Source organism: Onychostruthus taczanowskii, unplaced genomic scaffold, assembly GCF_017590055.1.
Source record: "Onychostruthus taczanowskii isolate IOZ18803 unplaced genomic scaffold, ASM1759005v1 scaffold1, whole genome shotgun sequence".
In the NCBI taxonomy this organism is placed as follows: domain Eukaryota; kingdom Metazoa; phylum Chordata; class Aves; order Passeriformes; family Passeridae; genus Onychostruthus; species Onychostruthus taczanowskii.
This window is the reverse complement of record NW_024496525.1, coordinates 32,697,389-32,923,997: the sequence shown is the minus strand read 5'-3', so window position 1 is coordinate 32,923,997 and position 226,609 is coordinate 32,697,389. Positions and strand designations below refer to the sequence as shown.

At 44.2% G+C, this 226,609-nt stretch overlaps 5 protein-coding genes across 12 annotated transcripts; 2 read left to right on the top strand and 3 right to left on the bottom strand.

The window, feature by feature from the left end:
* The first annotated feature begins 302 nt into the window (after positions 1-302).
* Positions 303-14,702, top strand: LOC121331652 (SERTA domain-containing protein 2-like). 4 transcript variants are annotated; one of them, XM_041396277.1, is made up of 4 exons: positions 303-431; positions 2,185-2,283; positions 3,280-3,398; positions 11,128-14,702. In XM_041396277.1, exon 4 carries the CDS (start codon positions 11,132-11,134, stop codon positions 11,981-11,983), a length of 852 nt encoding a protein of 283 aa, XP_041252211.1. In that variant the 5' UTR covers positions 303-431; positions 2,185-2,283; positions 3,280-3,398; positions 11,128-11,131; the 3' UTR covers positions 11,984-14,702. The 4 variants fall into 4 exon arrangements, with proteins under 4 accessions (XP_041252211.1, XP_041252203.1, XP_041252219.1 ...); XM_041396285.1 differs by lacking the exon at positions 303-431 and adding an exon at positions 537-1,034; XM_041396269.1 differs by lacking the exon at positions 2,185-2,283 and having other exon boundaries at positions 304-431.
* Positions 14,703-19,429: 4,727 nt separating this feature from the next.
* CLBA1 (clathrin binding box of aftiphilin containing 1) lies at positions 19,430-30,963 on the bottom strand. The gene is made up of 6 exons (XM_041398202.1): positions 30,805-30,963; positions 28,540-29,210; positions 24,860-25,008; positions 23,311-23,440; positions 21,405-21,518; positions 19,430-20,427 (listed from the first exon to the last, which is right to left on the bottom strand). Exons 2-6 carry the CDS (start codon positions 28,981-28,983, stop codon positions 20,260-20,262), a joined length of 1,005 nt encoding a protein of 334 aa, XP_041254136.1. The 5' UTR covers positions 28,984-29,210; positions 30,805-30,963; the 3' UTR covers positions 19,430-20,259.
* Positions 30,964-81,820: 50,857 nt separating this feature from the next.
* On the top strand, positions 81,821-142,386 carry AHNAK2 (AHNAK nucleoprotein 2). Of its 2 annotated transcripts, none has more exons than XM_041416841.1 (7): positions 81,821-82,060; positions 129,019-129,095; positions 129,852-129,941; positions 130,680-130,724; positions 131,330-131,471; positions 131,823-131,998; positions 132,853-142,386. In XM_041416841.1, exons 1-7 carry the CDS (start codon positions 82,006-82,008, stop codon positions 141,397-141,399), a joined length of 9,132 nt encoding a protein of 3,043 aa, XP_041272775.1. In that variant the 5' UTR covers positions 81,821-82,005; the 3' UTR covers positions 141,400-142,386. The 2 variants fall into 2 exon arrangements, with proteins under 2 accessions (XP_041272775.1, XP_041272867.1); XM_041416933.1 differs by lacking the exon at positions 81,821-82,060 and adding an exon at positions 103,691-104,092.
* A 3,997-nt stretch (positions 142,387-146,383) lies between these two features.
* On the bottom strand, positions 146,384-160,741 carry PLD4 (phospholipase D family member 4). Its single transcript, XM_041396694.1, has 11 exons — positions 160,684-160,741; positions 157,664-157,753; positions 155,257-155,492; positions 154,398-154,581; positions 153,957-154,077; positions 153,474-153,601; positions 153,105-153,305; positions 152,542-152,681; positions 149,359-149,524; positions 148,265-148,361; positions 146,384-146,996 (listed from the first exon to the last, which is right to left on the bottom strand). Exons 1-11 carry the CDS (start codon positions 160,684-160,686, stop codon positions 146,779-146,781), a joined length of 1,584 nt encoding a protein of 527 aa, XP_041252628.1. The 5' UTR covers positions 160,687-160,741; the 3' UTR covers positions 146,384-146,778.
* Positions 160,742-165,385: 4,644 nt separating this feature from the next.
* Positions 165,386-223,774, bottom strand: CEP170B (centrosomal protein 170B). Of its 4 annotated transcripts, XM_041397096.1 has the most exons (20): positions 223,690-223,774; positions 222,342-222,477; positions 210,379-210,468; positions 207,276-207,354; positions 204,631-204,689; positions 203,219-203,357; positions 194,732-194,833; positions 193,699-194,175; positions 191,415-191,477; positions 189,764-190,515; positions 187,564-187,749; positions 187,260-187,368; positions 184,041-185,822; positions 180,556-180,805; positions 178,177-178,336; positions 173,585-173,728; positions 171,878-171,966; positions 171,255-171,348; positions 170,306-170,357; positions 165,386-169,578 (listed from the first exon to the last, which is right to left on the bottom strand). In XM_041397096.1, exons 2-20 carry the CDS (start codon positions 222,444-222,446, stop codon positions 169,343-169,345), a joined length of 4,968 nt encoding a protein of 1,655 aa, XP_041253030.1. In that variant the 5' UTR covers positions 222,447-222,477; positions 223,690-223,774; the 3' UTR covers positions 165,386-169,342. The 4 variants fall into 4 exon arrangements, with proteins under 4 accessions (XP_041253030.1, XP_041253050.1, XP_041253039.1 ...); XM_041397116.1 differs by lacking the exon at positions 173,585-173,728; XM_041397105.1 differs by lacking the exon at positions 191,415-191,477.
* Between the last annotated feature and the right edge of the window lie 2,835 nt (positions 223,775-226,609).

Sequence of the window (226,609 nt, the reverse complement as noted above, 5' to 3'; positions counted from 1 at the left end):
CCGCCATCCCCGGCAGCGCGGGCGGGGCCGCCCCCGGAGCGCCGCGCCGGGGAACGCGGGACTCGGCGGCGCCCGCGTCCCCATTGGGCGAGCCCGGAGCGCGGCCCCGCCCCCCAGCTCTCGCGGCTCGCTCATTGGGCGGCGCCGCGGGACCAGCCGTAGCCCCGCCCCCTAGGCTCACCGGCCAGTCAGAAAATGGTTGCCGGGCAGGTTGAAAGGGCCGCCGGCCAATGGGAGGGCGGGCAGCTGGCGCGCGCGGCGCACGCAGCGCCCCCCCGCGGGAGCCGCGGGCGGAGGGAAGGGCGGAGCGGAGGCTGCCGGGGCCCGGCGGGGGTGGCGCTGCCTCCGCCTCCTCCCGGCCCGAGTCCCAGCCCCGCCGAAGGGAGGGAGCGCGGCCGGCTGCGAAGGAACGGGGATTCCTCTGCTCCCAGGTGGGGCGCCGGTCGGGAGGCGGCGGGAGGGCGCGGGGCTGGCAGCGGGGGCAGGGGGAGGGTAGCGGCGGTCGCGGGGGGACGGCGGGAGGCCGAGGCGGGGGCCCTGCCGGTGAGGGGTGGAGAGGCAGCCGGCGGTGCGGTGGGAGAGGAGGGGACAGCGGGGACAGGTGGAGCGGACGGCGGGCCCGGGGCGGCGCGGTGCGGAGAGACGGCGGAGCCGGGCTGGGGCCGGGGGCACGGCGGCCCCGGGGAGCCGGGCTGGGCGCGGGGGGAGCGCCCGGAGCGCGGCCGGCGGTGGAAGTTGTTCGCGCAGTTATAATTAGCCCGGCCGGGGTCTGAGCGAGCCGGGCGGAGGAAGGGGGAGGAGTGTAACTTTTCGCAGCTCGGGAAGCCCAAGGTTGTCTCTGGTTACCGCTGCCCACGGCCGCGGGGGGGGCGGGACGCCCGCAGGAAGCACCGACGCTCCTTCCACAAAGGCCAAATGGTGGCAGGAGCCGCGGGAGCGGCTGCGGGAGGGCGGCAGGAAAGGGCTTTCCCTGGATCCCAGCGGCTCCATCCTGGCGCTCCTGATCGCTGCCGCTCGGTGGTTGCGACTTATGTGTAAGCTGCAGTTACATTTTTAACAGCGGGGTTTGCTTGGCTTGGTAAACGTGTGTTAGTGTGGGCTGCGAGCAGGTGGATGGGCTGGAGGAGCGTCAGATTGGGCTCTATGCATATTGCAGATTAAGCTCGCAAATAGGTGCAGTTAATAATTTCTGCCCCAGTTAGGCCTGGAATTTTTCAGACTGTGTTGGAATGCTCGTTTCTAAAAGCATAGGTAGGAACCTTTATGCAGTAGTTTTCCACTTTATTTTTGATGTGGCTGAAATTCCGTAGTTCAGGCAGTTAACTGCGATGTGGGAAATACCATTAACATTGAAATGATGCTGTAATCTCAGAATTCTAGCGTGACCCCTAAACATGTCTTGGGAAGGGAAGACAGCAAATAATCCACTAGAGATAGAATTCATAGTGATTTACAGCTACTGTGTCTTCTATAGTTGTTGTTTTTTTTCCCCTAACAGATTGTAAAAATTACACCTAACAATCTTACTTTTGTACTTCTTCCTGACACTTAACCCAGTGTGCCCAGAAATCATACAGGGCAAAAGTCAAAACCTCCACAGTTACTTCTGCAGGAATCCTTTGAAGTATCTAATAAAGAAATTAAATTTGAAAACTTCTTGACTTCATCTCCTTCTATCAAAATATTGGACTTCTAAAACACAAGTAACAGTACTGTTTTTTTATCCAGTGCTTCTAATTGTGTTGGGTTTGGGGATTTTTAGCTAAGGTGCTGAAATCTAAAACTTTTCATCATTTAACTATGCTTGTTAGCTTTGTGAAGTTGTTTTAGCATTAAAGAATCCTAAAACTCTAAAACATGTGTTTTTATATTCAGTGTATAGAAAATGCAGTGACTGCACACCTCTCCCTGTGACCTAACAAGTACACTTTAATGAACCTCAATAGTGACCACCTGAAGTCCTGCTGTTTCAGAGCAAATAGGTTATGAATCTTCATTTGTCTCTTTATTTGGGGCTTTTTTTTTTCTCCCTAATTATTTACAGATAGCATGGATATCGTCATACTGGGAAAGAAATCAGCTTCTAGGAGGAGGAGGGAGATGTTAATGTGTTTGTTGCTGTGGGTTAGATTTGGCTTGCTGAGGTCACGGGCGTTTTACTGCTGTTTTACTGCATTTTTACAGTTCCGAGGTTCTGTAAGCGGAGGAGCCCTTTGGTAGCATCAGGCTATGAGTTGCTATGTAAGATGAACTGTAGGCGTTTACTTGCCCGTCTGTCTGAATGTAAGACTGCCTTTCACTATGTATTATTTTAAGATTTGTGCAATAATGTATGAACCCCTGGTTTTTGATGACGAAGGGCTGTGTTTGTGCAGCCAGTACTGATCCTTGCTCCTGCGGTGCATTTGTGAGGCCGTAGCTGGCTCAGGTGTCTGTGTGTGTGATGTGCACAAACAGGCATGTCACATCCCATCCTGGCTGCAGGCTGTTAGCCCCTGCGAGGGCTTTAATCCTTGGAATTCGTAACTGTTTGGTTATCCAGGTGGAGGTGAGACCTCAAGAGCATGGATCGTGCGATTCCCTCCACATTTCCTAGCCTAGCCCGTAGTTTACTGTCGCTTCAGCCTTTTCACACTTCCCAGTTAGCAATGCCTTGAGCTAATCTATGATTTAATCCATGTGGTCTCTAGCCATACTGCAGATGCTGTTATACCAGGGGTTTGATGGAAATGGTGCCACACTGAACATTAGACACAATCATAGCATACCTTGTCAACTCTCTTCTCATGCTGGTTGTGTGTATGCTGAAAAAGAGGAAAGTTGTGGAATTAAATAAAAATCTAACTGCTTTTGCAGCCTGTAAGCATTAGGGGATAATTCTGAAGTGTAGTTCTTCACAATGCATGGTATTCTTTCTCCTGATTATGTAATTTTGGAGATGATTGCAATTGTAAATTGGTGTTCAATAACCTGAGAAAGTAGCAGTGCATGTCCTTATCCTAAAGCATCCTAATGCTTAGAGGATCAGCATTTTGCAGTACCCATTTACAAAAGATAATTTCCACATTTTATGTGTTCACAGGTAAAACTGTTAGGTCCTCTTATCTCAGTGTATTCATGAATTTTAGGGGGCTTAACCCACATTTTTCTGCTTTAATAGAATTTACCGCAAATAATTTAAAAAGTTGTATTGAATTGTCTGCTTGATGCTTCTGGTTAAAAAAATATAAAAACCATCACATAGTAATTAAATGATTTTGTTTTGTTTTTCCTCTTAAGTCGCATCATCCTACCTCGGTGGATGGCTTGGCCTCTGGGATAGTTCAAGACTCTTGGATGACCACGCTTTATGCAAAATCCAGAATCTTCCTGCCTGGACTCCTTTCTGTTTTCTAAGGGTAACTACTTATTTGTTTTTGTGAAATTGTATCTTACATGCATAGGACATATTCTGATAATGGACTACAGATGTTATATGTGGATTAGAATGGTAAATTGAAATAAATCTTTTAAAAAGGGGATAATATTATTTATATTATAAACATAATTTATATCATATTTATAATATAAAGTGAGGTAAAAACTTTGGTTTGAGTGCTCTGAATTTCCTTTACTATTTTTTCCTTGATAAGGGGGAATTATTATAATGCAATAAAGCATATTACTTTAAGATCACATTCTTATTGGAAATTGCTTAACTAAGATATCAGTCTTATGGTAAGATCCACTGTTCAGCTGCTAAAATTGAGTATTGTAGTTTTGTCTTGTGAGAAGGTGGCACTTTGGATACTGAAGTAAAGTTGTGTACTACAAGAGAAAGAAAATTCAATGATTTCTGATTTGGTTACTGAAATAAAAAATGCAGAGTTTTCCTCTATCAGGAAAAGAGCTTTTTTTCTTGTTTGCTTTTGCTATTAATGGTCCAGTTTTTCTGTTAAAGTATGGCATGCCAATTTTTAATATTTAATAAGCTGTAACTTCCTTTATTAGCAGCTCTTTTAGATCACTGTAGCCCTAAAATGTGTGTCAGTGCTGTGTTGGGGAATGCATCTAGTATCTCTGTTTGAAGCAAATGTGGGATTGAGAGCTGTGCAGTTGACTAGAACAAGCTTGAAGAGGTCTGTCATTGCATTTGCAGCTCTAATGATCCTTTGTCTCTCCAGTGAGATGCTTTGGTGGAACCATGGTGGTTTGGTTCTTGTTGTTTCCTTTATGAGTCTTATTTTCTCATTTAATTATAGTTTGGTTTTACTATGGGAGTTTCTAGGTTTAGTAACTCTTGATCATGTATTAGCTTTTGCCAACTAGTGTTGGTTCTTAGTTTAAGTGATTCCAGGCCCTTCTTCCACTAAAAAAAAATAATCCACCCAGAATCCCTGAAAAACCTTGCTAAACACACTCCCATGGAAAATATACACATGAGATTTATTAATAAATGTGGAACAAGATACAGAAGTGACAGACAAGAGTGATAGTGGCTGAGTTTGGGGTTATTTAAGCATGGAAGTTTTTCTCTACTGAGCACTGGAACCCACTTGTTTTAGCTGTGGAAGGTACAGATCCTAACAGAGGAGTTCCTTCTCCAGAGTGAAATGCCATGGTCTGAAACTCAGCTGCCACAGTTTGTAAAGCAAAGCTCTTATCAGTGCTTTGTGAAATGAAATGGTAGTAAGGAGCTTCTAAAGATGTCCTTAAGTGCAGGAATTTTCCAGATCCCAGTAGACATAACATAAACAGGTTGTTGTGGGGGGTTTCAAACTAACCTTTATTTAAAAGTAAAACTTATTTCCAAGTGCTTCCTAAACATAATTTCAACTCCTAAAATATTTGTGTATGATACAGGTTTATTTTCTACTTCCACACATAGTGAATGACAGTGGGAGCTTCATTAATCCCAGAATAATTCTGTAGTAAACTCAGTCTTCCTCTCATTCCTTTTCTGTACCTAATGAATGCTATTCAGGCTAGTCTTACTTTCAAAATGTGGGGAAATCCTTAGGTGTGGGGTTTTTTTCTGTTTTGTTTGCAGAGTTGTGTGTGTGTTTGTTTGTTGTTTTTGTTGGAGTTTCTTGAGTCTGAACAGTCTGAACATATCTTGGTTCTGTGTTCCAGTTGCTTTGTACCAGACAGTGGGCGTGTTATAGGTCAGGATTTGCTGACCAAAAAAGTTGACATTAAGTCGTCTTTCTTTGAGCAGCCATTTTCTGGTTATTTCTGACTCCTGTGAAGAAGTTATTGCATAGGAGTTTAGGTATGGGAGTAAGCTGGTAGGACTGCACTCCTCCCTGTGTGCACACTTTTAGTCACTTGTGCCTTCTCCAGCAGTTACTCATCTTGGCTGAACTGGGGCAGGGCTGAGGGGGGTGGGGAGGCAATGCACTTAAACACACTTCTGTGTATTTGGAAGTATCTTCAGGTCTAAGCTTTTTTCATTTGGTGTTTCCTAAGGCATTTAGTCCTTCCCTCACTTGCTCAGGGTAGCAGGTAAGATGTAGTGTGGGGATCTCCAGCACCTGATGGGGACCCCAGATCAGAGATGTTCTGTGTGCTCTGACAGCTTACACTGTTATGTAAGGCAGTCCAAGTGATCAGCACTAAGCCTGGATGGGAGGAAGGGATTTGTGCTGTGTCTGTTAACTGCACCTTCAGCCTTTCCACTTCCTTGTGTACTTTCTTCTACATTAAATACAAGCCAATAGCCAGTCTAGCACTTAATTTAAACTGCTTGTGAAGCTGTGTTGCCTAAAAATGTGTGTCAGGTAGGGGAAAGATTATCATTAAAAATAGTGTACAGCATACATCAAATAAATCTGGGGAACAGCTGTAACTGTTGGGGTGTTTGTCTTCCTTTGCACTTCCTGCAGATGGATGGGTGCTTGTGAGATGTGTCCATGAAGAAAGGGGAGAGCAGAGCCCCAGGTTATCAGCCAGCCTTGGTCAGTCACTAACCCAAGTCTACAGCCCAGAGAGTCTGTCTGTCTTTACTCCTACATGGTTTCTACAGTTACAAGGCAAAGGAGACTTTGAAAGGGAATTGCCCAAATTACAAGAGCAAGGAGTCTCTTAATTTTGATTTTAATACATAAGTTGCATTACTGCAAACTGGACAGGCAGCTTTCATCATTCATGAGGTGCTTACACACCTGCAAAGCTGGTATTTTTGTCCTGTAAGAAAAAGTAGTATTTCACTTTGAGACAGTCTTGGGCTGAAAAATACAGCTGTGTGGCTGTAGGATCAACCAAGTTTGAATTTAATAATACTCTAAAAAGAAAAGCCAAAAGGTGCCACTATGAATTCAGTTATCTTTACCTTTATCTTCTACCTGGATAGTGAAGGCCAGGTACTTTATTGATGATCTTACTATTTAAACATATTTAGTGGTAAATAAATAAAAAACTGTTGTGTAGTTTAATACAGTGCTCATTTTTATGCATGAGAAGTTTGTGTTCAGACAATACTAAGCATGGCAGTCATGTTTCATACACTCATTATTTTATAATAAGCTCTTCTCTACTAAAAATTAAAGTTCTGTGATGTCCTGAGTGCTAAACATTGTTTAACTTTTCTCTTTAGTTCTTGCTTATATTCCAAAAAAGTTTTTAAGTAGCAGTTTGCCCAGATAGAAGTAATTGAGGGTTTTCACATGTTGCTTTATTCCTTGAGAGTGTTCCCAGCTGTACTTCCCAGCCATGTGTCAGTGGCAGCTGCACTGTCAGACCGTGTGACAGATGGAGCTGAAATGGTGGCACGGGCCCTGTATTGTCCACAACACGTCGCAATGTGGATTTTTCTTGGTAGCCTGGAATGTTTCTTCTGAGTAGCTGCACCCTGACCAGGCCTGTTTGTTTGGTATTGTGTGGATTTGCCAGCCAGGGACGTGCTTCTTCCCTCCCAAGTTTTTTCAAACCCTGGTATGGTGTAGGATTACAGTGCCTGGATGCTTCTTCCCATCTTAGCAGGGAGGAGTTGCAATGAAATGTCCTCCATGGAGGACTGGAAGGGACTGAGGAACATGCAGTCAGGGCAGAAATTCTCTGTAGACTCCATTGTAGTTCAGTGATGTGAATAGAGAGTCTGGCACTCCAAATACTGAGTTCACTTTGCTTCCTTTTCTCTATATCTGAAAAATTATTTTCACTTAAAAAGCATTCTGCCATGAACAGCCTGTGACTCAGTTTGCATTACTATAATGAGAGAGAATGAGAAGATGCCAGGAAAAATGTTGAGATGTGTTGCTCCTCATTGTTCCTGTTTTTTTCATGACAAAAGATTTTAAAATAGATCTGAACAGAAAAAAAATTTTTGTTGTGGAACTTCAAGAAAAGGGTGACTTAGAGCTTGTTGCTTTTATAATTGAACAGCTATGTGAAGACCTCACTTTGAAGTTGGCATAAACTTTTAATTTTTATTCAGTTTATTTACTTGCAAATTACAGAGTTATCAGATTGGCACATCCCAAAATCCTGTTAGTTGACCCAGTTTTTTGAGATGTGAGTAGGTTCCTGGAATTAGGCTGGAGTAAGGAGAGTGCAGTTTCTGGAGACTGCTTTAGTGTGCCCAGATTGTGCTGCTCTGAGCTGGCTGTGCCCTGGTGTCAGCCGATGGAAGGGCAGACACTGCTCCTGGTCTGAGCAGGCAGCTGGGGGTTTGTGTGTGCACGGCTGCTTGTTTGCCTTGCTACCAAAAACTGAAGTGGAATAAGCATTGCATAATTAAATAATGCCATCAGCATCTTCTGCTGCAAAGTAGTGCTGTGAAAGAGAGCATCTGACTGTGAATTTTGGGTTTGGGATGAGGTGTCAATACCCAGCCCTGCGAAGAACAAGCTACTTAGAAAATACACAGTAGAGTGTTAAGGATCTGATCCCATCAGAAATTCTGGTGTTAGAAAGTAAAGCAAAAGGCCTGATAAAATGTAGATTAGCTGCTAACAAAGGGGCTTTGTGTCTTTTGTAGGTCAGCAGCTGAGTGTGTTTGACAAGAACTGAAATTTAATGTCTCCTGTAGCAACCATGACACTAGTCATTTTTAAATCCACTGTACCAATGGTACTCTGGTTTTTATTAGCCTTTTACACATTTCTGTGTAACCTCTGAAGTCATCTAGTTCCTGGAGGGGAGAGTAGGGGATCCCTCCTGTTAGGAAATAAATCAATGTTAGACAGAATTTCTAAAATGTAAGGTAGTACTATGTTTGTTTATTTTAAAAACACATCTTGGGAGTAGGGAGTATGTTAAGTAAAAACATTTTGAAGTTGGAGCAAATAGTGTTTATTGCACTTCATTTTCATAGTCAAGTGCTGTCATGCTCAAGCTTTGTTACATACTTCTAAATTGCTCTGGGACCAATTTTATGAAGGAAATTTGAGGAATGAAAAGAGGGGTGTCTGCCTATATGAGCATGAAGTATTTAGTCTAACAAGACTGCCATTCGAATTAAAAAGTAAAACTTGTCATATTAAGTTGTTTCTGTGAAATTACACATCCTTGCATATCATAGTCTGCTTGCTCTTTTAGCTTGCTTACAGAATTTAAATACTAGCGCATTTTTGAGATATTAGGAATCAACATTTTTATAATTCAAAAAGATAAGAATAGTATGTCCTGTGTGTCTAACAAAGTATAAATGTGTATTTTAAAAAATACTAAAAGCAGTAAATTATCAAAACCAAGCATTCTGAATGTGTGATATGTCAGAATTGCTGTTTCCTGTGTGGTCATATCTTCATTCCCTTATGGGTGTAAATTTTGGTCTGCTCAATTAGTTGAGAGAAAAACAAAGAAACCCCACTAGTGTGCAGTGTATGGGAATGATGGTGCTTAGTGAAGAAACAGCTGTTTGCATAATTTTTTTTCTTACAGTGATGCTGTGAGGTAATGCTTGAGGTAATACACAGCATTTAAATACTACTTGAAATGGCGAGTTCACAATTTTATTGTGAGTTTGATTTGCATAAATTGTTTTCACTATGAGAGTTGGTATATTTAGCTGTAATCTACTTGTCCCACGTAAATGTGATTTTTTTCCATAGATTGTGTCAAAAATTAGGAGTTACTGACAGTATTGTCAGTAGTTTGAGGTTCCTTCACACACACACACACACACAGTCTTCCCGGAATACTTTTATATTTTGGTCCTGAACTTTGTATCCATATTTGTTCTGATTTTGTTGTAATGGAGTGCTCGGTGCTGGTGAGGATCCTTCACACACACACACACACACACACACACACTGTCTTCCCGGAATACTTTTATATTTTGTTCCTGAACTTTGTATCCATATTTGTTCTGATTTTGTTGTAATGGAGTGCTCGGTGCTGGCTGGGTCTGTTTGCTCTTAATGGGGTGCTGGAGTGGGAGAGTGATACATGATCAGTGTGGGATGATGACCCAGGTGAACAGGCACACCACTTCAGACACCTTCTGGTTTTTAAAGAGATTCAGCTCCTGCTGTGGCACTTCAGCAGAAATTTTGGCGAAAAACAGAGTTCCAAAGTTAAAAAGTTGCAGAAGTGGTAAGATTACAAGTAATTAAAGTTTGTTGCTGTTTCAAGAGTGACTGTGTTAATGAACTGAAGATAGACCAGACTAAGTAAAAATGCAGTCCTAGGACAACTTGAATTTCATCCAGATATGTCCTTAAAAAAACCAAAAAGTGTCTGCTGTTGAGAAGGCTGACACCTCCAGTCCTGTAGCAGCTGTCTGTTTTCTCTCCTGTGTCTTGCTGAGGAGGATGCACCGCTTGCTTGCTTTCTGTTCCTCCAGAGTAGCTGAGTTCTCCAACAGCCTTGTCTGGGCAGATGGACATAGCCATGGAGCCCGGCAAATCTGGAGAAATCCTGAAAGTAAAAGAGGCTGTATCCTGCTGCCTTCTCCTTGTCCCCAAAAGTTTAGCAACAGGCTAGCAGCTGGCAGCTGCAGCCATCAGCTGAGCTATTGCTGGCAGCATCCAGTGCTCACATGAAAAGGAAGTTGGGAGGCCCTCAGCAGCATGCAGGGTCTGGATCATTGTGCGTGAAGGATCTGCCCTTAATCTGCCACTGGTGTCTAATTTATGATTGCTTAATTTTTCTTAATAGTTTGGGAACAAGGTGTCTGTGTTCATGGACACTTTAGGATGTGTGTAATTAAGATTTTACCAGTGTTTTCTCTGCAGAGCACGCTCCTTTTCTGTGTTTATATGAGTGATTGCAAAGGGCTTGTTGTCCCTAAAAAAAAACTCTTAAGACTTGGGATGGTAATTGTAAAGTACCCAAGCAGGTATTTGTTTGGATCACTTATATTTTAGATCTGTGTGTACAGGTTTTTGTACCACGTTGTTCTAGACCTGCTGTATTTCAGTGCAAGAGCACACAAAGCAGAAGGAAAGCAACTAAATTATATTTTCTCCTCAACAATTTTACCAAAATTGGTCGCTTTTAAAACGCTTTTTGATAGCTTCTTGCCTGATGTTCTTAGTGTGAAGTCAGTAGCAGGTTGTGAACCAGCAGCCATGAGCACCCATTGTCTCTCTGTGAGCTCAGTGGCCCAGACAGTTTTCCTCCCACATTTAACCAAACTACCAAGATGTGGAATAGATATAAGGATCCCATGCTGAGGCCCTGCTGTTGGTCTTGCTGTAAAACAATTTTGGGTCACCAAAGAAAAAAAGAGAAGAGTCAGCCCTACATAGAACTCTATGCATGTTGTCAGAGACACTGAGCAAGACATTAGAATGTCTTAATGAGATCAAAATGGGTGTTGAAAACTAGCTTGAAATCTCACCTGCTGTACCCAAGAATGAATGTTGAAATGGAAATTATGAAATATTCTGTAGTTTGATCCTTAATACAAGCACCTGTTTTATTTCATGTGGACAGTCAGATATATTTAGAAGTCTGCAGCTTTTTTAAAAAAGCGTTAGTATATTTCTTCCATGTTTTCTGTTTAGAAAAATAGTTGCCATGAAACAGTATAGCTGGAAAGTGCATCTTTTGAATGGAAGTACTATTCTGTAGGCTTTCTTTGTATCTCTTGATGTTCTGTGACATCAAAAGTCTCAGCTAACCAATACATTGTACACTGCAGGGTTTTCAGAATTGTCTGTTGGGCCTGCCCGAGGTTAATTCAGGATTTTTGTCTTGCAGGTTCATGTTGGGGAGAGGCCTAAAGCGCAAGCTGAGTGACTATGAGGAGAGCATGGCTGGTCTCACGAGTGCCTTTGATTCCAGTCGAGGTCTGCCCTACCCGCTCAAGAGGCAGCTGGTGCTCAACATGTGCCTCACCAAGTTACAGACGTACAAAATGCTGGTGGAGCCCAACCTGCACCGCTCCGTGCTCATCGCCAACACCGTGCGGCAGATTCAGGAGGAGATGAGGCAGGAGAGCAGCCAGCAGCCAGTGAATATCTACCCTGGCATTGCTCCTGCGTCTCACAGCTACACAGGGATGGAGTCACCTGGCATTTCCCTTCAGTTGCCTTCAGGTGTTGGTCAGCAAGAGTCCCACTGCTGTGACCTGCGGTCTGTGGAGGACCCGATTGAAAACAGCCTGCTGATCGTTTCAGACGACGACATGTCATCTGCTATTTCATCTATTCTGAAGGATTTGGACTTTGTGGAAGATATCAGCCCACCTACCTGTCTGGTTCCTACTGCAGATGACCAGCCAAAGTTTCCAGATAATACTGGTCTGAAACTAGAAGATGACAGGCAGGATTTGAAGGGAGCTGAATGTGTGTTTGGTTCCTTTGAGATTTCAAATTCAACCAGTTACTTGAAGGATTTGGCAATAGATGACATTTTTGAAGATATTGACACTTCAATGTATGATTCAGACTTCTGTTGCCCTCCCCTGATGCCACCCAGATCACCATCTCTTGCTACAGAAGAACCATTGAAAACCTTCCCATCTTGTAATTCTTCTTCAGCAAACAACATTCAGATATGCAGAACAGATCTGAGTGAGTTGGACCACATCATGGAAATTCTCGTTGGATCCTGATACTTGTTTTACCCAAAGATACTTTTAGACTGCCACTTGCATTTGGTTTCAGGATAAAAGCCACTGGAATAGTTGTAAAGAATTCTTTAAAAAGCAAACTAAATAATAATTTGTCCGTAGTAGAATTTTCTAAATAATTCCAAAACTTGCAAACCAAAAAAGTGGCAGATTTTAAAAAAGAAAAATTATTTATCAGAACTGTGCAATCATCATTTTCCTTCCAGGGTGTATGTGGAACAATGGGCACATACCCTCATCACCCCTCATGCCTCTTTCAATAAACTTTTTTATGTGCAATTTTTAATTTGACAGAAGAATTTACATGCAAAGCAAATTTCATATGAGGTGATCTTTTACAAAGCCTCCACTTTATTTTTAATATCAGAGTCTATGCCAAGCTGGCATCTGTCAAGTTGCAGAGTTAGATTGTGTGGATTGCAGACACGTTCTTAGAGATGGGTATATTTTAAAAATGAGACACGCTTTGCTTTCTTTTGGTCAGAAAAGCAGATCAAGACACTTACCAACAAAGTCTCTTGCATTTTCTAAAGCATTCAGAACTATTTATTTTTGTAAATTTTATAGTCTTTCTACATTTTACTATGTTATTTCATCATAGTTCAAATATAATGGACTTCTAGTTGGATGTGTTTAGCACTACCTCTGAGCTGAAATGCTTTAACTCTTTCCAGTGCTTCATCTGAGACTGCAAATCTTTTTGTTTCTGTTTCTTTCTGGGGGAAAGTACTTCTAACTCATTAAGTTGATCCTTTGACAGTGACCTAGCTGATTTGTGAAATCAAGGGTATTCAATGTTTAAAAACTTCTAAGTATTTACAAATTAATTTATATGTAGATTGTGCAATTTAACATTTTTCTGTCAGTATTATGTGCTTAGATTTTGAATAATCTTGGCGTTCTTTAAATTAAAATTTACTATGTACAGGTAGCTTTTTATTCTCTTTTGGAAAACACTGTCCTTCAACCCTGCTTTCACTACAGATTTTAAGATGATTTTTATGTGCAATATTATTTAAAGAGATACACATTTTTATACCTGGCATTGTGGGAAGAAACGCTTCAAACTTAAAACCTCTAGCACCTTTGGAGGATACTCAGCCAACATTTCTGCATCCTTTCAGAAGCCAAGCTGAGAACACTGAGAACACATCGCCCTGTGCTGTGACAGCCCTGGAGCACCCGTGGGGCTGTGGGGAGCCAGTGCTGGTGGCTCTGTCCCTCCCAGGGCTGGGGCCACCCGGGCTTTGGAGCCCCGGAGCTGCTGCCCCAGCCCGTCCTGGGTGGGGCACGGCTGTTTTTATGCAGATACACAAAAGCCCTGCTCAGCTGGAGGTGAGATTTGCAGTGAGAACTGGTTTTCCATCAGGCAGTTTGGGTTCTCTGTTTCAGCCTGAACCGAGGTCTAGATCGATCCCTGCTGTCGTCTTCTGAGTTTCGCACTTGCACATTGCTTTTCGGTTTGGATTTTGGTTTTTTTTTTTTTTTTCCCTTCTTTTTTAATTATAAAACTTTGTTCTTGAAAGCTGCAGCACCTGTCTTGGAAACTTGCAGTTGTAAAACCTTTGCTTTGGTTTGTTGTATTTTTTGGGTTTTTGTTGTTCTGCTGAGACTTTTTATGAACGGAGTGTCGGCAGAGGGGAAAAAATGTTGCCTGTGTGTTGCATCTCACAGAAGTTGAAATCCTGGCCCTGTTGAAGGGGCCAGGGTGTCACCTGGTATTTCTAGTCTTAACTGATGCTGTGGCACACCTACCTTGTGCAGAGATCTCCATTTTTTACTGTGACTCTCTTGGTTAACAGTTAGCTGCCGACATAATTTTGGTATCCCAGGCCAATGGAGAACCATTTCGGGTCACATCCTCGCAGCCATCTGGGTTGTTTAGCAACTGAAGGGTGTAAATGTATTTATATGCATATGTTGTATTGATTCTAATATAAATCTTCTGATCTAAAGCATTTTGAATTGCTGGATAAAGGGATTTGTTTGAAGAGTGTATAACTAGTTCTTGAAGAGGTACAGCTTCAGAATGTACACAGATTGTGCATTGTGTATAGACTACTCTGGCTTTTCCTCAGCCTCTACTTTTGTATTAAAAATATGACTGAACAAATCCTTGAAATATTAAGGGCCTTCTGCACTGTGATGAAACAGAGATGCGGTTAAAAATGTCTTTAAATTCAGTGATGAGGGATAAAATAAAAAGACTGCATCTAATCTCTTTTTGCATTTGAAAATATGGAATGTTACTATGCAGTAAAGATATTTTGGTAAGAAAATTGTATCATATAGCAAATAGTGAACACTTAATAAATCCACTTACCTTGCAGTCTCTACAGAAACAGAAGAGAAGACAACTTGCTTTTCAACATTTATGTACTAAAGTTTTTTTGTATACTGCAGCAAAAGATTTAATTGTTGGTAGATCTTTTATCAACAATTCAAAATGCAATTTTTGTACAAGTCCTGGCTACAGAGCTCTGTTTCTAATTGGTTGCTTGTGTCACAGTGCCAAGACCATGACCTGGTGTGTAATGCAGTTCGGTTATGTTTGGAATTATGTGCAAAGGGAAGTTTAATTTTTAAATATGCACAAGTTAATTTTAAAATCCTTCCATGTAAAATGAAGTTAGAGGCTAGTTGTGGTGGACCTATTTATTGTATGTTTGGAAATAAAAGCCACAGTTTTGCATTTAAAACAGTTATATTTTGGAGCCTTTGGTATGTGTTTTAAAAACAAAGCATAAAAAAAATCTGTGGCACCCTGCCACCTTTTCTTTGGTCTTTCACTCACAAAGACATAGCATTTTCCCTAGGTATTTGTACCTTTTTTCCCTTCTCCACATGCCCCCTCTCTCCCATCCTTTGTCCCCAGAAATAATAAACACCTGACAAACCTGTTCAGAAATTACACATGCCAGGCCCCGTAACAGGGTTCCACATACCCCGAAGGATGGATTCCTTTAGGGAAGCACCACAGCTTGAGCTGGGTGCCTCCAAAGAGGGACTGTGAACGCTGAAATTCCTGGACTGTTATGCCTATAACAGTAATAATTCAGACTATTGATAAGGTCTGGGGATCTTCATGGTGTTTGCTCCTCCATTGCTTAGTGGTTGTTGTCTTACACAGCATCGCATCCTCCTCCCGTTTGGAATTTGGAATCTTTTAATAAAGTTACACTCATTTACCACAATCCATAGGTTTTTCAGCTATTGATACCTCAACTGTAGCTTAAGTTACTTAAGGCTCTTAAGTTTTCACTGAGAAGCACTACACCCTCACATCCCCTTTGCAACCAAAGCAGCGGTGGCCCACAGGGCATTTTTCCAGCTGGTGGAGCAGTGGGGATTCCTGTTGGGAGCAGGTGACACAGGATTTTAGCACTGAGCTGTCCACTGGTCTCCAGTGCCCTGTGAGGTGCTCCCAGCTCTCAGTGTCCCTTCAGGGCTTGCTGTGCCTCAGAGCAAGTGTCACATACAAATGTCCTTGACACACACAGTGGTGGCTCTTCAGACCTGCGTGCTTGTCAGGCTGGACCAAAGCCCTGCCTCTCTGGGCTAGTGGAAGGCTGCGTGTAAAATCAAACCAGCAGCTTCAGGTTTAGAGTTTTCCATCCTCTTCCTGTTGTAGACCTCTAAAATGAGATCCTGCAATGAGCTTTTAAGGTTTGAATTGAGGCAGAATCACCACTTCCCCTCATTTTTAAGTGTTTAAATAGAGACGAACCTCTTTATGTGCCATTTTAAGAATTACACCAAGTTCCCTCCATTTTAAGGGAAAAAACGTTCATATCGTATAGATTGAGGCATAACTTTCACTGATGAGGCTGCACTGGCTGCTGCTTACAGATTTCCTCTTCCCTTTGTCATGGAGCCTGCTGGCCACAGCGTGTAAAGCACAGGTCTGGAAGGGGCTGCACACAAACCCGGTGCTGTCACCACCCTGCCATCAGCCCTTGGAGTGACTCATTCCTGAGGAAGCTGCTGTGGATGCTGCAGCACAGAGCTGAGCCTGTGCCTGCGGCAGCAGAAAACGCTGCCTTTCAAGGGTGTGCTGCAGTTCAGTGTTTTAAGAAAATATTTTTGGAGCTTTCAGTGGTGTAGGCTTTCATACACTTGCATGGATTTTATCCATGCTGAAAGATCTGAACTTAAAAGCGTTGAGAGCAGCACAGCTCGGTGCAGTGCTGCCCCGAACAGCTGCCTGGGGAGGGCTGGGTGCTGCCCAGGTGCTCTGCCCTGCTCCGTAATCTGTGTGCTGGAAGGGACACTTTAAAAGCCTAATTTTCCAGCACGAGCAATAGAAAAATGCACAAAATTACATAACCTATCCATTAGTTCTGTGAGGAGGATGAGTTATAAATTAGCAGCAAAACTAATTTTGAGCTGCTCAAAATCAGTGTTAGAAGTGAGGCATTAAGCTCTGAAGTGTGTCTGTAGAAGCGTGTGTTAATAAAGTAGATGTTTGGGGAAGCTGGAGGATTTTTGGCGTTTCAGGATTTGCCCAACATTCTCAGGAATTGCGCCTTGATTGAAAAAAGCAAAAACTGTTGCAACTTCATTCCATACATTTTTGCCTCATCAGGGCCTGCTTATCCCACCCAGCAGAGCTCCAAGCCAGGCTGGCTGTGCTCTGGCATCCAAGCTGTGCTGTGGGAGGCAATTTAGGATCTTCTCAGACATATTTCAGTACAAGGAGCAAAAACCTTTTCTTTTTTGAATCTTCCAGAGTGGATCTGGAAAGTTAAACTTGGATACACAGGGAAATTTGGGAGTTCACAATTAATTTGCAGGTAGCTCAGTTTTAGCCAAATTCCTTTTGCTGTCTTAACTGGAGTAGGCATACTCCAGAATTCCCATTTTTTAAACTATTAAAGCTGATCTTCATTATTAAAAAATACCAGAGTGCTTTTAAATCCTGCAATGACCTTTTTGGAAAAAAAAATCTTCACAAGATTTATTTTTTTATTTCTTTTTCACTCCATCTTCTGCATATGCAACCAATGGGGGGCTTATAGTATGGTTAGAAAACATCCTGGAGTCTGACTGTCCCCCTCTTTTGCTTGACTCTTTTAAAAATTATTATAATTAATTTAATTTCACATTTTACAATATGCATTGAAAATTTTTCAGTCTTTGATGAAGACTGAAAAATGTTCAGTCTTTGAACTACAATGAAGTTGGTTTGAGGGGGTTTTGTCTGCAGAATATTTACAGCATTCCTTCCACAAAAGGAGCATTTCAGTCATTACACTGCTGATTGGAACTTTGTAAACTTTGCTCTGTGAGTATATTTTCCCTCTAATCCCAGCAGAAGAAAGAGGCATTCCTGTCCAGCCCTGCTGTCCAGAACTCCTGCCCTGCTCTCATTGTCACCTTTTCCAAATCCTAGGCAAATGTCAGAAGCCTGCGGTATTTGCTTTCTGCAAACACAAAGTACAGTAACACGTTCAGTTCATCAAAACTCGGGATGTCACAGCTGGGAGCTCGTAACTAAGGTTAGAAACAGTGAAATTTGTAGCTTGAAACGTGCCGAGGTACAAAGTGACATTTCCTCTGCATGCCACTTCCAGAGCACAGACACTGCATGACCCTGGTGCAGCCATGCCCCTGGGGACACAGCGTGTGCTGGCACCACTGGGGACACGGTGTGTGCTGGCACCACTGGGGACACAGTCTCTGCTGGCACCACTGGGGACACGGTGTGTGCCGGCACCACTGGGGACACAGTCTCTGCTGGCACCACTGGGGACACAGCCTGTGCTGGCACCACTGGGGACACGGCGTGTGCTGGCACCACTGGGGACACAGCCTGTGCTGGCACCACTGGTGACATGGTGTGTGCTGGCACCTTTGGGGACACAGTGTCTGCTGGCACCTTTGGGGACATGGTGTGTGCTGGCACCACTGGGGCTGGGGACATAGCCTGTGCTGGCACCACTGGGGACATGGAGTGTGCTGGCACCACTGGGGACACGGCGTGTGCCGGCACCCCGGGCTGGCTGCCAGGGACAGCAGGACGAGGAAATGAGTCACGGAAAGCGCGGTCACTGCTTGTGCAGAACACATCAGGGCGCTTCCGGCACCCCTCGTCTCCCAGGAGAGCCATGGAAGGCAGGGCTGTGCTTTTACTATGAAGCACGCCTGAAAATGTTGGCTACGCTTGGGTTTGTCTCCCTGATCTTTTGTCAGTTGAGAGAGTCCAGTTTTGTCTTTGTGTCCAAATTCCCATGGGGGCAGGAGGCTTGCCAGAACTCCCCAGCCTTGAAGCTGAATTGAATTCCTTTGCCATTCAAACTCTGCGAATCTTTTCCCCTGGAATGGTGAATTTGTTCATCTCAGACTGGAAATGGGAGTTCCAAGGTCCCCCAGTAGTGTCACGCAGCCAGTGCTGACAGGTAGTGAGGGCTCAGGTGGCCCCGAGCCCCTGTGCAAAAGAGAAAGACCTGGAAGGTGGAGCCCAGCACCTTTGGAACCCCAGTAGTTTGTTTCCCTGCTGAATCACATGGGTTGAACCCTTTTTTATTTCCATTCTGTACCTTGGACAGGGCTGTAAAATCTGCTAATATGAGGGAAAGATGACGTATTCGTCTTTCTCCCAGAGTAACAGTGCAAAACATTTTTCGATCCATTCATCCCGTGCTCACCAAGGCAAAGGCAAAGTTGAAAGCTCAGAGGAAAAGAGGGCTCAGTAATGTTACACACACTACAAGTTGCCCCCTAAAGCCCCTCTGCAGGCCCCTGCTTGTCTGAAGGCATAAAAATGGGATTTTAATCTTACAATTGGTTTTAATAATGTTTATTACTAACCTCAACTATTCATTCACCATTTACTGGCAATTTAACATTTTGTGAGCTTATGACTGCAACATATTTAATGCATGTTTATGAGCTCTGAAAGAATATAAGGGAAACTGAAAATTAATTCAAATCTAGGGTTAACTGAAAAAGTTAATCCCGTTCTTTATACAGATGAAGTTTCTAGTTTGGCATTGCAGGACTCCCTCCAGGCCAGGGAAGCTGCAGAGCCACTTTAAAGGAGCATTTTTTAAAAATGCCCTGTTCCATCTACTGAGTAAGCAGGACAGAGTTCATCCCATGCTAAAAGCACTGAGGTATCATCAGCATTACTGAAGTTATTACAGCAATTGTTATGTCACTGCTGAACAGTTTATAGATTAAGGGTTGAAGTCTGCCAGTGCTTTATAGTATTCTTAATTCTAAGAACACAATATGCACATCATTAAATTATTAAGTGACTTAGTTTCAGAACACCCAACTCTGTTCACTGCTTTCAGTGAACATGAATATCAGTTGCCATGCTTAGCAACCCTTTAAAACAAAAAGCCATATAAAATTTTCATATTCAGAATGGCCAGAGCAGCAAACAGATCAGTGACTTGTGTAAAAGTTACTGCCAGTGAAAAAATGAAGCTGTTGCAGTTGGCAGGGAGCCAGCATGGATTCTCCTGAGTGACACTGAAGTGCATCCCCTGCGGCACTCAGGCATGCAGGAAGATGGGCAACAAGCAACAGCTTCCACAACATTTTAAAAGGGCAGGAATTTATCCCATTATTCACGTCCTGAACTGCAACGCTGCTGAGCTTTCACAAGCAGGGGATGCATGGCTGGATGAACCCAGCGTGTCCTGTGACAATCAGCTTCAACAAGGTCATTTATTTCAGCCAGAAATCAATCCCAGAATGAAGCATTTTGCTGCCTCCACCCCTATCACCACAGCAGGCTTCACCAGGCAGGAATTAAACCACTTTTATTCTGCTAAACCCCGCTGGAAGTCCCCAAATGAAGAAGGCTCTTCTCATTACACCCAGCAGTGGCAAAGCCACAGGTCTCAGCTGATCCAAACTGGAGCAAGAATGAGGAGAGATGGTGACAAGGCACGTTGCAACACATCGGAGATTGTGCAGATTTTGGCAGGGAAAGAAGGGTTTTGATGGAAGAGGCATTAAGGTCTGAAATGTCAGTAGTTCAGGAGAGTCCACCAGAGTTATCTTGAAGCAGCATTTACTGTAAGAGACATGACTCTGCAGCAAAACTTAGCAGGGCAAAATTACAAAATTTGACTTCTCAACTAAACAGGAGAAATATCTTCTAATAACATGGCCTTAGGTCCCTCATATACAGCAATATGTCACTTTCCTGAAGAATGTCTGTGATCTAAAGTACCAAGTCAGTAACAAAATGAAGGTAAACCGCATTCAGTTAAAAAAAAAAAAGGCTAAAAATTGCATTTAGTTCAACAAACATCACTACTGAAAAAATTCATTTTTAGATTGTGCATAGAAAAAATCTGCTTCTTCCTTGGGATTGTTATACACTGTGTGCTTTCATTTGATGACGTGGTCTTCAAAAAGGGGTTACAGTTGAAAAAGTGACCATGTCTGGAGTCTGGTGACACAGAAAGCTGAGTGAAAAAGAAAAAGTTAATTTTTTCCATCCTATAGGAGGTTAATCACTTTGCATGTGCCAACTTAATTTTTATAAATTTTCATTCAAATAATATTTTTAAAAATTATTTTAAATTTTTAGAGGAAAAAACATAAATATGAAGATAAATGGAAAGCATCCCATTGTAAGATTTGACTTACTTTAAATTAGAAATAGCAACTTGTGTTTTTTAATGAATTTTTCTTTGAGACACCAAGCTGCAGGATTTGTTCTTTCCCTTATGAGGCTATCTCAGAAAAATATTGTCCTTTTACCTTAACTTTGTACCACAATCATTTTTCTTTTATTCTTTCTTTGTCTACCTCAAACCACTTCTCCTTTGTCTAGATCCTGTTCCTGAATTTTACACACTTCCAATGTGATTCAGCCACCGTGATCCCCCCATCACATACTCACTGAAGAAAGCAGAACTGAATTATGAAGGAATAAGTTGTACAGTCCTTTTAAGTTTTATTTCTGAATTCTCCATCCCATCATCTCCTATGTACAAGGTTCCCAGACCAGTTACACACCTTGGCTGTCCAAGGCAGTAAATAGAATAAAACAGAGCAGTGAAAAGTATGTCCCAAACTATCTGTCTCCACAGTGACAACAGCTGCTCAGTTTTATTCTCCACTGAGGAAGGGACCTCGGGTTAAGCCCACTCCTCCAAAATACCTTGCTAAAACAGAGCGAGGTGACTGAGGTGTTTTACAGCAATGGAGAAGGACACAATTTTCCTTCCATCTTGCATTGCTACAACAAGAAACAAACAAGTGCCAAGGTATCTTTACTGGAGCAGTCAGAGAGGTTTCAAAGAGCAAAAACCAACTCCACAGCCAAAAGTTGTACAGGACCAAGCCATTGCATGAGAACATGTGCTGGAACAGCAGGGAGGAATGTGAAATACACTCCATGGTTCTCTGGAGGTCTCACTTCCAGAGCAATCCTTACCTTGGTCTGGATCAATGCTTTGCAGTCATTAACACTGAATCCATCAAATCTAAAGTCCTCATTATCTTTGATATTTGATTCCTCAAAAATATCAGCCTGGTTCTCTGAAATGTCCTAAAAAACATAATTTACCTTTTATTTATGAATTTATTTATGCATTTCTCTCTGATTTCGATGCATACAACCTAAAGAGAAGTTTCCCTCAAATAACAACCACTAAATTTTACTTTCTGAAGCCGCATTTTATCATGTGTCCCCCTTTGGATTAAAACAATTTTATGCCAGGACCAGTTCTACAAATGATGCCTTACATTTCAGCTTTTGTATTTTTCAGATTCTGTCCTGCATTAGTGTATAACTCTGAAGTCTGTATAGAATGCTAGTTAGCTTTCTTCACATTTTGGTCAGACTAAACAATCCTTTTAGGCCTGAGAACCGAGGTCATCAACACAGCCTCAGGCCCAAAAAATATAAACAAAAGTAAACTGGGGAGAGAAGCAAACTGGGGGAATGTGACTTCACTACCTGAAGGTAAAATTGGACAATTAACCTCTGATATGCAAATAGACCAAGCTCATATCCATCTGAGAAAATTGCTGGCTGCTGTCCATCTTGGGTGCAGCCTCTGCAAGGCTTTGCACTGCCCAAGGAGCATCCTTTGAAAGCACTTGAATAAATACCTGCTTTATTCTCTAACTCTGCCTAGCCTCTGTTCCAGGTAGCTCCTCAAGGCATCACCTACACATACGGATCTGTGGCTTCAATTAATAAAAAAGCCATTTCCAATTAGTATTAGCCTTAATTAGCACCAAAGCTTTGCTGAGAAATGCCTCTTAATCAGTATTGTTAAAAGAAATGCCTCTTAATCAGTATTGTTAAAAGCAATACGGTTTTCCAGTAATAGATGAGAAGTAATGATGTAAGTTTAAGCTGCCTGGGCATTGATTTAATGCTGGGGGGCAAGAAAGAAACAGAATGGGAGTTTAGTTATATTAGAGAAATGTCTCCAGTTTTTTCTCTGTTAAATTACAGTTCTACAAAGTGACTTTTTCAAGGGCAAAATAGGTTTCTACCTTCAGCACCATCCTTCTGTTTGCATATAACTTGCATGAAAAGTCAAATATGCCCATAAAATCATTACCTTGCCAATGCCATGCTTCAGCATTCAAATAATCGAATTTAAATAGTTACTTCTGAAAATTACATGTGACTAATTAATCCCAGCTAAGTAACTGAATTCTAAACCATCCCCGACACCTGTACCTTATCAAAACAAGAGATTGTTAAACAGAGACATTTCTACTTGAGATCTTTCAACACTGCTGGTTTGGTTTCAATCCAATTTCAAACATACTCTCCCTCAAGCTTCACAAAACAGACAGAGGAATGAAGTGAGGAAAGGGGAAGCTGAACACACTTTCAGTTTCTTCACAGTAAAATCATCCAGTAATTACTGTAACAGCCTCTCTGATTCAGATCTGATTTTCACTTAACAGAAAGTGAATACAGATATTAGAGGCTGACAGTTTTCCTGCACTCTGAGAAAAAAAAGTAAACAATCCTCCTGCCCACACACCAGGGAGCTGCTTCTCCATCTCTACCACCTGACAGCTACTTCTCCATCTCTACCTAAGCTGGGTGTACCACCTAACAACAGGGAACTGTGTCAGGCAGACTTCACTGTAAAGACAATTAAAGTGTGATCCTGCACAAGTTCATAGTTACTTACACATGAAGACGAGAAAACACTAAGCTATTGTCTTAAAAAGCTCCCTGTTTAAAAAACACAAACCCTTGTGACTCACCCAGATCTAGTCCCTCATGCATCTGCACGTGCAGCTTACAGAAAATCAGATTCCCAACCCAGTGTTTATGCTGGCAGAATGGAAAACCATTGTTCAATTACCTTGTGATTTGCATCTACTCCGAGAACACTCCAGAGGTTTTCCTGGCAATGAGATTTACTCCAGGGATGTCTTGAGCTGGGGGTATTATCAAAGTCTCTGAGTGCTCTCCATATGTTTCCAGAATCCATGCTAGGAAACAAAACACACTTTGAGGTTTCCAGTGAACATATGCAACAATTATTTTCCCTACACACAGCTGTACACTAACCTTCATCTAGCAAGCAACTTGTCTTAAAACTCTTTTTACATTTGTCCAAGCTGCCAGCCCAATGCACTAATGAGCTGGCATGACAATTAGTGGAAGCAGTAGGTCAGCAGAAGAGTGTGTGTGTGTGTGCTCCTCAGATAAGAAGGGCATCAGAAGCACATCTCAGACTGCTACAAGCCAACAGCTTGCAGTGTTCTGCTGCCTCTGTGGAACGTGGGCAGAGTTCAGCCCTGTCAGCTCTGCACTTTGCCTTTTCTGTCTCTCAAGTCTTTCTCCATCCCATCGGCCACACTTCACCCTGGCAGCACCTGTCCCACCAAAGAAGCCAAAGGCACTCAGTGCTGAGACAGGGAGAAGGAGGGAGCTCCCTTGACGTGGCACTTTGGATTCTTACACTGCACTGATCACACAGAAAAATTCAGTTGGGCTTTACTTAGTTTGCAGTTGTCATTGACCCTAGTTACTCGTCACAGTAGATCAGGAAATTTTTGTTTTTACCTGGCACTCTGCTGTAATAGTGCAGTGCCCTTTACAATTACATTTCTCCACAAGTTTGATGCTGATTAAAATATAACACCCATGCAGGGAACATGGCTGAAAGGGCACCCACATTAAAAGTTTTACCGACATTTCTTCTGAGCCTTAGGACATTTCTCAAGTAGGGTCTGACACTGCTTTCTAGACACAAAGCCTCCAAGTTAGGAAAAAATAACTGCAATGCTGTTCAGTAACTACAATGCTGCTCTGAAGCAGCTGATCCTTAAAAAACACGTAACAGAGCTAGAAGTGTTCCAGCTGTTGCAAGAGAAAGCTTAGTTAATGATACTAATTGCTATTAACAGAGCCCAGGAAAGAAGCCAGATGCACCACAGATTCTGAAGCACATCTGGTTAAACATGAGAAGAAGTTAGCAGCTGGGAAAACTGAGAGGGGAGGAAAAAAAAAAGCAAGATGTTAGTAGAAGCAGCAGCCTCCAATGATGAAGAAATAAGTGGGATGTGCTGTAAAGGAAGGACAAGCAAACAGGAAGAACAGGCTGCCTGTTGGGTGCTGGCATTCCAGAGGCTTAGTCATAAGGAGGCACACCAACAGCAGGAAAAACCCTAAGCAGGAATTTGTAATTTTGATATATTCCCTTCATTGTTTTCCAATGGCTAAGACACCATCCATTTCCTTTAACAATGTGCTACAAAACTGGTAAGATTCATACACTGAAAGGCATAGTACTAAAAAGGTTTTTAAGTGCACCACTGATTTCTAAATTATGAAACAAACTGTGTAATTGATGAGGAACTTTTTCTTTCCTTTTTTTTTTTTAACTGCTAATCTAAACTCATTACCAAAGTTGATTCTTCAAAAGTTCAGGAATCCAAACATCTTCATTTTTTGCCTCAAGAACTTGCTCTAAGCTTCTTATACACTCTCTGGACTGTGGTACAAAGACTTCTGGAAAGCCCAACTTAAATATCTCCTCATAGCTGTGGTATTCCTAGAAAAAAAAGAGGATTTTATTACATACATCATACCAGCCACCCCCTAGTTCATGAAGGACCTAGTCCAAAGACTACATTAATTCTAGAGATTGTCTTATTGTTTTTAGAATTTATATTTATATTAATATTAACAGCAGAGGGACTGAGCTCATATTTCAGTATTTTGAGTATTTTGAGTACTTAGAATTAAAGGAAGCAAGAGTCCCAGAGTTTCTGATGAACCTCAGTCTTTAACTTCCCAGCTTCTCAGTCACAGACTCGCATATTTGACACTTGGGGCTCCTCCTTCTGCTCAGCTATTTCACCCCAGGTCAAATCTGATGTATCAATTCAAGAGCTCGTTTTGCTAACTCAGTGTTCAAACACTGCTAATTCAAATGTAACACACCTGCCAAATGCTCCAGTTACCAATAAATACTTGCACTGTGCAAGTCTGCAAAAAAGCTGGGGTGAGGATGTTTCTATATCCCTGCCTTTGCACCAAACTTTTCCCAGCCTATGTTAAAAAATCACAGCCAGATTTAAATCCTTGCTCCTCCTGAAGGAGTGATGAGCAGGTTTGCAGGACTGACCACAGCACTGGAGGGATCCAGACAGGCCTAGTGGAAGCAACCTCTAGTAAGCAGGGTTATCTGACAAGTAAGAAATACAAACACAAGGAAAAATATGCATAATTTACATCCTATCCTAGGGGCATGCCATCTGGTTCAGAAGCTGTATCCTTTTGTTCCTTCAAGGAAGGAATTACTGCAATTTTCCAAATAAAAGCAAATTAATTGACTTCACCACCCTGCCCAGGGACTGCAATGCAGGAGCAGCAACGCTGTGTGAAAACTCAAGAATGGAACCAGTCAGTTTGGGGTTTTTGCCCAGCAATCAACAATTTAGTCTGAAAACCCTAAGCATGGATACTCCATATTTTTATAGTTTCATTTAATTGTAATTCAAACAGCTGAAATATTTCCATAGTCTCATTACACAACTCAGACAGGTAGGGTGAATACTGAGAGAGTATGTATTTAATCTAAGGATAAGTGGGAAAATCAACAGAGCTGGTAGAAGGGTTCTGCTCTTCTGACTGTGCTTCAAGGAACAGAATCTGTGCAACATGCTGCCCCCTCCTGAAGTAAGGCCTCGCTAAAATCCTGTCCTGATGATTCACTGCTGGGACATTCAAAGAATCCTGGGTACATTCCTTTGAATCTTGCCCAAAGTGTCACAATACTTTCAATCAAGTTGTAAATTATTTCAGCAGGGATACAACATGGAGGATCCTGATGGATGCTCGAGAGCTCTGCGAAGTAACACTGGCTAAAGCATACATGGTCAAGGAAAAAAAACCAAAAAACAACCAACTTCCAGGTAGGCACCAAAGTGAAGTGGGATGAGAGGAAAAGCCAGGCAGCTGCTCTTGGCTTTGGGATGGGGGAAGTTACAGCCCCAGGGAGTGCATCGAGGGAAGCACAGCTCTGCCTCAATTGCAACATCTCCCTGGAGCCTTGGTGCTGCTCCAACACACATACAAGTCACTGACTTCTAGTTGAGCCAAGACAGATCAAGAGATTTTTTTATTACCTTTATTACTGTCTATTTCAGTGAGTGTTTCTGAAACAAAGTTTGGGTATATTTCCATTTATCTTGTGGCTTTGTACTAATGATAAAAAAATCAATGTACAAAGTTCACATCAGTATTTTCTGAATAAATCCTCTATATCCTATTATATCAAAATACCCCATGGCTTAAACACATGCACCAGTCCCTCTCTCAAAGGCCAGTGTTTAAAGAGCACATGAAAAATCCTCAAAGTGTTCAATCCTTTGGCCAAAATACCCAGCTACTGCAAGGAAATTAGTGATTGTTTCCATCTTAAAACACATGATTCTGATCCCAACTGACGTCATTTAATTAACTGAAGCAATAAATACTGAAGGTCAGACCTCTGACCTGAGATGATTTCAAGAGGTCCCCTCCAACCCACCTGGCCTTTTTCTATTGATCATACAGAAGCCAGAGTCCCAGTCCAAAGATTTTATGGTCCCAAACTAACAATGCAAAAAGCACAGGGATAAAGAACCAGCTACACATATATTCTACACTCCAAGGAATATCCAGCAGCTCTGTGGTTGTTTATGTACCTTGAGATGAGAAAAGACAACTTGAAACTCTAAGCATGGTTAACTTATTTAACTCATACTGGACATTTCCTTCTGCCTTTAACACATGCAAAATAAAGAAAAGGCTTCAGGAAGATTAAGATCTACTGCTTTTGGAAAGAAGCCAAGCAACCTGCTATATTCCATTTCAGCTTCAGTCATTACAACATTCTCTTTCTCCAACAGAAGATTTCTTGTCTGCCACTTCCAGCATTACAAAACATTTGAATCCTCTGTTTGTGCACACCAATAACCAGGTATTTTGTGTACGTACATTCAATCAGTGTGGGCAGCTTTTCCCACCTGCATCTTTCTGCTTTTACTAGTAATACCTCTGCAACAAGAGAAATTCCTAGGCAAAGGGCAAGAAATCCTGTCTCCAGGAAAGTCTCAGTCTCTTACACACACTAAAACTCACCCAACAGACTATAAGCAGTAAATTATTACTGCTACAGATTAACCCCATGGAAGTCTTAGCTGGTTGTTCTCTCTTTTCAAATGTTGTCATTTAGGATGAAAGTAGTAAGAACAAGGGGATTTTGTTCTGTATTTCTATGTCCTGCCCTTTTGTTACTTTCCTTCCCTTTGCTGATGCATGTTTGGTCCACATGGAAACACATTTATCCCAGCAATATATAACCCTTTACCTGAACCTTTTTTGTGTGTGTGTGTGTGTGCTAAAAAAAATTCATTGCATTAATTACTCAGAATTTTAGCTCTAACAGGTAAGAGTGAATGTTATATCCTATGCTAAAATATGAATTATGTTATTTCTATTAATGTCTTGTGTGGCACCATCAGATTAAAATTCCAGAAAAACTGTTGATATTATTCAGGGAGTATACTAAATAACAAAAATACATTGGTTTTGCCAATTTCTAACTCAATGGTATGTGGGTTTTTGAAGTTATTTTGAAATATTTTGAAGTTATTTTGGGTTATTGAAGTAATTTCTTCATTACTTCAATAAGTTTGCAGGCAACTCACAGAATTTCTGTCCACCCTGCTTTGTCACCCACCTTCCCGAATTGTTGTTTCTTATGCTCTTTCTTGTCTAAATTTTACACTGCACGTCCTTCAGGGCAAGGTTCATGGTGCCTACGTGCTTACTTGCCTATGTGCCTACTTATTCCTAGTGCCTAGAAGCAAAATAGCGCATTACATTCTTTAGAGCTCTCCAGCAGCACAGCTTAAGGATTTGTCAAACAACTGCAAAGAAGTTGCTTTTGTTCCACTTGAGGTAGCTGCGAAGTAGCAGGACAGCTTTTCTCCTTGCGCAGATTACCCTCTGCAGAGAAGACAGATGCAGACCCGGAGGTGCAGGGAGCAGTAACACAAACATTTCAGGTCCTGGGTGTGCTGTGGACACGTACCTCACCCCGCGAGCCCGGAGCCTGCTGCATCCCCTGGCACAGAGGTGGCTCAGCGCACAGGTGAGCAGCAGAAACGCTGAGGTCCGGATCGGCTCCCCTGGCTCCTGCTGACTTCACCAAAACCTCAAGGTTATCACTGAATCTCTCTGGTTTGTCTAAGGGCTCCCTGAAGCCTTCAAAATCACCCCAGGAGCCACTGGGTTCTGAGGTATTAAAGCTGCTCTCAGAAAACTCCTGACGGCTTCTCCCTTCGCTGTTCGTTACAGGGAGGCTTTGCTGCATTGCTTCAAGAGTAATAATTTCTTCTCTACTTGTTCTTCCATTCCAGTTACAGCCACTTTCATGGAGAGACACGCCACCTGCCTCAGCTGCCAGGTCTTTTGGAAGCTCACAGTGTGGTATGTCCGTACCACCAAGACTTTCTACCACCGACAAGTTCTGCATCTTTGTTCAAGAAGAAAAAAATTATTTCTTGAAATCTGTACTGCAAAAAGGTTACGGAAGTTCAGTTGCATCAGAAATATGAGTGTTTCCAAAACAAAATCAAACTCTTCATTTCACCCCAAAGAATAACAACACTGCTGAAACAAAACAGGATGTCCTTCAGCCTCTCCTCCAGTACTCGGCATGTGCACGTTGTTCGGCCTCACTTTCTGTGTAGAGTATTAAGCCTGCAAAGAAAGGATTATAAATAAATACCTCTGTGATAAGGCCTGTGTAGGAATAAAGATAGCTGATAAGGTAGGAGAAAGAATGCCTGGGTTAAAATAAACACATTCCAGCATTATCCACTGAAAATTGCTGTAGGCAAAATTATTTAAAATTTACACTGAACTATCTGCCCACACCACAAGAAAGCCATTAAATTAGTGAACAATACTCAGCAAATACATAACAGAAGTTGCTGGATTATTAACTCAGTATTGACTGAGTACACTGGAGACAAACTAAAGTAACTACAGTCAACATCAAACACTTTAAAAATATTTTCTGTGACTGCTTCATCCACTTCGTGCAAACTCAAATAATGCAAACTCAAATAATGCTATTTCTGCCGGCACGGGCTGCCCCATCCCAACGACTAGAATCCTGTAAAAATACAATATTTGCAGCTATGTAGGTGACTGAGGCAGATCTAATAAATTCACTTTGGCATCTGTAAACGATACAGACCGTCCTGCGCTGGTCGCGTTAGATTAACCCCATCTCCTCAAGCATCTTCCCGAGCTGTTTCGGGGGCCGGGTTAAAAAGCACTCACTAAACGCGCCTCTCACCGACCTGCCGCGGTGCTTAACAGACCCAAATGTGTGGGGTTTTCCCCCGGGTTTCACCTCCGCAGGCGGGCCGGGCACAGAGCAGGGCAGGTCCCTCGCCTGTCCCCAGGGACACGCTGGAGTCCGCGGGGAGGGACAGGGCGGGGCACGCGCGTCCGGAGCCGCGGGCGCTTCCCCGGGGCGGCGGCTGCTCCGCCCGCGCTGTCACCGGAGCGGTGTCACCGGAGCGGTGTCACCGGAGCGGTGTCACCTGTGCCGTGTCACCGGAGCGGGCAGGGAGCAGCCCCACCGCAGCAGCCCCACCGGAGCGGCCTCACCGCCGCCCGCAGGTCGCCAGGGGCGGGCCGAGGTGTGCGGGGCGGGCCGGGGCGGGCGGCGGGGCCGGCACCGCCCGGGGACAGCCGAGCGCTCGGTCCCTCCGCCCCGCGGAGCGCAGGGAGGCTCAGCGCATCCTCAGCGCCCGCTGTGCGCCCTCGCTCCGCTTCCCCGGGCCTCGCTGGCACCCGCATCCCTCGGGTTACAGCCGCCCTGCCCGCCGGGAACAGGCTGGGGTTCAAATTGTCATGTGAAAAAGAAAAGTGTATTCGCTCTTTTTTTCCTCCCCCAGCTCCTTGCTGCGGCCTGGCAGGCTGAGGAGGCACGGTTTGATGGTGGGGGTTGCTGTTTGCCTTTCATTTGAGACTAGCTAAAATTCCCACATAGTTGCAAAGTTCCGGGATATGGACTTTTAAAAAGCTGACAATCAGTCCGCCCATTAAGAGAACCTCAGGATCAAGCAGTAGGAAGAGAACAACAACAATCCCCCCCCCCCCCCGTTTTTCCCCCCCCCCCCCCCCCCCAAGGTATTTGGCTGTCTCTGCTGAGGCTTGATCCCCTCCCGACAGGGAAAGCCAGAAGCTGTGGGTCCAGTGCTGCACACAGGCCACCCCACGGCCCGGGTGACCATCCCATCCCATCCCATCCCATCCCATCCCATCCCATCCCACCCACCTGGTGAGGAAAAGAGGTGGGAGGAGGCTGCGTGACTCCCTGGGGGTCAGAGGGAATGACACCGAGAAAACTCCTGAGCTCAGCTCCCTGTCCTCAGGCTGGGTGAAACATCTGGGTAGTCCCAAGGAATAGGGGACAGTTGTAAAAGCAAGGAAAGAGGTTTTCTGGAGCAAGGCCCAAAGTAAAAAGCTTTTCCTAGGCACTACAGTACATATGTTTTCCAGCCCAGACACAGACACATGCACTCCTCCCACGCATCTGACTCTCATTCCAGGCTTTATCCGAGGGCAAGAGGCTGGATTTGGGAGCCATGCCCAGACGCAAAGCCAAAAAACTTCATTGGCAACTGTCTGAAAGGTTTGTTTTAATTTGTTTTCTTTCTGCTTCGGAGCGGTTTCCTGCCCTGCGTGGCCATCCCGTGGCAGCTCTCGGGAGCTGGCCCAGCCCGGAGCGTCTGGCCTGGCCCGGAGCGCCTGGCCCGGCCCGGCCGAGGGCGCCGCGGGGACCGCAGAGCTTCCAGCACTCCCTTCAGCTTTCCAGCGAGATCAACATTTTTTTGCAGTGACTGAGATTGTTTTGCTCGGCTTTACGCTTTCACCTTTGTCTTCTCGAAGGAGCAGGCGGCGCAAAGGCTGGGGGAATCCTCTCCTCTAGCAGGGCTGCGTGGGTTCTGCAAACCCTGCCGAGTGCGAGGTGTCCCTGCAGCAGAGCGCGGAGCTGTGCTAGAGCTGGGGATCTTCAGAAGCTGCCACGGGCCTCTGACACCCGAGTGTGGTAACAGATCGAAGTTCCAGCGCCTTCTTCCCAGAGTAGCATCAGAAATCCTGTGAATGCTGCTGTCTGCGTGTCTCCAGCACACCTCATCACCCACCCTGGGGAATCTCAGTTGCCAGCCCCGGGTCCCTGCAGTGCAACAATTGGCTGCAGCCTCTGCTGGGTGCTGCCGCTGCTGCCTTCTGCTCTCAGGCAAATGCTGCTGGAAACCCGCACAAACACAAGAAAAACGTGCGCCGGTGTGGTTTGGGAAGGTTTTCACTTCAGAAGGGGTCGGTGTGAAGCACAGCTGCCCTGCAAAGGGGATTTCACCTGCCCTCGTCTGAATTCAGTCCTCTGCACTCAGCTGAGTGTGTGGCAGCTGCTGCTGGGATCACCAGCTCCTGCCTTAAATGACACTGGGTTAAGTTAGAAGCATCAACACAGTTGGATTAAGAATTTTCCCCTCTGAAGTCCAGTGGGATAAAATTCCTGTTGTCTGTTTGGGGGGAAAAAAGAGTTTTACAGTTTTGTCAGACCAGGCCTTGTGCATAATTACTGCAGTAAATCAATACTTTCTTTTTGAACTATCACCATGGGGTTTTGGTTTGGTTTTTGTTTTTGTTTTTTAATTACTCAGTCCTTATTTAAAAGGTAAAGAGATCAAAAGCTTCAGACATGGACTCTAAGCTTATATTTAGACACACACGTATGCATCTACCAGAGCAGAACATCATTACTCAAAGATTCACCAATGCAAGCAACTGAACTGACTGAACACTCATCTTTAACTATTCATACTGCTCCTCTCAGCATTCCTAGTGGAAATTCATTAGAGTTTAGTACACATACTCTAGAATATTTTTTTCCTTTTATCCTTTTGAAAAATACCAATTTACAGTGAAAAAATTCAACATAACAACTGCTTTCTTAAGTGCTTACTTTCAGGTCAAATCAGCACCATGCTGCTGTATTAAAAATTTGTGTTTGCTTATGAAAGACCTGTTCCTGGATTATTGAATTGTGTGGTTCCCTTGTAAATGACCAGGATTGTTTTTTTTATGGACTGCTTTTTCCTTTGTTCATTTTTTCTTCTGGAAAAAATACAAGCAAGAGATACCTTTGTATGCAGAATTTTCAGATTTGTTTTGGTTTACTTAATTGAAGTTTTAAACAACATTAACTTGCTATTTAAAGGACTGAAGGATTTTCTTTAATTTGTATTAAATACTTGGATGTCTTTTCTCGTAAAAAATAATACATTTAGCTGAAATGATGTAAAATGTCACTTAGAAAATAGAAGTAAACATGTTTTCAGAAGCAAATAAATAATTTTGAATGACTCAGAATGGCATTTCAATAAATGAGCTGCCTTTTCAGTTAGTGATTGGTTTTTTTCATCCTGAGTACCCAGAGTTTAGAATGTAGGACGTCATCAATTTTTTCATTTCCATGAATACAGAATGCTCAGCTTTTTGAAAAACCACTGCAAAGATCAGGTCTACATGCTGATCCATCTGACTATCTGTGCCTTACGTTTGAAGATGGGCTTGATTTTTCCACTGAATTCCCTCCTGGAGGCACAGTGGGTTTGCCATACCTTCTTCCCTCTTCGCTTTGCTGCTGGCATGGATGGTTGGAAAGGTCGGTAAATCCATCCTCTTCTTCCTGATGTACACATGAGAAGAGAAGAACTTCAGGGCAAACCTTTCCCCTACCCAGTGCAGATTCCCGTTTCCACTGTGGAATATTGCTCTGTGTGCTATCCCAGTGAGGTGGGAGCTGCTGGCACCAAGGAGCCACCTGCAGCTCTTAGCAGTGCCTGGGCTAAAAGACGAACCAGAATTTTTCCAACAGCAGATGGCAGCTCTCCCTTGTCTCTCTTTCGTGCACACAACACATCTGTCAGCTCTCCTGAGCAGGGGAAGAATTAATCCCCTCTGCACTCCACTCCATAAAGGCATTGGACCACCTGCCTTATGTGCTGACCACAGACAATCCATCCCACAGGACCCCTTCACTGATGGGCTGTCAGTGCAGAAGTGATAAAGAAAGAGACACCCGTGTAGGAGGTGGAACATGTACTTTATGTCCTTCTCTTCTTGTCTCAGGTGTGAGAGATATGGGAGCTGTAGTCCACCTCTGAAAAAGGCAAGATGTGCAAGAGGCATCAGTGCCCTGTGTTCAGTGGCTGCCTTTATGTGGGTGTTTGCCCACATTGTGGGTCCAAAGCAAAGCTCACATTTGCTTTAACAGTTAGTCTGGTTCTCAGAGTGGTTTTGGGGAGCACAAACTGGGGAAAGGCAGTGAAACACTGTCCATGGAAACATCATCTTCCAAATCCAATAGGCAGCACTGCTTCAGGATCTTCCAGCAATTCACATAGCACATGTTCTGAAAGAAGACTCTTAAACCTTTCAGAGCTCCCACAAGATCCCAAAGTGGGTTTTGTGCCTATATGAAAAGGGCCAAGTGCCACAGGCACCTTCCTGTTGGCCAGCATTTGCCTGCCTTCCACTCTGCCACCACTTCATCGTCCAGTGACACTGCTAGTTTGAAATCCTTTCCTCTCTTCAGCTGCTTTCCCTTCTGTTGTCAGTCCCACTTGCTGAACCCCTCAATTATTTTATCAGATCTATTTTTTACTATCCATTTGCCAACTGTTCTCTCTTCTGCCTTCAGGCTCCTGAAAACTCAGAGAGCTGAGGCTTAGGCTCCTGATGGAAGTGGTGATGCTTTTTACTCAGTGAGCAGAACATGAGAGGGACAAAGATTTCCTGGGTAGCAGGATAATTTGCTGGTAGAGGCAGGAGATTGCTAATGTTATGACTGTATGAGAGAACTGGCCAGCACAGATTTCAGAGAATAAAGGTGACCCTCCTGAAGTTGCATTGCACGGCACTGAGAGCACGGCAGACACTCACCTGCTGTGAGAGCACAACACAGCTCACATGGACTCTGTCACCATGCTGGAGGACCTGGGGAAGTGATAGTGCTATTTCAGGGTGCTATTCTCAGATCCCACAGAAGATCCCTTCAAGGCCATACTGTAATATGCCTTTTCCACCTCCTCTCATGCTAAGGAACCTGCTGGTTCTTTAGCTGGAGCCAGCACCCTGTATCCACACTCCTGTTTCCAACACAGCGAGTGCTGCTTTTCCATGCAGATTGCTTGGCAGGGGGGCAAAGCTTCTGAAGGAATTACAGCTCTGGGCTCAGATCTGCAGGGAAGTGATAAATATCACCAGACTGCCCAGGAGTGCTGGCACACCTCCAAAAGCAATTCCACAGGGGCTACGAGCTGCAGGAGAAAGAACTCACACAGCACCTACGTGAAAATACCAACAATGATCAGATCTGCCTGCTCAGCCCTCATCCAGGATGGATGGCTTTGCTCAAAGCCATGCAGCAAACATTGCCATGTTTGTGTAAAACAAATGGTGGGATGGTTCCTTCCCTCCTTCAGTGGGGCTGGCTTCTGGAGGCTCTGGAGAGGTGATGTGGCCTGACACCAGTGTCTTCCTCCAGAGCCACCAAGCCATTGCACACACATCCCACAGGAAGGCCTGTGGCAAGAGCCAGAGGTGGAAGCAGTTCAGCACCTTCCATGACTGATGTGCAAGCCCAGTACCTATTGCACCAAATTATTTATTATTGTATGCATAACAATGGCCATCTAAATATCTTGCTTCTTATGATCAACTCAGCCAAGAAAAGGATCTTAAAGAAGACAGTTACACATTTCTTTTAGCTCTGAAGCCTCCAACTCCTGCTTCTCTTAATGCTGTGTTCCTTTCCTGCTTTGATTTCTCCTTGCTTTGAGTGTAGCCAAAGCAGAAAAACTAGGAGCATGTATTCTCCTTTGGTACCTTCTCCTGTGATACCTTTTCTGGACACAGGTGAAAGTGGGCCCTACAGTCCCTGAACCTGCTACATCAGCCACATCTTCAAGAAGGGGTTGTTTAAATCCAAGACAGTGGGGTGTGGTACCACACTTGGATTGTATTTGATGCTTCACACCCACCTACCTATACCTGCTCCTCTATTAACATTTCCCACTAAGCTGCTGTTCTGTGCTGCTTTTTCTGCTGATCTTTCCAAATCATCACATTTATATATTAAGTCTCTGCTGCCCACAGAGGTTTTTCAGGTACACAGACATTAATTTACTGGGAGCATGCCCGGCAATTTTTGCCAGTCCCCTGCATGCCCTGTAAAACGAGCCGTGATCGCTGTGGTCTGCAGCTCACTAATCCTCTGTTTTAATGCCTGATTAGGTCCCAAATCCATCATTGTTAGAGAGATGTGGGTGTGGGGAGGGCAGGAGGATTTCATCCTCTCGGCTGAGAGTTAAGCTGCTAGAGGTTCACCCGCCTGGTGCTGTACCAGTGTATTAATTAGCTTGCCTGGAAATTTCGTCGGTGCTGTTCAGTGAGGTTGTGGGAAGGTCACACAACCCATTAGAAGTGCTGTGCTTCAACGTGAAGTCATTACATTTGACACTTAGCAAATCTCTGGGAAAAAAAAAAAAATCAAATAAAGCATTAGCATAAAAATATTTCAAAAACTCAAGTCCCCACTTCAAGCAGCACGTGAAAGAACACAAAATCATGATAATTAACATCTTCATAGCTCTTTAATTACAAGGATCTTGCTTCTTCATTCTGCAAATGAGCTCTGCAGGGGCTGTAAGCTTAGTGGTCATCATTGCACTTTGCATGGGGGGAAACACCATCACTCTGCCTTGCATGGGGGAAACAGCATTAAAGCTGGTTTAAGTTATCTGCCCCTAAAAGAAGATACAATGTCCCTGATGGATGTCTTCATGTCCCAAACCCTGTGAAGTTAAATTGTCAGTAAAGGTGTCATTTTATTGCTTAAAATGTAGCACTGCAGTATGAATGAAAAATACATATCATCCTCCCATCCTGAGTGGCCAATACCCCAGAGGGCTGTGCAGCCCTTCAGAAAGACCTCAGCAGGTTGGAGAGATGGGCAGAGAAGAACCTGCTGAAATTCAGCAAATGCAAACACAGGTCCTGCACTGGGAGAAACAGCCCCAGGCACCAGCACAGGCTGGGGGTGACCTGCTGGAAAGCAGCTGTGACCTGTGGGTGTCCCAGGGGACAACAATCTGTCTGTGAGCCAGCAGTGAGCTCTTGTGGCCAAGAAGACTAGTGGGAGGGATCCTGGGGTGCATTAAGAAGGACATTGGCAGAAGGTCAGGGGGGTGATCCTGCCCCTCTCCTCAGCCCTGGTGGAGTGCTGTGTCCAATTCTGGGCCCCTCAGGACGAGACATGGAGTTCCTGGAGCGGGTCCAGCAGAGGGTGACAAAGATGATGAAGGGACTGGAGCATCTCCCTTATGAGGAAAGGCTGAGAGAGCTGGGCCTGTCCAGCCTTGAGAGGAGATGGCTGAGAGGGGACCTCATCAGTGTCTGTCAGAACCTGAGGAGAGGGTGGAAAGAGGATGGACCAGGCTCTGCTCGGTGGTGCCAAGCTATGGAACAAGAGGCAATGGGCAAAACTAATGCATGGGAAATTTCACCCAAACATGAGGAAGAACTTCTTTACTGTGCAGTGACCATGCACTGGAACAGATGCCCAGAGAAGGCATGGAGTCTCTCTCAATGGAGATATCCAAGCACCATCTGGATGCATCCTGTGCCATGTGCTCTGGGATGGTCTTGCTTGAGCAGGGAGGTTAGACCAAAATACCCAATACAGTCTCTGCCAGTCTTACCTGTGATTCTGTGATCTTTGCAAGAAAAAAAAAACCCCATGGAATTAAGTAGCAAAAAGACAGAATTTGTTTGAATTTTGCATATGTGTGTTAGAGAGTCACCTGCCTTTCTTACCAGAGAGTGCCAGTAAAGCAGTATGGCTGCAGTACAGACAGCAGGCAAGGGCTTAGCTGTCACATAAAACAGGTGACAATCTCTGAATCTGAAGTAAACTGCCTACTGTACTCCCAAACCCCTGCTCTGCCTGCTTATGCCCCTGGGAGGTGGGAATGTGCTATCTCAAACCTAGCTAGAACGAGTGTCCCAGGGCTAGGACAGGTGACAGATGGCAGCTGGTGAAGCTGCAGTAAGTCCATCACGTTGGAACGCAGGTGAGCCCAAAGCAGCCAGGCAGGCTGCCACAGAACCATAAAATCATACAATATCCTGAGATAAAAGGGAACCACGAGGATCATCGAGTCCAGCTCCCATCCTGGGCACAGAACAGCCCCAGGAATGAAATCCCGTGTGCCTGGCAATGTTGGAAGGGTCTGTGGGAACAAATCCTTCTCTCCCACCTTTGCTACAAACACCCTCCATGTCACCTTGTCTATCCCTTCTCCTCACAGCTAAAAACACAGTGTGTACCACACCACAGTTGTTTTAGAACCGTGCCTGCATCTTATGGACCGCATTAAAAACTTACTCAAGCACCTCCTTGAGCCGTGCTTCCAGATGCTCTTTCCAGCATGCAGTTCATAAGAAGTCAGGCTTTGGCCTCGTTTTGTCTGTATTGCAAGTGGTAAAACGAAATACAACCACATGGATCACAAGGTAGTTGTTTTTGCAAGGAGAAAACTGTTTGAACCTCTGAGGCTGGAGCTGACAGCCAGGAGCTGGCTGGGGAAAGGCGGCTGCTCCCAGCTCCGTGTCGCTAACACCATAAATACAAGGCTGGACAATTTACAGCAAAATCAAAAGAGGGCAGAGGAGGGAACACAGCCAGTCCCTCCTGCGCTGAGGACGCTATCACAGCTCCAGCTGGAAGAGGGCAGCATGTGTTTTATTTAATGCTTTCTATTACTCCACGCTGAGGCCACATTTCTGAGAGCAAAACAGATCAGCAGCAAAAGCAGGGAACCTCTGCTGCAGAACCTGTGTCTGGCCTGGAAATTCAAAGTTTGTGTCCTGATCCAAACTCTCCCCAGGTGCCTGCAGACTTGCATTTTAAGATTTAGATTTTGCTCATTTCTATTTATGCTAAAAAACCACACCAAAGAGAAAAGGCTTAGCATGCATCTATTAGCAGCTGGCCTCGGCTTCTTATGCTATTGTAAATGAGGTCAGCAGGACTGCAGAATATTATCATAAGGTTGCAATTAGCAATGAGTCTTATGCCACACACATTTTACATTAAAGGAAACAGTGGCAGTAAGAGGCTGTTCAATTCAGACATCAAAGCACACAGTTCACGTCAATTAATAATACAGCAAAATATAAACTTGAGATGCACAGACACACCAAGAGTTCATTTTTTAAATGAAAAAGCATTTGTTAAGAAGTTCAATCACACTTTATATTAATTTTCTGGTTTTGAATATTGTATAAAAGTGCATACATTTATTATTATCTTGAGTGCAGACATGAGTTACAAGGGTATGAATGTGTCAGGGAAAATCAGAAGTTATATATGGGTAGGAACATGTCAAGAAAAGGCATTTTGTTAAATAAAATACTATTTCAAAGTAAATCTAGTGAGCCATTAAATTTTATTAAATACTTAACCATAGACCAGCCTGTCAGTCTATTCACCAGTTGCTCTTTTCCTACAACCCATTTAGATGTGCTGTTTAGGAGTGGAACCTTGCCGAATAAGATGACTAGAACACTTGAGATTTTTGAGTTTATTGCTAACATCTGGATGTTGTTCTCCTTACAATCAGTGAGATCAGTTCACTAGCTATAACTGGAAAAAAGATTTTTCTCTTTTTAAATAATATCACAAAGGCTTCCATGTTGAAATAAATTTATATGGAAGAGATGGCTAGCAAAAATATTGAGAATAGAGAGAAGACTGAGCTGAATATATTGTGGTAAGGTTAGCATTTTAGATCTTTGCCTTGTTTAATTTTTAATGTACTCATTTTGCATTTCTATACAGCATCTTTCAACACGGAAGAACTGGGCTAAATTTAGCTCCAGTTAATGGAATCTCCTTACTGAGTAACTAAGGGTTGTGAATTCATTTGACAAGATCTGCATGAAGGCCTGTGGCAGCACAAAGCAACTTCCAGAGAGCCCCAAGGAGAGGCTTGGAAGTCAGTGACATTAGATGAGAAATGCATGCAGGCTGGATCAGCACATCCCAACAGCTCCAGGCTGCTGTTTTCCAGGCTGGAGCCTCGTGGAGGACAGCAGTGCAATTTTCCTCAGCCCCCAGTTGAGACTGATGGTGTATTCTGTGTGTATGTTACAGCATCCTGTTTTCCATCCTACCCCAGTGGGGTGAATTATGGCAAGAAAATCTCATTGCAGGACTGCTGAGTATTGGAAAGGCCATTATGCAGTGGGAAGAGAAAAGCAGTAAAGTAGAGCCTGTAATATAGGAAAAAGGATCCCAGGTGGTTCCACAGACTGAAAACAATCTTCAGACAAGATTCTGTGAGGAAATGTTGGTACTGAAAGGGGAATGCCAGTGGTGCAAGGGAAATGCTGGCTTAGCTGTGGAGCCACGGTGGTGGGAGCTCTTGGACCCTCTTGTCCTGTGAGCCAGACGCCAAAATCTGCTGCTCTTAGGTCACAAGCATCCAAAGAGCTGGATCCAGCAGCCATCCCTCCATCCCTGCATCCTGCTGATACCCTGAACAAGGCTTGGTCAGACTGGACAGACTGGTTAGCTCAGCTGCAGTGTGTGTATCTGCTTTGGCCCCCACACTGGGGATTTTGCTAACCCAGCAGAGCAGGAGCTGCAGCTCTGCAGAGGATCTGTGCTCCATCTGCTCAGCAGGAGCATGTGGCCGCTGGTGGATCACCCCTGGTGCAGACTGCTGTGATTTGCTGCCCAGGTTTCACCCAGCTCTGCACACCAGCCGTGCCCTGTGTCCCTCAGTGTCACTCCATCCTGAAGATGGGCTGCAAGAGGCTCTTTCCCTTCTCACCCACTCGCATGAGGGTAAAAACCTGATTACCCATCACTTGCCCCTCTTCTCAAACGTAACTGGCCATGAGATGGCTGTACAGCCATGGGCATAAATAGATGCTTTGCACCACTCTCCTCAGACAGCCACGCCAGCAGTCTGCCATTAGGAGTACTCTGTGTGAGGCACTCGTCTCTTTCCTGGTTTTGCTGTTATTTTTACCCTTTTCTTTTACTGCATCTCAAAAAAAATCTGCAGTGTCTTAGCTAATTTGGCTTCATTTACGCCAGGATTTCAACATTCAATAAACCAGACCAAATTACTGATTTAAATGTCTGGTGTATAACATGGATAGTCTTGAATCAATTACAACCAGCAGAAATGATGTGTGTACAAAAGTGAAGCCTGGTTCTAGCACCATACCCCTTTCTATCTCTATGCTTTTCCCAGGAACTGAAGAAACTTTCTCAACAAGACACAGAATCCATGATTTTACAACTCAGCTTTCTAGAGATCAGTCCTGAAGCCCCTGATGCTCTAAAAAACAAGGCTCAGCAAGATCCTTGAGAATACTGTGTCTGTTCTCTGGCTACAGAGCTCTTCCTCATGTGTTTCAGTAAAACCCTTCCTTCATTTGCTCAGATTTTCTACCAGCATAATCACAAGTTTGGAACAGTAAAAATCAGGAAAAATATTTGTAAAGTCCATCCTAAAATATTCTTCCCTTCTCTTAGGCAGCAATTTAATACAGCATGTGAAATAATTGCATGATATGGTAAATTCACATCAAACATTAGTTGTTCCAACTGATCCAACAGTTTTCCCCAATTAATCTTTCTGTGATATAAAAATCAATCAAATCATTTTATAGATTTGCAAGGTGAGCTTTTGAATTAATTAATCCAGATTTTTGCATTTCTGAGGTGGATTTATAGTGCTAAAGAGTAGGTGTGTGTGTGCATGTGTGTGTCAGTTTAAATAATCAGACTAAATTATTCACAGTGTATATATAAAGTTGCAAAATATCAATCTTAAAGAAAACACCTTAGAAGAACATTTAATGATTCTTTTCCTATTATTTGAGCAGTTTTGAAAGGCATTTTTCATGGGTACAGGGCTTCAAGTAAGAAATATTATGGTGTTGTGCCTTGGGGGGGATTGTGTCCTTATCTTCCAACTTGCAAGAGGCCTGGGGTGAAATGTCCAAGCTGTTCTCACTGTCACAGCCACAGAATTCCACTCTGGAGTGTGTTAATATTCCCTCTGAGCTGTTCCTCTGAAACCCTCTGTTACAAGTTGTCTCCAAATGACAGAAGCAGTTTGAAGAACCCTCAAGCTGCAGGGCCATGCAGTGCTCCTTCAGACAAGTTGCAGAAGAGGACGAGAGCAGAGGAGGGATGAAAGCCAGCTGATGTGCCTGGGCTGTGGAAATCCATGCATCCAAATTCCACGGATGCGCTTTGGTCAGCCCCGTGATCTGGTTAGCTCAGCCGCCGTAAATCCTGGGGAAAGCAGCGTGAGGGGTACTTGGAAAGGCTAAGACAAGGAAGACTTGTTTGCCTGGGCTCTTTCCACAGTCAAGGGAGAGAGAAAAAGGCTTTTCCAGGAGGACAGCTGGGGCTGTGGGTGCACTGAGCTGATCTCACTGCAAGAGCAATCCTCGGGATCACCTCTGCTCAAGCTGACCCCGAGGTGTGTGTTAAAAGTCTATTTTTCCCAACCCAGCTGTCGAAGGAGTCAGAAGCCTTTGGCTGTCATCTCAAGGTTGTTTATTATTTCTTATCTAAAACATTTCTGTCTGGCCTGCCGAGGTCTGTTCAGAGGTCAGTCTGAGGCACACTGCCCGCTCATGGGGCTGGTGTTGTCTTTTATACCATAAACTACGTATTTGATATTTACAGTTATGTTCCAATACCTATCACCTGTGTTAGGCAGTGACTTTCTACTCTACACCAATCCCAGAGTGCCACCATCACCAAGAAGATGGAGGCCAGGAAGAAGAAGGAAGAAGAACAGGACAATGCCCAAATTCCTCCATCTTGCCTCCTAGACCCCTATGGTAAAACCCCCAAAATTTTTCTTTTCACCCTCTAACTACTACTATTATAAATGTAAATTTTTGTGACCTTTAATTCTTCATACAAAGGTGGTAATTTGTTCCATGGGTCAAACTCAAAGCCACAGGGGTCTTTGGCTGCATGCCAGGGTCTCTGACCCCCTGCCAGGGCTTCAGAGCTCCCTGGCTGGGGCTCGGATCATCCAGGACCATCAGGGGGACATCCTGGGCTCTGGCAAGCAATGTCTCTTCCTCCAGTCTGTCTGCTCCCTCCAGCTTGCTCTTACACTCACTAGGCTTTCCCACCAGTCAGATCAGCTCTCTAGCACTGAAGGAAAAGATTCCCTGGTTTTCTGCTGGGTTAGTCTGCTGCCAGGCTGGTGGCTCAGCTGGCCATGGGGTGACCTGACCTTCTCCAGGCAGGGCTCCCCTCTCAGGGTGATGAGCAGTGCTTTGAGTCACTGAGCATCTTCACAGACTCTGACTTACAGGCATCACCATAATTCTGCATTGCATGTACGTACCTCCAGCTGTCAATATCCTTATCAATGTGTTTATGTGCATATTTAAATTTTAACCATAAAGACACCACCCCCCCCCATATTTGCCTAAGAAGGGGTTACATAAATGCATAAAAAACTACATTGAGGAGCAGTTTGTTTAAAAAGTGTTGCTATGGCTTCAGTGGCTTTTGTGTATGTTACTTAAAATATGGGCTTGTGCAGGACGAAGTGACAGACAGATTTGTATCTTTGTGTGGTCAGAGTGCCACTGGTTCAGCTCTGCTTGCTGGTTATAGCCAGGAGGAGCATCCCTCTGATGTCCTGGGTGAGCAAGGCTGGAACTCAGCACTCAGCTCTCTTCAGGCAGCTGTGACTCAAACAACTGCTCTGGAGCTGTTTGTTTGCTTGAGAGAGGAGGTGGATGTGTGTCATTTCCTTGCCTGGACACATGAGCATCATTTTCCTTTTTTTTTTTTTTTTTTTTTTTTTTTTGTGTGTGTGTGTTTTGTTTTGTTTTTTAATGAGACAGCAAATCACTTGCTACAACACAAACTGCATCAGAAAGCTGAGGCTTCTGAGCACGAAAAGGCTGAAGGGACTGAATTTTTTAACAGGTCTTCATCTGAAACCCTATAAATTCCAAGAAGCACCTGAAATGTAAAGGCACTTAAAATTGTTGTCCTTGGATTACACTAGGGTAAAACAGTCAGAGAGCCTATCAAATCATGAAACTTAACTTGTGAAATGTGGGAGCAGAGTGTGGGGCTGAAGGAACTGCAGCAGAAGTGAGTTCAAGGAGGAGCAAGTGAGTGCTTGGCAGACCGAAAGGAATATTCTCCACCTTCATGGGATAGTTCAGCCTGAGCCATCCTGTGATTCTGTCCCTTGGTTCCCCAGGAATCGATGGCAGACCCGAAAGGAATATTCTCCATCACTATGGGATAGTTCAGCCTGAGCCATCCTGTGATTCTGTCCCTTGGTTCCCCAGGAATCAACGGGCAAATGTTGTGTGCAGCAAACAGACCCCAGTCCTGTGAGGCCCTCTCTGGTATTTCACATCAGTTCTGCCAAAAATGTCTGCCAAAAGTCAATTTGCAATTGTTTCCATAGCTGTGTCTTTATAATGGGGTCATTAATTATCCTCCATGTTGTTTATGAAACAATTCCAGTGATTTTCAGATTTGGCCTTCCCATGCTGCCATCTGTGCTCCAGAGGTACATCCAGCATCACTCTGCTGCCTCTGAGTTCCACCTGGGCAGAGTCTTGGCCAGGTGAGCTCTCTAGAGGTGCAGACCCTCCCCCAGCAATCACAGCAGACCAGGGCCTGAAGGTTTTGCTCCAGGAATTTCAGAGGTGAAACATGCCCAAGCTTCTAATTTAAGAGACAGGGATAGGGAGATCAGGATCATACTTAGCTGGTTTGGCTAGAAAGTACCTTTCTATCTACAGGAAATATACTGTCTGCCATCACAGCCTTTATAGCCTGAAATGCTGATTGCATTTGTATGGGAGAGAGCTGTGCCAGCATTGCCATACCTGTTATCCACCATCAGGTGTAAATACTAAAGAGAAATAAAGAAAATGCGTCAATCATTATCTGGGAGGAAGTGTAGCAGAAACAGAACAACTCCCAAGGGACCTTGGTACACTGTGAGGTAAACACAGCACATCCTTAAATAGACATTTGAGTCTGCAGTCTGAGCTAAATGATCAGTCTCTGTGAGTAAATAGGACATGGCCTGGATCTGAGCACTGCATTTTGTCATCCTCTTCATTAAGCTGCTGATGGGCACCATGGCATATTTTTCTGCCCATGTCCGGAGTTACCAGGGCCAGCATTTCTCCCTAGACCCCTCGGTCTAAGCCACCATGTCCTCAAAGAGAATGTTTCTCCCGGCTTCTGCCTGAGAGGTGCTCAAGATGCATTTTGTCAGGAAGAGAGCAAGTGAAAATATTAAGGTATTGCCTTCAGAGTCAGGAATCCTGTAGTATAAACCTTGTTCCTGTTCACCTGCTCGTGCTGATGATTTTCAGATGCAGTGAACAGAATGTGTACATTTTCATATGTAGTGAATAGTCCCAGAAAGAGGTTAAAAATCAAGCTGGAAGTCACTTAGACTGTCCCAAACCTTAGTCAGGGACTGGTGCTGGCTGCCCCCTGTCTTCAATGCTCTGAATATTCCTCATGGAAGAGTGCATATACCTCCTTCCCCAGTATGATGCTGTCACATATTTTGAAAGAAAGGAGTAGATTTAATTCCTAAGAAAGAGCCCCTGAGGGGGGCGAGGCCCCTCTCTTGACAGGGTGCAGAATATGGATTCCATATGGATAATGGCCCGGGCTAACAGCTCCAGGAAGTGCTTCATTCCTGCATGTGGGTGAAGTTTACATAGCTATTTCTGCTCTTCCCCCAGAACCCTGCTGATCCTGGGCTGCACAGAGGGGACCTGCTCCTGTCTGAGGAGCCCAAGTGCCCAGCCCTGGTGATGGATTTCTCTGTGAGCTGTGGGGTTACACTGCTGTGATAATGACAGGCTTCCAGAGCTCCTGAGCTTGCAGTGCTGCAGGGATGCTGACATGGCTGGCTGGATGCAGCCAACACAAACCACAGGTCCACATCCCAAACCGAAGTGTGTTGTGCAAGCTTAGTAGGAAATGACACAATTTACACACAAAGCAGTGTTTGAGCACATGGAGGAGTTGTTGGGCACCGACTGAGCAAACACACTACTGCTGACTCAACTCTTGGGCCCAGCAGCCCCTCTGTTGTTATTGAGATGTTAAATGCCACTGGAACAGCTGAGGCTCCTCAATATTGCCTTTGCTGCCCTGAAGCCAGGGTGGGAAGGAGAGATGGCTGGATCACAGTCACTTGCCCCGTGTGTGTTTGTGTCTCACATGTGCCTGAGAAACACACACCATGCTCTGGTTTACACTGCACTGTTGTACCACTTGCAGTGACATTACACTATTCCAAGCAGGCAGTATTTTGCAAAAATCAATAATCATTTTAATTAATAATGGCTAAAACCTTCACAGTCTTTTTTTTTTTTTTCCCCAGAGATATCAAAGTACCTGGCAAGCATAGGAATAATTCATGCTCCTGTATCCTTGTGTTAACTTATTGGAAATATTTATGTAGAAGGAATAGGAATATTTGCTTATTTCCTACCAATGGCAACAGAAAAGATGAGTGAGCCTTGTGTGGTTTCTTTTCAGAAAAGGCCTGGCATTCGTGGCTTGACTGGATGCAATGTTGGCAACCCATTTTATTCTCTTCTTTGCTCTAACTTCTGTGAGACAAGGCTCCTCCTGGGTCTGTATTTCAGTGCTTTTGATATTCTGCTGGATTAGATTCACTAAGTTAAGGGAGGGGGCTCAAGATCCCTGTTTTCACATTTGGCAGTGTGCTGGAGCAGTCAAAAGGAAGAACTGTACCAGTGTAGAGAGAAGTCTGTGTACAAAGGCAGAATTAATGAAACTGCTCCAGAATCTTCTACTAGTGTGTGACACTGTCTCCTTTCCTCTTACCCACCTGTGTAACAGATTCTTTTATTTTACCACTCTGGTATCACAACAGGAGTTCTTAGAGATTGGAATGTCAATGAAACAAGCAGGCCATGATGTAGAAGTGAGACATTTGTGAAGGTGAAATATTGGCCACTTCTGCTGAATCCCCAAATCACCGTTCAGGAGATCCTGAAATCCGGGCCAGACAAAATTCTTTCTGGTGCATGTTTCAGATAAAATGACTGGGCACAGCACACAAAACTACAAACACAGAAGAAAATTGAAAGGAATAATAGATGAGAAATCACAGAAACATTGAAAAATTCAGGTTGGAAGGGACCCCTAGCTGTCATCTAGTTCAGGTCTTTTTTCAAAGCAGGGCCAACTATATGGTTTCTCTGGACCTTGTCTAGGTTTTTACTGTCTTCCAGGATGGAGATTTCCCATTCTCTGCCTTGCCCAGTGCTTGTCAGTCCTCCTAGAAATTTTCCTTAGTAGGTGAGCTTCTCACTCTCCTACTGTTGTCCATTGTGTTTGTCCTATTGCTGTGCACCTCCAGGAAAAGTCTGACTGCATCTTCCCATAGCCTGCCACAAGGCAGCTGAAGAGAGCAGGAAAATCACCCACAGCTTTTGCTTTTTGAGGCTGAACAAGCCCAGTTCCCCGAGTCCCTCCCTGTACACCATGTTCTCCGGATGCCCACCCACGCTCTCTGCTGAACCCCCTCATTTTCAGGCCTTTTAAAATCAAGTCCAGCTGGACAGTGACCCACTGTCCAAATTGTGCCCTACTGGAGAGAAGAACAACTGCACTGAGTTTTTTGGGGCACTGTCAGAGCTCTCTAGGCTCCAAAACATTCCTCCAGAACCAGCAATTTCTAAAATACAGCAGTCTCTGGATCCAAAGTGCTCATGAGTGTGGCTGCCAAAGCAGTTCTAAATTTCTGCTCGTTGCAGTTATTGCTACAGGAACATTGCTGGCAAAACATTTTCTCCTGGAGTCTTTCTACAGCACCTGCTTCATTCACCATGTGTGCAGGCATCAGCCAGGACAGATGCTCAGGGAAAGAAAGCTGAAACCCCAAAGCTCACAGAGCTGACGCCCTTTATCAGGAAAGAGGCCACCCAAGTTCTTGTTTTAAGTGAGGAGGCAGGAAAAAGTCTTTGAAGAAGAAGCAGCTTCCTTTAAGTGTTTGAGGAAACTCTTTCCAGAGAGAATATTAAAAATGCATGGGTGGAGTGAGAGAGAAAGAATTCTTATTTATGTATAAAGTTACACACGGAGACAATGTCCAAAATTACTGAAAAAAAAAAAAAAGAGTCTGTGTGTCTCTGTTTTCCTGAGTTTTGACAGCATGTGTTTAGTATTATGGCTAGTCCATTATAGGAGCCAAAGTTAACATCTCCCAAAGCATAAGGGTTTTTTGGGTTTTTTTAAAGCTCAGTTAAATTCTAGCACTTCAAACCTACTTAAACATGGCAAAATAAAAATCTCTGGAAAGTCTTTATTTAGTTTTCTGTAGTCGAAACAATTATGCAATTGGATAAGCAACCAAGTCAGTTCAAATTTGTGAAATTCTGCATTACAGGGCAGGACAAATTACATTTGATCCTGGAGGAAAAAAGCAATATAAGAAATTTAGTGGAGTTTTTTCCCATTAGAAAAGGACAGCCACACAGCTCTAGTCTAAAGGGGTCTTGCTGTATCTTGAGGAAACAAACCTAGAGGCTTCATGGGATGATGCATCATGCACATCTGACAGCACAGGGCTGCCACAGGACAGCTGGATGCAAGGAGCTGGTGGCTGGAGAGGGGGTCCTTGGAGGCTTTGCACCCCAGTGTACAACATTCCAGTCCCTGAGGATGCTCTCTGTGGGTTTTAAGTGCTCACAGTGCAGATAAAACTGTGTTGGAGTGAGCAGGCTGGAGGCAGCAAAGGGGAGATAGGAGAAGTTTGTGCCTCCCCATCCTGTCTCTTCAAGCAATTCATCCATCAGATCAGCAAGATGGCAAGGCACATATGTGATTCCCAAATGGCTTAAGTCACTTGTCTTCACAAAAACCTCTTTTTGTTTGCTGAGTGAGAGCTTTCACTCTTAAGAAGATCTTTTCAAACCAAGCTGCTGGGAGCTGTGAGTGTGGATGTTCTGTTGGGGACTTTCTGCAGAGCTGCTGGTAGGAGCAGCATAAAAAGGAAGGTTGTAGAACTGCTGTTTTAAGGAGTATTTCCTATGTAGGAAAGGGCATAAAGCTAAAAGGGATGATACTTCCCAAAAAATCAGTCCTCCCACATCCTGTCCCTGCTGATGTGGGATGTCACATGTGATGATGTCCCTCAGAACCCCCAGCTCTGAGCTGGCTGGTGGTGGCAGCTCCTTGCTGTGCTGCTGGGCTGTCAGGAGCTGCCCCTGAGACACTGTGGGAGCAGCAGGGCATGACCAGGCTCAGTCTCCTGCTGCTTCTGCCAGAACCAGATTTTCTGCCATGGTCTTCAGTTCAGGACTAACAGATTGGGATTCTTTTTTCAGGTAGTAATTGCCTAAGAAGATATAATACTGCTATGTATTCTTGACACTGGGCTCATCTTTAACAATTTTCTTGTCTTAGGGACTTAAAGACAAGGGTCAGGACAGTGCAGCACATCATAACACCTGGAGAAGGGGACCACTGAAAGCAAGACCCGTGATCCCTTCCAAAAGTCAGCTCTGGCAGGACAAGAAAAGCACAAAGCTGGTGGAGTTTCTCACCTCATTCCTCCCTCATCCAAGGACAGTTAATTCCATATGGTTTAAAGCAGGGAAATTGAACAAGAAGCAAAAAGGCCCCTTAATTAAAACCTGAGGGACTCAGCACAGACTCAATGCCACCCAGTGTCAGAGTTCCCATCCTTCCATCCAAGCTCAATTTCCTGCAATTTGTTTCATCTCACCAAAACAATGAGTAACAAATCACCTTCTCAGATAGCACAGAGATATGGCCATAATTCCACAGCACAGCAATTGGAAACAAAATGTTGCTGAGGACTCCTTGGGTAAAGAGGAACCCAAGCACAGAGAAGATGAATTCTGGTGGTTTCTTACATGAGCAGAGCAGCTCAGTTTTTAAATCCAGCAGAAGGAGGAAAAGACTGAATTGTTAACTTGATTGATACTGGCATTGTCCAGGTTGCCAAGTATTTAGCAGCTTCTTTTATCTGACTGATCCAATATATTTTCCAGAGTTTAAGGGGAAAACATGGCCAGATCCAATTTCTATATTTTCAGAGAACTGACAGAAGAGACAAGCCCAATTAAACATGGGCACATCTTTTTTTCTTCACATAAGGCCAGGAGAACACAAATAACAGGAAAAGCCATGAATTTTCAATGCTTTTAGAGCTGGATGGATCAGGTAATCTCCAACCAGTGAGCCAAGGAAAAGAGAGAACAAGTTTTACTGCAGATCATCACTGCAATGGCACAGACTTCTGTGACAGAGCCACCTCACTGGAGTGTTTGCTTGGCTCTCAGCTTTGGCCCCTGAGTTTTACTTGTTCACACCTTCCTTGCCATTGCAGTCTCTCCACCTCACTCTCTAAGTGAAACTCAGAAAGGAAATATTTTTGACAGCCTCCTGCTCTGCAGGGATGTTTGGGTTGGTACACTATTAGTTGCTTTCTCTCTTTGGTGGTTGTAATATTGTTAACCCTGCTCTTACCTGGCCACCATTCTCCAGCATTACTCAAACTTTGCAGTGAGACCTTGGATACACTTAGGTGGAGTTCCTTTAGGAGGATAAAAGCAGCAGTTTTGTAATTCTCACTGTTTCTCCAGCCCAGTTGCAAATCCCCCCATTCCAGACAATTTCAGATATAAAAGCCTTACAAGATCTTGTAGATTTGATTAAGTAGGTCAAATAGACACAAAGATGAAATTTACAGTGATCTTCCTGCAGGGCTGCTCAGTGGATGGGAACAAGAACCTCCTCACTAATTTGATCACTTGAGCCTCTCTGTGTTTTGGAGGCCCAGCCAGCAGGCAGAGATGCTGGAGGGAAACCAAGCTATCCAAAACTGTTGTGAGGGTCCTCTGAGTGCTCTCCAACACTGAGCTTCTACATGTATTAAGGTAACCTATTATAAATCACTTATTTAAGTTCCAAAACAACCTCTCCTTCCTTCACTGACTTCTTAGAAAAGCACAAAGCAGCAAAACCAGCTGGACTCAGGCCCTTGGTTGAGTTGTCTGCCTTTCCCCATCCCAGTAAAACCCCAAGCATGTGACAAAACCAGCACTCCTCACTGTGGCTGTGCTCCCTAGAGCCCAGCACAGCCTGGAAGCAAAGCAGATGAGCAGTGGATTTATTCCATACAAGAGGCACACACACATCTCCCACCCACAGCATTTCCCTCACAGAAATCTTCCCCAGAGGCAAGTCATCAATACAACCACCATTTCTTCCACAAATAAGCTTGTGTTGCTAAATATAAATGCCTGCTAGGTCAGAAAGTCCTCTGACAGTTCTCTCTGACAGAGATAAGAAGCAGATTCCTGGGGGAAGAGGTAGGAAATACAGCACACACTGGGTTACCTGTTCCCTGCTTGTGCCATTCTAGCCTAGATCCCTGCAACCAGTGCTTTAGGGACTGTGAATTATAGGGAACATCTGAATTATCTTATTCAATAGCTCTCAATGGACTTCTTCTCCCTGAGTTTGTTGAAACCTGTGCAGGCTTTTGTCCTCCACAACATCCTGCAGCAGTGAGTCACGATTCAGTTATGCATTGTGTGAACAAGTACTTCCCCTTGTTTATTTTAAAATAAATCTGCTACTTGCTCTTTTCACTGGACACCCTTCAGTTCTCATGTATGACGAATAGTGCCCCGTTGTTCCTCAACCACCTTCTCTTTGTGACTGTAAAGCTCTCTTAATTTCCCCCCTTTAACAATTCCTCATGTTCTTCTCATCTATTGCTATTCAGTGGCCCAATAGCAAGAATCCAGCAAGGCCAGTGTCCTCAAACGCAATCCAATATTTTCTGCCTGACCTAATAATGATCATTATGAAGTGGATCAATTACTTTATGACCCAAAGGCAAAAGTACCCACTAAAAGATTAAAAAAAATCCCCAGGTGTATCACTTTAGGATGGTGAAACCTGCAGGAAGATACCCCTCATTCTAAATGCACCAGTTCTTGTACCCAATCCATTTTGTTACACTTGGTTTAGCCGCAGCAAAACTGAGCTCAGCTGGGTGAATCTTTTGAGCATTGACAGAAATGTGTCTCCTGGCTAAAAAACCCAAACACCTTGATTTTTTTTTTTTTTGGGACAATAACACATCGTTGGACATATTAGTCCAAAGTACAGCTCAACAGCATTCAAAGGAGATCACTGATACCCAGCTCTCACCAACATGACTCTGCTTGTCTTTGAGTCACACAAATATAAGATGTTGGATGTCTGAGGTGTGGAAATGCTACTGAAAGCAGACATGCCTTCAGGTGGTAACAGGAACATCCTTTGGCTCAAGGGTTTACTGAATATTGGAATGATCCTCAAACAGCACCTGAAGTGGTTTTAGGCTGTAAAATTTAGTTAATTGTCCAAGACAGGGCAAGGATTTTTTATTAGAACAAGCAAATGCTTGCCATTTTTATTGGCATCTTGTGACCACTAAATAAGATGGGGCACCCTTTTTGCAAAACAGCTTGACAGTGCAATCTGAAATGAGTATGAGACACAGGACTGACCCCACAGGACTGATATAAAGGAAGGTTATGCCAAAGAAATCTGACAAATGTGCAGGAAAACTGTCTGCCCCTATGACCCCTATGAGGCAGCTATTTTAACAAAACTGGTTTTGCACGCTGATAAATATTACAGCCAGGCAGATGAAATCACATGTGTGAAATATGAAAATATTAAATTGTTATAAATAGTGGTAGCTGTAGATGAGCCTTTAAATAGTGTCAGAGGTCAGGCAGTGTAAAATAATCTCCTAACCCTGATGGCCAGGGACTGACAGACTCCAGGCTTGAAGTTTGGTAACGGAATTTATTCTCCATAAGTGATGGATTGAGGTTATATTTCAGCAGCCAGGTCACAGCAGGAAGATAAGGAAATCCAAGGGAATCTGTTACTCATCATGAGTTTATCTCACTGCACCACAATGTTTTACTCCTAATTTACACCAGTGCAGAGCTGAGCTGAAGGAGTTCACTGCTGCATGAGTGGTTCTGTGAAGAAAGTGTGATGTGTTTCACCAGCCAGGCCAACACCGAGCTTTTCAGTGTGGGGATTCCATGGGAGAACATTTGATACAGGCCTGGAAGGGAACTGTGATGCCCAAACAGGTTTTGTGCTCCAAACGACATGGGCTGCAATATTGAAGTGTCACACACTGACCTATGGCTATGAAAAAAAAATCTGTGATGAGCCTACAACTAACTCTTCAGCAATGGAAAAAGATGCCATATTGATGTTTTGTCTACCACAGAGAGATCCCTTAATTCACTGCCCTGGAAAACTGCTGCCATCAGGGTGTTTGGTGGTTATTTTTTCTCCCCCTACCTTCTTTGGTGGAGAAAGTAATTTTTCTTCTTTCTGAGTTTGGAAGTTTATGGCCTTTGACCCCCGTCTGCACATGGAGCAGCTCAGGGTCAGCTCCTGGGTGAGGAAGGGGTCCAAGCAAGGGATGCCAGAAGGATGGCTCTGGAGAGCATCATTGCAAACATTTTTGAAGGACACTGAAGATTGTTGCTGCTGTGTCTGTAAAGCCCTGGCAGCCAATGCAGACGAGCTCTCCTGCTAGAACCAAGGGGATGGCAGGGAGCTGTCAGACAACCCTGCTCTACGGCTGCCACCCCTTGTTCTTTCAGAGAAGAAAAGAGGCCTTTCCCTTAATTCCTTCTTTTCCTTCTCCTTGTCTGTCTCTCCTAATTCACCATGCTAGAGGGCAAACTTAGTTTGGTGTGGGTAGAGTTAATTTCTCTGTAGTATCTTGCATGCTTGTGTTCAACTCTGCTTGCCTGCCAGGGCTGAGACATGAGAAAGGGAAAACCTGCAGTTCCTCTTGCCTCTGCACCCCCATACCCCTTCCAGATCTTCTGGGAGGTTCTGACATCTCCATCTCACTGCTGGATGAAGCTCCTGCTGTGGGGTGGGATAAAGCATCCCATGCCTCCAACTTACTGGGGTGGAGAGCAGCCGTGCATGGAGAAGGCTTGGAGAGGCTCATTTTAAAGTTTTTTCTGGGGCTTCCACTGCTCTCCCCTAAATAAGGCAAGTGCTGGCTGAGAGCCCTGCTCCACATGGGAGCTGAGATCTTGTGCTAAATTGGATGGGAAAGCTTTCAGCAGGCTAAACTAAGAGTGTTTTCTTCACTTTTGAAAAGTAACTGACCTGTGCAGTTTTGTTGCTGGTGGTATGGGAAGAACAGCCCTCCAGGAGGAGAAAACTTGGACAAACTGGCCCCAAACAGTCAGCACAGGCTGATGTTCAACTGAAGAGCAGCTCTACAGGGTTTTTGACCCCCCACAATCCTACACTGGCAGGGTGATGACCAAGCAGAGGCCCTCCAGGAGGGAAGTTTTGCTTTGCCATCACACTTGGGCAGCATCTCCCCAAGGGACCATGGGCTCCCCTTGTGCTCCCTCATGGAGGCAGCTGCATCCAAACCACCACAGGACGGCTCTGGCCAGGATTCAGGTGCAGCCTGGGTGCTCTGGATATGATCAGCATTGCTGCCTGAATGTTTGCTGTAGCTGCAGCCATGGCTGACACTTCATGGGGGTTCCTCAGAGGAATTCTCTGTAGATGCAGCAGCACCAGGATTAAGCATTAGGATTTTGCACACATCCATACACAACTGGCTGTGCTGAGGGAGGGAGGGGGGGTTGCAGAGCTCTCTGCTGGGGCTGAGGCCTGGGGCAGGACACCAGAGCGTGGATGTGCCAGAGGGATTTGCTGCACATCCCCAGAGAGCACCTGCAGCCAGGCCAGGGAGAAGGAGGGTGCTGCACCTCCAGCCAGGTCCGTGCAGACAAGGTGGCCCCACAAACAGCCCCAGTGCTACCCACACGAATTATGGTGAGTTCCCACAAGATCAGATTCCATCCCTGCAGCCTTGCACTGTCATTTTGTTTGCTTGCTTACCCTTTCCCTGTATATCCCAAAGGCAGCACAGGGAAACACGCTTTTTCTGGTGTGGCCATGCCTGTGTGCTTCTGAGTAAGCTGACGCAGTTCCAGCCTGAGCTTTTTCCATTCTAATGGCTTCAGGTTTAATCATAAAGCACTGCTATAAATAATGGATTGTGATAGACGACGTCTTCCAGTAAATCCTGCCCTGTCTGCTTGTGTTTGGATGGCTGCATTATGCCAAAGTCAGCTGCTCAGGAGCTATTGATGTGGGGAGGCAGGAGTGGAGGAGGGAGGGAAGGAGGGAGGGAGGGATTCAGCTCTTTGCTGGGTGATGATTAAGGGGCAGTGCTGGGGTGACTGGTTTGATCCTCAGAGTGGCCTGACTCTGCTCTGGGATAAACCATGGCAAAACCAAGTCCAGCAGGAGATGGATCATACAACTGTGTGCTTGATTCATAGTGTAAGGGGGATTTCAGTTGTTGATGGATTCACCTGGGATCTCTGGCAAAGTCAAATGACTGATTGGCAGCCAGAGAAGCAGGAATACGGCAGGGAAATTCAGTCGTGGATAAAAGGGTATCTTCTTCCACTTTTACAATGTATTCATAGGGATTTCAGTTGGGATCTCCTAAATGCAGAGTGAAAATGTTCATACTGCTTGTACAGCTGAACACGCCACTCCTCAGCACCAGGGAACACAGGATCAGCAACGGGAGCTTGTCCTTGCTGGGAAATTTCTAATATTAAACCAGCTTCTCTCTGAATGCAGGATCATGATTAGATAAGACCTGAGTCAAATTAAATACAATTCAGAAAATATAGGTGGGACTTACATGGCCTCCTTTGAGCAGTACCCTGAGTTTTGATGGATTTAATCTCAAAACTCCTGTGCAATGTATACATCCTACAGCTGCCAGTACATTACCAAAGAGCTGAAACAAGAGGAGCTCAGCTTGGCAAGACCTGTGTGATGCTGGTGACAAAGAGTGAACCCCTCTGTGTGACAGACACTCTGCAGGGACCCAGAATGAGCACAGGGTGTGCAGGCTATAGGACTGGAAGCTGTATAGCTGGGCTGCAGCAGTGCTGTTCCTGCAGGAGCATCTTCCAGGGAAGCTGGGCTGTGCAGCCCCAGCAAAGGACGTGCCTGTCCTGGGGCTCCCTGCTCCTCTCAGTGCTGTGTGCTGTGCTGTACCACCCTGCCAGCCTGCCTGGCTCCCTCACACCTCACTGCACACAAATGCTCCTAATCTCCTCTTCAAAAGCAGCTCAGTGCAGGTCCCCACCTCCAAAGGTTTGCTTTTACAATGCCCCCACACAGCCAGCCATGGATAATTATTGTCAGTGGACACACAGCACTTTACCCAGAAATGGATGGACTGGGGAGTCCTGCTGCCCACCAACCTGTTTTAGCGGCAGTAAATGACTCTAATGAAATACTGTGCTGTGGACAGTCACATGCTGGCTCTGGATTGATTCATCACAATTCCTGAACTCTTTGTGCCCTGCACAGCCGAGGGCAGCATCCTCCCCAGCAGGCACAGCCCAGCTCACACAGCCTGTGTTTGTGGGAGCTGCAGCCTGGGCCAGCCCATCCTGCTGCTCAGCCACTGCCACTGACTGGGCAGGGGATATCTTGTGTTTCCAAACATCCCATATCCCACCTCCTCGAGTCAGACCCAGCCCACACCCAGGAACATTATGTATTATCTGGATCATCCAGGAATCTGGATGGCAAATTATGGTAAGAGCCTCAAGTGTTGTCAGTGAGAAGTGCTTTTGAAATAAGAGAATACTTTTCAAATACCACAAGAGCTATGGTTGTTCATTAACTTGCTCAGCATTCTCAATTTGCAAACAAAAACTTTATTCTATTTTGATGCAGAATGAAACATTTCCTGGTGTTTCACATTTTTCACTTGTTTAGATTTTGTGTGGCTGCTCCTCCTCCTCTGCTCTTCCATCCCCAGTCCTCCAATCTGGCACTGATGGAACTTGGAGAGGAAGAAAATAAATAAAGGACCATTCTATTCTTTTGTTGAAACATGGTTTTAATGGAGATTCAAAAAATTCCTAGGAGAGTGCTGGGTGGGAAGGCAAATGTAAGTTGTATAATCACCTTCTAACTAGGACTGCTCCCATTTCCCCGAGCTTCCAGACCCAAAGCCTTGCTGAGCCAGCAGTCCTGAGCCTGCTGCAGTGTTCCACACTCCTGCCTGCAGCATCTCAGCCTCCAGCCAAGACTGGGAGAGCTGCAGACCCCAGCATTTAACCTTTCAAAGGGCTCCTCTTGTCTTGGAGACACACTGTGCAAATATTCTCCACTTAATGCGAGTTCTTGGCCTGGCCCTGCAATATTGAGTGGTTATGGCAGAGAAGGAGTCTGTGATGGGTGATCAATTAAAGATGGTAAACATGCTGTCAATGACTGTTCCAGGAAATACACATTTCTTTGAGTCATTTTTATGTGAGAACATGAGGAGGGTAATTAGAAAAGCTAACAAGTGTATTCACTTGGAATGAATAACATCTCACTGAGATACACAGGCTTCCCATCAGCTAGCAGTGGAACAGAGACATCCTGGAACAGACATTAGAAATGGATGAAGAATAACAAATGCAGGTGATGTAACTGCTGCAAATCAGATTTTTCAAGACATATTCAGCTGTTAGGCTGCTCCTGAGGTGCATTCATGTTTGGGATGGCACTTTATTCTCAGATCAAACTATTCTGGGCTCAGAGACTAGAACTTCAGCTGGCTCAAATCAGCAATATCCCCATCTCCACCCAAAGCCAAAGGGAGTTAAGGTATTTACACCTGTGGAGTATTCCTTAAGGATTTATGGAATGATCTTAGGGTGGGCAGAGAGCTGAGAAAGGGTTGTGCAAGAGGAAAGAGTTTCTGACCTGCTGTCCTGACCCTGAAAGTTGTAGTTTGAGAAAAACATTAGTATTAATTTTGTTTATCTCTGTCTTTTTTCCCAGCACCAAGAAACAAAAGTTTCACAATGGGCCTCTGAGCCTCATTAATTTTGTTTATCTCTGTCTTTTTTCCCAGCACCAAGAAACAAAATGGGCCTCTGAGCCTCACGAAACTTTACAGGGGTGTCTGTATCTTCCCTCATCCAGTCTCAGGAGACTCAGACCTCTCCTGAGGGCACAGCTCATCTCCTGGATGCCCTTCCTTGCCAGTCCCCCAGCCCCTGGAAAACAGGGTGTCCTCACTGCTGTAAACAGTGAGCCTGGGCTGGAAGCAGCACCCAGCAGCAAGGATGAGAGTGGGACAGCATAGCCAGCAGCTCACTGGGTCCCAGGGGTGAGGACAAAAGGCAGAGCCCACCCACCCAGGGCTGCCTGCAAGAGGGAATTGCCCCTGGGCTGCATCCTGCAGGTCTTGGTAGGCTGCTCATTTGTGTGTTTCTGTGTGTTAAGTAAGTTGAGGAGTTTGTCAGTAATTGCTACAGTGAAAGCAAGTCAGAAATGATGTGATGTAATGTTCAGACAAATTACATTATGTAATATTATCCCAGGGATATTTTCTCTTCTGATTACCCCTGAACACTCTTGCTCTTATCCTGCCACACTTCTTCACCCTCTCTCTGGAGTCTTCTCTTGCCTCTAGGCCACATTTTCCCTTCAGTCCCTCACTCCCTCACGTGTGCCAGGTGTGCTGCCTGTGTCCTTGACCCTGGCCTTGCGCCATCTTCCATGCCAGCCCTTCCCCCAGGAGCATCATCTCCAAGGTGTGCTGGTAGTCTTCCATTAATCCAGACCCACGTGCCATTCCTCACTCTTGCTGTGCTTCTCACATGCTTTCCTCCCTTTACCTCCATACTAGAGGTCTTTTCCAACTTAAACAATTCCATTATTCCATGGTTTCTGTGCCCTTGGATGAGGTGAGTGCACAAGCCAACCTCTCTGAACTTTTCACCACAATTGGGCAACAGCAGAGCTCCAGGGAGAAGGAAGTTCTGGATCTCTTTGGTGAGAACCAAGGTGCCTGTGGGCAGGAGCACAGGAAAAGCTGAGGGAGCTGCAGAGCTGTTCCTGGGCAGAGTGGGGCTGTGAGTGGAGCAGCAGGGCGGCTTCCTGCACGGGGTCATGACTGCAAAGTGTGCTTCACTCACCCTCCCACTTCCAGGCACTTTGGCTATGAGGTAGTTGTGATAATTTCCTATTTGATTTCATTCATGCTGCCACACTTATAACTTAGATATTCTCCACTTGGATCAGAGCCTGCTGTCTGCTGGACATGACCCACCCATGGCACATGCTCAGAAATGCTAAAGGAAGGTAATAACAACATCAGTGTCTTTTTCATCAGTGGATCTGCTCCATGAAAGATGCCAGGACAGTATCCTTTCCATGAAGGGGAAGCTGAGACTGTTAAAATTCTTGTCCAAAGTTACCCAGCAAGCCAGGATTCCAATGCAGGGATCCTACACTAGAGTGCACTCCTCTTTGCTGTAGGTCTTTAAACAAAACGGTATGAAACACCTTTTCCTCAATTCTCACCTCCCCAGAATAACAAAAATCACTTTGAAGTCCCCGGGCACATTTCACACATTGCCTGCTGAGAGTCTGCAGCCACCCTCCCCCTGGCCCGGGACCAGCAGGATTCTTCCAAAATGCAGAGGGACTGGTGCACGGACAAAAGCCTCTGGCATGGACACACGAGGGTTATTGCAGTTTCAAAAGCCCATATGTGAGTTCTGTTGGCACAATCTGGGCAGGAAATTTCACAAACATGCCAACTTCTCTTTGTAACTTCATCTCTCCTGACAGTGTGTGCATGACTCATTCAGACATATCTGTACTCCATACTTCTCTCATTCCTTTTTAATTTATTTGGACTATGTCTCACTCTACTTTCTTTCAGAGAATCCCTGTCATCTCACCAGTACACGGGAAAAAAAGTGACTTTTTTTAAAAATAAAGGGGAAAAATAGTATTTTAGGTTGTTTTGATGTATTATGACGATTTGTGTATTATGATTATTTGTGTATTATGATGACTGAAATCATCAACAACAACCTTCAAGTCAGCAATCACAAAATGAATTAGGTTGGAAAAGACTGACGCAGTCAAGCTCTTTAGCTCTTATATATATATACACACACATATACATACATATATATATTATATATATACACATATACATACATACATATATATGCATATATGTACACCTACATACACTCAGTTATTCATTACAATCCCTTCTTTTATATCTTCCTTTTCCTAATAAACACATCTCCTTTTTATACCTTTTGGATCACACTGTGGTTTAGGCATGTATTTCTGTTTTCTTAGGGTCTGAAACTGTACAGACGAGTGCTGGCTGTGGAGTGTGTTACATCTAGGGAGTTATTAGCAGCAAATTAAGCAAGGATTAATTCCTCACCCCCACATTTCTTGCAGCAATCCAGATCTGCTTATCTCTTTGGTATGATGGCCTGGCAAAGCACACGGCGAGCCCTGGCCGTGTCTGTCTGCAGGGCTGAGCAGCAGCTGCCAAAAGTGGCCAGGAGGGATCCAGAATGTCCCAGATCACAAATGGGACATTGGTTTGGACAGGGGAAGAGGTCTCAGCAGGGACAGCCACTGCAGAGGTGTTGTTTTCACAACGAGAGAAGTGGCTAAAGGTGTACAAGCCTTCCATGTCTGACTGATTGCCAGAGACAGAAAGTTTTGCCACAATAATAATTAGCATGTATTGCCTAATGGCATTTCTTTTGGAGGTGGATGTTGTCTAGGATTCTGCAGGGAAGAAGCAGGGTTTGGAAAAAGGAATTACAGCTCCTAAACACCCAGCTTAGCCCCTGCTCTCAGAAAGATACCAGAGCATCTGAGCAAGCCTGGGCATGGAGCTGGGCTCAGAGGACTGAGGTGCAGTACCTGGTGCTAACTTTTTGCCTTCTTCTGGCCAAGACAGCTCCTGACTCAGTTTCCCCATCTGTAAAGCAGTGCTAATTATATGTTTACTCCCTTTTTGAAATGCTTTGAAGCCTACTCATAGTATGTGTTACCTACAGGGCTGGTAATGGCTATTATAATGAAATTAAAATCAAATTATATAGATATATATAGATTAAAAATGCATATACATCATAATTAAATATAATGAAAACTGGTATTAATTTTTTTTTCATTACTTGAGACAACATACACAACGGTTCCCAGTAAGCCAGAAGACTGCAAGTTTGTTCAGTATAGAGCAAAAATGCAATTAATTTCAAGATGGAGTTCTAGTATAAGCAAACTTACAAAAAAAAGCCTAAATTAAAGAAAAAGTATCAAGGAATTCCAGGGTTGTTAGTACTTCACTGAGCATTTAAGCTGTTTAAGCAGAGGTGCATTTCAGCACTGTTTTGACAATTACATAAAGGTAGAAGTAACAGAGTTCAGTTCTCTGCATCTGACCTGGAGATACAGATCTGGTTTTGTCCATTTTTTGTCTGGCTTTTTCTGCTTAAGCTCAGCATTACTAATTCATAATTCAGACAGATGTGTTGACATTTTGTGAAACTGGCAAAAGATTTGATTCTTCCTTAATTTAAGTGGCTGTTGGCTGCCAGTCAGAGGGAGCTTTACCCTTTCCCACTGGTTTGCAGTATAAGACTAGTTCAAGCTTTGCATTAATATGAAAGCTCTTTCCTAAAACTTTAACTACCAGTAGTTGTTCAATTTAATATGAAAAAACTGAACTGACATGTGAGAAAGGTTGATTTATTTGTGATTCAAATTGTCTGGGAACATGATCTCCAAAAAAGAAAAAGAAAAACATTAACATAATGAAGCAATGTCAGAAGCAGGACACAGTTCTCAGGCTGAAGATAGAGTGAATTGCATTTCCAATTTACCAACACATCAGTCACCTCTGTTTCAGAGGCACTGTGACATTCAATGAGTTTTTCTCCCTAACAGGGCACTGGACGTATTACAAAAATTAGGGTTAGAACCAGAAATGCATTTATCAGCTTAATGCCTGATTTCCATTCATTTCAGTCAGAATGCAACTTTTGCTTAAAATGTTCAACTCTTTTTTTCTTTTCTTCTTCTTTTTTTTTTTTTTTAAATTGCTCTGACAAGTTCATCAAATCCCACCCTCCAGTGGGCACCTTCCCTTCCAACCCCTCCCCAGCAAGCCTGTGAGGGGCCACAGTCAGTACTAACAGATTGTGGGACTCCCTTTTTGCAGTCACCACCTAAATATCCCCTTAGCAGTGGGTTTTCTAAGCCCACACCCCACCACAAAGCTCCTCCAGGTTTGCAAGCCTGGGATTTGTGCAGAAGTTGGGCACAGTGAACACAGGAGGATGACCATGCTGAGGCCTCACTCTGAAATGAAAGGTCTGTGGTTTGTTCCACCCAGGCTCCAGGGCTGAGCTCTTCCCACCTGCTGGATGTCACCTAAAGCATCTGGGCAGCAGAATTGCACAAAAAGCCCTCTCCAAGAGCAGGCAGAGGGAGCTCAGCTGGGCTTGGCTGCAGCTCTCACGACTTATTTGGAGAACACTTGCCATGTTTAGAAAGATGCCCTCAGCCCACCTGCCTTCACATGCCTCTCATTTTGTGTACAAGAGGTGCTGTGAAATCACACCAGGTCTGAGCTCTCAATAAAGACAGCACAGCTCTCACAGCCACAGCCTGAAGGTTGCTGTTCCTTCAGGAGAAGCTCCTGACACGTTTGTCTCTCTGTGCTGAGCCAGCAATCCCCTTTGCTCTGTGCCATGGGATTGAATAAATTACTGCTCTGTGGAAACTGTGCCCGGTGCACATCTCCAGCTCAGTAGCTGGGGGAAAACTGGGGCTGATTTAGGTTATGTGCTGCAAGGAGATAAAGCAGTCCCTGCACTTCTCGTGTAGACACGAGAGCTTTGCCACCAGCTGCAGTTTATTTCTACTGCGCTGTGGCTGAAGGTGTGTTGGAGCCCCAAATCACAGCTGGAACTCTCAGCTGCGGATGCTGCAGAGAAAACAGTGCGTGCCACCCAGTCCCAATGTACCTAAATAAGCAAAAAAGTCACCAGGAGGAAGGCAGGACTGCACAGGCTGAGCTGTGCTGTGCAAAGTCCTTGGCAGACACTGACCTAATTCAGTGGGAACTGGGTACCTGCATGTGCAAGAGGAATTCAGTCTGAGCAACCTGCTGAAGATCACGCAGGAAACCTGGGTTAAAGTTAGGAACTGACAGAAAATGCCAAATTGTTGGTCAGTGCCTGAACCACAGGGCAATTATCTGACAGTGTTCTTTATTGTGCTTTTAGAACAATTTCACAGTCGCCCAAGAAAGAGGCAGAGGGCTTGGTCTGGCAATTTTGCTCTGTAAGAATTTTCCCTTTAGGACCTAAAGGTTCCTTCTTTCTCTTACCCCTGAGGGTATCTTGGCAGACATTAAGCCTGAGTGAGTGATTCCAAGCTGTAATTTGTAGAAATATAGGTAATTAATTTTGCCCTGAGTTGCTTTTTTCCAGCAACAGGTGCTGCTGGAGAGTTTTGCAATGGCTCAGGAAGGGGTGACTTCACTGGGGGAGAAGGCAAGGAGCCTCCTGGGAGATCTGAAGAGCCTATGGGTTGAGAGAGGATTTTTTGAAGAAGAAGCAGAGATTTTCTCCATAGAGAAAGAGTGTGAGCAGGCAGGAGCCACACTGCAGCAAGAGACAGTGGGTCATAACAACTGATAAAGGTGCTTTGTTCTGTAAAAACCTGGCTTATTTTGCTGAAACTCCTTCAGTAGGAAACATCACTTTGGAGATTCTCTTTCTCAGCTCCAAGTGAGCCCTTCACAGAGCCACTGGGCTACTCCAGATGAGTCCTCCCAGGGCTCATGGACACACCAGGTGTACCTTTAAGACAGAGAGAGGTTTTGCAAGAACTGGGAGAAATCAAGATTTAGCATGTGAGATAAAGGTGGAAGCTGCTTTAATTATAGATTCAGAGCACGTTGCATTAAGGATTACTCAATGATGAGATGACCACTCAGCCCCCATATAACCTCATTAAAGACTGATAGGCTTGTCTTTCAAATATGTGCTTTTCCCTGTGCCAGATCTTAAATGGCTCTCTCCCGGTAATGCAGCTGCACCTTTAGCAGACCTTTAGTTTTTTTTTAGGTTATTGAAGATGCATTAAAAAATGAATCTGCAATGCTTCAAATCTTGGATTTTCCATGCTGACTGCTTGGCCTCTCAGAGGGCCTGGGGAGCAGCTGCTGGGCTTCTAAAGGTTAAGCTCTGCAGCCAAATGCCAGGATGTTTTTAGCAGCCAAGCCTGGCTGGCTCAGTCACCAGCCTGGCGAGTGCCACACTGGCAGCCCTGTGTGGTCAAAGGTTTGCATCGTGCCTCACATCTGCATTTCAGTTTGCACTTGCCTTCCCTGGATCTCTCAAGACCTACAGAGACTTCTGTGGTGGTTGTGAAAGGACCACAGGGGCTGTGAGCCCACCCGGACACGAGTGAAAACTCCAGGGGGATGGAGGAGAAGCGATGGAGCCTCACCACCAAACAGCACCTGGGTGTTTCTGGCTAACTCTCACTCATCTTGGAATGAGCTTAGGACGTTTCTTATAGGAGGAAAACAGTCTTATGCATCTAGGACACTCTCCAGAGTCAATGCCACCTTTTGCATAGATTCCTCCTGTGACTTCAGACAAATAAGCTACCTTTTCCCTGCCCTCAGAAATAAATGAGAATAACAAAATTTGCCTATGATTTTTCTCCCTCCAAAGTCGAGGTAAGAGCATCTCAGCTGGGGTCAATGCATTTGCAAGGATGTAAAAACAGGTGAAACAAACAGTGTTCAGTTACAATCTACTTAGGTTTGAGGTGTCCCTGGCTGTTTTTACACCTCACTGTATGATGTGTATATAACACTTGGTACACAACGTCACAATCTCAGCTGGAGTCATTAGATGATTCTATCCTATAATTAATAAACACTGTTGTCTAAATATGACATGCAACATTTCTAACAGCAGAGTATTTTTCATCGGAGAGTCTTAAAACACTCTCAGAACAAACACTGATTTCTACTTTTGAAATATGTGCTTTTCACTGATCTCATGGAAAGAAAACAGCCCTCCCCCTTGCCTCTCAATCTAGAGAACACAGGGTAAAAAAACATTTATATGTCTTTGCATTCCTGCCAAAGTGATTATCAGTGTCTTTAACAATTACAGTATTTTGAAGTGAATCATCAGCCCCCATCTCATCTGAGCATCTATTTTTTCCCCATAATCTGCTTTTAGAGGGGCTTTTAACCGCATCAGATTTTTCTTTTCCATTAAAATGCTGTCTGGATGACTGGAAAATAGAATAGCCAGTCCTCACTGCTTAGTTTCCATAGTGAATGTCTGGAGCAAAGGGCTGTGGGATTATTCAATTACTGCAATAATGGCCTTTGACCTGCTAAAAACAATCCAGAAGACAGAATTCATATATTGGATTATTTTTAACATTAATCATATTCTATTTAGAAATCACAGTAGAGCAGCTAGTGTTGAAGAGAAACTGTAAACTATTTGTGTATACTTTATTGAAGTGGCAAAAATTTTTATGCCGCATAGTTGTACAAGTGATGCCTTCAGGGATTTTCCTCCCCTCCCTACATTTCTGTACTTTGCTAAATGTGCTTTGGACTGCAAAGCCTCCTCCCTCAGCAGTGCACTACTAAATACAATGACCAGTGTCATCCAAGCACTCTCTGGAGACATTAAACTGCAGATAAAGAAATGTTCTTGATCCTGAAACTGCAGAAGAGAGGGAAAGCAACAACACCTCACACCTGGGCCCAAACTGGACATTTCCATGAACTACAGGAAGGGACAGCAGACTGAACCTGTCCCCCCTTAACCATGCCTCCTGTCCACATGTCATAACCTTCCCCACAACTCCCCTTTTTGCAAGACATTACTTTGGAAAAGAGTGAATCTCTGCCCTCAAACTCCAGGGAAAGATTCCTGGGATCACCAACATGTGTCCTCTGGATGTGCTCCCCTGACATCCTGAGCCACTGACTGATGCCCCAGCACAGCCCTGCCACCACTCCCAAGGAGGGAGGAAACACACAGGGCTTGAAAAGGAGGTCTGTGGGGCTGTAAATCAGGATTAGGTTTTAAGTTCAAGTACCAGTTGAAAAACACTTATTATTCCTGCAACCTAATATAGGATCAGATGCCCGTGCTGAAATTTCGGGAGGTTTTCGTTGGCACTAGAGCTACACCCATAGCAAGGACACACCGAGGACATTGGCAACACAAACAAACATCTGAAAAAGGAATTCACACAGCAGTAACACTGGCAACACGCAGCTTCCCACCCAGCTGCTGTAGAAACTACAAAATACATCTGCTGGGAAACCTGGTGGCTGTAAAGAAGAACCACTCCTTATCAGGAACACTGTGACTCTTTCAAACAGCTTCATCCTCTGTGGCAAGAAGTAGATTTGTGTTTTGGCAGGGAGGCAGTGGTACCCTGGGCACCAATCTCTCCATGCAGGCTCTCACAAGGGAGAGCCCTGCTGCAGGCTGAGGAGCTCTCACGGGCGCTGTAACCACGTCACGGTGTGTCTGTCACTGGGAAGAGACTGGTCCTGCTGGGCTGGTGGAGATGAAGGGATGGGAGCACCCTTCCTTCCAGTGAGAACTCCCTCCTGCCATGCCTGCTCATCCAGCTCCTCCCAACAGCACCAGGACCAGCCTGTGTCTGCTGCTCCTGCACCCTGCGACCACCAGCACCCTGCAAGGGCAGATGTGGAGGATGCTCTTGTCTTACAGCAACAAACATTTCCAGTGAAACCTCCCCTTCAGGAGCATGTTTGGGGGAGGCACGTTTACTTCAGACACACAGTAACATGAAAACTTTGCTGGTACAAAGGGAGGTCTGCCCTGGAGCTCCAGAATACGAGGTGAGGCAAACCCTGCAAATTGCCACTACAGAGCACTGGTTACTCTGTGATGTGTGGCTGTGCCTTTACACTGGGCCAAGCAAAGTCCAGAGGGGTTCAGATGCTCACACTGTCCTGGCTCTGCCCAGGGCTGGATGACTTTCAGAAATCCCTTTCAGCCCTTATTTTTGATGGTGCTGTGATAAAATTTGAGAGGATGAAGAAAAAATATAACTTTTTTCCCCTCTAAATGTAAACTGGTAATTACCTAACATAGGCATAGTGAATAAATCAGGTGTGTGCTCACCCTGACAGTGGGATCTGTGGCACCCTGTGACAGTCAGTTAAAAATGGCCCAGCAGAAATTCACACTGGGCAAAATCAGAAATAATTGTCAGAGCAGGTGGCGTGAATGTGCTGAGGGGAAAATCAGATGTTACAAACAGTTACCTGGAGGAAGAGGCCAAATGCAAAGGGGCTTTTAAAAGGCTCAGCTCTTCTCTGAGAGCCCTCCAGGTCCCTTCCAGACCACTGGAAGCTTCGCTGCTGCCTCCTGCTTGGCAGGAATGAGTGTGCACACACGTGCGTTTCTGTGTGTGTGGCCAAGATGCAGGTAACACTGCCCTGGTTGATCAGCCAGCCTCTGCTGATACGGCTCTGGCTGAGAGCAAGGAGGTCTGTGTGGGGGAAAGAGTCACCTCTTCTGAGGGGAGAGTTGCACAGAGCATGGTTTTGCAAAAGATGTTTATGTTTTAGCCCCCTCAAATGCAATGGGATGGTAAAAGCAAATCTGAAGCCCACCACAGTGCAGTGCAAGGACAGACTCCAGGGTAAGAAGCATTAAAGTGAATCTGTAACTTCACATCCCTGCTTGAGGACTCGCCCCAGGGGTGCCAGTGGTGCAAGGAATGAGAAAAGCAGCCAACACTCAGTGCCAGTGGCAGCTGGGACAAAGGGATTGCTGCCAGATCCCTGGCTCAGCTGGGCATGGTCCTAAGAACCTCCCTCTGCACAAGGGTTGTGGTGGTTGGTGCAAACCAGGGCTGTGCCCCAGCCCATGGGGAGCAGACAAGCTTCACAAACTGGAGCCTTCCAGCCCCCCCTAAACCTTGGGCCCCACAACAGCAGCTACAAGGTGTCCCTCCATCCATATTCTGCTTTCCAAACCCAGCCTGAAAATGAGACTTCTGTCTCCAGAAGCCAGGGCTGAGCTGCTGAGCACCATCAGTTTTCTATCAGGTTCAGGGCTGGCTGGATGTGTCCATTTAAAAGGATGGCAAACCACTGTGAGTTAACATCATTTGATGGCAAAAAACTCTGTATTTTGGGACTGGGGAGCTCCAGTGCCCTGCCTTGGAGCAATGACCTTGCAGCACCACACCAGAGTTTTTGGCCATCCAGCTGCTGGATGTGGCATGCAGGTACCTGGAAAGAAAGCCATGGCTTTAAGATGAGAGAGGTACAGACAGGTTATAAAAAAGCCAAGCAAGCACACACTAGGACAGGTTTCTGTAAAAGCAGGGAGAGCTAACCCACTTCACCATGGAAGTGCTGCTTTTGATAGGGCTCTAATTGGGGATTTTTATTCAGCGTTGACTCTCTTTTATCAACTCCTTGTCTGCATGAGGTTCTTTTAGGCATAGTAAAATGAGATTCACATTACCACATTCCTGCTCCTCCAGGCATTTTCACATCACTTTTCCCCTCTGCAGATGAAAAGCAGTGCAGTAATAAGTGGCATTTCTGTGGAATATGCTGCTTCCAGACACAAACTGCATGCACAATTACTTCTCCCTGTGGGGAAAGCAAGGTGACTGAAGATGTAATGATAACAGCACCTTGCCTTTGCTAGGCTGCTTTGATCCTGGAGGATCTCACAGATTTCCAGAAAACCTTATCCTGAAGCAATAAATCATGTGAACTAGGCAAAACATTTCCAAGATAATTTTTTTAAAATACAAACACCGGTCATACATGGACAAAGCCCAAGAGGTTCTGTCAGATGTCTCCCGTGACAGCTTTGCATAAAAAGAGGGAGAGAGAATGAAAAATGCCTATGGATAAGCATACACCCAAATATCCTGTATTTTCCTTAAAAGCTGAATCTCTTACCTGTGTTTCCTACACTGTGACAATCTGCAGTTGAGGACGTGTGCAGGTAGGAAGTCCTTTACCCCTTCTAGGTGAGGCTGGGCACAGGCCAGAGATTTGGACTAAAAACATTTTATTTCTTCAGTGGCTGCAAGGGATTGGAGTTACACCCATCTAGCTGTGGGGAGACATGAGTGCCCATCTCAGCTCCCAGAAACCCCTTATCCCAAGTATCCTATAGCCTGGGGGTCAGGAAAATACCCTGTTGGAGAGGAGTTTACATTGTACCATGTCGAGAAGGGCTTAGGCATGTCTTCCCTATCCACAAGTACAAGATCTCTGAGATCACCTGGAGCTCCATCCCTCCAAGTTCATGTTCTCAGGGCACAGGCAGACCTGCAGCAGCCCAGAAAGAGAAATACCTGACAGCAGGGATCATATTAGGCAAGACTTGATTGCAAGTGGCATTGCACTTTTCAAAATCTCCATTTCCTTTCCTTATTTAGCTTAAAGACAGGTGATGTCACATGGGTGCTTTGCAGTGAAATAGCACATTTAGTGCCTGGAATATTCCACGGGAGTAGTTTTAGCTGCAGTAATTCAGAAAACATCATAGCCTGACCATCCAAGTCACTGACCTGATGTAGCTTTTTTAGGAGCGAGATGTAAAGCACAGTAGGGGGATTTAAGAAAACTTGTGGTGATCTGGCTCTCTTTAAGTAACACAATAAATACAGAGGGCCTGTGAGTGAATGAGTGAGTATACTTCACAGCCAGCTGGAGTTTCTGACCACTGACTGGCTCGTGACAGATACTAACAGACACACAGAGACACCACACGAAAATTCTGCCATCGACGAGCTGCAGGTCTGAGAGTTTCCTTGTCTCATCCCATGCTGATGGAAAACTTTACTTCCATCACCTAGCCCTCAGCCAGATTTCATTTTCACTTGGTCTTAAACAGACTCATTAGACCATTCCTAAGATGGGCTTTGGTTGGTCAAACGTCACTTCCTGAGACAAAGTGAAGTGAGAAAGGAAAACTTAAAAGGTAAGGCAAGATGATTTTGATTATTTGTCGTAAGTAGATGGTTTTGGGTTTTGCAGGCGTGACTGGAAAAGTCTTCCCAAGATCTGCTTTCATAAGCTCTCCAATCTGCTCTCTGCTGGCTGGCTCACAGATCCTTTGCTGGCTTGGTAATGAGCTGTTATAAGTGAGACTCCTGTAAATCAGATGACTCTGTAGTCATTTGATGCTTATATTTGGCCTGCTGAGTCACAAGGACAGGGGTTACATCATGTCAAGCTAATCATGCAAAATGAATCACAGACAGAGCAGAGCTCTGGGGTGTGCTCAGGGTGGCCCTGAGGTGTGGGAGCTGGGCAGCCACCACCCTGAGCACACCCCATGGTCACCATCGGTGGGGCTCTGTCCCTCACTTCTGCTCCTGGCACAACTCTTCCTCCTCCTCTGGTAGGAATATCTCCTTTGAACAGTATTTACAACAGACCTCTAGAAGGCCCCTACCAGATAATGTCTGGTCACACACCCAGGTTCAGAGCGAGGTCAGACAGTGTGTCCCAGCACAGCCTTACACGGAGGATGCTATTTTTCTTTAAAACAGAAAAGCCAAATTATTTTATTTTCCAACATAGTGTTCCCTCTAACAGCCCATCCCTGACCCCGCCTGTTGGCTGTACACTGAGCCATGGCTTCCTCCCTGCGGTTCCTCCTCTTCTGCACCTTCTTGCTCCCAGAGTGGTCCCCAGCCTTGCACTCTGTCCTCATCTTCACCCCCCTGTGCTGGCACTTACCCACTGGTAAGTGCTAGGCAACCTGTGGGCTTCCTAAAGAAAACAGCCTTCACTGAAGAGCTTAATGCAGTAAAGATAATTGGGGTTGCTGTCAAATGCTGCCCTGTGCTGCAGCTGGAGGTACCCATCTCTCCCATGGAGCTGTGGGATCTCTTTGTACCTTTGGCTGCTCAGAGCTCACACCAAAACCACGGAGACAAGCAGAGTGGTAAACTGGCATATTAACACCTTTGTTTTTCATAGGGGTGCAGCAGTTCAGAAGAAAGAGCATTTCACTCCATTAGTCTTAGGGTAGTCTTGCATCATGAAATAAGTCAAAAAACCTGCAAGCTGAAGCCAAGAAAAAAATCCCATAAGCTCACCAAGAAGCAGTGTTTGGATAATGGTATTCTGGTATTCCCCAGTGAAATGTTTTGCAAGTTACCTCTCACAGGTCACTCTTTTTCCTTCAGATTGTAGAAAGCAAAAAAATCTCAGCACATGCATCAAGGAAAAAATGATGACTTTGATGGTTTAGCAGTCAAGCCACTCACCTAGAAGAAGGGGCACTCTGCTCCAGAAAACCACTTCCTTTTTTTAATGTGCTAAATATTTAATGCAAGATGTACAACAAGTTTTGGCAGCCACCTGCTTACCCTGACCACTAAATCACAGTGGTATTTGCAGTGGTGCCTTTCTATCTGATCAGAGTCTGAGCTTGGTGCTGCACAGCAGAGCCATTTTCAGGAAATGCAATGGGAATTCCCACAGCTCCCACTGGACTACCTGGTGAGCAAGCATGGATTTGAATCCCATTGCTCAGCAAATATGGCTCCCCCAGTTCCTGAACCAAAGCTCCAGATTCTGTGTAATCACTGAAAAAGAGGAATGGATTAATTCAGATAGAAAAGGTTCAGCTCTGGTGATGTCTGGGAAAGGTGGTGTGTGCCTTCAGGAAAAGGTCCTGGGTGGTGGATCCTAGCTGTAGGGTCTCCTTGCAATCCTGGAAAGGACACTGGTCCCACTGAGGCACAAGTGTTCAGGTAATAGCCTGGGCTGGCTGGTGGCACCCCTGTGGCACTGACAGTGTGATGAAACCACTGACAGTGTGAAGGGGCCACTGCAGGTGGCCAGCAGGAGAAGGGCAGAGGGCAGGTGGCCAGCAGACCCTGCTGGCTGCTGGAGAGGGCTCTGCTCCAGCACAGAGTCTCTGGCTGAGGACTCACAGTCTCTGCAAGGCACAGTGCTGTGCTGAGCCTCCCTCAGCTCCCTCAGAGCAGCAGGGGGTTATTCCTTAGGGTGTGCATTATCTCTGATGGTACTGCAGCTACCCTCCCTCTCACCAGCTCTTATCTCTCCTCCAGCCATACACCTTTCAGTTATGTGACCATTTTCTGTTTGGGATCACATTTTTGTTCACACACAGAGTATTTTCCAAGGGAGACCTGTTCAAGAGCCTCACACATTTGATTTTTGTCCCTATTTGCTGGGAAACAGCACAGCCTGCCTGGAAGTGTCAGGCTATCCAGGGAGAACAGCCCTCCCTCCCTGTGAGCTCTCACAGCTGGCTTGTTTTCAGAGGTGATGCTGTGCAGATCATGGTCTCTGTTAACATGAGAATGAGAACTGATCCCAAATTTTATGGCAGGTGAAGAGCAGTGGCTGCGACTGATGGTGTGTCCTTTTGTTCTGGTGGCATGGCTGTCCCACCCCTGTGCCTGGCTGAAACTGTGAATCCCTGAGGCAGCAGCCTGAGTCACTCTCATGCTTTCCCTTCACAGAGGTACCACACATATGAAATAAATAGCAGCAGCCCTGCTGAAAGGCTCTTGCCGTGTTGAGGACCATGCTGAAACCACAGCAAGCAACTCAGAACTGTCTCCCTCCTCAGAACTTGCTCTCCCTGCCCTCCTCTGTGAGAAAAAAGGGCAAAAAAAATCCCATATCCATGACCAGACCCCTCCCTGGTGGGAGAGGCGATACCCGGGCTTGGAGGGGCACAGCTCTCACTGCCAGGAGAGTGAGGTCTGCATGAAACCTGCTTCAGGCTTTGTCCTCTTGAGCAGGAAGAAAAACACTCTTCCTGCAGCCCTGACTGACCTGAGGTCGGTCTGCAGCACAAGCAAGCAGAAGGGTGAAGCCCCTCGCTCACAGAGAGCAGCCACAGCTCTTGCCTCAGTCCCTGGTCTCTGGGAAGTTGAGCCTTTGGCGTGCTCAGATATCTGATCCCACCTGAGCCCTCTCCACCGTGGCAGAGCCTGCTGAGCTGACAGCAAACAGCTCAGCTGGATGTGATGGAGGCTGCAACGCCAAAATAGTCCTGCAGCCTTCTCTGTGCAGTGTGAGAGCAGCCCCAGCGCCGTCCCTCCTCTGTCCCCAGGCAGAGCTACCGTGCAAAGTGCTCTGGTCTTTGGAGGAGAACACCATGTACCACTTGATCTCCCAGGGACAGGTAATTACCGTGCTGTCTGCTGGTGCCTGTGGGGAGCAGCAATGCATGTCTTGGCAGACCTCACGTGTTGTTCAAGGCAGATTTCCTGCACAGATCCAGGCGCTGGATGACAGCCACAAGTAGGAAGGAGACGAACACGCCCTCTCAGGAAATGATAAAGGAACAGAGAAAATGCTTTTGTTTGTGAAACAGCATCATTTGGAGCACCATGAGAGCTCCTTCCAGAGGCAAAAGCAGAGTGTGGAAATCACAAGCAGCTCCTAACCCCATGCCAGGCACTGGGTGTCACTGGGCGTGCTGTGCAAGTCAGCTAACACTAGAAAGGACCTTAATGCATTCTCACTTCTGAGTGGTGGTCTCTTTGGAAATCCCACTGATAAAGATGGTGATCCATTTGTTATGAACTCATCTCTGTAAAAGAATTTTCTTTATCAAAAAACCAGCATTGAGGAACCAGGGGAATGATCCTGGCATGGAGGAAGCTGAGAGAACAAGAGAGCAGATGCAACACAGACTAATGGAGTGGGAGGCACTGCTCAGGTGACACATAAGTCTGCAGCAGATAGAGAAGAGCTACAGCAAAGATGGACTGGGCAGATTTCACCAGTGGGACAACACATGGAACCCTGGAGTTAAAAGGCGTTTTTCATGTGGGAGATTATTTTTCAGGGATAAGTCATGAAAGGCTGACACCAGGCATCCTCCAAGGCAGCAAGCTCTGGAACACAGCCTCTGGCAACACAGAGAGAAGAGATGCCCACCAGCCAAAGCACTCTCCCAGACGTGCCAGAGCCCAGTTCACACACTTTTGCTGCTGGGCTGGGGGAAGTTTTCATGCAGGGCACAGTGCCCCTCTCCTATTCCATGGTGCAGCCAGTGCTCTCAGGGCTCTCACAGCCAGAGGTCACCTTCAGGCATCCTTCTCCAGGAAATGGAAGGAATTGCTTTTCAGCTTCTCACCTTCCAGAAGTGTCCTGCAGACATGGAGCTGCTCCGTGCAAAGGCAGGTGGGCCTCTCCCAGCTGTGTTTTGTGACAAAAGGGTGCCTTGGACATGATCTCCAGGGAAGAGTCTATGGTTACAGATTCCAGGTGAGAGCAGGTACTTCTGCAGCTCTTTGCAGGTCCCTGCTACTCTCCTTGCATTTTCTTCAGGCTAACTTAGGGGTTTGTGTCGCCCTGTTCTTCTAAGTTCTTCTAAACCCTTCTAAGCCTTCTGATGTTTACATTCTTGTAATGAAGTTTCTCACCACTCTTATGTAAATAATTATTGTTTCTACATTCCTCTCTAGAGGAGGAGAAATCTGACGGACTGTTAGTTTGTCCAGTGTCATTGGAGAGGGGGCACTTTCATCCTCCAATCCACTGTCCCTTTTGTAAGTCTATAAATATTGGAGTCAGGAAATAAACTTCCCTTTTTTTTCTTCTTCTTACCTTGGAGTCCAGTGTCCGTGTTGTTCCATTTCGTGTCCTATTGTGACAGGTTTGCTCATTTTTGGCCTTGGTGAATCCCACTTTTACATGCTGAGTTCTCCCAGAATCTGCTCAGGACTCCAATCAGAACTGGATAGAGAAATGTAAGGGGTAAAGTCCTGAAATACTCAGCCCTGCAGCCTCTAAAATCCTTTCTGTCTGGGCAATGTATCTCATCTGGGTGGCTTTTGCCTGGTTAATGGAGGAGAACTGATCTGACCATTGTGGAAGAAAAGGCCTTCCTGCACAGATATTCTATCTTCATCTGGGAAGAGGAAATTGGGAAACAGAGCTATGGAAGACTAGCAGATTTTAGGCAACCAATACCTCTTCATAGCCCAAGGAATGTAACATTGAAAAATGCGTCCTTGTAGAAGGGAAGAAATCTCTGTAATTGATTTTCTGGCACTCAAATGGTTGAAACGGAAAGAGATAAATGAACTATGCTCATAACTGCACAAATCAGGGTATGCAGATAGTTTCTTGTAAAAATGAAAGCTTTTATATAGCTGAGGTTGATATATCTCACTCAGAAACGTTCAGATACATTTTAATGAAACTTTCAAAGTTATTTTAATAGAACTCTAACTAAGAGTCTTTTTGGATAAAACACTGAGGTATTGCATCTGACGGTCTCAAAAAGGAAGCCTGAAAGCAAGTGCATTTTACTAAGAATATCTGTACTGCACTTTAGCATTACTACAGTGCGATGAGAGTGCAGGAGACTTAATCTGGCCTAAGTTTTTCTCACTGCTTAAAGCAGTGAAATCTCTTCTGCCCAAGCCTTGATCTCTGCCTAGAGATTTATCAGGAGGAGGCTAAAGTCAGACAGCAGAGAGGGGACCCTTCTAAAAGGCATAAAAAACAATAGTAGAAATTCTTCAGGGGAAAAAAAAAAAAGTAGTTTAGTCACACATGGTCCAGTTATATCACCAGCAAAAGCCAATGTCTTTACAAATAATAATCATGAATGGATCAGTCTCTACAGGTCCTTACCAGTCCTCAGTCAGCCTGAGACAGATGCTGAACTATATTGAGACATCCGGTGTCTAAATATTCTTGAACAGCTGGTCAATAGAGCTTGGCCAAAAGAACAGCTGAGTCAGGACATCAAAACATGACCCTACAGAAATTCACTGGGCACTGCATATTTTCTTCCTTCCCTGCCCCATGGATGTACCAGCACATGCTCACTTACATGCACCAAGTACACATTAAAAAAGGAGAACGAACTGCCATGACAAGATCCCTTACAGTCAGGAACCAAATTCTGGAGTCTCCACTTAGTCCAGCAAAATGGTGTGGTCTCAGGTTAGTAAAGGAAAAGATCTCAGGCCAGAAGAAAAGCACCAATGTAAAGAGCTGTGCCAAATTTTGTTAGGAAAGGTCCATTTTTTCATGCACCTGGACTCTGCACACTAAAGGCCAGTGACACCTGGGCTCCTTCTGCATCAGGGATGCTGCAGCAGAAACTGAGGGTGCCTTGCATGTTCATTTTGAATACTTCATGTGCACAGCTCCAACACTGGTGCAAATCACAGATATGTTTAAAAGGGAGGGATGGGGCTGGGAGGCTGAAGTTGAGATTTTAATTTTTTTTTTAATTTCAGGCAAAATATGTTAATATTTTGAATCTAATTTTTCCCATGTACAATTATTAGCTCTGCTTGCCTGTAGGAACAATTTCAGACAACTTCTAAACTTGCTTCTAAGTTCTCTGTTCTGTTCTTGTTGTACTGCTTAAAAGAGCAAGACATGGCAGGAATGAGTGACACCCATTTGGCTCCAGGGAACTTTATTGCCTGACTTTCCCATTTCATTTGTGCCAGAAAAGGTTTGTGCATCTGAGATGAGAGCAGCTCCCTAAGCAGATTTTTACCTTGGGGGAGTGATGAGCTGAATGTTACTGTTGGAGGAGATTGTGCAACTCAGTAGATACCAGATCACAAAAGTGAAGTGGGAAAAGTCACTGGAACTGGTCCATGTCACGTAGACTAAAACCTCCAATCATCTAAAAAGTCATGTAAAACACTCTAGGAAAAAAGCACAGAGCCACATAAAGAAAACAAGAACATTGGTAATTCAGATGTTGCAGGACCTTGCAGATCTCAAATAGCTGAACTGGCCAGAGTATAAATCCAAGCAGAAGACATATGGCAAATAAGAATGGGCACACTTCAGGAGGCCATTGAAGGGGAGAGGGAAGGCTGAGGAGGGACTAGCTGAGCCTCCTGTTGGACATGGAAATGGGAACATGTTTCCCAGGGCAATGCACCTCCCCTCTGATCCCAACAGACCTCATCGGAAAAATCTCCTGCCACCCATTTTCCATAATTGCCCATGCAGTGGCAGCCCCATTGACCAGGGTCAATGGTTGACACTGAGAGCAGGAAAGAAGGGAACGAAGAGAGAGGAACCCGGGCCCTCAAAAGAGCAAGTATATTAATTTGGATGCTAGATCACAAACACTGGGATGCACGTGGGAATGGAGGCTGGGAGATAGCTGTGCAGCCTGGAAAGTTACAGTGCAGAGTGACAGCGACACCCATGCCCATGGGAACAAAGGAGCTGCTCCCAGTTCAGCAATGTGCTGCTACAGAGCAGCTGAAGGGCTGGAGAAGCCGCTGCAGGGCTCACACAGCCAGCCCTGCTGGGAACAGATGCAGTGGCTCAGCAGCCTTCCTCCAGCTCCCAGTTTCAAAGGCACGAGCTGTGTTCCCCATGTTTTGCCCAAGTATGTGAGGATCAGGGAGGCATTCAGCCTCATTGACCTTTCAGTGGTATGGAAACCGCAGAGCAAAAGGACAGCTGGAATTCTTCCTCCCGTACACACTGACCTAGGGCAAAGTCATGCCAACACACGGGTGTGTGGAGACATGGTGAGCGCTGACATTCTGAGGAACTGCTCAGGATATAACATGGACCTGCTGGAGTGTGTCCAGAGAAGGCCACAGAAAAGATCAGAGGGCTGGAGCACCTGTCCTACAGTCTGAGAGAGCAGGAGTTTCCCACCCCAGAGAAGAGAAGGCTCCCGTGAAACCTTATAGCACCTTCCAGTGCCTGAACAGGCTCCAAGAGAGCTGCAGAGGGAGTTTTTACAAGGGCATGGAGTGGTGGGACAAAGGGGAAATGATCCAGACTAAAAGGTTAGATATTAAGAAGAGTTTTTTGCAATGAAACTGGTGAAATACAGGTTGCCCAGAGAGACAGCAGATGTCCCACTCCTGGAAGTGTTCAAGGTCAGGTTGGGTGGGTGCTGATCTATTTGAAAATGTCCCTGCTTACTGTAGGGGGTGTCACTGTATGACCTTTAAATAACCCTTCCAAGCCAAACTATTCTGTAATTCCGTGATACCTCTAGGAAGTATACTGTGAGCCTCTATTTTCTGGCAGTATTTATATTTTTGTCAAGTCTGTGGTGTTATTGTGAAAATCGAGCAGATCGGGTCTGTGCCCTGACCTTACCCTGCCATTGTGCTCCTGCAAGGCTGCCCTCCTCCAACAGCACAGAGGGAACGAGGTGTGCCAGGCCAGAGCCATAAATCCCTCTGGAGGAGTCCTACCTGTGAAATGAACTGGGTCACACATCCAGAGGAGGAAGTTTCTAACAAGAAGCCCAGTGAGGTGTTGCTGTCCAGGAAGTACAGACAGGACAGAAACACAAACTCATTTGAAGAGCCATCTTCACTTGTGCTGCACTGTTTGGATGAGTTGAAGTGCCAGGGAAAGAGTAATCCAAACAAAACAAGCAGGAATGAATGCAGAAAAATAAATAGGCATCTCTGAATAATTTTGATCTACCCATTATTCAAATTGTCAAGATCCAGAACAGATGTGTTGACTCAGCTTTAACAATGTCAAAGTGCAGCCTCCCTGGCCAGGTTCAGCTGTCCAAATGTAGGCAAGTCGTGCTCTCTGAGACAACCAGGATATGCTGCCTTGCCTCTGAAGAGGACAGGTTTATCCTGGGTCCTGGGTCAGATCTGCTAGCCCCATGTAGATGTCATGGGGCCCTAAGGTACCTAGGATGGGCATCAGGTACCTTTGTGTATAGAAGAAAATGGAGAAACTGGACTGAATCTATCCTCCAGGCTCCTTGAGCAGTAATGGAGAGGTGTGTGTGTCTGCAACACCCATCTCTAGAGGAATCTTCCTTCAGAGGCACATTTCTCTTTCCAGACACTATTTAAAAATCCTTGAAAATTAACTTGCAATGTAAATGTCCTGCTTGAAAACCTAAAGGCACTTCAGTTACTCTCGTCCTTAGTCATGCAAACACACTCCCCCCAATATCTCACTTTTGGGTCTTTGTAGACTCAGTTGGAAACAAAGAGCCCAGAAATACCACACCACCACACTCTGGCAGGCAATGACTGCCTTGCCCTGGAACATTGCTCTGTTGGTGGCCTGGTCCAGGAGACACGACAAGCACAGGGACACAGAGCAGCAAGGCTGCACAGCACATGGAAAAAGGCTCCCAGACAGGCAGTGTTCCCAAACCCACTTGCACCAAGGACTGCTCCTCCCTCACCACAAATTTTCTGGGGTACGAAATGTCAGGAGAAAGGTCTGGTATTGTCTTTTTATCTTATTTTTGTTCGCAGCCCCTGAGGGAGAATTAGCACTTTGCAATTACTTTTCCCTGTTCTTCTGTCATCTGTGGATATTTCCATGACACACTTGCCCTGAGGCCATCAGACTCAGCTGCCAGCCCTGAGGGCATCTCCACCTGGCTGAACTAATGAGCAGTGGAGGGAGGACATTTTCAGAGGACAAGACTGCTTGGATTTTACAGCGAAAGGGCGTGATCAGAAAACTGTAGCAATAGCCCTATTCCCAGGTTGGAAATGCTTGCAGAGAGCAGGAGGAAGGCTGGGAAGAGCCCAGGAGGACTGGCTGAGCTGTGGCCCTGCAGAGGGTGGCCAGCAGATCTGTGTGGTTGTGCAGTTCTAAATCTTTGATCCCTTCTATCAGCACCCCAAACCTTGTTTCAGCAGAGACTGTGGTGACATCTGGTCCATGGGCAAGCAGCTACTGATTTATGGCCATTTCCTTCAGGAAGGGGCTATCACTTTCCCTTCATCTGCATTTGTGAAGACTCTGATGGAATGCATTCAGCAAGCAAGAGACACAGAACTTTCTTAATGGTGTCAAGAAGAGATGTTTTCCAGACCCAGTGAAGCTCCATATTTATGTCTCTGGCTCTTCTGAGGTAAGGAAAATGTGAATCCAAACCCTCACCCTCGCAGAGCAAGCTGAGAACTGAACCCAGACCACCTGCATGCCAGGAGGGTGCTCCATGGACTGGTGTGTTATGACAAGAGTGGGTACCACCCCTAAACCACTGCAGGTGGAGAAACCCAAACCTACTGCTGTGGATAAATTAAGCTCCAAGGATACCTAACAAAACATCTCTGGAGATCCAGAAGCTCAGCAGGCTCAGGAATCCACATGGACTGAACTTCTCCTGCAGAGCAGCCCCGTCTGGGCCTGTGCGGGAGAGATCCAATCTCTTGTGCAATAGAAACGAGGTTTCTGCAGAGGGTATTTGTGTTTAGCACGAGGCAGCAGCCCAAGCAGAGAGCTGGGGTGCCTGGCAGCACAGTGCTGGACTCATTTCTGCACATGTCATGCTTCAAGCTCTGAAACCTCATTTAAATCTAGTCACCAGTTATGGATCTCTTCCAGGTCCTGCCCTTCTGCTTCCTGTGCTGGATAATGACACATTGGTGCATTCCTTATCCTGCACACTTTCTGCACTGCACAGGAATTCACTACTGATACCAGAAGCAAAAATAAAGCTAACCAAAAATATCTGCCCCAAGAGGTATTTTGGCTTTCTAGGTGCAAACATATGGCTGAAATGAGTAAATAGGGAGATCTTCCAGCTGAGTTGTTCTCCTGTGTGTGTGTGCACATGTGCTTGTATCTGCAATTTTACTTGAGCTGTTGTCATCTTCACTAAATATTTTACTATGTTCAAAAGCATGTCTTAAAGGGCTTTCAACAGTAGGGAAGAACACATGGAGTTTTATTCCTCTACTGCACTAAGAATAATTCACTTGTCAAATACCACACTGCTCTCTTGATCAGCTGGTTCTGCAAATAGAGAGAAGCCACATCCTATGCACACAGAGAATCCCTGAGTCACCACTCCATCTTCTGATCCATCTTCTCCATGTTTGAGACAGGACAAGCTGGGGCCTTGGACTGGCTCTGCTGCTCAAAGATTTGTGCCATCAGGCACAGTTAGAAGAATATAAAGGTTAGGGATACAATTAACAAAATATGGTTGGATTACCACAGTCCTTTGACTGCAATGGGACACAGCATGAAGCCTTTATTCTGCAGATATCTAAAGCTGTGGCAGTTGAACCCTGGCCTCAGAAGTCCACAGACCTGAGTTCTGGTGGGAGTCACCCCTCCTGTGATCTTTGAGGCACCAAGTCCCCCCCAGAGCTGGTGGGGCCAGACTAACTGGTGTCATGGGGGTTGTGCTCCTCAGGACAAGCTAAGGGCTAGGCATAATCTAAGGTGGATGCCAAGCAGTACAGCCACACTCCTTGCCTTCCTTGCCATAAATGCCAAGGAGGACAACTCTGGCACAAAGCCGTGAAGCTCCATCCCACCCTGTGCTCTTCACCAACACCAATATCACAATATCACAGCCAGAAAACAGGGCTGATGGAATGGACACATTCCCATTTAGCAGCACTGGTCTCCTGGCTCACACTGGCTGCTCTCATTCTCTCCTCAGCCCCCACTAGGATCAGGGAAACTTGTCCTGTTGATCTCAGAGGGCACTGCATCAGACCCAGTGCATATTCTTGTACAGCAGCTGTTTTGGCCCCAGGCTGGTTACATGTGGAATGGGCAGCTTGATTCTCCTGTTTTTTAAAGATTACTAATGAAATGTCTGAGCATTAGAATAAGTTCAACATAGAAAGTCTACATATAATCTATGTCTTGTTCTTTTTCAGTCTTGGTGGTGGTAAGTAGCTGGCCATGAATACAAGATTATTTCCAAGATGTGTCCCAAACCCCTTCTTCTGATGAGTGTCCAGGGTTTAAGTATGTAATTTTAAACAGATGAGTGGGATTCCCTTCTGCTGATTTTGGGGTGTGGTGGGGGGTGGGGGGGGGTGCATCAGATCTTGCTCACAGGGAGGGGAAAATCCCAGGGTCTGCTCACCCTTCTTGCATGCTTGCCTGCATTTCCCCAGGGAGGCTTGCAGAACACTCCCAGCCCCACTCCTGCTGGCTCTCTCCATCAGCAGGAGGCTGCTGTGCTCTCATGTCAGCGTGGCCTCTCCGCTGGAGCCCGGGGAGTGCAGCAGCCAATCGAGCAGCCCTCATCAATCTCCCTAAGTGTGTTCAGACTCTGCGAGGAACATCCTCACCACTCCTCTTCCCTCTCTGCAATGACCTGAACTCCAGCTCTGCAAGCAGTGAGCAGTGAGGCATAATGCAATGCAGGGCAGCCCGGAATAATCTGGTTGGCATCCAAGGATGTATATTCACTGAGAGGCTGGGGAGTGTGTCAGCATTTAGTTTCAGTCTAGCTGCACTTTTCCTGCAGCACAAAATCACAAAGTCTCCGTCTCCTCCTCTGGATTGGGACTGATTCTGCACCGGGATCCTCTGAAAAGACAAAGTTTTCCTCTCTTGTTATTGCTGTACCACCACAATCTACCAAGATGTGTGACTGCTTTCATCTAGTTCTTCCTAACTGGCAAGGATCTCCAGCCAGTGGTGGGCTTACGTTTTCTATACTTTTCTGTATTCTGCTTCTGCTTCCCTGTGCTCCGCTCGCTGCGACTCAGCCTCCCAGGCAAACCCTGCAGCTGCTGGGGTGTGGCTTTCTCTGATGCTGCATGAATCAGATAAGGAAAAATAGAGTTAAGAAAAGCCTGTCGTTACCTCCTCTAAACTTTCCTGCACATGTCGAAGCTATGCTTAAAGAAGCCTTTGACTTTGTAAACAAATTAAATTCAAGCTGTGTCTAAATGACCTCTGTCGGGTTGCATGCCTTAATTCACGAGCTTGCCCTTCATTTCTCAGAGTAGCAGGATTCCTGCATGATCCAATCCACCCGGCATTTACAATGGCTAAAGCTGTGCTGTGCACTGTATGTTTGCAAATTCAACGTGTCCTGTGCTCTGTATTCGGTCTGTTGGCTGGACAACACGACACTCTGGAAGAAGGGATTATTTTCCTGGGTTTCCCTGCAGAGCAGGGGGAAATTAGCAATTTAATGGTTTTTTTTAAAGGGGAAAGATACACATTTTAATATAAAATATCGCTGCAGCAGAACAGTGATGACTGGAGGAATGAGTCTAAAGAGTAATGCAAAACAGTGCTTAGCTGGCAGAAGAGTATCAATAAATTACAAATCTGCTCTTTAGTTTATGCAGAGATTGACCTGTTTTAAAACAAGCAACTTGTAATCTTAAAGTTGTATCTACAAAAATGGCAGGAATCTGAAATTTCTACAGTATCTTTTTCTCCCTAAAATATACAAAAATTATGTTTATCTATATTCTGCAATAAATTTCCTTGTTGTTTATTCTGGTAGAAGTTATAATCTACAAAACACAGTCTGTAAGATTTCAATAGTCTAAAAGCAGAGCACTTTTAATTTTTTTCTTTAAATGCCTGATTATTTCTGTTTTCTTCTGTAAATAGTTTAAGATTATATTTTCCGTAACAATGGAAAGTCAGAAATTGCTTGGCAGACTCTGAGTCCTATTACTGCCTAAACTGACTTGTTGGAATCAAGGAGACAACTCAAGGAATAACTCATATCTCTCCACCCAACAAAAGATACATTCTGACTCTATGCTGGTTACCTGATGATTAGATAAACCAATTGAATCACTACAAGGTTATAGGAAATATTTTAGGATTACAGTCTGACAGTATTTAAATATTATTTATTCAAAATATATTTGACATAGTTTGGGTGAAAATATTTTCTTTTATAAATGTGACTTTTCCGGTAGTAGCATTTTCCTAATGTTTGTCTGCCTGCACAGATTTACTTGTTTAGCAAACAAACTACTTTTGTGGTTCTTACTACTCTTTCTGTTTACCACATCAGAGACATTCTTGGGACTTGTAGGTGCTACATAACAGAAGCAAATACAACCAGAACACTAACAGAGCACGCCACCAAACCAGGCTTTCCTCACCGATTAATGCTTGGGTTGGGTTTTTTTCAGGCTTTTTTTGGCTAAGGAAACAAAATTCCCCCATGCCATGAAGCTGGATTGTTAGTTCCGTGGTTGCAGTTTTCTGGATGGTGTGAAAGGATGCTGTTGGTGTGTCAGATGTAAGAGGAGCATCTCTTGCATGGGGTTGTGCCATGGCACCAACCAGCCCCTGGTGCCCGGGAGGTGCCAAGCAGGATCAGAGAAGTGGCACCTTCAACAAGATCTGTGCTGGGAAGGGATGCAGCAGGGAAAGATGTGAAATTTGACAGGCATGTGCTTTCCAAAGTTATTGCTGATGTTTCCTGACAATGGGTTACCATCCTCGAGCTCAGGGTGTGGCGGGGAGAAGCAGCTCTGTTTTTCTCAGGTAGGCTGGCTGGCTGCCCAGGCATGTGATAGGGGTTTGAGAAAGGAGTATCAGTGTGGTGATGAGGCAGGATCATCTGAGCAAGGGTGGGGAAAACCACACTATGAATCCCACATCAAGCAGAGCGTATTAAATGCCTCGTTTCCTCCCCAGCATGGAAGGAGGGCTGGCTAAAAATAGGCTGGTTTTGTAAGCTCCTGTCTCTGCCGGCTATATTCACTGCTCCTGCTTTAGCTGACTGTCATGATGACACAGGTGAGAAACAGATAAACAGAAATTTGCCAGTTTTCTTTACTAGCCAGGCAAGAATAGGCATGCACTTGGATCTGACATCTGGAGGAGGCTGGGAGTGTTTTGCTGTTGTTGATGAACATGTTTTTCATGGATAATTTTTGAGCCAGAACAACAAATAAGTAGGAGAAGGGAACATCTCCGTCAGCAAACTGTGGCAATTGGCCAAATCCTAAAATATAGAGGTCCTTCTAGCACAAGTGTTTTCTAAATCTTTTTTTCGCCTTGTTTTGGGGCATGATCTAAATCCCCAGAAACTAATGGCTGTAAAAGATTTCATTCACTGAGACACTGAGCAAGTGTTTATGGCCTCCTAATTGCCATCAGATTGCAGCAAGGGTCAAAATAAAACATGTGCCTTATTCCTCTGCTGAATGGACACCTGGACCCCAAGATTGCTGCTTCTCAGGTGCCATGTTGATCTTTGCACTGTGTGGGAATAACACACCTGAGATCCTGAGATCAGCTGGAGCTGTAGAAGTCCCTGGTCAGGACTCCATTTCCAGCTGTGACATCCAGAAAAACACTACAAGTACAGTGACATCCCTTCTCCTCTGCTCTTGTCTGCCATGCCAAAGGCTGCGTGTCCATTCCATCGTATGAACTGCTGAATATGGTCCACAAATTTTGAGGATGTAAACAAAAATGCCAGCACAGTTGCACTTTTTCTTAGCAAATTTTTCTCAAGATGTTTGACTATGAGCTGCAACAGCATCTATTCCAGCCCCACCAAGAGACAGAGATTAAAAAAACCTATAGGAGTCCGACTCCCAGCTTGGGTGAGGAACACCGCCCCGGCTCTCAGGAGAAACTCTGACCTGACATACCAGCATATTTCATTTTCCCTCCTTTTACTTCATTCAGTGAGAATATTGTTAAAATGACAAGCTGTTTCAGTTTCAGCACACACTCTCTCTGCACAGTAATGCTTCCCAGTATCTACTCTTGTTCTACCCATGGTGACACCAAAATAACTGTGGTGCCAGCATGGACTGAAAGAGAATCTGATTCATCTGGCTCTGGCAGAGAGCTCCCTGCCAGCATCATGAATCAGGCTCAGTAAATTGCATCCCTCTGGCTGCTCTGGGTCTTCCCTCCCTCCTGACTCATCTTCTTCCCTCCAGAGTTTATATTTTTAGTTATTAGTTTCACACTTCTACTTCCAATGGGTACGCACGGGCTCGTTGGTGACTTATGAGCACAAGTGGAAAAGAAACATCGGCATGACACAGCCCCACAGGCAACAAGGCTTTCTTTGTCCATGCCCTGTCCAATGAAGGGTTTGCTGTTCTCCATCAAGCTGCAAGAAATGGGGATGGTATGTACCCGCCAGAGGCACAGCACATTGTGTTTGCCACAGCTTCTGATTCATGTGAGGAATGGACATACCCCAGCAGCAAACCAAAACCAGCTGAAAAATGTTGATTTTTCTTTACTGCCGCATTTCAAAACTTCAAGAAGGAAGATCAACAGACATCTCAAGCCCGCTTTGGTAGTGTGCTCCTCCCTGGGCACCAGAGCGTGATGCATTTCGCCCAGCAGTTTGGGCACCATCTGTTTCTGTCCAAGGCATCTGGCTGCAGCAGCCTCTTTTGCAGGGCCCTTGTTACTGTGTGAGAGGTGGAAGAATGCGAAGCAAAGGCCAGGGAGAGCCCCACGAGCCAGGGCCTCCAGGGCTGCTGCTATTGCTCCTCGCTCTGGCGAGCGCTGCCACCACCGGAGATAAATGACACCCTTGGTTTGAGGTGGGAACTCGCTGCCAAGACAAACACTCAAACAATCATCCAGGCTGGGCTTGTCTGTACGGAGGAGTGGCTGCAAAATACTTCTGGATCCAAGCTTGCAGCACGCACGGTCACCCTGTGCCAGTGCTCTGTGCAGATGGACGTTGTGCTTTCCTTGTTTCCGTGTTTCCCATGGCACAGGGCAGTGCACCTTTGTCCCAACCACAGTGCCACTCCCAGCATGTCCGTCCTGTAGTGTCTGCCAGTGCAGCCACCATGGATAACCTGGATGTGTGGGGTGCTCAGGGCTGCACTACAGAGCAGTGGATATCCCCATGGGTTCTCGTTGGCAGTGAGGCTGCAGGAGGGTTATTTTCTCCCTGGTTTAACTGAGAGCACACCTTTGGGGATGATGTGGCAGTGCAGGGGGTGCAGAGAAGGGATAACAAGGACCTCCTAGAGCCATGTGTAAGAAAAGGCACATGGGGCAGATATTCTGCATGAGGGAGCTTTCTCCATCCTGGCCAGCCCATGCTAGAGTGTGTTCACTGTAGGAAATTCAGGGCCCCAAACTCTCAAACACCAAAGGAATAATTATTTCTCAAGGATACACCCCTGCCTTTATGGCAGCACAGACAATTGCATAACTGTGTCCAGTCATGAGACACAGATGAGTTTGAAAATGCCAATAAGGTTCCAATTTTTCTAGCCTTAAGCCTCTGTACTTATTAGTAGCAGATATTACAACTAAATAGTAGTGTCTGTGTACCAAAACTTGCTGGCATAATATTTTGTGTTGAAGTATCTTCAGGGCCATAAGAGTTGCACAAGTGTAACCTTTCATTCCTGTTTCTGCAGTAGTTTGTTCCCCTACTAACCCTGCCAGCCGTGTGCTTGCACAGAGCCTCACCATGCGGACAGCAGCCAGGTCTGAGGTTGCAGTAATTAGTCCTGGCTGGGCTTCCAGTTTTCTTTAGTACATATTACCATTAGATTTCTATCAGTGTATCTTCCTCTGTCAGAACAGGCTGTACAAAAAAATATAAATCTATCTAGTTAGAATTACTGTGGGAGAAATGTTAGTAAATTAATGCTAGCGAATTAATTGTAAATTACACAGGTGCATTAAACATACACTCTTCTACTTGCATTTAAAATACATAAGAGACAAGAAACAAAACTGTTTCATCTGTCTTTCACTGCCATGGGGCTCTCCATCTCACCTCAATACAAACTTTTCTTCATGAAACACACAGCTGGGATGGACCAGCAGACCAGTCCTGTGTGAGAACATGATGCACGCTTATGGACCAAGAAAATTAAAGGAAACAGGTCTACCACCTTCACCCTTTTCTTAGGGCACAAAAGGCAGATGCACTGCACAATCTGGGAAGTTTTCCAGGCTTCTATTTTTTTTTTTTTTTTTTAAGTTCATGACACACAGCATGAAGCAGAATCCTTTAAGCTACTGTGGCATCAGATGTGTTTCAGGAGAAGTGCTGGGAATGTGGATGAATGCAGAACAGATCAAGTTCTCCACACTTTTGTTTTCAAGGTCTGGTTTGTGTTGTGGCTAAAGCTGTGTTTAGCTTGGACTGATGACCAACATCAGTAAATCCCTTTGGGACTCAACAATAGCATGAAAGGGAAAATCTATCCCCAAATCCTAAGGGACCTGGAAGCTTGCTGCCATGGGCTAGAAGGGGAAATGTGATAGCCCCGTGAAGCCAGTACCATATGGAGTGGCTTGTCACAGACATTTATATTTCCTCTGACCCTATTCAACAAAACACCAACCCCAAATTTGACACAACTGTGGCATGGCAAAGACTCAGCACCCATTCTGTGGCACCCCTTTTCCCAATGGGATCAACAGTCTGGTAAGACATAGACAAGAGACAGGGACTTTTCGTTTGTTTCTTTTTACTCTTGCTGATTTTGAGCCAATAAAATCAATGTGGGGCTTCACCACAGAGCCAGGGGGGACTCTTCGTATGTACCTTTGAGAACATTGCTGCCTTCTTAGTGCCTCACCCTGAAAATGATAACCCTTGTCTTTATTGGGCTGCTATACTTAATTAATGGCTGGAAAGCATCTGGAGAAGGTTGAAGTAGGTAAATGATGCAACTTAACTCCCAGTCTGATGATTGGTATCACTGTTCCCAGACTACAATGTCTCTTTGATATTGGAAACAACAGCGAGAAAGATGCTGATGACAGTGACATTGGTTTTGGCTCTGGCTCCTGGAAGGTACAGTCATCTCATATCTTATGATCCCAATTACACCAGCAGATTTACTCTGGATTCGCACTAGTGTAACTGGAAAAGGGAGCTGGGCCACAAAAAGCTTTAGTAGATGGGGATTACAGCTGTGATTAGAAAAACAAAAAGGATTAAAAGAGGGTATGGAAAAGATGGAAAAGGTGGTTCAGCATGGATCTGAAAGAGCTGGATCTGAAGTTGTTGTAAAGAACAGAGAAATTTGTGATCTGGCCCAACATTCAGCATATCTGAGCCTCCAACAGCTGTTCTCTGTATTACACAGAAGGGCCAACAATATGATGAGAAGAGAGAGGCACATGAAGAAGAGCAGGAGAAAATATGAGATCTGGAAAGAGCCACACAGATCCCACCCATCATCAGAAAGGCAACAGTGGCATTAAAGGGAGGAGGAAGAAAACAGCCTAGGAAAGCTTTGCCATGAATGATCATGAAATGATGTCAAGCAACCTATAAACAGTCTCAGGAAAAAGACAAATAGCAAAACTTTTTTTGTCTCACTCCCTTCCCCTTTGTGTCCTCCCCTAATCCAGACTGACCTTAGGAAAACAGCACAAGAATAGCTGGGCTCCTCCTAATTTGGACTAAGGATAACGCACCTCCTCCCTACCCTATTTCTAGTTCTTTGCTTGACTTGTGTCATGTTTGTCTCTTGCACTCTGATCTCTGGTATGTGCCACAGCAGGAGAAGTAGGGAAAGGAGAGATGTTAACCTTTCCCTTGAGAAGCAAAACATGACTGGTGTGAGAGGGAACACAGTGCCTTTTCTTAGCCACTGAATAAGGCAAGCAGAGAAAAAACTGCCCTTTGCATGTGTCTATCCTGATTTCCAAAGGGGAAAAATTCATAAAGGAGAATAGACTTCTAGCCACCATCAATCCTGCAATTAAACTGAACTTTAGCAAAATATTTGCTGGGTTATGTAATAGGGGCGGATTACAACAGGCTGCCACATGGCTGGAAACTGCAGTTTTAACCCCTGGACAAACTGCCTTGTGGTAGGTAAAGATAAGTGACATCATGGAGCTGTAAGAACAGTCAAGCTCAGACAAACCTTTAAAATACAGTTTGATGGTCCATCTGATAGAACAACTCCAAATATCTGAGGCTGCTTTTCTTCCTGATTTTCTTGCCTATACATGGCCTTTCTGTCTTTCTCCTGTCTCTCCCTCTGAGCAGGGTCAGAGCAGTTCCCCCCATTCCCCAGGTGCCTCTTTCTCAGGTTTCTCACTCTTTATGGCTGCTGAGGATGCCCTGGAGATGTTCCTTTGCACCAATGTGTTCATGGTGTCATTCTTTCCATCTCAGCCACCCCTCCTGCAACTGCAGGTTTTGATAGCTTCCCCTCTGTTACCTGAGCCGTGATGTGTGCCAGGACCAGAAGCATAGATGTGGCAGTTCTGGCTGCAGGGCACTGCAGATACCAAGGTTCAAACCCCACTATGAGACTGACCCCAAGCCTCTGTGTCTTTTCTGATTTTCTCTGTATCAGCTGGATGAACCTGCCACAGGCAGAGGCCACCTTCCTTCCTCAGCACACCTTCAGCACAGGCTTTAAAGTCTCTCAAGGTCTGACCACTATTATTTGGGCAGCACTTAAAAACTGGAGAAGCAGCGCATTGTAGCTAATTAGCTGAGCCAGAAAGGCACAGAGGACATTTGAAACAGAAGAGAAAACAAACAAAGCCTTGGCCAGGACTCAAAGGCGAGGCAGGCTGGCTGCAATTCGCCGCTCAGCACGCAGAGAGGCTCCTCAGGAGGGCTCCCAGAGACATGGCACAGGGGAGCACCCTTTGGGAAGGGCTGGCTGGGAAGGGCTCACATGCTGCGAGGCGGGGTTTGGAGCCAAAGCCGCCCCTGCTGGCCCCACCCAGGGACCTGGGTGCATGAATGACCCAAAGCAAAGCACCTCATCCATCACAGCAGGGACACTGTCAGCAGGACACCAGGACTGAAACCTCCCCACGGCTTCCAGGTAGGAGCTCGCTTCTTGCAGCTCATCCCGTTGCTTTGCCTCCACTGCCTTGCTGCTCATGTGTGTGAGAAGAGGCACTTGGTGCCCTCAAGAAGATGTAGTTTCTGGCTTCTCTGAGCACACACCATATCAAGACTTTCTACCTGCATGTTAAGTTTCTTCCCTCTCTTTTCCCCAGCTGCTGGAGTTTGAAAATCTTGTTGGATATGTGCTAAGGTGATAAACTGGTTTCGTTTCCTTTCTGCCTGGTATTACTGTCAGGACAAGCAGAGAAAAGTAGGATACCCCCTACCCTGACAGAACAACCAACATGCTACTGGGGCATGTACATTTGCTTTCATTACAAATGCCTGCAAAACAGAGAGTGGCAAGGAGCTTCTTGAAATGGTTATGCATCATTGAACTTAACTGGCACTCACCCAGACCCCCAGATGGGAGAAGAGGAGCTTTTTCTAAGCCCTTCCCACATTCTTGTGCAAATAGAAAGGATGAATGATCACCATCCCCTGTGCCAGACAGTTTTCTGGGCCAAATTCACACACAAGCATAGGAAAGCCAAGGGGAACTGAAACTGGTGAAGCTCTCCCTTCCTTCCGCTGCTTGCAGTGACTGTATTTCATATGTTCAAATCCTTCTGGGATTGCTTGGACTGACTTTGTGTAATTATTTTCATCCTTGGATTAAATAGGCCAAATATGTAAGCTGGATCTCAACTTGCTGAGATCTTACTTTACACCATATTTTGTCCCTCTGGCATATATATTACACAGCAGCAGATTGCATTTAAGTAGTTTTTTCAGAATAAAAGTCTGTCTGTGCTTGAGGGTGTCAATTTTCTCGTAATTCTTGCTGTGCTGTCTTGTTTGGATACTTCAAAGTATCATGGAAAGGTCCTAAACCAGGCATCTACCCATTCTGGCTTTCAGTACACTCAGTCTGACTGACACCTCTCCAGACTTGGAGAATGCACAGATTTCTTACCCTAGAGGTTGGGGGAAGGTGTGACTTGATGCAAAAGCCTGTAACTACACCCTTATTTCTACCAACTGTGCTTGTCCTTCATTGCTTGTGATCACTGATGAGAGGGGCAAACTCATGGATGTGCCTAAACCTGAGGGACAGCCTTATTTTCAGAATGAGTAGACAATGATGCTTTTTGAAATTAAAGACAAAAGGATGCAAGGGGCTATGGGACCCCCAAGGCAGGAGCAGTGGCTTTGAAATCATCTTCTAATTGCCTTGTGAGATGCCAGTAGGTACAGGAGAAAGGGTGGCCATTCAGTGTGTCATACCATGGGAGGTCCTGAGTGCATCCCTTCCAGATGGACAAAGTATTTATGCATTATAAAGCATTCAGTGTGTTCTGTCTGTCACCAGGTCAGGGTCAGCAGGTACGGCCAAAACTAAAACCAGCATTTTTGATGTGCACCACCTTTCTTTCTGCTGGCAAAGTGCCACCTCAAAAAAAAAGCTTAAATCCTTCATGAGTGAAAATTACTTGCTCAGCAGTCAGAGATTTCCAGGATTCCAGGGAAATAACAATAGTTTTGAAATCACCAGCTGTGGGTGGTGGTTTGTTCAGTCTGTCCTAAGTTTTTCTTTGAACATTTGGGGTCTAAAATGGGAATTGTGGCGTTTGGCCATCAATGGATACACCTTGGCTTAAAATCTTACCACCAAATTACTTAATCTGCTATTAATGGATGCTCAAAATCTTCCCCTAGTCTCTTCCCCATGAAGCTGTGTGCTAGAGGATTTGTGAAATGCAGTTGTGGTGGGCAGAAAATGCACGAGGGGCAAATCCTAGCTACACTCCTGAGAAGACTGTTTCCCACTAGACCCATCTCTCTAACCCTGCCTTCCTCATTGTGTCACACATTAAATTCCAGCTTCTTCTGCATTGCTGGCATCTGCCTCCAAGAGCTCTGGAGGTTTCCTCCACACTTCTTGTTCAGTCCAGGTGAAGATGTGCTCTCCTTGGCTGAGCCTTGACTAAGTCCATCTTGTACCTGAGCTGAATCCCTCCAGCCTGCCACAGTTCTTCCCTGCTGTCTCCCCTCTCCTCCTCTACCATCTGCAGGATTCATCCCAAGCAGAGGCTGATGTGCTGCCATCTCTCCTGCCCCAGGAGTGGGTGTTCCTGGTAAGCACACGTTCTGTCCAGAAACAGTGAAGTTTTAGGGGGTGAACAGGCAGGGCAACTGAGCTAAGAGAATACTGCCATGGTTGGGAAGGAAGGGCTGCTTCAGGCTCCTGCCTGTCTTGTGTTGGCTCTGTCTGAAGCACACACCCAATGCCCTCTGTATCTTGGCCCTGCACTGTTCTGCTCTGCTGAGTTCCTGGTTGGTTTGTTCTTCATAAAGTGGCTGTTTCTTAATATTAATGGGTGGCCTTGCTGGAAGGATGTAGCTAACATCTGGCAGGGTAACTTCCCTTTTTGCAGCGCCCTGAAGGACAACTGTGGGTCCTGAGCTGCAGATTCCCAAACCTGCTCTGGTTCATGGCCACCCCAAGGATGTTCTGCAGTGCTGCTCTGTTATAACTTGTTCTCTACTAAAAAAGCCAAAATGTCCTCAAGATAAAAAAGTGTGAACTAAGAAAATAGAAGATTGGTGCTGTACCTGAAATTGATCTCTTTCCCAAGATGTCTTTAAGGTCTCACCAAGGCTCTCCTCTGTGCAGTTACTGAGAACCAGTTCATCCATGCCCTCACTCCTTTACCTCACAGCCCTTGGTCCTCCTCTCTCCAAGTCTACTGGAGGCTTAGGTGGGTGCTAAGATAAATCTTTGAAGCTGTTTCTTGCATCTGGACCCTCCCTCCTGCCTCCATATCAGTGCAGGGAGTTAGATTTGCAGCTTGGTTGGGATTTAGGCATTTCTGAGGCTGTAAATAAAACACTGTGTGCGATATCCAGGTCGTCTGGATTTGCTGAATTTGCACTGGGCTCACACTGCTGTTTAAAAGTGAATTGGCTGCCCTGCCTCATCTCTTCCTGAGTATCATGACTCACACTAGAAAACTCCTCTTGGGTTTCTAATGGCTTTATTATGGGGTATGCACATGCAACATCTTTTTGATGGTCTCAGAGTTTGTGAGATGTGGCCAGATTTTCACAGAGACCACACACAACATGATAATAAAACTGACTGATTGGGCATTTGGGATGTTTCACTCCTTCATTCCTTTACCAGTTTTAAAGTTTCAGTTTGTTGATTGGGGACTTCACGTTGCCTCCAAGGGCTTCTGGTTTTCTGTGGTACATGATCAGTTTGGAGATGGTTAATGGGTCCTTCATTTCTCACCAAAGGATCTGTAAGAAAGGAATAAAGTTCAAAATCCAGGAGAGGAAATTAATTCTTTTCCCAAGAGAAAAAAAAAATCCATTTCTTGTTGAGTGAGAACTTTGAATATAAACTGTGTTTCATTGGCTTTTCCCTGTTGAAATTTCCCTGTTCAGCAGAATAATGAGAGAAACTTTTCAGCAAGGAGTGAGAGAATAATCAGAAAAGGCAATCTGCAGATTTTCTGTTGTGATTCCTTAGCAAAATGGACTATAAAAATATTCTAATGCAAGTAGAGAATAGTCCTCGGCCACAGCATTATGGATGTGATTCCAGAATTAGTCTTGGAGCTGAAAATGATGGAAGCAAGGCGAGCAGAAAGGTGAACCTGAGGGGGTCATGGGGCAAAAGCTGAGCACCCTTCTGCAATGTGCCCAGCCCTTCCAGCTCCTCCTGCAGCTCTGCAGGAAGCAGGGGAGTGGTGTTCATGTTTCTTACTGAAATCCACAATTAGAAGGGCTCAGAAAAGAAAGTGAATGAGAAACCCTCTGAATCCAGCATAACCGCACATAAGAGGGAACACAAACCAAATCAAGTCTGGTTTAATTGTTGTTCTTTGGGTTTGCATGCTAAGCAAAATCTGCTCTGCACCCTTATCTCCCTGCTCACAAGAGAGGAACAGAATTCCACCTCCCTTTGCCATCTGTGGGAGCTGAAAAGCACCTGGGCAAGCAGACATGGTGAAGGCTCACCCATGGTACACGTGCTGTGCCCGGGCATTTTTCAGAACCAAGAGAAAGGTAAATGTTGTTGTAAATGAGATAAATTATTAGCCCCTGTAGCTGTGCTTAATTCTACAGAATTACAGGCCTAGACCCAGTGAGGCCCGTTTTCCACACAGCATGAATCACTTGCTGGGTTTCTGTGCTCACCAGATTCACGTTTTAGTTTCCCTTCCTCTGGCTTTCCTCCCGCGGGTGAATGATGGATCACTTGTAGCACATCCGTGACAGCCCTTCAGACAGCTCGCAGAGCTCCAGAGCCTGTCCTGTGCAGCCACATGGGATTTCCACCAGGGAAACAGGAGGGGATGGATGCCAGCCTGGCAGCCTCTCTCCTCTGCCACCCGAAATAGCGCTCGGGAGCTGAGTCACCAGGGAGCCCGGAGTAACAACGGGTGATTCCTTTACTCCTTTAGCAGGGACAATGCTCAGCTGTGCTAACAATTACAGATGGAAATGAGCTCCAGGCAGTAGTTTATCACAAGACACTCTGAGCCCTGTCACTGCCCTAAGCAAAAGAAAAAGGCAGCCCGAGGACTGACCCCGTGCTGTTTCCCCATCACACAGCATCCTCATTCATGGGTGCTGCTTAAAGGATAACTTTCTTCTCTTCTTGCACCCAAAAACCTTTAGTAAAGACTAACAAATCACACTTAAGCAGGTGATGCTTGCAGTTCTGCTTTTCTGTTTCCCTATCACACCTTTTTCTCTGTCACGTATTTGTTGAATATTTGGAAAAGGAATAGTTTCCTGAAACTAGGATTTTGAATTTGGCAACTCAAAGGGCCATGTAGGGCCAGTGCTGTTGAACTGAACCACTCTCTAGATAGGAAGCCATCAGCAGAAGAAGAAGGTGATGAATCATGTGGCTGTGTAGTGGGAAATTGGAAGCCTTCACAGAGCTGCTTGTGAGGTGTCACATGTGTTTCCTCCTGAGTCACTCGTATTACTCAGAATCATGGGCTGGGATGTGGCACATGGGTATGCCCGGGCAAGAGCCCAGTCCAGGCAGGATCCTGCAGCTGCCAGAGGGGCTTGGAGGGAGCTCAGGACTGTGTGAGCAGGGAGGATCATGAGTGATACCATGAGGAGCACTACAGCCTCCGTTTCTGTTCCTTGAGCAAGAACTGAACAGTGGCTAAAAAATGGATTTTAAAAATTCCCCACTAACTTCTGTCTTAACCATTCGTCCACAGGAATACCTATTTCAAGTAAAGGAACTTCTAAGGACTTTTCCCCATTTTTTAAAAACAAAGGTGTTTAAACTAAGCTAACATAATTAAGCTGACCAAGCATGAGGTAGAAAAGAGAAGAGCTACATCCCCTCTCCCTTCTTTTTTTGCTGTTCAATTTTGTTACTGGTCAATCCAGATACTTCTTGGGATTCTTTTAATTAATAACATCAGTTCTTATTTGAAACAAGACAAAGCTAAACTATCAGTAATTCTTTATTTAGCTTTTCAAATCCTTTAATGAATACTGTATAAAAATCTTCAAGATTCAGTTCTACTCCACAAATATATTCAATACCTTTTTTTAAAGGAAAAATAAAACTAAAATACTTTTATTTATAAGCAAACAAAGACACAAGCACTTGTGTGAGATAGATTGTGGAAGAACAGGACTCACTGCTGGCACTGTTCAGTTTGCTGTGATCTCAGAATAAATGCTCTTCTCTGCTCCTGACCCATTTTGGGCTCTTTCTTCTCAGCCTACTTTTACAGGGTATTCATCAGCAACTGAGAGCACTTCTGCTCTCAAAACTCCACAATATATATAATGTCTCCCTCCCTTTAAAAAAAATGAGCTATTCTCTCTCACTTCATTGATTCCTATCTGTTGGCAACTGCAGCCAGAACCAACATAGCACTGTGTGCTGTGCAAGACTGAATGTTTACCATTAGCATAATTGAAAATTAGGAGGAATTAATTATTACACACTGGGTTTCTTCACCCAACCAAGTGGCTGGCAGCTGAACTCAAAGGCACCAGTGCAGTGATGGGGAAAGGTCTTTTAGGGCTCCTTCCTCCACACAGAAATGCTGCCTCACAGCTGAGTGTTTCAGCAGAACCCAAAGGAATCCTATTCATATTTATCAAGGTGATTTTCTCTGCCAGGAGCATCAATCAATGTTTAAATTCAATTTCTGGATGTGTATTGAGAAGTCCGGCAGTTTCAGTAACATTTTACCTTTCTCTGGCACTGACTGGTGAAAAAGATGACATGATGGATTTCTCACCCCTGTCTGACGTTGGTTGCTCTTGTTTCCACTGCTCTTCAGAGGGAGAAGGTCGGGAATGAAGCATTAAAGGGCTCAACATTGCTGCTATTAAAAGTCACAGGCAATACTATAGCTGACTTCAGTGGCAGTAAACGGGATGAAAAGACCTGAAACTAAAATATGCAAGGATATACATAATATACATATACGTCCCAAGATACTTAAAGCCCAAAGATTTAATTCCAGCTATAGGAACTGCACAGGACAAAGCCAGTGGAATCACAAATGCATTGTGGAGGGAGCACTCCTTTTCTTCCTCCCTCTTGGCTGCTGTTTCCCAGAGCTTCCCTTTCTGGGACACCGGCGAGCCGGTTCAGCTGAGTAAGCTGAAGTGCAGAAGTCAGATAACTGTGCTGATTATCTGATTTTACTTGCCCTGTACTTCTGGCTTTCCTCTGTCCAAGGGAAGGCTTTTTGGTGATGGGATGTAGGGCTTTGAGGTGAATTTTGTGTTGTTGGAAAATCAGTCTTAGCTCTGTGAGGAAGCAGGAGAGTTAGAAATCCCAGATGGAATTAACCTAATGTATTTCCATCTCTTACTGATGTTGTTTACACAGTGCAAGCCAGTCCGGAGTAGTGAATGGTATATTTAAAACTAGGTCCTCTAACATTTGGATCCACCCCATCACTCAACTTAACAGATACTTGATACCAATCAAGTGACTCACTTCATTAAGAAATAAACCCTGCTGTGTTGCTGACATCCTACAGCAAACACTGAGCCCCATTGTCATCTGCTGAGTCCTTTCTCTGTCCCAGTCCACGCCCTGAAGATGCACACCGAGTCTCAGGCACAGCAGCAGCCCTGACCCTGTTTTTCCATGGTGGTGTGTGCCAGCCACAGACACACAGCAGCCCCTGTGTGTGTGAAATACCCTCCCTTAATCCCCAGCCTCCCTCTGTGCCCCTGCAACGGAGGGGCAAAACAGGGTGAGTATTCATCATCTGGAGGAAAACAGTTTGTTTTACTAGCAAGACAGGAGCTGGTGCTTGCTTGTTCCCACTTTGAGGGAGTTTCTCCTGCTTTTCCCATTCACCTGGGCTTCTTGCTGCTTGTCAAAGGCAGCATCTGCCAGCTGGTGCCCACCAGGCAGGACACGGAAACAGGTGCAAGTAATCCAGTAACAGGTGCTATTCCAGATGTGTGTGAGGGTTTGGGTTAAAACACTCTTAAAAAGAAGTATCTGTAAGAAATACAGATGCCCCGTGCCAGCAAACAGCCCTTTCCTGGCTGGGGCTGCGTGGGCACAGCCAGGTGCCCAGGGGAACATTTACACCCTTCCATCGCCGAGAGCAGCTTTCATCGGGGATTATTTCAGTGCAGATCCCAATTACTCCTTCCACAAACGTGCTAATCACTGGTAACCACCACTAAATGCCATGGAAACCCCAGGGCACATAGTGGGATCATCTGCCAGGACTCTTTTAAGATCTTTGTTTAAGAACTGTTCTAAGGCTTTGGAGAGAAAGACAACAAGGGAGGGCTCGCTGAAGCATTTCCTCAGCAGGAATGACATAAAACACACGAGCACCCACAAAATGCAAGAGTTTATGCCATTCCATACAGGGACATTCCATACAGGAAAAGGGAAAAAAAACCCCCCAACATTTAGTGAAGCACCTGAAATGTGTTTTGCTATAGCAGATGAAAAGTTCTGCTCTTTTCAATGGCATCTGAGCTACTGCATTTAATAATTATACTTGGCTTTTATTGATGGCTGTTTTTTATATGAGATCTTTTTATCTTATTCCATATCGGTGGCAATATCCTTCAACTTTCAATTTGATAGGAAAAAAAGTGTCTTGATCAAATATAACAAATGTCACACAGATGCTTGAAAGTACTTCAGAAATATCTAACTCGGTAAGTGATTGAAAACTGAGAGTTTGTGAATGTTGTATCCATACTTTGACAGTCCTTAGGGCATTTTCTTCCCTGGATTTCGAAACAAGAAAACTTAACTGATTTTGTGATATCCAGAAGTACCAAAACTGTGGAAATAAAAGTGCTTAAGGCAGCATAATGACATTGCAGAAAGAGAAACAGTTTGTTTAAAATAGTTTTTTTTTATTTCCAGGTGCTTGAACATTACCACTTAGTACAAACAGGTTATTCACGGGTAATTAACATCTATCCTTCCAGCTTGAAGAGCTGCTTTTGTTTTCCCCCTGTCGGCTATTTGTCACTAATATTCACTTTTCAGGGAGGAGCCCAGGTCTGCTTTTCACACATGACAGCTTTTGAAATAGTAAAATAATAAAGACTCACTGTCAGCCAGCTCTGAACTCCATTTGAGTGGGGAACTGAAAGCAGCAGAGAGCAGGGAGCGAGATGGTTGTGGGGAACATGGGGTAAATACTAACTTTTAAAGCCCTCCTCAGCACAGTGTGGAGATGGATGTCCAGCAGCAGCAGCAGTGACTCCTCAGCCCAGGGGGTGACAGTTCTGCAGGCGGTGGCTTTGTCCCCTCGGCTCTGACTGATGTGACACGCCACTGGCAGGCCAGGAAGGCAGCAGCTCCATGGGTGCCCTGTACAAAACATGGCTTTTGTACGAGCCTTGCCAATTGCAGCAGTTTTCCCCCAGGTCCGTAGCCGTGGCTGCGTTGCCCCTTGCTCTGGCTGGCTCCTGTTTCTCTGCTTCGTTCTGTCCCAGCTATTTTGGCTGCAGAAGGTCAATGCCAGCACTGTCAGGGCCAGTGGAAATGCATTTGGGGGACAAAGAGAGATGGAGCATATGCCCGAGGACAAAATAAAAGAAATTGTGCGGGGTGAATTAGTTTCCTCTTTCTTCTCCTCCTGCTAGTGAAAAGAGTGCTCTTGGAAATGTCTCATTTTGTTTCATTTCTAAATAATGCTTTCTCTGTCATTGTTGGGGGTTTTTGTTTATGCTGGTTGTAGAGCTGCATTTTTAGGCTCTTTATTTATTTATTTATTTATTTTTTCATCAGAAACAATATTAACTACTAAAGTGAAAAAAAATTTAGGTGTTTAGGATCCTGGAAGAGAATATTTGAATTTCTGAAAAGATACAACTCTTCCCTGGGTTTGTTTGGGTTATTTTGCCATGAGTTTGGATTTTACTACTCCAGCCCTGGATACCTGGAGTTGACATTTGTTTATCTTCACAAAGGAGAAACTTCTTTCTATACAAAATATTGTCAGTTGCATCTTGGTGTTAGTGCAGGAAGCAGGTAGTGCTGGTAGAACTTGCCACAGGCAGGTAGACACTGGAGCCTCTTTTGGGTAAATTCTCAGATGAAAAGACCAATCTATTTGGAGGACAGACTTCAGTTAAGTTACAAGACACATGAATGACACCCATTCACTTTTTTGGGGGGGAACTCATCTGACTTGATTAACTTCAGAAAGAGGTCTTTCAGTCCAACCCTGAGGTTTCTTAAAAGAGGCAGTGATGGAACCTCATTTCCATACCTGGCTCTCTCTCTGTCTGTGAGGTTGCATGTCTACCTACAAATGGAAGAGCTTTATGCAAAAAAAAAATCTTGAAGCAAATCAATCAAATTAATGGTTTATGTATTGCAAAAGAGAAGAAATTAAGAGGAAGTTAGTGTGGCTGGCTTAAATACCTTTTCAGTTCAAACTAACTGACTGTGAAATAGATAAATATATACATTCCTGTGTCGTAACAAAATGCAGTCATGGGAGACAAAGCATGGGAGATGTCTAAATTGGTGATTCATGCTACATTTTTCTTCCTCTGGGCTAGAACTAAGAGTTGGTGGCCAGATGCTTCCACCCATTCATTCCTTTCATTGCCAGTCTGTTCACTTCCATCCACTGTTCTGTATCTTGAGTTCACACTGATCTTATCTCTCCCTTCCTTTTTCTTTTCCTGTGGTTCATTCTCTTAGGAGCCTATTTCTCTTTCAGCTGGAGTTCCTCAATTTTTTAACTCTCTTCAGAATTATGCAGACAAGTTTGCTTTCTCTAGCTGATCTCTGCAACCCAGCCTTATCTACTAGTGGGAATTTGTGGCTTCATATTTTCCCCCCAAATATCTGAAAATTCATAAATGCTAAAAAGGAAAAATAATAGAAACTATCACCATTGCATCCTCCACATTAAACTACAGGGATTTGTGCTCCAGAGCATGCTTTACTACAATCTCATGGAACACACTGCCTCTCTCTCTTTGGGTCAAAGAAAACACAGGAATATTCCCATTGTTTTTAATCTCATTTCTCAATTACTGTTAAAGCAGCACACCCTTATGCCCAAGTCTAACATGAGTCCATGCACAGGTCAGGGTGTGAGTAGCACTAATAAAAGAAAGCTTGTGTCATTCAACTGTGTGTTTGTAGGTTTACCTGTGAACAAAGTAGAGAAAACAATGTTGAGAAAACAGGGAAGTTAGGAAATGGGGTTAGATACGGGATAGAGAAATGTGAGATACAATGGTGCTCCCTGGCAACGCAGTTGAGCAGAAAGGAATATTTTTTAATATTGCTGCAGCATAACTCAAAGAGCTTTATCTTTTAATATTTAGATGTCTGTCAAGAAGAGTAAACACAAGGGCTGTTTGGAGTGTTCTCACTGAATAACTCGTGCTAGAATCAGTTAGTGAATTGGGAAATTATCGGTCTGATAGCATTTTTTCAATAGCTCAGCAGACAAACAGTGGATTTGATAAATATTTAAAAATAAACCAAGTGAGCATTATGAATTCCTGTCAGTCAAATAATGTTGCAATAATTTGACAGTCCCAGAACAGCACCATATTGGCTGAAAAGAGGGGAGATTTTAGGCTTGAAGTTGTGTGGGGATAAATCTCTGACACAGCAGTTGTCTTCACTGGGCTCACAGCTGCAGGGCAGTGCTCAGACATCCGGACTTACACCTTCACTTCCGAGATGAAACTGGAAAAAAGCCACTGACAGTGAATGTAGATTTCCCAATACCATGAAAACCGACAGTCATTTCTTTCAGGTTTATGGAAAAACAGTTGGCTCCTCTCAGCTTAGCCAGGAGTTTGTCTCATGTGGGCTTTAAAAATTCTTACAAGATAGAAACAACGCCCATCCATATAGTCAGCAAAGACAGCTGAAGTGCAGCACTGGCTGGGGATGGAGCACATGCAGCTGCTGCCACCCCACAGGCTGTGCCCTGCTGGAGTGCTGCTGCTGGCACCGCTCACCTGGAGGTGGGAGTCACATTTCTGCATCCAGTGAGCTGTCCCCACATCAATCCATGATCTAGGCTGGGCTTCTTGTTTTGCATGCCTGTTTCTAAAAATGTATGTTGTTTGTCAGGATGTTGTAAGGTGGCTCAGAAAGGCTGGGCCTTGGTATGGTCCTAAAGACAGTGCACAGAAATGGGGATGGCAGCAGAGCAAGCCTGAGCCAGCTCTTAGCAAGGTCTTGTTCCCATTCTCAGCCAGCTCAGTTCACTCTGCTGCTGTTGACTGCACCTCAGGAAGCCTTCATTGCTTCTGGCACCTCCATCCTTGAGGCAGCTGCAGGACATCTTGCTTGAAACACAGAATCATGGAATGGTTTGGGTTGAAAGGGACCTTAAAGACCATCCAGCTCCAAGCCCCTGCCGTGGGCAGGGACACCTTCCACTAGGTCAGGCTGCTCCAAACCCCACCCAGCCTGGCCTTCAACAATTCAGGTGCCACCTTCTCACTTCCCCTGTGCTGACACTGTCCCATTGCCTCATCTTCCTCCTTCACAGCCTTACCACCTTGCAGTGGCTACAGCCAACAACTGCTTTTAATTCTTTATGTGGATGCCATGCTCACAAGATGGCAGAGGTTGCATGTGCACTGCATACTGCTTCACAACATATTTATATTAATTATATATGATTATAGATATATAATCACACATTATATGTGATTATATATTATTTATTTTGTATAGATATACAATAGAATCGCATAATAAATAGACAAAATTGCTGAAGTGTTATTCAGTTCATGTGTTGAAAAACTGTATATATTAATTAGATAAAATTGCATATAGTATTTCTAAATTAAGTTATATCCATGATCTGTAATTAATATATAATGTATAATTAGATGTAACAATATACTTTAATTGCACAAGTTAAATAATTGGCTTTACTATAAATACTGTAGTTGTGTGACCCTGTTTTCATAAAATGCCTGTTAAGCACCCACATAGGATGGAATCAGAGATACACACTCACTTTTCCCTCTCAGATTTTTAAATACCCTCTGTGAAAACCATGTGAGCCCATTCCAAACTTGGGTCCAGAAACCCAACATCTGTAGAATTTCAGGTATCAAAACCTATTCAGAACCAACAGCATAAAACCCCCCAGCACAGCACCTGCCTGGTCACGAAACCAGGCTGCTCTGTAAACATAGGGGTTTCCCTTCTCCTTTGGCTGGAATGTTTTTTTACCTGCTCTTGGGTGTTGGCACAGCAGCCGGAGCAATTGCAGGACACTCCCAGGGCTACTCATGTGTTGTTTGTATTTTGCACCTTCTCTCACCTCACCACTGTTTGACAGAATCAAACCAGCAGCCAGATGCTTCTGTGAAACACGGAAACCCGGGCTGAAATCTGTTGCTGTGACTTCTTAAAGCTTCTGGGAGGGGGAGTCAAAGGATCAGTGGAATTCCTTGGGGAGAGAGGAATCAGCTGTATTACAAATTTCTATCCTTTACATGGGGTGGAATAGAAACAGGTGAGAGGGAATTATCATAAATCCGTTTTTGCCGGGTTTAGCAGCTTCCCTCAAGTGCAGAGTATCAGCACACGCTGAAGGCAGCGCTAAGCACTGGCACTGTCACCTTGCCAGCCACCATAGCGCTTCCCTCGGTGCAAGCACTGTCAGCTCAGCTTTCTGGGGGCTTTCGGAAAGAATCAAACAGCTGACTAAAAGTGACAAGGAAAAACGAACTTAGAGAGGACACTGGGACAGACTCGAATCGCGTTTGAGCCGCGCTGTTGTGACAGGCTGCATCCTGCGTGTGTGCATGCCTGCATGAGAATTTACCGATACCTACAACGCTAATTACCCAGTTATGTCCTGGAGCAAGGCTGGGAATGAATTTCAGGAAAAGAGATGTTTGTTTTGCTCGGGCGCCCACATCCCATATACTTCCAGTCCCGCGGAAATTGCCCCGCATCTCCACCCTGCGAGCGCCCGTGCCTGCAGCTGCAGGCAGCAAGCTGGGAGAGGACACGGAGCTCACGGAAACCCCTGTGCCCCCATTCCTCAGCGTCCCCCGACATGGAAATCCTGACCAGCACCAAGCCCAGGGTCTATTCCCTGCTCCCGCCTCAGCTGAAGCCGTACAGCTGTTGCCTGAGTAGAGAAAGGGATTGGATTTCACAGGCTGTGTAATCTGCGACAGTGCTCTTTGCCTTGGGGATAGCAGCGAGCCTCACCCAGGCTCAGCCATCCCCTTTCTGCCCGTGAGGAACGCCCCGGTCGACATAGAAGGAAAATTGTTTGCTGAATTTCAGCACAGCCCTCCTTCCAATTGCTGGAGAGAGAGGGGGAGTGAGAGAGAGTTTAAGGCAGGCTCTGCACGGGTGTTCTGGGCTATTTCAACTTCAGGGCAACTTTAGAGAACTTCAGTTATTTTTGGTAAGTTTTTTTCTTAAAACCCAAACGTCTCTCTTTCTTTCTTTCTGTCTATGAAATCTCTGGTGCAGATTGCAAAAGTTTGCAGTAGATGATGGGCTTTGAAAAATGCAGAGAGATGTGGGTGTGAGCATTTCGTGTCCTTTGGTACAGAAACTTTACAATTTTAAAGACACAGTGTTCCCAGCTGCTGTACTTGATAAGCGAAACCTGAAGATGTTGTGTGTTAAATGACACTGCTGGGGAAAAGTATGCCCAGAGCTTCAACCAAGGTGCATCTCACCTGGTGTAAAACTTGGCCCCTTTCTTGTGTATGGGAAGAGGTGAGATCAGCGATGAACAACTCTGCTCACCCTGATAAAAAGTTTCTGATCCACGTTTCTACATAGGGGGTTTCAAGCCTCTAAGCCTCCCAAAGCTTTCAGAGGGATGTTGGTTCTTAGTGTGTACACACCCCTCCATTCAGTAATCTCTATTCCAGATCACGCATGTTGTTTTCCTTACTTCCTCTGTCTGTATACTTAACCCATCGGGACGATCTCAAAGATAGTGAAACTCTTTTGTAGTGCAAAGAGCCAGTCCCAATAGTTGTAATGAATTTCAGGGTGCAAAGAGCCATGTTCTTACAGTGAGGTTGATTCTGATGAGTATGAGTTTTCTGTTATTTGTTCTTATCCTAGATATGTCTGGATTTTATAGTATCTCTGCTCCTATAAGAGGAATACTATTTGTGTGGATATTATATCTCAATAGATACTATTTGCACTACATATATATACTGACTTGGCATTAGGATCTCTGAATGTTCATGGAATTTGAGACTAAGATTAACCTTGAAGCATTCAAAAAGCAGATCCATAACCTTGTCAGTAGAAGCTGGATCCTGGAAGTGCTCACTGCAAGGCTGCTGCGGCTAGTTCATGAAGTGCTGGGAAATACACAGGGTAAAATTATTCTGTCCACCTGTCTGGGTTCCTCCATGTACCCTGATACCTTTCTGAAGGTGTGAATACAGATGGTCAGAACTTGTAACTGTAACAACCTGTAGAGAAAATGAAAAGTCCATTCTCTCCAAGCTTTGATAGAAAAGAGAGAAAACATTACTCATATGGGACAAAAGCCCAAAAGTCATTGCTAAAACAAAACAAACAAACAAAAACCATTATTCTTTATAATTTATGACACAAAGAGCACAGAAGGTTGGAAGATGACTTGTAAGAGACGCTGTATGATCACCTGTTGCAAGCATGAGGGAAAAGGTCTAAGTATTGCCTCACTCTTACTATAATAAAAATGACAAATTTTGCAGATCTAAGCAAATCAGAAGTAAAGCAGCTGACAACAGCCAATTTACTTCCAAAATCTATCCTAACATAGGTCAAAAATCCAGCATAAAAAAAAAAAGTCAGATGTTTAACGGCACGGGAAAACCTCTAACATCTCAGGATTTATTGGGTTTTATTAGCTATGTTTAAAAATGATGTGTGACTGAGACTTTTAATTGCAGAAAGTCTATAACAATGGAGTTAACAATAACTCTTCAGCAATAAACTGAAAACTCTAAATCTGCGCCAGGCACTCTGAGTGCTGACATGCTCCATGATGGCTGTAGCTTTTCTGTGCAAGCATGTAGATTTGTTAGCTAAAACTGCATTTTACTATCTTTGGTGTGGCACTCTCGTAAAGTAAACTCTACTATTAGATTATGAGGCTTGTGTAAATCTCTGACTGAAGTCAGTTTGACTCTAGTCAGTGCTCGTAAGCAATCCATTGGGGATGGCTGCCTTCCAAGCTCCTCTGCAGCGGGTGTTAATGTCTTTTCAGTCGGACGGGGCAGCGGTAACTCCTGGCAGTGGCTGCCCAGGGGTTTGGAGATGGCACGTATTCCCTGCTTTTAATTGTCTTGGACTCTCAGTCTGTATTCACAAAACTATGAGGTCAACGTGCCTCTATTCACTTTTGGCTGTGCTTGAAGCTCATCACTGAAACAAAATCCAGCAGTCTGTAACACGTGGTTGTTGGGAATAGTTGCAGTCTGAGTTAACCTCCTGTTGACTTCAGGGGGTTCAGTGCCCTGTGCTTGGACACACCTTTCTCCAGGAAGCCACACCATGAACTTCAGGGGCATTTCACTTAACGTTGTCACTGTGAGAGGAGGGAGCATCAGGGTCTTACTGAGATGTCGTGCCTTACATGGAGACACAGGAATGTGGATTTGAAGGTTTGAATCTCCAAATATACTCAGAGATTTGGGTTGTTGTTATTCCTCAAGTTTTCTACTTGGGCAAAGAAGTAAGTTCATCCTATACAAGTGTAAAACACTGAGGGATTAGAATAAGATTTTTTTCCCAGGATTCATCACATTCAGAGACCGAAATAATTAGAATACAAAGCAGTGTATTTGAAAGGTGTGAAAGCTTATAACCTGAGTAAATATTTGAGTAAATAGAGTCAATCTAATTTTTTACATCTAGCTATTTTTGCCTTCCGTAATGTTGCTTATATTTGGAAACAGCAAAATATGCCCTGAAAAAACCCAGCGTTTCCTCCTCTGGAGAAACTTCTCTCTGTGTTTGTGGGCTCTGTATTGCAGGTACAATCTGAACCACTAAGGCTGAGAAAAGCCTCACCATTAACCTTGTTAGGAGTGATGGGGGGCCTGGCCCTCTGCACCAGCACAGGCAGAGCCAGCAAGGACAAGCACTTGCTCTCAGGCAGTTTGCCATGTCCCTGACCCCCAGTGCACCAACAAACTGTTTTCCTGACAACGCCAGCTAACAGCTGCTGCCTTGTCTGCTTCCCTTAGGTGTAACATCCCAGCAGGCTTTTCCCTCCACGGCCAAGTGGTGGAGCAGCACTGAGCGATGTAGGGGATTCAGCTCCTGGTGGAGCTAGGATTAAACCCGACCAAAACTAGTTTGCCATCTCTCCACATGCTGCAGGAATCAAGGCAACATCCTTGTGGCAGGGAGGGTCCTTTGGATGACCCACAGCTGTACCTAGCCCCAGTGTGGGAGGGTTATGTGTGCTCCAAGCAAAATTTGCTAAATCTACATGTTTGCTCATTTCACTCCGGATTTCAGAGTCAAGGCTGGAATTCATTATTTCAAATTAGAAAACAAAACCTCAGGCTAGGAGAGGGCTGTTCACCTACTAAATACTTCCTACAAACATGTTTACTTCCTGAAAGGGGATTATAGGTAGCCAAATGCCTGAAAGTAACCGCTGACTTATTGCAGAGAATGTCTGCAGTTTTCTGTCAGAGAAGGGGATGACCAAATGTGTAGTCCAGAGTGGCAAGTGAAAATAGTGAGTTCAGAGTGAAACAAGTCAAAATGTGCTAAGGGAGCTATGGCATGTAAGTAATAAATAGGCCAAGATAATTGATAGAGGACCTATCAGTAAAGGACAGCAGCTCTGCAAGGGAGGGAGTCCCAGGCCATGGTAATGGCCCAAATCCCAGTAAAATTCCATGGAGCAGGAATGCAAGTGCCTGAAGAAGAGCAGGCACCAAGTCTACTTCATCTGCCTAATAAAGATAGCAGTGTCTTCAGGGGGCAGAATTATCTGTTTTTGAGAAACATGAACAAGGAGATAAGGTTTAGATGATTTCCAAGCTTGCTGATAAATGCTCGAGACTCCAAAGCCACAGGAACTGCTCTTCACTGCTGGGCAAATGTTGTTTCTTCTCTGTAGTTAAGAGAACAAACACTACTTGATTTTGATAGCAGTGGTCTGTACCTGACTTTCACAGAGTCAGAGGAGCAGCTCTTAACCATGCAGCCCTCTGATTTTAAATACCTTTTACCTGCTCACTGACCTCCCAGTTCTCTCCCCTTGAACAGTGGTGTGTTTGCAGCCTCAGCCAGCCAGCACTGGAAAGCAAAGGTTTCAAACTGCACGCACTTCTTCCCATTTCCACAAGTCCTAGCTAAATAGTCTAATAAACTGTTGTAGATATAAAAATTCCTCCTTGAAGTGCATCCTGAAAGCTCACACATTTTATTAGTCCACTTTTCCTAGGATTCCCATACTCCATACCAGCCATAGGAAGCAAATGTCATCAGGTTTCCGCAGGTCCTCTCTTCATTTACTTGCTGTGTGATTCACTCCAGCTCCTGGACCTTTGACTGTCAGCCAGGCACAGTGTTCTACTTTTTCCTCAAGTAAACACGTGCAGGAACTTTTCTTTCCTTTTCCTCACATCATTCTTTTTTAATCCAAAGAATATGCCTTAGCACTATTACTTGGAGGAGTGAATTCCAGAATGGGAATTTTGCCTGAGTAGAAGAAACTCAAAGGATATGCATGCAGGAGCAAAAATTATTAAAGTTAGCAAAGAGGATAGTAACTTTCCACACAGCAGGAGTGGCTTTAACTAATGATTGCATTGTATTCTGAAGGGGAAAAATGGCTCAGTGGGACTAGGCATCATTATCTTGGAAATTAGTTAGAGATTAGTTAGGTTTTGGTGAGCCTCAAAGAAGTTAGCAGCTCTCCCTCAGATCAGAGATCAGATAAGCGTAAAAAAGATTTGGCTTGATTTTTTTTTTTATGTGCTTGAAAACGGAGTATGGTGGTATTAGGTGAAAGGTTGGACTTTATGATCTTGGAGGTCTTTCCCACATTTAAAGATCCTGTGATTCTGTGTGTGTGAGTTTATTGGAAGGTCTATAAGAGATGAAGATCTGTGAAACTATGATGAGAAACTTGGTGGTTTCAATTGCTGATGTTTCCTGATATGAGCTGACCTTCCCTTATTCCTGCTTCTAAAATCAACCGAAAGCAAATAATTTACAAGAACACAAAAATGTCATTAAACATTCCCCAAATATTTTCATATATGTCAGAGCTGATCTGATTTATGCTTCAGTGAAAGGTTGCATTGATTTTTATATGAACTGTGTCCTCACACTCCTTAAGACTGACTTTTTCACATAATGGCCTTGATTATGAGAAAAAAAAATTGTTTGCAGAATGAATATCTCAGCCAACCCAGTGCCTAAAGAGCGAGTGAGAGCTCATTCTGGAGGCAAGCTGGGCATTTTCACATGAGAATGACTACATGCAGCACTTGGGATCATGGTGATGCCATCTTGCTACTCAGGCTTCCGATGAACAGTGATGGGTAGTGTGTTCTTAGGTTTTGCTCTCAGTATCCTTTTGGGGGCACATCTCAGACTAGAAAATTATTGACTATGTAAATGGTGTAAAACAGACTCTTCACACACAGGTATTTATGAGGGGACATTCCAGTGATCAACAGAGCTGGAAGGAGGCAGGGCCCCCGCAGGTCTGCTATGAAAGGAATAAATTTAGTAATGGCACTGTGATCTTATATCTGTATTTGGATTATAAGTTCACAGTGGATTTAACTACTGCTTCAGTCAGTCTAAAAGCAATCTGTGAATGAAAGGGTTTGGATAGAGATAGCAGGAGAAATCATGTTTTTCTTCTTAAAATTATCCTTCCTCAGAGATTAAAAAGAAGCTTTTGGATAACTGTACTGGGTTATGCCAGGAAAGCTCATCACAGGGATTAGTGCATTACCTACATAATTATAATGTATACATTGCATGCTTCACCAACCAAATATATAAACCTGATTTAGTCTAAATAAACCTTAAAGCCCAAAGAATAAGCCTAGCACTTTCAGATAAGCTCAAGCATGAATGTAATCTCTCCTTAATAGACCAGCTTTTTTCTTCGAAAGAAAACAGTGTGCTCAGCGCATGTGACAACAAATCATCCCCGAGTCTCATGGTGAGGAGATCAGAGCAGCCATCAGGAGTCCCTGAGGAGCCCAAGCAAACTGTCCACAGCAACATTTTCCCTGGAACTCTGCCCAGTGCTTCCCCCTCCTTCTCTCCCTTTCTCACTTTGTCTGCTTTTCTACCGTGGATGAACAGCCCCAGTCCTACAGAACCACTCACATCCCATCCTATGGCCAGTCCCAGGCCATGGGACCCCTCCCAGAGACCTGGATCATCATTTCCCTTCTGCTGCTGCTGAGCACAGCAGGACCAGGAGTGTGGAGGGCATGTGGGTGCCTGAGGCATCCCTGTTCAGAAGTCAGGCTGCTCAGAGGGTATTGGAAAATACAGCATCCCAGACAGGCAGCATCTCAGCAGCACTAGCTAGGGAGAATCTGGCAGCAGAAATATATTGGGAGGGCAGCAGTGTTTTGTCTTTCTGGGGCCAGCATGAACAGCTACATGTGTCAGCAGCAGTTACTGCACATCAGTAAGATGGTGTTGTAGTCAAGCCACGGACTCCAGAGCATGTTATCACACAGCTTCAGAACTGCCTCTCCCTTGATTAGGAAAATGCTGCAGTTCCTCTCTGTCAACATAGAGCCATGGCTTTTCCAGGAGGGCAGTACCTGGTGCAGGGCAGGGAAGGCTGTGGCAGGCAGATGTCAGGGCAGAGGGGTTGGGTGGTGGTTCTGCAGGTTGGGTGGTTGCAGGCAGGGAAATGGTGCAGTGCTAGCAGGGGCACTGCAGGTGCTCTGGAACAGAGAGGGTGAAGCACCTGAGTCAGATTAACTTGTTGGATGTGGATCATAGGTGATGCCATGGCTTGGGAAAGAAAACCTGTGGAAAAAATCTGATTTCTTGTTATCAGCTTTTAGAGCTTTTTTTCTGCTGACGAAAAGTTTAAATTCTTACAGCACTCATGAAGGAAGGTTGTGACAGGCCAAGCTTGAAGTCCTTTGCAGCTGGTACCTCTGGGATCAGTCTGCTTGGCAGAGGCAGTGTTGAGGGAAAATACCTTGGCAAAAAGACAGGTATGGGAGCAGGGGAGCCCGCAGCACATCCCCCCTACCACAGGCTGCTGCCTCAGCAAGGCTGCCCAAAGGTGCCTGCAGACCCCTGGGGTGCAGTCATGGAGTCAAAGACAACCCCAGAGCAGGGACACAAGAAAATGGCATGGAAAGAAGACCAGTGATTTTGGATTGTTTCTCAGGGGTGCTGAAAAAGCAGCCAGCAGGGCCACACACAGACACATCCAGCCACAGGCCAGTGAAAACCAGTGTGGGTGAGACAGCCTCATGCAGCCAAATCCCGTGTGGGCAACCACAGCAGTTTCCAGCCCAGGAGAAACACCTTGTAGGAGTTGTGTCAGACGCTGGTACCCCAGAGCTGTGTTACACATCAGCAACAAGACACCCTGCAGTGTGTTTGGGATGTTTCTGCTGACCACTGCCCCCATCATTCTCAACTGTGCTTCATTAATTTGTTTGCCCTCCTGTGTGTCTGGAGCTTATTGCTGGTTCACATTCAGTCCCTGCCCTGCTCTGAAAGATGGGGATTGGAGTCAGCAGATCTCCACCCTGGCGTTTGATGGGGAAGCGGCGCTTTTGCAATGATCCCCCAAGTTGTGATATGCACTGGAAACTGGTCCTCTGCCAGCTGTCCTCTGTGCAGGGAGCTGCAGCACAGCTCAGGTGCTGCATGAACACCTCTGCACTGTCACACTGTTGTTTCATGGCTGGGCTGACAAAGTTTGGGCACCATAACAGCACACACAGATACAGCCCACGGGCCTGGGGCTTTCATTTGCACCACAGCAAAGGGAGGGCAAAAGAGCTATGAAAACCCCCATTATGAATGTTTCCCCTCCCCACAAATCCTCCTCTTTCAAATGCCCAGTAAGGGATGTAGGGGGAGGGAAAACCATCATCCTCTAATCCAAAACAGGAGCTGGCTGTCATACCAGCACAAACAGACCACGCCAACTCCTCCATAACTCTGCTCTTGTGAGGAGACAGAGATGGACTGCAATAAGGTTTTGGCTCTCAGACACATTTGGAACCATGGGGAAGGACAGCCAGAGCCTGTGCATGCAAGGGAATTGCTAAATCAGCACTGACAGATTGCAGCAAGGAGCAATGTCCTTGACCTGGCTGCAATAGCTCTGAGGAGCAGGAGTGAGAGCTTCCTGCTTCGCAGGGACTTTGCAGGCAGCAGTGTCTCTGGAAGGAGCACAGGCTCAAATCTGTAAAACTGACTGTTGTTGCACAAAAATGGCACAACCCAGCCATGTTTGTCAAGACTTATTCTTCATTTACTGCTGCTGCAGTCTGAGGGCGGGTTAAGGTCCCCACTGTGTTAGGTGATACACAGTCTCAGGTGTGCCTTGGAGGATTTAGAAGGTTTGTGTCACACAAGTTGAGCAAAATGGGGGTGACAGTAATGAGGAAATAGCAGAAACAGTTCCACAGAGAAAGAAGGAAGGCTTTTTCAAGGTGCATTTTTGTCTGCTTCATTGTCTAGAAGATCTCAGAAAGTGTCTATCACAGTAAAGCCCTGTTGGCTGGAGCAAAGCTGTGGATGCAGCATGTGGGTGCATGCAGAGTGCTCATGGTGGAGGCACCTGATACAAGAGCATCTAAGAAGACCATGAGCTCTTTGACCTTGCTGTGGGTGGATCTCCAGCTGCTCTTCTGCAGAGAAGCAGGAGTCTGCTGCTCTCTGACAGGAGACCTGGATGCAAAATCTGGAGGGCATTTGTTTTCCAGTCAAGAGAAATGAGGGAGTTAAGTGCTTTAGGCAACCTGCAGCTGCTGAAGTTTTTGTTCCCACTGTCATGCCCCTTGAATATTTGGGTAAGAGGAGGATGCAGCATGAAAAGCTGTATTTCTTTTTAACTTCTGTCCAGCTCCCCTGAAGGACCTTCATTAGACAGAGCTGTATGTTGGAAGTGGAGTTATAGCAACAGCAGCACAATACCTACAATCCCAGTTGGATTTGTATGATGACAGGTAGGAAGAATGGAATGGCATTCACCTTGAGGGTGAGAAAACAGGCAGGTAAGAGTGTGTTTAACTGCTCAGAGACATGGGCTTACCTTGGGCTGACAGCAGTAAGGATCTTTTGGAATGAGATTTACGTTGCTTTTTGAAAATATATGAACATGGCCTACCACACAGACACCATAGATAGTTAAATAAGCAAATTTTAAATATTTGGACATGCTGCTCACAAAATAAATTGATGGGAAGTTAACATTAATTAGCTATCAGTCTTTTGGCAGACCTGAGTGGGTTCAATGAAAGAAATATCCTGACAGACTTTCCTATCTTTCAATGAAATAAAAAGATATAGAGGCTTGTCTTAATGTCTTAAATTTATACTTAGAAAAAGCATCCTGTAGCTTTTTTTTTTTTTTTTTAATAGTAATAGCTCAGTTTATTCACTGCTTGGTTAAGTTGCTGTCATGGTTTAACCCCAGATGTCAGCTCAGCCCCACAGAGCCATTCACTCACTCCCTCCCTCAGTGGAATGGAGGGACAGTAGGAAAAGTGAAAAAACTCATGGGCTGAGATAATAACAGTTTAATAGATAAAACAAAATCCACACACAAAAGCAGAGCAAAACAAGGAATTAATTCACTGTTTCCCATTGTCAGGCAGGTGTTCAGCCATCCCCAGGAAATCACGACTCTATCACAGGCACTGGGGAAGGCAAATGCCATGACTCTGAATGTGTCTTTCCCCCTCCTTCTTCTTCCCCCAGCTCTATATGCTGAGCAGATGCCATATGGTCTGGAATATCCTTTGGGTCAGTTGGGGTCAGCTGTCCCAGCTGTGTCCCCTCCCAGCTCCTTTTGCACCCCCACTCTGCTCAGTGGTGGGGTTGCTGTGAGGAGCAGAAAAAGCCTTGACTCTGGAAGCACTGCTCAGCAATAACAAAAACATCCCTGAATTATCAACACTGTTTCCAGCACAAATCCAAAACACAGCCCCATACCAGCTACTATGAAAAAAATTAACTCTGCCTCAGCCAAAACCATCACAGTAACAAAAACTGTGGTTTTGTAATTAGTGGTTCTTTGCAAAATCACAATATAAATATACATGTATGCACAATGCGTATCTATATAAAAGTAGTATGTGCTTAAATGAGTTTTGCACTGATAGGCTACTTGGCAAAGAAATCACTTTTAGTTGTCCATTAGGGCTGGATTCAATAGAAATTTTGGCTGACTTCACTGCAAGCCTTGGAAACCATTGGAGTATTCAAGACTTAGGCAGTCAGATGCCTGCTTTAATTTCTACTGACAAAGGAAAAGGAGGGATGAGTAAATGTAAAACATTTCCTTCCAGCTAAGAGAGGCAGCATGGTGCAGGGAGGAGGTGGAATCCAGGACATCTGGGTTGTATTTATTGCTGGCTCTGCTGCCAACTTACTTTGTGACTTTGAGCAAATAATTTTTTTTTCACTTTGCTGTCTTACTTTCTGCAAGGTGGGGAGAGCTCACCTAGTTTCACATGGTGCTTTTGGCAGGTGGAGGGACTTCCTTGGTGACCATGACCAAGATGCTGCAGTTTAATATGTGCTGGCAGATTAATAAGTGCCAGGCAATGCTGTCTGTGTGACAGAGGCTGCAAGGGGTAGCTGTGCCTTTTTGAGACCCAAAGGGAAAGATGATCCTGAAGTAGCACCATGCCTGCAGAAACATGTGTCCATAAATGCCAGTAACCAGTGCCTCCTACATCACAAAGTAATTTGGAGCTGAAGCTGGGTTGGCAACCTCCATCTATGATCTTCTATTTCATTTTCTACACCACTCCCAGGGAAGAGCAATTGCTTTGGGGCTAAATCACAGAGAATGAAGTGGCTGTTTTTAAATGGTCTCTGTATTTGTTCTTCCTGGACCCAAAGCTGTTTTCAGGTTTTCAGTGTGGAGGAAAAAAGGCTGGCAGCTTTCTTTTCTTTTCTTTTTCGTAAGATGCATTTTCTGCCAAATGTGAAGAACTGAAAAAGCATGTGAAAGCCAAGAGAGAGTCATATATGGCCCTCTGCATGCCACCACGACTGTAGTCCAGCAGTGATTCTTGGGCTATTCCCAGAAAATTCCTGCCTATCTCTTATTTGCCTTTGTTTCTCACTTTATACAACACTGATGTCTTCATGCTACTCACTGTACCCTCCAGTGGAGCTCATGGCTAATCTACAAAATGCTTGCATTTTTTCCCCAAAGCATTTACTCTTACAAGGTGGCAGGTGTGATTGCTGCGAGCAGTGATGTGTGCTCTGCTGGATTTTGCAAGATGAAATCAAAGCCGACCTCAGCCCATATCACAGTCTGAATTACAAGATGAATGCAGTGTGACATGCCATGTATGAGTTTCAATGGGGCCAAGTGATGCCTTGCTTGAGTAGGCACAGAATGAAATATCAATACTTCAGGATTTGATCCTGTGGCATTAGATGATCAGCAGGTATCATGTAAGTCCCACTGATTTTTGTAAGCTTCCATTTATGGCTGTGTCCTTATGATCCTACTGGTGGGTCAAGATGTCTTTCATGAAAACTTCTGGAAATACCTGGAACATGAGAGCTTAGGCAGACTTATCTCTCCACAAAGTTGTACAGGAACTCAAGACTCTGTTGAGTATCATACAGATGATGGAAGAACTTGTCAGGAATAGTGGTAATCATGTGCCTTTATGCACTGCACAAATCTGAGAATAAAGAAGCAATATTCAAGTCTAGAGACAGTGATTATTAAAATCAATAGAAAACATTGATGGAGGCTGATCTGATGTATACATTCTACTGCAATATTCCCCTTTATTTTTTTAACCTATAAAGGAGAAAGGTTATTAAGAATAACAGGGTAACGTGAGTTTAATTTTTTCCTGACGTACTCTAGCTTTGTTGTAAGCTGTCCTAGTTTAGGTGTCCCTTCAACTGCATTGATTTTCTCTTCTCTGCAGGGTACATAATGTATTCTTCTTCTCACAGTAACATATTTGGCAACTAGAATCAGTCAGTTGAACTGGGGTGCAAGACACCTGGGTTCAACCTCTCCTGGGTGGGTGATGCAGTCACATCACCTCTCTGTGTCTGCCTCCCCCTCTGTCCAGCCCCCTTCCCTTTGGCTCTCTCTGTTAGTTTAACAGAAAGCCCTTTGGGGCCAGCACTGTTCTCCGTTGTGTATTTGTACAGCATAATGAGGTGTCAGTCTTGGGACAGGCTCTTGGAAACTACTAAAGCATAAATGGTAATAAAAATTAATTAAGTGAATACCCATGTCCTAGGTGTCAAGGCAGGGTGTAAAAATTATCTCCAGTAAAGTGGTCTGAGTGTTTTAAAGTGTGATACAAAGCTTCTCCAGATTTCAGAGGCTTAAATCCATCTCTTAGCATGCAGCCAGGACTTCCTGCAAAGTTCTCCAGTCCTGCACAGACAACTTTGTGATGTGAAATGAAAGCTCGATTTGAATTGCTGTGGGTTAAAGGCAGTTATTCCCACAGTTCCCATTTCCTAATGTTTTCCACTTATGATGTTCTTCTCTTTTAATGTTCATAGTAACTTGTGCCAAAAAAGGTGTTTCCTATCATGTTCTCCTCACATTGTGTGTTGTGGTTTAGGGATTTTTTTATTCCATATTTTCAATCCCCAGAGAGCTAAGGTTAGTCATAAACATGCTTTTGGCTATCAGATTCATGTGTGGTTTGCTATAGCAACAAACAAAAGCATTAGTCAGAAACTGGCATGAGGCTATAAACACATATTTTTTTGTGATATTACCCAGAGTTAGCTGAATTTATCTGGTACACTGTTGCCACACAACTGCATTGTATTTAGACTATAATCCTGGTTGAATAGGAACATCGTAGAAAACCCAAATAATACATTATAGAGAAATAAGCAAGTCTTTTAACTGATGTTGTTGTCTGAAGATCATGGCCAGATTCTGCTATTGCACTGTTATAAATTCAGCTGAACACCTTCAGGACACAAATTTAGATCAGAGGCTAAAATCTGAATCTATATCTATGGAATAAAAGGAAAATTATAATAAAAAAAAGTAAAATCTTGCTTTGCCTTTGCTGTTTTCACCTCCATAATTCTACTGCAGCAAAATTATTAGAGGTGGGCGTTACCAGATTGCAGTAGATGGTGTAAGTGCACTGCCAGCACTCCTGGAACACATTGTCTGCAGGGAGGGAGCACTGGTAAGGACAGTCCCTGTCTGGCTGTGCCTCCACAGCACTGGGAAGATGCAGTTTGTGCAGAGCTGCTGTCTGTCCAGCTGGTCTGGGCACAGGAGGAGTGGCTGGTGCAGCAAGTCCTGGCTTCCCTGGGGATCTGGTTGGGTTTGTAAGGCGTGCACTGAAATCCCACAGCACCAGTCCCTGAGCCAGCTAGTTTAAAGGTTGCCCTGAAGGCTCTACAGAAGTGGTGATTTTTGCCTAGGCAGAGTAGGCACATTCCTGCTTTATTCCAACCATTTGTCTTCTCATCCCTGCACCTTTTCAGGAACATGAGCCCTGCTCTGTTTTGACAGCTGCATTTAATAAAAAACATATGCATGAAAAATGTGTTTTCCAGTATCCCTGAGCTGGCACTGCTCTGCAAGGAGAACTTAAACTTCCCTAGAAATTGTTCAGATAGATTTTCAGATCCCTCTCTTTGAAGGTATATGTGTGAAGTGGTCATGACCTTCCCTGCTGCAGAGGTGTGCAAAGTAACATAGCTGTAATATCCACACCTGCCCAAGTGAATAAGAGTAACAAATCCATCAGAACCTCCTTGTACCAACCAGGCTAGAAGTTGTTCACAGGGTCAGTGGTTCCAGCTGCAGAGGATAAACCTGCAGCAACATGTACGTTGCACATGTGTGCTTGAGCCCTCTGAGAATTGGCTTTAGAAGTTCAGGGATCAAGAGCAAGACCTAGCATTGGCTAAGTTGTGTTCCAAAAACAGTTTTTTTCCTTAACCAACCCCCTAGCAGAAGGACATGTCCCAGGAGATCCTACATTTAACCCTCACTCTCTGCTTTGCTGAGTGTTGTTGGATCTGGGTCCTACACACTTGAGACCCTGTCCCAGGTGTATTTTCAAAACTTTTTGAGGTAGTTTTTCCACAGTAGATTTCCCTGATATAGAAGTGTAGAAGGAGCTGTTTTTCAGTTAACAGGACTTCAGGAGGCTTTGAGCAACCTGGTGTAGTGAAAGGTGCCTCTGCCCGTGGAAGGGGGGTTGGAATGAGATAATCTTTTAAGGTCCCTTCTAAACCGTTCAGTAATTCTATGATTCTCTGACTTACTCTGGGCTTATGTTTGGGTTTGTCTTTGCTCTTCTCTCATGTGTCTCCTTTTACATCAAGCCCTGCACTTGATTTCTCTGAAAAGAAGAAGGGCTCTGGGTATTTGTCTTTTAAGGTCAGCAGAGTGCTTTTCTTTTACTCTCTTTTGGTCGAATGGGAGCAGATCTTCTTCATAAGTGCTCAAAGTGGGATTAAGTAGTGTTCCAAGTATTTGCAATGAAGAAAGAAACAAATTCTACTCTCAGTGTAGTTGCAGAATTCTGTCAACACTGCCCCAACACCACTATATAAAGCAAATATTTCAGTCTCTGCTAAAACCCTGTTAACATCTCAGTCCATGGAGGACTTTGGGACTGCAGTATTTAAAAATGTCACAGCAAGATGGTGGTGGAGCCTTTTGTTTTAGACAGGATAATTTCATGGTAGCAGTCATTCTCCTTTTCTGGCGTTATTGACTGTAAGCTCTGCATAGTGCAAGGAATGCAAACCCACCTTCCTTAGGAGAGGGCAGTGATCTCTCTGCTGCCCACAGAGCTCACAGAGAGCTGAACGACTGCTCAGACAGCAGAGTCCTCATGGGGCCATTGCACCAGGCAGGGTGCAAGACAGCACAAGATAGATAGGTAGTAAACCACATTGATTTAAAAATACTCTTCGCAAAGATGTGCAGAAAACCCTGCGGATGGACTGAAGGGCATCTCCAGGTGCCTCCCATTCTTTCCTTTTGCTCAGACTCTTCCCACTTCCACAAATCAAGGTGGTCATTGCTATTCTTCAGAGTGGGGACAAGCCACTGGATTGTCCTCCTGTTGCACAGATTTAAATGACTCTGAAGAAGCCACCTTGGAGCAGATCTCAAAAACTGTAACTGAAGCTCCAGGATCTTCCTTTTCCTTATACTTTGTATTGGTACAAAGCTCTTTTATTTCAGTGGAGCTCTCGAGCTGGCTGAGCCAAATGTAATTTACTCTCCCTTATGAATTAGTCTGAATTTAGCACAGCTGTTTATCAAGAAAAACCATACCATGTGCCTCCAAAAAGAATGTATCCTGTTTTAACTGAGTTACAAGATGCTTAACCTGAGTGTGAACAGACCATTATGATAAAGTTACTCATTTCCATTAGATATCATTATTTTTGTATTACAGAGAAGCCCTGGGTGTTTGGAACTGTTATGAATCAGCATTAGGGTTGGTAATCAAATCCAAAAAATAGTCCTCTTGGTGCTTTAAACAACTTCACCCATCTCAATTCATTCACCAGTTACTACAAGGATGAACCACAGTGTAGTTACTTTCTTGCTATTTCAGTCTTTAACCAGAAAGAAATCCAGAACTGCAGTAATGAGTCTTGAAAGAAATGGTTTCTCCCTGTCGTTTACACTAGTGTCTGTGAAACCTAAAACTGAAATCTACTTCCTTAACTAAACTGTGTTTCCTCTAATCTATTAAGCAAGCATTTTGATTTGTTATTTTTGGGTGGTAGGAGGTACAGAATGGAAAATCAGTACTGAACCATTTAAAAACCACATGCAAAGATTCAATTTTATTTTTTCAAAAATATAATGCGAAAAAAGTTTGTCAGATCAGTTTTTCGTTCTGTAAATTAATATGCACTTAAAATTCCAATGCTTTTCAGTCTTACATAATTACTTCTAATTTCAAACAATGAAGATTAAGTTAACAGATTTAATTTGTAAAAGAAGACAAGTATCAAACAACATGTTTAGAAAATACTGGGGCAAGGTATACAGCTGTTAGGGAAAGGTGTTCCAAAAAGAGGTAAAAACCAATGGGCAAAAATCAAGAGACAACATTTTCAAAAAGAATTTGGTATGTGACCAATTAAATTATTTTGAAATCTGACCTTTTTGTGACTTAAACCCAAGTTTATAGTACATTTATTCAGATTTGAATTACACTGATGTGGGCAGAACTAAGCTAATTTATTTATTTATCTGACTCAATGGATTAGTTTGTCTGTAAATGAGATTTTACGCTTTTGTAAACCCACAGTCTGCATCCAGAAATTCTCTCTAATTTTAAAGAGAATCTCCTACCACACAAAAACAAGGAAAAGTGAGCTGTGCCAAATGCTATTTTGCTACTGTCAGTGTTTATTGACAGTAAAGATTTTTATCTTAACAAAGTGAGGGAACTGTTAACTTTATCTTTGATGTAAAATATTTTCCCATAATAATTTTCTGTCACCTTTATCCCGTATCTCTTGTATTACATATACATTAAGGAATTTAAAAGCTTAAAAAATATTTTCTTCTGTGGTGATTTACATCCAAACAAGTTGCCCAGGGAATTTTCTCTCAAGCTGAAAACCTGTTTCCAAAGGCAGATATTTATATAAAAGCCCCCATAAAAGGTTGTGGGAAAACTACCAGGTTTTTTTCTGCATTCCTGTTTTGAGAGGGGCTGTGCCCAGCATACCAAAGCGACGGCCAAAGTAGCATCACTCCATTAATATTGCTGTATCTGGGCACTTGATTGTGCACTGAACTGTATCAGCTGGGTAAGGAGAAATAAGTCTTCTAGACCATAAGGACCTTTAGGCCATAAGGATCAGAGTACAAACTCTTTTTCTTTATGTACGTATGTATGTGTTTATATTTATCTCTAAATACAAGCATTTTTACTGAGCATTGATTCTGATGAGGATTTTTTTAAGCAAAGGGTTTGAAGAGCATTTTTAGCAGTTTGGGCTAAAATGTCTGTTTCTAATTTGGAGTGGTAAGTGCCATTTATAAAAAGCCTGCATCAGTTTCTTTGGGCTTTTTGCAAAATGTTAGCAGTTCCTCTGTTCTTATCTTAAGACATATTCTTACAGAACAAATGTGCTTTCTACGAAAACCACCGAGAATTAGCATCTTTTTTCAGTGTGTCAGTACTGGGCTACCTTAAGAGACAGCTTGGTGTTACAACCACTTCTTCTTAAGAAATACTGACTCTGTGGCCAGAGAAATTGAGTCTCAGGGCTGCCAATCAAGCCTACGCAGGCAGAGAGATCATTTTCCATAAATGCATTCATTTGATTCATTTATAAATTTGAGCAGGGCTGTGCTTTGGCAGTGGAACAGGCAATCTGCTCTAGTAGAAGCCTGAATTCTTGGAAGGGTGAATCAGAGAGGAGAAGGAATGTGGCAAAGTTAATTTTTGTGATCCTTGTGGGCCTTGTCTGCAATAGGCACCCACCTGCCTGTGCTTCTGGGAGAGTCATGGTAGGAGCTGAGTTCACTGCTGTCCAGCAGGGAAGACAGCAGGAATCACCTCCTTGCTCTGAGAGGAAGGCAGATGTGCTGTGCATTTCCTTCCCAAGTCTAGTTTGTTGTATAGGTGAAGGGGTTTCTTTCAGAGGGGAGAAAACTGCAAGATGTCTAATCAATATACTGGATAACCAAATAGCTGCAGAGTAGTTCCCACTAGGGTTTCTGAAGCTGGTAAGCAAGTGAGAGCTCTTCATTTGTAACATGTTCCTGAAAACTTTCTTAAAACTCACATCATCCACTGGGCAGTGACGTTCCAGGAAATTTTATTTGGGTATCCATTCAACTATTTACAGCACAGTAGCAAATCAATTGCAAGTAAAACCAGTATATTCCAAGATATAAAACTTTTGAGAGTCCCAGGAGATAAAACTGTTGAGGATCAGAGTGGATTAGACCAGTATTTATTGCTTTATTTGTCTATGAATTGCTAACTCACTTTCTGTCCAAAAGGGTGGTAAGCAATTATGGTTCAGTCCAGGAGTTTGGGCACACAAAGCAACAATTGCTAAAAAATGATTCCCTTCTCTTATAGTCTTTGTGAGAACAGGCCCTGCAATCTTGGAAAAATCATAATTTATAATTATCAGAGAGAGTTCTGATTCACAGTTATTCCATTATCATAATATTATGCAAGAAAGCACTGTATGAATTCATGCAGGAAGTAAAGCACAGACTGGAAACCCATTCTGCCACATAAAACCTGAGAGAGGAAAACTCCTGCCTAGCACATGCAAGACAGAGACATGGGGCAGGAAGTCACACCTACCCTCCATGCAAACAGACTAAAACTGAGGATGATACAAAACTTGTGCTTCTGAGACAGAACCATGGCCTAGGGGAAGCAGCACCAAACCTCTGGCTGCCTGCTGGGTACCATGAGCATTTATCCTTGTCACTCGTGTTTTAGGTAGGAAGAGGAGGGATGGACCAGGAGAGCCAAATACAGTTGTCTGTCTGCTTTTGCTGTCTCTTTTGGACATCACTCTATTCTAATGTTCTTGCAATAACTTTGGTTAAGAGCTTATTTTCAAATTCTCTGTTACTTGTAGGAAACGTTATTCTGTTTCAGTAAGAGGTGAAATATCAGACTAATGAAATACTTTAGTTAATATTTTTTCCTTGTAGCAGAAGAGTTATGTGGATCTGGCCAAACTACACTTCCTATATAGCCAAGTAACCAATAAATGATGATAGCTAGATGAAAGTCATTAACTCAGGATCTGCAAAATTTCAGTTTGACAGTTGGAAAAAAAAGTCCCCTGTGCTTTTCATGTTAAAATATGACTCAAACTGAGAAGGTCTGTGCAGAGCCCCACCAGAGTGATTTATTTTCACATGCTGAATTGTTCTATGGTTTCTATTAAGTTTATCTTTACCATCAGAGAAAAGGTAGACCACTCTAAGAATCCAGAACTTCTTTCTTCAGCCTTCTTAAAGTTTTGCTCCTGTTGTGAAGTGTGAGTGGGAATGCTTTTAATACTTTTACATCTGTGGGCAGAGCTTATCAATAAACACACACTCATGGGAAAGCCATTCACTCTTCTTTTCATCTGGGGGTTGCTAGTTTCTGTTTTTTATGGTAGTGTTTATATCAGTTCTTAGTTGCCAGTGCTCTTACACATCTTTCCTGATATTAGTCAACCTGTAGAAAATGCTCCATAAAATCCTACAGAGCTCAGTATGGTCTGCAAGGAACCTTAATTCCCGAGACATTTCCCTGCTTGGATGTACTTTGCAGAGCAAAGTACTGTTCCTTTTGATAAAAATAAGTGTTAACTTCATGGACAATCCTCTGGCTGGGCAAGGAGACTCATGATTGTAACTCACATATATATAATGTCTTCAAAAGGTTTTGAGATGAAATGATTTGAAGGCTTTTAATGAAGTACTCTAACAGCGAACAAGGGCAGCTTAACATACCAAGGCAATGAATCAAAACATCTTGTTCATGCCTTGAATGGAAGGAAACTATTCACACACGTTGGTTATTTGGGAGTAGCTGCTCCTTTAGCACGACTGTGGCCGTGCTTTCACTCCCAGGTCTGAGCTGCATTCATCACAGCACAAGTATGCAGCCCCGGGACAGAGTGCAGCCAAGGGGCATTGCCAAACCAGTGCAAAACAAAGGCAGGAGTGTAGCTTGAGCACCGGCCCAGCTGGTTCTGATAGCATCCCGCTGATAACGAGGCCTGTTAAACTCCTTCAGCAGCAAAATCTTTATCTTCATTCCACAGAGCAGTCCTTTGTCTTCATCCCACAGAAATTTCAGGGCTTGGTGAGGAGGGTCCCACTGGCAGCACAGAGCAGAGGGGAAGCACTGAAGGGGCGGTGCTGGTGCTCCCTTTAACACCTTTTTTTTGGAGGCAGAACTGCTGCTTTTTCACTGTGGCAGCCGCTCCGTGCAGGCCTGACGAGCTGGCTCTTCTAGGTGGAGCTGCTGCGTGCCCCGCTGTCTCGCTGGCAGCGGTTCAAGTGAAGTGACAGGACATTCCAGCCGTGGAGGGCTGGGAGAGGCAGCAGCCCTCTCGGTGACAGTGCCCGCATCCCCCGTGGCCATGGAGCCTGCCCAGAGTGACAGCCGAGCATTCCTGCTGCGCTCCGGCCGTGCCCCAGAGCCCTGCCCAGCAGTTGCTGTAACTCAGTCCGTGGGATCTTGCAGCAGGACAATGGAATGAATCTAGGTCTCTGGAATGCACAAGGAAATCTCTGTAGAAGATGAAACTCTTGGGGTTTTTTTTTTTTTGTTTGTTTGTTTTTTGTTTTGTTTGGTTTTTTTTTTTTTTTTGGGGGTTTTTTTTTTTTTTTTTTTTTTTTTTGCTGGTGGTTTTCCCCACCATCACTGGAGCTGTTTTTTGGTGGTTTTCCTCAGCATCACTGGAGCTGTTTACTGGAAATGCCACAAACCTTCTCGAGGTCGCGGTCGGGCCTGCACAGACTGTGCAAGAGCCTGTGCTATAACCGTGCTTAAACCTCACGGCAGCTTCCTTCAGGAACACAGCACATGCATAGCAAGGTTTATTTGCAGACACTTTCAGATTCTTATCTTTGCAGCTGATGCTTGCAGGATCATTTCCCTCCAGCATTACTTGCTTGAAAGTCAGGTGAGCTTACCTATCTGAAAAAGTGCTCTTGAGAGGCCAAGATTAATGTCAGGCATGTGCATAGTGTTCCTGTTATCAAGTGCTTTCCTGAACTGGGACCTGCGATTTAAAATATTCTAAGTATTCTAAGTATTCCCTATTTCAACTCTAAGAAGTGAATCAGAAGGAGCTGCAGGATTTCACGGCAGCACTGCTCAGGAGCTGTGAGAGCTCTGAGGGAGGAGAAGGAATCCCAGTAATTGCGATACCTGCAAGAGAGGGAGAACAAGCTATGGGGGGAAAGTCAGGCACACCATCCATCTGGAGAGAGGGATGTGGTTTTAAAAACAGAAGACTTTCTGGAGAAATGCATTAGCAGTTAGCAGCCATTCATGCATGAGGAATAACAGCCCTGTGTGACAGGGTGCCTGAAGGCAGAGGGACAGACAGACCTGCAGGTACAGGGACTGATGGCTGCAGGAGGACAGGTCTGGTACAGGAGCCAGCTGAAGCTGTCCCTGACAGCAGCCATGCTTTGTTTACAGCAAGACATAAGCCCATGAAGGAGCACGATGAAAACTGCTGACCTACACGTATGAATTCTTTGGAGTGTCAAACACAGTGCCAACCACGACAAGGACATTAAATTATTACTGCTGTTGTTTGTTTTGCAAAAATTCATTCCACCTTCTCCTTATTAATGACACAAATGAGGTTATGTGTCCAGAGCATGCTTTGCACTGTTAGAAAAGCCCTGATCTAAACATGTCCCAGCCTTGCCCGCATGTCAAGGTGCAAGTTTTTTAACTGGCTATGGACTCAGAGTTATTTCCACAACACTGCACAAACAGAACTGTTAGTTTCTTGTCACAGCTTAGAAATGGTACTTAGCAAATGCCAAAATCCTCGTAAAGAAAAGGCATAGGTTGTGACAAAGCATAAAGAAAAGGCATAGGGTGTGTTATTGTTAATAACAATAAGTGAGTGAGCAAAGCACAAAAGTTCTCACCTGTGGACAGATATTTATCATGGATCAGGTTTCTGTCAAGAGAAATTATGTGTTGAAGTAATGTTGAAGTTGATGCAAGGAAAAGTAATATGCTTAAAGATGAGAGCAGATCAGTTAAATTCACTATTCATATGCAAATATAACTTTAGTACAAAATCTTAAAAATCAAAAAGCCCAAATCTAAGAAGTGCAGAAAAAGGGCTACAGTCTGGGAGCAGGGAAGCTAGAATGATCAGCAAAAGACATTTTTGTTTCTTTTATTAACATCTCTGGTATTTTCATGTACTGTTTTATTTAATTTTGAAGCATACAGATTGCAGGAATTTTATATGGCAGTGTTCCAATTAAAACTAGGTTTCTCTTTATGCAATACATTAAAGCACATTTGATTTAAATTCAATGACACTGTCATACTTGAAATTCATTATATTGTATCAAATGTAATTTTGGAGACTGTTGCCCACTGAATGTGAATACCAAAAAAATAATCTGTTTTTACGTTTTTCCTTCTGGTTTTGTTCAAACAGTCCATCTGGGTTGCTAGGCTAAAGATAAAATAATTTTTAAATAATTGCATTTCAAAAAGCAGATACACATTTCAGTCATATGATATGAAAATGATCCAGCCTATATAACTCCTACTGCTTACTTTCAAAAAATTCCCTTGTTGTGAAGTCAGTCCAGTGGCTATTAGAAGTAGTCACTGATGTAAATTCCATCTTGTTTATGAAAACATTTTGAACAAAGCATTGATTGTCCAGGGTCCATAAAAAAAAGTTAAAATCTATAAAATGTTGGCATTGCTACTATTCAGGGCATGAGAATGACATGCATATAAATCATAGTTTATTGGCACAGGCTTTTCTACTCAGAAAGAAGGCTTTGCTGAAAATGTTCTGTAATGCTTCACTTCTATAGATTTCTTTTGAAAGTATTCTGAATCAGGAAATAATCAGAAGCAAATCTTAGTTTACATTAGGAATCAAGGGCACAAGAAGTCTTTTATGACATGGGTTAACTATCAGAGAGGGGCAGCCTAGGCAGAGTTTGGGGAAATCAGGGTGGATGGAAAAGTCTCAGTGTGAGGCTTTGGGAGGGAAGGTCATCGTGTGTCTGATGCCCCTCCATGCAGCCTCACCCACGTCTCTGTTAGCCCTGGGGACAGTAATATGTTCGTTGATTTTTTCAGGAAAACGCGCTACTATCGCAGTTTAGGAGAGGTGCTGTACTTGCATTGCTCCAGTTCCAGACAATTAAAGTGTCACTGAAGTTACATCAGAGTAAAACAAGAAAAACTGCAGTGAACCACCCTAAGAAGTCTTACAGATGATTCTTTCCTGTTTCTTTTCCAGTAGCAAAATTATTGGCAGCCACCAGGGATCAATGCTGTAGTTAATGTTGGAGTGCTGCACTGAAGAGCAAACACTCCAGCAATCCAAGCAATTTTCTGTTAAGTCATTCTACTGGACTGCAGGGCTTGTGGGTGGGATTCTCCCAAGTGAAAAATATGGCAATGCCACAAGACTAAGTCCTTACTGTTTCTTGGAATTTTAGTAACAGCCATAAAATTTATTGTTGGCACCTGAATCTTAAGAAGCACTAGGCAAATTAAACAATCAAGCATCAATCCTGCAGCTCTTCTCCTCATATGACGCTTATTAAAATACATTTGGTGAAGTGCTTCATGAATGGATTCCAGAATTTTCAAGGAGAAATGCTTCAAATCAGGTTCATAACTCCATGTCTAAATTTTTTAATAAGGTTATGCTATTTTTTCAATTTTTTTGAGCTTCTGAAGACTGCAAATGCCAGAGCTTTTGAAAAAGAAATCAAGCTAAATTTCGAGCAGGTCATTAATCTGAGCTAAAATGTGCATTAAGACCATTTTCTAGAATTTGCTAGAATTGTCCATTGTAGGTGTCAGGACTAGTGCTGTGAAGGCTAAAGGAGGAATGGTCTGGCAGTCCTGATGTGTTCTGGGTTAATCCTAATTCCCTGGAGCTGGACTACTGCAGGAGAGCTGATTATGATGCTGTACATGGCTAATTGGATTGCCTTTTATTTTATCAAGTTTGGAAGCCTGACCCACAGATTGTTAGGGGATATTCCCACTGGAAGCACACTATTTCCTTTCATCTTAACAAAGTAGTGCATCACTGATCACTGGGGCATAACTCTTGCAAAACTTTGCCTGTACTATATAATTTCATCTTCAAAAAATCAAGGAAGAAGTAAACTTAGGAGATCAGAAATCTATGAGGAGTGACCAGCAAAATCCCAGCCTCTTTAACAAGAGCTTGGCAAAGTGTGTAAGTCAGTGATTGCAGACATGACTAAGTCGTGCCATCTTGTCTGCACACACAGTGTGTAATGTCCAGAAATCTTGTGTTCCAGCCCAAGGATTCTCCATTTAAAACAGACAATGAGTGGCACAGTTCTTCTTGTCAGGTTTTTTTTTTTTTTTCTTCTCTGGTTTTTGAGCATATTTTTAAGCCAGAGGATCTGTTTAGGAGAGCCAAAGCTATGTATAGTAATGGCAGTTGCAGAACTGAATGTTGGGGAGCTAGACAGCCTGATGGCTTGGAAAAAACAAGCATGGAGACAGGAAAGAGACATAGTTATTGGGACAAGGACTTGGGCATGGGTGTGAATAGCTGGTGCATTAGGGAATTCAGCCACACTGTCCTCTACTGGCTAAGCCTGGATCTCTGAAAATGTTCTAATTCATGCTGTTTTCATTATTTGGTGCCCAATTTAAAGTGTTTCAAGAGAATCATACTTTCAGACAGCCCATCTCCTTCGCCTTATCTCTGCCTGCCCTCAGTACTTGTAAAAACTAAAAAAACAGTGTCTTCGTACTGTCACAGTTCATGATATTTACTCTCCTCTTCTTAAGACCTTTGTCAGAAGTGAGGAAAAGTTTCAATATGGAGAATTTCAATCAATTAATTGTGAATTAGCAAACTGTTAATTAATGATTCTGTTATTTTAAAGAATAAAACACCTCAGGGCAAAACACTTCAGATTCCCTTTGTACACCTCTCCTTCCCTTTTTCTGGTCTCTAATCCTTCCAAGCCTTCATTGTGGGCTACACTCAGTCCCTGTGGAAAGGTGGGGGCTGGTGCAGGAGACAGGGATCAGCAGATGGTGGATGCTTTTCTTTTTGAAGCTTTTCTAAAGATAGCAGAAATACTTACATCCAGAAATGTAAAGGCTTTTGTGAAGGAGAAAAACCCCCCAACCTTGGAGAAAATGTGGAATTAGAAGTAAACCAGATTATAACCCCTGCCCATGGCTAGTAGGGAGAACTAGATGATCTTTAAGGTCCCTTCCAACCCAAACCATTCTGTGATGCTAGGAATCTAAATTAAGGCAGGCCTTTCCAGTGGCCTGTGCACAGCCCTTGCCGTGCTGCTGCAGGGGGTTTCAGCTTGCAAGCTGACTGCTCTGTGCTCTGTGTGGATCGTGCAGGCACCAACAACCTGTGTGCTGCTTTCAGGTTCTGGACGACAGCTGAGAGCGGCCGAGCCCCCGGGAGATGCTGATGGCGATGCAGATGCAGAGGAGGAAGATTCTGTGAGTTTTTTAGAGTTGAATTTTTTCTGTGATGACAGTTTGGCAAAATGGGATCTTAAATATTTTATTTATGGCTAGGTCTTGCTGGTGGTTTTCCTTCCCATTAAAAATGTTATATTTTAGGATTGTTCTGCCAGCTGAAAACCCAGAAAGATGTTTCAGTGTAAAGGCATCTGCTCTTTGCATGGGTCATTGGCATAAGTTTACTACCAAGACTTAGCAAACTATTATATGGCTTTTAACTACAGTAACTTCAAGGATTTAGACAGTTTAGGTTCCCTATTGTCTGACTGGAGAAGGAAGAATGCCAGTTGCTTGTCAGCAGAAATTCCTGCTGGGACTTTTCCATGGTTTGCTTGCTTATAGAGGGCAAGAAAGTTTGAAGCCATTGGATGCAAAGTTTAGGTGTGCAAATGGAGCAGGGAACGGATTTTTTTTTTTTCACTTTTTCAATTAATACTAATTGATCTGTCCGTTTTCAGTCTGTTCAGTCTGTAGATACATACAATACAAAAAGAAAATCAAAATAAGCTTACCACTGCGTTTTGTCTCTCAGAACTCTGTCCCTTGTGGTTTTGAGTGCTTTATCATGAGAACTGTACTTGTTCTTGACCTAAAAAAAGAGTTATTGGTTATTTTTTATCCACCGTCAGAGAACACTCAGAGAACACAATGGATAGCTAGAGAAACAGTCCTAAAAACGAGTCGCTGTTTAATGTGGATGTTCCTTTACCACTGCTCATGTCTTTTCCACAGGTTAATGAAGTGGCAGTAGAAGACATTCGTCCAAGGCCACAAGGATCCTCTCCAGTTTATGAATATCCCGTAGAAGAAGACTATTTAAAGGCAAGATACTGAATTTTCATGCAGGCATGGCTTTATCAAGTTGATTCAAGAGGCTTTAGCTCCCACAAGTAGCAGAGAGTCACATGCCATAGAATGGGAGATTGCTGCAGCCATATTGTCTTCCTGTCCCAACAAAAACTGCATCTGTGTTCATTGATGGAATTATTTTATGCTGGACTTGCTGACCATGTTCTTGTTTCTTGGCAAGAATATGCATTTGACTTAATTCTGTAAAGGACACAAGGCAGAGAGCATAAAGAAATTATATTGTTTTTCCTGTTAGAATATATGGCTTGAATCTAACTAACAAGTATTTCAAAATTACCTGTACCTCTTGGTCATTCAAAGTTATGGATTTAACTTGTACAGCCATGTTAAGTAGGCAACAGTTTAAAATTCATGCTGAAGTTGAATAAGTAAAAAAAAAAAAAATGTTTACAAAATTGAAAGATGAATGATGTACTACATTAGGACACAGAAAAGCTCCCAGTGTCATAAAACATTTAGTCTCTGACCAAATACAAATTTTGGTACAATGAAGGGAGGCCTTGGCATCTAATTTACTGCTGGGATTAGTATAGTTAAATAATTTATGTTGTACATGGCACTTGATCCTGATTTTGCTCTGTTGCCAGTAAAGTCAGCCTCATTTCTTGCTCTAAACCAGGAATTTCAACTGACTTGTACTTAAGAACACGGTGGCTTCTGAATTTGAAATAATTAAAAATTGTTTTTCAGCTTCAAGAAGCAAACAAAAAACATTCTACAGACAAATCAAAGCAGGTCAGTATAAAAGCACTCTGTAGTTTTAGGTATGAGCCTTGTAAATAGTAAAGTTTGTTAAAACACACAGACATGAATGGGTGGACAGAAGGAAGGACAAATGGTCAAAGAATCACTTTGGACTTGTTTCGACCAGGAACTTCATGAATGGCCAAGTTGTGGCTTGGGCAGGAACCTTGATTTGTCCTATTTGTGGTCCTTCCATAATTCTTTTTAGAATTCTTTCTTTAGCCTTCTCTGATTTGAGTGCAGTACAGCATTAACTCTTATTCTGACTTTTCTGACCCATTGACTTTAATTTGAGTGGTTAACATCTTCACAGAAAATACAATCTTTCAACCGTAAAAGTTTCCACATGTTTCACATTTTAAAATTATAACGTATTTTCCCTATGACCCTGATTCAACATAACCCTAACACACGTGCTTAATTGTAATTTAGAACAGAATCAAACCCGCACTAAGTATATCCTCTATTTTGGATAATCTTTCTTGAGCTATTGAAAATATACCTGAGGAGACTAAGATTTTTATTGTAGAACAACTTAGAACCCTTTATTACAAATGAATAAAAAATGATACATTCACATATTTTTCCATCTCTAGGAGACAATGGAAGTGACCCTGAAAACAGAAGTGGAAGCTGGAGCTAGTGGTTTTAGTGTGAAAGGTGGAGGAAATGAAGGAATATTTATTAAAAAAGTGCTTAAGGAATCTCCTGCTTCAAAAATATTTAGTCTTAGAGAAGGTACAGTCTGATTTTTTATTTTGTTTTGATTTTATTCTGTATCTTTAAATAATGAGAATTGTAGCTGTGTGGTCTGCCATTTCTTTAGGTGTCAGAAATAGTAGATTTCAAACCAACTAATGTTATCTGTGAGCTTAACCTGTCCATATTAATAATTTCTAAGATCACTTTCTTGAACAATAATGAAATGTGATTTTTTTTGTACACTGTAAAAAAATCAGTTTTCACTGGAACACTAAATAAGACACACAGAAAGTAGTATATACAAAACTAAAATGGAAAACAAAAAACAATTGAGAAAATGATAAGAAAACACAAAGTAATTAAAATTATGTATTACTCTGCTTACAGGTGATCAGCTTCTAAGTGCTACAATATTTTTTGATAACATCAAATATGAAGATGCACTCAAGATTCTCCAATATTCCGAGCCATACAGAGTCCAATTCAGCCTCAAAAGAAAAATTGCCGTGCAAGAAGATCTGGAACACTCTTTGGGCCAGCACAAAAAGGAAAGGATAGGCCAGGTAGATTTCTGATTAATTTACAAAGTTTGGGTAACATACTATAGTAATGTGCTGTGTGGAAATAGATGATAAAACACACGCTTGTGTCTTCTTAAGACTTACAAGTGTGTTTAAAGTTACTAGCGTGAATATTCATGATTTTAAAAAATCCCACACAATATTTGCAGCTTTTTAAATATCTTGATTTTTGTCTATGGATATGGATATCTATGGATTTTATATAAATCCACAATCTTGTTTGAGGGTATGAAAATATTCTTTAGCGAGTCAGCATTTTTTAATTGTTAATTGTCCACTGATGGAACAGACTGGGGTAATCTCTGTAATACTTATAATAAGTATGTTCAAAAATGTAAAATATCAGTAAAAATTTTTATCCAAAACTCCTCTGTAAGGCTTTTCTATTAAAAAAAAAAAATCTGTGTTTAACCAGTGATATTTTGACAGATCTCTTAATAGGTTTCCATCAACATAAAAATTATATTTTCTTCATATACATGTACATAAATGCTATATGTAACATATATTTGTACAGGCATATATATATATATATATATATATATATATATATATATATACACACACATATAGAAACCTCTGTTTACTATAATGTCTTGATGTCTTGCTTGCAAGGAATTAAAATCTTCAGAAATCCATATATTACAGTCAATTTGTTTTATGTAATTTCTGCATGACATTGCCCATTTTTATAATCTTCAGGATTTTTAATATAATAAGTAGATACTACTAATAAAAATAACATTTTTATACATGTTTTATGGTATGTTTTTTATTTTATGTTGCACCTATATTTAGGTTACTTCTAATCTTCTGACTACTATTTGTTCTTTTAGGAAAAAGAATTCAGTGAGAGCATTCCTGAAGAAACACTGCATGTTTCAGGAAAATCCATTTCAGAAGAAGACAGAGAAACATTAATTGTAAGCCAAAGGGTAGGAAGAAGTAAGAGACCTAAAAAAGATAGATTATCGTGGCCAAAATTTCAATCAATCAAAAATAAAAAGATACTGAGGCACAGAAGATCTCATAGTACATCAGATGCGTATGAGCCTGCTTTGCAGGACATTTCCCCTACAAGCACGGACACAGAGTCTCAATTTCCACAAGAGGTCCATGCCAAAGAGAAAAAAGGAAGCCAAAGGAAGCTGAAGTTCCCTAGCATTGGATTCAGAATGCACAGGTCCAAACCAGAACCACAAGAGAAGCAAAAAAAAGAAACAAAAACGACACTGATCTCTGAAAGAGAAAAAATATATAAAGATGATATAAGCCTGGAAAATCCTGAAATCTTAACTGTTGAATATACCACATCTCCTGCTTATGAAATGAAAATGGGGGAGGAACATGAAACTTTAGCAAAAGACTTAAAAGAGATTAAAAATGGCATTCCATCTCATGTAAAACAATGCCCTGAAGTTGAAATAAGCATTAAAAAAGACAAGGAAGCAAAATCAAAAGTTAGTGTACCTGAAGTACCAGACATAACAACAGAGATACCAAAGCCTAGTTTAGAAACTGCTGATCTGAAGGTAAGCCCAACTAAAAAATCACCACAAGCCTCATCAAAATCCCGAAAAAAGAAACAGAAAGGAACAGCAGATAAAAAAGATGGAGAAGGTGGAATTAACATAGACTTGATGGGTCACTATACTAAAGGATCTGTACAGGTAAAAGGCCTAGAAATTGGCACCGCTAAAGCAGAAATACAGGCATCTGACACACTGGAATCAGGAGAAAAACAAGCAGAAGAAGACACACAAATACTAAATTATGGAATTTCAGTGCCCAAAAGAAAAGAGACAGAGAAGGACACTACCAAACAGGGAAGTGACATTCCACAGTCAGGACCAGAAAAAATAGCTGATATAACTTCAGAGGACAGCAGGAATTTCAATGTGAAAACTCTTATGCCAGATTCAGAATCAGACGTATCTTCTTGGAAAATGCAAATGCCGTCATTCAAAGTGGCCAAAGCACCTAAGACTGACATGAAAATAACAAGAGAAGAAAGCAAAGAGGACACAGAAGGTCGTGTAAGAAAGGAAAGGATGGAGGACGATGGCGTACTCACAAATGACAAAGCCTTCAATATGGAAATTGGAATGAAGAGAGAAGAAAAAGATATAGAGGGGAAAGAAAGCAAATTCAGACTACCAAAATTAAAATTCCCTACATTTACCTGGTCAATTGCCAAGGAACAAACAGCCCAGCCTGAAGAAGAGATAAGTGAAGGGGATATAAAAGTGCAAACCCTAGAAAATGCAGGAGGACTTCAGGTAAGTGGACCAGCAGAAGAAATTACACTTCCAAGTGCTGAAACAAAAATAGGAATATCCGTGGAAAAAATAGATGAAAACTATATAACACAAAACCTTGAAGGACAGTTGCAGAGTCCCAAAACAAAACCAATAAAAATTTCCCCAATACAAATTAAAACCGAAGATAGAAAGGGAAAAATATGTACTTTACAAACAGAAAATGAAATACTGAAAAGTGAATTGAATAAAAAATCAAAAGATGAAATTTCAGAAATAACACCATCGAATATCAAAGCTCCCAAGATGGACATCAGCCTGCCCTCTGTCGACGTCAGCCTTCCCCAGGCCAGCGTCGACCTGCAGGCGCCCGAGGCCACTCTCAGCCTTGAAGGAGACGCCAAAGTCCCAGAGAAGGAGGCCGCCAAGACCAAGGACGGCAAGTTCAAGATGCCCAAGTTCGGCATGCCTTCCTTTGGCTGGTCCAGCAGCAGAGAGCCCAAGGGCACCGTGGCCGCCGAGGTGGACGTCAGCCTCCAGAAGCCTGAGGTGACGGTGCCTTCCGGAGCCACCGAAGTGGAGGTGACCCTGCCCGCGGCTGATATCCAAGCGCCCGGTGTGGAGGTGACCGTCGAGACGGCCACGGTAGCAGCAGAGGGTGAGAAAGGCCGATTCAAGATGCCCGACGTCAAGATGCCCAGCGTCAAGCTGCCCAAAGTCAAAGCTCCCCAGGCGCAGGTCAGCCTGCCCAAGGCCGAGGTCTCGCTGCCCAAAGGCCAGGAGGGCGAAGTCGCCCTGCAGGGCCCCGAGGCCGAAGCCAGCCTGGAGGTGGCCGCTGGCAAAGCTGAGGGCGGCGGCATGAAAATACACATGCCCAAAGTCAAGGTGCCCAGCGTAGTCTTCTCCAAGCCCACCGTCAAGTCTCCAAAAATGGACGCAGACGTCAGCCTCCCGCAGGCAGAGCTCAAGGCCGCCGACGCCGACATCACTGTCACGGCCCCCGACGTCAAGCTGCCCTCGGTCGAAGGCTCCCTCGAGCTGCAAGCGCCCGACGTAGACCTCAAAGCGCCCTCCGCCGAAGGCAAGCTCGAGCTGGAAGGCACGGGCCTGAAAGGCAAGCTCAAGATGCCCAAGTTTGACAAACCCAAATTCACAGTATCCTCCCCCAAGGCCGAGGCGCCCACAGCCGAGGTCAGCCTGCCCAGCGCAGAGGTCGAGCTCCCGTCCGCCACCGTGACGGCTGCAGGGGAGGGCACCGGCGTGAAGCTGGAGAAGCCCTCCCTCAAGATGCCCAAAGCTGACATCAAAGCTCCCAAGGTGGACATCAGCCTCAGCACTGTGGACGTCAGCCTTCCCAAGGACAGCGTCGACCTGCAGGCGCCCGAGGCCACTCTCAGCCTTGAAGGAGACGCCAAAGTCCCAGAGAAGGAGGCCGCCAAGACCAAGGATGGCAAGTTCAAGATGCCCAAGTTTGGCATGCCTTCCTTTGGCTGGTCCAGCAGCAGAGAGCCCAAGGGCACTGTGGCCGCCGAGGTGGACATTACTCTCAAGGAGCCTGAAGGTACGGTGCCGTCAGGAACCGCCAATGTACATGTGACATTTTCTGACTCTGAAATCCAGCCGCCCAGTTTTGATATTCCCCTCGATTCTTGTACTGGTAAAGAGGAGGAAGTTGGTAAATCTAAAAGCTCTGTATTTAGAATGCCTAAAATTTCTGTTTCTAAAAGTTTCAAACCTCATGCAGAAAGACAGTCAGGGTGTGATATTTCTGTTTCAGAAACGCTTTGTTATTCTTTAACAGAGGAAAGTTCTTCTGTTCTTTCTGAGAGTGTTGAACCAAAGCGTTTGTCTGTTGTTAAGGGTGGCAGTGTGTCTAAAAGTACTAAATTCAGAGTTCCTAGCATTGGTTTCTCTAAATCTGAAGTGACTTCATCTAATATTGATCTGGAGTCCTCATTACAAAAGGGGGATATTACTCTTACTAAATACCAAACTAATCTAACAGAATCAGAATCAAAAATAGCATCTCTTGCTGAGGAAAATCTTTCAGATTTTGAAATTTTAAGTGAAGATGGTTCTGAAGATCAGGGAGGTTTTAAGCTAGAGGGCAAAACCACATCTGCTGAAATGTCTTTGATTGACACAGAGATCACAGTTAAAATTCCTAAATTCCGAAAACCCAAATTCAGAATTCGATCTAAGGGAAAAGCATCTGAAAGTGATATTGGTTCCAACGTGGAATCTGAAATTTTCAAGGGAAGGATAACATCTGATATGACTGATCCTGATACTGAAAAACCAGCTCAAATCTCTGATGCCCATCTTGGTGTAAAGTTGCATAAGCCTTCACTTGAAGTTGTTCTGGATGCACCAACAATGGATCCAAATCTCTCATCCTTGGAGGTTACTTTGCCAAACTTAGAAGCAGAAATCCATGGGCCAGATTTAGAGTGCAAGGCAGAACAGGAAGTAGTTAAAGGAGAGAAGGGTACTGAGGAGAAAGAAAACAAATTTAAATCATCAAAATTGAAACTGCCTTCATTTAAGTGGTCACCAAAGAAAGAAGCTTTTGCTCCTTCTCATGTTGAGGGACATCTGGAAGGACCCGCTTTGTCTACCTTATCTGGAGATATGGGATCTGAATTAACTTCTCCTGCTCCTGAGAATCAATACCTTCATGAAGAATTGGATACAACAGAAAAAGACGGTGAAAAGGCCAAAACCAAGAAGTCCCAATTTACCATGCCAAAGATCTCATTCCCTAAAATTAAGGGTCAGAAAGTACAGGTCTCTCTGCCTGTACTGGAAACTGATGTATCTGGAGCCAAACAAGAAAAAGAAGGGGTTTCTGTTCAGAAATCTGAGAAAGGAAGCAGTGGAGAAGTTGCAGGACTGTGCATAGAAGTTCCTACAGTTACAATCCCAACTTTGGAATTTTCCAAACCAGAAGCCAAAGCTCCCAAAATAGAGATGGATATTAGCATGCCTACAGGTGAGGTCAAAGTTTCTACATGTGAAGGAGATGAGCTGACACTGAAATCAGCTGCTGCTAATGCCAGCCTCTCCACCTCAAATATTAAGATGATACCTGAAGGTTCGCTTGACTTGAAGAGTCCTGACATAAGTGTTGAAAGAACAAGTGAAATTGCTGAGGGTGATGTAGAGATAAAAGCTGAAGGTTCTGAAGGGAAAACAAAAATGTCTAAATTCCAAATGCCAAAGGGAGGAATTACACTTTCTAAAGGGAAAAGATCAGAAAAGGATGCTGGCCAATCCAAATCAGAAGTCAAGGTTCCCCAGCTAAAAGCAACAGTAGAAATATCTGACATTGCTGTTGAGGCACCAGGCTTGAAGGTGGAATGTGGCACAGAAATGGGGACTTACAGCCCTGAAGCCAAAATTACCAAAACTGACAGTAAGACATCAGAGACTGATGTTCACCTCCCATCAGCTGACATTCCTATTCCAAAAACAGACAGTGGTATTCAGGATTCAGATGCAGCAGTAAAGATCAAGGGGGAAATAAAGCAAGATGGAGACGGAGAAGAGAAAGAAGGACATTTCAAAATGCCCAAATTCAAACTTCCATCCTTCAGTTGGTCACCAAAGAAGGAAGCAAGTGTTAAATCTGATTCTGGAGCAAATCTGGAAGACCAAAAGCTTGCTGTCATGTCAAGCAGAACAGACACAGAAATGAAAGGAACTGCAACTGATAATCAAGGTAGTGGGCCAGACCTTGACCTGGAAATAGCTGCAGGAAAAGTTGAAGAAAAAAGTCCAGTTAAAAAGCCTCAATTTGTCATGCCTAAAATTTCACTCTCCAAGATCAAGGTTCCAAAATCTCAAAAAGTTGAAGGTGATTCTACTTTTCCTAAAACAGAAATAGAGGGTGATGATTCTATCAAGATACCTGATATAGAAAAAAGTCATCCTGAAGGGACTGAAGAAGGGGCACAAATCAGCATAAAACTGGCTGACACTACAGTCCACGCTCTGGAATTTTCCAGAGTAGAAACTGAAGCCTCTAAAACTGAAATAACAGCCAGCTCTGCAAAGATTGATGCTTCTTTGACTCCCTCAGAAGGGAGTTTTCAACAGGTTGACGTAAAAATAAGTTCTACCAATGAATGTAGCATTCAAAAAACAGGTACTAAACTCCCCAAAGGAGAAGCTTCAGTTGATTTGAAGAGCCCTTGTATATTAACAGAAAGCTCATCAGTTGTGGATGGAAAAACAGTGAAATTGGAAGGTCATGAAGGGAAGATTAAAATGCCCAAATTCCAGAAGACAAAGTTTGGAATCTCCCGAACAAAAGGGAAAGTCCCAGAGACAGAAATCAGCTCTCCAAAAATAGAAGCTGAGCTACCCCAACTAAGAACAACAAATGAAATTGCTGACATTGCTGTGGGAGTTCCAGCATCAGAACTTATATCTGATATGTCAGATCCTGGAGTAGTTGATGGTAAGATAAAAACACCCCAATCTCTGATGGATGGCATTAAAGATGCAAAGGTAGACATAAGCACCCAGTCAGTGTCTAAACCAAAGACAGAGGGAGTTAGTGAGAGTCTTGAGGAGAAGGAAATCAAATTAAAAGAACATGAAATAAAAGCTGAAGAAGTTCAGGCTGAAGAACATCAGGGATGGTTTAAAATGCCAAAATTCAGAATACCTGCATTTGGCAGGTCATCCTTAAAGGAAAAAAAAAGTGATGCCAATATTGAAAGTATGGAAAAAGCTCAGGCAAGTATTCCTTCTGCTAAAGTACAAACTGAAACAAGTGTTCCTGAAAATACCTTCTCATTACCACATGCAGTTGCTGAAATTACTATTGGAAAAGAAGGGATTCAAAAATTAGGAGATTCTGTGAAGAGTCCTAATGTTGGCTTGCCAAAGATTGAAGGAGATATTTCATTATCCACAGAAAGAACAGATAGTAGAGTGAGTATTCCACAAACTGAAACTTACGCAGATGTAGTTAAGCGTAGTGCTGATGGACATACTTCAGAAATCACAGTGTCTGCAGCAGAATTGTCTAAATCATACCCAAGTGCTTCAGAAACTGACAAAGACAAGAGTTCAACAAATAAATTTCCTACGTGTACTGTGACATCTCCAGAGCATAAAGGCAAATCACAGGATATAAATGTCCAAAAGGTAGAAAGTTCCATGAAGTTAGAGACATCAGGGGTAGGATGCAAACCATCATCAGCTGAAATTACTCTGGATGCAACACAGAAGAAAATAGATGTTAATCTTCCAAAGGAAGAGCTAGATATTCAAAACAAACAGGCAGCAATTAAAAAAGGAAAGATAAAGGGTGAGGTGAAAATCATAGGAAAAGAGAGTGAAGAAAGTCACTTAAAAAGGACTATGTGTGAATGGTCTACAACAAAAGGATCAGAAGATGGTACTTACGTTACTGCTAAGCTGGAAGATCTAAAGGTAGAAGTTCCAACAGTGAAGACAGATGTTAAAATTACTGAAGTAGATCCTGAAATGAAATTTCGAGTGAAAAGTGTTGACAAGGATGTGTTTGCAGGAGTGGAAGTGCAAGTAGAAGACAGAGCAGAAACAAGTAAAATTAAAGCATACAAGTTTAAGATTCCAAGGTTTGGAATGTTGCATTCTGAAATCAGGGGGTTTGAAGATGATACCCATTTGCCAAAGTCAGAAGCTGATTCAGCACCTAAAAGTGAAAGAGGCACAGCAGAAATGCAGTTACCAAAACCAGAAGAATCAATTGGCCTGAAAAGTCCAGCTCTAGATCATATAGAAGCATCTGCCAGCATAACAGGGGAAACAGTGGACCGAACACAAGGTGTCCCAGAAGTAAGTGTAAGAATTCCCAAACTAAAAATACCAAGATTCACTTTCAGAACTTCCCCAATTGAAGCTGATGTTTCACTGTCAAAAGTAGTAACAGATCCGAAGGGATCTAGTACTGACATTGAAATAGTGCAACTGCAAGCAAGCTCTGCTATCCTTGAAGAAACACCAGGAGCTGTAGAGGGGAGTGTTCAAAAAGCAAAAAGCAAAATTTTAACTCTGACTGAACCTGACATTAAAACAGCACAAATGACAGCCACCATAGAGTCCTCTCTTTCAAGTGCAGGGCAAGACATTCATTGGTCTTATACAGAGGGCCAAGAAGTAAGTGAAAAAGTAGAACCTGAACATGTTGCTATTGAGCGGTGTGAGATTTACACTACTGAAATACTGAAAGAATCAGAGATTCTGTCATCAGAGGTCAAAACTGCCACTTTGGGATTCTCATTGCTCAAGGCCAAGTTGCCTGAATCACACAGTGATTTAGACATGCTGATCCAGCAGCCATCTCCAACAGGAGATGCATCAGTGAGAAAACCTACAGGTGCTGGTGAAAGCTTTGGAGTAGCAGCACAGAGAACTGGCAGTGCTGAGCTTAAACTATCCGACAAACCACACCACGAGTCTGAAGAATCGAGAGGAAAAGTAAGTTTGTCAAAGTTAAAAACATCTGTTGCTGAAGTAAAGGGTTCCAGTAAACTTGAAGAGAGTTTTCCTGATAAACCACCAGAGGGAATAACTGCAGCTCCTCTCTCTGAAGATGAAGATGTAGTTGAAGCAGTGGAAGGTGAAGAAAAAGACACAACCAATGAGAAAGAAAAGACTGATAGTAAAAGATCTCCTGGAAGATTTAAATTTTGGCTTCCAAATATTGGCTTTTCATCTTCTGGGGATGAAACAAGCACAGATGCAAAAGCAGAAATAAAAAAATCGGTTCCAGAAGATGTGAAACCTGCTGACACATCAGATGATTCCTCTAAGCAGGCTGAAAAAGCTGGATGGTTTAGATTTCCCAAGCTTGGTTTCACATCTCCTTCCAAAAAGGCTAAGTCTGTTGATAAAGAAGAGGTGGGTCATAAAGAGGGAAGACTCTCAGATGAAGATAGTCCAACAGATAAGCCAGATGTGTTTTTTGATGCACAAGAAAGCTTATCACCTAAAGAAATAGGAGAAGGTGAAAAAGCTGAAACTGACGGGGCCTCATCTATCGTGACATCTTCAGCAAGAACTGAACTAATCTTGTTGGAGGAAGAAAAAGATAGTAAATCTAATATTGCTGGAGATACAACCAAATGAAGGTTGTATTTTTGCAATCCTCAATCCTCCATGAAAACAAAATAATCCACAGAAGAGAATGTTTTCCTGATTTTCTGCTAACTGAAAATTAAAACCCAAGGTTAGTATTCATGAAAACACTTGAACAGAATTTACTAAATTCAAATTTTCAAGTTCATGGATGTACGAGATTGTACACTAATAATAAGAATTACTTCTTCATATCTACCCCAAGGACAACAATTATGACATGTGCAGATGAGCCCATAGGTTGAGCAAAGTCTGGGTAGATACCAGAACCATGAAAGTAAATAATTGAAAGGCTCAACAGTACCAAAAGACTTGTTAAAGAGGCTTTTCAAAACACATCAGTTATATTTAGATTACAGATTGTTTTCAGAATGGGCTCTAAACTATTATGAGAACTATACTTACCTGTTTAGATTTGGGAACTTTCTGATCTACTTTTGCTTTGTTATTAAAATGTTTTTTTCTTTATTTCAGCTAAGGTAGTATATATATTCCACAAACATTTTAAAATATAAAAATTAAATATTAGTGTAGAAAGACTAATGCTTTGCCTCTTCCTCTCTTCTCATTTTTTTTGTTGTTGTGGCAGGTCATATTTAGCCTTACAATATTAAAAAAATAAAACCAAACAGCAAAAACCAACAGAATAATTTCAAGACCAAAAACCATGCAACTAAATCATGTTTGTAAGATACCAGAATAAAACATGCTTCCAAAGAATATTATTCAAATGTGGATAAATAAATTTTAATGTATATACTTATGGGATAGTTAAATGCTTAGAATGATCTGCCACACTGGTGGAATTGCTTCAGAGATTTTCTGGGAAAGGAGGTGTATATAATTATTTGCTCTTTTGTTTATATTAACGCTTCTCTCAAGTGCACAATGAAAACCAGGGGGGCATACGTGACAGCCTTCACATGTACCATTAAAACACTGTATTCTTAATTCACAATAAACTCACTATACAAATAATAACTTGAGTAGCGTGAGTTACTGACATTTCTGATTTGGAAAATCCCAGCTTAAATTTGCAGAAGTTTACATGTACTTCTCTGTCTGCTGAGGTGGATGCATAATGACAGCACAGTTCCTAAATACAGGGGTAAGGGAGAATTTTCACTCATTACAATCCCAAGTTGAATCATAGAATATGTTGAGTCGGAAGGAACCTGTCAGGATCCTTGAATCCCACTCCTGGCCCTGCGTGGGACACCCCAAGGCTCCCACCATCTGCGTGAAAGCATTGTCCAAAGGCTTCTTGAACTCTGTCAGGTTTGGGGCTGTGACCACTGCCCTGGGGAGTCTGTCCCAGTGCTCAAACATGCTTTGAGTGAAAAATGTTTTCCTAACACCCATCCTAAATCCCTCATGACTCAGCTCCAGCCATTTCCTCAGGTCTTGTCACTGGCCACGAGAGTGAAGAGATCAGTACTGGTCCCTCTGCTGCCCCTCATGAGGATTTGAAGGCCACACTTGAGCTCCCCCCTCCAGGGGAGAGCTGAAGTCATTTGGACAGACCAAATGACTTCAGCCACTCCTCATACAGCTTCCCCTCCAGACCCTTCATCATCCCTGTGGCCTCCTTTGGATGCTCTCTAATGTCTTTTTTTTTTTTTTTTATTGTGGCACCCAAAACTGCTCACAGGACTCCAGACGAGGCTGCCCCAGTGCAGAGCAGAGCAGAGCACAGCAGGACAATCCCCTCAAAAAATTTTCCCAGGAGACTTTACTCACTAGTTCCCTGAACAACCTGAAGTCAGCTCTCCTCCTGTCCACAGCTGAAGTTTTGCTGTCCCTTTTCCTCCTGTCAACAGAGATTTTAAACTCAATTTCTTTGTGGCCTCTTTGGCCAAGATGGCTGCAATCACCACTTCACTCATGAGATCCTTTCTCCAGAATGACAAGTGCAGACATGCTTCATTATAGTAGTTTTCTCTTCCCATATTTTTCCATGTTCTACTTAGTACAGAAAAGCAGACACACCAAAACACTTAGGAAATGGGTTGTAAGTGAAGTGCACTTGGCTGTCTAACCATCTGTAGATTAAGATGTTCTTCATTTCTTCTCTTCTTATCACAGAATCCTAGAATGTTAAGGGGACAGAAGGAACCTTCAAGATCACCCATCTAACCCCCTGCCATGGGACCCTTTCCACTGGCCTAGCTTGCTCAGAGCCCCATCCGGCTTGAAGACTCCCAGGGATGGGGCAGCCACAGTTGCTCTGGGCAATGTGGGCCAGGGCCTCACCACCCTCACAGTAAAGATTTTTTCCTTATATCTGATCTAACCCTGTTTCACTTTAAAGACATTTAGAATAGAACACAACAGAATAGAATAGTTAATTGAAAGGGGCCCACAATGATCATTCAGTCCAATTGCTTGTCCACTTAAGGGATGACCAAAACATCGAAAAAACATTGAGGTTATTAAGGGCATTGCCCAAATGTCTCTTGAACACTGACAGGCTTGTGGCATTGAACACATCTCAAGACAAGTCTGGTTCAGTGTTTGACCTCTCTCTCTTGGTAAGGAAATATTTCCCACTGTCAAGTTTGAACCTCCCCTGATGCAACTTTGAACTATTCCCACACATCCTAACACTGGACACCAGGAAGAAGGAACTGACACCTCCCATTTCCCCTCTTCAGGAAGCTGCACCACCACAATCCACCCTGCAACTAAAGCTGACTTTTCTGGGCCTCTGTAGAGAGCAGAGGTCTGTGAGTCAGTGTCCATGGCCCAAGAGCTAGCCTCTAAGGATTGTGGAGATATTCATGACTGTCAAGAAATTAAGTGTACCCTGATAGGTCATAAATGGTAGATGAAATGTCTTCTCAGTACCTGGATTAAAGCAGCAAAGGTATGTTTTATCTGTAACAACTGGGAAAGGAAAATCCTGGGTAATGGCAGCAAAAAATGTGAACAGATAATACTTTTGGAACAAGCTGGTGTCTAATAAGGTGACTTTGTGGTCATGTCAGTACTCATAACCCATGGAGCCAGCTAGGTTCTGTCTTGCTGTCACCTGCATTGCTGTTGCAGCACTGTAGCCACAAGGCACTGCACCAAACCAAGAGCTTCCAGAGGTGATCCTGCTGGGAGAGCAGTGCAGCAGCTCCTCCTGAAAGCCACTGCAGTAAAGCAGAGCCAATTCACACACCTTGTACTCCCTCATCACACAGGTACCTGAGATGAGCCACAACAGCGACTTTTTCTAGACATGAATAAACCAATACTAAAAAAAATCTGAACAGCCTACAGTCAGACTAGAAAATTACAGAGTATCCTGAGTCAGAAGGGACTCACAGGGTCCAGCTTCTGTCTCTACACAGTACAACCCCAAGAATCACACCACGTCTACAAGAGTGTAGTTCAAATGCTTTCCTGGGGAGCCTTTCCACTGCCCAGCCACCCACCCTCTGGGTGGATCTCTTTCCCAATAGACATCTGCCCAAGGATGATGCTAATAAATGCCACTGGAGGACCCAGGATACATTTGGTACAGTCCTTATCTTGGAGAAATCACAATCTACACGTTAGAGATAAGTAAGAGATTATTGGATAAGGTCTAGTATTAACCCTGTTTCATAAATAGAAAAGAATTGAGATTCAAAGCCTGGTTATAACTTGGATGTCTAACAGAAAACAAGTGAATAAGAATCAAGGTATGAATAGGCTTCAAAAGTCTCACAAGAAACCAGGGAAATACTCCCAAGTTCCTCTTAGATCCAGTTCATTGTATCGTAAACTCCCCCCTCACTTTCCCATATGTAGAGGAAAACCAACAGTGAAGTCAGTAGAGAAAATAGAAGAGCACTCTCCTAAGCATCCATTTTTCTTTTAAAAGACCAACATTAACCCACCTGAGGTTTATATGGCCATAAGAAAAATTCTGCCACCTTGTCCAGAAACTCTGTCCCACGGAACAACTAATCCAGCACTGTCAGATTTGAGCTCCTGAGTAGAAGAGAAGGAAGTTTTCTTCTTACTCCTGCAATAGCTAGCCCTGCCAAAACAGAAAACACAGCTTGGAGTGCCATCTAGAGGAATGTGCTCCTCTACAGAAAACTGCTTTGTTGCTTGAAGATGTAACGTCTCACAAAGATTTTCAAGCTAACTCTAGTAAAGAAATAGGGGGTGAGAGCACGAAAAGCACCTGCATGTTCCTCAATATTTTGGCATAAATACTCCCAAAATTTCAACGATATCTGCACATGTCTTAGAAAATCTGCCACAGTAACAAGAAGCATTGATTTGTAATGATGGATAAGATACTCCAAGGAATCTTGGAAGTGTCTGAAAAGATAGCTAAGGAGCAGCCTGGAAACCAGAAAAATTGAACATTGATGGGGGTCATCTCTGAAAGTCCTTATTTGTATGGGTATTTTTGTGTATGCACAGCCCTGGCAAGGCTCAGGGAGCAGCAGCCCAGTGTCACTCACAGCTGGAGCACGAGCCCTGCTCTCCTTTCCTGTCACCTCAGAAAGTCACCCAGGGCAGAGCTGTGGTGGATACAGATATCAGGCACCAGGTGGCTCAGGGCTGTAGTCCCTGGGTGACTGCAGGAGGAAGGGCAGCCCAGAGACACAACAGTGCTCAGGGCCAGCACCAGGGCAGCCCAGAAGGGGCAAGGAGCCTCTCCAAGCACTGCCCACAGTGCAGGAGGGATGCCCCAGCCACAACAGCACCCATGTAGCAGCTTTGTCCTGCTCCCCATCCTGTTTGCTGCACAAGACTGACAAACAGACATCCAAACACACCCAGACACTCGGGGTTCCAGGGCAGCTGAGTCGGAAACTGGCCTCAAAGTTTAAATCCCAGGCATTTATCTCCAGCAGCTAGCCTCAACACTTGGAAACAGCTAACCTCTAATTTCTTCAACCAACATTAATTCCTGTATCTCTATTTTCTAAATGCTTTTAAAAATCTGTCCTTGCTATTGTAGGTGATCATATACATGGCTGAAATATTAAGATGGCCAGAAGTTTATTAAAAATGTTTAAACACATGTAAGTAAACACTGTAAATGGAACTTTTAGGTTGAAATATATAGTTTCTAAAGATAGAATAGCAGAGCAATAATGATCTGTGTCTCTGATGTTTGCTTTAGTGCCAGACAGCTTGTCATACAACATTGTATGCATTTCATTAACTCTGCAATGAGGTAATCACACAAAAAAATCAAACATCACACACTGACTAGTGGTTTTGCAGGTAGAATCAGCTATCAGAAATTCTCATGTCACCAATGTGGATGCCATGAGGAAGTGATTTCTCTGACAAAGACAAAAAGAAGAGAGTTCCTTGATATGCATGTGAACAAGATTCAAATACATTTTTTTGTTTCTATTTTAAGTGCACATTTCAATTCACTTCAGGGTCTCCATCCCAGTTACAGTCTTTCTGTCCCTGCACATCTTCCAGATTCACCGCATATTTGGAATTCCAGTCTCGCTCAAAAAGATCTTTCATCTGTTCCTGGACATGTTGTTGCCTTCTTTGCAGATTGGTCAAATTCTGTTTGATAATTAGTCCCACTCCAGCTGTATCAGTGAAGTAGTTTTCTGACCAGTTGGAAGTCCCTATGCAACAGAAAAGTAGCTGATTAGAAAACATTCATTTCCCAGTGTTCTGTTTGATCTCTGGGCTTTGTTGATTTGCACTATGACTGCAAATCTCATTAGGACCAATGAGGCAGCAAAAATCAGGTCACCTCCTTCTTATGCCAGACCTCAGATTTTGATAACTTGGTATTAACTGCAACCCTGAAGGTTCATAACCTTCTGATTCATTACAGCCTGTGACAGAATGCACAAATCTACTCATAAACATGGTAATAAAGTGCAGTATTTCAGTATTAAGAGAAGTAAAGCCAGTGTTTGACATGGCTTTTAGTGTTTAAAGAAAAAAGTCTTTAATTTACTTAATTCTCTTCACTTGTTAAAGGAAAACAAAAGGAGAAAGTGGACTCCTTATCAATAACCCTCAGGAGCTGCTCTGAGCTTGACATGCAAAGCCTCTTCTAAACCTGGCAAAGCTGGAAATCCGGCTGCAGACATTGTCTAGGGCTCTCTCCAAAGCCAGCTCAATTCAGAACATCAAGCACTGTGAGCAGCACATTTTATCACTTACACACTTCCCCTCATGATCACCTTAGCCAGAAAATCTGTCAATTCCAGAAGGTGCTTAGGCATGAAAACAAATCGTCTGCATATCTGCCTTCAAGTATAAAAGAAGTTATTAAAGCATTGGAGGCAATTGGAGCTGTAAACCCTCAGCCAGTTGGAAGACCAGGCTATTTGCTGATGTGTATTACTGGGAGGATGAGCTGGCTGAAATGACACAGCACTTTCACATCTCCTTTTTTGAGGGTTCCTAATAAAAGAATGAAATGTAAACACCATCCTGGCTTTCAGGAACAGCGCACAGTTGACATTACTGTTTTCTCATTTCCTTTCCTAGAGTTCTGTTCAACTAACTGTGCATAGAATTAATTCCTCCCAGCAGTTCCTTTTTATTAAAGCACTACAAGGTTATATACTGGAGCACCAGCTATCCCTGTGTCATCCCTGAGCACACAGGCTGTGAAATTCCCACTGCTCTTGTCACAGGCTGTGCACTCAGCCTTGTCACGCTCTTTTCCTAATGGTTCACAATCTTATGAAATCATCTCTTACTGAACTTGACCTACATTATTTTCTCCTCTTCATATCTGTACTTCTTTACCTAGGACGGACTTTGCTTTATATGGCAAAATGAGGTGGTTTTTGGTATTGCAGCTGAACCTATCTCAGTCTCAGTCCAGTGCATCTGGAGATACTGTAAGTATTTGGAATAATGGAATACATACCAATGTAGGCTACTTTATCAGTGACCATGTATTTGTTGTGATTCACTCTCCCATGAGGAATGTTTGTGTGATTGAGAACGGGAACAATGAAGAGTTTCTGGAGGGAGAGGAATTCAAAATATTAACACAAATATTAGAGTGAGGAACAGACATCATGATTGGACAGTGCATGTTTTCTATAGTTTCAAAGTGTGGGAAGAACAAAAGGGAACATACTGCACTCTGTTATTGAATGGACCATAGAAGAGATTTTACTCCTATCTAAGAAAACTAGCAAATAATACTTCCACTATACATAAAACTGGATAAGCAATTAAGATCAGATACAGATAATGTTTGCCTCACAATGTTCCATTAGTGGCAATTATCATTACAGGGCAGACAATTAAATGCAGTTTTAGGCAGCTGTTTAATAGATTGCATTTACCACTGATTGCTGCTCTTATTTAGTGCGAGAATGGGCTGATGGCAGACACAAGGGGTACTGTAGGCAACTATAATGCCTAACTTTTTGTGTTAACTCTTACCAAAATCTATATTTCCTTTTTTTTTTTTTTCCCTTAAAGCACTCCTCCTTCTGTCATATTTCTCTGCATCATGTTGGGAGCATCCACACTATCCCCACTCCACCTGATGCATTCCAGCCTAATGCCTATGGCCTGTGTGCAATACTTAGTGTTCAAGAACAGATCTATCTGTACAGGCAGATAGCAGAGCTCTCAGTTTAAAAAAACTGATAATAATTAGACTGATTTAACATATTCCATGCAGGAAAAGGTCTCTGAGAGGAGCACTAAGTTATCATATAAACTGTTACTGTCACAGTGCTCAGCAAAAGCAGCTGCCTGGATAATGTCTCAAGTGCCACAGCCAGGCACATACCTGATATCACTAGTAGCTTGAAATAACTGCTTCCTCAAAGATTATATATTGGGCCTTATTTTCACAAAAATAGCAAGCAGTCACTGCAAAACCAGACAACCTGCTTCTCTAAAAGCTAACGTTTGTACACACAAACAGCAGCTTATTCTCAGAAATCAGTGTGGGGCCACATCATCAAGCTGTCTCTCCAAAATCAGGTTTCTTATTCATACCACGTCGACACTGATGTGGGCATGTGGGTTGTTGAGAGCACGCAGGGACCTCAGGTAGTGGAGCATGGCTGGGTCAGTGTACGCCCAGCAGCTGACCAGGAGCCGGAGCTGCACTCGGTGGTTGAAAGCCGCTCGTCTCAGGGCATTGTCAATGGCTGGCCAGTATCTGCAGAAAACGAGGTGTGTGCAAAAAGGGATCGGTTTTTAGACAGTTCACTAGAAAGCTGTGAAGTTAAACTGAGACTATGATGCACAGATGGGATTTGTGATGTCTAGGAAGTGAAGAACTTGTGGCTTCCCTGGAGGTACAAACAAGGTTTCTGCCTTCTACCAAGTCCGTTCTTTTCACAGAATGTATTTTGAGACCTCCAGACTCTGCCAGACTGGGGTGAAATTCATCCAAAAGTTTAAAGCTTAATAAAGTGCACGTACACAGATACACACATAGCATGGTGCCACCATGCTTATCTCCTTGGGAAGCTGAAGATAACAATAGCAACTCCAGGGTAAAGCCAGTTCATATGGCACAGAGTAAAAGGGCAGCGCAGAGCCCAGAGGAAAGTCCAAGAACCATTTTGCAGAATATGGCTTTTTCAGGCCCCTGGAGACTGTTTCCAGTGTCTGCAGAGGTCCTGTGCCATCAGCCAGCATGGGTAGACTCTATCCCTCCCCACCCTGCCCTGTTCTCATTATGTGTGCCCAAGGTAATGTACACAGCTGTGCTCTCCATCTTCCCTGGACATGGGAAAATCCATTTTCCTGACACTTGTGTTGGCTGTAGCTATGGGGAACATTTTTAACATCCTTCACCCAGCTACACAACACTGAGAGCTGGACAATGTGCATCCCAGGGCCGGTAACTCCAAACACCCACATGGCACTTTCATTGCGTAGATCCTAACAAATGCCGCATGGAAGGAGATGAGCACGTTTAGTACAGATTGGAGGGCTGATACAGAGAGAGGTCCAGCATTTGCTCACAGTCCCATGAGCAGTGATGAATTAATTTGCCTAACTTAATCCTTTTGGCCTTATGTACAAAGGCCTGAATTCTCTGATCCTCCCCCGTGCATCGTCCTGTTGCAATCAATGGCCTGGCCACACGCTCTGAGACTCAGGTTTGACTTATAGATCCTGAACAGCTTGGAAAATCATGCTGTTTGAAATGCAAGTTTTGAATGGTTTCAATTTTTAAAATATATCAGTTTCTAGTTGATTAACACCCAGGCATTAGACAGCAGCTTTGTTCCCTCTGCCTCAGCTGCTGGAGGAACCTAACCTGAACTAATCAGCTTCAATTCATGGCACTACAGCTGGTTGCTGTGGAGATAGCCTGAGGCCCTGTGCCACTTTCCCTGGGCCTTTCAAACCCTTGTTTGCATCTGATCAGCCCTAGATGTCACAAACTGTGGATTAAGCCTTCAGATGAAGAATAAGGAGTATTAATGCACTCATTCCTAAGGGGGAAAAGAGACTTCCTGGGAACTTACTCCCAGAAAGATGAGTGGGTTCTCAGAAGATGAGAAACCCAGATACTCAATTGTATTACATATAAACTGAAAATCCCCTGAAGTGTTTGATTTATTAAAGATAGCCTCCAAGTAGAGGCTAGTCTTGAGATTTTGTTTCTTGGACAGTGGAATTATCTGCATCTCTCTATTATCCTAAAATCTTCCCCATAACACACCTGTGCCTCAGCTGAACAGCAGAGGCTTTACACAGTTGTGGCAGAGGGACACAATGCATGATATCATTCTGGCTAAATGGCAGCCTAGAGCTTACCCTATTCAACAAGAAATCTTGTACATAGTTCTTTCACTTGAACTTCTTTCTCAGATGATTTAGCTCCTTGGAAAACTCAGAAATGTTGTAAGCAGATAATTCAGGGTGCTTGGTTGCATATAAACATCCCAATTCAAGCACATCTAAGAGGATTTGGGAGTCTTAGTGCTGCCCCGTGACTGTGTAACTTTCTGTGCTGCTCAGGTTTGGGTTCATGTGCAGAGTCTGCATAGTTCTGCTGTGGCCTCAGCAGTCTCTGGGACCAGGGCAATGGTTCACCACACTCAGGCTCATGGCCAGGCTGGATAGGGCTTTGAGCAGCCTGGTCTAGTGAAAGGTGTCCCTGCCCATGGCACAGGAGGAAATGAGATGGTCTGTAGCCCAAACCATCCTATGATTCTGTGATTACTCCAGATCACCACTATCACCTTGTCTCTGAAGCTGCTGCTGAAACTTAGATGGAATTACTAAAAACAAAACAAAACCCCCAAACAACAACAACAAAAAAAAAACCCACCCTCAACAACAGCAACAAAAAACCACCAACCCCCAAACAAACAAAAAACCCAGAAGTTTCTTTTAGAGGCTGTTTCAGCTCTCACTGGAAAGGTCAGGAGAGTCAAGAACCACCCTCTAAACTATTGGTCAAGTGCATCAATAGAAAATAGAGCAGGAAGTTAAGACTATTCAGAAGTAAAGGACAGTAAGAAATAAAAATGGGAGCAAGAAAGGAGAGCACAGCAATGTTTTTTCTGAAAAATCTGATGTCAGATATATTTCTGGTGTTCCCTTTCCTCTCTCAATTCATAAAGCTGCTGTGTTGAATTTTGGAGGATGCTGGACCTGACTGTTCCTAGTATGACATTTCAGAGCTTTTCTGCTGTGTGTAGAGCAATCATAGGAGTGTGCTCCAAAACAGCACCAGTGCACACAGTATTGGTAATCATCCTTCCTGCAGCATCAGGACTGGAATCACAGAATCCTAGAATTGTTGGGTTCTGGAAAAGACCTTTAAGATCATCAAGTCTGACTCTCAGCCCAGCATCAGCACCATGTTCACCACTAAACCATGTACTCAAGTGCCACAGCCACAGAATTTTTAAACATTTCCAGGGATGGTGGCTCCCCCACTTCCCTGGTAGTCTATTCCAATACCTGACAACCCTTTCCATCAATTTCTTCTTCCTAATATCCAATCTAAACCTCCCCCGGCACAACTTGAGGCTGTTTCCTCTCATCCTGTCCCTTGGTACCTGGGAGGCACAGTCTGCGGGATGGTTGTGAATGCAGAGCAAAGCCTCTCTCCATTCTGAATGTTTTCATTGCAGAAGGAGGGGAATCATATTTTGTTTTTTCCTTAAATAGTACAAGTAGCTGATTTGCTCAGGATTGAAATTGTACCTGTTTGGATGAACAAAACGGCTGGTAGGGAAATATTCCATAACAGAAACATAGACAAACTTCTGTGCCTGTCTGATAATACTGAGTATAGCATAGAGGTCATGGGTACGACCTTCTGGACAAAATGCTGGAGGGGAAGCCTGTTTAAAAAAAAAAAAAAAAAAAAGAAAGAGAACACATAGATCAGTGATTTATTTTTTTCCTTTTTTTAATCTCAGACTGCAACTCATGTATATGTTTAGAACTGTCAAGTTTTCATTAGAATATCAAAGCACTTGAGATGGACCACCATCTTTCCTCATGCCTTCCATATCCTGCTGGGTCAGATACTTACTGATGTTTTGAGGCTACAGGTGATTAAAAGAGACCTGCACTCTGTTCCTGCCGTACAAACTGACAGCTTATGCTGGGTTTATCCCTATCCTTTGGATAGTTCTAGAGAAACCTAAGGAACAAATTATTATCCATGTGGAACAGGCAGCTGAGGAGGACTGCTGAAGAAACTTTCCTGCTCAATCCTTAAACAGTTTAGAGTCCGTCATGTTATTTTCAAATGTACTTACAGAAAAATAGGTTTCTGTCAAGATTCCATTAAATTCCACTTCCAGAGGCTGACGATTGTTAATGTGGGTTGAATAATTAAGAGGCCAGGGGATTGGGATGGTAGCATTAGGGTATCCAACATCCCAGTAGGTCCTAAATGTTTTCCAAAGGTCTTGAGCCAAACAGCTGCAGTTATACATTACAGCACCAAACTCTTTCACCTGCAAAGAGAGTGAGCTGTGTCACAGCCCCAGAAGGAGCCACCTCCAGGGGTTTCTTTGCTGTTTCTTCTGCTCTGACAATATTTTACGTAATTATGATTTTTCTCTGTTATCTGCTAGGACATGAATTTTCCCCCAGATTTTTGAATACACAGCAGCAGACATTACCTGAGATAAAGATCTCCAATCCATGTTAGCACTACCAATAAATATGTGTTTCATGTCTACTATCCAGAATTTGCTATGCAACACTCCTCCTGTCAAACGTCCAAAATCAATCTTTTTCACATGAGCCCCTAAAGAAAGATGGAGGGGGGGGGAAAAAGCGTTTAGGTACAGCATGGAGATGGTTCCTCAATAGCCAGAACACACCTGCATGTCTGACTCTTGCAGGCAGTAACAACCAAAATTCACAAGCACTCCTTCCTGGGAACACAGTAACTTGAAAAAAATATATGCAAAATGTGAACTTTCAGAAGATCCTAAAGAGCAGTGCAACACAGAAAGAAAGCATGAACTAGTGAGCAGATGGGGCTTGTCCTGTGGATCCATTTAAGCACCACATCAGAACAGGCCTTGGAAACCAGGTTTCCACAGATGCCTTTTTGCAATACAGAAGCTGTGAGTGGATCACTGAAGGGAAATAATTACCTTTTTCCTCTAAAAGCTCAAGGTCCCTTGATTTTGTAGCCAGAGTTGGTGAACTTGCTGCAATATACAAAGAGACATTCTCTGCGAGTAACCTCTCAAACCTCTGCAGAATATCTTCACCCTGTGTTGTGAATTAATTTTTTTTTTTTATTTTGTTACAGAAGGTGTAGTAAGATATATGCAAGTGCAGTGTTACTAATGGGTACTTCCTTTGAAGAACCCCAGCACAAGGAAGGTCAGAAATTTCACTTATTTCAGTCTAACTTGACTAAAGGAGGAAAGCTGGAATGTTGCTTCAGAACAGCATGGAAAACCTTCCTGGATTTGCAGGAGGAGCTAAACAATGTCTCTGGGAGACAGACCACACAGCCAGCCTGCCCTCTACCACGTGGACATGAGGAAAAACAACCACAGACGAGCTTGCTGTTGATTTTACCTTACCTGCTTGGAAGAGGAGTCATTGACACCAATATCCTTCCCAGTAAGAGACCAATAGTAAGAAGCCACATGCACTTTTTCCTGGGCTAGATCAAGCAGTCTCGTCCAGGCTTGGTACAAGGGTTTGGCTGCAGTGCTGTTTATCTCGAAGGGTAAGTCATAAGGAACATTTTCTACGAGTTCAAAGCTGCAATGGCAATTTTATATTGTGAAGCAGGTGACTGTGACCCCACCAGGACACCAAGTCAGGCTGTACAGCTGGCCACGCTGGGTGTCAACCTCCACAGCAAACAAGATGAGCTGGACAAACAGGCTGGCAGTGTTCTCTATCCCTAGTTTTTATAGCCAGGCTTATGTTGTTGTACAGCAACCTCCCAAATTCAGCAGAATGCTTTCTCAGTAGCCATTCTGAGCTTTTTTTTTTACCATGCCTAAGATGTGGAGAAAACCAATCCCCGATAGCTGGATGTTGCTAGGGTACCCTGTTCACCCTCTCCCAGCACAGACATTCCCTGCCCCTCCAGCCTCTGGGAAAGGCTGCTCTGCCAGCTGGTCACCCTGCTGCCTCCCAGTGCTGCCACAAAAGGAGGATGGCTGTAGGGGGCAGAGGAGGAACCGAGCTGAGATGAACACACAAGCACAGGACTGGGAGAGGAGCTGTGACACTGCCCCTGCTGTCCCTCACAGCAAGCAACTGCCGATTATCCAGTGCCTAAACAGCACCCCTGCTCCTCCCAAATTAGTGGTGCTTCATCACTTATGATACAGTGGGAAGAGAATAAAACCCATGCAGATATTTTCAGTACTGTAACTATTTCTCCATCTGTGATGACTTCTCCATGTGCCTTCTAACCTGACTCACCTGCAGGAGTCATTGCATTTATTGGTGCCCTCCTCAGTTATTGTGGTTCTTGGGAGATCTCCATGGAGTCCTTCTTCCTCTGGGAGATCTCTGTACAGTCCTTCCTCCTGCACATTTCTGTAAATGCTGACAGCTGCTGCTTCTTCTCCGTGAGCACCAGCTGTGCTGTCCATACTCAGGAAGTAAAAAGCCATCAGGACAAGACCAAGCGTCAGAATTGCCCCTAAGATTTGAAACTGGAACAGAAGCCATGGAGGAGAAGATTTAAGTGATCACCAAGACATTGAAGCACCAGCTGATGGGTGACTGCAGGTGAATGTGCAGGTGCACATTCCTGTGCAGGTGAATAAATCACAATCTTTGAATAGGAGATGTGCTTGCAGCTACTGCCAGACAGTGTTCTTAAGTGCAGCACAGAAAGTGAGAAACAACTGTTCAAGATCTGCTTGGACAGGGCCCTGAGCAACCTCATCTACTTGAAGATGTCCCTTCTGTCTGCAGGGTTGTTGGATTAGATGACCTTTAAAAGGTCCCTTTAAACTCAAATGAGATGCAGTGAGAAGGACCAAAACTTGCTAAAATTATTCACATTGAAACCCCAAAATCAGGGAAGAAAGGTAAACAAAGAGACAGGAGAATAAATTGAAGGAACTGCTAAAAAACAAAAGAGAAAATTTGAACCTAGGTGAAAACAATAAAAGCCAATGGGATGACATGACATGCAGGGAAATGGACCAAAGCTTGCCCAATTGATCCTCATTGAAATGGCAAGATTTCATTCCCTTCCTGAAAGGAAGAACTTCCTGAAATGTCACGAAATCTTGAAATCAGAGAATCAAGTGGAACAAACACTCTGGAAAGGAGATACGATCAAATAAAGTGCAAATGGGGGGAAAAAAGAAAATTTGGAAATGGATTGGTGTTGGTTTATGTGAAGACCATGATTTTAGTTCCATTTTTGGTTTAATTTTTTTTGTGCCAACATATCAATCCCTTCTTGTTTTCTTAAATTTTGTGATTAATTTGACATTGATTAGCTTTATTTTAGCACAAGACCAATGGATGTTCAATGAAATTTCTACCAAAATCAAAATAGGGAAATTTCTAACACAAGATTAGCTGTGGGATTAAGCCAAGCATTACCATAAAAAGGAAGTTTGTGTTGTCAGGGGAGAAAAAACAGTTCAGAAAGTGTCAGAGGCAGCAAGACATTTTGTGGTTTCTGAACACATTCTGGTTTTGTCTTAAACCTCCCTTAATTGAAATTACACAAATCTCATTTATCCATATGCACAGTATTCCCATGTCGTTCTAGTGTGGTGAGTTAGTTTCATTTCCCTTTTGCTGCACTTTCATATTGTTTTCCTGAATGTAGATGGAAAAAAAAAGTAAAAAAAAAAAGTAGCCTGGCTACCTGGTAGCTTCAGATCTGCAGTCCAGCCACTCACATGCTGAAAATTACAGCACCAGGCTCTCAATGCTGCCCTGTACCAAGCAGGAAAAGACAACCAGCCACACAGGCAGATCTATTTCTCCCCAGTAGTTATCATGGCTGGCTCCCCGTGGCAATTTGTGGGAGCTGGAACCATCCACCAGCCTGTGATAGGCAACATGGAGTTCAGAGCTGAGCTTCTGAGCTTCCGGCAGGAGAATCGAGTCCGGGGGTGGTCGTGAGGCTGTAGCCATAAATCTGAGCTCCCAAAAGGGCACATGGGAAAACCACACAGAAACCACTTGCCTCTGAAAGTTTCTGTTTCAGTTTCTATGTGGATAAAGCTTCTTGCTTTTAATCTTCTCTGCTTTTCTCAAAATATACAGCGCTGACATAGATTTCAGGCAGTGATTTGAATAAAATAATCATCTTTAAGCTATCTACTTACATTTTTGCCCTCTGGCTCGTTCTTCACCTTACCACAAAAAAAAAAATCTCATCCATTTTTAACAGTTCCACATTTCATCACATGAACTCATTAGCAAGATTCAGACAGGTTTTAGAAGACATTTCCAAGGTAAAAAAATCTATTTTAAAGTCACATCATGGCTGTCACCATGCTACGCACTGTGATGTCCAGGTACTCTGGGCATCTGAATAAATGAACACATGAATACTTGAATAAATGCTGTGCCAGTGGTGGAAGTGAGGCTGTTTGTACGAGCGTGGTTTCCTTGTCCTGAGCCAGACGGAGCTGCAGGATTTATCTCCACATTACTCCCTCTGGGCAAGGTTTGATCAGTCTACCGGATAAATCAATGAGGGTTTTGTCACTCACTTGTTTACAAATGGGATTGAAACCTACACAGTTCTCTAAAATGGCCAGTAAAATAATTCTTAACCTGTTATTTCTTTTCAGAAATGTCAGCACAATCTCAGCTCTTGTAAGCAAATGTGGTGTATCCCAATAATTACCGTTTTGACGTCTTTTTGATTGTTCACGCCTAATTTCATGTTGGAGGACTCATTAAACATCAGGGATGTTTTTAATGCTTTTTTCACAATCTGAAAAACAGAAATGTATGCAAAGGGAAAAATAAAGCTTTATGACAACATTTGTGTACAACCAATTACAGACAAAAAGTGCAGGATACTGCCACTGCTTTACACAGTGCTCTGAGATTTGAGTATGGATCTGTGCAACATCCTCCCTGTGTTATGGGTCTTGAGTGACACTAGCAGATTCCAAAGTGACAGAGAGACATGTCCCCACTGCTTTTCCCCAGTGCTGTCTACACACAAAAATCCCTGCAGTAATTAATGTGCAAACAACTGCATCACTGCCTCTTCCAGTCATCCATCAACACCCACTTCTGTCCTGTTGCAAGTAAACATATTTGCCAACAAGCAGTAATTAAATGCAGAAGCAGTGGGTGACAGTGTGCACATCAGTCTCATCCTGTGTGTGACTGTGCTTCTGCTCTCTTCCTGTGCCTGTGAGTTGTCTTCAATGCCAGTGTCTCTTCCAGGAGTGACTCTGTTAAGGGCACAGGGACCAGGCTGAAATACAAACTCCCCTTCTCCCTGTTGCAGTCATGACTGTAGAAAATAAGTTATCTTCTTTTCCTCCTCAGGCAGTATTTCGCCAATCTTTTGTTACCACCAGCAGAGGCAACCATAAGAGCAAATACCAAAATATGCCAATATGACTGCAGATGGCCAGACAGGGGGAGCTGGCACTTGCCTGTTTTACCTTCTCAGACACTTGACACATGCCCAGCGGGTCATGAATCATCCCTGCATTGGCAGAGGTGAATTCACCCCACAGTGCCTGATGACACTTTTCATTCTCAGAAGCAAGAAGCAGATCCTGGGGTACAGCAGATCTCAGAAGGAGCCACCAGATGAAGCCTCCACCTGCCCAGTCCCTGAACGACTGCTTCTGACCCCTGAACCACTGCTCTTTTGTAGCCTGGAGGATGAACCTGCTGCAGTGGTACTGGATGTGGATTGCTCTGTGGGTGGCCACACTCCTTCCTTTTACATAGGAAGGATCCTGCCAGGCTTGTCCCATCCATCTTGCCATGTGTTCACAGCTGCTGTCACCTGAACTGGGTGGGCATACAGTGTCTGCCCCCCCAGCAGTAAAGCAGCCTGGCCATACACATTCCCTGCTGCTTCCAGCTCCTGCCCCCTCCACGGTTCTGTATGGATGCTGTGGCTGCATGGAACAGGCAGGGGCTGGACACAGCCCCAGAGGCTTCCTTGGCTCACAGGTACAGGTACAGGTACAGGAACTGGTGGTTCCTCCACTGAACCAAAGGGGTGGAGGATGTCTTGGAAGAAAAGGGAGGTGGGTCTGAAACAGTGACAGGGAACGTAGGGAGGCATGTGGAAAGGGAGGGCCTGTGGTAAAAGAGCAGACAAGAGAGAATGACAAAGATGGAAAAGGTGGAGAGGGAAGAAAAGGTACAAACACTCCTGCTTAAAAGCACACTGGAGCTGCATAGAAGAAAGCCCTGTTTCCATTTCAGGACCTGTTTGTTGTTATCAGCTGTGATCACTATAGCAGGGCCCACTTCCCAAAGCAGTTTTACTCACACTTTTCACTGTCACTTCCTTTTGCTGCCCCAGGCTCAGCTGCAAGCTTTTCCACTAGAAATAGTTGCAAATGCTGGCAGGTAAACATCCGTGCTGCCAGCCCTGGAGAAATGGAGTGGCTGCCAGCAGTGAAGGACAGCTGGCCATTCCCATACCTCTGAAAACCCAGTTCATGTTTTTAGCACAATATAAAAACCCACTGTCTTACCCCAAAGAGCTGACAGCCCAAGCAGATGGGGGGATATAACCCACCACACAGAGAAAGGTGTGTGACAGCAACACACATGAGAGGAAGTGGTCACATCCCATCCCAGAAATCTTAGTGGGAAGAAAGGGAAGAGAGAGCAAGAGTGAAGATGTGAAAGATATGGGTAGAAAGTGAGGCAAAGGTATTTTAAAGGAGGAGGAGAAAGGCATCTGACAAAGGGCTGCAGTCCTTGAGGCTGGGCCAGGAGAGCCCACAGAGGCTGCAGGTCACACTCCACAGCTTGGGGCTTTGGCACAGCTGTCCCAGTCAGCTGGGCTGGCCAGGAACAAACAGCCACCACGAGTGCTTCTCATCACAGAATGGAGCTGAGAGGTGTCCCCCTGTCCCCCTTGTCCCTCTTGCTCCTGAAGTCCCATCTGGTGGTCCAGGCAGTGTCTTGGCAAGAAAACTGCAGGTGTCAGTGCTATTAGAGCCACATGATGGCCTCAGATGGATGGAGCTTACCAGAAACAACTTGTTTCACTTCTCTTTTTTCAGCAACAGTCACAAAATGTCTTCCAAAAGCAGCGTTTTTCTTAAAATACAAAGGTGAACAGATTTTGCATGTGCTGTGATAGAATCAGCTGCCATTCTGTTCAAACAAAGCCCTTGATGTTTTTGACGGTGATGGGTTGAAGTCCCACCTGCTGTACAGAAGTCGTGAGGACTGCTCTAAAACAGTTGAATTTTCAAGAAGGGAAACATCACAGACACAACCAGAATTCCTAAGAATAATATTGTATCTAGTCAGCAATTAACTACAGCTCCCTTGAAGCTTTCAGGGCTCTAGCAGCTGCCAGTTTCAATGGCTGAATTAAGTTCATCCAAGAGCAATGAATATAAGCACTGCTTAGCATTGCTTCACAGGCTGGGGCACCAGCTAGTGCATGTCTGCTGAGTACCCACAGGACACTGCTGTTTATAACATTAAGGTTGCTTTCTCCTTGCCTCCGAAATACCTCTTGGTACTCCTTTTCTCCACCAGCAACAAATTGTGTCAGACTTTGGATTTCAAACACAAGAATGTGATTTTTCTCTATACCAGATGCTCCCCAGGAGCTGTTTGAAGTTCCTCAGATGAACAAGGTGCATTCATCTCTCCATGGCCACCCCCCAGCTCTCTCAAGATGATGACAAATGTACTTACCATCCTGGAAGGTCTCCTGCTGTGTGGATGTCCCCCTGTACTCTGATGTTAGTCCCAGCCTTGTGTACAAAAGGCAATACTCATGCTCTGTCAGCACATTTGTTTATGGTTCTTCTGGTTTTTTCCCCTCCTGCTGTAGATCACTTCCTCTTAGACACTGAGTTTCACAGTGTGTACTGACAGGGTACTAAGTTATCCTCCAGCTGTTGTGACCCAGTTCTTAAACTCTGGGTCCTGGTCTTCACGTGTTTGCCATAACCTGCTCTGTTGGCAAAGCTCCAAACTCAGTGGTGGAAACTCAGAGTCCACATGAGCATGAGAAGACACTGGTTGGAAGGACTGCTTGGCTCTGGTGCTGTTAGCAGCCCAAACATGGCTCTATTTTCACTGCACTATTCTTAACCAGAAGCTTCATTTTAAGCAGACAAACAAACCCTCCAAAGCAACCTCCCTACAAAGTTTTTTTGAAAGCGCTTTCCTGCTCAGTCGTGCTTGGACAAACACAAGGGAGCGAAGCAGCTCCTTTGAAACAAGGCAGCCCTTGTCTTGAACAAATGGCATTTGCAATTTGCAGCAATGCTCTTGAGGGGTTATATCTGACAGAGTTTGGGGCAGCTTCTAAGAAATTATGCCTTCTATAAAAATCCAAAAGCTGCACCTCAGCTGATACAAATCCTTCTGGGAATGCTGCTGTTTTCCTCCAGGCAGCCTCTTGTTCCTACTGAACCCAAGGATGCAGTTCCCTAGTGCAGTGCCAGAGGAAGGATGCTGAAAGGAGTCAGTGGAGAGACAGCTTGGAACACGAGGCTTTAGCATAGCTTGTATTAAGCTGCTGAAGATGGAAAAAATAAGGATAGGTTTGGTACGACAGAAAGAGGGATTTCCCTGGGAAACTACAAGTGCCATGAGTCTTCTGCTTCCCTCAAGACCAAAACACAAGCATGAAGTCAAAGAAGCCCAAAAAGTAATTAGTGGAGCAGGTAGGACACCTCTCTGCCCAGCCACCTCACTCCTGAATTTACTGCTGTGCACAGATCACTTATCATGGGAGCCATCCCAAATCTCTGGATTTACAACAGGACTTAAAAACAAAGCAAAGGCTGCTGCTGTCCCTGTGGATCCAAGCTACCAGAAAGCTGGAGGCAGGATCTGCAGCCAATTAAAAGAGCTCCAGAAAGCCACCCCTGCTAAAGGTCCAAATCACCCCCAGGAAATGTCCCTGGCCCTCAGATGACTTCAGAGGCTGAGCATTCCAACTAAATATTTCAGCTAAGCTCCTGCTTGTGTGCAGGACTGAAATCCTGGCATGAACTATGTCAGCATAAGTCCCAAAAGCTCCCACTGACTTTGGGATTAAACCACACAAGGCAGCAGCACCTTTCTACGAAATTCAGGATTTATCACTTATTTCTCCAATATCACAAGTTCAGTTGAAGAGGGTTGTATCAGAGGAAGAGCAGCTTGCAGGAAAAGGAATGCTCTGTATTTCTCCTTTTTGTCAGCTCTCTAGCCGCTTGCAGCACTGATAAATTCCACTGTCCTCCTCCACTCCAGCTTGCAAAATCCTGGTTTCCTTCTCATCTGACCTCACATAGCAGCCCACCCATTCTGCATTTCTGATCTTACCAGCAGTGCTGTAGCTATGACAGCTTCAGGATGGAAGAGGGTTTATGGTTCTATTTGACCAATTCATGCAGCTGAGGGGAGGAAAGAAAAAAGAATAATAAGTTTTAGAGCAAACAGGAAATTTTCTTTATTCTTCCTCTTCCCCATCTCTTAGACAAGGCTCCTTCTACCTTGTTGCTCTGGCTGACTTGCTACCATCCCACATAGAATAAATGCATCTCTTGCTGTATGGTTGGCTGGCATTCTGTGGTTAACATAATCCCTCTAAAAATCATGCCTGGACTTCCAGTTTGTTAGAGGGTGCATTAAAAGATAGAGTGGAGGAGATTTTCCTGTCTGTGTGGGAGGTTTGCTAAGAAGAAACTGCCAGTTTAATACATTCTCATCTCTGAGAGCTAATTATAGACAAAAACATCAGTACCACTGCAGAGATTACTACAAAACTACACTTTCTGTTTCATGAGAACAAGGCTGGGCTCCAAACACCAACAGCTGACAGAAGGATGGGAGGCAGGAATAGTCAAGGTCTGTACACTCGAAAAGAAAATTCTATTTATACTTTGTGCCAAAAGATTGTGTACTTAAATTAGCTGGTGAAGTGGGGGGGTGGGACCCAAAAGAAATTATTTCAGGTTTAGAACTGGGAAGTGATTCAGCTGACAAGACATAGGAAAATTTCAAAGTCTAAATAAAATTGTGATTTGTTTGGAACTATTTTTAAAGATTCACTCAGTTTACACTTTTTAAAATATTCAGTAAATTCACTAAGATATCTGATTATGCACTTGAAACATTTAAGTTGAAATATATCACTTATTTGGAATTATTTTATTCAGCCTAAAATTAAATACTCTATGCCTGCCAGCCATGTTTTGTTTAGAAAACTATTTCGGGGGAAACAAGCAAAGCTGTGATTCATATAGCACAAGAGATTGCAGAGTCCTTTGCTGTCTCAGTCTTGTCACTCATCTTTTGTAGCACTCACCCTCCAGCCACACCTGGGAAAGATGACTTGGAATATTAGGAAAATACTTCAATGTATGCTGTGTTGAATGTATTTTCTATTATAAAAATTATACTCCTCTTATCTCTGTGGTTATTGCTGTTGCTGAAACCAAACCTCACCCAGACCTCTGGATCTCCTGTTTGGGAAGTGTCTGCAGGTGCCAGGTGGATGCTGTATTTTGTGGTTTTTGGTGGGTTTTTTTTTCCTTCCTGTGATCCGAATGTTGTCAGAAGCATTTAGTGTTGAACAAACCCTTCCAGGCACCAACTCTTTTGGCAAGTATAGTATTTCCAATATTTTCTGTTCAGAGGAGAAAAGGCTTAATCAGGGTGGAGTCCTAATGAGTGCTACTTTTTTATACTCATTGTTCTTGGCTTCTCTTGCTCAGCCCACATCACTCACAGAGCTCAGCAGCCAACCCACCCAACCTTTTCCTAGGGAACTGCACAGGGAGGCTCCTGTGCCCTGCTGCTCAGTCTTTGCAGGATTACATCCAAATGGCTGCATTCCATTAAGGAAAGGAAAGGAACAGCCCTGCAGGCAAGCTGCCCACTGCTGCCCCACACCAACCCCATCTCAGCAGCTGAGACCAGCAGGGCTTTGCTCTTCCCAGCCCAAGGATGGCCTTGCTGAGACAGACACGGGGCTGTCCCACCACCACATGGGCAGAACCCAGCAGATGAGGGTCTGCTGCTGGGTCTTCACACAACAGCCAAAAAAGAGAACCTGTCTCCTCCAAAGAATTAAAAGGTTTGTTCTAAGAAAAAATCCTGAAGCCCTGCTCAAGGCAAAGTGTTCTGGTGTTCCCTGCTGTGCACACATGGAAAACCAGGCTCTATTTCCCAAAGCAGCTGAGGATGGTGGAGAGCCAGGCTTGCAGCTGAAGGCTCAGCAGGAAGATGCACAGAGGAGATCATTACTTTTCCCATCTATCCTTTATTTTTCAATTCTAGCAGCTTTCATTATGTTGCAAATAGTTTTGGCTACAATTCCACCGCCTCTTATGTTTATTCAGTCAAACTGTTAAAAATTAATGAAGTGGGTGCACTATTGATTTCAAAAGGGCCCTTTGCACAGCATCCCAACTCAAACACCACTCTGTACTGTCAGGGAAGCCTGGGGAGAGGCAATATTGTCAGTGTGTAATGCAGCCCTGCATTGCAGGCAACACAGAAACCTCTGCAGACACAGCACACGAAGCTTCAGAAGGCTTTTTAAGAGAAGCATAAGATATATATATTTTTTTTTAAACACAAAATCCCTCCCTAAAACTTTTAAATGTGAAAGATTTCCATATACAAGTATCTGATGGAAAGGTAACCAGGAGATGGAAAATCTCCCAGTGATCCTAGTTAGGGACTAGTATTTTCTTTCTCCTTGTTTTAGTTATTGCTGGCAAACAAAGCCATGTTTTCATCAGCTGCATGCGTTCTGCTTCCTACAGGAGCTGGGCTAATGCAGAGTCCCACGTGGCACCAGGCAGGGTGGGGGAGGCTGAAGGCAGTGCAGAGAAGGAGGAATTAACATTATTTCCAAAGTGCCAGGAAGGATGCAAAGCTCAGACAGAACGGCAGGAGGACACTGGTGGAATGAAGGAAAACATCAAAAACTATTTCACAGACACATAAGCTATATATATATATATATATATAAGGTGAGAGAAAAAAAAAAAAAGCCTAATAATGTACCTGCAATCACATACCTTCTGGGGAATGATCACTTCCAAGCTGGATTCAACCACCATGTTAATCATGGCAATGAAACAAAACAGCACTAAAAATTAAATAAAGTATCACCATACAATACTGAGACGTGCTACCTTCACATTAAAGGGACTCAGGGACTTAAACCCTGGAGGTTCTGGGGGAATGAGGGACTCCTGCTCTCTGCAGAGGGATCTGCCCAGCCTTAGGGGTCACAGGGCTGATCCAGTCGTGCTCTGAGTCTCCAGCTGTTGACAATTCTGTCATTTTACTGCACTTAACACCCAGTGAGAGCAGGCAGTTGAAACAAACCATCCACCAAACACACATCCTCCTCCAAATCAATGCACAAAATGCAGCATCACTGTCACATGATAAAAGAATGATTTATTAGAGCAACTTTATGATAAAATTATATAAAATAACAATTTGGTTTTTAAAGACATCCACAATATCACCTTGAAACAAAATGTACAGATACTGCCTATAATCCAAACAAAAATAAATTACCGTTCAAAAAAAAACACAACAAACCAAAAGTGGAAAGAAATCAGGGCAGAAGAAACAAATCAAAATTATACACAGCATTTCAAGAGGGCGTGGAAAAGAGAAAGTCATTAATCGATTCAAGTTATACAAACGTGTTTCAGCTTTACTCTCAGACAGCTCAGCTTGCATTTGTGTTGCATGCAAATGGAATGATCCAGTGAACAGTTCAGAACAGCAGAATCAGCAGCATAACAACAGCAGAGAGTGAAATAGGCACAATTCAGCACGGGGCACATTGAAAGTGAACAGGTAGTTCTGTCTGGTCTTTGCAAAAGTTATACACATTTACCAACTTCAAAAATAGCTAGTGTGATCTGCAAAACAAGAAAAAACTAGTAGAGTCTTGCGCTTAAATACTTTACACTTTTTTATCTTTTTCTTTTTGTCTCCTTTTTTTGTTAGTAGGCTGTATGTAAACATTCCACTAATTGTACCTTTACTAAAATACTCATTGATGATGCAGATGTTCTTTCCTCCTGGAGCATGACCACAACATGACACCACCACAGATCCAGCTGGGTCTTCGCTCCCAAAGCTCCTACACACCCTCACAGGAATTTACATTCACGCCATCAGAACAGAGTAACAGGATTTTACATTTGAAAGCGTCGAACTGAAAAGTTTTCAAGTATAGTGGAAGAGCTGAGGGCTGGGATTTTGGAAGGTGCTCAGGGCATCAGGCACCCAAAGCATATGGAAAACCCAAAAGGACCTGAGCACTTGCTTCCCCAAGACTTTGAAAATCCCACCCTTCGTTACATTGCTTTAGTCAAACACAAAACACACAAAAGCAAAGTGGCCCAGGAGTGACACACAGGGCAGTGTCACCCCAGCCCAGCTCAATGCAGGGCCCACCCACAGCTCACAGGAGCAGCAGGAATTCCGTGCACTGACCCTGGGCCCCCCAGATGCACCACTACACACGGGGCAGGCTCACACTGGAGTCACACAGGCATGGTTCCATGGCTGCATACAGTACTGCTTGTAAGAACCAACAATCAGCAAAGGAGTGGATAGCTCTTTGGCTTATCTGGAGCAGACAAGTGCAAACCACAGTACTTCAGAAGCAGTGAACACAAGAAAAAATATGTTGCGTTTCATCATTGACTAGCAAAACCTTTTCAAATGCAAAGATCCAAGAATGAGCATTGTATCAGGACACAGAAGCATTTTACAGTTTGGCTGAGTCACAAATAAAACAAATCAAGCTGTGCATCCTCCCTGCCTTCACACACTCATTTCCAAATTATCAAGAGACACTGATTGTTGCATCCTCATTAGTCACTTGAAGAGGTACTGTATTTTGCAGGTTGATTTCACTGATGCAAGGTGTCTGTGGGCTTGCTCTCTCTAGTTCAGAACAGAGCAACCAAGGGAGAAAAATCCCTCCCTGATGTGTTCAAGAATGAAAGAAGAATCAAGCAATTTCCAAGTGAAAGTAAACAGAAGTCCCATCAAGGACATTGCAGAGAAACAGAATCCAACTGCGCATAGCCATGAAGACGTGGAAATAACAAATGATCAGAGAAGTCAGATGTACGCCAGTAATTCACTTGTTTCTACAGCAAAACTGAAACTAACAGCAACACCTTATCTGTGAAGGTCCTTCGACTCCTAGTGAGTTGGGGTAGCACCTGGTCAGTTCAAACCCTAACTAAGAAGGGCTTGAAAAATTTTGCCTCGTATGTCAGGAACAATACCACCACTTATGACATTCGCCAAGGACACAGTCAGGTATTTCAAGAAAAGACAGATCAGAATCAACGACTGAATTAACACATTCAGATAGTGCGTATATTACAGGCAGAACAACATCAAGGGCAAATTCTTTTTATTCTGCATTCATCTATGTGAAATCCAGCAGATTTCTTCATGGAAGGGCATCTCCACACAAGCAGATGAGCTTATAGCCTACTGGAAATCTTGGAAGGATATCTGCACCTACTATTTACCAGCCAGCATCTTGCAGGCTTAAAAATAAACTAATGACGTGTTGACATACTCCCATTTTGGGACCAATCTTGTCTCTGTTGAAATTGATGGAAAGCTCTCACTGGCTCCCCCAGGAAAGCAATCACCTTCTTCACTAGTAAGGTTAAACACTTTGTGAGCATCCCTATTTATTTAAGTTATTTTAATAGGTTCCCACAGTTACAACATCCTAGCAGAAAAGCTCAGGTAACTACTGAAGCTAACTAAGGAATCCACTACTCACCCCAAAATATAGAGTCAGCACACAAAAAGCAGTCAAGCTTGGGAAACCATTTTCACTGGTTAAACTACATACTGTATGAGGGCAAAGTGGAATTCATCTGCTCACCTTTCCCAGTAAATGTATCCTCCACAGCTACAAAAGAATTTCTTTACCTGATTACTATTTGTTCACCTGGTAGAACAAAAAAGGAATCGATACAAGACAGAAAAAACTGGGAGCAAACACATCTGGAAGAGATCCCCTCAAAACCAAAATTTTTGCTCTTAAAGCAGCAAAAATTGCTTAGTGTTTTGCAGTTTAACACAAAGACAGAATATAAACCCCAACTTTTGTTACATAAGTAATTGCTCAAATGACTGTACACGATCCTTAGTGTTCTAGGATTATAACGGACCAAAAATTAAATCCAGAGACAAAAATCCCAAATGTACCTATACAAGTGCTTGACACTGTGGAATAGTTTCTGAGGAACACCACAATGGTGGCCTCCACAAGCACTTCTGCATTGAAAAAAAAATTCATAACAGAACTAGCCATAAAGGTGGAGCTACATTGAAGCCATTATTTTTTCAGTGCTGTCAAGTGATTGCACTAGTTCACAGCAACTGTGTAATTGAGTTTATTCCATGAGCCATTGGAACAGATGGTTTTCTTTGCAATTGGGTAATTGCAAACATCTTAGTCTTTGGCCCAGCCAAGAGCATTTGTAGCTCATTATGAAAAGACTATATTTAAATTAAAAAAGAAAAGCAGCTTAAAGACAGCATTTGTACCAAAATCATGAAAATTTGGCAAGCTAAATTGTAAAATGTAACCTTTTGTACCTACCCCAAACTTTGGGTCTGAAAGATAATCAAAAATAGTAGCTGTATCAGTAGTCTTTACATTCATACCATTATTAACTTTTATACTTTCCCAAGAGAAAAAACAAAAGGGTTTATTCTGTCTTGTTTTGGTTTCTGGACTGAAAAACAGATGCACAACTACAGTGTGGCTGCTTTTTTATGACTGCTGAAAGGAAATCTTACACAACTGCAGTAAGGGTTTCTCTCAAAAACCCATGATATTGCACAATCCTTCTGTTGGATTTGCAAGTTGATTCCAACAGAGTTGTAATGCTTCATTTGTACACTTAAAAAAAAAATCAATCAAATAAAACCCAAACAAATATAGTACCAAAAAAAGTGTGGGTTTTCTTTCAAACTGAACCTCATTACAACTGAATAGTTATAAACAGGCCAATGCAAGAGCACTTCAGCCTCAGCAGTACTGAATGGAAAATATGCAAAGCCTGTTTTCTTATGGCACACTGGAAGAATAAATGAGTAATTTTGTAAAAATCAGTTTGCCTCTGTGCTGAGTATGTGCTGCTCCACAGTGCTAGTCTTGTTTAAAAGGCATACACAGACTTTCCATTCACCCTCACAGCATAGATTTTTCTTTTTTGTGCAACATGTCAGCAATCTAAAGAACTGCTCCACACAAACTGTCCACAAACCACTCATACACAATACTAATGCAACAGTAGATTACAGTATAACAGCAATACAAAATATTGTATCAGATCACATATTTCTCTCCATCTGGAATGAAATTCGAATCTTGTAAGCTAGAAGACCCACAGTTCGATTTCTGAGCGTAGTTTCTCATCTGTGCTAGGGACAAAGTCTCCAGTGTGGACCCAGAATTGTTAGCAGTCCTGACTTTAGTGGCTGTAGATTGTTTAGCAGCAGAAGATGCTTTGTTACTGGCAACTATATCCAAGTTTCCAGTAGGGTCAATGATAGCGTTTATGACTAGGGAAAAAAAAAAAAAAAAAAAAGAGAGAGACATAAACACATTAGCAGCAGTCAGCAAAGTTTCCAAACAGAAGTTTGCTGCCTTCATTTTGAAGGCAGTAGAACTGTAAGCAGTACCTTTGTTCATTTTAGTCAGGTTATTTTCCTCATTAGTACCTTCAGGTCTAAACAGCTTTAACAAGCAAAACCTCTCCCAGACTGAAGAGATGTGGACTTTCTGGTTAAATTGGAAAAGACAAACTGCAGCAGCCAAATGGCAAGCTTTGAGCAGGAGCCCAAAATGATGCCTGGATGTTTTTACATGCCTTTACTACGCTTTTAGATGATGCAAGAGCTTGTCTTGCTTTTCCTAGTGCAGAGATCTATGTGCAAAATCCAAGCCCAAAAAGCACAGCACAGCTTAGTGGCTGAAAGAGCTGCTAAATATTATTTCACCAGAACAGTCCTGCACCATTTTATCTTATGGGAATACGCTAATTACCACAAACAAAGCATTTCCATAGCAACAGCTTCTACATTTGAACAGTGAAAAATTTTCCTAAAAACAGGCAGTATAAGATAAATCTACTGTTAATTCCCTGTGCACTCATCAGACAGCACTGTGGTAACAGCCTGAACTTCTGCATCCTTTCCCAGCTTTCAGTGACAAATCAGGTCAACAATACTTTATTTTGTGCAACTCTACTGGCATTTGAGAGACAACAGGAACATTTTGATGACCAACCTTCAAGCTGCTTTTGAACTCGCCTGAGCTCCTTCAGGATAGAACTGATTTCCTAGAAAAAAAACCATCAGAATGGAAAATGAAGCAACACAGTACTCAACTGACACAGAAATCTAGTGTTACTGCTTCTGCCTTATCTGACCCAGAAGATTCAAAGTCATTCACCAGAAAAGCTGTATTGAAGGGCATTTGGTCAGTGCACAGGGAGCCTGCTCTGCACCATGTCACCAAGTGCTACTACAGCACCCCATTCGTGGCTTTTAGATATGAAATGCTACACCTGCACAAAGACTCCTCCTTACTATGAAATACACAAAGATATTTACAAACTCAACTCCTAGACCAGACAGGGTATTTGGCCACATTTACACTGCTGCAGCACCAAGCTACACAGGTCTAGCACAAGGCTGTTTAGCATTAATCATATTCACTGGGTCCACTACTGCACTTAAATCCTTACTGACAATCCCCCTTCAAGGACAATGAAAGGTCATGAGAGCACAAGCACCATCTTGAGGCTGAATACCTGAGTGAATGCATCCTGAGGTGGATTTTTACTGCCCGAATATCAAACAGTTCCAGGTGAAGAAAACAAACATTCATGAGAAACACCTGTCTGCAAGTGAAGCTGTGGCAAGCACATGGCAGGTGACCCTTTGGTAAATGTTTAAATGAGACCTAATGACCCTGAACTCCAACATCTGTTAAGAGACCCAGACTTTGAAGATCATTTGTAAAGGAACTGGGAAAGAGTTTGGTGAAACAAAACCACAGAAGGAACTCACTTTATGACACTTCAAACAGTAACAAAAGCCATCAGTTCAACACGTGAAAATGAACCAGAAATTTCAGAAATGGATTTGAGAAGGGTCAGAGATTGTTGGTTTGGTTTCTTACAAAGCTTTCATGAATCAAGTCTTTAGTATTTCACTGGTTTGCATGGACTTACTTTGTTTGATGTTTTCAGAATTGGCACTTCATTTTCTGAATTGATTTTGGCCTCCATTTCCTCCCAGGTCCTCTCTGAGTTTTGAAACAGAATCCTGTAACACAAAAAGTAGAGCAGATCTTAAAACTGCCATCAAAAAACTGCTTGTTTAAAAGACTTAATTATCACAAGATGTGGCAACAAAAGAGATTAGTGGATTAGCAGCTGGACAAAGCTCCTTTAGGAACAATCCAAAGTCCTTCCCTCTGATGTCTCTAGAGCAACAACAAACTTTGAAAAGATTTCACAAGCTTAGTAACATATTGCATATTTACAAGAGCCTTGGTACAGAAAAGGAAAGAAGAGACAATCCACCAGTTTTCTGCTGTTATTTCCTGCACAGGCAGCATTTCAAAGTCAAGGCATCAACAGGAAACTCCAGCATTAAAATTCCAAAGGCCAAAGATATGAGGAAAAGTGATAGCAAATAATTGTATTTCCTCTGGTTGGCTATACACACACAATTTCCTTGTATCCTGATTACAGAACTTTCCAAGACAACACTACAATATCTTCTACAAGTAGCAAGTCAACAAACTCACCAGCAAATCAATATTTCAGGCCAAGGACAAGAAGTTACTTACTTCATTTTTTCAGCGAGGTTTTCTGTATTTTCACGGATTGTATGTGATAACTGGGACACTGGGTTCAACATCAGATTGTCAAAGATTACCTAAAATATGAGGACAGATTGGGAACTTTTAGAAAAAGCAGCATATATACAAAACAGGAATTTTTTGTACAGTAAATCATCTCCACTGAAACATCTTTGTGTGGATGATACTTGAAGTTCAAGGGAGATTAAGATGATGTGTGACTTTACTGCAGCACTTTGGCAAAAAGCTTAATATGAACTTTTAGAAAAAGCAGCATATATACAAAACAGGAATTTTTTGTACAGTAAATCATCTCCACTGAAACAACTTTATTTGTGTGGATGATACTTGAATTTCAAGGGAGATTAAGATGACGTGTGGCTTTACTGCAGCACTTTGGCAAAAAGGTTAATACTAACTTGTTCAGACTTTTGTTTCTAGAGACAGAGACACAGCTGTTTGCAGCAACATAAGCATTTAAGCATTTCTTAGAACAGCACTTAGGACTTTCCACACCTCTCAAAAAAACCCCCAAAATGTCAAATCACAATGCAAGAAGCCCCACAAGCAGTCTTGCTGAAACTACCTATTGTGACACATGTGAGTTCAAACCACCTTCACAGCCAGGTATCCCACCATGTTACATTCTGCTTTATTAAAAGTAACAACAAAATACTATCAAATCCCAAATATTCAAGTCCTGTGGCTTAGCAGAGCCTCCAGGCTTCTGCCAGGAAAGCCCAGATGAAGCTGGGGGCACTCTGAAGCTGCACCTTTTATCCAGCCTTGGCACTTCTCTACAGGAGAGGAAGGGATTGCTTCAAACCAGACACAGGACAGGACCAGTTCCAGTGGCTCAGCCCACAGTCCCCTGTTATGTGCCTGTGTGAGTCACACTCCACCTCCAGAGTGGCTGTGCTGGAGCCAGCTCTGCCTCCTGCCTCCCTGAAGCCTCTGCCCCAGCTCTTCCTTCCCACCACAGCTGGCAGGCAGAAAGCAAGCAGGAGCAACAGCCAGTGCTGGATCAGCAGCTTTCCCCTCCTCCCCCTGGCACCTTCACCCTGCTACACCCCTCATCCCAACACCACCCCCAGCCTCAAGTGCAGGCCAGGCTTTCTCACCCTTTAGCATCACCCCAGTGATGTGCAGGTCGCCCTGCACGTAACACTGGAGGGAGCAATGCTCACAGCCTGCAGGGCACAGCAAGCCAGCTGTGCCACAGCATCAGTCACACACCCCCTCCTAAGGTCCAGATCCTGCCACCGCTGCTCCATGAGCAGCTCTAACCAGGATGCCAGCTGCAGAACAGTAAGGTGCCATTAAACTCTCAGTGCTTCACATTTCCAAGCTGAGATGTTTGAGTTCTTCTCCAAGATAGCAGTGAAACAGCCTAAGAAGGCTGAATGTGACACTGAATGTGTCCTCCCAAAAACAGGTGACAAAGCCTCAGGTTTTACTGGCATTTTACACAAGAGAGGAAACTTCCAGTCGCTACTGGCAAGATGGGTGGTTCTGTTCCTCTTTTTTCTTTTTAAATTCTGTTTCCATACCCACACATCAGGGCTGCTGAGAAGTGTGGGTTTGCCTTTTGTTTTTTTTTTTTGAGCAGCCTTCTTTGGCAGCTTACAAGCAAGTTTATGTACAGTAGCTTAAAGCAATGTCATATATAAAGTAAAAGAAAAAAAAGTGGCCTGCCTCCTCACGGTTTCTTGTCCTTGTTTTTCTTGAGGGATCCTCTTCTCTATTGTCGTTCATATTTTGGTCAAAATCCTTCAGTTCCACTGATCCTGGAGGCACTTTCTGGTAGTTCAGACTTGCTTCTGGAATGTGCTGCACCAACTTGGAAATAATGAGCAATGAGTCATTAAAAATTAGTAGGGAAAGCAGGCTCACAGGCACTCACTGCAGGTATTGCAGATTTGGAGGAACACTGATTCACTGAAGTCATGTTCAGACAGGTATGGGCTAATAAGCAAATTACTAGACCCCAATCCTGCAAGTGCCTACCCACTGGAGTCATACCACAAAACTCTGTGGGGCTATTCTACTTTAAATTTTTGAGTCTTGAGCATGTATGGAAAAGTAAAACTTTGTCTTTTTTGAATTTAGCTAAAACTCAAAAGGACCCTGTTTTCCCATATCTTATGTCTTAACACATCAATGCAACATTAGACATGCTAAAATTAATCAGAAACCATTTAGTAACACATGAAAGGGATGAAAAAGCAATACAAAACCACTAAAAAAGCAAATAATTAACAGGAAGAACAGAAATAACAAGACAGTTACTCCTGTTGGGTTTACTGACAAAAACTTTAAAATAAGGGGAAGAAAATAACAGTGACAAGACAGAGATACAAAAATAATGGGATGGAAAGTGCACCTGAGATGGATATGCCAGCCGAAAAGATCTACGAGCAATCTGTGTTAAAACAGAAACAAAGAGATCAATGCTAGTGAATGACTGTGACAGCAAGTATCAAAGAGAACACAGGGTTTGGGGTTATTTGGGGTTGACATTCCCAAAAGCACATTCCTGAGGACCAGCACTTGGTGCCCACCCCCCATCAGGCACTGAAGCCCACGGAGATCCTGGTCACCAGCCAGTTCTGCTGAGGTGGCCTCAGGCAGCTCCCCAGTTAGTCCAAACTGGACTGTGCTGAGTGAAATCCAGAGCCCTCTGGGAAAGGGCTGAACACCCAAGAGGTTCTTTGGTTGGCAAAGCACACAGCTCCTTGTGAGGAAACTGTGTGCCATCCAAGGTCCAGGCTCTCCACACTACGCAAAAGCACTTGGGTTATACACAGGCAGCAGGTGTGAGATATTATGGCACATGGGCAGAACAGCCAAAATATTTAGGTAATAAGCTTCCTTTCAACAAGTGCAGGAACAGTAAGTTAGGCTGATTGCAGCAGTAAAAGTGTCAGAAGGGAATGAGATATTCCTATAGTGAGCAGGTCTCAGCACAACCAGCTGAAAACAAGGTAAGGACAGCACCTGCTCCACCATCCCAGGAGATTTTGTACATGACCTGTTCTGTTCTCACATTTTCTGTTCCATCACACCCGTAAGCACTTCCTCTTGTCATATCAACACTCATACCGAGTATGTTACACAACAACTTAAACTTAATCAGACTCTTCAGTTTTTGTTACATCATTATCAACTTTTTTAAAAAAGACCTGCCGAAAGAATTTTATGTAAGGCTAAAATTTGCAGAAGTAGCCAGTGATTTGGGATGCTCCAACCCGACTGAGTTTGCAGCAGCTGAGGTTTAAGTTTGATGGCTGAGCTCCGCAGAAAGCTGGGTCCTGCAAAACCTTCACACCCACAAAGCAAGGCATCCCAAACAACCCAAGGCTTTGGTAAACAGGAATCATTAAGGTTTCACCCTTGCTGAACTCCTTCTTTCATTCTGTGGTCTTTTTTTTTTTTTTTTTTAATTTTCTTAATTTGTAGCAGTACTCAGCTCTGTATGACAAGAATCTATCTTATCATAAACTGTACAGCTGAGGACAGAAAAACAAAACCACCCCAAACATGCACTGGGGAAATGGAAAGCCTCCCTGGCACAAATCCAAGCCAGCACTGAACCTGAAAGGACAGAACATGAAGAATAAGATTCAAATCTAAGGCTCCACCTTAACTTATAAGAGGATACTTCTCATTTAAACTTTAACCAAGCTTCTTAACAAAAGTAATTTAAAAAGCAGTTCATCTGTGGCCGAGAAATGCCAGCCACACACCGGTCCCAAATGATGTTTCTGGTACAGCATCAAACACTCAAAAGTGATTCCAGTATCAGTACTTATTTTTCCTGCACTTTCCCCCACTTTTTTGGAATAGATATAAATATTTAGTACTAGAATGCAGAATGGCATACAACACTACATAAGCCATTGCAGCATAAGAGACAGCCACACAGAGAAAACTTTCCTTATTCACATAATTCCTTCTATCAGATCTTTCAATATATTACTATTATAACCATGGTAGCTATTTTTCATCACTATGTCCTTTCCTAGAATATTTAATATAAAGTTGTTTGATAAACACTTATAAAATTCACAGTGCTTAGCATCACACACACTGATCTTCAGACATTTCCCAGCAGCTTCTCTGCATCAGGCCAAAATTATTAATTCAGCACAGTTTCAACAACACTTAGACTGTGGGAAGCAGGAGTGGTGATGCTGATCCATTGGTGGAATCTGGTCCAGTGCCAAAGATGAGGTGTCTGTTTATCAAACTCACGTCAGTTTATATTGTTGGCATTCATAGCAAGACCCCCAAGCTGCACTGTTTAGGATCCCAAGCGAGGATCTGGCTCCACATTTCAGCACTGCCAGCAGAAAGTCCTGCTGATGGAACCTGTTCCTGGCTATCAATCATGTCAGGCAGCAACACTGATGCACTGTGGCATTTTGGGTGTACTCAAATGGCCTGCCAGATGCTGGGCAGCAACACTGATGCACTGTGGCATTTTGGGTGTACTCAAATGGCCTGCCAGATGCTGGCCCTGCTGAAGTCATGCTGATATCCACTCCTGCTCAGAGGAAGCCTCATTAGAAGCCTTTTGAGTGTTTTCAGCCACTTCCTGAACACACCAAAGGTTATGGCTCCTGATCTGTCTTCACGGGCTCCCATCACTGCTTTGTGCTTCACACCACTGCAAGATCTCAAAAACTGCTCTAGCAGTGGGGACTGCCAGGAGCACTCCCTACATTGTGACAGTCCTGAATTTGCTCTCCTGACTGTTGTGAGGGACTGACTGCCATGTACCACACAGCAGCACTGCAAAGCCACAGAGAAACCCTCATGCAGGTCTGAGCAATCCTGGGTTTGTGATTCTGCTATTCATATCACACTTTGGAGCCTGTCATTTTGCACAGAGCAGAAACACTGTTTTCCAGGTGTCCTCCTCTAGCAGCTGGAACATCCCTCCGTTTGAGCTGAGTTATGGTTCAACCCTTCAGTGGAACTCCACTAAAAAAGCAGGGATGCTGCTCTTCCTGCCCTGCTTTTCTGTAAGCAAGTGAGAGCCCAGTAGAATGTTTCATTTACAAGTCAGAAGTACAGTAAGTATGTCACCATCTTTACTGCTTGAAAAGAATAATACAAAAGGCAGCTTGGCAGGCGTGGCACTTGCAAGGAAAGAAAGCAATAAAACACTTTATCTTGGAGCCTGCAGTTATTGTGAAACATTTGTGCACTTTGGCTCCAAAAGGCCCAGGGACAAACCCCTCCCTGATCATGCTGCAACTGATCTCAGTTTAGCACAACCACAGCCACACTTGCCTGATCTTCTGGGTATCTCCCTACACTTCTGCTTTGCACCTCTAGTGCTGATCACAGCAGGATCACAGGCCTCCAAGGACTCTCTTGGCAGAGTAACAGGTTTGGTCTCAGCTTTGAACCCTGCCTAGGATGGGTCTGCAATTCTCACAACAGTCAAAGACAACAGGGAGCCAGGGGAACCATCTGAGTAGCAGAGAGCTGTGCACTTTTTAAGCCCACGCTGGTGGTACACGGGAGGGAATTTGGATTTAAACAGTAGCAAAGACAATTCTGCTTCAGCAGCTGAAGCCTCCTGGTGACCTTGCAGCCAAATTTGAGCTGAGTTGGTCCCTGCACTGTGGCACTGGTGAACCAAATTAAGAAATTGCCTCTCTCCTTCCCAGCCTAGTGCAGACAAACTGTGCTACACCGTCTGGGAGGAAGCCACAGCTTCACTGAAGGGCTGGAGGACAGCACTTCCCAAGCTACCTGCCTGCCCCCCTGCCCAGCTCCCAAAGGCCCTGCCCTCCTCCATCAATACTCAGATGGAGGGAAGGGATTCAAGCAACACCTGCACAGCATTTCAACAGTCATGGCAGAAAGTACAAAAACACAGCTGACACAGAGAGTGCGGCCAGCGCACACGGTCAGTGCCTTGTGTGAAACAAAGAGGAAGGCTCTGGCTCCCTGGCACAGCAGCACAACACATCCCCTCCATCCTGTTCCTCAGATGTAAATTTCAGGGACCAGCATCCAAAGAGAAGCCTGGAGAGCCTTGGGAAATGACAGGATTCTTGCAAGGCTGGCTGTGGCAGAGAGGAAAAAATAAAGAGCACCCTAAATAGGCTGCAGTTGGTCTTTCTGGTGGTGCTTTTTAGGACAAGGAATGAAGGTTTTTCATTCCTTGTTTTGCTGTTTTGCTGCAGCAACTGGGGATGCTGCCCTGGCCTCCCAGCCCAGCCATGCCCCAGGTAGCACTAGGGGCAGAGATCTGAGATTCCAGACCTTACCTCTTCTCTGGCGGATATGGTGGAAGCCGGAGTGTTGGGCACAGAGCAGAGGGAGGGGCTCGGTCCCGTCCCCGAGGAACTCTGTGAGTCCCCATCTCCAGCAACATCGTGAATCTCTCGAGCAAGGATGGCCACATCCTTCACCAAGGTCTGGCTGAGCCTAAAGCACAGGCAATGGAGCAGAACCATTAACACACAGAATACAACATGCCTCACATTCATAACATATAAAAAATGAGCCACAAAAGGTTTGTGGGAACAATAACTTCTGCAGGGGCTAGGGCAAGCAAGGTTTTCTGGGCTTGCCTTGGCAGGCTGCTGAGGAACTGGCTGCATGAAAAATAAATCCTCCTTCCTGCCTGAATCCAGCTTCCAAGTGAAGAATTGATATAAAGCAAATTCTAGTAACTACACACTGCCAGAAAGTAATGACAATCCATAACAAAATTTTATGTTATTGCTCCCCCACCCATTCACTCTACTTCATTCTCTTGTTTGTTTTCTTAATTCAGGACAGTTAATTTTTCTTGCTGGGTCTTCTTTGTTTTCCATTAAAAAGTACATACGGGGGAAAAAAACCTCTTTTTTTTTACTTAAAGAAAAAAACCTGAATTTCTCTTGCATTTTCCTTGTGGTCTGTAGACTGAAAATCACAATATGCCTCCACATTCTCCAGAAGAGCTGAGGGATTATGAGGATAAGCATGGCATACATTAGAGGGATCTGGTTTTCAGAAACCAAATCTTGAAACTTCAAGCCCCTTGACAGGTGTCCAGTTAACACTCAGTGTTGGCAGGACCTTGCTCTATGTGCTCTAGAGCTCAAAAAGAGTTCCTAAGTCTCTGGATTGTTGGTAGTAGGGCTTTAAAAAACCCTTCAGACCAGAAGTAGTTGTTGTGGTAATTTCAAAGGAAAACTTCCATGAGAAAAGATAATCTTACAGCTAGTCAGATTCATTTGAAACAACTGTCTTCTTTTAATGAAAAAAACCAAAACAACCAACCAAAAAAGCCCCAAAAACACCCCACCCAACAAAAAAAAACATGTTATTATGGAATATTCCAAATTGGAAGGCACCCACAAGGAAAACAAGCAACGTGATAAAACTGTCAGTTCATCAAAACATTTCCTTGGAAAGAAAATGCTGAACTAATAAAATGCAGACTGAGCTGCCTGCATAAGGTAACCCCTCTCTGTGCTGGTTTGGATACAACTGTCACCAAACACTTCCATTATGTGACTCAGTACTGTAAACAAGTGGCATTTTCCCTTTTAACTCTCCCTGACTCCTCTAAACCCCTCCCAGTTAATTCGGGAGCAGCAAGGGAAATCAGAACTGCAATTACCAGGCAGACTCTGTGACAGAGCCCTGCGCGGTGCAGCGCCAGACGAGTCTGACGCAACCCTTTTTATTTATAGCTGCTGAGAGCCCCAGCGCTCCCCGGTGCTGGAATGCTGCTGGGAGGGAAGCTGGCATCTCACACACACACACACTTTGTGCAACACAGGTAGAGCAGCCTGGTTTGAAGGCTGACACACTTTCTAGCAGCTTGACAGCAACTTTCAGCAAGAAAAGCCCTTTCGAGGCGAGCGTGGCAGCGGCGAGGGCGATGTGGCCAAAAGCAGACACAAGGCAGCTTCCTCAGGCAAAAGTATTTCAAGTATGGCCAGTACAATGGAAGACCAGTATTTCTGGAAAGTTGGCATAACACAGTTGCATATTAGAGATGACAAACCTCAAATGCCACTGTTTAAAAAAAGAATCTATTTGCTTTATTGCTGAAGTCCTCTAGGCAACCATCAGACCACCAGTACACAGCAAGTACCGTATCCAGGGACATCAAGCTAAGCAACGATTCATTAATATACAAGGTCTAGACAGGTTCAGATGCAGTTGTGCCAAGCAAAGAGGTTTCTGCCCTGCAGCTATTTCTTACTGCTCCCTGACCAGCTCCAGGCAAAGCAGCTTCAACAGTTTACATATTCAGTCTTTGCTAATCCATTTGACTTCCTCTGCAGAGAATTAGGAGAGTTCACACCCACCACACCATACACACACACACACACACTATGACTTCCAGCAGAGAGCAGAGTTATGCAGGTATAAACAATTAGACTTCCCACAGCTTGAACAAGAAACAAACCAAGAGACAATGCCCTGCACCATGGCCTTTTGTAGATACAAGGTATAACCAGCACATCCAGGCTGTAAATGTTCATGAAACCCTTCCAAGTCAATGTCCATATATAAAGGAGATGTGGGCACACAAACAACAGGAGAGAGCTTCTCCTTCTACCCCCACACCTGGGTTTGATTTGAACAACAAGGAGAAAAAAACATTTTCAACTTGTAGGTTAACAGATAAAGCCCCACCTCACCTGGCTATTTCTGCTATCTCTGCTGTTTGCGCCATGAAGTTGTAGGGGTCAGGGTTGTCATCAAAATCTTCATCCTCATCCGTTTCTCTGCCGTTGTGCTTCTGCCTGCCCAGCCCAGAGCCACGCATCCTCGGTGTTTGTGTGGCTGTTGAAGTATGGGAGCGTTTGTGTTTAGGGGAGCTGTGATTTGAGCCATATTCCTCCTCCGAAGTGGAAGTGTAATCTGAACCCTGTGGTCTCCGCCTTGATGCTTATAAAAAATGAATTGGTTTCAGACCGAGGACAGTAGTCAAGAGTAACTACAAAAGGCTGAAAGGTAACACAAAACTAGCCCAAGAGCACAAGGAGAGGAGAGTTTCTGTGCAGATCTTAAGTTAAAACACCGCATTCTCTGAGCTTACTTCAAAGTTGAGCCCCTCTATGGCTCCCATTCACTGTACAAATTTGGAGTGGAAAATTCCAATGGACAATCATAATGACTGTGTTAATGCCTCCACTGTAGTAAATTACTACCACAGACTTGGCTTTCCATGCACAGAAGCTCTGTGTATAAGTAGCACACATTTCAGACTCCTCATAGTCCCACAGAAGTCCTTTTCTAAAGAGAGCCCAATTTTCAAGCCTGCAGATACCTTTCTAATTAGCTTCAAGTACAAGCAGAAGGAGGGGTTTTTGAGTGAAGAGTAGACTGTGGCGCTTGGTGTTATTTGCAAGAGTCCACACCCCGTGTTCACCTCCTGCCTCACAATTCACCATTAATGACACTCTACAAGGAAGTGTTCACAGTCAGGAGTGGCTCCAAGCCCTGGAGCCAAGTGGATGCTGCTCACTTCTCCCAACTTGTTCTGCAGATCTCCACACACCCAGGTCTTCCTTGCATGGGAAATGTCAAGGTGTCCTTGTTTGAAAACTGGGCTCCCAATGTTTGCTGCCTCACTATACTCTCTACAGGTAGAGTATTCCCTTCATTCCCTTCTGTCCACCCCTGGAGAATGAAGACCCACTAAACACAGAACCAGATGAGTAATTTAGAATTACAACACCGAAAAACTTCACTGTGTTACCAAGACAATCCTAACACTGAAACACTACCTATAAATTAAGTCAGCATCATACACCATATGAACAAAACCAACTAATTTGGCGTGTAAGATGCAGGTAGAAACTATAGATAATTATTGTATAGTGAAATAAGTATTCCTAGACATTGCTATCTCACCCATAGCTGTAACAACATCTTGGCTTAGGATGTTTATATATATATATAAAATAAATTTGTTCATATTAAATTCATAGAGTTGTATCTCTTTTTTTACATGCAGTTTTAGAATCAAGAGGTCACCCTGACACTGAACAGCAATTTTAAAATTATGAGACTCATTTTTCATCTCTGTACACCAAGTGAAATCAGAATCAGCTCCCTCAGTATAATTGAAATTACCCTGAGTAAACAAATTGTGTACACAGAGGAGCATGCGAGACAGGTCTTTAACTCTGAGAACTGGTAACTTGGATTATTCTGATGTTATCTGTGACTTTCAGAGAAAGCTACTTCAGATGGCCCAACAACGTACTGGCATTTCTTGTCTCATGGGCAGACAGTTCATGCTGTTCTTCCACTAGTGAGATTAACTTTCTCCCACTGGGAGAGTTGGGAACTTCTGTGGTTAGCTAAACACTAAGAACTCCTGGAATAAATCAGCCACATCTGCCTCCCTATCCCCTGGGCTTGACACTTAAAGCTTTCAAGGGCTGCTGTATCGTGCTAAAAAAGTCTTGATGGCACAGTGCAATAGTCCAGTTTAACAACATGTCACTCTTGTTGCAGGAAGGGAGTTCTAGCTGCTGATTTGCTATGTCTACAACAGCATTAGTACAAGAGCATGGATCACACAACAGCAAGCACAACGAAGCTCGAAATACACCAGCGTGTACTTAGAGCTTGCACAGGGTTCACAATCCTATCAAAGAATTAGGAGGTTAGTATTTTAAGAGTGACTAATTCAGAGAAAGGATTAGGATCATCTGCTGCAACTATGAACAAGGAAAGGTGTTAGCATGCTGCTACAGAGGTAGAAATCAAAAACCAATTCATTTAAATAAAGAACTGGCCAACACTTATCATTTTTCTCTGAATGATTTGAAGCCTGTGGTCCAAAGGCAGAGGGAGTGCAAAGAGCACCTCCTGTTTGGAAAACTGACCACGTTATCTTGCTTTAAATTCGTTTATCAGCATTAACAAGAAGTTAATAATAGCATCATCTCAAAAAAAGGCAAGAGAAGAGACTGTATATACCCTTTTAGCTTAATCACATTCTGATTTACATGCATATACAAGTGTGTAAGAAAAAAAAATCACTAAAATTAAAGGTGAAGCTGAATGTACTAAAACAATCCAAATCAAAACAAGCAGCAAATAACATTTTTAGCATGCAACTGAAATGAATACTGCAAGAGGGATAAATACTCAGCTATATGAAAACATATTAAAGGACACATCCAGAATTCCAAGACCCCTTACAAAATCATGGAACTGCTGAAAATAGCATTCTTCTCAAGAGGATTAAGAAATCCAGCCAAAGAGATTCTTCTTGTCCTTTTGGCTACCAATCATTCCTACAATCCTAAGCAAACACATCTGCTTTGCCACATCCATGGCAGGTCAAGGACGACAGGCATAGACCTGAACTTGGACCAAAGGTTTCAGGAACAATCTCCCATTACCAATTACCATCCTGAAGTCTGAATTGTCCCCACCTCTTAACTGAAGGCTGATTTCAATATGATAAATGCTGATATTTCAAGGGTCTATTGAGTGCTCAACTACAAGGCAATGTAGTCCCCACACCTCTGCCTCATGGGAACCCCAACTGTGAACCTGCCTTAGCTGTGGCAAAAGCCAGTGAAAATACACAGAACTGTCAATCTCTTGGGGTAATCAACATGCAGTGTCCAGCTCTGTATTTATATTTTCAGGAACAACAAGGGAACAGCTTTCACAACACAGGGACATATATTTTTTGTTCTTCAGTTTCAGATGCCTCCAAACCTGCCACCTTGGGCATCAGCTGTCACCAACATCATTATAAGCTCTCTGGGAGAAAACTTTGAATCTTACAAGTAAAACAGATCAGAATTTCTTGTAGCACTAGAAAGGCCTTAAATTCTATATTTTAAAGAAAAATATGGTTAATTGTCAAATGGCAACTGGTGGTTCAAAAAACAAGCCACTGGAGAAAAAAAAAAAAGTAGCTATTTGTAGTATCCTCACAGACATAACCACAATACCATCTCACTGAGCATGAGAGGGCTCTGCAGTCTCCAAATCCACATGAAACCTCAACATCTGTGCTGCTCATTAATGCAGACTTTTGTACTCACCAAGGCAGCACCTCTACTACTGTGACACTAATCCTTGGCAACCATGTGCCGCCTGTAAGTCAGAAACACGGAAAGAAGGGAGAAACATAAACAGGAGCACTTACAGGATGATGAGGAGGAATACTTGACACTGCTTGAACGAGTCCTGCTGAAAGGCTGCTTGGCAGAGGCAGCAGCTGCTGTTTTCCTGGCTGCAGCTCTCACCTCTGAAACGCCCGTCTTCCGATAGGACTCGGCGCTGCGGCCCGAAAACCCCGTCCTCGACTGCGCCGTCTCCGAGTCACTGGGAACTGTAAATGAACCTGCCCGTTTCCTGGGCATGGCCAGGATGTCCAGCCGGGAGAGCTTCTTTGTCTCTGTGGGCTGCTTGGTGCCCTGAGCAGTGGCATCCGAGTTGGAGGCTGTTTTGTCAGCATCCACGCATTCGTTGTCCGAAGCATCTCCCAGCCGGGCACGGCGTAGCTTTGAGGCCCTTGTGGGCCGTGGGGTGGATAAACTGTTGGACCGGGTGAGAACCTGCTGGATTTTCTGCACGTTCGAGGTTGTTTTGCTCTGGTCCTCCTTAGTGGCCTGAGTGAAAGGTTTCCTCCTGGGAACAGGCCGGGTTACCGAGTGCTCGTGGTCAGACACAACTGTATCTGGGACTGGCAAGTAGGGTGAGTTTGAACTTCTCTCGTCATCTGTGAAGTCAAGTGACCCCCGAGTCCCAGCGCTCCGCTTCATCTGGAAGCGTTTGGCGGCCTCTGCTCGGTTGGGGTTGGGTGCCTCTGGTGCTTGTGTTTTCCGCTTCTCCGTCAGCCTGTCCCGAGCGCTGGGCTGCCCACACTGGTCCTGGATGGATGGTGTGGAGGAAGACTTCTCCTTCTGCAAGCTCACAACCGCTTTGCGTTTCGGGGCACTTGCTGGGACGTTTTTGCCACTCACCAAGCTGACTGTGCTGGCCGTGTCTACATCCGAGTCCCCTGACAAGGAGTCCTCCAGCTGACCAGCAGTTTCTGATGGCTCCAGCTGTTGGCTTTGACCAAGCAATTTGGCTTCCAGTGCTGCCAAGGCAGTTTCAGTGTCCTTAAGCAGAAGATGAGTGTCCTGACTAAAGTCCATACGAGTTGACCGAACAGCCTCTAAATCTTTAAGCAGAGGGTGACTTGAAATATGTGGGAGTTTATTCTGAGGAACACCACTGCTTGATTTATCTTTGGTAAAACTTTCTTGTCTAACAAAAGATGCCGTTTCCTTTCCTGACATGTTTTCTTGATCTTGAGGAAGACTCTGATGAACAGAAATGACAACTTTTCCAGCCGTGTTTATATAAGCACTGACATCTTTGACCGGTGGCTTTCCAGAAACTGGCGTGCCAGCACACTTGAAGGAAAACTCCGGATCCTTGCTGTCCTTGTCTGCTCGAGTGTGGGACACACTCAGAGAGAGCTTGGAGGGAACCTCTGCATCATTGCTGTCATCACCAATGTAGAACGAAGTAGAAACTGGCTCACTCACAGCTCTCACGTGAGAGATCCGGGTGGCTCCTTGCTGCCGGCTCTCTGACCTATTGTCTTCCCTCATTTGCTCTAGCATTTTGCTGTTCTCTTTATATTTCTTGCCTTTTTCTGTGCTGAAGCCATCGTCAGATCTGCTGGCATCGCTGAGGCTATCCGGATCCAGGTCCTCCTGGATGAAGAGGCGGCTGCTGGAATCTCCATAGGCTTCCACACAGTGTTCCTTCATGATGGTTCTCTTGGTAACCTCCGAATAGGACTCCTGGCACACCAGGACTGTGGGAGTGGGGCTGTCTGATTTATCACTTGGTGGGAGCTGGGGAAGAAGGCGCCTTGTTCTCGAGGGCACAGAGTTTTCTGGTTCCCCGGGTTTTGGCGGTACCCCACTTTCTGAAGAGAGTTAAGAGGAAAAGAATCAATTACTGTAAAATTGTGCCACTTATTTATTTGTTTAGGAGGAGATTGATCCTGCAAAGTGCAAGTCCACAAAAGCACTCACAAAATGTGCTTACAACTAAGGTTTTATGTAATATGAACATCACCAGGGCCTGGTTGGTGCCTGCTCCCTCAGGTTTATCAATAAAGACATTAAACTTAATTCCTTTGTGGAATCACACTGCTCAACACCTTCCCTTCTCAAGGCAGTATGTCAGATACATTCTCCCATAATGTATCTGCACTGTGGAGTATAATGACATTGCTGGCATCTAGCATCAATCAGGCCACAGGAATGAGATGAAAAGCCATCAGACATCAGTGATGCAGTGTTTTAAGTGCCATTCTAAACAACATTGCCCATTTGACTGAACAGATTGTGTTTTTCACAGTACAAGTTCTCCTACACTCATATCCCAGAGCAAAGTCCCAGGAGAAAGACCCTGTAATAATCAAGAGACTCTGAATTAGAGCTTGCTGCCCCAGCATGTGTGGGCTTATCAGCAGGGACACTAACACTCCACAGAGTGTTCCTGTTTCTCCCATGCTTCTGGCCAGGCCTCCATATCTGATAACACCTTTAAATACCAGGATAACTGGTTATTTGGCTATGGTAATGTTACAAGCACTCCAGGAGTTAGGTATCCTACATGGTGTGAAAACAGTAGCAACGATCTCTGAAACAAAGATTCCTTCTAATCTTTAGCGGATCTACCAATAGCTATTGACAGCAAGAAGGTATGACAAGTAATCCCAACCAAAAAAGTTGAAAACATTTGCAAAAGCCAACAAAGTGCTTTTCTCCTTTCCTCACATACCAAGAGGACCACAGGGTCTGTAAGGCGTCTTCCAAGTTAGGAAGCTGGAGGATATCAGACTCCCATCATTTCTCCCCCACCATATCTAGTTTTCTATGCTGATCTCCACTCTTTACAACTGCCACTCAACAGCAAATCCCAGAAGAGCCTAAATTCTCAGCACAGCCAGACATAAGAAAAGCACACAAAAAAATATGCAAGTCAGGAACTAACTCTAAGGCTATATGAAAAGGTTTCTCATTTGGCATGATAAGACAGTCTAAGGAATCACAGCTTGGGGCTGGTTAACACCCAAAGCCCTTACAAGCTTTCTCCTTCCAAGGTTCCCCTTAGTCATGTCAAACCTTAACATTTAAGAACCTCCTGAATAACTCCAAAATGCAAACCAAAGGCTCTCTCTGTCTTCAGTCCACTGGGAACAATTCACTCCATGCTTCCCATCTCCAGCTAGCTACTGCAGCTAAAACAGAAAATAAGCTACACACAGATGCAGAGGTGCCCTTAATTTCTGCTCTTCCTATCATCCTGGTTTAGATTCAGATACCCTCAAAGCACAGTGTCAGGTGAGACTTACCTGCAGCTCCATCACCCTGCCCAGAGACAGATCCAGAGTCAGAGTAACTGTCTGCAAGGCTCGCCCACCTTGACACCCACTTCTGACTCCCTTGAGATGCTGCAGACATCTACAACAAGGTAAGGAAGATGAGGTCAGAAATAGGGTTTGTAAACAAAATCCTAGCGACAAAAATCTCTCCTCTCATACTGACATCATTCAGTCTGTTCAAAATGGAAATCAAGCTACATATCACATTTACATCCAGACAGAAAACCCATCTACACCTCCACCACCCCAGGAAATCCACCTGGACTGCCCATACCTGTGCTTCAGCCTGAGACCCATTCACAGCTTTTGAGGAAAATGCCTGGAGCAAGGGTGACTTCTGACTAGTGCCATTTTCACTGATTAGATGCTGAGAACCAGAGTCATCTTTTTCACCTTTAATTACTGGTCTAAAGGTTGAAGAGATTCTGGAAAATTCAGGCGATTCAAGAACACCAAAAACCTGAAAAGATGTTTGCACGGGAATATTAAAATGCAAGGAAACAGAAAAACATTAGCCAAAATCTGTGAAAATCTGTGAAACATTAGTCACACACAAACTATGATCCCAAGGGGCCAGAACACTTGCCAATGCTTCCATGCAAACCATGTAAATAATTTTCTTCTGTACTCTACAGTAGCAGCTTTAAATATACATAATCATAGAATTTCACTCACACCCACTTTTCCTCTCTCCCTCATTATTTAGGGGTATTGCCTTTAACAGCAGTAACTTTCACTGAAAAGGAGTCCCTTTCCAGCCCAGAGAAATTTAGGATGAGTGTTGGGAAAGCTATTTACCAGTTCATTCATGAAGATTTAGTCAGAGAAAATGGGAAAGCTCCATCCTCAGTGCCTTTCATAGACTGCAGCTGTGAGTGGGCTGAGCAAAGCAGCCCTGCACTGCCACAAGGAACTGGGACAGGATGCACCTCTGAGATGGGTGAGTGCTTGAGCTCGTTGCACAGATAGCCCCTGAAGATAAACAGGCCTTCTATGGAGGTGACCAAGACTCATGCCTCAGAAGGGCTTGTTCCTCTCACTTGACTGCAAGAAGTTCAGAGGAAGATACACCACAGAGGGTGCCTTGGCTATGCAGAGACGGCCATAAAGATCTCCACTCACTGCTGTTGAAAAAATGTGCTTGCAATGGTGGAGGAATAAAGAACTGAAACACCTCAGAACGTAAGTAAGGCCAGAATTCATTTTCTTTCTTCCTGGACAGAAGCACTGAGGTTCAGTTATCAGCTGTTTCACAAGTGGCACGTCGCACTGCACCAAGTCTATGGCACAGTCGGGCCACAAGCTGGCCAGTTTGTCTGCCAGAGTCACATGGCTGCCAAGACTACTCCCCAGAAATATTTGTATTTTTGTGGCATTTTCCCTCCTATTTCTCCACCAGAACAATTAGTCATCTATAGTCATGACTAGGACCTTGCTGTGACCTAAATACCATGCCCTGAAAGCTTCCGATCACATTTCAAACAAGATGTAAGGAACCAATGTAACCAAAACCAAAAGAGAAGCTAGATCCAGGCTCATAAACACTGCATACAAAGCTCTAAAGCCAGGTTCAATTAAGGCTTCCTTTAAACCTTGCCATCCTCCTGACTACATTTCACTAAATCTTCATAACAACTTGCCAGTTTTGTTTTCGTAATAGACCGCAGATGAGAGTTAAACTGAAAATCAGCCAAACTTTTGTTTGCCCTGCGGTTGGTTAGTTGGGTGGGTTCTTCTTAAACCTCCCTCATCTCTGGAGTTTAGTTTTTATGCAATCATTCACGCCGCAAAATCCAAACAAGTACAGATCCATCTGGGATTGCCTCTGCCCTAGATCACACCCTTTGCTATCTCAGCCAGCTGCTGCTTGCCCTGACAGCAAGCACTGCCTTTCTAATCAGGCATAGCCAAATACAGAAACATCTGCCACTAAGGCTTGTAAACACCAGCCCTTGGCATTTCCTGTGGCCTACCATGGGATGATGCATCAGTGATGGGCTGCAGCTCCCATCTTCACAACAGCGGGCAGGAGGTGATGCAATGCCAAGGCAGAGGCTTGGGAGCAGTCCTAGAGAGCAGAGCTGCTCCCAGCCACAGCTGTCAGCAGGATCAGCCTGATCTTTATTCAGGTGTTGCCTTTCCTCTAAACAGATGGCAAACCCTCTCTTTCCCTTTTGCTTCCAAATTCCATTTTTTAAGCTAGCAGCTCTTTGCCGTGGGCATATTTTGCCTTCTTTTACTCTGCGTTTTTTTTGTTTGTTTGTAATTTTGTTGTTTTGATGGGATTTTTTTAAAGACAAGCGCCACAGTTTGTTGGGGCCTGTCCTTAGCACACGTCACCCAGGATCATTTTCCACCCCAAACTATAATGCCCTGCTGCACCCAATTGCATCCCTTCATGGCAACAGTCAATTTAGGCCCTCCAAGCCTTCAGCTCTCAGCTCACTGGCCCAGCACAGAAAAGCAGCATTTACCTGATCTATCATTTTTCGCGCTTCCTCCACTTCTTTGTCCTGCGACTCTGTCTCAATGGTGTACGTGCCTGTCTCGCTTACGCTGTCCTCCTCATCATTCCTCCTGCCCTGGGCAGACTTCACCTCTGCAGGTGGAGCAGAGGCAGGCTCTGGTTCTGAGGATATAACCACGCGTGGAGCTACCGGCATGGGCACAGGGGCTGGTTTCTCGGCGTTTGGCTTCCCAGACTGAGCAGTCTCACGCAAGTACTCAGCCATAAAATCCTGAGCCATTTTCGACTTCCTCCCAACACTCCCATAACTTTTGACTCTGGGAGCAGAGGAGGACGAAGAGTTGATCCGATCTTCCGTCTTGTCCCTCTTGAAGGAGCTCGTTCTTTGGGTCCCGCAGGAGTTGTTGGTGGCTTTGCCCACCTGGGCTGCGAGGTGGGATGGTGGCACTGAATTTCCCGGCTTCTCCGCCTGCAACGCGTTCTTGCGCTTTTCAACCTTGCTCTTCAGCCCCGGATCCGTGTCGCTCTGGGACGAGTGAGCGCTGTGCGTGAAGGACTGGGAGCGCTTCTTCCGCGGCGTGTCCTCGAAGAACTCGATGACGAAGGCCTGCTTGTTGTGCAGCATCTCGTGGGGGTCACGCCTCATCTGGCGCTGCAGCCTCGTCTGCTCTGCCGGACGTTCTCCGCCCGTCGTCGTCGTCTCCTTCTCCGCCTTGGGGTCTTCGGTGTCGCTCTGTGTCCCGTCCTCGTGCCTGTTGCCTGGAAACAAGGCATGTAGATTTGACCTTCATACTCTCAGTTGTTGTGGGCCTGTCATTACCTCCCAGTCGAAATTTGTAATTTCAGTTACAAGAAAAGCATTCTGTAAGATTAAAAAACTCCGAAGACATCTGTGTGGTACCAGGACTACATCCCATCACAAGAAACAAAGAGAAGGCAGCTCTCTCCTGACCCCACTTTTCACCACTGGTTGGCTACCAAGTTAATTATTCATTTCAAAAGAATTCAAGAAGTACTTTCAACCTCATGGATTTCTGATTTTTTCTGATTCTGATGGGGATTGGTTTACATACCTGATGTTTTGTTTCTTTACTTTTTCAATTCAAATAAAAAACATGAGATTATTTCGCCATTCTATCCAATTACTGTAGTCCAAGACCACCTCACTAAGTTTTCTCTTTTACGGAGCAAAAATACCTCTGCAGGATCAGGAAATAAAACCGTCACACTGCATACCATGAAACCAATCTTTCATCCCCACGATGAAAGATCAGATCACGGCATTACAAGTACAGGCATCCCTGAGCACCCATGTCACCCACCTCTACAAGGGAGAATAAACCAGAGACTAACAGAAAAGTGGATTTGCAGGATTCTTTACTCTTCCTGGAGATTCAAGAATCACACGACACCCCCATGAGTTACACCATCCTATCACCAGCCAAGCAAAGGTTAAATCATTATTAAGAGTTCACTAAGCTTAAACTAAGTTTATAAATATTTTCACTTACGTTAGCAACAACCATCTTTACAACTGTCTCTATGTATCATTGCCTGCCTGCCTCTCAGCACCTTAGCTCAGGACTCTCAAAGTAAGTTGAAGTAAAACAAAAAGTCAAAACTAAAACAAAAAGTTAAAAGTAAAACAAAAAACAAACCTTTTTTTGGAGAAGGAAACGGGTGTGAAGGCACACAACACGATTCAGTCAACGACCAGGAACCTGTCATCGGGAGAACGGGGAAAGAGGTCTCTGCGCTCTAGACTGTAATATGTAGCAAGATATACTGGCTAAAACACCACGTGTTTGAAGGAAAACTGCTCAAACCAACTTGGCAAGTTCTCCAGACTCATGGGTGAAGACCATTTATTACATCAAGTTAACTGTGAAAGATTAGAATTTAATGCAAGGTCCATTCAACCCAGGAGTCAATTCTATGAAGAGTTTGCTAATACACTCATGAAGAAAGCCAGCAAACTTTGCATTGTGCCCTGAGGGCTGATAAGCTTCACCCTTGGAAGGGAAAGTTCTTAAATTAAAGGTCTTAACTAAGAGCTCTGATGAATGCAAAACGGTGAGGACACAAGGAAAACATGCACCATGCTCACAGATGCCCCAGCAGAACATCATGCACATCCCCTCAAGCTGCTAAGACCTGAACACCCTGTAGTTTTGATACTGGGCTTTACATTCACCACATTGTTGCTGGAAGTGAACAAATGCCACTCAGATAGTCCCAATGGAGAGCATTTCTGATCTTGGAGACCCAAACATGGTAGGCAGCCAGCAGCAGCCTCCAAGACATCTTCAACATTAGCCCTGCCAGAAGAACATGTTGCACAGCTATCGTAGATAAATGACACCTGCCAAAGCAGAGGCAGATCAAATCCTCAGGCCAACAACACTATGTTTTAATCAAATGTCCAGCGTTGATTTCTTGATATGCAAATTACGCCCTGAACTACCTCAGCTTCTTTCCATGCTTTATGGACTGTAGAGAGGCAAATGCAGCCAGCCTCTTGTGCTCCTGTGCATCACAACAGCAACAGCTGCCCAACTCTCTAGTTTTCTCCAAGAGAAAAGAGCAAAACCACTGAAGTACATTTCTATCCCTGAGAATGTTCTCCAGTAAGCCAACAAAATCCAGTATGACAATAACATTAAAAAATCCCAGCACAAACCCTTTCATCACACAGTCACAGTACACTGACAATAAGGTCCTAAATAACTAAACAGGGCACCTCAACATTGCCCCTTATTGGGAAGGACTAGAACCAAGCAATGGCCAACAAAGTAGTTCAATTTCCATGCGAAACCCTATGGCTGAATATAAGACCTTTATGATCCTACAGGGTTCTCAAAAATATGTACCCAAACCAGCAATTTGGAGGTGTAATACCTAAACCTCTTCATATTATGACAAGTTTTGAGGGTTTTTTTCAAGAAGGTCAAAGCAAATATTCCCTAAGAGAAAAGAAGGTGTATCTCTTATTTAAGTAGGACCTCAAGCACAAGTCGGCCTGGTAACCTTCAATTTGACTTCATCAGCTCAAGCTGCAGTTCAAAACAATAGCTTTTGCAGAGGCAAGGCAGTGAGAATGCAGGAATCACTGGTCTTCTCTGAGCTTTCTGTGGATGGCCCAAGAGAGACACCCAAGCAACCATAAATCTTGCAGAACATATTCCAAGTTGCATCAGAATCATGCAAGTCCCACTAGCTGCTCTAAGAACTGGGCTCCAAACTTCACTTCAGACCTTTGAAAATCCCCAAAGAATTCCTCACAAGTGACACACTTAACAAGACACAGGTCCACTAAATCTGATGTTTCTGAACAGAGCAGGATTTCAGCAAAGCTTTCGGTTGGAAGAAACCTTTCCCTACAAGCACAACAATTTCCTCTACTAGAGATCGTGTGTATCTCAACTCTACTGGTATTGTCTCTGTCAGCAATTTCTGTCATCCAACCAACTTGCTCTGGTCATTACCAGATGATCACACTTAGACTTCAGACAGCAGGATGATCATGCTTAGACTCCTCTGGTCAGTTAGAAAGAAAAGCCATTCTATCAGCTAGGAGAAGCCAAGAGAACCAAATTCACTGAAGTATCTGTGTTTATCAGACTGCCTGACCATATGGAAATTATTTTAGACGTTTAAAAATCAAAATCTTTTTTTCAACCAATTACTGCTGAGCTGGCATTATAGATGCAGAAGAGTCACATTAGTGTCCCCAAGCCAACATCACACATGACTTCAGGGCCAGGTGAAGAGCATGCTAGCTGCATTCAAAATATCAACAGTCATTAAAGTAATATTCTTCATTGAAGCAGAGATAATTAAGTCCACTTCTCCTTGATAGGAGAAGGGTTTTCAGATTTTATTACGAAAGGCTGCATGTTGCATGGCCAACAGAGAGCTATGTCCACATGATAAGTCACTCACCTTTAAGCGTCCTTACATGAACTGGAAGGTCACTCTTGGTACTGTAAACATCATCTCCTGCAGACTGCCTTCTCATCAGGCTCGGGTCATTCTGGACAAGCCAGTCAGCCACTTTGCTCTCCGCTGACATCACTTCTGTATGAGCTGGTTCCTTACTGTAGGGTCTTCTCTGTCTGAGTGAAAATTTTGTTACATGGTCTTTTATCTTTATTTTACCAGGGGTACCATCATCAAATTCAATGGTGAAAGAGGCATGACTTTGTACCACAGGGGCTACCACAGCATCAACATCTTTTGTTGGGATCTCATGGACTTGTGTTTCTGGAGATTTGGATGGCTGCTGAAATTCTTTAGTTGGAATCTCAAAATAACTTGGCTCTCTCCGGAAAGCAAACACAGATTGTTCTTGGGCATCTCTATAAGTAGAAATATTCCCATTCAGCTCCTCTTCATGTTGGGTTATCTCTTTTGATCTCTCTACAAAAGTGGAAAAAAAAGGATAAAATAACATTTTTTCATTACTACTTAATTCACTTGTTTCAACTTCTTGGAAGGGCTACTAATCACAACCCCCTTTGCTAGAGAATAGATATGCTGTGTGTGCATTGAAATAAAACACTTTGTGCAGTAGAGAACATGCTCGTTGGAAACATCAGGTTTACTGCACAAGTGAAAACAAGATGCCTCATCCATACACACAGATTGACCACAACAGGAGTGTTAAGACCAAATGGCTCCCAAGGTTGATGACGTGAGAAACAGATACAGCTACACAACTAACTCTAAAACAAACTTAGTGATTTACTCCACAACTGCTGTTTCTAATGGTCAAATATTTTAGGGAAAACATTTTAATTCCCCCTTATTCCAGTTTCAGCAGCAGCAACCTACACACAGGAACGAGCAGATACAAGCACAAAAAAGAAGGAGCAATTACAAGTCTTGAAATAGGATGGCTTCAAACAGTAAATATCAAAAGTGTTCCAAAATTTTGTGTCCTCTATCTTCTCCCACCCCATGTCCCCTCCATTACCTGAGTAATGTTCTTCTTGCCTTCTCTCTTCCTTGTTATTTGCATCATCTTCCCCCCACCAGGAGGGCTGCCCATAGAGAGGGGTGCGGTAAGTATTCGTTTCTAGGAAGAGGATAAGCAAATACTTTATCACAGAAAATACTAATTTACCAGGTTCAACTGCACAGCAAAAAGGGAAAAACAGCAGGGTCAGATGAGACCATGAACCTGTTACACCACAACTATAACAACAGCAAATTATACATAATAATATGTTCAAGCTTTTCTTTGTTTTGCCCTTTTTTCCTTTTTACGTTCTATTGCAAGATACTAACTCCACCTTCTTTCATTGTCTTCCATAGCTGTGTTTCCCAGATACTGGCTTTTGTCCCTTTCTTGCCTTACTATACACACAAAGTGGAAGATTTTTGGCAGGACAGACTACAAAACGCTAACCACAAAACCGTCTTCAACTCACCTGCTATTCAGGTGAAAATCTTTTTTCCTCACCTTAACTAGGAAGACTTTAGCTCTACCCTTTTTTGTCCCATCATGTGCTCGGATGTGTCCAAGCTAGGGATTTTTGGCACTATTTACCACTCCCACTGTGACACTCATTCCACAACAGGAAATTCCCAAAGCATTACAAACTTAGGAAAAATAGTAAAATCATCTCCTTACACTTTCATAAAGAAGCAGTAAACTCTTGCTCTCTAAAGCTTATTTGTAGTAAACCAAATTAGTTGCATAGTCGTTGTAGGCCAGAGTTTTTCTCATGGAGAATTTCCTTTAGAAGAGTCAGCCTTACATTATTTCTCTGTTCAGTGAGCATTCACTGCAAGATCAGGGCTTCACTGCAACAACTGGCATGCACTCAGTGGAGTGATCCACTGCTCCTCGTTTTGTATCCCACAAAACAAGGTTGTGTTTTCACAGTGCCTTGGGCTGCTGCTGTTTATGCAACAAACAAAAACAATACACCCAGTTTGCCTGTGGTACAGTTAATACTACCGTTTTTTCATAGTTCAAGAGAAGCAAATAAAGTAGCTTTTGTCCTTTCATCTAGAGGTGATAGAAACACCAGGATAGGTCAGGGGCTGAGGTTAAGATCCAGCTTTGTTAGGCTGTTTTTGCCTCTGCTCATAGCAGCCATAGCTGGCCATGTCTTGACACTCTGGCTCCAGCTCCAGAGCCATAGCTGGGCTTCTACTGCCAGCTGCTGCTCAGCTTGTGGTTTTCAAGCCACACTCTGCTCTGTGCAAAGCAGCTCTCAAACAGCCCTGCAATTTTGCATTCCCTGCTTTAGTAGGGACATGACAGAAAGCAGTTGTTAGCATAAGGGAAGTCAGGAGAGGAAGGGGAATTAAATAACTCAAATTAAAAAAGGAACCTGATTTTATGCTGTTGTTTCTAAAGCTACACAGACCCAGTGGCCACTACTTCAGATATTTTTGTTCTAGGATCATTCCAGATATGTAAGCTCATACACCGACAGTCCACAGGCAAAAATTTTGCCTTATAGATGCAGCCACAGGCCCTTTTCTAGAGATCTTCTTCGTGTTTCAAAGATAACCACACAGCCTCCCTTCTCACTAAGGATCAAAAGAGGTTGAAAGTATTACTTTCCTCCCTGCCTAGAGTGCATGGAAGATAAACCATGTTCCTATTATGTGGGCGGCCTTTGAAAGTTCAAAGGAGGAAGCAGTTCTCACCATGATAAATTGGAATTGCCAAGCAATACGTTTCATAACTGATGGGTAAACCACTCATGGGAGAGGGGAAAAAATAATTAAAAAACCTATTCACAAGGTTGTCAGTAAACCCTTCTCTAGTGTAGGGGTTTGGTTCTCCTAGGCTGAGAGCCTCTGTCACACAGCCTAGCAGAAACCTACCATCCTCTTTTCATGCTATAACTTGTCCACCAGACCCCACCCCACCCACGCAGGATCTGCTCCACTAGCATCAGGCACTTTGGGCACATCATGGATTATTACACTCTGGCTTGCAGTACAGATCTTAAGGCTGATGGCCAGGAGGCAGCTATCTGGGGGAAGCCAGGGGAAGGAGATCAACACTTTAACACAAATCCATTAGCAAGAGCCACTGATGTCTGAGGTAATTTGTGCCTAAAGGGATCAACTATCCTATAGATGAAATGCAAAGACCACCTGCACTCCACTGTTGCACAAGCAGCACCTTTCCCAAGGAAGGGTGCTGTCACTGCTTGCAAGGAGTTGCAGCTCATTAACAGCTCATTTCTCCAGCACATCCCAGCCCCAAAGGGATCCCAAAGGCCCCCTAGTCTAGAAGATGCCAGTGATCTATTCCAAGGCAATTTTGTGTCCAGAGGGGCAGAAGAGATCTAAGAGAGTTCACACCCATCCTGCAGGACAGAAGTCTTCCCAGAAACTGCTCTGTGTCCCATCTGAGTACTAACACAGGAGCTTCACCCTTTGTTGGCCAGGAGCTTTCCTACTACAGGGAAAAGGCAGCCAGGGGAGTAAGTCAGACTTTTGGTCAGTCCTCCTCTGTTGATGAGGAACTTTGGGATTACAACTGAAGCTGAAGGAGGAAAAGAAAGGATTTATAAAGAATTATGATCCAGCTCTGCTGTCTCAAATTTCCCTGGCCCCTAATAGGCACTTGGAAATTACCCTAACTGGCCCTATGACAAAAGCTAGCACACAGTCAAAACCCCAGGGCAGGTCTAGGAACACCTAAAAAGAGTGCACCAGAGTGCAAAGACCTGGGCCATCTGGTGGAAGACACTGCACTGCACTCACTGCACAGCAGCAGAAGGTTCCTCACACCCCATGACACAGAGCTCACGTGGCCCCAACCTGCAATGCCTGTTACAGCATCTGTGACAAAGCTGCACATTTGTGTGTGTGGTGTTTCATTCCTTTCCTCTCCCAACCTCCACAATGAACGGGAACTTCATTTTAAAACTGCAAAAAGCACAGGTGGAAAGCTGAGGAGTCAGTATCTTGCTATTCAGGGACAGTTTCAGTATTTTGAAGAGCAATTAATGTTTCCACTGAGCATTCATATTAATTTGCATTTTGAGTAACATTGTCAAGTGACACAGTCACCGTCATTCCTGGCTGCTGCTGAAAGCAGACAGATCCTGAAACAGAGTAAAATTTCTCTGACTTCAGAAGAGTGTTGTGGTTTAACCCCAGCCAGCAGCCGAGCTTTACACAGCCACTCACCTGCTCCCCCACCAGTGGGATCAGGGAAAGAATCGGAAGGGTAAAAGGCAGAATACTCAGGGGTTGAGATATAGAGAGTTTAGTAAGAAAAACAAAGCCAAGCACAGAAGAAAAGCCAAACAAGGAACTCATTCACCACTTCCCATGGGCAGGCAGGTGTTCAGCCATCTCCAGGAAATCAGGGCTCCTTTACACATAACAGTGACTTGGGAAGACAAACAGCATCACTCCAAACATTCCCTGCCACTTCCTCCTTCTTCCCCCTATATTATATACTGAGCATGTGATATGGTCTGGAATATCCCTGTGGTCAGTTTGGGTCACCTGTCCTGGCTGTGTCTCCTCCCAGGCAGCCCCAATCTCCTCACCAGCGTGGCAGGACAGAGAGCAGAAAAGGCCTTGGCTCTGTCTAAGCCCTGCTCAGCAATAACAAAAACATCTCTGTATTAACAACTCAGTGCTCTGCAAAAATCCCAAACACAGCTCCATACCAGCCACTGGGAAGAAAATTAACTCTACCCCAGCCAAAACCAGCACAAAGAGCTACATGAATTTGCTGCCCTGCTCATGTCAGAAGCTTCTGTCCCTTCTAATTTGCCAGCACAACTGACACCTCTCCCAACTCCAGCTCTAACACAACAATATTGTAGAAAAAGGGGAGTGGGGGGCGGTGGGGGGGGGAAGCACAACGGGAAGGCAGCTAAAACAGATGGCTGTGACAGAAGTGGGCCAGGGAGCAGCTACACATGCAGCTGTGCCAGCGGGCTCTGCTCTTCACCAGCTGGGATCCATTTTGGGTAGCAACCTCAACCTGGACCTGCAGCATCCAGAGCAGCGTGTTTGCCTGTGTCCTGAGACATGCAAAGCACCCTGAAGCCACCTCCTGTCTGTTCTGTTTTAGTGTAAGATGGATGCTCTTGCAAGAGCAGAGAAACTCGGGGCTTGCTCAAGTAAGTCAGCAGTGAAGGGAGGAACACCAATGAAAATGAACTGCTCAGTCATTTTAATGACATGAGACTTCCTCCAACTGATGGCAGCTCGTTACCACCTCTCTCCACTCCGTGCCAGGCTGCCCAGATGGTGCCAATTCATTTAGACATATTTCTTGGCTCATCAATTCAGGCAGGCAGCCCGAAACCCATCCTTTTAGATAACTAAATTGAGGTCAGCACAAGCATTCAGCCAGATAAATACTGAGCTACCAGTGATGGTGTAATACAGGGAAGACCACTGACACACACGTGTTCTGCTCCTGGATTTCAGTCTTTGGGGCAGTCACTCAAAAGGAAAAATGATGGCTGTTTTAGCACAGAACAAGGGAAGTCAATTTGCCTAACAGTCTGAAAAAATGTGGCCCGTTGAATTAATACAGAACTATTGATCATCTGAACGAGAGGCACCAAAAGACAGAATGAGATGTGTCAATACAAAGGGTGTATTTATGGAGAAGTGAATCACACAGGACACAAGGCCACAACCAGAAATACACACTGGGTGATGAAAGGCAAAGGAGAAAGACTGTGTTAAAGCTGCTTTCCATCGTCAAGCAGGAAGAAGAGCTTTCAAGACAAGCACACAGCTCCCACTAAACAGAGGGGCCTGATTTCCCTTGAAGGTGTCCCCTGTGGTCAGGACAGGACTGAGCACTGTGCTTTGCCCAAATCTTCACAAAGACTCACACAATCGTGACAGAGAGACAGGCAGCAACAGCAAATTTCTTTGCTCACAGAAGCACACACAGCTCTGAAGCTCACTCCTTCAAGTCATAACAAAAGCATGAGAAATCCAGCTTCCTTTAAGTCAAACTGGTTTTGATTCATTATTAATAACAATAACGTCCATCTCTAGAAGATGCAGAGTAGGTTTCTTACAGCAGAGATCTTGGGGCAAAAAAAAAGATGATCTAGCTACAACATTTTAAAATTAATTCCTTACATCTCTGCTTTTTAACTCCTCTTCAAAATAGAGAATTCAGACCTAGCAGGAATAATCATAAAGCAGTTCTCTGATTCTTTGCCACACAATTTATTTCCTATGTTCATGGTTAATGTAGGCCCTGGTCTTTTGTACCTGCTGTGAACATACATGGATCCCAGGGACTTTCAAATCAGGCTGATGATCACAAATGTACTTGTATCAATTACATGGACAAACCTTAAGCATGCTGCAGTTACCACCACTCTAGTTCAGGCAAAAAAGCAGATATAACACCACTCCCTTAAATTAAAGGCTAGGGCAGTGTTGTGTGTCTAAACAGCTATTGCCATGATCTCATGGGGAAAGCAGCCAAAGACCATGGAAACCACTTCACAACTGGGCACAGCTCCCACTGCCTCTATCCATGCTGCCTGCTGACCTCAGCCCTGGACATCAGCAAGACTTTCAAGTTGTCCACTCTGCTGAGAGGACTTAAATAATGACATGGACGCTGACCTGGTGAGCAAACCTATTTCACAGATCCTGGGAGAAGCTCCTGCAATTGGTCCTACTCCTGCAAGTGATGATGCCCATTTCCCTGCAAGCAGCCTCCACCCCTGGAAACTCAGGCCTGCAGCAGTTATTCAGAGGTTAGTCACCAGATTCAGGATTACCCAGTCCCATCAGGCTGTGGCAGCTTTGAAAAACCAAAAAATTAAGATCAGCCTGAGGATTTAACTATGTGCTGAGAACAGAAGACCACAAAGCAGCTTATCTCATCAAGTACCTCACCTCAGGTAGCAACAGATGGGAATAGGGATTGTGACCGTCTTGAAATCTACTCAGTTCAAGGCTCTACCTGGCTTCCTGATCACTTAAGGATTTAGACACGAGAGCTAATAGCTATTTTTAGCATTAACTAGCTGAACTGTGGACACTTTTATTCGTATCCATCTCCAAGCTACAGGATTAACCAAGCTCCTTGCTTCAAACATTTCACAGACTGATGATTTATTGCTTACAAGCAACATACACCCAAAAGCTGCAAATTCAACAGCATAAAGACTAAACTGACTGTTTCCTATTCACTTCCCTGGATCTCTTTATCCTCAGCCCCTCACCTCCTCCCATTTCTAAGCAGCTCTAATTGTTCGCATTGTTTTGTTAAACCTCTTCCCTGAAAGCCAGCATTCCCTCTGCCTCTCTTCCACCCCGGCCCTGGGAACCGATCCTTCTAAAGGCTTTTGTCAGCCCAGACCTTGCTTTAATTAGGCAATGCAAATTCCTAAATACCTACAGGCTTAGCAAAACAGCTCTTTCCCTAAAGCCTCCTTCTGCGGCCACTAAGCAAGCCCACTCCCCTTAAGAACACTACACTCTTCTTTTCACTAATCATTTCAAATTGCTGCCACTCCTCCCAGCAGCAGAGGAGAAACAGTGCATGTGTGCAGCTGAGGACAAGGTGAATTAGTCACCTCGCAGATGAGAAAGGGATCCACTGATCATTCTGCTCACGTGACAGATGCTTTTGGGAGAGCTAGGGACTGATTTAATGCTCAGGCTCTTGTTTCCACAGGCTTCAGTCCAATCCAGCAAAATACTTGAAACAAGAAGTCCTGATTTCCTCTATAGTTCAGTGGGGTTAGCAGCACTTTACAGATTTTTTTAGCTCTGCCCATCAGTCCCACTGCATGTGACACACTTCAGTGCTGGTCCCCAGTAAGAACACAGAGCCCGTTTTGCCTCAGCCCTCTGGTCTGTGCCCACTGAAGATGACAAAAACATAATGCAGGTCTGCAAATCACAGGCCAGAGAAACAGGTCACCTTGCTGAAGAGTCACTCAACGTCCTGGCTTTGAAAGTGCTCCAAATATCCACTGCTTATGCTATGTAGGTTAAAATCAATGAGAGTGTATTTTGGAAGGTGGCAAGAATAAAAACTGAGTGTTCATGGAACCAGGCAGTAGCAAGCACAAAGTGGTTCCAGTAACTGGCAAAGCTTTCCAAGAACTTCCTGTCCCTTGGAAGGCAGTGGAAAGCTCTTCCCCCAGTGGGGTTCACCTCTTCTCACCCTCCCCCAGTGTCACACTGAATCATCCACAATTCCATCCCTTTACCATCACACTCGTCAGGCTCAGTCCCAAACACAGACACAGCCAAAGCAACACGAAGAAAAGTTTTCTGGTGAAAAAAATGGAAGTCAGGCACAGAGGTGCATGTGCTTCCCCACACAGCTGCAGACAGCAAGGAGACCAGGGAGGAACATTTCACTGTTTTAGTGCACTGTGCCAGCTTAAGGGGATTTTCATCAGGACAATACATGGGAGATTATGGTCAATCAACCCACTCCAATTAGTTATCACGAAGCCTTAACAGACTTAGCCAAAGTTGTACACTTTTCTAGAAAACTGCCATACTTGTCGCTAGGTGAACTCACCCAAGATGTTTACCTCACTCTTTTACTTGCCATCCCCTTCCCTCCATTCTGCTCCCTGATTCTTCCTCCAACAGAGAGTGGGCAACTCTCCTTGCTAAACCCTAAAGCTTTCCAATTGCTCTGCCATCCTGAAGCCACAAGACCACTGGTCATGTCACCAGTATGCTTCAAAACTCTATTTGTTCCCCCCAAGCACCAGCAAACCATGATCTGATACTTGATCAGAACTGGGGAGAGAGACCTGTCAGGACAGCACACAGAAGGCAGGAATTTGGGTGAAATGTGTGAGACAAGGCTGGGGAGGTCTTGGCAAACCACAATGGGGAACACAGAGGAACCAAGTTCAACAAAGGATCTCTAAAGGCAGGAAGCAGTTGCTAACAAAATGGAGAAGAGAAGGAACTTCTCAAATAGAAAAGGTTTGAAGCTGGGGAGCAGTGAACCTGAAGCAAACATCTCCCAGTTTGGCAGTCATTTTCAATCCCACATACTGGCACATTAGGAAGTACAGCCATTTAAAACCATCCAGGGCTTTGTGAAAGAAATAGCTTGCTGCTTCTTTGCCTGCCAGCACCATGCCACAGCAGCTATACATTTTCTACTCTGAGTCACCCTCTCTGTTCAAACACCAGCTCACGATTAGGAAATTAAAAATAGACCAGACAGGTGCCAGAGAACTTACCAAACCTGCTCTGCCCACAGGTTTTCCAGAACACACACAGCGACAAGGCATGTAGGAGCCATCACACCAGCTGATTTTTTCTGGAGGCTGAATTTCCAAAAACCCAGAGTCTGGAATACTCCAGGAGCTTAGAAAGATGATCTTTCCAGAACTGCTCCCAAATGTAACCCACAAGACTTCACTGTCAGAATCATAACCCAGCACAGGGCTCAAGCTGCACTTTGTTCAGAATCCAGATGAACTGGTTCTCAAGCAGGTACCTGTAACTGCTTTCCTCTCTCCTTTCTCCATCTTTGCTTGTGGGGACTCTGTGTAGACACCGTGCTCCATGGGCTGCTCCGCCCTCTTCATGGCCGTGCCTTTGTAGTTCATCTGGAGCTGGCTGGTGTACTTCTCATGCTGCAGACACACAAACAGCAGTGAACCCCTCTTCCCCACCAACAGATCACCCAAAACTCCACTGCAGCTGTGTCCTTCAACAAAAACCTTGCACATATGAGAAGAAGCTACAGAACAGGAGAAGTACCCCATTATAAGCCATTAAGTGACAATTCTAGAACACAAGAAGGTCACTGTGACTTAGCTCTGAAAAACAACTAATTAGAAAATCCTTTAAAAAATAGACTGAGAAGAATCAGAGCTCAGGCCATTCTCCACTCAGGATTCAAATCCTGAAATCCCCTTTGTTCTTAAAGGAACATTATAAATTATTTCAGGGTGCTCATCTGCATTATCTCAGTTTTTCAGCAAAGGCAACTGGAATATATTTTAATTATTTCTTCCAAACCCTCTACCCAGCTAGGAAAGTAATTTTACCTTGAAACAGGTTTCATATTAACTCAGTAAATGAGTTATTCAGAAGCCGGTTTATTACAAGTAAATTAATAAAAGGGCGAACCCATCCAGATTACCCCTAAGTAAGTTCAATTAATCATTTGCCCAATTCCAGCTGTTAAATTTCCTATTCTCGCCAAGTCCTAAACATGGAACCAGGGCTAGGAAGGCAGTATCTGCTAGCCAAGGGCTGATCCATGGCACTGAGAGCCCAGTGCCAGAGCTGAACATCACAGCTTTCTTGCCCAGAGGGGGTTGCTTTTCTGCCTTAGGTAAGGGGATGCTTGAGTATTTCTTACCTGCTACTAAACAATGTTTAAAAAACACCTCACTCCTAAGAGGACTGACTGCTCAGTAAGTAAAAATTGGGAGCTTGAAGGCAAAAAATGAGATGGTACACATGAATAAATTAAGCAAACTTCAGCCTGATTGAGGAGGTGTGGTGGAGCTGGTATAAGTCACCATGCTCAGAAAAAGACATCTGTGCTCCACTTTTGGGAAGAAAAAAGTTCTGCTGTGCTCCACCCACAAGTTCATGTGCTGGTTATTCTTTAACACGTTACAGCTTTAAGTAACCTTTTTTTTTCTTGGCAGTCATGAAACATACAAAACTTGATCTACATGTTAGCACAGGGATAGGAGATCAGAGTTGAGATAACTGGGAAATGTATCTCTCCTCAAAGGATGGTTTCATTAAGTCCAAGTCCAAGGAGAGCCTCACATTTTGAAACATTTCACTGCCATGAAGAGTATTTTAATATTTCACTCTGCTTGACCATCACTAGAGTACTTAAAGTTTTTTTTTTTTTAAAGGTGCACTGCACCCAGTCACTCTTACCTTTAATGCTTCTTCTGGGACTTTGTGTTGAATTTGTTCCAGGACATACATATTTGAATGTACAGAAAATTCATTAAGGAAAATATGAAGGAATTTAATGGACAAAGAAATTTAGCATTTAGTCACAGAGAGAAAACAGGATCATAAAACCAGAAAGTCTTAAAATATACAGGGTAGTAAAAGTTGCCTGTGCTGCAGCCCAGCATGGTCTTTGTTGTGCACAATCACATTAGCTGAGCAGATCCACAACAGCTGAGGCGCAGCAGACACGGGGACCTGAGCAGGAGAGTCCTGGAGGAGCACCAGCAACTCTGTGCAGCACCTGGGGGAGCAACCAGAGCCCCAGCTCAGCTCACACCCTGATCCTCTCCACCTGGCTGGTGGCTTCAGGCAGACCACTCAGCATCCTGGCCAGTCTCACATGCTGGATAAGGGAGCAGCAGAGTTCAGCTCCTTGCTCAAATGCCTGGGACTATGGTGCTCTCTGGTCCTGGCAAGGCCTTTCAGTCACTGCAGTTTTCTAGATGGAAAGTAAATCAGGTCATGAGCTGCTGTGACCTCTTAGGAAGGGAGGCATTCACATGATTGAGCCCAGGCAATAATCCTCAGCAATGCTGTATTAAAAAAAAAAAAAAAAAGCTGGCATCTGGAATGTCACCATGAACAACCCAATCAGCACAGCAGAAAGCAAAGAGGAGGAAAAAGGAAAGATGGAAAATGTTAGACTAAAAATAAACCCAGTGATACTGGCCTAGCAGGGAAACTGCACAGCCTGTAAGTGAAACTGTAAATGGAAAAGAGAAATGCTCTCATGCAACGGGACACAGTGACTCCAAGCCCTCAGGAGATGCTGCCATCCACACCAAGCTGACTGCAGTGTGCACAGAAAGCTCTGCTAAACAGTGGCACTGAAGCAGCAAAGCAGAGAAAGACCTTATAGCTGCCATAGGTACAGTACATCTTATGAAGATTACTCTAAAACCTACATTCTTTAAAATTTTCCTGTTGAGGGCAATAAATTCTACAACTCATAAGTATAGCCATTCATTTCACTTGAATATCCATGAAAGGGCTGCAGGACTAAATACTTAAACTCAGCTGCTCATTGCTGAGAATTGCTTTCTGCAAAAAGTTTAAACTGGTATTGCAGCCATTAAAACCCACCCACGCTCCAGGCACTGATTTTTGCCTTCCCAGGACTGGAGTTCACAGCAAGTCTTCTGTGCATTTCCTCACACACCAAGAGACCAAAACATACACAAGCAACTACATTAAAAAAAAAATAAATTGCAAAGTCAAGAAAAGCTTCAACTGAGGTTGCCTGTAACAGATTTCATCACATGTGCAGCAAGGCAACACCTTTAATGACAAGATCCCAGAACAGAGTGACCAAGACCCAAATTATGATCCATGGCCCAGAAAACCCTCTTTTCCTGCAGATCCACGATGGCACACACAAGTTTAACAGTGAATGCTCCTGCACTGTCACTGCTGAGAGCTGAAGTACCAGATCCCTGGAAGACGAGCAAGGCTAAAGGTTTGGAGTATTTCAAGGGCTAAAGCATGGCCAAGCACAAATGGATTCTCATGGGGACAGCAAAAGGCGGAAGAATGTGGCCTTGGGGTCAAGGATGCACAAGAGTCTTCCAGCCAAACATTTTCCCCCACCAAATGGTAAAACTTAGTCTCTGCCTCTATTCTCACATTTCAGAGGAATGTCTGGACTGCTTTAATTGACATCTCCCCAGAAAAGAAAAAAAAATAAAAAAACCAAAACTGCAGAAGACACTTGCTACTTCTAAATTCAGCTTGAGTGGGCAAAGTTCGGCAGAGAGAAGCAACTGAAAAAAGTGAAAAAAGTATTAGATTACATGAAAAGACAGCAATAGGAGCCTCTACTTACCACTATTGCTCTTCAGGCTCAGAAAGGCATGTCAACATCTATGCTTATAGCCAGCCATACTGTCACATCAGGACAAAAAAGGAAAGGGATGAAAGCAAAGGTGTTTTAGCAGACACTGGCAGGATTTGTGGTCTGTAAATAAAGTAGTAACTGTAACCTAGTTTACCTTGCTAGAGGTGAAACATGCTGTTGCTAAAGAGAGATTTACTCTTGCATTTTGTGGCAGAACCAATTTGCACGGGCAAACTTTAATCAGTACAGAGTCAAGGTCTGGCCACAAGCTCCACAGCTAAATGCTGAAGGCCTGAAAATTGTCTGAAAGAGAGCATCTGGGTGAAATGACTAATAAAACAAGGCAAATTGAATGAAAAAAAATAGGAAGACATTAGTTCCTACAAAAATATATGAACTGTGTTTGCTCCCAGCTGGTACCACTACTGTTGCCACCCAAATAAAAAGAATAAAACACAACCCTTCCTTAAGAGGAACCTCTGCAATCAGTACTGCCAGTGCAGGGCCGGATCCAAAGTACAATGAAAAAGCAGACATCATGATTAATGTGCTCTGAATCAGGTGGATGGTGGAGAAACACAAGCTCATGAGCCATCCAAAGGCTCCAAGAGGAGCCTTTACAAACAAACTCTTTACTCAGTAGACACAATGAGCCCTGGTACCTCTCCATGCAGCCAGCAGCACAAAACCCAAACAAAGCCTGAGTCCCAATCCTCTCCAGAAAGGATATCGTAGCCAAAGCGAATGACATCATTGAGTTTCAGGGTGATGTACTTCTGGTCAGGAATCCTCACATCATTGACAAATGTCTGCAGGAGAGAAGCAGAGGAATGGGTTTTGACTGAGGGTATCAGGGTGATGGATCTCAGAGGGATGGTGCTCCTGGAGAGCACCCACATCCATCTGCTGATGGCACTGCACATACTCAGAATGTGCCAGCACCAAGTCAGGAGCTAGGAGCTAAGTTCCCTGGAAAAACCAACACCTACAAGTAGCTCCCATGGGCAAATCAGAGCACCCCAATTATGCTTCAAAGCAAGGTGCTGTGAAGGGACCTTTAGGGAGATTTCCTTTGCACCAACTGCAAATGCAATTTTAGTCCCCGACTTGAGCAGGTAAATGAGGTGCCTGAAGTTAGGAACTTCAAATGCTCTTGGTTCTCCTACACCCATCTCAACCAGCAAACAGTTGCAACTCATGCCCTTAATTACTGAGCTAGGAATCAGCTTTCTGCTGGATGGCAAACAAGACTGGTGTCAGCCCCAAGGCCTGATAATTTAACAAGCAAAGCCTATCACAGAGGAAGGGGAAATGAAAATGCACAGGGAAATGGGAAAAAAATTTGAAGCAGCATCACCGTGACACCTGAGGCCACACTGCCCGAGATAACCAAACCCCCCCGTGCTAAAAATTCACCCATCCCTTTTATCCATGCTCCAGGCAGTTAACTGAGGCTGAAAGAAACCAACATCCTTCTAAAGGTGCAAGACATGTATTTCACAGCTGTGAATAAATGTCTTTGATGTCTGTGCTTCCTGAGGGGACCCACTGTGAAACAATTCTCCCAGACCAATCGAGGATCAAGTCAAGCATGCATGGACATCTTTCACAAATAAACCCCATCTTTCACAAATAAACCCATGTACTTTTGCAATGAGCCAAACAAAAACAAAAGGGAGATGAAGAAGCCCCAGAGTGCTGGTTGAGATTAGCCACTCCCACAGCTGGATTTGAGGCAGTCAGACAGCAGGAGTTACCCTACTTGGCAAGGTGGGATTTACCCAGCCTCTCAAACCAGGAACCTGCTGCTGGAGCTTTGTGCCATTAATGCAAACGCAGCTGAGGAAACAAAATTGTACTAGAAAATGAATTTACATGTTTTCATGACTGCAACACAGTCTTTTCCTTCTGTCTTCTCACCTCAGCCAAGCCAAACATGCATGATAAGACCTAATATTAACCACAGAGGAAAAATAAATGGCAGAGCAGGAAACTAGAACCTCAGCAGACAACAGCCCCCAGTTTCCTGGCAATTTACGAAGAGCTGGGAAACAGGCCTGTAATTTTAGAATAAAAACAGTGAAGCTAGTTAAAAGGCACAGAATTCCAATTTGCATTCAAGTTTTTAATATTAAAAAACCCCACAACAGTCACATCTGAATAGGAACAATGGTTTGCTGAATTTTCTTCAAAAAAGTCTGCAAGAACCCATTTTGATAGTTACCTATTTGTCCATGTTTAGTTGAGATAAAGTAATGTCAGTAAAATTATTAATCTGGATAGAAATGCTGCCCTTAAAAACAAAAACCTCTAAACAGAGACAGCAGAATTACCTGAACATTATAATAAAAGCAATATAAAACACTTTGATAATTAATATGAACCAGATTATCCAGCAAAGACATATAATGCATTGCTGACGACTCAAATACAAAGTAAAAGGAAATTCTGAAAATGGATTTAAAATCAAGGTGCTCAAAAGTGATTTCTTTAGTTTCAAGGGGGAAAACAAGTTTTTGTGACAATTTTCAAATAAAGATATGTTTCTTGCATGCAATATTTGGTTTGGCCACAACAGTCTTTTTCAACAGAAGTGTCTGATCATCTGCAGAAGACAGGCACTGCTGTAGCTCCCTTTTACTCCACTGACTCTCTAAGCATAAGTCTACTATTAAAATGTTGTAAATTCTTATGCTTTAGCATGTGCAGATAGAAAATAATTAGTGGTACAAGTCTTCCCTCCCTTGCTAGCAGAATCTTCATCTGCTATCTTGCCACCATGAGTTAAATACCATGGCTTTTGAACCAGGGATCCAGCTAGAGTCCAGACCAGTTACTGGAAATATTCCCATTTCAGCAGGGCTCCTTGCCTTCAGCTATTAGGCTGAGAAGGATTAGCACTCATTCTTGCAGTGTTCAGATGCCAGAAGAGGCAAAATGGTTGAGGGCTGCTTTAGCCACTGTTTTTGTACAAGTTTCTGGGCTCGTCTTGTGGTTTTGTGGCTGTGATGGTGGAGGGCTTCTCAGTCCAAAACAATGAAACAATGGCTGCAGTAAAACCCCCACTGGGAAGACAATTATATGAATCTAGCTCAGGCCTGCTCCAGCAGAGGAACAGCTCCACTTGTATGAAGAAACTACCAAAACAGAGGCATGCCATGACATTTGGACATTTTTAAAAACAATGGTGTATTTAAATATCACAGAATTCAGGTGTCTAACACCACTGCACAAGTTGAACCAGAGCAAGGGCTAAGATTCTGTCAGGCTCAGTTCCTTCTTCTGTGCTCATAGTATTCCTTGGTCTTCACGCAAACCAGGCTCAAGGCAGGCAAAATAACAATTTTTATTATTAAAAAAAGAAGAGGTGGTTTTAAGTAGTTTCTCCCCAATGAAATTAAATGTCTCATCACCCCATAAATCACTCCATGCACTGACAATCAAACCACCAAAAGGTCACCCTGCTCATGCTGAACAGCTGCTCCAGAATCTCCACCAGTTTAAAGTTAACATCCCCAATATGAAACTGAATTTATTTCCTCCCCTTTTGCAAGAGGCTTTATAATTTAGTGAGCCCTGAAGCATTCTGCAAGGACACCAGTAGAGAGGGAGTAAGCAATACAATATTCACCAAAGCTTTCCCCTCCCAAGATGAGATGCTACATGACCTCCACCTCAGCCCTTGCACATAATGATGCGTGTTTGGCTTAACTCATGCCAACAGCTGCAGTGACCCAAAAGGGTCTGAGAGCAGGATTCAGCGAGCACATGAGTGCTTGCAGACTCAGCACAGCGCCAGGCCACCCCTGCCAGCTGGGAGGTTTGGTACTTACTCCGTTTAAGCTGCCGAGATCCTTCACCCAGTGCTCATCCTTCTCCTTGTCATAGTTGATTACAGCGTGCTGCTTATCCACGCTGCGGGACTGCCAATGGAAGCACAATGAGCGTGAGAGCGGTCAGGCACAAGAGACACTGGCAACCAGAGCAACACTGAGACATTAAACTGGCTTGATGTGGGGTAGGGGGACACAGGGGGAAAGCAAGAAGGATTAAATACTATTTACTACTATAAATAATGGAAGGATAAGCAGTAAATGCTTCCACGGTTGTTTGCAGAGTTTGAAGACAATACGTTATTTTCACATGGAGAAGGGGAAACAAAAAGTTTTTTTAAAAAATTGCTGAAGGCTGTCAAGACTATGCCACAATTTCAATAAATTGTATCAATACACACTGAACAAAATCAGTCAAACTGAAAGCCTGGGGGCCAGGATCTGAGCCAGCATGAGCTAGAAGATCTCCATTTTTCAACTGCTGAGGGCAATGGCCTCAACACTAGGGTTGCTCCTACTTGGGATCATTTCTTTCTATTTTTCAAAGAGAAAAAACCAAAACATTCTCTTGAGTTACAAACCAAACTTGTTCCCAGATATTTATACTGCTCCCAGGATTATGTCCTGAAATTGAATTTAAATTTTAGGATGTGTTCCACGTTAGAGAGAAGTTAGTAAACCTGGAATGAGAAAGAACCAGGAAAATTTAAATTGCAAACAGGGTTTGAGTACACTGAACTTGACAGTGATCTGGTGCCACTGGCTTTGCCACAATGCACAAGGAATGCACCTTATCTTCAAAACGGAGTGTTGACACTTGAGCAGGCATCATGTCAGACTTCTGAAAGAAGTGCTAGGACAAGATCTATGAATAATTTTGAAATATGGAGTGTTACAGCTATAAAGACACCAGACTGTCTGTTTTTAGACCTGCTGCCTCTCGTAACTTGAATCCTTCCTGCAGTTGACCTCAGGCAGACCCTGGAAGCAGTTGCTCCATCAGCACGTACACACAGCACTGAGACCTCCCTGGTACCTCAGGCCAGGGGAGGGGAGGCCATGCTAGCAGAGCAGGGAGACCAGCCAGGCTCCAAGTCAGCTAATCCTCATCTTCCTGGGCACCAACCAACAAGTTATTGCTGAAAGTCCTTTTCTTTTGCCAAGTATAGACACACTGGTTTCCACAGCACCACTCTCAGCAAGCTATTATCTGGCTTCTTGCAAGCACGCAGAGGCAAAGATTGTTTCAGGCAATTCCTTGGTGGAAACAAAAGAGGCTTTTTTCACACAAACTGCTACTATTTGCAGGAATTTCTTCTGACCTTGCAAATGTCAAACACATGGGAAGTACCAGAACACCTGAGAAACAGCCTCTCCTTCCCCTGCAGAGCATCCATCAGCCCAGGAGACACATCCTCCAAAATAACCCTGAAGTACCACTATGAAGCAAGCACATACCTGGCCATCAGATTACCCTTCCACCTTGCAACGTCCCTCACACTATTCAAGACATGTCACCCCAAGCAGAGGCAGTGAGGACAGAGGCAAGTGACCCCAGGCCTCCAGCTCCCTCACTAATACAGTTATCCACATGCTGCTGGACTTCCAAGGAAGCACTTCATGCTTTGCTGCCCAGCTGATGCTGATGCTGCCCCAAAGACACAGAGGTGGGACAGGCAGAGACAACATGACTGGGGACACCCCATCTGTGCCTCCTGCTATGCTGAGCACTAAACATGAGAAACAACACAGAGCAAAGCCCTCTCAGGAGGGGCACACACAAACCCCTCACCCCCATGCCATCCCCACACTTGGTGTCTGACCCCTGACCTCAAGGCAGGGCAGGTCTTAAGCATTTTCAGTGAAGGTACTGCCTCGCTCTCTCATTATCCACACCAGATGCAGCTCCTCAGTTCCATTTTCAATGACCCAGGTGGCTGTGGCAGGTGTGTGCAGTGCAAGGTAAGGATGGCCCAGGTCAGCACAGCTGAGGGCCACTGCCCCAGCCCTGCACCTCAGCATATGGCTCTGAGGACAGGAGCGTCTCCAGGCACAGCCTCAGCTATCAGAGCAGCTAATGCTACACCAGCTGGGGTTGTTCCTGATCTGTCACACGGTCCCTCACACTCTTTGGAGGGATGTGAGCCCAGAGTCTGTCCCCACCACAGTCTGGCTGTTTGAGCACTGCTCTGGACAGGGCTCCCCACACCTCACCTACAAAGCAGAGGGGGATGACCATCCTCTCTCCCTATCCATGGGCATTTATGTGCTGTGGCATTTATATGCCACTGGAGTCAAAGACAGCCGTGCACAGGGGACCATGCCTGCACAGCACAGGTCTGTGATTCCCCTGCTGCTCAAAATTGTGGATGCCACTGTTCCCAATGAGATACAAGGGAATGCTGATTAACTGGTGCAGCAGTGTTTACTTTAGCTTTTTACAGCACATCATGGACGCTCATTTAAAGATTAACAGATTCTAAAGGTAGAACGAACCATTTAGCCCCCTTCCAAGGACAGGAGGTTTCCAGCTCAAAAAGTTAACCCAGACAAAAAAAAAAATTGGGGCAGATCTGGCATCTGATTTTAAATGTATCACAATCCACTTAAAAAGAAGTTTATTTCTGGGAACCAGCTGTCTCCAAAAAATTCAATTTGCCCTGCATCTGACCCTGATGTAACTGAGCACAGCCCTTGGTCTGCTGTGTTCTACAACAGCTGACTTCAGCCACTCAGGGGTCCCCAATCAGATGGGGGTCATCTCAGGGGAGCAGACGTGTATTCCAGCAACATGATATTCCTCTCCATCACTGAAGAAAGAGGTCACCAAAGGAACCAATTTATGCCACCCTGTTTTCTAAGGAAGTTTCAGCTGTGTTCAAGAAAGCCTACGGCAAAAGGAGTCAAAACAACATGCAAACTCTGACCCACAGTCTTCATCCAACCTCTCAGCATCTCTCTGAGAGCACATCAGGAACAAGGCAAACTGTTATGCAGATTGCACTTCCGTGAAATTTCATGCTTTTGTGGAGAAGAGGGGAATTTTTTTGTTTTGTTTATGTTAAGCCAGCAAACATCACAGGAACTGGCAGCAGGAGTTCCTAGGGGCCTGTCTCCAAGGAAACTCAACTTAAAGTAACTAAAATCACACCTTATTTATTTTGATGCAGACTTGCCAAAGGTCACTCTTGAGAACTGAGGTGTGGTTTATTTCAACATCAGTCACATTTAACATAAACTGCTCTTGTGTGCAGTGCCAGCAGCAACCCAGCACCTGATGGTGCTTTTGTCTCTTGCAGAGAGGAGCAGGCTGCTCCCTCAATCCCACCTCCCATGAGGAGACCAACCAGTTTCCATGCTGGTAACAGCTGAGAGCCCAGGGACAGTCACTTCAGCCCAGCAGGCCAGTGGTTTCTAAGGAGTGACCTGCTGAATCACAGAAAGTGATTTAAGAAGCTTGAGTCAACACATTACAGAGTTGCCCGTAGGTGCAGAGCTACCAGCCATCTGCAGCTTCACTGGAAAGATTTTAGGCATCTATAAATTGAAAAACTGCAATTAAGTTGACTGAATCATTAACATAAGAGGACTTCTAGCCTAAATGCACACGTGCACCAAATACTGAGTCTTGCTTAATGATCAGCCATGACCTCCACAACCAAAGGCAAGACTGATCTGTCACTAGTAGACACAGGGGTCCAAAATAAAAAAAACAAACAAACAAACAATAGAATTTCCAATAAAGTGTTAATAAGAAACCTCAATTACCTATATCCAGATGTCAAAAGCAAAAAATAATCTGTTTCACCAGAAAAGCACATGTGATGGGGTGAGCAGCAGTCCTGAGCTATGGGTAAGAGATCCAAAAAACCAAACTAGAGCTGGAGCACCTCAGGGGAAGTTGAGTAGGGGAAAAGAAGGAAGGGGGGTATCCTCTTAAGCAGTGGTGATCTTCAGGCAAGAAACAAGGCTACAATCCAAGAGGCTGGAAATGAAGGAAGCACATAGCATTCTCACCATGTCCCAACACTGGACCTGTTATCAAATGAAAACAACTTTCAGGAAAACACGTGTGCTTTTCTGATTAAGAATATTTACACTTCTCTGCAGGGAAAACATGGACACTGATTTGTTACTACACTCAGCCCTCATCCAGGGCTGGAATTTCCAGACATTCAAATCACTTCCTAATATAAGGTTGTGTTGCTTTTCTGTCATACTATCTACCATGCATCATGTTTTAAATACCTAGTAGACAAAATGCACACACAGCATATAACTGAGGATGGAGGCACTTTATATATAGCTTTTCCTTCTTCCATGATCATGTTAAGCAGATAGTACAAAACAGAGGAAGGGTACCAGGGGTCTGCCAGTCCCACAGTGGTACCGACACCTTGGATCACCAGTTTCCAATCAGCCATGCAACCAGGCAGCTCACTTGTCATTCTCAAAACTGCACACATCATCAGATCAGCAAAATCAGCTTCAACAGCTTGCAGGAATCTCCACGGGGGCACAAATCACACTGCGGCTACGTGTACTGCACATGCCCTACAGCTTTGTGTTTGGTGAAGGGTCTGATCCAGAGAACAGGGATCTTGGGATGAAAGCATGAGCTGCAGAGATGCCAAGCAAAATCCACAAGGCAAAAAGACCTGCTTAGGAAGGCAGGAGGAGAAATACAGCCAGACAGCCTGCGTATCCCCAGAGGGCCGGGGAGCAGACGCAGCTCAGCTGTCTGTGCAGATACAGATGCCACTTCTTTCTCAGGAGAATTACCATGGGTGAAAACCTACCGGTTGGGGTTGAGATTTGGACCTCAGCCCTGCCAGTGCCGCGAGGCATTGTGGCACTGGAGATAAAATAAACAAACATGAGCAGTTTCCCTGTTCCTTACTGCAGTCTGCTGTGCACTTCTGGCACAAAATAACTGCAGTGTTCTGGTGGCAGCATGCAATAAAACAGTTGCTCAAATACTTTCCATAGTGAACAGGTTACATTTCTGCCAGTACTGCGCTCTGCACAAGTGTCCCAGTAAGGAAATACAAACCACTGCTGGCGTCCCACTTTAGAATGGAGACAGACAAAATGAAATCAAAAAACAAAACAAAACAAAAAAAAAAAAAACAAAAAAAAAAAAACCAAACCACCCAACAAAACAACAATAATAAATATCCATTTCCAGGCATTCTGGCCTGAAATGTGAATTTTGCTCCTCAAAAGCAAACATATGCTGGATAACATTTAATGACAGATGTGAACACTGGGTCCTCCTCTTTCACCACAAAGCATTTCACAGTGTTGTGTGCACTGGCCCCTCCAGTACTATTCCAGAATATCAGTGAATGCTCCATCCTGCCCTAGGCTGGTTGCAAGTGTGTCACCCCTGTGGCAGCCTGATCGCTCCCAGGGGCAGGTGCTGCCAGCTTCTAATGACTCTCCCTAAGCACACAAATCTCTTCAGCAAGTGTAGCCACCTCATCCTGGAGCTGGACTCTCTTTACAGCTCTCAGGCTGCAGAGGCTCCTGCCCTCAGCTCTGCTGCAGCCAAAATCATGGGCTTTGCAGATCTGTTGCTGAACCAGGGCCTGAGTACTCAAGCAAAAAATAAGGCACTGAACAAAAGAGAGAAATCCCCCAGGAAAATGAAACTGTAATCCCCACAGCTTGGCAAAGGGATTTGGAGGCTGGCACGGTTCCCATAAAAACTTAACCCGTTATTTTGGGGTAAAATGGGTTTTTGCTCGCTGGTTCTCTATTCCCAAAGTGAACTGGTTCAACTGACCCAGGGTCAGATCCTGACCACAGGGAGCATGCTGCCCACAGATGCACTGGCTTTTCCTTTGTTTTACAGGGCCACCCAGGAGGAATGGAAAAGCATCATTTTAGGTGGGACACAAGCCTGAATTTTTATAGTGCAGCTGAGCTGCTTACTGCCTGGATCAGGATCTCGTACAAGAAGCTACATTTCCCTTTTTGCTCTGCCCACTCGAGTGGGACAAACCTCCAAACCTCCCCCTTGGCAGTACAGGCTTCCAGAACCTTGCCAGCTGCACGAAGCCCTCTCAACCCTAATAACCACCTGCCTTCAGTGCCACCATCACCTCTCTCCCTACCCTGCCTTCAGCAATGAACTCCCCTCCCAGGTCTGCCAGTCTCGCTGTGCCTCCAGCCTCCTACACCCATATGCCATCAGGCATCTAACCTCCTCCCATCAACTGCACATTAACAGAACACAATGGGACAAGGAAGAGCCAAAAAAACAACTCTAGGCCTGGAAATACAGGATGTGCATCCTTCCTCCCACAGCTGCTGTCCCAGCACCTGGAAACACTACCTGTCAAGAAGCAGCACCTTCCCAAAGCTAGATCCATTCCCTTCTGTAAGACACTTACTTCCTTTGTAACACCTAATGAATTACTGTTGGCAATTCCCAACTAACTTAGGTGCTTGCTCAACCCTCCAGATAATTGCAGAGAAACAGCACACGTGGGGCATCTCCCAGTCCCGACTACAGCTTCCCACTTTAACCCTACATTTCCACGGGGAAGGAGGTCCAGACACAAAAACCAGCTCCCAAAACTTATGGCTTCTTCTGGGAGCTCCCAGCGCTGGAAATATATGAGCAATGGAGGGATACAATTTCTGCACTGTAGTGAATCCACCTAGAAGGACTAGGAAAAAAGATCATCTACCAGGTTCTCACTATCTGCTTCTTCCCAGCATAACACTGTAGACAACCTACACCACACCTATTCACACTTGTTTATGTATGCACTTACTAAACTACACAGGAGAGACATGGTATTATCAAGTATGGCCCAGGGAAGGCAGGATACATCAGGTCAATGAAACCTTAATTTGACCAGATGTCAAACAGAGGCAGGGTTCATCTTTGCACTCTATTATTTGTGGAGCACGCCGTGCACCCTGCATACCAGACACAGAACAGATCCTGCGGGGAAAAATACCCGGGAACGACACAATAACAGATTGCATCTTCATGCCTATGTACACAGGGGCAGAGGCAGGATTACACAGGCAGCCTTCAGCAGCCTTGTTGTGTGTGGTAACTGCTCTGCAGTTATAAACACTTGACTTAGCAGCCATAAGAATACTCCTTGGGTGCCTAAGATGCTTGTAATTCCCTGTCTTTTTAACAAAGCAAGCTAAAAAGATGGAAACGCAGTATTGTTACCTTTGTGTGACTCACCAGAAGAACAAACTTGTATGTCCAGCTCACAAGGCCCTACCACTTGAACTGACTAATTGGTATCATAAGCAGCATGCGAAGTCCCATCTGGACCAGTGACAGATGCTTGGCTAGGAGCTTTCACAGCTCTCTTCTGACACCAGAATAATAAATAGCAAGTCTTGACCCATCTCAGGCCTAAGGGCAATGCTGCTCAGCAGCCACATCCTGTAATGCCCGTTTTGCCCACACCGAGCAGCTTCTGCCCTATGTTCAACACCCTCTCCACTTTTCCAAGTCCTGCTGCTCCTCCTCTCACTCTGCACAAACAGAATCCTCATTGTACCTCCTCACTTGGCCAAATCCTCATCACTTGGTGAAGCTCCATAGAGTAGAAATCCAATCACTACACGCAAAGATCTGACCCGTGGCTTCCTGAAACACAGGTGAAGAGGTTGAACAAGCATTCTGGAAGTATCATTGCACTCTTGGCTTGTCCTTGCCCTTTCCTAGACAGCTGCTTTGACCACTGAGTCAGGATGCCAGGTTAGGTGTACCCTGATCTAATCCAGCACAGCTGCTGCTGCATCTACACCCCAGCCTTGTGAATACCTGCACCCAGTTCCTCTTTGCCCAACCTCTGACACTTCTCCACTCCATCCCCTTGCCAAGCTCACTCCCAGATGAAATTACTTAAGGGAATACTATCAAATAAGTCCCTGCTGACCACATTTCAACTCCAGATTTTATTCAAAGGCTTGGAACTTGGTCAAAGCCGCTAGGTGTGGGCAAAAAAAACCAAAACCCACCACCTCCAACTTAGTCATTCACTCTTGAAAATCTTCACTGACCTAGCTCTACTACAATGCCAGAACTTCAAAGAACAGGCTAAATATACTTTTAAATAGTTGACCTGAAAAAAACCAGCATTTTTTCTCAGAGTTACTCTCAGCAAAGACCAAAGAAGGGAGATAAATTATTGCATCTAGAACACACTGCATAAAACAGATGCCTGGAAAATAAACTCTCATCCCAAACAGCTACAAAGTTTAGCAGAGTTGTAAGCAATTGCAAACAGTGTCTCCTGACAGGAAATGTCAGGCTGTCTCAAAAAGCATACAGGATAAAGGCATAAAAGGGAAAACATCATGCTACCTGCACCTACTCCTGCTGTAACCCACACTCATGTACAAACTCACATGCCCAGAGCATCACTCTAAAGGGAGGGAAATAATCAGGGGAGCACTGGTTAAACATTTCTATTTCCCAAATTTTCCAGTAAACATCACTCTCAAACAAAAACAGGGAAATCATGACACCACTTTCCATTCTGTAAATATTTACATTTAGCAAAAATGCAAAAAATTGTTTTGTTTAGTAGTAGCAGAGAATGTTTCAATGGTTAAGTGAAATTTCTGAGTTTGCAAAATGTTTGTCCCCTGGGTACCCATCACATTAAGCAAGTGATCAAAGCCGATAAAAATGGCAGCTGCATATCCCAAAAGAAGAATGTTGGGGAGAGGGAAAAATTATTTTCTTCAGGATAGTCCCAAAATTCTTTTATTTTTGATTAAAAAAAAAAAAAGCAGATCTTTTCAGACCATAACTTCCTACCACCCCCACATTTCACATTAAAAACCCACACCAGTGCAAGTTAGTGACGGTCCAGATTTCCACACTCCTGCAGTTTGTTGACTGTTACCTGAAGGAAGCAGTGAGGCTGTTGAAGAAATCAAGCAGTTTTCTTAGAAAAAGGGCAGAATTGAGCCCTTGGCTCTGGTAGCAACACTGCATGCCAAGCTACAGCTACACTCCATGGCATTTTCACCCATGCATTAACATTCAAACCAATGTAAATCTAGCATTTACTTGTACTAGAAGATTTAGAGGGCTGCAAAAACATTTAAAATATTTCTAATCCTCTTAGTAGGTATAGAAGATATCAAGGTAGATTATGTTTCCCCACTGTCAGACCTACTTTAAGATTAAAGACTTTGGGTTTCTTCACCTCTTTGTTAATCAGAAAGCAAATCCACTACTCGTATTAGGAAATAAGAAAACCAGACATAACTGAAGTTTAATTGTTTGGTGACAAATCCACCCTTTTTTGCTGTTTAGAGATCTGATAGCTTGAGACAGTACATTCCAAGAAAATATCAATAGACAAGACCCTCCTAAAATAGTAAAATGAGAAAGGCACAACTGAAGGTCTCCAGGACAAGGATTGTCTCTGTGCTGTATGTCTGAGCACCACGTTACACGTGGTCTCAACAGGGAACCACAAACCATATCACGATGAAATCAATAAGCAGTAAGAGCCTTAGAGATAAAAAAACACTGACCAGGTCACCCAGTCACTGCCAGTCTGTTCCCAGCTGTGCACTTTAAAGGATTAAATGCCAGCATCTTGAAATATATATGGAAAATAACCATGCAGTGAATATACAGCTTCAGGGTCAGTACCACAGAAATACTACAAGGTGCAAACAACTGCCACAAGAGCTCTGTCCATCTGCTCTGATAACTGCCCTGCTTCTTAAGCTTCCCCCAAGACAAATGATTGTGCCAATCTGCACAACGATTTTGTGACATGGACAGTCACAGAAGGGAAAAAGTCTATTTTTAGACCTCATCCTCCATCTGCTCACATACAATTCTGCTTGGATATGAAGTCTCCCTGCTCACAGTTTCTCTTCTGCACTCAGTCTTACTACAAACATCTCATTTGGAGCCCCAGGTAGCTCTGGAAAACATCTTCATAAGCAAATGGCTAGGAAAAGAATGTGCTGTGCTGTTTAAAACAAGACCTTACATGTGAGCTTAGAAAAAGCTTTATTACTGAAGATAGCAGACCAGTATGTTTATAAAGGGTCACATGTAGCTCACCCCATGAACACAAGCTGATGGCTTTTATAGACAATCCAGAGCCTTCACTCTTGTGAAATAATGGAAACCTCTTTTAATACCACCCACCACCTATGAGTCCCCAGACACAACCATTTCAGAGATATTCCTGGCTCCTCCAGGAATCTCAATTAATTTACCTTGTAGAAAAGTGCATGGCAAATGAAGAGCCTCACAAGGTTGGGTACTCCACAAGCAACACTGACAAACCAGCTCAGGCTTGCAAAGAAGCATGAAATACTCTGGTTGGTATGGAGTGGCTCACAATCCATGACATCCAGTTAACCCCATAAGCAACCAGAGAAACAAGCTGTGCATTTTAAGCATAACAGGTATTTGGGTACTTTTATTTTAGAGTGCACAGCTTGAGACACAACTGTCAGAGTACTGAAAGCTAAGAAAAATGCACAACAACCCTCAAGTTTCTTCACAAAATACTAAGATGGGCAGCGTACAACTTAGACCATTTCTGGAAACTAGGGCCACTGTGTTTTCTCCCTCCAAGTCATGAGAGAAGATTCCAATCAGGTTCCTGAGCAGCCAAATGCAGATATACAGCAAATATCAGGACATTTTTAATGTCTCACCTCAGCAGCCAGACATGTAGAAACATGAAATAAGAGATAGTGTGATTCATGGGAGAACCCAAACAAACGATCTGCTGTGGAACAGGAGCTCCCAACTCTAGCACTGCAGCACAGTTGTGCCCCTCAGTGCCAGCAGGCAGAGCAGGACAAACACTGCAAGCTCTCCTCTTGTGAATACTTGACATTTTATTACAGCTGGACAGCACCTTGCCCTTCAAGTACACCTCATACAAGAACTTCTACCTCTCTAAACAGACCTCCTACTAACATATCATACAAAATCCCTGCAGCAACTACAAATGCAGCCTCCTCAGTAGATCACCGGCACAGCATTTAGGACATACCTGTGATCAGGTCAGCAGTGGAAATTATGAGGAGAGTGTCTGCATTGTGCAGGCAGCTTCCTAATTTTGCCACCAACAGAAACATTTGCCACCTTTACAAAGGGACAAAAGGGGGACAGGTAGGTGCAACAGAACATTTTTTGTGCACTTAAGTACTTATGGCATGGGTCTTTCAGAATCACTAATTTAAATCTGAGCTTCCACAAATTCCTGAGCTAAATTGCTCCTGTCAAAAGCTCTTTGCAAGATTCCAGCTCCATTCGTCTGGAGTGACATCTACTACATTATGCTGTCAAACATCAGACCACAGTCAACACTTCAGACTTGCTGGATTAGGTCCAACAGAGACACATGCTGGTATGGAAAGTACTAACACAAGCTGAAAGTTTGCCCAAGTAACACAATTACTCTGGGAAGAGGTCACCAGCCTACTATGCCTACCAAAAGAGATTTCCTCTGCTAAACATCAGTGTTTTCTACCATGATAAAAACACCTGAGAAATACCAGCATAAATAATTTAATCACACTTAAAGGGAAAAACAGGTAAACAAAAAACCCTGCCTGCATTCAAATCACATGTAAACAGTGCATGTGTTAAAAGCTAAAAAAGCCAGCAGCATAATCACAGATCAGGACAGAATGGTATGTCTTTGTTTACTGCTTCTAGTAGCATCAAGACAGTTAATCTATTTGATTAATCTCCCACCACTACAGATCCTATCCATCTGATGACATGGCAATTTGAAAACCTCACTCGCGCTGTCACAAACATGAAGTCTTCAGGGGAAACACAGACTCAGGATAAAAAAAGGAAGTTCCTTTTAAAAGGTGTCACTTGAAAGCATCAAACATCTCTACAGATCCCCAGCATTACATACACATCTACTGCATCTTCAGAAGAAATAATTACAAAAAAAAAAGAGCCATGTTACCTGGAGCATCAGTTCACAGTCATCTCTTCCAACAAATATCATCTCCCGAGGGAGCCGATGGCGAATGCCAGTGCTGCTCACCAAGAACCACGAAGTCACGCTCATTTTGGCGCTTGGCACTTAACCTTTATACATCCTAAACGCAAAAAAACCCACAAGACACAGTTAGCTATTAATGAAGTGTGCAAGTACAAGAGTGTGTAGCCACTGTTCCCAAATTTCCCTCTACCGTGGGACCCAATGCCACCTCATGCACTTGTGTTCCTGTCTTAAATCTCTGGTGACAACAAGCAGTTGTGAAGTGTCTGCCAGGACCTGCTGCCCATGTGTAGGAGCTCTGCAGCCCTGGAAATATTCCCATGGCAAAGTAAGACTAAGAATCTGCAGAAAGGATTGTTTAAAAAATTGAAGCATCCAGCTGAATCAAATGAATGAAATGATGAAATATAGTGGAGGGGGAAAAAAAGAGAAAACAACAAAGATCTCCGTTCCAGAACATTTCCTCACCACTACCACGGTGTTACACAGCCTGAGCCTCCCCCACCATCAGAGATGTGGACCAGCACATCAGTGAGGTGACATAACGTGGCTCCTCTAACCTTTCACAGCGCATTCCCAGGAGCGCTTACACCAGTGCTAGGAGGGAGGAGACCAACCTCCCTATTGCTCATCCCACTTCCACACTGATGTAAGTTGGGAGCCCACAAATCCTTCCTTCCTTCCTCCCCCGCTGCACGGCTGGTCCAAACACGGAGCCGCTCTGCTAGCCCAGGACAGGAACACAGGCAGCGATTCCCAGCGAGGGGAGGCAGCTGTGCCCTGCGTGCGGCACTCACCGGGCGCTCTCCCGGCCACACCTGTTTGTTGTCGCTGCTACAGCCGGGCTGCGGGCAGCCCGTTCCTGCGGCCTCTCCGCCTGCCTCTCCCACAACATCCCATTTTCCCCTCCCTGGCTGGAGGAAGGAGAATTCACGGCACACGCCAGGCTCTTCAGCTTCCCCTCACCCACCTCCCGGGCTCCCAGCTGCATTCCTAAGCGCACCGGGGGAAGGAGATCTCCATTTTCCCCGGGCTGCGCGGCGCTCCCCGGCCCGACCGCCGCCTCAGCGGCCCCGGGGCGCGCAGGTGGGGATGAGTGACCTCCGCGGGGGACGGGGCCAGCCCGCACGGCCCCCGCCGCCTCCCTGCCGCTCCGGGAGCCGCCGCTCCGGGCTGCCGCGCCCGTGTCACGACATGCGAGCGGCCCCACACACCGCGGCCCCGACAAAGCGCCCGGGAAGGGGAGCCGGGAGCCGCCGGCACAGCCCTTTGTGTGCCGGCCCCGCAGCCCACCGCCCGCCCGCCCTACCTGCTGCGGCCCTCGGCGCGGTGGCAGCCGGGCACCGCGCCCCGCCAGCCGGCTCTGCCTGCCCCGCGGGCCGCTCCCGGCGCCCGCCCCGCTCCGCCCCCGCGCCGCAGGTTCCCGACGTCAGGAGGCGGCTCCAGCCCTGCCGGGCCCGGCCGGGGGAGGCGGCGGTGCCGCGGCAGGTCCCGCACCCGGCTCGCCGCCGATCGCGGGGCACCTGAGCGGAAGGTGCTGGCCTGGCTGTGGGTCGTGTCATCGCTGCGGGGACACAACCATGGCATGGGTTGGGTTGGAAGGGGCCGTAAAGGTTATCTACCTTAAAGGTCATCTTCCCTGGCACCGTGGGCAGGGATGCCAGCCACCAGACCAGGTTGCTCAAAGCTGTATCCGTCCAGGCCTTGAACACCACCAGGGATGGGGCATCCACAGATTCTCCAGGAGGCCTGTGCCAGTGCCATGCCCTGGTTTTCAGCATCCCTCTCTTCAGGCTGTCAGAGGGGCTCAGTGAATGCCAGCAGAGCCTCTGGCACCTCTCTGACCAGGGCAGCCATCCTTGGCCTGGGAAGATCCACCATGCAAGCTTGATTCCATGGGAGTGGAGATGCTGCCTCTGTGAGACACCGGGACCAGACCCAACACTAGCCCGAGGGAGGTCCAACACCAGCCTCTTCTCCCACTCAAGTCCCAGCACCAGCTGCTTCTCCAGCCCGAGTCCCAGCACAGCCTCTCCAGCCTCAGCACCAGTCTCTCTCATTCTCCACATCCACATACGCTCCTTGTCCTCTTGCAGGGCTGTACCTAAATGCAGTTGGCAGAACTGAGTTCATCTTGAGCATCTAACCATGGAATAAGAGCCAGAAATGGGTGCTGTGAAAGGACATGCCATTTTATGAGTTCTTTTCAGTTGTAGGTAACTAGAAAATTCTGAAGAACAGTAAGTGCAGCGAGTGATGACAACTTTTTCTCCCATTGTGAGGAGCACTGAGTATTACAGTAAAGCTTTCTCAAAGAGAGCCCAGCTCCTGCAGATGTCAGTGGAGCTGCAAAGAACCAGCTGAACATTGGTTCTCTGGCTCCAGCTGACACAGGCTGCTAAAGGAAGACTACAGGAAGACACCAAGTTCATAGTTCATAGTCAAGTTCCCCATATTCCAGCTAGTTCTCTGGCTCCAGCTGACACAGGCTGCTAAAGGAAGACTACAGGAAGACACCAAGTTCATAGTGATGTTTCCCCATATTCCAGCTGGAAAAACAGCATTGCTTTTATACACTGTACAGTTGGGTTTGAGTATTGTTTCTCAGTCACCTGCAAGAACTTTTCTTGGTCTATTCAGTGTTGTGTACTTTGGAATTTTGGCTCAGGATGTAATCTCAGTAAAGTCTGATGGCATGGAAGCCACAGGTCTGGCACACCACTTGCAGGGGGTGGCCCTTTAGCAGCATCACTTTGTGGGCTTACTCCTGATTTATACTTTTGCTGCAAGGCTGAGGAGCCAGGAAGGGCAAAGTGAACTGCAGCAGGACTGTAAGGAGGGAAGGAAAACAGCATTCCTTCCTTTTCCTCCTCTTTCTGAAGAGCAGAAGAACTTTGTTATTATTTAATTAATAGCATTGTTGCCTTCTTTAAATCAACATTTGACTTCTTTCTTGGCAGATACGTGATGCCCCAGAGTGATTTCAGGGTATCATTATCTTCAAAGTCTTGGAAGCTGGCTGAGCTGCAGCATCTGTGTTTTATTGAAGTGCTTTTGGTCTCTGCTTGGAGCACAGCACCACACCCTTGCAGCATGCCATGTCCCTCAGACACCAGGCAGGAGGATGGAGGGAGCAGCTGCCACTTCCACAGCACTTTGAGGGCTCTTGTACTGAGTGCTGCCATGAAGTAATAGAAATCCTTTAAAAATAAAAATGGACTTCTGCCCTATTTTGCCAGCTCATCCTGTCATTGAATGACACTTTATTATTGATTTAACTGACCTGTAGCTTAAGTTTTTATATATATTATTCACTTCTTTCTGAACTACATCTATTTACTGGCTGCTCTATGCTCGATCTGTAGAGCATGTCTATACTCCTCGAAGGAAGTAGGATAATTTACTTCTTTATACAAGCCTGCCATCTAGGCAAATCTTTGTTATAAGTTGCTATAAAAAGGTTAGTGTTTGCTTTAGTCTCTCTTTAAGCCCAGTTTCACCATGCATTTATCCATGTGTATTTATTGAGTCAGTCAGTACTTCAGCGTTTATAGGGAAGAAAAGAAGTCTCTGTTCCCACCACGTGTTTTCTGACCTGACTGGAGATAAAGTTTGGGCCAATACCCTGGGCCTGGCTGAATGCTGCATTGCAGCCTCTTTATTTTACTCCAGTGATCTAAAAGGAATAAAAAAGATAATAAGTGGTGTCTTTCCTTGTCCTCTCTCCTCACTCCTCACCCCTCCATAAAGAGTGTGTGGGCAGCATATCCTGGTGCTACACTGTCATCTTTAAATCCCACTCAGAGCATGTGTCCATGGGGAAAACAAGCTGTTGCACTGCTGTACTTGAAGTTTTATATTTCTTTTCCTTTTGAAACAAGCACTTTTGGCAGGCAGTGTGGCCCTTGGGCTGCTCAGCCCCCCCAGGCTAGCCAAACACACAACTGTCTTGGAAAATACAACCCCATAAAAGAGACATAAAACCACTTCTTCCTGCTGAGAGGAGGAAAGGCCAGGGAAAGACCTCACAAAGTTGGGTGTAGCAGCAGCACAATGTGCCTCACACTAAATTTGGGGCATATGTTTATCATGCAAATCTCTACATTCATTTACAGCGTGGTCACCTTCAGCTACAGGGGACATGCTCACAGCTGGGTTAACCTGCATGTTAACCTCCCAGGTGCAGGAGGTTCACTGCTCTGTACGTTGTGCAGATGCAGATAATACCA

Coding starts and splice junctions, on each gene's coding strand:
- LOC121331652 (XM_041396277.1), top strand. CDS start 11,132: ATGTTGGGGAGAGGCCTAAAGCGCAAGCTGAGTGACTATGAGGAGAGC.
- CLBA1 (XM_041398202.1), bottom strand. CDS start 28,983: ATGCAGAACTTGTCGGTGGTAGAAAGTCTTGGTGGTACGGACATACCA. Junction 23,441..24,859: donor CTTTTGAAGAATCAACTTTG/GTAATGAGTTTA, acceptor TTTGTTTCCTAG/CATGGATTCTGGAAACATAT. Junction 21,519..23,310: donor GAGTAGATGCAAATCACAAG/GTAATTGAACAA, acceptor TATGTTTTTTAG/GACATTTCAGAGAACCAGGC.
- CEP170B (XM_041397096.1), bottom strand. CDS start 222,446: ATGAGCGTGACTTCGTGGTTCTTGGTGAGCAGCACTGGCATTCGCCAT. Junction 194,834..203,218: donor AGAGAGGAAAGCAGTTACAG/GTACCTGCTTGA, acceptor TCCTCTTCCTAG/AAACGAATACTTACCGCACC. Junction 178,337..180,555: donor GAGATAGCAGAAATAGCCAG/GTGAGGTGGGGC, acceptor CCTGTGCTTTAG/GCTCAGCCAGACCTTGGTGA.
- PLD4 (XM_041396694.1), bottom strand. Junction 154,078..154,397: donor ATGACTCCTCTTCCAAGCAG/GTAAGGTAAAAT, acceptor TTCACAACACAG/GGTGAAGATATTCTGCAGAG. Junction 149,525..152,541: donor CGTTTTGTTCATCCAAACAG/GTACAATTTCAA, acceptor CGTTTTCTGCAG/ATACTGGCCAGCCATTGACA.
- AHNAK2 (XM_041416841.1), top strand. CDS start 82,006: ATGTGTGACTGCTTTCATCTAGTTCTTCCTAACTGGCAAGGATCTCCA. Junction 129,942..130,679: donor TAGAAGAAGACTATTTAAAG/GCAAGATACTGA, acceptor ATTGTTTTTCAG/CTTCAAGAAGCAAACAAAAA. Junction 131,999..132,852: donor AAAAGGAAAGGATAGGCCAG/GTAGATTTCTGA, acceptor TTGTTCTTTTAG/GAAAAAGAATTCAGTGAGAG.